At 36.4% G+C, this 204,075-nt stretch overlaps 13 protein-coding genes, 3 long non-coding RNA genes and 2 pseudogenes across 27 annotated transcripts; 11 read left to right on the top strand and 7 right to left on the bottom strand.

The window, feature by feature from the left end:
- Positions 1 to 4,613: 4,613 nt before the first annotated feature.
- LOC143449096 (uncharacterized) lies at positions 4,614 to 14,369 on the bottom strand. Its single transcript, XM_076949167.1, has 5 exons — positions 14,056 to 14,369; positions 8,918 to 8,968; positions 7,267 to 7,371; positions 6,761 to 6,986; positions 4,614 to 5,958 (listed from the first exon to the last, which is right to left on the bottom strand). Exons 1-5 carry the CDS (start codon positions 14,279 to 14,281, stop codon positions 5,784 to 5,786), a joined length of 783 nt encoding a protein of 260 aa, XP_076805282.1. The 5' UTR covers positions 14,282 to 14,369; the 3' UTR covers positions 4,614 to 5,783.
- A 4,640-nt stretch (positions 14,370 to 19,009) lies between these two features.
- Positions 19,010 to 40,036, bottom strand: LOC143450234 (uncharacterized). 2 transcript variants are annotated; one of them, XM_076950698.1, is made up of 38 exons: positions 39,729 to 40,036; positions 38,848 to 38,985; positions 38,586 to 38,695; positions 33,580 to 33,684; positions 30,762 to 30,884; positions 28,793 to 28,915; positions 28,570 to 28,698; positions 28,324 to 28,446; positions 28,061 to 28,183; positions 27,196 to 27,333; positions 26,843 to 26,965; positions 26,635 to 26,757; positions 26,422 to 26,542; positions 26,212 to 26,339; positions 25,977 to 26,105; positions 25,749 to 25,874; positions 25,460 to 25,594; positions 25,246 to 25,380; positions 24,988 to 25,116; positions 24,791 to 24,919; positions 24,479 to 24,604; positions 24,250 to 24,378; positions 23,988 to 24,116; positions 23,772 to 23,900; positions 23,171 to 23,299; positions 22,917 to 23,045; positions 22,700 to 22,828; positions 22,329 to 22,469; positions 22,138 to 22,254; positions 21,844 to 21,972; positions 21,646 to 21,774; positions 21,413 to 21,553; positions 21,160 to 21,288; positions 20,956 to 21,084; positions 20,717 to 20,845; positions 20,455 to 20,586; positions 20,202 to 20,330; positions 19,010 to 20,128 (listed from the first exon to the last, which is right to left on the bottom strand). In XM_076950698.1, the coding sequence occupies exons 1-38, from the start codon at positions 39,827 to 39,829 to the stop codon at positions 19,956 to 19,958; spliced, it is 4,869 nt and encodes a 1,622-aa protein (XP_076806813.1). In that variant the 5' UTR covers positions 39,830 to 40,036; the 3' UTR covers positions 19,010 to 19,955. The 2 variants fall into 2 exon arrangements, with proteins under 2 accessions (XP_076806813.1, XP_076806814.1); XM_076950699.1 differs by lacking the exons at positions 33,580 to 33,684; positions 38,586 to 38,695; positions 38,848 to 38,985; positions 39,729 to 40,036 and adding an exon at positions 33,987 to 34,309.
- Positions 40,037 to 43,816: 3,780 nt separating this feature from the next.
- Positions 43,817 to 51,497, bottom strand: LOC143450235 (cytosolic endo-beta-N-acetylglucosaminidase-like). Its single transcript, XM_076950700.1, has 7 exons — positions 50,084 to 51,497; positions 47,332 to 47,765; positions 47,020 to 47,211; positions 46,215 to 46,332; positions 45,937 to 46,085; positions 45,652 to 45,834; positions 43,817 to 45,585 (listed from the first exon to the last, which is right to left on the bottom strand). Exons 2-7 carry the CDS (start codon positions 47,613 to 47,615, stop codon positions 44,580 to 44,582), a joined length of 1,932 nt encoding a protein of 643 aa, XP_076806815.1. The 5' UTR covers positions 47,616 to 47,765; positions 50,084 to 51,497; the 3' UTR covers positions 43,817 to 44,579.
- A 25-nt stretch (positions 51,498 to 51,522) lies between these two features.
- LOC143450236 (uncharacterized) lies at positions 51,523 to 57,208 on the bottom strand. Its single transcript, XR_013114666.1, has 3 exons — positions 53,841 to 57,208; positions 51,862 to 51,934; positions 51,523 to 51,623 (listed from the first exon to the last, which is right to left on the bottom strand). It is a non-coding gene; the product is annotated as an uncharacterized LOC143450236 (long non-coding RNA).
- Positions 57,209 to 60,275: 3,067 nt separating this feature from the next.
- Positions 60,276 to 63,360, top strand: LOC143450580 (small nuclear ribonucleoprotein F). Its single transcript, XM_076951186.1, has 3 exons — positions 60,276 to 60,437; positions 62,193 to 62,383; positions 63,105 to 63,360. The coding sequence occupies exons 1-3, from the start codon at positions 60,432 to 60,434 to the stop codon at positions 63,169 to 63,171; spliced, it is 264 nt and encodes an 87-aa protein (XP_076807301.1). The 5' UTR covers positions 60,276 to 60,431; the 3' UTR covers positions 63,172 to 63,360.
- Positions 63,361 to 68,014: 4,654 nt separating this feature from the next.
- LOC143450382 (translocon-associated protein subunit delta-like) lies at positions 68,015 to 70,160 on the top strand. The gene is made up of 5 exons (XM_076950902.1): positions 68,015 to 68,174; positions 68,422 to 68,540; positions 68,624 to 68,751; positions 68,881 to 68,983; positions 69,847 to 70,160. The coding sequence occupies exons 1-5, from the start codon at positions 68,123 to 68,125 to the stop codon at positions 69,949 to 69,951; spliced, it is 507 nt and encodes a 168-aa protein (XP_076807017.1). The 5' UTR covers positions 68,015 to 68,122; the 3' UTR covers positions 69,952 to 70,160.
- Positions 70,161 to 76,721: 6,561 nt separating this feature from the next.
- Positions 76,722 to 79,638, top strand: LOC143448799 (uncharacterized). Its single transcript, XR_013114481.1, has 2 exons — positions 76,722 to 78,555; positions 78,792 to 79,638. It is a non-coding gene; the product is annotated as an uncharacterized LOC143448799 (long non-coding RNA).
- A 5,390-nt stretch (positions 79,639 to 85,028) lies between these two features.
- Positions 85,029 to 99,593, top strand: LOC143448798 (tomoregulin-2-like). Of its 3 annotated transcripts, none has more exons than XM_076948678.1 (10): positions 85,029 to 85,120; positions 85,203 to 85,254; positions 85,696 to 85,807; positions 85,910 to 85,980; positions 93,385 to 93,469; positions 93,561 to 96,657; positions 96,736 to 96,839; positions 97,396 to 97,501; positions 97,662 to 97,719; positions 98,822 to 98,993. In XM_076948678.1, the coding sequence occupies exons 6-10, from the start codon at positions 96,287 to 96,289 to the stop codon at positions 98,846 to 98,848; spliced, it is 666 nt and encodes a 221-aa protein (XP_076804793.1). In that variant the 5' UTR covers positions 85,029 to 85,120; positions 85,203 to 85,254; positions 85,696 to 85,807; positions 85,910 to 85,980; positions 93,385 to 93,469; positions 93,561 to 96,286; the 3' UTR covers positions 98,849 to 98,993. The 3 variants fall into 3 exon arrangements, with proteins under 3 accessions (XP_076804793.1, XP_076804791.1, XP_076804792.1); XM_076948676.1 differs by lacking the exon at positions 85,696 to 85,807 and adding an exon at positions 98,330 to 98,445 and having other exon boundaries at positions 85,046 to 85,120; positions 98,822 to 99,593; XM_076948677.1 differs by lacking the exons at positions 85,029 to 85,120; positions 85,203 to 85,254; positions 85,696 to 85,807; positions 85,910 to 85,980 and adding exons at positions 93,005 to 93,102; positions 98,330 to 98,445 and having other exon boundaries at positions 98,822 to 99,593.
- LOC143448800 (uncharacterized) lies at positions 87,594 to 92,958 on the bottom strand. Its single transcript, XR_013114482.1, has 2 exons — positions 91,142 to 92,958; positions 87,594 to 91,109 (listed from the first exon to the last, which is right to left on the bottom strand). It is a non-coding gene; the product is annotated as an uncharacterized LOC143448800 (long non-coding RNA).
- Positions 99,594 to 100,692: 1,099 nt separating the features above from the next.
- Positions 100,693 to 109,642, bottom strand: LOC143448796 (uncharacterized). 3 transcript variants are annotated; one of them, XM_076948674.1, is made up of 11 exons: positions 108,215 to 109,642; positions 107,917 to 107,997; positions 107,680 to 107,804; positions 107,308 to 107,467; positions 104,553 to 104,588; positions 104,199 to 104,338; positions 103,539 to 103,697; positions 103,122 to 103,276; positions 102,860 to 103,003; positions 102,682 to 102,776; positions 100,693 to 102,420 (listed from the first exon to the last, which is right to left on the bottom strand). In XM_076948674.1, the coding sequence occupies exons 2-11, from the start codon at positions 107,982 to 107,984 to the stop codon at positions 102,189 to 102,191; spliced, it is 1,314 nt and encodes a 437-aa protein (XP_076804789.1). In that variant the 5' UTR covers positions 107,985 to 107,997; positions 108,215 to 109,642; the 3' UTR covers positions 100,693 to 102,188. The 3 variants fall into 3 exon arrangements, with proteins under 3 accessions (XP_076804789.1, XP_076804790.1, XP_076804788.1); XM_076948675.1 differs by having other exon boundaries at positions 108,242 to 108,355; XM_076948673.1 differs by lacking the exon at positions 108,215 to 109,642 and having other exon boundaries at positions 107,917 to 108,112.
- A 6,591-nt stretch (positions 109,643 to 116,233) lies between these two features.
- Positions 116,234 to 125,030, top strand: LOC143450323 (uncharacterized). 2 transcript variants are annotated; one of them, XM_076950821.1, is made up of 24 exons: positions 116,234 to 116,423; positions 116,511 to 116,558; positions 116,709 to 117,001; positions 117,092 to 117,247; positions 117,384 to 117,423; positions 117,640 to 117,832; positions 118,064 to 118,210; positions 118,275 to 118,562; positions 118,664 to 118,745; positions 118,839 to 119,013; positions 119,182 to 119,478; positions 119,616 to 119,934; positions 120,074 to 120,318; positions 120,520 to 120,655; positions 120,752 to 120,873; positions 120,993 to 121,104; positions 121,220 to 121,387; positions 121,529 to 122,023; positions 122,426 to 122,722; positions 122,817 to 123,047; positions 123,136 to 123,262; positions 123,331 to 123,456; positions 123,532 to 123,716; positions 124,338 to 125,030. In XM_076950821.1, the coding sequence occupies exons 1-24, from the start codon at positions 116,266 to 116,268 to the stop codon at positions 124,494 to 124,496; spliced, it is 4,599 nt and encodes a 1,532-aa protein (XP_076806936.1). In that variant the 5' UTR covers positions 116,234 to 116,265; the 3' UTR covers positions 124,497 to 125,030. The 2 variants fall into 2 exon arrangements, with proteins under 2 accessions (XP_076806936.1, XP_076806937.1); XM_076950822.1 differs by lacking the exons at positions 116,234 to 116,423; positions 116,511 to 116,558 and having other exon boundaries at positions 116,863 to 117,001; positions 117,346 to 117,423.
- A 1,435-nt stretch (positions 125,031 to 126,465) lies between these two features.
- LOC143448983 (thrombospondin type-1 domain-containing protein 7B-like) lies at positions 126,466 to 146,488 on the top strand. 2 transcript variants are annotated; one of them, XM_076948979.1, is made up of 32 exons: positions 126,466 to 127,156; positions 128,798 to 128,915; positions 129,245 to 133,609; positions 133,771 to 133,919; positions 134,331 to 134,536; positions 134,650 to 134,773; positions 135,035 to 135,193; positions 135,358 to 135,515; positions 135,584 to 135,805; positions 135,949 to 136,069; positions 136,242 to 136,328; positions 137,477 to 137,736; positions 137,962 to 138,234; positions 138,504 to 138,663; positions 138,848 to 139,000; positions 139,074 to 139,245; positions 139,329 to 139,458; positions 139,665 to 139,827; positions 140,215 to 140,460; positions 140,812 to 141,018; positions 141,110 to 141,313; positions 141,523 to 141,634; positions 141,761 to 142,100; positions 142,941 to 143,060; positions 143,276 to 143,426; positions 143,603 to 143,780; positions 143,883 to 144,133; positions 144,476 to 144,556; positions 144,636 to 144,737; positions 144,826 to 144,957; positions 145,136 to 145,315; positions 145,516 to 146,488. In XM_076948979.1, the coding sequence occupies exons 3-32, from the start codon at positions 133,432 to 133,434 to the stop codon at positions 145,867 to 145,869; spliced, it is 5,373 nt and encodes a 1,790-aa protein (XP_076805094.1). In that variant the 5' UTR covers positions 126,466 to 127,156; positions 128,798 to 128,915; positions 129,245 to 133,431; the 3' UTR covers positions 145,870 to 146,488. The 2 variants fall into 2 exon arrangements, with proteins under 2 accessions (XP_076805094.1, XP_076805095.1); XM_076948980.1 differs by having other exon boundaries at positions 126,466 to 127,186.
- Positions 146,489 to 154,001: 7,513 nt separating this feature from the next.
- On the top strand, positions 154,002 to 163,450 carry LOC143450317 (guanine nucleotide-binding protein-like 3 homolog). Its single transcript, XM_076950804.1, has 17 exons — positions 154,002 to 154,118; positions 154,587 to 154,645; positions 154,779 to 154,928; positions 157,472 to 157,588; positions 159,145 to 159,234; positions 159,835 to 159,970; positions 160,094 to 160,197; positions 160,289 to 160,436; positions 161,009 to 161,096; positions 161,216 to 161,327; positions 161,525 to 161,590; positions 161,665 to 161,807; positions 162,034 to 162,130; positions 162,244 to 162,331; positions 162,446 to 162,564; positions 163,038 to 163,224; positions 163,296 to 163,450. The coding sequence occupies exons 1-17, from the start codon at positions 154,106 to 154,108 to the stop codon at positions 163,400 to 163,402; spliced, it is 1,824 nt and encodes a 607-aa protein (XP_076806919.1). The 5' UTR covers positions 154,002 to 154,105; the 3' UTR covers positions 163,403 to 163,450.
- Positions 163,451 to 164,230: 780 nt separating this feature from the next.
- On the top strand, positions 164,231 to 176,594 carry LOC143448955 (tubulin tyrosine ligase 3-like). Of its 5 annotated transcripts, none has more exons than XM_076948928.1 (21): positions 164,231 to 164,665; positions 164,883 to 164,974; positions 165,076 to 165,222; positions 165,871 to 165,942; positions 166,067 to 166,115; positions 167,693 to 167,773; positions 167,859 to 168,064; positions 168,361 to 168,526; positions 168,648 to 168,751; positions 168,834 to 168,959; positions 169,367 to 169,481; positions 169,574 to 169,690; positions 169,899 to 170,064; positions 170,178 to 170,326; positions 170,428 to 170,671; positions 171,187 to 171,303; positions 171,426 to 171,527; positions 171,679 to 171,830; positions 171,952 to 172,058; positions 172,153 to 173,155; positions 176,169 to 176,594. In XM_076948928.1, the coding sequence occupies exons 2-21, from the start codon at positions 164,894 to 164,896 to the stop codon at positions 176,426 to 176,428; spliced, it is 3,564 nt and encodes a 1,187-aa protein (XP_076805043.1). In that variant the 5' UTR covers positions 164,231 to 164,665; positions 164,883 to 164,893; the 3' UTR covers positions 176,429 to 176,594. The 5 variants fall into 5 exon arrangements, with proteins under 5 accessions (XP_076805043.1, XP_076805041.1, XP_076805042.1 ...); XM_076948926.1 differs by having other exon boundaries at positions 164,883 to 164,992; XM_076948927.1 differs by having other exon boundaries at positions 164,799 to 164,974.
- A 993-nt stretch (positions 176,595 to 177,587) lies between these two features.
- LOC143448956 (uncharacterized) lies at positions 177,588 to 181,013 on the bottom strand. Its single transcript, XM_076948930.1, has 3 exons — positions 179,598 to 181,013; positions 179,395 to 179,516; positions 177,588 to 179,268 (listed from the first exon to the last, which is right to left on the bottom strand). The coding sequence occupies exons 1-3, from the start codon at positions 179,704 to 179,706 to the stop codon at positions 177,748 to 177,750; spliced, it is 1,752 nt and encodes a 583-aa protein (XP_076805045.1). The 5' UTR covers positions 179,707 to 181,013; the 3' UTR covers positions 177,588 to 177,747.
- A 5,098-nt stretch (positions 181,014 to 186,111) lies between these two features.
- On the top strand, positions 186,112 to 192,398 carry LOC143450658 (putative malate dehydrogenase 1B). Its single transcript, XM_076951292.1, has 12 exons — positions 186,112 to 186,329; positions 186,607 to 186,683; positions 187,822 to 187,992; positions 188,134 to 188,276; positions 188,488 to 188,609; positions 188,708 to 188,931; positions 189,057 to 189,161; positions 189,288 to 189,496; positions 189,790 to 189,965; positions 190,089 to 190,225; positions 191,964 to 192,005; positions 192,104 to 192,398. The coding sequence occupies exons 1-12, from the start codon at positions 186,308 to 186,310 to the stop codon at positions 192,233 to 192,235; spliced, it is 1,560 nt and encodes a 519-aa protein (XP_076807407.1). The 5' UTR covers positions 186,112 to 186,307; the 3' UTR covers positions 192,236 to 192,398.
- A 1,668-nt stretch (positions 192,399 to 194,066) lies between these two features.
- On the top strand, positions 194,067 to 195,593 carry LOC143450519 (Y+L amino acid transporter 2 pseudogene; annotated as a pseudogene).
- Positions 195,594 to 195,984: 391 nt separating this feature from the next.
- On the top strand, positions 195,985 to 197,792 carry LOC143450518 (Y+L amino acid transporter 2 pseudogene; annotated as a pseudogene).
- The last annotated feature ends 6,283 nt before the right edge of the window (positions 197,793 to 204,075 follow it).

The following is a 204,075-nucleotide window of genomic DNA, read 5'->3' as shown; positions in this document are numbered from 1 at the left end:
AGGGACTAGGGTAATTATCGCTTCAGCTTTCGAAAACGTTTGGTCCCCCTCTCAACACAGTCCTATACGCTACTGAGCCTATATATGCATTCATGTCACATTAAAAAATTAAGATAATATTATGAATAAGTTAGGCTAGTTAACTGTTTAAAACAAGACAAATTATGTAAAACTAGTTTGATTTAGATAAAAAAGCATTTATTTTAAAGTAAAACTACCTATTAGGCTACTTTTTTCTTATCTAAGTTACATTTGCTTGCAGAACGTTAACGAACGTTCAACATTAGCTAGGATAGGTCAGCTTAAATGCTTAATACACCATTTAACTAATCAGTTTTCCAAAAAAATAATACTGCCAGCCTAGCTTCGAAAACTGAAAGATGTGCCGCCGCCAATCCAGATAATATAGGCTACCTAACCCCGTTCACAAAAGGTAACTTAATAGCCTAGGCCTATAGTCAGGGTTGCCATCAATCTCAACTCAAAAATAAGGACGACCAGAAAACGAACGAGGAATACCACCTTAAACAGTGCACAACAAGAGAAAGCAACCAATGTTCCTAAAAAAAAAAAAAAAAAAAAAAAACAAGACACTATCTGCATGTTCATAATTTTGGTATTTCTTTGGTATCGTAAAGGTGACAAAATGCCCAAAATAAGGACAAAAGTGCCCAGCTCCGCCCTAAAAATAAGGACGAAAGTGAAAATAAGGACATTTCTTAGAAATAAGGACAAACATATTTTCTAAGACACGGACCTTTAAAATAAGGACAAATCTTAGAAATAAGGACGGTATGGCAACCCTGCCTATAGTAGAGGTTCGTCAACGTTGCGACAGTGTGTTGCACTCAATGATACACACCTAGTGGCAAAACCATCCGAACAACAATTCCATGCTTTACAGAAAATTTTAGAGGCCGACCTCAAGGTCTCATATTTCACACATACCAATAAATTTTAAACTAATCTGATTTACAGGCAATGGCGTAACTTCTCGTCAAATAATGACTTGGCATTTATAAGATGATTTACTGCCGTAGACTTCATTTAAAAACCCTCATCGCGCCAAAGACAAACAATAAAATGAATGACTTACGGGTGATAAGGTAGTTTTCTGTTTATTGAAAAAGAATAACAAAGATGAAGCTTGTCTTGTTCAAAATCACCACAATGCAAAAGCGGTTCCGGGTTGATTCAACCAACGATATAAAGAACGATACATCTTTATATCGTTGATTCAACCAACGGACGATTCAATCCACAGAAAATTCAATCCCGCACAATTTGTGATAAATATATCACTTAATATAATATAAAATTGTGTACGACATAGAATTCTCGTCTATCGAATCAGCGAAGCATAACACTGCGTGACGTAATCGATGCTTCCCTCTTACTGTGCGTGCATTTTGATTCATTCAGTCCCTTTTGGTTTTTACGTTCAACGCCGCAACATGTCTTTGTGCTGTTGCTGTCACAATGTTCTATCTTGATGTATTCGTTCAAAGAAGCTTCAAATATAATCAGATTATACAGTAGTCATTCCTGTGTCATTATTGCTGAAGTCTATCAAAGTTCACTGTTAAGTTATACACAAGGAAACAGACTTTGTAGTGTAAGTGGGTAAACCTTACAGGCAAAGGGACCAATATACCACTTTTCATTACAAATTCAACCCTGGACAATTCAACTCCCGACAATTCGACCCAAGGACGATTCAACCCAGAAAAAATTTAGCTCACGAGAGATTCAACCAACGGTCGTTTGGCCTACTAAACTGCGTAAAACCGTATAACATCAACATTATATTGCGTGATTATTTACAGGAACGTCTATGCCAGGGGTGGGCAAACTGCGGCTCGCCGGCATGTTTTTTGTGGCTCTTCTAGTCGAATCGTAAAATTTCAAAAAAATTGTAAAGGCTACCAAGAGTACCGTTTATGAACGTTTCTCTCTTTTTCTTTTCCTTACTTAGGCCAGCATTGATGAAAAGTTGTTAATTATCCAAATTTAATGATATTTTTCGATTGAGGAATGCAGATATGGAACAATTAAACGACATAAACTATTTATGACGTCATAAGTTCTTATGACTTGGCTCTTCAGTAAAAATTTAACAACCAAAGCGGCTCTCGGGTTCAAAAAGGTTGCCCACCCCTGGTCTATGCAATACGTTATCAGGCACGGATATCTCTTTTACGTAGATACCGCGGTACTATAGTAACGAATTACTGTACCGCTGTACTTTTTCATTATCGATACGGGTAGGCCTACCGTCGATACTTTAAAAAAAAGTAGCGAATCTCTATACCGAATTACTTTTTTCAAGAAATTTCTGTCAGTCCCGGTACTTTTCACATGATTATTTCATAATTTTAACAAATATGTTTTCAAAAATACATGTTAATTAATCCTTAATTCCAATTTTAGCATCTCTTGATATTTTTCAATAAAGGAATGTCAATTAAACTTGCAAGCGAATAACGTTACTTATGTTTTGACCTGGAGTAACCTTTACCGGGGCATGATAGTGGCAAACGTTGTATTTGCAACAGCGTCTTTTACACAAAAAGTACCGGTACCGACAAAGTACTGAACTAATTTTTTAAAACCGTACCGAATATCGGAACCGTCGGTAGCCTACTTTTTTGCCAAATACCGGTACCGTCACTGACGGTACTTTCAAAGTACCGGCTACCCACCTCTGCTCTTTTACTTCCATACGAATACATATCTTGTACTGCAATGAAAACAAATTTGTGTTTCGATAGCACGGTAATGAGTAGGCCTATTTGCGAATTTGCGTAAACAAAGTTATGCATGTTTAATTAAGTGTCCTGCATGTATGTCACGCTATAGGCAGTAGGCACAATTGGGAGTTGAATCATTCGTTTATTATATCGTCCGTAGGTTGGGTTGTCCTGGGTTGAATGGTCTGAGTTTGAATCCGTGGGTTAAATCGTCCGACCACCTACAAAAACAGCTTCAAACTCGGGTATTGCTTTGCAGGTGAGTTAGTTAATAAGAAATTCTAATAACTTACAAGGAGGTAACCTATAACAGATCGCACTGAAAAAGGCAAAACCAAACCTTTAAGAATCACTTCACCCACTGTACTGAATGAAGTGCATTGCACCTAAAACATGTTCTGAAATAAAGTATTTGTCACACCTACTTTTACTGGATCCTTCATTAAAACACATAGGTTTAAACCAGAAAGGCCATAGGTCAGAAATTTGGTTCATCAGGCGATGCATCAGACAGAAATTTAACAGTGTAAGTTATTCCAACAAAATAAATCATATTGACAGGAATAGCTTTGAAACTACAAGTACAAATGCGAAAGCTCATATTTAACATTTTTATCAAACTCAATCCGTCTTGTTCTCCATACATAAGCATACTACAGAGTGTCATGCATTCTCACGAACCTTGTGTGCCCAGCGCAGGAAAGTGGCAAATGAAGTGATGTGCGCTGGAAATTTTTTCAGGACGAAATTTGACCGTAAACCTAATTTCAGCGTTGTAAATAAAAACAAAGTAGGCTATTGTAGATATAACCTAAGGTAAGCCTAAAATAGTAGATCACACAACATGAATTCCGAACAAAAAGACAACATGGACTCAGAGAATATAAGAAATTCAAATTTATTATACCGTACTCTTTGTTCAGACCGATTGGATGTGCCGGTCGTTTTGCTACCATATCTCAATCGGCTCTGTAGCTGGGTGATTTGAGCGCTGGCTCGCACTAACGAGGGCCGTGTTCGATTATCCGGATAACGGTTAACAGATTAACCGCAGTTTTTTTTCCTATCTGATATAATTCTGCCTGTTAACCGGCTAAAAGAGTATCGTTGCTAATAATGCGTTTTACACTTTTTAGTAAGTTTGAACATTCTTTGTTACGTAGAGGCTGACTCCCGCTGAGCGCAATTAAACCTTTGTTCACACTTCTATTGTCTTATACTTTCAACTACGGTACCCGTAAAATGCACGAGTGAAATTTACTATCACGTCACAAAGAAAGCATAATGAATGATTCTTTTAATAGAAGACTGCATTCTCATGGCAAGGTAAGATATGCATTGTGCTTTATAAGGAGGGCGTTGCAGAAGCAGTGAACATTAAATTTGCGTGATTTTTCTCGTATTCGCAGATCTACAATAAAACTGTGTAATGATTTTACAATCCATTTTTCATGCAAACCTCGTGAAATCGATTGTCTCACTTAGCAGTTATTATCCGGTTAGATAAATTCTAAATACAGTATACGAATATATCCGTTATCCGGATAGTAAAAATTACTGTATTGATATCCGAACTAACCCTATTCGATACCCAGTGGCGCTACTTTTGTAAAATCCTTAACGACGATTGCCCAGTTAGCGATCCTGGTAAACAGTTTTCCAAGTGCAATTCGAGCAATGTGGTAGAAAAAATTAAAAAAATGTGTGTGTTTGGTGTGTTTTAAAATGATCTGATTTACGGGCAATGGCAAAACATCTCGTCCAACGGTCCAACAATGACTTGGCATTTGTAAAGTGATTTACCGCCATAGACTTCATGTATAAATCCCCATTGCGCTAATGACGAACAATAAAATATATGACTTACAGGTGATAAGGTTCTGTTTATTAAAAAATAATAACAAAGATGAAGCTGACTGCAATGTTTTGAATAAAAACATGACATTTTTGTTTTTCTTATTCAAAATCACTACAATACAAAAGTTGCTTCAAACTCGGGATGTGGCTTTCGCAGATGAGTTTATAAGGAATTGTAATACAAGGAGGTAACCTATAACAGATCGCACTGAATAAGGCAAAATGAAACTGTTAAAAACCACTTTACAAAAGGAAGTGCATTGAGGGATAAGTGGGTAATTATGTTATTACTGATTAGTTGGCTAAATTGACATGTAGCCAAACAATACCGATCTTCCTCTATATTTTCTTTGAAGAAAGCACTCCAGTTCAACAGAATTTACTTGCACATATGTACATACGTACATACGAGTACAATAAGAATATTCCTTCCAAAATGTGTATTTAGGTTAATTAACGTGGTTCAAGTGAAAGATTATTTCAACATGGTGTCTTGACCAGCTTTCTTTTCAGCTCAGTAGTTTTTCACCAACGTATAAACTTGTAGTTATAATATTCCTTAAGCCATCAATTCAATCACCATGCTATATTAATTCAAACGTCAGTTCATAAAAAATTTAGACATTAAAACCAAGGAAAGCAATCTTCGTACACTGCCTCAACCGCTTTCGCTTACTATGTACAGAGACTTCCGATTGAGGGACAGAACTGCACGATTAAATTCTACTTATAATATTCTGTCACATGAACAAGTTGGGTTGTTTTATGACTTGGCGAATGTGGCGAATAGAAATTGTAAATTAAACTCACTACATACATAAAAGCAGTTTAAAACAAACAAGCAACGAGCTATAGTAATACGCTCACCAAGATAAGTTAAAACAAATTGACGAGCTTCAGCTTTTGTTTTCACATAACAAAATTTCTCCACTTAAGTATCTACAATATACGTCCAATAACCGATGTTATCAACTCAAACTCACAGCAGTCTTCAAATTACTACAAAAGACAGCGTTACATCTCCACAAAAATACACACTATGACTTCTTTAAAAGCGTCGTCTTCTCAAATATGGGAAATTTCGATTCTGTTGTCCAATGACCATACTTGCAAAACCAGTTCTCCACTCGACATCAGGAGTTGTGTGATAACACAAGCAAATGTCAAAGCGATGGTTTAAGAATCTCCCTGATTTTCGTAGTCAGCATCTGCGTTATCAGCCTCAGCTTCTTCATCATTGCTTGTTTCATGATGATGTTCATGACAATCACGCGCCATATGACCAGGCGATCCACAGTTGAAGCATTCGTCGTTGGGGCAATTTCGAGCAATATGACCCTCCTTATGGCACCTGTATGGAGATTAGTCCTACTTTAATACCAGATGACAACCCTACACGTTTGTAACTGATTATGACAAAAATACCGTTGAAATAAATGGTTAACGAACCCTATGGCTTCTGAAATGTGCAAGTAGTGCAACCAAAAATAGGTACCCATGGGATAAAAAGAGGACTAAGCAAGAACAAAAATACACCTTTTGACAAATTTAATTGTGTTTTTTCCTCATTTGTTTAATTTGTAGTTAAAAGGTTGGTGCTTAATAATCGTGGTGCTTTCGCTGATAGTAGTTTTTTTTAAATTCACAAAAAAGTGATGCTTTTAATGAATGAAGTCTTTCTTTCAAAGAAATTGTAAACAATTTTTACTTTTTTTACCAAAAATTCAAAACTTGCAATTCTAGTTGAAAATGTTTCATGCATAGCAAATAGTGCAAAATGAAAACCATACTCTTTAACGTGTCACTTAACAGAGTCTTGTGGAAAAATAATAACGGTTTTTACAATAAATGGCCAAAGCCTTAGTTTAATTTAGAGCAAATATCTTACTACATTTCTTACATTGTAGTTGTCAAACACAAACCCAAAACTGAATATCTATTAAAATGTTGTATTTTAACTCCTGACATGTCTGTTATTGCCCCGAACGGAGGTATAAAAAATAAACTTTTGACAACAAATGTATTTCATGGATGCCTATAAATCCCATAAATGTTGTAGCACCGAAAAAATAATACCTGTAATTTATTTTGAAAGTCAAATGAGCGGAATGGAAGTCTTACAAAATTTTCCTTTTAACCATGTTTGAGTATACCTGTAACAAGTTGCATCAGGACAGTTTGCTTGTATATGATCGGTGCTTCTGCAAATGTAACATTCCTTTGCTCCCATGTCTCTACGATTGAAGCGTGAGTCCCCATTGCAGTACAAATCTTCAGTACAACCTCTTGCTATATGGCCACTCTTTCCACATCTGTAGCACTCACTGTCCTCAGGACATTCTCGAGCAACATGACCAATTTTATGGCAATTATAGCAAGCTGCAAACAGAAAATAAGCAAGTGAACACAAAAGACACACAAATTTTACAAAATAAATCCCCATCATCCATATTGTAGTTAGTTCTAGATTGCGTAAAAATGAGTACAATTATTGCAAAAAATGTATGTATCTACTTTGGCTCTAGTCTTTTGTTTCATCTTCCAATAAAGCTTCAAAATAAGTATTAAGACAAAGCAATATAATCAATTTCAAAAGCATACCCAAGTAGATTAATGTAAAAATAAACCATAGAAAGAATAATGTATGATAGCAACTTACTGTTCTGTTCTGAAGTGCAATCACGAGCCATATGTCCAGGTTGACCACAGCGGTAACAGTGATCACTTCGACGACCTGTAGGACGTCTGTCAGCACCATCTTCATCTAAAAAAAGTTCTAAGATGACATATTTGCCACACCTACTTTCACTGGATCCTCCATTACTGCACATTAGTTTAAACCAGAAAGACCACATTATTGAACACTGCTGCTACGATCGTCCATCAATAAGAGGGAGACAGAAATAAAACACAAACCTATAACTAAATCTCACTGAAATCTGGTTCACCACCTGTTACGTTATATCCCACCTAAAATTTTGCGGAAACACATAAACGTCAATTTTTTGCACTTGCGATAAGACCAGAACCACATAAACGTTTTACCATTAAAGACCCACTGAGAGAGATGTTATGATATACAAGGTGCTCATCAACAATAAAAATACAGAGACAGTGAATTTGAAATACAACAACATTATTTATTCAATAGAATAAACAATAATATAAATTTGGTTCATCAGGCGAAGCATCAGGCAGAAAACATTTGACAGCGTACGTCATTCCAATGAAATAATCATATGTTAACAAGGATAGGTTTAAAACTGCAACTTTTTTAATATAAAAAAAAACAACCTAATCTAGTTTAGACCAGAACTCTTTTCCAAAATACACTTGTCTTAATGACAAAATTCTGACTAAATTCTGTATATTATGATTATCAGGATTGTGTCATGAAGGGTGTGTCTTTTCAAGAAAATGTTATAAATTCGTATAGGTTTCGAAAGTTGAGTAATAACTGCCTCTTTGTGGAACATGAACAAGTCTTAAACAGAGATCTTTTCAAGAAACTCTGTAACTTTTAGATAGCTTCTGTTTTCAATGGACAACAAGTGCATGGTAAAAACATGAATAATGTATCATATATCTGAATTGTGTTTTACTTGCTGTTACATTGAATACATATTGCACAATCATACTGTTGTATTTTTAGTAATTTGAATTACTTTTACATACAATTTGTATATATTTTAAGACGATACTCCGAGCTTCTTAGCCTATATTACAATTCACAATAGAACCCATACAATCAATTAGTATCAACATGCTTTGTTCCTTTGCAGATCAAGCGCTAGCGTGGTTTGATCAATCATTCAATCATTCAGTACATTGAGCATTACTGCTTATCAACTTTACTTCCATCTGCCTTGGCTGGCGCAGTGGTATGTATTCAAACAAACATGCATTTAACATCAACAACAATGAAAAGCTGTTACGAAATATAAGTTCTGGGATTTCAGTTTCACAAACAAACATTAAATATTGCTTTCTTTTGAGAATTCAGCACCAGAGATAGGTCGCCAGCACAGGTTTTGAGATGATTTTAATAGTAGTCTATAGACCAGGCCTCAATATCTGATGCAGTATTATAACGTAATAAGAAACAGCGTCATAAATCATAATGTTTATGATGTGGCTCTTTGCGGTTAACACAGTAAGAAGTGAGGCTCTTAGTCTCTGACTGGTTGGCCGCCCCTGCTATAGACCATTGAAAAGTGGTAAGAAATTTTATTATCCGAAGACAAGTTAGCTTGTAAATTTATACCATCTTTTCCAACATACATAAAATTTTTGGTAGAAAAAGCACTCACTTTGACATTCCCTTGCAAAGTGTCCTCGCCGTCCACATTTATAGCATACATCTATAAAATATTGAAACTAAATTTTAGATATAATACTAACCACAATCTATATGAAATTATGAAAAGCTTACCTTGAATATTGGAAAGGACTATGACAAATAATAATTGTCATTGATGCACTCAATCAATTTAACCATTAACCATACACTGATCATACAATTTTTATTAGTCACTAAAAATCCTTTTAATATTTAAAATGTTTCATATTTGTACATTTTTTTAACAATGCTAAGAGCTGCAACTAAAAGCACTTTCTTGAGTATGTCTGATTTAAAGTACAGCAAACCAAGGAAGAGAGATCCTTGAACCAGCCTTTACAAAATTTTGATAAAATTCAGTAAACTGTAATGGCAAAAAAACATTTACTGAACTATGTAGTCTATGGCCATGTGGTCAAGGAAACAAACCAAATATTTTAACAGCAACTGTTTTTCAGAAACCCCTATAAAAAATTTATGAGCTAAAGCCAGGCTCAAGGTGACTATGGGAAAGGAATTAATGATGATTGTTTCTGATCAGTGGTTGGTTCCGATTAACAGTTTTAAATTCGGGTAATCAATAAAAAACTTAAAAAAAACAAAAAAATATGTGACAGTCGGAAGATGCCCTAAGACAAGCTCGATTGCCAAATCTTGAGCAGTGAGGAAATTTAAGTTGTATAATGACTTTTATTAGTCAAGGATAAAGATTGCGATACCATACCAATGATATCAAGAGCTAAATGCTTAAAAAGCCGAGGAATTGAAACGTCAAAGGAATAAACATTTAAAAAAGAGAACAGTTCAAGCTTAACTGCCTAGTCACTGCCACCGCTACAGAAGAAAAGTAGCAAAACTACTCAAAATTAATAGCAGTGTGCTCCATTTGCCTCTACCGCTACTTTTATTACATTGGCTTTAGACATAGCCTTACTGTCACATAGCCCTATCAATTTATGCATTTTCTAAACATTAACTTAGTAGTACACAACTCACTCAACGTTCTTTCAACAAACATATGAAGCTTAGCAAAGCTTTATTTTGTAGGAAAAGGTATGAAATAAGGTCTGATGCTGCTTTTGCTCAGATGCTGAGGTGAAAATTAAGCCAATCCTTTGTTATGAGCCGCTCAGAATTTCATGACCGTAACCATGGAATGGCAAAAAAATAAGTTTTATTCTATAAAACTGTCTTGTTTAGCTATATTAAAATTAAAATTGTGAGCAATAGTACAAACTACCTTAAACCAATGTAAACAAAACTTTTTAATTAGCGCAAGGTCATCTCCAATGGGGTAAAGTCACTCCGGTTTATGATAGTTTTAGCTGTTTCCTTCTAATTTCGCAGTTTTGTCTTGTTGGGTCACATTTTAAGCTATCAGTACTTTCTGCTAAAGGTTGCATGCTACAACAAAACATAAAGCTTTTGTTGCAGATGTTCTGTTAAAATAAACAGTTAGAAAAGGGAAACATCATAAATAGCATGACGTATGGGCCGATACGTACTCAAACAGCTTAGCCAAGTATCATCAGACGGGAAAAAATCAACAATGGCGTCTCAGTAAAAATTCTGTTTAAACTTCCAACAAACCAACTGGGTAGACATTCAAATTAAAACGATGAATTGTCCTTCAAAAACAGCTGCATATTCACACAACCACTAAAAATTTACAACAATTAGCTGTGACAACCGGCACACAGTATGTGTAACCACCTGAATCCAGTTCTCATGATGGTATTATTCGTCCTTTGTAACATTACTTAATTAAATAAACGTTTGTTTTTTCAAAAGAGGTAGTGCACAATGTATACTTAATACCATTGACCGTGATCACCGTTTTAAGATTTGAATTACTGCTCTCCGAGCTTATTTATCATCATAATAAATGAGTCAAATATTGTTTGAGCAAGAATGTATGTGATATAATTGGATGGTGAATAGGTATATATCATGCCATGTGGAAAATTATTCAGAATCAGAACAGGAATATTAGATCAGCTAGCCGAGACAAATTTTAAATTTACTCATTTCAGCACCAAAAAATAAAATTTTTCAACATATTCTCCACTTTGCCTTATAACATGTAACTGCTAAATAATAATTTGCTTTGTTTGAAAAAGTTTTATCAAAATAGAGATTGGAGACCTGAACTTGCTTGGTAAATGACCTCTGTGTTTGAGCTAAGCCAAGCTATCTGTATAACCTATAACCTAGGGGTGTCAAACCTGCGGATCACTAGCTAGAAGAGGCCTGCCGAATCCTTGTCAGTGGCCTGTGGGATGTGGGATAATTTTTTCATAAGTAACCTATAGTTAAAGTATACTCCCATACCGAAATAAAAATGGAAATAAATTGATGTTCTAATTAAATTGATTACAATAGGGATGTGCTAAACTCAAAATTATTCGGGTCTGTATGAATCCGAATATGTTGTTTTCGTATTCGACAAACTGGAATCTAATTGTAACCAGCTGCAGTAGCTGAAATCTTGACATCAGTTAAAAACGCCATTAACACCAATATGCACCACTTGTATGGCTTGTCTTTGTGACGTTGCTTTAATTACTTTAATCATTATACACTTAATCCTTACAAGCAGTTAAGACAAACTGCAGTTATTTGGTGATCTCAAGCGCTTTTTATTTTATTTTTCCTCTTTGTTTGGGTCCGTCTCCAGCCTCTTTCTTATGATCAACTTAACAACTATTTACTTGAAAGAAAACCTGTTTGTCTGCCAATAACTTGGCTAACAATACTGAATATTTTTCTGCAGAAATTTTCCATGACATCTAATGATGTGTACCTGGTCAAATAATAATTTTAAAATAAATGCAAGTACCGGTCAACCCGAGCCACCCAATGTAAAGTTCAGTAATTGCATGTAACTTCACCTTGTCACAAGTAAAGCAATAAACTTGCTTATAGCTGCGATAATTATTTTTGGAAAAACTGTCGTTACAAAAAAACATAACCAGATGGTTATATTGCTAAAATGATTCATTACAGTAAGCAAGGCAGCATTCTTATATCACATCATAGTAATGCGGCAGCTTAATGTTGTGTTATTTAGTTAAAAATAGTTGTGTATTTCCCCCAGACGCAAAGCAAAAGTTAAGCACTTTTCTCGTATCAACATAAATCGAATGGAATTTATAAGCAATTGATCAAATAATTGCGATGTACACAGATGAATTAGGTGTGTGGTTTTTAAAACTTTAGTACACATGCTCCATGCTGTGTTGAAGCATACAAAGCTTGTGCTTACAACTGAAAGTTAAAGTTCTTTTTCACTAAGGACAACTTCACGCGAAACGAAAACAGTTGTATGCACTATTTTGCAGCCGGCAAGACCAAAATAGGTTCGGTTTACATGCGACATCAGATTACAGAGTTTCATTGGCCAAACCTTAATGGGTGGCCCTTCCTACTCAAAAAGTAATCTTTCATCAGAAAGAGAGTTGTGTAGCATCCCGTTTGTTGCCACAACTAAAATTGACACTGCAAACAAGAAGTTACTTCCCAAGTAAGTCACTTGTTGTAACTAGGTAGTGGCAGGTGAGTTTTGAGCCAATATAAGTCATTTCAATAACAAATAGTATTTGAACAATTACAGAGCTTTCAAAACTGACTTAAGTTTAACAGGAAACTTAATACTTGTTGAAGGCTATAAGTAGGGGGGGGACAATTACGTAATTACTCGTGCTTGCCGAGCAAAACCTGAGACGACTTGCATGAATTCAAGTACCTGTGATACAACGCAATATACGTATACTGAATGCAGGCACTGAGCAACAACATTGACCAGTACCTGCCCTCAACTACATAAAAGGCTAAAACTTGCCTATTTTAACTGCAAATTCCTTAACTTCTTCTGAGAAATTCATTACTTAGCAGCCACCCTTCCAGAATTTATAATTCAATTTGTTGGAAGGACGCAAAATTTTGCTTAACCTAATCACTGAGGTTGAAATAAACTGTTGTAAAAGATAGGATGTCAGGTTAAGAAAATGGATATGCAAAAACTTGATTTTATAGTAATTTAGGATTTTAATGAAGTTATATTTAGTATGGAAGGAAGATTTCGTTTAGGCTTAGGTTACTATGTTATAACATTAAGGTTAAGTTAACAAAAAAGCTTCAAACGCTATTAACCACAAAAAGTTAACCTTCTGTATTGTGCAATGTGTTTGACATACTAATAAGTTAAGTCCTGTCATTATACTAATGCATAAACAGTCAGGTTTGAGTATGAACATGTGTGAAGATACCATCTCAGCCTACTTTTTCATATGAGGGAGGACACGTCAAGGGTATCTTGTTCTCTTGGACTATAACTTGTGCAATAGTTTACAATGTAACTATGCATATGCTTAAAGTTTGGTTAAAACTCGAAAAATCTGGAATATACTGGAAACGTGTGAGAATAATTACACTAAAACGTTGGTAACTAAGAGACTCAGTTTGAATAATGAAATTCCAACCGAATACAAGTATTAGAAGTTATTGCAATACCTAGGCGAGTATTCAGCTTCAGATTTGACCAAGCACATCCCTAGCTACAAGTCTTGTGAGTTGGCTGCACTAATCCTTAAAGCTATCCTACCTACTTAATCCTACTTTAATCAGGTACACTTTGGCCGAATTACGTTAAATGTTTAAAGTTACGAGATAAAAATGGCAATGTTTTCAAAATTCAAAATATATATAATTATGTTTTTTTGTTTAACTAATTGATGTAACCATTAATAACAACTGACTGGTAAAATTTCAACTTGCAAATGTGTTTAGAAACAAACAACGGGGACCAGTACGATGTAACCACTTTTCTGGGATACAAGGATGCATGATATGCTGTGCATCTTTCAATGCCAAAGTGTCAATAATACACTTAAAAACTCTTACCTCGGACCACACTGTTATTAGATAAAACAATCGAAGGAGGTATACTAAAATAGAATACAATTAAAATTTGGCAGACTACATTTTGTGTTCTTTTTTTTTAGATATCAGTATTTTCCTCCACAGCAAACGTAAAACCAGGCAAACTAATACAGTGAAACAAAAATAGCAAACAATGATTGCGAATAAAAATAGCTGACAAATTGAAACCTGAATCTCTTCCTCTTGAGCCACCATATGCACCTCGACCACCTCGACCACCACGTCCTCTTCCCCATCCCCATCCCTGATAGCGTCTTTGTGTACCGTAAGAATCCCTATCATCCGCCTCTGGGCAGTCTTTAGCATAATGCCCAGGTTTGTCACATGCAAAGCAGTTTTTTTTACGATCATCCATCTCGAAAACATTGCGTGTAGCACTTGTTCGCCCAGGCATTGTGTAACAACCAGTTAAATATCTTTTAGGAGAATAACAGCTATATATTCTTCAGCCCTTTAATTAATCTAATCAAAAAAATTATATTCATAATAGAAAAGCAGTGAAATCATATATAAACTACATACTGTCCAGATAAGCTTAGGTTAGGCCTATTCATTTTGTCCAAAATTGTTGCTACAATAAAGTAACAAATTGTTAACTGTTAGTTTCAATAACAAACAGCGCATACAAGATGATTGTCCTGTCTGTTATGAAAACAGTCTGAAATATTTTATAACGTATATCTATATATACCGTAAAACCTCTATTTCACCGCCATGGCGCTCTATTTTTCAACTCTTGTTTAAAAGTGGCGTTCTATTAGAGGTGACGTTCAATTAGAGGTTGGCGCTCTATTTTTCGACTAGCTGGTCAGAATTTTGAAATAAAGTTTATTAATGAAAAGAAAAAACACCAAACACATTTACCGGTATATACAGGTAATTAGAAAATATACCAATACAGGGTGATTACTGGTAAGTAATCACAAATTCACTGGTTAAAATCAAGAGACCTGCTAATACAATTCCGCCGCTAAAAGTGGTGTTCTATTAGAGGTGGCGTTCAATTAGAGGGAGGCGCTCTATTTTTCAACCCTTCTTTAAAAGTGGCGTTCTATTAGAGGTGGCGTTCAAATAGAGGTGGCGCTCAAATAGAGGTTTTACGGTATATATGTTTTAGCTTATTACTTGGGCTAAAAGTTACCGATTACAGGATTATGAACATCGAACAACTGTTAGAGGTATACTAATTAAGACTAATTGGCAAAATGGTCAATTTACGTATTATCTCCTGTTCAATCATTGCAACCCTATTTGCAAGATGCCAAGTATTATAGTATTAATTAAGCAATGCGCGGCTTAGTCGGAGAATTAAATTAGGATAAATAAGTATATATCTATTGGGTCCAGATCAGTTTTAATATAGCCTAGGCTAAAGCAGGTTTAGCTATAAACTCTGACAAGACTTCCAATAACATCAGTCAAAATATAAAAAAGATCTAAATAGCTAATTATGAGAACTGGGCATGAGTGCAGTCTTTTTTAAGGCGCAATCTGGAGAGCGATGATCTTTATTCAAAGTATGAGTAGAACCACGAGCGCGCTTCATTGGAAGTTTTATTCGCTCATCACTGTTTTTTTGCACAAAAAACGATGTAAATGTACAAAATTAATACAAATTGTTGGATTAAAAAAATGACAGTTTTGAGACTAATTTCATGCAGAAGTAAGAATAATTTCTTTGCAAAGTTAATGTCAAAATATAAAAAATACAATACGCAACACTAAGGACATCAAAACCACGTAATGGTGGTTCGATATAAGCGCTTTGTTTTTTTAAACGGATGAATATGGTAAGTGATGACTGATGAGATGATAGATAGACTCACACAGATGAGACGAGTTGTCATTATAGTGTCTTAAATTGCTTCATGTTGCCGTTATTTTTATAGCTTAACCGATATTTGTGCTTATAGCTTAACCGATAATGCAAATTTGCAAAATACGAATTCTATTGGTTTTCGATAATGCACTGGAATTAAACTATTTCTAATCACTGAAATGAGCGTGAGCGGCAAAACGAGCACATTCTTTTCTTTATAAAAAAGCAAAAGCACGAGCAATGCTTCTTTTGTTAAAAAGTGAAAGTGACTGCCCAGCTCTGCTGATCATGTATCTAAACAAACCTGTGGTCTAATGGAGAAATGCACAACCACAGTATGTCGTTGTATACTAGACCCCAGCTATTGAAAATCTGGTAGTACACTTCTGCACTAAATCCCCAATTTGCATAGGTGGGCAGTACCTCAGTACTTTATCAGTACCGATACCGTTGGTACTTCTGAAAAAAGTACCGAATCTCTGTATTGAATTACTTTTTTCAAGAAATTTTAGTCAGTCCCAGTACTTGGTACTTATCACGTGATAATTTCAAAATCATGTTTTTAAAAATACATATTAATTAATCCTTAATACTAATTTTAGCATCTGTTGATTTTTTTTAATCCAGAAATGTCAAGTAAAATTGCCAGCGATTAACGTCACATATGTTTTGGCCTGGAGTAACCTTTACCGAAGGCACAATAGCGGCAAACATTGCATTTGCAGCAGCATCTATTACACAACAAGTACCGGTACCGAACTACTTTTTTAAAATAGAACCGAATATCGGAAGCGTCGGTACATTTTTTGCAAAGTACCCATACCGATGGTACTTTTAAAGTACAGACTGCCCACCTCTGCAAATTTGTGATCCTGAATAAGCAAGACGGTGGAGTAAGTTGTAGGAGTCTGGTAGAGTATACATATTATGGTATACATTACAGAAATAACCCAATCAAATTCCCGACTGAAAGGTAGGTGGAAAGACGCAAATTTTGGCGTCATGACGCGCACTGTATAGTTTAAGCCAGGGATGTCCAACCTGCGGCCCGCCTGAGATTTTTGTGCGGCCCGCTAGTCATTTTCACTTCGAATACTTTGATGACTGATATTGTTAAAGTAGTTAATTTCATCAATTTTTCTTGAAAATTAATAGGTTCTGCGGCCCATTGAATTATTTCAAGTGACAATGCGGCCCACTATAATAAAAGGTTGGACATCCCTGGTTTAAGCCTTAATACTTAGTTATTACTTAGTGACTTTCAAACAACCAGCTTTTTTGTTATTTATTATAAATCTGCGTAAATATATAGAAGTTTGCCACGCACATAGTTGAACCTCGTGCATACATGTGCTATGCTTTGTCGCTTTCCACTATGACCAGTAATCATCACGGCACGTTGGCAATGCTTTTGCAATAGATTTTTCCCATCACCATCTTACATTTCAAAAACAAAAGTTTTAACTGTGCGTTGAAAATTAACTTAAAGTTTTTAGCTTTGACCTTTTCCATTCAGTGACATTTAACTGCCAACAACCTGGTATCTAGTGATCAGTCAAAATCAAACGTCTACCGTAACTTACAAATTTACACTTTCCTGGAAAGGCAAGTATTTACAGCAGCAAAGAATTTCTAAGTGGCGCTGTTGTCACGTGACTTTTGATGAAGCATGTGCTTACGGTAGTATATTTTAAAGTGAGGGGAAGGCCAAAAACAAGTTGGTCTTAAATTAAAGAGCAGTTGCCAGTAAGTTTACTTGAGAAAGGATTTTTAACAATATGTAGCGGTCAAACAGTTATTTCCAAAATTGTATCTCAAGTTTGGCCTCTTGTATGACGGAGATTTCATAGATTATGACGTCACGATGAAAAAAAACAATATGCTTTATGATTGGGGTTTGAATTAGGTTAGTAGCGGTAAGCTTGCCACACGTTTTGGATGGAATATGATTCCATGGGCCAGGTAGGTGATTATTAACAAAAATAGTTTTTTTTTCAGCATAAAAATGTCACAGATGACGGTACATGAACTGGAAAAGTAATCTTATTTTTACGGCAGTTACCGGTACCCTTATCGGCCACACAAAACATTATGGGACCAAATTTACCTTCTGACCCGGACCGACCTTGCGCATTACACGGTCCTGATCGCATTACGCACACCCATCAAACCACACTGTCATACAGCCAATAACAAAGCATACTGTGACTGGATATCTGCCCCCTACAACAATGGACAACCTAACCATCCTATAGCGGGTGTCCGACTTGCTAAACGGGCTTCTCCGCAATAGAGATAATCTTTCTTTCGCCCAGAAAGTAACGGAGTAATTCCATCTGTTTAATTTCAAGTTTTTTGCCCTCACATATACGCACGTCCGACCAATAAAATTGAAACATTCATTTGTTCCGTCTGCGTTGGGCGGGCCATAAATGGAACGATAGTCTATAAATACTTTGTATACAGTAATGTATAGACCAGGGCTACTCAACTGGCGGACCGCGGTCCGAATACGGACCTTTTCAGTGTTGAATCCGGACTTTATCTGTCTCAGTATTTACGCAAATAAAATCGTTCATCATTAGCTTTGTTATTCCTGCTTATTCAAGTAATCAGCAAGTATGTAAGTGGTATATTAATACCCATCCAGAGAATTATTATATTATATACCGTATTTTAATACATTTGTTTGACTGAAAGTTATTTCATGAGAGTTATAACGGAACTAAGCCAATGTTGAACTGGACCTTTGCTAAGAATAGTTGAGTAGCCCTGGTATAGACCATAATGCAACACAGCATAGCTGGAAAGCTCCGCCAAAATTTGCAATTGCATCACCGACATCGTCTGCAATCCCATCGGATTATCTCTACCCAGGATGGCATGATTATAATACGGCTTACCCGCCTGCGAACCAGCGTCAGTCGATTCTGCTCAGCTGTCGACAAATAGAGGGGAGGAAGTTCTGCCCTCCGCGAGTGGAAAAGGAAACCGCAGATTATCCCCCACCGAACACATATTCTGCGATTTAAAGATGACCCCACGACTTGACTCCTGCTTCCAATTCTAGCTCGGTAGGCTTGGCCGCTAGGGTGATGTTAGCTCCTCGTTACTCATTCAACATAGGCCTATTACCAACTGTTAACAGCTTGCCAGCAGTTACGGCAATCCATAACCAATCTTAATTTTAGAGTCAGCTTTTAACAAGTAACTTCATCAATGTACCCAGAAAAGCCAGGTGGCTAACTAATACCGTCATATTATACGCCACTGCCACAGTAATAGGCTACCATATAAAATAGGTACAAAAAATGGATCGTGTATATCTGCTCACTTGCACACCAAAAACAACGCGCAGCAATAAAACAAAATGCAGAGTGTCGAAGTCATCTTAACGAAGTATATCAAAAGAAATTCGGCTTCCAAATACAAAAGTCAACAAATTAATTTCAAAGTTCATATATCGTTTAGTGTCAGTAGGCCACATACGATTTTCTCGCCACGGAATCCACTATAGCTCCCGTAACAAATCTACGTATTGTCTACAAACTTACAGCAACTTGGCGTAGTTTAGAGTCAAACGTCTACTAATCGGGGCGAGGGGAAATTAATAAATTACAACGAAAAAACTATAACGTGGATTTTACACTGGTACATTTCCTTACCGTAACACATTAAATAATACAAAACATGGTCATCGTATGGTTGTAATTAAAAACGAGGTTGAGGGCCTATGCCAGCCAAGACGAAGTTAAAATGAAGTATGTGAAAGATAGGTAAAAACAAACGTGCGCAACTAAACACCGCTTTTATGCCGAGTTTCTGCAAAGCAAGCTCACAATCCATATCAATGGAAGAATGTCTCAAGCGATCATGCACAAGAAAAATGCGGAACTTAATAGGTGACAAAGAAAAACGTACAAAAATGTTTCAAATAATGGACACTTCAGTTTTAGGCATAAAAAATTTTGTAAATTTTTGTTATTCATTTTATGTCAAAATATGTTCCGAGCTGTTATCAGCCTCATACTGCAGCCCTTATTAAAAGATGTTGACTTTACAACAGGGAAAAGAAGCGAAATAATATTGAAGTTACTACTGGCAAGATCTTCCGGGAGTATGCAGTGGTCTAATAAATGTGCTCAAAATGTGAAAGCACTGTTAAGAAAGGTGACTAGAGTTAAGCTAAAAACGGATGGGCAAGTAACTGCTTGTTACTAATGTAAAATGAAAAATATCCGCCATTTCTTCATCTTTTGTGAGTGCGACCGTGGCGTGAATGACGAATGCGAGTCCGACCATTTTGGGACGAAGTCGATGTCATTGAGGTGTGAAGACGTCTTCGCTTGGTCGATGATTTAAATCCAGTTTTTATACCGCTCATATTGCTGTGAATTTGTCGTAATTCGGCCCAAAGCCCAGCTATGTTGGTCAACAAAATTGCTAAGTGAGTAACACAAAAAATATAAAGGTAAATTAAAACCTCAAAACTTACGTGTTTGACATGTAGGTCCAAGCCAACCACCACGGCAAGTACACGATCCGCTCACTGGGTCACAAGAGCCTCCGTTTTCACACTCACAATCCAAATTGCATCCAGGACCATATTTTCCGGCACTGCACACTATATGTTGACATAATCGAAATTAATCAAAGTTAAACGTGACATTGACTGCATGTAATGTTGAATGTAATCGTAATGCAAGTTATTCACACATATCTTATTGAGCCAAATTTGCTTTAACAACCTTGTTGACATCTTTGTCCACCATATCCAGCCGGACACAAACATTTACCGTCAGCAGGGTTGCATGCATAGCCACCTTCGCCACAATCACATTTTTGAAGACAGTTCGGCCCATATTTACCTTGTGGACAAGCTAAAATGAAAACACGCATTACAAAGCTGCGGAAAACAATTTTGTGATAATTCCTCAATTCAATTCAACAATTCCTCAATTTTGTGATAAAAATTTTAATTTACTCCAGTTGTGGCCTATAATAACTTACCATTTTCACACTGAGGTCCATACCAGCCCGACGAGCACTGACATCTACCAGTCACGTGATCGCAAGATATCGAATTCTGGCAATCGCATTTCTCTTGACACTTCATTCCGTAAAAACCTCGTGGGCAAGCTATGGGCAGTTTTATGAAGTTAATTTGAAGAACAATATAGCCCAATGAAGCGAAATCCATTTCATACAAGATGATAAACAACTTGATGATTACATAATCGTCTGCTTACGTGATTGACAAGCGATGCCGTAATAGCCCGGAGAACAATGACACCATCCATTGAAACGATCGCAAGTTCCATTTCGCGTGCACGAGCATTCAAGTTCGCAGTTTGGTCCCCATTGGTGAGGTTCACATTCTAAGTATTGTTCAAAGTAAAAAGGTTTGGTGCAAAAAAATTGAGAACTTGGTTGTTGTAGACGTCAAAACACACCTTCGTTGCAAAGCTCTCCACGCCAACCAAGGCCGCAGGTGCAGGAGCCGGTGACTGGATCACAGACTCCGTTGTTTTCGCATAAACACGTGTTGGCACAGTTTTCTCCAAAAGTAGTTGGGGGACAAGCTAATCAGAAATTAAACCGGCCTTAACTCAATAAATTTAACTTAGAAGCAATACTACCTGACTATTAGCCTGTACGTTATCGAAATACATAATCTAATCTGCCCTTAGAAGTAAAATGACTCACTCATATCACAATTGGAGCCCATTTTACCAGCAGTACATGCCGAATTCACAAGGCATTCACCAGTTTGTGGGTCACAATGTCCAGTGGAACCGCAGTTGCATGACAAAGAGCAACGTTCGCCATGGAATCCGGCCGGGCAAGCTAACGATTAAAAAATGTTTGTTGAAAATACCAGAAAGTGCAAGCAAGTTATAAACGCGCATGCAATGTTTTATGCCGAAACAATAACTTACTGTCACTGCAAGTAGGTCCCGTAAACCCAGCCGCACATGTACAAGTGCCCTTTGAAGTATCACAGATTCCTTCGTTTTCACATGAGCATGTTATCAGACAGCCAGTTCCATATGTTCCCAGTTCGCACTCTACAAATTACCAAATACATTACTATCTAGCGACCAACCCAATTTTAAGAATAACGCAAATAACCTTACCTTGTCTACAGTCAGCGCCTGAAAACCCTGGGGCACAAGTGCACTCTCCTGTTCTTGGATCACACTGCGAATTGACACCACAAGCGCACGTTCCCTCACAGTTTTCACCATACCTTCCAGGAGCGCACACTAACAAATCAATAACGTTAAAATTAAAATCACAAGCAGTGCACGTGCATAAAGGCACGTGCAAAGCACAACATAAAACAAAAACTAAAAAGATAGAAATTTACGAGGTCATAAAAAATATGGCTGATCAATCCCAGAAGGTCAATACTATCTTGTGCAACATACCTCTCTGACATCCAGAACCCGTAAATCCAGGAGGGCAGAAACATTCTCCAGTGATATGATGACAGGGTTCGCCAACAGAGCACGTACACACTTCATTACAGTTTCTCCCGAATTGACCTATTCATCAATACAACGTCTATTTACCATGTAAAACAAAGCACTTGCAAATACAACAGATCGCTGAGTCGAACCTGACAAGCAGGCTTTGTTACAGTGAGCCCCTCGCCAGCCTGGATTGCACAAACATCTTCCAGTCACGTGATCACAACCATTAGAGTTTTCGCAATTGCAGACTTCCCGACAGCCCATTCCGAAAAAACCGGGATCACAAGCTTCTCAAAATAGATTAAAATCGTATTAGAACATGTAATAATTTTTATCTTTTTAATGAACTAAAATTAGTTAAATTTACTTTGTTAACTTGAACTTGTAACCGAAAATATATGCTGACAAGGAAAACCGAATTCGTAAGTAACATTGCATTTATTTTGTATGATCTCGTTCATAGCTAACAATCCCTAATAAGCAATCCTCTCTTTGCACATAAAAAATATTCGCTCACATTCACTGCAATCTGGTCCCACCCAGCCTGGCCTGCAAGTGCAACGCCCGGAGCCGGGGTCGCAAGTGCCTCCATTTTTGCAATTACAGAACGCTTCACAGCCCTGACCGTAGGTACCAACAGAGCATTCTGCAAGTAAAATACAACCATAAGAAGGCATGTACATTCTCATTTACAAACCATTTGCTTTAAAACGCTAGAGATAAGGGTCTCGTACCCATCTCACAGGCGATTCCCATCCATCCAGGCTCACAAGCACATCTACCGGTTACTGGATCACAGCCACGTGAGTTCCGGCAGTGGCAGACTTGCTGGCAATTGGCACCAAAGTGATTCTCATTGCAAGCTATCAAAAATAGGAAAGGAACATTACGTTGAGTATAGGGCGGATATGATTTTAACGATGATTTTATTCGATGAAGGTATACGAGCTGGCAACGGGTTCCTCAAAATACAATAATTACGACTTACGCCTGTCGCAACGAGGTCCGGTGAAGCCAAGGCCACAAATACACCTTCCTGTCACGTGATCACACTTGGCTCCGTTAGCGCATTCACACGCGTTACTGCAATTTTCACCCCAAGAAAATTCATCACAACCTGGGCAATTAAAAATGTATGTTAGGAACTCATGATATCTCCAATCAACAAATTTCATAGTCATGTGGTTGTGAACGCTTGTGAAGCTGCATTCAACAACTAATGTTTAACTAAGTCGACTTTAAATAACATAAATTTGCAAACAAAGTAAATAGCGCAGGAAACATAATTTATTAACAATGTACGAGAACTAACATGTTTCGGACATGAACATATGTCCTTCAGCAGAGTAAGAAACAAATGTAAATGTTAAAATCAAAATTGTGTAAATTTTTATAACGACTTCGTACGGAAGTAGCTGCAAGAAAAAAGTACGCGAAATTTAGAGTTTCCAGATAAGTAATATTTAGTAACATGTGATAACATTATTGTAACACCTGTAATGAGTAATATTCATAATTGGTTATATATTTGGTACAGTCAACTGAATGTGATTATTTTTAACCTTAAGAATTAACACATAGTTACTTACGCTCATTGCAATTGTCCCCAACCCATCCCGGTGGGCATGAGCAATCTCCGGTCACGTGGTCGCATTTTGCACCATTACCACAGCTACATGTGCTTGAACAGTCCAGACCGTAATAACCATCTGGGCAAGCTGCCTCGACAAAAAAATCACATTCAAATAGGTTTAAATACGTTTCCCAACAATTTGTGAAATTCCAGTAATCCTTCTCAAGCTTACGTTTATCACAGAAAGTGTTTCGCCATCCGGATGTGCAAGTGCATGCCCCACTCACGTGATCACACATCGCACCGTTTGCACACATACATTCCTGCTGACATTGAGGTCCATAACTTCCAGATGGACACACTGCAAAATGTGCACTGATAAAAACTGGCGTTAATCTAACTCCGTTTAATAGGAAAAACTTTGTTTTATTCATTTAGAATTTCAGATCGATTCTCCTACAGCAGAACAAAGGTTTTTTAGGTTTTTTTCTTACTTTCATCACATCTGCGTCCCTTCCATCCAGCAGCACAATTGCATTCTCCTGAAACCGGATCACACGGTTCTCCGTTCTCACAGTCGCATCTGCTGGCACAATTCAAACCCCAGAATCCAAGCCCACAAGCTATAACAGAAAACATAAATTGGACTTGATGGCCTAACCACATTACATCTTTTCAAACAATAAGAGCAAAGAAATGAAAAGCACAAAAAATTGATCATACTCTTTTGACAATTTCTCCCTGCGTATCCAGCAGAGCATCGACACGATCCATCAACTGGGTTACAGTCGCCATTTCCGCAGTTGCACCGGTTTCTGCATTGAATACCGTATCTTCCCACAGGGCAACCTGAGCAAACGTATTTGCTTAAAAAACACTTCCGTAAATCGAATGTACAAAACTTGTTCGTAGATCACATTTTATAACCTAGTTTCTAACCTTTTGTTGTTTATGCTTTATAATATTGTTTATACTTACAGTAATTTACTTTAACAGTATTTTAGACTTGTTTTAAAAAAGTTTCAAGCAACTTACGGTCAGCGCACAAAGCCCCAACGTAACCAGCAAGACATTCGCAGACCCCGGTTTGTTTGTTACATCTACCATCGTTAAGACAGTGGCAGGTCCTGGCGCAGTTATCACCCCACAGATTTCCAGGGCAATCTACACATAGCGTAAAGTATGTAATAAAGACAAAACAGACAAGAAATCAACCAATCTACGACGCTCACCTTCTTCGCAGGTTGGTCCTGTCTTGCCAGGGCCACAAATACAATGACCCGTAACTCTGTTGCATTCACTTCCCTGCGCACAAGAGCATACTTCCAAACATCCAGCTCCCCAGGTACCGGCACTGCATTCTGGTAAGATAAATTGAGATCTTTGCCAAATGAACCAGGTTATTAAATTGTTCTACTTCCTACATAATACGGTATTATTAGTATTTACAGGATTGTCTTGAAGTGCAATAGAATTGGCAATATATTTACCGAGTGAACATTCAGCACCCCTAAAACCAGGAGGACATTCCCTTTGACATGCTCCAGTTATGTGATCACATTCAATTCCTTCTGCGCATCTACATCTTTGAGTACATCCCTCGCCAAATGTTCCTTGGGCACATTCTGTCAGTAAGGTGGAAATTGGTATAGTTAATACGATGTTAATTGGAGCAGGTCGATGAAGAACAAATGGTTCACTTACTGGACGCGCATGTTTTTCCAGTGTATCCAGGCTTGCAGTCACAGGTTCCATCAACCTTGTTGCAGGATGCTGTATGTCGTTTGTGGCACGCGCATTCCTCCTGGCAACCGACACCATACGTCCATCTGGGACATTCTACAAAAATAAAAAAGAAGCAATTTAGCTTTTAAGCGCGATCGAAAATGACAAGTTGTATTGGCATTCAGCATAGATACATAATCCAACAGGGGATATATCAATTCCTGTTGTGTTACAACCACAAGATATATATATCTAATCATTTACATACCTTTGTGGCACCGTCGTCCGTATCTGCCAGGATCACAAAAGCAGATTCCGAAGGTTCGGTGACAGCGAGCTCCACGACAGCGACAACTTCGGTCGCAGTTTCTCCCGAAAAGGCCTTTCCGGCAACCTGCACGCCACAACTCAATTACAAATGAACGGAACATGCAAGTTTACAATTTAATAAAATTCCTTCATGGAAGTATACAAATATTCGTTGAACAAAACTCACCGTTTTCACAGTTTCTTCCCGTAACTCCCGGTGGACATCTGCACAGTCCAGTTTTTGCGTCACATTTGCCCTCGTTCTCACAAGTGCACGTTTGGGCACAATTTTCACCAAAAGTTCCCTCAGGACAGCCTTCAAATCATTTAAACGTGATTTTAAAATAAATGCATGGTGTTGACGTCTATAGCAAGCTCAAAATCTAAGCATATGTGAACGGCTTATGATGAAGTTAACTCACTGTCGTTGCAGAGAATGCCCGCATATCCGGCCTCACACACACATCCAGATCCCTCATCGTTGCAAGTGCCACTTTCACAATCCGAGCATTGATATTGACAATCGTAACCAAACCGGCCAGGTAAGCACCTACGATGTAAAAGCATAAGGTTGTTTGTTCATGTCGAATTGCAATAAATCTTGTAAAGTATTAGTTCTACTACTTGCATACCTGGTAACAAAGCTCAACGCTCCAAACTCATCCTCAGAACCTTCATCTATCCTTCTTATTTCGGGTTGGAAGACAACTTCTCTGGCTGGTTGCACCACTAACGGGGAATCGTTGATTATCTCTAAAATAACAATAAACTTACCATTACGCGGCGAGCAATTAACATTGAAAGCAACGGTTGAAAATTATTTGTTGTGAATGTTTAGTGCTTACTGATGCATGACCGCCGATCTTCGTCTAGCATGTAACCTCCGTCACAAACGCAATCATAGGATCCAGCGCTGTTGGTGCACTGCTGTTCACAGCCTCCGTTGTCATCCAAACATTCGTCCACATCTGAAGAAAAAACTCAAGTTAGTAGGCTACTGACGACATATCATTGGATGTATACTGTCATCATAACATGTCCCTTCAAACCTACCCACACAACCGCAGCCATCTGTATGCAACGTGAATCCCGTTCTACAGCTGCATTCATATCCACCTGGTGTATTTGTGCAAGCTTGATCACAACATTTTGTGCCATCGTTGCATTCATCCATGTCTGTCAGGAAGAAAATACATTAGCACCGAAACAACTTTCTTGAAACGTGACTAAAGATCTAATGTTGATTTAGTTTTTTTAAGACTTTTTGAGAAAAATCTATAACAGAATGAGTGCAGAGTTCTAATCACACAAGGGATACCAAGAAGAGATAACATGGTTGCCTGTTATCTCCGAAAAAGACACTATCTTAAATCCTATAATCATTACAAATTATAATAAATTCCTACCAGTGCAACTTTTTGAGTCCGCCTCCAATTGGTATCCGTCGTGGCAACTGCACGAAATACGGCCAAGTTCCTCACTGCAAACATGCATGCAACCTCCATTCATGGCAGAGCATGACTTAATCACTTCCATTTCAATTCCTGATAAAAGAATCATCGTTAAATCGCTGTTGCTTTGCATAAATGAAATAAAGTTAGCTAATGATGGGTGGAAATGTTGCTACTTTATCATGAAAGAGTAGGTAAATAATTGATTGGGGGTGAAAAGTGAAGCATATAAACTTCAAGCAATGGTTATGAATTGTGTAAATCTTGGTCATGTTTTGACAACAAACAAATATTCTTTTTAGTGAGTGTTATCGGCGACAACGGGGAGAAATTATGTCAAAGGCGGCGTCAAAAAGACGACCACATTAGAAAAATCACCACAAACAGGAACTTCGTTTGCGCTTATTCCCAAGGATAAGTTAATATTTGATGTCATTATCTTCGTTTTGTCTACTATGGCAGATAACTTTTTTATTACTAATTGAGAAGGCGGATACCAAAAGAGTTTGTCCAGCCACAAGATAAGGGCAAGCGGCGGTTTTTACTTGATAATTGTGTCACCTAGGTCAGATACTACATGACACAGGAAAATACAGAACGCGCATTGCTGTTACCCGATACTTGAATTTTCTTCATACTCACAGCTGGACTAACTATCCATTAAGTTATATAGCCACAATCGTCACGATTATGTGGCATCTGCTATACATTACACACTTAATTGAAAATGTGTTGAAACAAAATTGTGTAGTTACACCAACAGAAAAGTAACTGTTATGTTATTTTTCATACATAGCAAGATAATACATGAAGCTCTTACTGTAACAGGTTTTCTTATCGACGCCGAGTTCATAACCACGGTGACAGATGCAAGTGTAAGAACCAATAGTGTTGACGCAATCGTGCGAGCAACTACCAAGATTAGTGGCACATTCATCGATGTCTGCAAAACAAATACGTTGTGCGTCATACACAAAGCAAACAATTGATAAAACACCTATTTTACCGTACAATAACTGAGCGCAATGAAACTGTGATGATTAAACGGTGTTTAATATATTAACCATATTTATCATAACTAACCAGTGCAAGTATGATTGTCTTGTTCCAGCATATACCCTTCAAAACAAGAACATTGGGCTTGAAACCCAACGGCAATACAAGTGTGCGAGCAGCCGCCGTTATTTGTCTCGCAAGGATCAGCCACTGAAAGCAAGAAAATCATCGGGTAGATGGAAATTAAGTCCCATATAAACTTACAGGTTTTGCGAAGGTAGTTTAAATACATTATTTTTTTCGAGCTTTTGTAATTCATAAAACAAGACTTACCGTCACAAGTCCTTCCATTTGCGTTAAGCACATAGCCGGGTTCACATCGACAGAAATATCTTCCGCTTGTGCCCTGCGGTTCGCATATTTGCTCACAGCCACCGTTCCTTATCTCACACATGTTTGTGGCTAAAAATTTAAAGACGTCGTTCAAGAAAAGGACAAGATTAAACGTGCTTTGAAAACATTGAGTGTCCAAAACAAAGTCAGTAAAAAAACTTACGGATACAAGTTTTCTCGTCTTTATGAAGCCTATATCCTTCGTTGCATTGACAGTAATGACCTCCTTCGATGTTAACACATTCATGGGCACATCCGCCATTGTGCCTTGCGCATTCGTCGTTATCTGTGCAGTCATAAAATCAAGTGATTAATATCGTTTGATGAACAAGGTGCGCTGAAAGATAAAACGTTTAATTTGCTTTTTATATTCAAGTGATATAAGAAAACACGTGCCGCTGCGGCCCTTCAAAAATTGTGAGCTTGGTAATGAAATTCTTTTCCTATTTGCTTCTTTACATCTGAAGTTGAACACTCGGCCTTCTATCTCTACACGTATTTCCTCAGAAGCTATAAAACCCGTATTTTACGCACGAAATAATGCAATTGGAGTGTTCTATAACGCCTTATTGATCTCAAAATTGTTTTATGATGATAGCGCAACCGCTTGCAAAATCTTATAAACGTTTATGTACGCACTTTAGCGTCAGAGGTGTGGTATGTGGTGCAAGACAATTCTTGGGACTTGACCAACGCTTCTGATTGCAGATAGCAATGCATGGATTTATCAACAGTTCAACAGCTGGGTCAAACATGCTTATCTGCTGAACTTATTTTCTCAAGTAGCACATCCTGTGACGTTTATGACAAACTCTTACAAATCAGTAAGCTTCGGGTGCGCGTTTAAAATTGGTGAAACCACTATAGCACAACTCTAGCATGAAAACCAACCGCATATACATGACGTACAGTACTTGCCTAAGCAAGTAGTGGTGGATAAATATCCATATAAGCGTAAATCAATTACGCTTTATAATAAGCACAGGAAGCGAGCTAATGTGGTATGAGCAATAAAAGAACAACAGCAACAATAAAAAGAGTACTAGAGCCATCTATATATAACAACTACATCAGCGACCACCGGGCATTGCCCACGGCTGTGCTTCCAAACACATGAACATTATCACACTTAACTAATTAAGCAAATTTTAAGACGCTTGGTCACGTTTAAAAAAAAAACACTTACACATGAGGAAAAAGATCTGAAAAATCCAGCAGAGGTAACCGTCAAGAGTTGAAATGACAAAGGATGTTGAAAGGATATTGAATAAAGGACAGAAAGCTTGTTTGTAATCACAAAAGACCGATAGCCTATTGGGTTAACGTAATTTCAGGCCATTCCCAAATCTAAACAAGTAACCGCCGCATAGTGGAGACAAGACAGCCAAGAAGCTACTCTTGTTCTCCACAGGGACGGAAGCGAGACGTAATAGTCTATCGGTTTCCGCCCATGGCTCAGGTCCCTTACCTAAGTGAAAATGCTTGATTGGTCTCGTTCATTATACACAAGCTACCGCACCACACGAATATTTTTATAAGCCTAAATTCTATCGTGCGTCTTTTCTCGGGAAAACTTAAACGACAGTTTATCTAGCAAAAAAATATCCGTCGAGACATACCATCCTCATGAACGAAGAAAAAACCAAACGGCGTGTCAATGTCAAAGATTACCGCCGCTTAGCATGCAGGTAACATTTCAAGTATATACAAAAGTGTAACTTAATGCTCCTGTGAAACTAATTAACAGCCATTAATTGAACAATTAAGAGATAAAAAATCAACTTCTGTTGGGGGTGGACATAAGTATCTTTTCGTGTGAAGTGCTTAAATTACAGCGCTAGAGGACTGGCGAAAATGACACGATTATCCACGCAACATTGGTTCTAAGGCAACAAGATCAAAGTGGGTTTAAATAGTAGATGAGATTATCTCATTCTGTTAATGCGATTTACTGTCTAAGCATACTTTTGCGCTAAGTGGTACTTAGGCCAACAATAGGTCAGAAACCAATCCATCGTGATTGGTCGACAACGTATCATGCAGAATGTGCTGCGTGTATTCGAAGTGCATGGTCAGCTATGTGTGGTGTGCTGTTAGGTAAAAATAAGAAACCGAGGTCTAACTTCGCTAACCGATACAAGTCCTTTGGTCTGCGTCGAGGTGAAATCCGGGTCTGCATTTGCAGAAGAATCCTCCAAACGTGTTGCAGCACATTTGGTTGCATCCACCGTTGTTAGTTGCACACTCGTTCAAATCTATGGAAACATGAGCGTAACAGGTTAGAGACAATTTCTATACGTTTAATCTGATATCAATAGCGGTGTAAGCACAAAAAATAGCTTTTTAATTAAATTCAAAAACGATTTTGTTAATCGTGGAAGGTAAAGCTTCCGAAGTCAGTTGGTTTCGTCCTACTTGAACTACCAGTATACATTGTCCACCAGCGGATTTCTCATTCACACACACACATATTTATATGTCAACAGGAAGCGCACATTGTTATTTAGGGTCACATTATGCACGGCCATCGATCAAATAAAGCGAAATACTCATTTAGCTGTCTGTTAAAAACTGAAACTCCCATTCCCAAATTCCCATGATTGAATGTGTCGAAGCTTTAACAGTTTAAACGCTATTATCGTGATTTATTGCTTTATCCAACCACACACGAACACTGAACGCAATCTCTGACCTTGATGCTGCTGTTTTTGATGCCCTTCACGCGACAGCCATAAAAAATGTTTTACGAATAAAATGAGTTACATAAAAAAGCTTCGAGAAAGTAGCTCTGCATTTGGTAAATACTTGCGCTTCCTGTTAAACGCAATATGAGGTCAACAAATATCGTTTGTTTATTTTTGTATTTACGGTGCACTAACTAGCTGGTGCTTTCTTTGAGTGCTGACGAATACGAGCGGTATGTTGTTATAAATGGTATTTAGGCCAGTCTCATCGTATTACCGTTATTTCACTTGATAATGGGACTTTGGGGCGCCTATGCCAACCAATGGTCCGCCTGACACGAATTCAAATAATGGTCGCGAATATGCCGATGGCGTCATTCGCGCTATGGCTATAGCAACGCATAATGTCAGGTCACAACGAAATAGTTTACCAACACTAGTATAGGACTTTGACCCACCAAGTTTGGATAAGTATATAGGCGAAACTAAAATAAACTACTCGTTAACGCCTTAGCAAAAATAGAGATTTCAAGAAAATGCCAATAACACTAATTCAGATCTGGAGACATTTACGGGTAGTCAACCAGTGCCAAAACCATCACTTGAACCACCAAAGCTGGGTACTTGATAGCTGATATTTTGATATATTCAAAATACTGATCTGATCTACATTAAAAGATAGAAAGAGATACGTGATGGGTAGCAACGAACGAAATTATCGTTATCGATCTTTGTTGATGAATGAGCGATAATTCGGATTATAATTGCACTCTAAGTTAGATGGAGAAAATAATGACTAGGGATTATGGTTTAAAGAACAGCAATTTCCAAATTTTTACATAATCTGAAATGAAACTTCTGAAAAAGCATGTGTTCAGAAAGCGTTTTGAAACAGTTTCTATACAAACATTTGGCAATTGCAAAGGTCAAAACTATTTGCTTGTAGTAGCTACAAATATGTGGTATTTTTTCACTTTGCTATTGTCCTAGTCTGGGAAGTATTGTACTACTAAGTGGTGCGAAAAATGCTGTTACAGAATGCAGCGTATCAGGTTGAAAATCTGTGTGCTTCAATAGCAGTCTAACAAATGATTGGCCGTCTGAATATGTAGGCTATGTGAACCAAAATAACCGTGAACATAGCCTTGCCCATATTTAGACTTATCTTTCCACAAGGTATACTTGAATAGTTTTTCAATGAAGATATCGATCGCAGCGAAACGAAAAGAATGGGTAGATTATATCTTTTTACAAAACGTTAACCAAATATTTTGGCATATATTCTAATGATAAGTCAACACTTTGTTCAGCAACTTCGTTATGTATAACAAAGTTTATGCAAATGTTAACCTTCGAAAGGTTTAGTTTTGCGAATGCCGCGCCTCAACTGCTTAAAAGAAAGTCAAGTGATCAGAATGTTTTGCAGAGTTTGCAACTTGTATTTGTGTTATTTAATTTACCTTCCGCGGCTGAACATGAGTCATCTGTAATTAGGAAGGTTAACCACAAAATTTTAATAATTCCACAGACACTCGAACTTAATCAGTAGTAAGTGCGAGTGAGTTTGCACAATATTTATGCAGCAAAAGCGCTAAGCGGTGACGTAATGAGCTAATGATGATTTCCAAAATCAGGCAATATACAGCACCGGGTGAAAGTTCGTTGAGGCATGTCAGTTTACTATATATCTGGTGGGAAAAATACAGCCTAGGCGCACCCAGTTTGCTAAAATAACCCCGCTACCATTTGACAATACCGAATCCAAACAAACTGCTCCTCTGTTTACGCTGTTACCAAGGTCACAGCAGCAAAAATGTTCCAAAATTTCTGGTCGTTCAAAGTAATTTCGAATGCCTATCCCTCTGGAAGTCCAAGATCGCTCATACCGCAAAGAGCAGCTGTAAAAATGACCCCTGAATTGACACTGTAAATGTTGACCTAATGTATAATGAATTCGATGTATAAATTCCATCATTCCTAGGAAAACTTTTGTAACCGCAAATACCGATTTCTGCACACATTACGCGTTTGAAGAGCGCATGTCCGTCTAATCCGGTTAGTCCATATTTCAACAAAAAGCCATGTAAAAATCCAGAGCAATCGCACTTTTAAGCTTTAGATAAATAAATGCGATTCAAGTCACCGAATCACGTACATTAATGAATAGAGCTAGACTTAGTCGATTAAATATGCTCGAAGGTCACCACCAGTTCATCAGTTGAGTCCACGTTTGTTCAAGTTATTATTCTGTAAACTACCACCTTACCGTTTTCACAGCGCGACCCCGTGAATCCGCCCGCGCACTGGCACATCTGAGTGGCAGAATCCTGGCAACGTCCCCCGTTGAAACAAACACCGTAAGAGCATTGAGCTAAATAAGGTTGATGCGATACGCAACAACAAAAACATATTGCAATAAGCACAATGTAGTAAAATAAATATTGACAGAGTAAAGAAGACATACGAAATGTCATCTAAGCCCTGTCCCCGCCGCTCGCCGTAGGCTCGGTCACTAAAACAGTTACAAGCAATAGCGACAAGCGGCAAGTCTTAAAAAGAACAACTAACTAAATTTACAGCGTGCAAAAATTTAGCAATGTCAGCTAAACCACGAATCTTCGTGCAACACCATTGAAATTTAGTTAATTGCTCATTAAAGATTACTCTTTTGACCTGTAGCCCAGCGTTTTTGTCGATTAGCAATGATGTGGATGTTGGATTCTATCGGAGGATAATAATGCTGCGGGCTGTGAGTCTCATCATCAGGCTCTCGGTTGTAATAGCGGGATCTATCCGGCCCGCAATGGACCTCACCAAAATTCATTGGATGCAAGTTACCATAAGCCGGCAAACGAAAGCGCTGACAGTCGACGAAACCAGCAAGAGCCATGAAAACAATAATGTAAATTACTCTGGTGCGTGACATCACAAAAAAACGGGCAAACAACTGTTATTCGCTCGCTGTTATATCTGAAAAACAATGGTAAAACAGAATGCTAACAAACTCCACCATTGCAAAGCAATTTATTTAGATTGCAAATGCAAACCAAGCTACCTTCAACATTAAATGACAACTTTTGCCCTAATAACTGTATCTTTCCGTGTGACACTCTTAGCAGAGTGGTACAGGAATGCTGCAAATGATTTCGATGACGCCTCCAACGCAGATGACGTGTCACTTCTGCTAGCCTAACCGATTTAGCAAAGCCTCCCTAGAGTAATGGTCAACTGTGGCTAACAATCGCCCATTATTTGAAATGTTTGGTTGGCATAACAGTAGAAAGGCCCCACACGATCAGCTCAGTCAATTGTTAACAATTTATACTTTTAAACCCATTTTCCCCAAATAAACAAATCAAAAGTTCCTCCGTCGACGATATCGCGTCGCGAATAGACGGACTAACAGACCTAATTCTACTGAACAAAACCTTTTCAAAATCGTTGATTACGCCAATATAGCTCGCGCGTCGCTTAAAACAGCGAAATGCTCTGGTGATGTTGAGTAGCTTTTACTGATAAATATATCATTGAATGACCACTTTATATACGCGTATGCTCCACCCTTAACGCATTGTCTTCCGCTATTCTTCACCGCAAAGATGAGTCAGACATCATTTATCATCACGAACAAATACGCAAGTTCTTCCCGATATGAAATAAGGAGTACAGATAAGGTATCGCAAAAAATTGGAAACGGATGCAGCAAACTCAGCCCGCCAGACAACCACGCCCAGGGTTCTGATGGATGGTAAGTTAAAACTTAAAAGCATCGACATGTTAAAACTGTTTAAGGCTAGCACACAATGTACAAAAGATTCGCTTATCTCTGCAATCTGCATCAAAACCGCACTCCATTAAATTTCGATTAGCCGCAATTCTCATGAGTATAACAACGATTATTATAAGGAAAGCACTGTAAGAGATTAGACAGTTTTTTATCGAAACAATTACTTCGTTTAAAATTAAACTGCGTTTCAAGGTTTGCTGAAATTTGCCCAACCTATTAGCATATTCCGCAACAAGTTATCCTATCGTTTGTAAGTGGCGATCACGTGACTAAAATAGTCATTCTCGTACCAGCCCGGCACATAATCTTTAAATCTCTACCCATGTGGCTGGGATTTTTTTGGGTTTTACGCATTTGAGTATAGGGCAAGTTAAAATAGACACAAGACTGTGCTGTCGCGCAACAATTTTGAGCAATTATTAATATTCACTGCTATTGCCAATTACCAAAAATTTACGGAAAAATATATTTCAATTGTACCGAGCAGGGAAATATTTTTATGGAAAATTTATTTATTTCTATAGTCCACGTGAATGACAACTTAAATTTCACAACATCGCTTGCCATGCGACCCGCAGACAATGTCTATTATTTGTAGATGAAGCGAAGCAAGCGTTTTGGCCGTCTAACAATTTGTAAGGGTTGGTTAGGTCGTCGCGTTAGGTCTGTATAAGAATAATAGACAGGAAACCGGAGCCTTCAAGTAAATTGCGTTGGGGTTTCCTTGGACCTTTTTTCGTTCCATTATAATTCTCCCCACCATTTGCGGTTTTAAAGAGATGCAAAAGACACAGTTGTAAAACACCAACCACCGACTCAGGGAAAGGCATTATGGAAAACTTGATAATAATTAAAGTATGCACTTCCACCACCCAATATAGAATTAGAAAGAGGCAATGGGCCAAAAACCACCTACTTCAGGACATCTCAATCGTCGGCAAGACAAAATCTCGGATAATTATCGCAACCTCGTCCAATGAAAACCTTTCTTTTACTAATATACAACTGCAAAGGTGATATAATACCCATTTTGTTCGAATGAAGCGCACATTAGTTTTGCTCTCTCATTAAACCACGGTTTTGCTTTCTTCCAATAAAACGTCAACGAAAACGAAATTAAACTTCTGACGTCGTCTCATCTGCTTCGCAAAAATTGGAAAGTCAAGTTAAACAGAAATAAAATAAAACGCTTTTTTATCTGTTAATTCAGATTAGCCAGCTGAGTCAGTTGGCTAACAGTTTAAACTAACCAATTGTGACGCTTGGGCGCCACTAATGGATACATGGACTCTGGAATCATCTACTTCTAAATTTAAACAAAGCGGTAATGTGTAAGGTAGTACGTAAGATAAAACGACCAAGCAAAAACGACGATAGAAAGCCCGAGATTAATGACAGTTTTTGAAGACGTGTGTCATTCCGCAAATTCCTTGGCAGAATAAGCTCGTAAAATGAACAAATACGAAGCATTTGGGGTTATGCCAAAATAATCTAAAATGTCATCTGAATTTCCGTCAACGTATATAGCACACACTTCGATGGCAATAATTAAAACCAATAGCAACCGAGACAAATAAAATAGACACATTTGATATTTAATAAGTTTGGCATCAAAACGGACGTCAAACAAAATGTCATCCAAATAAAATAGTTCCACTAAGGTTTCGGGATCTACGTAAAACGTGTAGGCGTAGCACTGTTTCACTGACGTTGCCATGGATATAGACCTCTTCGTCAGGTTGATGTTAAACTGTTTTCTTAAAATATTAATTAAATGCGTTCAGGCTGGTTAGTCATTTAACTTTAATAAAAAAAGCGTACAAATTGCTAATTAAAAAGGAGACAGCACGTTTGTTGCGACGTTTGGTGTATAACCAGGGTAGATTAATTGCTTTAACCTAAATAATGCAAAAATAGAAATCCAACCGTAAGTCGATATAGTCAGCTGCCAGACAAAAGCTAATATAAATTGCCTGTACGTCGCCAAACAAGCAAATCGCTGTTCATGTCTCGCTTTGTCGTCTCGCCCTGATCCGATTTGCAAAGCTAATCGTGATTTAAGCAAACTGAGCAAACTCACACGGATAAACACCGCAGTGTAACATTTCACAGCACCAACATGGCAAAAGTTCAAACGCAATTCACTGTCTATAGTTACGTCACTACAGTTTTCGACGACACAAGACCGCGATTTATCGCCATGGGCTTTGGCAAATCTATGAAAGCGCAAATACGACTAAACCGACATATATTATGTGGTCAGTTTCCGGCTACAGTCAGACATTTGTTTTGCGATAGGATCGTTTTAAGAAGTTTAAGAAGATCTAAAAAGCCATAACTAAGAAGAAATATTATCGTAAACAACTTCCTTCAGCACGTATACAATGACATCACACATAGTTTCTGGAAATTCGTAAGTATGAACATATTGACGCCTAACGATCAATAAGTTAACCGATACTGACAAGACGAACGCCATCCAATGACACTACATGACAGCTTTAAGATAACAAGTCACCCCAAATTTTAGAATTCATTTGTTTTAATGAAGTCCCGGGTGGCACCAACAACCTGCGGGAGACCTGGCGTTTTCCGGAAACCGCTTCGCTCTCATCACCTGATTGACATCACAACAAAATCCAAGCACAAATCCCTCAACAAAAACAGGCCTTGCCTTACACTCTAGAATCTAGATGTAGAGCATTCAATCCCTGGAATATGAACATGAAGCTGAAACTGAGCTTGCAAAAAAGCATTATTTATGATCTCACCGCAGGCACGACGTAGCAAAAAGTACGTGGCATAAGCATTGATATGAAAGCTAGACAAAATTCACATTTACAAAAGAACAAGGAAGCATCACTTTAGTCAGCTTAATTCATACAAATGCAGTGATTCGTAATGATTTGATCAGGAAAGTATGGGCTCTTTTTGTAAACAATAATCTGAATAGTTTTCAAAAATATTTTAATTGACATCTGCATAAAACAACAAAGTACCGTAATACAGCATTTTATTGCACGAAAAAACTGCCGGGCTTCAGGTCCAAGACTTTCATTGTGTGGCATTTACAGAAGTGTCAAATATGGTTAAACTATTTCTAACAAATTCGCACTCAACAGGATAATCAATACAAGAAAATGAAACACTCGGGCAATTTATACTTTTATCTAATTTAAAATATAAACGGAAGTGAAATGTCAATTGCTTTACTTCGGGACACTTTTGAAAGTGAGGTGGAATTAATATCATTGGGTTCATAATTGTGGAGAAATGAGTAATGCATGTGACTCACGTGAGCCAACTACATCCCGTTTCATTGCCAACATGCGAAAAGAAAAATTTCAGTTACGTAATGGCATAAACAAAGCAAAAGGAGAAAATTATTCACAGGAAGCCATATCACTGTCGAAGGTCTCCAAAGGGCGCAAACGACATTTCGCGTGTGCGGGTGTGATTTAATTTAATGTCAAACTTTCACTTACGATGTGTACAACCAGCTTCGTTGTTCATTTGTGTCCAGCCCGCACAACATTTTGCTCGTGTTTCCCTTCTGTTTTCGTATGAAGTTTTGTAAGTTGTGTAATAAGACGTTCTGTAAAAACAGTGCAATTAATCAGCTGAATGAAACGAACAATAAAACTTAAAACAAAATTAAAATACAACAACCATTACATAAAATAAACACAGAAATGCAGCATTAAGGGATATATGGCGTTCAAACGGCAATATATCATGTGGAGTTACCTTCGTTCGTATCCAACGCACCATTTTCTAGAACCAGCACAACTTTGCTTCCAAACTTTAACCATTCTAGTAAATGGTTTGACGCATGGTTTCACCGATCTCACTACATTTACTGTTTCTTCTTCGCAGACATTGGGCCTGAATAATATTTATGATTGCCAGAGTATACTTCTGAGTTATTTTGTGAAATATATCAAAGTTATGAGTGTGTTAAACAATGAATTCAACAGCCAGGGATACGTCAGTACGATAACGTCATCATTTCTTACAAACACCCCTTTTTGCGTAAACAGGATTGGCTTTTGCGTGCGTTTCACTAAAAATTCCTCTGTTGAAATCTACGACAACAAATTTCAGTCTCATTGTCCACACTACCCATGGTATCACCTAATCACGCTTACGTAAATATGGCGTTTCACTGAGTCCAAGTGGATTAAACAAACGGAAGCAAAAGCGTCAAAATAACAAAGATTTAGTTGTTTGTATAAAATAGATCGTGCTGTTTACAATACAATATCAACCGCTAAAACGGCATCTTACAAAGGAAAAGACTAAAATAGCACATGTAATCTAAATCAAGTTGAAGAATAGTTTTCTCCCCTAAATTCTACAAAATCGTATTTATTTCCAGCCCAGGGGCGAGAGTTTTTGTCAGTCGACAAGATATTAAGACAATAGCCAGACTTAAGTGCTTCCTTACGTCACAATAGAACTACTTATCGATGCACTCCAACGCAGCTTCTTGAAACAATCTTAGAAGTTTACACACACAACAAAAATGCACAACATGTAAAAACTAAGGGCACTGATCAATGTCGTGGTACCACTTAACTTAACGGCAGAATACTAACAAGTAAAGTACAGTATAAGCTATATCTTACATTCCCATTCGCAAACCGTTCGAAGATGATGCCTGAACACAGAAGCTCAAGGACAAAGCCGTTAGAGTTACCACACAAAGGTGTACACGTAATAACTTCATGGTGAGGTTGGTCTGATTTCCTTTGAAATTTGTTGCTCAGTTTTTCCAAACCAGACAAAACTTTGGCGATCTTCCTTTCGTCACAGTATCTTTCCAAAAATTTGTTTTAAAATAAATACTAAGTTGTAGCAGTTTCAGTTTTATTTTGACTAGAAAATGCCAAACCGGTTGTTAACTCAATCGTGAAGAAGTGTTCAAAACCAGGAATTATCTGCAAAAACGTCGGTATTAAAAAGAAGCAAATTATTTCTTTCTCTGAAGAATTTTTACCCATATCGCAAGTAATAACAATCATTCATTCATAGCTGTACCCTAAATGCTTATCTACACAAACAAGCATGAGTCGAAGTATATATAGCAAACAGCGAGTTATTTCGAAAAGCACACTTGACGTTATTGTGCACCCTAGCGAAACCGTTTAGGTCAGCTCCAATTTTTAATGTTCGATAATGAAAGGGTAAAACAAGGGATCGCTTTATGGCATCGACGTCTAGAATGGATGCCTCAGGCTGGAGAATACGTTATCGCCACTGAACAAAGAAATTTTTGGCCTGGTAGATTTCCCATCATTCAATAAAAACGTTCTGCACTCATCAACCTGAAATAACTCGCTGAAATCATGACTACCTTTGATCTGCAAGTTTAACAGTCTACCTTTTCCGACCTAATCGTGGCGCAACCATATTCTCACATACGTCCTTCTCTCATGACTTACACTTCAAGCATAGTTTTGCTTTTGACGCTGAACAACCTTTTTACTGAAACCCTCTTTTTTCTCTTTAGGCGCGTGGTTGCCATTCTAGTTATATTTACATTCCTTATGGCGCAGGTGACAATGATATGCAACTTCATCGAACAAACGTTTCGTCACAATCTATTTTCTCACACTAACAATGAAAATCGTTTAACGATTTACCACACGACTTTATGTCACTTATGGCGCACCTAACTAAGTGTATTTAAAATTATAACAAATACACAAACTTTTTTATACCCTAAGGCGCTGTCTGGTAGCGAAATGGGTGCAGACAAAAAGGTTTGTTCTTTTTGTTTTGACCTATCCCGATTTAGCGATTTAGTCACATTAATTTTTGAGTCGACATGTATTCCAGGGAGGCAGCGAAAGGACTCAAGCATGTTGAGCCACTTAGCGAACAGTCACTTTAATGGATTGCGTTTGAGGGTCTGCACAATACGACGTTTAATGAAAAATTTTTTCGCCATTTTTTCAAAGGAACTTTAATAGGTATTGTAGCCCCTTTCCCAATGTTCTTCCTGTTACATTACTGTGTAAAACAATGAACTAGTTCCTCGTCTCTCTACTTCCGTAGTTTGAAGTAACTTTGAGTTTCGGTAAATTAAGAACACTGCAAGAAGCTTTTACAACCATAAATTTGCTCAAACTTAGATAGCTCTGGAATAAGATAACTTAACACAGATTTCATACCTATGGTTTTTGTAAAGAATGAGTGTATCTGACTGTCAAGTTGTCTATGAGCTATAGTAATAAAATCGTCTTACCACGTTTAGGATTCACAAAGATATTCTTTTCAGTTTTGAATGCAGCGACTGCTTTCCATAGTAAACGTTTACCAACGACAAACCTGCTAATCTCTCGTAATGCTTTTTGTGACCTCTTTCACACCTTCAGCTGTGAATTAATTCACACCAGTTGTCCACAGAAATTTCTTTCGTTTTGAACAGTTTGTAAATTACCGAATAACGTTGTAAGTGTGAAAAAGGCTAAGTGGTAGTAAATAATGATTAACTTCTAAAATGGAGCTCAAGCGGTAGCTAGGAAATGATGAACTTGATTGGTGATTGGCAAGCACACGTCACAGTTCCAAAGTTACTAAACTACCGCTTTGCTCTATGTTCATATCTGAATGAACTTCAATTTAAAGCTGTTGTATATTGACAAGAAGGTCGGTGCCATCAAGATTTTTGAGTCGAGATCGTCCCACATGCTGCGACACGTATTTAAAAGTATAGTCCGCTTAACATACTTCAGATAGTTGAGTTCGAAGACTAAACCTTTCTGAAGCAATTTGTAGTGTGAACCAATGTAACGAAATGCTTTATCATAACGTTTCTAAATACTAATCCCTATCTCGCCAAAGCAAGCGAAGTGTTAATGATTACCCTAGCTAATAAAACTCTGTAGTAAACGTCACAAGTTCAGGAAAGGGCATAGCATTTTACACGGAAATGCAGCACCTATTTCTCCACAGCTTATGACGTCATTCAGAGAACATGCAACAATCGACGATGACGTGGGCAATGTGGGTTGAATATGACTGAAAGTTTACAGGTTAAAATTCATGTCACTAACTGGAAGAAAACAAGTCCATGACGTGTGACCTAAAAGTGGCTTGGTTATGAATTCAAACTAAAAGGAAACTTTGGGTGAGTTACGCAATCTGAACAGAGATTCCCTATATAGCCTACGTGCCCCGAGTTTGTCGGAAGGATTTCAACATTTTCAAGTTGACCTGCTAGTTCAAAATCTGATAACCTAGTCCATTTCGTGTGGAAACTAATCCTAATGAAGCAAATTTCGCCGCTCATAATAACTGACTACACATTTAGCAGACATCTCCCAGCTCTCACCTTCCTAACGCTAAAAATATTTCAGACAACACACACATCCTATGCAGACAAAGTACTCGTATTCGTAAATGACAAGCACTTTATTGGTATTTATCTACGGATTAGACGAAACATGTAAATAAGCAAGAACAAGCAAAGTTAGCGAAGAACGCACTAACGCCGGCTAAAATTTACTTGATTACTGCCCTTCCGCTGAACGGTAATATGCCGTATTTGTGATTGCAAGGATTCAATCCATTTCAGGGCCCACGGACGTCGGACTTTTTGCTGTACATATAAAACGTTAGTTTTACATTTTAAAAAGCTATTTTTTTCCTCATAAATCTTAGCTAATTTCATAACTTGTACAAGCAATTCCCGGGAATTATTGACATTTGCGAAAACCTGGGAAGATCCAGAAGGCAGTGAATAATAATTTTACTCAATTTAAGTTTGCGATTGGACATTTCGGAATTTAAACAAAGTTATTTCGGCACAAAAGTAAAAACCAGTGTTTTAATTTTTAACCAAGCCATTTTTTCTGACTTGAGTCTATTTGAATTGTGTCCTGAGTCAAATTACACTGTAACTCGAGTCAAGACAAGTCAATGTCTTCAGCTTCAAAATTTTCCTACTGTCACACTAGGCATTGCGTTAAACAGACTGTCACAACGTCACGGGTTCACGCCTATCTCCAAGTTAGTCTGGTTGAAACTTTTTCAGAGAAGTGAAATTTCTCGGAAAATATTCCATTTTGTTACCCAAAAATTCATAATTTGCCATCATGACTGTAATACTGTGACTAGAGTAATTTTAAACCCTGATTTAGGACGTTTGACCCAAGTCAAATCAAGTAAAATGTGCTTGGAGTCATTACATCACTGGTTAAAACTATTATGAATGCTTTTCAAAATTCAAGTTGATAAACAATAAAATACCTAACGATTAGGCTTATTTATTATTCACAAAGTGTAATTTTCAAACTAAAGCACTTTTAAGTCTCTTACGATCATATTTTACATGCATAACTTTTCCAAACATCGGGAGCCTATTCTCGCTATTCCTCCTGACAAAATTTCATTTAACTGCAGGAACCAGTAGCCTACAGCCTACCATCAGTGGTGGGATTCAAATATTTTAACATCCGGTTCTCTCACTAGCAGCATGTCATATTGACCTGGGGCCGATATAACATAGGCCTATACATACGCTTGTTAACAACCGGTTCGCGGAGGCCATTAAAATTCCAAGAACCGGGTCGCACGAACCGGCTGAATGCCACCATTGCTCCATCATTTAATAGTTTTCAGAAGACTTCTCTTTATCTCTTCGACACAGTTTTCTTAACGAAACAGAAAAAATACTACAAAGTTTTTAGCATAGGCTACAACCAAAGTATGAAGCTAATAACTATTAAGTTATATTTTCAGTTTTTAACGACAGCTTTCGGAAAAACTGGATACGTTTAAAGTCAAGTTATAAGTTAGCTAAAAGTTGTTTACTACATAAATATAAGACTCTGGTAAATGTTATAATATAAGGATGTGTCATATTCAAATATTGAAACACTGCACTACATTACGAAGCGGATTTTCGGCCAAAAACGAAAGAGGACGATTGGTTTTGTTTCAATCCTAAGATCATTATCATCCCAATTCCAAAAATGCGTGACCTGTCCAAATAATACACCTTTTACATATTCACCATACATATTACATATATTGTTTGGGTAGTGTGTACGCTGTAGCCAACGCCCGGTACCTATTAGAGTAGAGTCAGAAAGGCCGGAAAACGTGAGGATGAACGTACACACAGAATTGCTTTGCTGTTATTATTAACATGCATTTTCAGACAAGGTAACTGTGGTAGGGTGATTACGAGTTCTGCAAGGCATGAACTGTGAATACATAAAACACTTCAATAAATTGCACTTTAGCAACACACTACAACGAAATAAATTCAAGAGAAAGTAATTATCAAAGTCTCATGCAGGATGGCTGAATATACCAATAATAGCAAAGCGACAGTAAGCAGCAGTATCGCTACAGCAGGAGATTAATTGCATCAGAAGTTATACTCTAAAAATTTTACGATCATCTTCACATAGTACGACAAGTAAATTTCAAAATAAAGTGCTTCGTTACATTTTGCAATCACAGCCTTATGAATTTTCACAGTATGTTAATTTAAGCTGGCCCTTTCCGACCAACTGACCGAAAGCATTTAGATGACTTGCATGAAACACAATAAAACAATCTGGACCACCATATTGTGGATTCGGTAATTCGAGCTGATGAACCCGATAGCGGGATACGGATGCAATGCCAAGTGATGAAAGCATGCAGCTACTGGGCTGAGCGTTTTGCCTGTTGCCAAGAAGATAAGACACTTCAGTGCTGCAAGTACCTTCAGGAATGTTGTTAAACACCAGCGTGCAGCTAAAGAGGAAATTTTTTCTACTGGATTGTGATTTAAGCCATTCCACTTCTGAGCATAGAACCACAGTAGCTATCACATCGGATTGCGGTGGTAAAGATCCTGGTATCATCTGAAGCAGGCTAATAGCCTGATAAGATTCTGTTTGTTGGACTGATATAGCATTTACTACAAAAGACGTTTCGTTGCTCACGCACATATGTACCATGTTGTTTTGTGTGATGGTTTTAACAGCAAAACCATAATCAGCAAACTGGTGCTTCAAAACACATGGGCCCAAGCTGGTGGTCAAAACAAACGTAGATTTTTTCGATGCTTCATCTGTTGTCACTACAATCTGATTATTTTTTGAATACAACTCAGTGCTGAAAATAACCAATGTACTGGATTGATCTTGTTTATTCACCAATGGGGAGACTGTAAGAGAGAAGCCTGAAAAAGTCTCAATCAAAGAGAAGTTGTTATTCAGCAGGCAAGAAGGAAGTGTATCTTGGGAATTTAAGTGATACCAAGATTTTGATTTCTTTGTGAATTCAGCTGATTTATTTTCTCCGTTGATACCACAGCCAGGGTTGAATCTGGTTGCAATTCCGTGCTTTCCATCAAGGTCCCGGGACACGCATAGATGTTTCAGCAAATCCCAAAAGTGATGATGGTTTTGACCAAAATGCTCTTGGCCCAACTCCTCATACACCCACCCAGGTGCAAAGATCGCAGCAGACAGACCAGATCTTAGAAGACAAAATAAATTTTAGAACAAACAAATTTTGATAAAATCTTCTTGTACCCCAACATACTTTCGAATCTTTGCAAGAGCAGCAGCACTGTTGTAACCACCGCCGCCATAAACACCTCTTCCAAACACGTCAATGCCAACATATACTTGATTGAGGATATGGGCCTGCTGTCTTGTCCTTTCAAGATTTTCTTCTTTCCATAGGTAGTTTAGAAATATGCCATCACAAGCCTCATAAAATGCTCTAAAAAATGGACAATACAAAATTATTAATAAAACTAGTACAACTCTACTTTTAATGCATTGGTAAAAGCCATGATCTTGCTAACACATAAAGTTGTGAGACCTGTTTTTGTGGTTTAGCTCATTTTGCCAATTCAGAGTTCCATTTCTTACAATACTATCATACCAGATAACCAGTGAGTTCTTGTCAACTTCGTGCATTCCAGCCGTCAAATACCCAATAAATTCAATAAGATCTGAAACTTTTTCTGTCTTTAATAAAAAATCCAATAGTCAAGTGACAAAAATGGATAACACAAATCAGTACAGATAAGTGCAGACGGCCACTATAGAGCGTGTGTTTTTATAGAGCATACTGAAGAAACTTAAAATGAAAATTACATTTATTTCGTTTTCTATGTTGATAAGCCACCCATCGAATCCATAATACGTTGCAATTTCAATGAGTTTGTCTGCAGTAGCTTTCCAGATGACTGTTGATGACAACATGTATTCACACCTGCGTATATTACATAATTTTTGGGGAAGCTATGACAATCTTACCAGCAACATGCCAATAGTCACACTGCAAAGCAACTGTTTTAATTTTTGGGTTCAGCTACTCTTAGAGTTACCTAAATCCATTCATTCATTTGAGAGGAAAGCTTGCTCTAATACCTATTCAAATGCTAGGTTCCATTTTCAACAACCACAATACTGACGTTAACAAATTTATATAAAACATGGTACTACTATTTACTAAGCTACATTATAAAGTTGTTATGTAAACAAACATGAAAAATAAGCAAAGCGGCTCACAAGCTCCCATTTTAAACCCTTCTGCCTATCAAAGAGTTTCAGTTTATTCATTTACCCTTAAATTTTATTTACTCTTTAAAATTCTTTGTTCACTCCGTTTAAAATAATCACTAGCACAGAGGAATATACTTCTATACAAAAGATAATAAGGTATATACCTATATGTAATTTTATTAAGACAATCCCAAGTTATCTTTGCTATCCATTTTAGGTGAAATTCTGAGAATGCTAAGTCCAGCAAACATTAAAAACCTAAACCATCCCATTTCAAAACCTCTAACAGATGCACAGTAGTAGGATGAACTTGCTGGATGCAAAACGATTTTATTACATTAAAACCTTACAATTAGCAAAATAAAGTTTTACCAGTTTAGAGCTTCAAAGTTACCTCAAGAAACCATCTTCCCCTTCAGTTATGAATGTACCAAGAATAGTCACACCATTTTTATGTGCAGCATTAATCCAGCCTACTGGTGGAATAGTGACAAAGTGGTGGCTGAAGTAAACAAAAATATCTACATTGCTCCAGTATCTCATGTTATATCCGGTTGCTGCTTGCCCAGTTACACCTTGAACAAATCTATAAAAAATAAATTAAGAACCATAATTTTAATTGATGAGAAAGTGACAAAAGACGAATGACAGTGACAAATGAATTGTAGGTATAAGAATAGTGTACTACAAATATCAAGGTAATCACCTGTCAGAAATATATCCACCCATCATATCATGGCATACCAAAGTTTTAGTTTTAGACTCCTTATTTACTTTCGGTAGGTGAGGTATACTAGCAACAGAAAACTTTTGACCACAGTCATCAGGATTATCACTTTTCCATGCTAGCAATTCCTTCATATCTTTTAAAGAAATACTAACAGGTTGTCCATTCTCAATGCTTTTTCCCACAAAAACTGACTTATTAAATTCTACATTGAGATGTTGTGTCACACAGCCATCTTCAAACTTCATCATTGTTGAAGTCATCTACTAGTGATGCAATAGATACAGTTTTAAGAGAACTCTGTCGTGGGATGTTTAATTCAAGCACAAGAGTCACTGAGCTCTCTTCAAGATTAGCTTTATGTGGCATACAACTGGAGTTTTCCTCAACGTAAAGATATTCCTTTATTTCTTCTAGAAATAAAAAATAGTTTTATGAAAGTCTTACATGCGTTTAAAATATTAGTAACTAAGTACACATAACCATTAACAACAAATACCATAAAACAAAGAGCAATTCCTATGAAATTCATTTTTGATGAGAGTTTTAAAGGGTAAGGGTATTCTTAAAGGCGTAAGTTCAAGACTGAACAGTGGTTAAGAGCTATTTTTCTACATAAGTAATGAGAATAGGAGCAATTTTCACTTGTTTTTGTCTATCTGCTACTTACTACATTTCTATTCAAAAAGTGCCAAGATTGAACGAGATGTTAATAAGCACAAATATCTCAAACAGTTATTGGTAAGTCCTGTTTGAACAGCAAGTGCAAGCCTCACAAAACTTTTCTTCTTGCTTTAAAGAACTACTCTATCTTCCACAGCTTAGGTTTTGCTCAGCATGTTTCATGGCAAAAATAGTCAATGGAAAAAACATGTGACTTGGTGCAACATTACTGAATTTACTGTACATATCCAATTGTAAAAATCTTCAAGCATATTAGTATATTTACCAACAGTCCAACACCAATACATATGCTAATTTTAACAGTTTTATAATGCCATGGTCGAGGCAAGCTCATCCATAATATACGTTGTCCAGTAATCACAAAACAAATCCAGTTTTTTCAATAAAACTTCCATGAGTAAGACAGCCATTAAAAAAAGCATGACAGAATGTTGAAGTGGCAAAGAAACAGAAAAGTAAACGTCATAACAAGGTGATGGCTTATCTCATTTCTTTATCGACATCAGTGTTGTAATGACTCGAGTCAATAACTTAACTCGATCACAACTTCCACCAGCAAACAGAAGATCACCTAGGCTATACGGACTGATTTGAAAGAGCCTCATTCTTCCACTACTTTGCCTGGCCATTCATGCATCAGACTTGGGCAATAAAAAATAAACCATAAATCTGGCCCCATAAATTCTGCACATGTTGTAATATCCCTTATTTTTTTGTTTTGACAGGTATTCATCGACTGAACTCACTCATCTTTTGCAAAAAAAAGAGCTGACTATAGCTATCTTTGTTCCATGCCATCAGTAAAAGTGTTACTGAGATTTGAAAATTTGCATATTTTTCTATTAGGCACTATTTGCGTTTATTAAGCTAACTGAAAATCCTTGACAAAATTTTCTAAAAGCAGTAAAGGAACAGAGATGGAAGTTGCACAATTTTCAAAAGCAGAATTGAAATCACCATTTCTTAAAAATGTATTTTTATACTATATTGTGTTGTCTGGTTGAGTTCATTGCGAAAGCTTTGTAATAATTTTCTTATAATCTTGTGTTCTTGCATTTCTCGTGTGCTGCATATAGGATTTTTCAGTGTTATGAAAGCAGCAAGATGGGTTTCAGAACTATACTAAACATGATGAACAAAATTCAAAATGTGGTATACTGGATATAAAATGTGCAATTTTTTATAAGTACAATCCTGCTTTTAGAACTAAATACGACAGAAAAATGCTTTTACAGATGTTTACTGAAATCCCATTATTACAAGAATAGTAAACAAGCACTATAAATGTAAGTTTTTCAACATTTTCGGTTTAGAAGAATTCCCAAATTTAGAGATTTTTAAGCGAAAACTTTGGGGCTCATGAGCGGGGACAGAAAGTTAAAATTTTAAAAACTTCTTTTTGCACATTTAGTTTTGGTTGATACAGAATTGGATGAGTTTATTTAACTTGAACTTTTTAAACATGACCTAAATATGAACAACCCTAACGTATACAGATTTTGGTATGGATTGTTTTAAAAAATGTTTAGTTTGAATAAGTAGCACCAAGAAAAAGTGAACAAATGACAAACACGCCAGCCTGCCAAACGTTTTACAGCTTGGACTGCATCACGTGCAGATAAGATTTTTATGACACTAAAAAGTGCAAACCGTCCTCACAAAGGTTGAAAGGCACTGTGCTAGCTGTCACTGTAGGTATTCTACAAAGCAATTACAGTGAGATCATTTAATGTATTTGGACAACTTAGCTATTATAACACAAACACTTAGATAGCATAATCATTAAAGAAAATTACACAGATTTGGTCCAATCCAAAGTGTTTAATATATATTTACTAATTCAACAATATATACATTGTAAACTTAAATTGGTTATTGTTTACAACAAAATGACATTTTCAGAGCTTCTAATATCATATGCCAGAAATTTATGTTAATTTCTTACTATATAGACAATGTTTAAAAAAGTATGATTTCTTGCCAAACAAAAAAAAACAATAAACAATCGGAAAAAGTATTTTTGATTTGAAATTACTAATTTACTTACCAGACAAAAACAAACTTTGTGTTAAACATTATTTCCCTGTAAAATGTTTCCTGTTGCAACATAATTTTCATGTTCAAAAGCAGCATCTGATTGTACATAGCTTTGTGCTTTTTTTTAGAGTAGCAGTACTTCTTTTTAGTAGCAGCAGCCCACTAGCCCAGGTAAGTTGTAATCACCCAATACTATACGTTAAGTTTGTCATAAACTAATAACTGCATATACTATGCCAGAGATTCTCAAACTTTGTTGATTCGTAACACTTTCTCAGGATAAGATTTTTCATAAGTTGCGGTGTGGTGGTTTCTAGTGGTGTACAAAAAAATTTTTTTTTTGAATCGATTTTGTAGCAAAAGGAACTGAAATCATTCAGCCAAATCATGCATTTCTGTACTATAAGCATTGCAGCGTACTTAGAGTCTCATACAACAAAAATAAACTAAATGATCAAAAATGGTAGCTAAAATAACGAACTTTCTTGTGACAGTACGACATGTAGATGACATTAACGTTTTTCAAATTATGTACATTGCAAGCACAACCACTGTCGTTATGGTTATTCTGCAAAGCAAAACTTACAATCAGATTTTTCAAATGTATGGTACAAGGTTTTAACCAAATCTAGAAACCAATTCAGCCATTAGCGTATTCTGATTTATTCAGGCAATTTTGTTCAACCTAACTGAAAATTTCGTGCTTCTTTAGCATTAGGATATTCTTCAAAAAAACAACAAGATTTACCACTTAGTGTTTACCATTTACAAAACATACATCTTGAGTGTTTGTATTTAAAGATATCTTTCTCTTTCCACATACAAATTCATGATGTGATTATATTTACATGCTAAATTTCAGTTAGCCTTACTTGGCACACTCTTGTGTTGAAAGGATAATACCAAAAGCTCTACTAACTTTGTGAATTTAAAACTTGAATGTTTTGAGTTTTCCTAAAAAAGTGCTACCTTTTCCACAAATGCAACCACAAAAATGATTGGCTATAAAACATTATAATGTATATTAGCAAATTCTGGCAAATTTTCATATTGTTTTTCCCATGAAACACCTTAAGGGCATTTACCAACCACCCTGGTTATCAGTTCACATTTAAATGTGTTTCGTGAATGAAATAGCATGACGGGTGAAGGTGTTATGATTTGTGTGTTGTATGGTCACTAAATATTTATATCTTGCACTGTGCAGTATTGTAAACAGTTACTAGCCCATATGCATGCATGTGGTTCTCTGAGACTTCTAGCACAGCCCATAGCAGAAAGAATTGTTACACCATGTTTGCATGTAATAAGTGTAATGTAATGTAATTAGTTTTAATCAGCCATAGTACAAAATTAGCAACAACACTTATTTTTAGACACAACGAATTAAATCAAATTAATCAACAAATTATAATTCTCTTCAAAATGCAGTTATAGAATCAAACATACCTTCCAGTGCAAGAGAATGAAAGATGTTCAAAATGAAATAGGTTGTTTGAAAAACAATAAATGCAAACAAAGTCAGAAATGGTATTACAATTGCCCAAAACCTAAAACAAAAAATTTTAACAAAGCATTAGTAAAAAATACTAATATTGCAAATGTTCTTTATCTAAAAAGGCCATGTCACAGTCTTCTAAAGTTAAATGAACGAATGAATGATTATTCAGGCAATAAATATATAACGGTAATGAAATTTTTACTTGTAATGTCATTCAGATACTTGTAAGCTGTGGTCACTATTCTATCACCCTATAAGCTTTTAAAAACATGCAAAATTCTCCATACTTTTGTGGATGATAGTCAAGTCCAATATAGTTCAAAATATGAGCCGGAAGATACGCCCAAAGAAAGTATAATCCTGCATTGAATGTTAACAGTTTCATTCACAGGAACATACAAATAATTGAACGATGCAGTATTTTAATATATGTAACTTGCATTCAAGATGAAACTAACAAAATCTATCCAATTGCTATACCAAGGAAAGCGTAGCTTGATAAGTAGAGAACAAAACCATATAAAGCTCTCTCTGGTGTTGGTGAAGGGCTGTGTTCTGGCATATAGGTTCTTCCAGTAATATAATTTTACAATATTCAATTTAAATTTACGAAATTAGTCTGCATTTAACTCTGTCTTAATAGTCTAGTGGTCTAATAAAACACCATGTTTGCTTGTTAATAAGTTATAATACTTAGTACAGTCGAATCCGCTTAATTCGGACACCGGATAACCCGGACAACCGCTTTATTCGGCCAAAATGCTCGGGAACGGAACAAAAGTAAAAATTGAACGTAAAAAACTCCCGTTAATTCGGACAATTCTCCGCTTAATTCGGACACAGGTTCGCAATTCCATCGTTAGGTTATTAGTTATTACACAATAAACAGTACTTCCTTCGTTTTAACACAAGATGCGATTGCATTATGAGTGATTGTGGTGAAACAATGACGATTCATGTAGTAACAATCGACAATGAACTCATATAAGGCCATGCCAGCTTCATAGTCGCTTTTACTTCGGTACAATTGCGTCCATCTTGTAGGACAGAATGGTACAGAAAAGTTTAGCACAAAAAGTGAAATTGCTTACTAAAGTAAACGAAGACGTTTTATGCGATCAATGCCAATTACTGCAGTATAGCGCAGCTGCAATTCATTTATTACGCAACAGTACAGTATTTTAAATACGTTGTCAGCCATTACGCATGACCATGAAACCAACAATTGATTTTCCGCTTAATTCGGACAAAGCCGTTTCTCCGCTTAATTCGGCCAAAAGTGAGCAGAACCAAAGTGTCCGAATTAAGCGGAGTCGACTGTATATGGTTTAATGTCCAGAACTAGATACACCAATGATTTTATATATAATGTATGTTATCATAAAAGTACGATAACTATCAAAAGTGTAATAATCCAATAAAATGGATTTAATGTCGTCATTGGTGAATAAATAATAAGGTAATGCAGACTCTGTTGTAATTTATGCAAATCTTTTTAGCAATTAGATTGAAATGCATTGTCAAACTCAACACAGGCGGTTTGATTACAAGATTAAACCTATAGGCCGGCTAAATAACTGTTAAAAATTTAACCCTGCAAATCATTGTCATCACTATCATTGCCTGCAAGTTAAATAAATGTTTAGTTAACAGTACTGGTATTGATGTATTTGACTAATTTTGAAGGCAGTAGTATTTAAACAATTTCCTGAAAGGATAACAGGAAATTATGGTAATTTGCAACAAGCAGTAAGGGGAGATAATTTATGCAATAAAACTGTGCAACAAATAGAATAGGCCTATAAGTGTTATGTGAAAGTGAAACAGAAAGCCATCAGGTAAACATATTTTATCGGATCAATCGCATACGATTCCTACAAATTTCAGTCAGTGCTTCAAATTCTAATTTTAATTTGATAGGTAAAATCCCCAAAAAATGTCCATTGTATGAACTATGCACCTTTAAAAACTGGTGTAAGAACAAATTCAACCAACAAAAGGTGGTTATAATACTTGCCATTATGTAATCAAAAAATTGTCAATAATATTACTATGATGTCCTGTAGAGTTTAGATCAGGGGTGCACAACCTACGGTCGTAGTTGATAACTTGTGCATGTTTGCGTGCATGGCCTCAAAATTTTATGAAAAATGCTTTGTTTTTACACAATGCATCGGTGGGAATCCAGTTAATGTTTTACCGCATAGTAGGTTTAGTTGTCTGTGCAACATATTCCTATTTCCATATTTGCCTTTTTCATATTTACCTTTTTCTTTTTCCCTCTTTGTGTCTGCAAAATGTGAGCTTTACGTAACGTGGTACAGTTAATTGTTACAAGTGAAAAGGTAACTAATGACTGTACCTGAGTAAAAATAACAAAATTTGGGGCCGAACAAAAAACCTTCTTGACGTTACACAATATCAGTCACGCCTTGGCCATGCGTCCAATGCATAATAATTCATTCAATGCAAGGTCACTATGTCACCGCTACGCTTTTATATCTATCTACTTGCAGCAATAAACACAGCTTAAGAACGCGTTAGCGAATTATGTTGAAACGATAAAAACGAAAAAAGTAATGCTTTGACTCATACATGTATGTCATACATGCGTATGACATGTCTTTTGTTCTTGCAGGAAGGGAAAAAACATAAGTGGGTTACACATCACAAAAGATTTTTAAACCCCAGGATTTGCTAAACCAAACAATTTGGATTCGAATACCTAAATATTAGAAAGTCTACTTTGCCCCCCCTAGTTATAGCACAATAAAGAACATGCTTATGAACAATTTATGAACAGGAAAAGCACTTAAAGAGAGCTTAAAACATGCAAGACAGCAATACTACAACTGTCACCCACTTTGATTCTTTTTCAAATTAAAGGCAGTTTAGGCATCGGATTGTAACGATTTCACTCAAGTAAATCACATATTAATTCTTTTATATGATTAAAGAAAAACTTTCAAAATTATGGTGCCTAGATCAAATTTTACAGCGATTTGAATCCAACACACTAGACTTTTTAAATATTACGTCTGGGTAGGTGGCCAGCAAAGCAAGTGATGTGATATGCTTAAGAGTTTGCGTGTAATTATAGTAATTCAGTTTATATTTACAGCTAGTCTATTACTTTAAACTTTGCTTGAAAGGGAAACCAAAATGACATGCGTAATGCGCCGCAGATCCCCGACAAACTTTCATACATTTCCCGTCACATGCTACGCTACAGACTGTAGAGTATGGCAGTTTTCGCTGAGATCTCGAGTGTGCAATGAACCAGCTGGTGTGCACTGCAACTCGTGGCCCAAAGCTGCCTGCCATTTGTGCGGGCACTGAGGCAAGGATGTGTCCTTTTATGTTAGAAATTGGTCTGTGTTTCCTGTTTTTTTCCTTAAAGACATCGCTTTTAAACACTAACTTTGCAATACAAATCGAAGCAAAATTTAGTATCTTTTTTCTTTTCAAAGACGCTGGATTGTCCTGGTGTGCCAGGCTGCAGAGTATGGCAAGAGCACACCCCAGATTTTTTCTCAAATGGCATTGCACACCAGGGCAAAACCGGTGCCTCCAACGAAAAAATAGAAGCCACTAACTTTTGCTCCAATTTTTACTGCAAAATTAGTGTTTAAAACCGATAGGCTATATATCTCTAAAAAAAAAAAACTGATTTTTTCCCTGATTCCTATCGTATAGGACCGTACCTTGCCTGGACAAACGCCAGGCAACCTTGGGCCACGAGTCGCAGTGCACAACAGCACATTGGAATTTTGCTTCTGCACACCCAAGATTTCGGAAAAAACTGCTATACTCTGCAGTCCAGCTGGTGTGAAATGCCGCTTTAGAAAAAAATCTCGGGTGTTCTATTGCCATACTCTGCAGTCCGAACTACCCTGACCACGTAACGTGACCTCATGTTGAACAAAACCAGGGGCTGACTGGGCGACAAATTTTTACCGGGAAAACGTTCGGGCCTCAACAGGGGACCTTAAACAGACGTCCTGGCAACTTTGTCTACCTGCATGGTCTTCTCAAAGCTTGTAGCCTTTCAGTAACTTAGTTCAGCATGCACCAAAGTAAAAATACCACAGAAAGTTGAGACTTGTTAATATATTTTTTTAACAGCTTTAAAACGGGAAACGAAATGTAAGGCTACTCTAATATTTAAAATAGCTGCTTATTTATGCTTTACGATTTTGAAACGCTGTATACTTAACTAGGCCTATTGATATGTTTGTAACCTAGTTAACTAATACCAAACTAGGCTATTCTGAAACTCTGAAATCCTGAGTTTAGACTTTAGACTTAGAGCATATCTTCTGGTTAAAGGGAAATCCCTTTTGTACAACTGTTCTAAACGCAATGAAATCGTAGAAGTGGCTGATTGCAATTTTCTAACCAGAGCAGGCTAACTACTTTCAATGCCCGTGCATAGTGTTTTTTAAAAATGTGTTTTGATGGACCGTAGCGGCCTCTTAAATTTATCCAACGGTTTCTTAAATAATAATGTCGTCCTAAAAGAGAATGAAGTGATATAGGACAAGCGTTAGTAATGCCGGAACAATTTTCAAAGTTGGTCGGCCTACTGGCGTATTTACGATTGAATCTTAGGGGGCCAAAATTTTTTAAGTTTAATTTAGATATGTTGCCTTTGCCCACCTCCCCCCAAATGCCAAACTGCACATAAACGCTCTAAAATTGCCTGAAACGCCCGAAATCAAGTTTATTTTCATATTTGCAAGTACAACAATTGGCACCCAGCTGAGAAAAATAATCCGAAGACGTGAGTGCGACGTGACGTTACGTTACGTCTCACATTTCGTAAAGACGTCACGTAAGTAACTTACCCCATGCGCAAAGCAGAGCAGTTTTGCGGTTAAGTATTGCCGTAGTTAGCCTACTCTTAATATTACGTTCAAATGACGTACAAAAATAGTCGTAATTGTAAGAGTCTTACACATAGCTTAGATTTGATATATAAAAAATGCAAATGCTTCTTCAGAGAAAACATGTAGAATTTCGACTTTCGTATATATACAAGTCGTAACCTACTCTTTTTGGTTCGGAAAATGAGTACAACGAAATTTTTTGAATAAGAATACGACCATTCATTCAAAGCAAAGTGTTTATGCATTAACCCTTATTAGAACGCCCAAAGTTGACGATTGAAAACGCTCGACGTACAGTAACTGGAACATTTTCATGCGGACACCAGACACAACAATCGCAAGTGACCCTATCTACAAGACCAGATCAAGTGAGCACACGCCTCGCAAAATAGGCCTGATTATTGCTTTCACAAAATATAATCGTTTCTCTGTTTCAGGTGATTCAACTTTGAAAAAAATAATACATATTTCTATTTTGACACGATAATACGATACGAAAAAAATTATAACAAAAAACGATGGAGACGAAATAGGGTGCAAACTGCATTGTTTAGATTTTATTTGGCAATTTCTTGCCTTGCCCAGAGACATAACGCTCGACAAAACGAAGAGAATAAGCCATGCTTTTCACGCAAAATGCGCTGCAAGCTGCCGGGTTCAAAATGAGGAAAGGCAATATGCTGTAAACGCGGGTCTGCCGTGTCAACGTGAGTGTATACTGCAGAATGTAGACCCATTTGTATTATTTCACAGCATAATTTTTAACTTACGATTATAGGTGTCCATTAATAAACAAAAACTTTACATTGCGGACTTCGTCAAAATATATACGACTTTTCTTATGCTTATAAAACGTTTCTACAAGATTTTATTTAGTAAAAAAGATGAAAAGTACTCGTTAATTTACTTAAACCACTATTTTTAAGGAGTTTTAGCGTTTTGACGTGTCTTAGGATTTCAAAAAACCCAACACCTTTCCAAAGTTCGAACGTTGTATTTTATTGTTTATTTTTCGTCGTTAACTTTTAATGAAATGGTTGTTTATCGTTCCTTAACCTGTAAGGGCGACCACTTCACTACAATGCTTGTCAGTTGAATTGTTTATTATCCTCGATGATAAATGAGCCTCAAGGTCGTCGTTCTGCTTTACTTAATCTTAGAATTAATTGTTCACCTTGACAACTGTATATTCTGATTATATTGAAGCTTTTTTGAACGATTACATTTAAATAAAACATTGACTCAGCAGCTACAACACAAGGCTGCTGTAGCTGCAAATATGTTGCAGCTAATAACTTAATACACGAATTGATTAAATGACTGCAACTGAATCACGTATAATAGGCATGCACAGTTTTTATGTCACGACTTTAAAACAATAGACACGAAGTAATGACTACACTAGGCGATATAAAATTCAAACAAAAACAATGAGCAGGTTTGCAAAACCAGAAGCTCGTCAGCATTTTTATATCACGTTTAATGAAAGCGATTTCCGTAAACAACACAGTATAATATCTTCTTATCGTCACAAACTATGCGAAGCGAAAGTTACGATGCTAACCGTTGTAACTATAGCTTAAATAGCACAATAAAACACATGCTCACGAACAATTAACGAGCTGGAAAAGGTGGCTAAGCCCAAGAGCTTAAAACATGCAATAGTAGAATTGTGCTGTAAGATGGTAGGTTAGCATTGTCGCGCACTTCCCAAGTTGGCGACCGTACATACAACAGTTAACTATCTATGGCGTTCTTTTTTGAAATGTTCACGTTTGCCGTATAGGCTACCGGTACACGGATTTTGTAACTTCTTATAACCCGCCTATTGTAGGGGAAATCGGGGACCAATAAACCAAGCAATTATGAACACAATTATTGCGTAGAAATACACTTTAGTATAAAAATATTCCTAGTTACGCAAGCAGGGAAGATAAGAAACAAGTTTATTACATTTTCATCTTAAAAACCAGCTCGTAGTTGTCGCCGCCAAAATTTTATTTTGATTAGAAAGTTAAAGAAAAAGATTCTTATTTTCATTAAAGTGAAGGGCAAGTCCAAAAACAAGTTGGCCTTAAATCAATGAGTAGTTGTATCTTGTCAGTAAATATACAAAGATGTGTACTAATATGTTGTGGTTAAGCAGTTATTGCCATAGGCATAAATGATTGGCAAAAAACGTAAATTCATCGGTTAATTATTACGAAGATGACAGTTCTTATTACGTCACTACAACAGAAACCATAGGGATGACTCAGGTATTTGGTTCAAGTAGGAATAGAATTGATAAAAGTAATAGACCTAAAATATAGAATCCGTTGAATATAACCACAGATAGTATGATGAACACGGAAGGTCACACAGAAGTAAAAGTTAAAGATACCAGTCCAATTATATCTTTTAAAAACAAATAAATTTAGGTGTGGGATATTTGTTTGGCACTGACCCCCACAAATGACGTTGTTTAATGTTAACGAAATAAATGGTGAATTCAATGTTTCTTTGTCAGTTTACATCTAACCTTATCGATCCTGGTGTGGTGAAACGTATACTGTAGCAGCCTGACAGCTTTGTTTATTGTGAACATTTGGATATATGACCAAAATGGTCTGGTCCCAAGATGGTCATAATAAGCGGAGTCTACTGTACACAGACCCTTTCCGAATTATCACCGCCATTTTTTGAACCAGAACGACAAACAGCATTGAGCTCATTATATTCTTAACTATGGTCTTTGTTTTATAACAACATCAATCAATCATTTTATTTTTTATGAAAAGCGCATTAAAGAGCTTTCAAAAGATTTACCTATGGAGCTTTCATATATGAAAGCTTGCTATAACACCTAACATTGCAATAGTTATCGTCGATAAGCAGTCGCAGATACGAAAATACGATGAACGAAAAGGAGTTAAAACGCCTATGGCCCAAAAAATTGGGCTAATGAGAAAGTATGGTCGCATAACCCAGTGAATGACCCCCTCCCCTTTCCCTACTAAATACTAGGGAAGTGCCGCGAGAACGATTATTCGGGTTCGTACGAATCCGAATATCATAATGTTCAACACAAATAAATCCCGAATAGATTCATATCATCACCAAATGATTAATTTTTATAAAAAAGCTTGCCAAATCTTGCTTGTAACAATACATAATTCCTGAAAATTAATGATTAAATGGCAATTTGAAAAGTTAAATCTTTAAATAAATAACCTTCAGTAAGAAATTTTGTCTCTAGCTTAGCATGGCCAAGAAAATATCTGATCATTATTTCTTACCAAAGTTGATAACTTTGTTAGTGATATTGTATACGGGTTCGCCATTGTTAGTATTTGTGTTCGCCTAAAATCTGCAACACAGGCGATATTCGGCTAATCTATTCGGGTTTGCGTTCGTACCAGCCAATCCCTACAAAATATAGTGATAAGCTAGTGTGTGGGCCTGGCAGGTTGTTGCGTGGCAAAAAGAGTCTATCATAATAGCGCCCATCTGATTTTAACACATATATTTTTAAAAGTGGCGGACTCAGACCCTCAGCAAAAATGGTCAAGGAGTCTAGGTCCACCCGGCCCCCCTGTTAGTAGCATTAGTAATACTGTATTACCAATAGTTACAATATAATTAGTGACATTACAAATATATATTTTAAAATTATTTTGATCAGTTTTACTTAACGAGTTCAGAGTTTTACTTAACGATTCCCTTAACTTAATCTTTAACTGTCATTCATGTGCGTCGTATCGCACGGACACATCCGACATTTTAATGTGTGGTATATCCGAAAGTCGATATATTTTTCCACGTGCCATGGCGGATAAAACGCGCCACCTGCGAAAAACATTGCAAATGAGATGATATGCGCGTGGGGATCATTGTTTCCCAGCCATTCTGCCAGTACAGCTTTGAAAGTTGGTTTTTGAAGATTTAATTTTGTTTTTTATCCTATTGGCGAAAACACATATACAAAGATGACGGTACGTACTCTGATATATTCAATTTTACAATAGAGTAAGTTAAGTTAGCTTAAATTGTCATGAACTAAAGCGTACATCATGACAACATAACGTTTAAAAAGGCTTGGGCTAAAAATTTTTAACAGTAGGCGGATAGCATTTTTGGTTAAAAAATTGCACATTTTTCATTTATAGTATTGTACCAATTTTTTTATTTGATTTAAATTAACATTGTTTATATTTGTATGTTATATTCCAGTATCATATAGGTTATAGACATATTGTAGCCTATTGTATTGTTTATTTGCTTATTCATATTCACAAACAATTAACGAGCAGGAAAAAGTGGTAGCCTAAAGCCCAGTGACTCGAAACATGCAATTGATAGCAATAACATATTGTGCTGAATAAGATGGTAGCCTAGGTTAGCATGGCCGCCAAATCCACAAAATCGGGGTCTAGTGTACAAGTGCACAACCAAATAACAATTTGAAACTTTTTCACATTCACGCTTAATAAAAAAGCAAACAATGCATTTTTGGTTGTTTGAACCTCAATTTATAATAAAGAATTGAGTCTTCAATGCATGGTTTTACACCAAAATTTATGTCTTTACACGCATAGCTTTTTGTCAGAAACTCACTTTCTTGTCTGGCCATTGGTTACATATTCACATTTTCTGACAAAAACTCCACATTCACTGCTCACTTAGCAAACTTTTTAGTCTGGCATTATGCGATATTTTAGGCCAGTGTTTTGAGAGACTATGTCTGATCTGTCGAAGTCTAACTTGAAAATACTATGTCTTAATAAAAAAACACCATTTAACACTTTTGGTGCAAAAGAAAGTGATTAAAAAAACAAAACACAAACGCATCTTGCATAAAAAATCTGATCTTAAAGCAAACCATTTTCCTTGTGCAACCAATGTTTACCATGTGGGTGAAGCTTTAGCTTTCTCTAGCAAAGTAAGCTGATAGATGTAGCAAAAAAAATGTATACCCATTCAAAATTGTAACAACCAAACAAGCAAAAAACATTGATCCTGAAATAATCTTCCAAACACTGAGCTAAACAAACAGCAGTTGTGCTCATTTCAGTTAAAATATCGTCTAGACCAGTGACTCCCAAACTGTGTGTCGCCACAGATTGTCAGGTGTGCCGCGAATCTTTTTGGAATTTTGGAAAAGAACTGTATAAATATTTTAAATAAGGCATGCAGATAAGCATATGCGACTTAAAAGCGGTCTAACTGCTTCAATAGCCGATAAATAAGCACATCCATTGCATTAACACATGAAAATTAATTTAAGTTTGGAACCACTGGTCTTGACAAATCATAATGAAATTAATCATAATGTGTTGTACATTCCCAATACCTTTATGTGTATTTTCTTGAATAAGTGTGTTTTTAAAGAAAAAGTTTGCAGTGCACTGCTGTAGGCTACACCATAAAACTAACTGTTGTTTACCGAGATACATATTTCAGTTGTGGGTTAAACTCATGCAATTCTATTGCACATACACTTTTATTGTTTACTAACATGCAAGCTATAATTGATTTTTTAATGAAGCTTAAAAAAGTCATTAAATATAAATCAATTTACTTTTCAAAGTTATGTTCATTAGTGTAGTTCCTGGTTTATAACAATATGTACTGAGCTAGTTTTAATCAGATTGCAGTACTTTTACTTTACTGGACAGTTTACATGGTTATGTTACATCGTTTTTATATCCTGTACCAGATTATTAAGTGGTACTTATTATTTGTTGCAGACTCTTCCAATGAACCCAAAGCCATTTTTGAATGGTTTGACAGGAAAACCAGTATTGGTTAAACTCAAGTGGGGAATGGAATATAAAGGTTATCTTGTGTCGGTAGATGGATATATGAACATGCAGTTAGCAAACACTGAAGAATATGTAGATGGAGCTCTCTCTGGTCATTTGGGCGAAATTTTGATAAGGTGAATTCCTTTGTATGAATGTCCAGTTGAAGTAAATAACAAGACACCTGTAGTTCAGCTGGTGTAAACATGGTTGTCATACCAGCCTTATTTCTAAGATTTGTCCTTATTTTAAAGGTCTGTGTCTTATAAAATATTTTTGTCCTTTTTTCGTAAGAAATGTCCTTATTTTCCCTTGCGTCCTAATTTACGTCTTATTCTTAGGGCAGAGGCTCGTATTTTGGGCATTTTGACAACTTTAGTATACCATTTTGTACCAAAGAGATACCAAAATTAAGAACATGCAGATATTGTCTCGTTTTTTTGTTAGGAACATTGGGTGCTTTCTCCTGTTGTGCACTGTTTAAGGTGGTATTCGTCTTTCGTTTTCTAATCGTGCTTATTTTTGAGTTAAGACCGATGGCAACCCTGGGTATAAATCATGCTGCAAATCTTAGCAGGAACAAAGCTATTAATTTGACCTTCGTATTTAAGTCAAGTCTATATTTAATGTCTGGCTTTTTGCTATTGGTACTTGGCACCAGTCCAAAAGTTTTGAAATAACTTATGTGAGAAAACACCAACTTTTTACTATTTGCCTTCAAGTTTTTGCCTTTTTTATTGCTAAACTATTGATGCGCTTGAGAAGTTGCAGTACACTACTTAAGCAAAATTATTGCTCCTATTTAACAGTGTGAGTTTTACACATAAAAAAAATAAAACATGATTGATTTGTATCTAGGTGCAACAATGTCCTTTACATCAAAGGTGTCGATGAAGAAGATGAAGATGGGGAAATGAAAGATTAAACTACTCCATTTTCAATCTACCTGTCTGAACAATTCAAACTTCTAAACATTTTTGAATTTTTATATTTTTTATGAGATCGTGCACGTCCAATGCCTTTATATACAACTATGTCTTATGTACTGCCACATAGAGAGTAGTTGTGTGCATATGGTGCAACATATTCTCAATAAACAAAACCTTAATGCAGATTGATTGGATGGTGGTATTGGTAAATTGACTTAAGTCTATTGCTAAAGGATACTAAATGCATTGGAAATTATATGGAATAACAGGGTTTTTATACAGACGAAGTGAAAGTTGCTAAAATTTTGGTATCGTTAGTAAACCCATTTTATGGAAAAAGATAACGAATGTTTCATAAATTTTTTGCTGATCGTTCTTTGAATCAGATGATGGTCTGACCACTCGGAAGGAACGCTCTAAAGAAACCTTACAAATACAACTTGTGTATATAAGTTCGTTATTAAATACGGAAATGTAGCAACTGTTACTAATATAGCTACGAAGTACAGTTAACATAAAGCATGCATTACTACACACATGAGCTTCCTTTTGTAATTGAGAGTGTTATAAAATTACGATTAAACGCTAAACTCATGTGATTGGACTGATACGAAGTCAAACCGGAATAGCTTCATCTCAAATTGCCTGTGAGGAAGATTCGGACGGACACAAATAGTCGAATACTAATAAATGACAATGAAGAACCCGAATACGTCCAAATTATTTATAAATTAGTCATCTTTGATAAGAAATGACGATCTAATTTCCTAGCTCAGCTAAAGTAGAATGATACACATTCCTTATAATAAAGATTTATTACCAAACAGTTTACTTTCTCAATCACCATTCAACAATTATTGTTTAAAACAAAGCTATTTATTTAGCGATTGCGCCATGTTATCCACGAGATGTTGCAACTTCTGAATGAAAAATTGTCGTTAGGTGCAAAAAATATATTCGGGATCTGTCGGTAATCTTCAAGGTATGGTATGGCATGCTAATCTTTATCCTCGGACTGAGAAAAGTCATTACATGACTTAAAGTTGGCAATGATTTCTGATCGCTCAAGCCCCGGTTACCGAGCTTTTATTTTGTTTTTTTATCTTTGATTGGTTAGTCCGAATTTAGAACTGTCCATCAGGTTCACTGAACTAACAACGCCTTGCCCAAGGGTATTACAGTACAACGGTATTTCTCCACTGGGTACCGAACACAGATTGCTAGGTCAACAGTAGAACCACTCACGCGGCACATCCCTATTATTTACCCATATCCAACACCAATTAATGCGTAAACTACCGCAAAGTAGCACAACCTTTATGGCCACGAGATGTACAGTTTTATACTACAATCACCAAATCTGTCCCAACAAATTCTGCACATGTTGTGGTATCCTTTATTGTTTTTGTTTTGACAGGCATTCTTCGACTGAATTCATTCATCTTTTGCAAAAAAAAGAGCTGTCTAGTTTTCTTTGTTCCATGCCATCAGTAAAAACGTCACTGAGATTTGAAAACTTGCATATTTTTCTCTTAGGTACTAGTTGTGTTTATTAAGCTAACTGAAAATGCTCGACATAAGAAGAATCTTCTACAAATAGTAAAAGAACAGAGATTGAAGTTACACAATTTTCGAAAGCAGAATTGAAATCACCATTTCCTAAAAATGTATTTTTATACTATGTTGTGTTGTCTGATTAAGCTCGTGGCGAAAGCTTTGTAATCATTTTCTTTTAACCCTGTGTTCTTGTGTTCATTGTGTGCTGTATATACAATTTTTCAATATTATGAAAGTAGCAAATTGGGTTTCAGAACTATACACTTTTGATGAATTACATCAAAAATCTACTATACTGGATATAAATTTGCAATTTTTTTAAAGTACCTACAATCCTGTTTTTATAACTAAAAACGACAGAAAAATGCTTTTAAAGATGCTTACTGATGGCACATTTAGAACAATATTAAACAATAAATGTTTCAAATTTCTCACAGCACTATAGCCTACACTTTGAGGCTCATGAGCGGGGTCAGAAAGTTAAAATTTTCAAAAAGTCTTTTTTGGAAATTTAATTTTGTTTGATACTAGGGATGTGCCGCGAGGAAGATTATTCGGGTTCGTGCGAACCCGAATATCATGAAGGTCGACACGAACGAATCCCGAATCTATTCGTATTAGAACCAAACAATACAATTTCCTCCAAAAGTTGTCAAGTCTTGCTTCTAAAAGGATGTAACTTATTCTATAAACAAATCGCTTTCTTTCGAAAAATAGTTCTTAAAAAACGATCGAAAAAGCAAAATCGTTAGGAAAACCACCTTCATTGTAAGTACTACTGACTCTAGTTTAGCATTGTCGGGAAACTAGATCATCATTTTTTACGAAAATCAGTAAATTTACAAGTAGTCTAATATTGTATTCGGGTTCGCCATTGTTGGTATTCGTTTTCGCCCGAATCTTCCATAAAGGCGATATTCGGCGAATCTATTCGGGTTTGGGTTAGTATCGGTCCATCCCTAGGGATACAGAATGGGATTAATCTATTTGACTTGAACTTTTTAAACATGAACTAAATATGAAGAACCCTAACGAAACTGTTACTGGAATCAGATCATCTCGAAGTCATGACGGAGTTATCTCTCCGTTTCTCATGCAGCCACAGGCGGTGCCTGTTAAGCGTTTTCAAAGTCGCTTCTCAGTTTGCATCCTACGCTTTCAGGAGCGTATCCAGAAGATGCTCTTTTAACGTTTATAGCCGTCGTTTGCCACAAACACTACTTTTGCAATCAGCAGTAGGTATCGCATTGATTTATTATTAAGATAGAAGATGAGTAGCCACAATTTAATACTGTCCTACCTAATATAGAAAAAAGAAGGCAATAAGCTTTGCGCTTTCCAACGAGGCAATAGGATTTTACCGTGGTTCATAATAATGGAAGACGGTTGTATTATGTAATCAGAATTTATGATTTTAATCACGTGATAAGTTGACAGCGACAAACAGTTGCTAACAGGCTGAAATTGTCCGACTAGAGACCAGCATGATAGGCTCTCATGAACGGATGTGGTTAGGCCTTGTTTTCTGCTGGGAACGGACCCAGTTAGCAAAAAGTTGAAAAGAGCGGGTTTATTTGCTGAACCGACGGTAGCTGAATACCTTATTTCAGGTGGAGAATTTGGTACATTGTACTCTGCATATTTGGAAAAATATGATGCAGACAGTGATACGTGACCATGTGGCATGATAAGATTCTCTTCTCTTCTGCCTCCCTTACAGATGTTAGAAATGATACCAAAAAAGTAAATTTTTTTGCAAACTCCAGAGGTGGTGGGAAATTCTGAAATATGTTGAAATCGGAAATCTTGAATTTTTGAAAATATTTACGTCGGATATTCATTTTGTGTCGTGTTGGTCACGGGAAATGTGAATGATGTGATCATGCAATTATCAGAGATGGAAGAGAGATAACCCGAAGATTTTTGGAAAGACTTGACTTGTGTTTTAGTGGTTAAAAAGCTCGACTTGACTTGTGTTCACATGGATATTTCGGTTGACTTGACTTGATCCCAAAAACAAATTTTTTTAAATTTTTATAGAATCGGTTTTTACATTGAAAGAATTTATTCAAAAACAACTATGCAATACATTTTATTGAATGTGCAAAAGCATGAGAATCGAAAACGTTGTATATTTACGTCACGAGCATCCAGAAAGACTGATAGCCTATATTAATGATTAATTTATCGACCTAAAACGAAAGATTAATACTTGGACTTGATAAACGTTACTGACTGGACTTAATATGACTTGGGAATGTAATTAAAATGTCTCGACTGGAAATTTTTCCATAGAAGTTCGAAATTCATAGTGACACATAGAAATTACATAGGCCCCGAAAATCACACAGAGCGGCTTCAACCCGGAACAAGTGTGACGTTGGTTTTACAAGTACAAACCTGGTAGTTAAGCTGAGGTGAACGAAAGTCTCAAGATAAGGTGCAAGTTCAGGTTCAGGTTGTGCTAGCCTAGTAAAAGAACTTACTCATTAGGCTCCCGGAAAAATTGCCAAACGCAGAATACTGCATGCATTTACGTCAGCAATGTTGGCAGGCCTATAGGCTAGTGTCATATTCTTTGTTGAATTTTTGTGCTTCACCCACTTTTTGCTGGAAGCTGTATAACCTCACCTAAATGTTTTTGTACCGGTATACTTCAGTCTGTCAGTACAGTTGACAGTACAGACAGTATACTGTCCTATATGTATGGGCTTATATGCTAAGCATACCACATTCTTCTAAGCATAGCACATACTTCAGTGACCCGACTGCCCGATTATATGCGTATAAAGTGTTGCAGTTTTCACGCACTCAATTTTCAATTGATTTAAAGATTGAGTTGGTCAAATTGTGTATATGAGCATCTGAGGACGTAATTGCGCACCTAAGTTAAGCTATAAGTGCACACTTCCATAGTGTCTGAGCACTTTTGCACATCACACTTGTCATTTTTGGTTTGTTTGGCGCACCCAAGATCTTGCTGAAAATGGCCACATGGTGAGTCGGGCCCGTCAACAACACGTTTCAAAGTAGGCAGTTTCAAAGTAAACTCAGTCCTTTGCTAACATTAGAGTTAGCCATTTGCGGCCCTCAATGTTTTCCCCCTAACTTTAATGTGGCCCTTCATGTTTGCAATCTTTGACCACTCTGGTCCATAAAAATACACAAGCATAAATACACAATCAAATGACATAACAACTTAGTTAGCAGGAGTCTACTAGCCTATACACATGCATCACTCGGTGAATGATGAAAATGAATATTTTTTAATTATTTATGTTCCATTGCTGTAGAATAATCTCATTTTTCTTGGCACTTAATCATTCTTAGCTTTCAAGGTCAATAATAATACAATTAAATTATACAATAACTGAGGATAGCAAAATCATCATGTCCAGTTTAAAACTATTTTTATGTCTTTTCCTCGCCTATTGTGTTAACGGTAAGTATATACTATACATGCTTTATATTTTATTCATAGTTTGCAGTCTTGCAGCCAATACATATAACGATATATTTATATTAAAATTATATCCCATTTTGTAAATAATTATAAGTACATATAAGTCAAATATACAGTTATATCTGATAGCCTGTTTTTAAAGTCTGTTTTATTTATTTGGATTATCGACTATAAATTGTTATGAGATTTTTCTATGCTAAAGAGTTAAACTAGGACTGTGTTTTAGGTCAATCTTGTATTCAGCCTTCAGTATCACCATCATCATATTCCAGCACAAATCAAAAACTTAGTAAAAGTACTGCTTTTGTGGTTGAGTTTTCCCTTAAGTGTGCCAGTAAAACAGATGTGAGTGGTTCTCATTTGAAAATTTTGTTGACTGACTTAACTTACATTTATTATGTTCTAATCAATACACCTTTTGATTTCAGAATTTGCAACTTTATGCTGATATTGATGGTGTGCAATTTCCTGTAACTAAATCATCTGAAAGCGAACATTACCAAGTGTCTTGGACAGTTAAAGACAAAAAGACTGTTGCACATAATTTTGATGTTCGGTACGACATTGTTATTATTAGTGCTTCTTTGTGTTACAGTTGTAAAAAGTAATATTTTATTCTTTTTAAATTTAACACTTGGTAAACAATAGTTAATTTTACACAACTATCTTTTTTCACATTTTGCAGTTTTTTTGATGAGGAGGGTTATAATAACTTGAGGAAAGTTATTCGAAGTGGGCAGTCACCAGAGTCTATTAAACCCTTGTTTAATGTTGACTTTCAACACCCAGTAAGTACAGTAGCAGGCGGTATTTAGTTTAAAAACTTTTTGACACTAAAGTTGTGAAGTTGGTGTTCTTGTGGTGCTATTGCTAATTGTGTAGTTGACATTGATGTCTAATTAACTAGCTGTAATTTTGTGTGTTTTGCTTTTTTCCCCATAAATGCAATGTATACCATGTTGATATTGTTGAAAGTGCTCACTTATTTTGAAAGTTTGAAATTTGCATGACAAATGTTTTGCTGATACTTCATTATTTTAATTGAGCGTTTGAGGTTGCATTAAACGATTCCTTTAATTTTTTTCTACACTGTACAATTCATGTGAGAAGTCATATTCTGTGCAAATAACGGCAATAAGAAAATATAAGCTACAATTGTTAATAATTACCAAATTAAGTTTATTAATGCTATGCAAAAACAACTAAGGTAAAAGCTAAAATTAAAGTATTTAAGAAAACTGAGTCATATCATGCTATATGCAAAGGCACTAAAGGCAGTTGTTAAGACTTACAGAGTTACTTTTGAAAGTTCATAAATTGTTTACAACAGTGATTCCCAACTGTTCTGTGGCGCATCAGGTGTTCTGTGGAACATTGTCTAAGTTCACATGATTGTTACTAAATGAGCACCATTTAGTAACAGTTGGAATAAGCGTTTTGGAATATACAATTTATGTCATAATTTCTGCCTGTATAGCATAGGATGTGTTGCATATATCGCACAACCAAAAATTGGTAAGCAATTTCGGGTACCACAGAATTTTTTTAGCAAAAAAATGTTGGGAAACACTGGTTTACAATATGTTGTTTGTACATGTTATATATCAATTTCAATATTATTGCCATTCTGCAATAATTCTGATTATTACAGGGTCTTTCATCTGGATTTTGGATTAAAGCAGAATTTCTAGGACTTGCTGTAGCTGTTCTCGTACTCTACGTGGTGTGCCGGGAAAGAAGTCAGATTATTTCATGAATGCAGTTTTTTATTGCAGATAGCCGCAGTAGTTGGTTACAAACTAGAATTGTTTTATTAATTAAACGAGATTAAAACGTTTAGATTTTTAGAAGGAAATGTGCACTTTGACTAATAATTACACCTTTGAATTTTTGTAAATTTTGGAACATATTTACACTCGGCAGAACTGTTAAAACTTCATTGAATAAAATGATACACTATTTGGACTCTTTTTTGTGGTATGTGTAGATGCAGTTGTAATTTAGAATCTGCTGTGTCGGCAATGAAAATACTCGATGAGGTCATACATGTTGGTCTTCGAGTGTAGGTAGACTTCCATAGTTTTTTAAAATAACCGAATCGTTTAAATAGTAAGTTAGCGAGATCGCCTTTCATCAATCAAGCATCTTAAAAAACTAGCAAGATTAGTCCGTTCGTTTCATTAGGTTATGTTGATTCAATGACGTAGCTTTCACACCCGTAGTTGTCTGTATTTTCTTGTGTAATTTGACAGTGCATCGACGTTCGTTTTTGTGAAAATGTAAAAGCTATTGTTGTTGGTTTCGCAGAGTAGGATCAAGACCACGTAGTTAGTAATTAGTTGATAGTCGAAACAACAAATTTAGCAAGTGGCACAACGCAGCAAATTACCAAATGCAGGATCTTGGTAAATATTCCTGCAAACGAAGTGTTTGTATGAAAGCATTTCCGGTTATTTGCGCAACAAAGGATTTGTTTTTCTCTAAAATGCGTGCAGTTGGCGGTAAACAACATTGTTAAGATTTTTAATTATTGCCAGAGGTGGGCAGTCGGTACTTTGAAAGTACCGTCGGTAACGGTACCGGTACTTGGCAAAAATGTACCGACGGTTCCGGTATTCGGTACTGTTTTAAAAAGTAGTTCTGTTCTTTGTCGGTACTCCGTACCGGTACTTTTTGTGTAAAAGATGCTGCTGCAAAAGCAATGTTTGCCGCTATTATGCCCCCGGTAAAGGTTACTCCAGGTCAAAACATATGTGACGTAAATCGTTTGCAATTTTGCTTGACATTTCTGGATTAAAAAAGATCAACAGATGCTAAAATTAGTACTAAGGATCCTACCAAAGCGATCTCATAGAAGAACAAATCGAAAAGCTAAAAAGAAACCACGCCATAAGCTCCTAGAATACGTACTTAAACCTCAAGAGTTGTATAGGACTCCACTGGTCCTGACATTTTCTCCACAACTGAGACCCATAAAGCGTATAGCTAAAGATCTAAACGGCATTCTCATTGATGATCAATGCTATCTTTCCAAACCAACGTCTACCGACAACCTCCCAACCTCAGAAATCGCCTGACACGGAGCAAATTACCCGACACATCTGAAGAAGTGGGAACATTCTCCTGCTAACACTCCAGATGTCAACTGTGTCCTTACATCCACACAACTGACCGAGTATTCGGCCCAAATGGATTTACGCATCGCATTAGTGGAAGATTTCAATGCAACAGCACTAACGTCATCTGCTGTCAACGCTGCCCCAAGCCAATTTACGTGGGAGAAACAGGATCAATCTTGAGGAAACGATTCAAGGGACACAGAAGTGATATTCGTCATGAACACAACCATAAGCCAGTAGCTGAACATTTCAATTCACTGGGCCATAACATCAACGATTTATGCATCACCGTATTACGAAAATTAATTTTTAATAACCACCTTGATTGCAGAATTGAGGAATAGCACACCATTTACTTCTTTAATTGTATTAATGACGGCCTTAACAGAGATGCCGGTTTTATGGGATTTTATAAATAAATATTCATTTTTTGACTTTAATACGTTTTCGTTCCCGTTTTCTTTTCATTTACCGATTTATTTTATATTCTGTTGTTACGCCATGAAGTATTTTGTGATTGCTTGGATGCATGTAAAATTAGACATTTCGTCAGAATTGCGATCGTTGTTACCAAGCAGACCTTTACCTAGCAATTTTGAAGTATTTTTTGCCATTTAACAGTACACCTGAAGAAACAAGCTTATGCTTGCGAAAGCTCATGTCGAAAAGTATAAAGTTAACCTTAAGAGTGCCAAACTATATCCTGTTTCTTATTTTACTATTAAATATATGCTTTCCTAGGTTACAGCTGGCAAGTAGTCACAAACAAGAAAATTCGATGAAGGAAAAGGACTAAAGGCGTGAAAACGCCAATAGTACCAAAATTGGGTTTGTGAGGCCCAATACCCTGCCGCTTAATACGCTAGTCTGAGCAGTATTTCGCAGCTTGTCTGTCTGGTAGTCTTTATACTGATCAATTGCGACAGACGAGAGCTGAAAATCTGAAATGACTAAAATAAATCATAATGACGTCACGGTCAACGGCAATTTTTTATATGTTTTTGAAATTATTATTTTACGGTCGTTATGGTTGTCTCTTTACTATAGTGAACAGCTGAACACTGCTGCTAAACTATACTATAATCATACTTGATGGACATTGGACACCAACGAATTGACATATTGTAAGTATGAAAAATTCTGACCTCATTTAGCGTCCCCGTTTTTTAGTGATGATCATTCTGTTATTAATAATAATAACGCGTTCCTCGGTATGATGTCTAAGCTCTGTGAGAAACAAAATCGTATGATCAAACCGGTGAAACGTTGCCAAGTTTCTTATTTCAAACGTAGTGAAATAATAGGAGACGTTGAAAATATAGGGAAAGAAATGGAGAATATTTTGGTGGGAAGCGTCACGGTACTCAAATGCGTTGGTCTCTTTTGCTTTTACGTCTGTACAGACCTACTACCCGAAAAGAACACGTGATCTAGTTTTGAGACAAATGCAATATTTTTCAGAGTTAACTATAAAGTTCTCAGCTACGCCAGACGCAGCTACACAGCAAACTTGTTGGAAGTCCTCCAAAATGCTTTCATACAGCGGTGGTAGTCCATACAGTAGAAGAATGTGCTGAGAGGTTTATCTCCTATCCTCAGAGACGGCAATACCAGTGACCCGATAAAACTCGGTGGTATCTTTTTTGTCATGAAATATAAAGGACGCCGGTTCTCGTTACCATAATACCATTTGACATCATGGATGCGTCTTCACCGGTTATCTTCAGAACACGCTGGACGTGACGACTGCCGTCACGACGCATCACCTTTCGCCACGCTAAAAGGGTCGAATGACTTCTTCTTGCTTGTATCCTCTTCTGGAAATAATTAAAGTTGAAAATTTCAAATTAAACAAAATACCGAAATGGGGTTCGTATTGTTTGTGTTGGTTATTTCCATTCTTTTGTTATAGGCCTATTCTTATTCTATTTTGATGGCCTAATCTCCGTTTTCGTTTTTTTTCCTTGCTAGTGTCTTCTTGCTATACCGAAGTACATGCCTCACGAAATGAAAGAACGTGGTGGCAGTATGCACGACGATTGGCAGTTTGATCGGATGTAGCCTATTGAACAGTCTGTACTGATATGGCAGAACATATGTTAAAACTTTTTTGGTTAGTCCTTAACACAATATGTTAGGAATAACCAAGCGATGCCTCTAAACGCAAGAACTGCGATGATGAAACTTCCACTTTACAATAAGCAATGGTTACGCTTTCTACCAACTTTGTATAAAGATGAGTGATCGACCTCAGATTTCGCAAATATGTGAGAAAAAGTTAAGCAAAGAAGTCTGAGTACTCGTTCTCTGCATACACCTGTATATACACCAGTTCTTGCGTTTAGAGGCATCGCTTGGTTATTCCTAACATATTGTGTTAAGGACTAACCAAAAAAGTTTTAACATATGTTCTGCCATATCAGTACAGACTGTTCAATAGGCTACATCCGATCAAACTGCCAATCGTCGTGCATACTGCCACCACGTTCTTTCATTTCGTGAGGCATGTACTTCGGTATAGCAAGAAGACACTAGCAAGGAAAAAAAACGAAAACGGAGATTAGGCCATCAAAATAGAATAAGAATAGGCCTATAACAAAAGAATGGAAATAACCAACACAAACAATACGAACCCCATTTCGGTATTTTGTTTAATTTGAAATTTTCAACTTTAATTATTTCCAGAAGAGGATACAAGCAAGAAGAAGTCATTCGACCCTTTTAGCGTGGCGAAAGGTGATGCGTCGTGACGGCAGTCGTCACGTCCAGCGTGTTCTGAAGATAACCGGTGAAGACGCATCCATGATGTCAAATGGTATTATGGTAACGAGAACCGGCGTCCTTTATATTTCATGACAAAAAAGATACCACCGAGTTTTATCGGGTCACTGGTATTGCCGTCTCTGAGGATAGGAGATAAACCTCTCAGCACATTCTTCTACTGTATGGACTACCACCGCTGTATGAAAGCATTTTGGAGGACTTCCAACAAGTTTGCTGTGTAGCTGCGTCTGGCGTAGCTGAGAACTTTATAGTTAACTCTGAAAAATATTGCATTTGTCTCAAAACTAGATCACGTGTTCTTTTCGGGTAGTAGGTCTGTACAGACGTAAAAGCAAAAGAGACCAACGCATTTGAGTACCGTGACGCTTCCCACCAAAATATTCTCCATTTCTTTCCCTATATTTTCAACGTCTCCTATTATTTCACTACGTTTGAAATAAGAAACTTGGCAACGTTTCACCGGTTTGATCATACGATTTTGTTTCTCACAGAGCTTAGACATCATACCGAGGAACGCGTTATTATTATTAATAACAGAATGATCATCACTAAAAAACGGGGACGCTAAATGAGGTCAGAATTTTTCATACTTACAATATGTCAATTCGTTGGTGTCCAATGTCCATCAAGTATGATTATAGTATAGTTTAGCAGCAGTGTTCAGCTGTTCACTATAGTAAAGAGACAACCATAACGACCGTAAAATAATAATTTCAAAAACATATAAAAAATTGCCGTTGACCGTGACGTCATTATGATTTATTTTAGTCATTTCAGATTTTCAGCTCTCGTCTGTCGCAATTGATCAGTATAAAGACTACCAGACAGACAAGCTGCGAAATACTGCTCAGACTAGCGTATTAAGCGGCAGGGTATTGGGCCTCACAAACCCAATTTTGGTACTATTGGCGTTTTCACGCCTTTAGTCCTTTTCCTTCATCGAATTTTCTTGTTTGTGACTACTTGCCAGCTGTAACCTAGGAAAGCATATATTTAATAGTAAAATAAGAAACAGGATATAGTTTGGCACTCTTAAGGTTAACTTTATACTTTTCGACATGAGCTTTCGCAAGCATAAGCTTGTTTCTTCAGGTGTACTGTTAAATGGCAAAAAATACTTCAAAATTGCTAGGTAAAGGTCTGCTTGGTAACAACGATCGCAATTCTGACGAAATGTCTAATTTTACATGCATCCAAGCAATCACAAAATACTTCATGGCGTAACAACAGAATATAAAATAAATCGGTAAATGAAAAGAAAACGGGAACGAAAACGTATTAAAGTCAAAAAATGAATATTTATTTATAAAATCCCATAAAACCGGCATCTCTGTTAAGGCCGTCATTAATACAATTAAAGAAGTAAATGGTGTGCTATTCCTCAATTCTGCAATCAAGGTGGTTATTAAAAATTAATTTTCGTAATACGGTGATGCATAAATCGTTGATGTTATGGCCCAGTGAATTGAAATGTTCAGCTACTGGCTTATGGTTGTGTTCATGACGAATATCACTTCTGTGTCCCTTGAATCGTTTCCTCAAGATTGATCCTGTTTCTCCCACGTAAATTGGCTTGGGGCAGCGTTGACAGCAGATGACGTTAGTGCTGTTGCATTGAAATCTTCCACTAATGCGATGCGTAAATCCATTTGGGCCGAATACTCGGTCAGTTGTGTGGATGTAAGGACACAGTTGACATCTGGAGTGTTAGCAGGAGAATGTTCCCACTTCTTCAGATGTGTCGGGTAATTTGCTCCGTGTCAGGCGATTTCTGAGGTTGGGAGGTTGTCGGTAGACGTTGGTTTGGAAAGATAGCATTGATCATCAATGAGAATGCCGTTTAGATCTTTAGCTATACGCTTTATGGGTCTCAGTTGTGGAGAAAATGTCAGGACCAGTGGAGTCCTATACAACTCTTGAGGTTTAAGTACGTATTCTAGGAGCTTATGGCGTGGTTTCTTTTTAGCTTTTCGATTTGTTCTTCTATGAGATCGCTTTGGTAGGATCCTTAGTACTAATTTTAGCATCTGTTGATCTTTTTTAATCCAGAAATGTCAAGCAAAATTGCAAACGATTTACGTCACATATGTTTTGACCTGGAGTAACCTTTACCGGGGGCATAATAGCGGCAAACATTGCTTTTGCAGCAGCATCTTTTACACAAAAAGTACCGGTACGGAGTACCGACAAAGAACAGAACTACTTTTTAAAACAGTACCGAATACCGGAACCGTCGGTACATTTTACTTAGAACCAAAGCCACAAAGAGAGGGAAGGCTTTTCAGCGCGTTTGGTGACGTCACGATGTGACGGCATTGCGTTTGAAACTGCAAGTTGTCAATCTTAATGCGCAAAAACGAAAAAAAAGTCAACACTAGAAAAGCATTTTGTCATTTTTAAATGCAGCTTTAGATTAGAAGTTGCTGTAGACAGTGTAGACACTATCAGTATAGCGTTTTTCAAAATAAGGTCAAAATGTAAACTTTTTAGGTCAAAAAACTGGTTGCCCTAGTAATAACTAAAAAAATATTCTTAGAAACAAACCGTAGTTCGACTTCTTTGTAAGTTAGAAAAGAAAAGGACCTATCTCTTAACGATTATATGACATAACTCTACACAGAAAAGGTTGCAAGCAAATGGACCGCAGTGAGTGACGTTACATGTGCAAAATTGATTTTTTTCGAAAAAGCTGTTGGTACTACTACCAGACGTGATTTCACAGCACTGAATAACAAGTCATTTGTAGGTAAGCAGGTTGCCTGAGTATCTGAGCCATGACGAGCAAATGGAATGATATGATTTAATTTGTAGTTCTAACTTTTCAGGAAATATACAACGAGAAATGTAATTCAACGCCGTCATTTGTCGGCTCTAACAGCAAGAGTTTATGAGCATTGTACGTAGGTTATTTCCACAGGAAATGATTAGCATATCGTGACCAGCAGATTAGTGCAAAGTTGGATGTGTGGTATATACGTCAATGTGGCAGCAAACGTTTATTGTACAAGCCAGTACAAGAAGTATGACGCGTTAATAATATAGTGGCTTGTTATTGCCAATGTCTGAAAAAGCGCTGTCACAGCATTTTTACCGATATTACTTTGCATTCTTTTTACATTTTATAAAAAATTGAAAAGCTTTTTTTCGGAAGCCATTCTGTTTTGTATTGTATTAGTTTTAGATGCAATTATTTGCAGGGTGCTGTTTATTAACTTAGCAATTGCTTTTATTTTTGTCTTTTCGTCTCGCAGCGAACTTTGATGAAGGAAAACTTGTGTTTTTATGATAAAATAGGTTGCTAATTTAGAATAATAGTCCTCAAACTATAGAAACTACAAACGCTAAGACACTAGCTTATAAACCTTGGAGATTTTAACTATTTTTAAAAAGGTGTCTTGTTTCTGAATTTCTAAAGTACAATTAACTGCCGAATTTAGTTTTGCCTGAGGCAACATATGACGCAGACAGTAAAAAAATCCGGTAAAACGTTTTCTGTCATTCAAGTGTTAATATAGTTCGTACGATTATGAACAGGGTTGCCATACCGTCCTTATTTTTAAGATTTGTTCTTATTTTGAAGGTCTGTGTCTTAAAGAATATTTTTATTCTTTTATCTAAGAAGCGTCTTTATTTTTAGGGCAAAGTTTCATATTTTGGGCATTTCTACACTTTAGTATGCCATTTTTTACCAAACAGATACCAAAATTAAGAACATGGAATCGTGTCTCGTTTTTGTTTTAGGAACGTTAATTGCCTTCTCCTGTTGTGAACTGTTTAAGGTAGTATTCTTCTTTCGTTTCCTACTCGTCCTTATTGTTGAGTCCAGACCAATGGCAATCCTGATTATGAAGTATATTAAGCAAAGAAAACTCCCAACAGATATGTAGTAGCTTCTCCTTAAGCTTTTTTGTGTTATCAAGATAGAATGTGACTATAAAACCATTTAAAAAAGTTACATGTTTTGTATTATAGGCAGGTGGACTAATTGCTAAACTAACTGTTTAAAAGTAAGCTACTTGATTAAATTTAATAAGCTTGATTTGTGTTATGTTTTACAGTTTAACTTTCTGAACGTTTCTGCTGTTGTTGTACATACAAAGTGGATAGATCATAAAAATTATGGTTAAAATCACCATTAGCAAAGAATCAGAAAAACGAATTACAGCTAAAAATAGATGTATATGTTTAAGAACATCATATTCTCTGTACGTAACTTTTGTTCTCCTGACATATATTATGATACTCTTTCATTCTGCTTCTTCACAAGAAGTCAAATATTTTTGCAATCCGACAAATAACATCACCTGTATGTACGGGGGTGAGTGCAAGTTAATAAGAACACTACCTCAGATTTTGAAGATGAACTTTGAACCTGAATTAGAGTATATGTGCGTATGCGATTCCACTCCCTGTGCAGATCCTGTTGCCTACGATCCCGTTTGTGCAGAGGACGGCAAGTAAGGCAAAATATTTGGATATTTTGAAAGAGATTATAATTATTTCATCGGAAACAATCGTGCGTTTGAGGAGAATTTCTCTTGTAAGATGTTAATCAAACTTAATTTCAAACTTTAATATCTGTCAAACTGACCCTATGTATATTTTAAACCGATCGACCATTCATGTACTCTATCTTAACACACGTAATCTCTCCAAACATCTTCTGAAACTTTAACAACTTTCTAATTTTTAGCACCTACCCAAATGACCAGTGCCGACGTTACCACGAGTGTATTATTCAGAAAACTGTGAAAAGTGTTTGTAGAGGAAGATGCAAGTCACGCACGTGCAAGTATCGACAAGTGGTAAAAGTTATCGAATAAAGTTTCAGCTAACGAATAACACTTTGGTTTATGTCATTACTGTTAATAATTCCGGATCCACAAATGAGTATGACTCTTTTTGAAAATAATTAATCAGTGCATTTTAAATGCGTTTAAAAAATAGATTGGCAAACTGATTTAAATCTCATTATACTTGGTTATAGGCCTCGTATAATTGTATCGGCGATTTTTGTAAGCATCATTATCTTTCTGTATGTGTAACTAATACAAGGAGAAGTGTTGTCGTTTTTATATTCTAACATCGAAATTGGCCATCACGTAGGCTGTACAATACATCACTTATACCCAAGTCAGCTATACCTCTGCGCCACTTCTATGTGTAAAATATTTTTGAATGTACATTGTTCGCTTATGCTATACCGCAGTTTAATCTTTGATAATCTGGAAATTTATTCATTTTTTGCAACTAAAAACCGCTAATTCTGCCGTGTTAGAAATTATTACTAACTTACAATAATTTTGTTCAAAGCGAACGCTTTTTTGAAAAATACGCGCTGCTTGAAGTTACATTTAATAAACATGATGTATTTTTCATTTTATCTGTCTCTTTTTCCTTTGACATTTGCGAATGTATTTGGAAAGATTTTTATGCGCAGCGTCAGTAATGTTTACAATTTTACTTTATGAAACTATTCTATGTTTTGTACACTATTTTAGAGTGTTATCCTATTCTCATTAAAACTTTATTGTGACGCATTCCTCCGCCGCTTAATTTCCAGCTATATATACTCTGTCTACATAACGGCATTAACCAGAATCAAACTGTTTGCACACCTTACTCCGGTAAATCTAGCGAACAATTTTGCAACCACTTTTCGTTTGTTTTATTCTGGTGGTTATACAGAAAACAACAATACCAGGATTAACAATTAATGTCGCCTGTAAACGACTACTAACGTGTGATTTGTCATATTATTGCTTTGTTCTAATTCAAAGGTGCCTTCTCACTTCTCACACCATGAAATTGGCAATTTCTCACTTTCTGTCCATCTCCTTCTGTTTCTCTTCCTGTTTTACAAATTTTCTTTGTAGGCTACGGTTTTTCAAGAACCTGACCAACCTTGTATGGCTTTTCAACCCTTTGCTCATATGATAATGGCTGCACTAGAGATCTAACAGGCTACTGGAAAATAATAATGCCGTAAGGTGATTTGAAATTTTCTTTTTTTCTGTTAACCAGTTTTACAGTTTTACATCATAAGTGATCAATGGCATAATTTGTGTTGCGGAAAGGGAGCGAAAAATTTTTAAAAGCGGCGTCTAAATATTTCACGAAGAGCAAGCTAAGATCCCGAATTTCTGACGCCCATTTAGAAAATGTTCTGGTTCTGCAGAGGTTGGGGTCATTACAATGTAGAGGTTGATGCCGAGGTTGATGTGCAGATGCAGAGTTTATCGGTCTTAACTTACGTTATTGACTTAATTAACCTACTGCATTAGTATCTGACTCTATTGTTGCGTGCGGTTAGAATTCTCTAACCTTTTTGACAGCCGAACGTTCTTATTATATTATAACAAATACAGTTTACCAGAAAAGGCTTTTATTGTAGGTGCTGTACACTTTCTCAATATTACTCATAACCAAAAGTATAGTAAAATCGCTGCTAATAAGATATCTACTGAATTGCAATCACCAAGACTACCGTAGTACGGTATTACATCTGTCTATAACTTTACGTCTGCGCCCGCGTCTGCGCAGAAGTTCGAGCTTATAAAACATTGTGCGATGTGCCGGAAATATACGACAAAAAAGGCATGAACATTTCAAGGCGTGTGAACGAGAAAAACAGTGCGTTTGCAATGCAAATTACATTCGGTTAAAGTTGGAAACAGTTTCTTGGAGTTTCTAGGAAACGACCTGGTAACGTACTAACAGGAGTTTTCACACGAAGTTATTCAGAGCAAGTTTTAAAATATACCAACGATGATTGCAGTGTTCTGAAAAAGCAAGTTTATAAACTCCAATTACTAACTGGAAAACACTTTCCTAAGAATGATGTGGCGGTACTAAAAGTTTAAAAACTCCAATTGTTAACTGGAAAACACATTTCCAAGAATGACGTAATGGTATTACAAAAGTCACCCAGGCCGCCACATTCCTCCCCCGCTACGGAAGGAAAAAGATAACAATTAAAATGGAACATACTGAAGATGGCAAAGGCGAGCGAGCACAAAGAACAAAATGAAGTTATATACAAATGAAGGAACCGTTACAGATGATAAAATAATTGATGGTAAAATTTTTTTGTCAGACTTTTTGTCAGAGTCAGACTTTTTGCGATTGGTATGATTGAGATTGCAGCAATGTGGCGTAATATACTCAAGTGAGTGTGAATTATAGTATTAATGAAAATTCCGGCCCGCCAAAGAGTTGTACGCTCGACATTTGGCCCGTGACTAGCAAAAGGTTGCCGACCCCTGAATTAAGCCATATCCAGGCTATCCTAGGCAGCGATAATTTGGTGGAATAGGAGTTGGTTAATACAAGAAGCATCGAGTGGAGCAGATGTAATGGCTGAGTTACTCGACGAGTGAGAAAAAGAGTGTCTCAATTACGACGAAACCATGCAGGTTGGATGCTTGCAAGGATGGAGAGGTTGTCCAATGGAGTGAGACGCAGACATAGTATGTAAAACACCATTTATTGCAGTGTTGATTCAGTGTTTTTGTGTGTGTACTGCGCCACCAGACAGGTGTACAGTACTCAGTCAGCAGTTGAGTATGTAGATTAGGGACAGAGCGGCTAAACGAAGACTAACAGCCCCTGCGTCCAAGCTGAGCCCATGCACCAGTCGTCTTATCAAGCCGGCCTGAGTTGCAGCCATGTGTATACACTGTAGTTACTCACCGATACAATTCGCTTACGTAACGGAAAAAGTCGTAAATGTACACGGACGAATAACGAATATAATAACTATAGCAATATAGCAAGTAAATTGGTATAAGTTCGGTGATTAGGTTATATATAAAACGCTGTAGGAAATACGATAACATAAGATCAGATAAATTTAATTATACCGTGATTTGCGCAACTGTGTTGCAACTTATGCGGAAAGCGAAAGGTTGGATAGTGTCAAGTGTTAATGCCTGCAGGACATAAAGGTACAGCATTACAAAAGTTATAATCATACAGTAACGACAAGCGTCCTGTAATAAAAAATAATAAATCGCTAATGATATAATGGATTGAACAAAAAGCACTTGAGTTCATATGTGTATATGAAAACTGTTTTGCCAAAAACTTCGAACGCCAGCTTGTTGTAATGTGGAATGTGTTCTTCAGCCATCAGAAGAATTCTGTTAAAAATATTATGTCTCGATATAGTAAAAATGTGCAGCAAAGTAAGAGAGATTGGCAGAAATCTTGGGGATCACGTGAAGTGACCGTGAACAAATTCACCGGCGACAACTGGTAGTGGACAACTGACCGGCAACAAATTGGCCGGCGATCAAATTAACCGTGACGTAAATTGGCCGGCGATGAAATTAACCGTCGATAAATTGGCCGGCGATCAAATTAACCGGCGACAAATTGGCCGTCAAAAGGTCAAAATTCTAATTCACTATCTAGTCGCTATCTAGTCACTATCCAATTTAGTATGTGTATTGCAGTCAAGGTTGCCACTCGTAGAGTTTTTTGGCCCCTTGTAGGGTGTAGGGTGACCCTACGGGTTTTTCACCTTTATTCATATATTTCCTATTGTTACATGCATTTTCCCGGTCTAGACGAGTTGTTTGATGAGATTATGAAACAATGCGTTGTAGCCTATCTCATGTAGTAACAATGGACTCATTGCAATAACAATGGACACTTTAGTTAAGTAAATTGTCAGATTGAAGCTGTACGTCAGGACTCCCCTAGTTTTAAGTCTTGGTTATGGTTATACTAATAATTGTAAATTGCAAAAAGAGTTGGAGAAGCCCAGCAGGTGGAGACTGGAGAGTGAGACAGCAGATGAGCAGAATCAGCAGATTGAACAGACAGGAATCAAGTGATCTTGTTTTGTAGATTTACGACTTTGTGTTGTTTAAGTGAGTTGCCAGTAAACCCTGTGTAATGCCTAGCCACGTGATTGAGATACTAAATTGAGATACTTTTGCAGACTAGATGCCGACACTTTTAGAATAAAACTGATTTTTAAGGTCTGAAAATGGCAGAAGTAATCTCACAGAGAGGTAAGAAAAAATTAGTTTACAACCATAACATTTTCTGGAGAGATGGACAAAGTTCAGACGGGAAAACTACATTCTGGAGATGCAGTAATTACTACAAGAGTTTTTGTAAGGCACGTCTCCATACTGTAGATGGCTTAGTCACGAAAGAGTTGCACGAACACAGTCACCTACAAGAAGAGAGACATGTTCAAGTGGCCAAACTACTTACGGTCGTCAAGGAACGCGCTGGCAACGCTAACGATACGTCCACACCAGCAAATATCATATCTGACGCGACAGTGGGATTGCCAGGTGCCGTCAGAGCGCATATTGTGGAAAAAAATCTGAAAAGAACAATACAACGAACACGACTTAGGACTGCTGCAGCACCTGCAAATCCACGAAACTGTACAGATTTAGAAATACCTGACTCGTACAAACATATTCTTTTAGATGATGCTATGGGGTCTGAACTTTTTTTGCAGTATGACTCAGGAGCTGAAGAAAATAGGATATTAATTTTTGGCACCGAAGAGAGCAAAAGAGTACTAGAATTATCAGAAAACTGGCAAGCTGATGGAACGTTCAAGGTTACCCCGCCAATATTTTCACAGGTTTACTCTATCCATGCTTCACGACATGGCGACCTTGTCCCAGCGTTGTACTGTTTACTACCGAACAAAACACAAGAAACATATGAGCGGTTATTTCGCGCAGCGTGGCAACTGATACCAAATGCACACCCAACAAGATTTTTGGTTGATTTTGAAATGTCTGCAATAAATGCAATTCGGATGGTGTTTGACTATGATGACCTCACAGTAAGTGGTTGCTTTTTTCATTTAAATCAAAATGTCAGGAAGCACATGCAGCAAATCGGACTTCACAGAAGGTATCAAAATGATCCAGAATTTGCACTACTGCTGCGTCACATACCGGCTTTGGCATTTGTTCCAATACAGCATCTGATTCATGCTTTTGAAACATTAGAGGAAGTTGTGCCTGATGAAATGCTTCCGCTTCTCGACTACTTTGAGCGTACTTACATCGGGCGTCGCTTTCGGACTCAGCTCCGACGAAACCCGCCATATTCACATGACTTCTGGAACGTCCATGTTCGGGTGTTAAATGGCGACACCAGAACCAACAACAAAGTTGAAGGTCACCACAATCTAATAAACAAGATGTTATCAATGCAACACCCAACCATTTGGAAATTTATAGAAGCTTTGAGGAAATTGCAGAACATAAACAAAAACAAGATTGAGGCGCTCTGTGCCCAAGGGCCTCCTGCCAAAAGGAGAAAATACAAGGATCTGGATGCGCCACTTAAAACCATCGTTGAAGATTTTGCAAACCGTGACATATTAGATTTTCTCAGAGGCATCGCCCACAACCTACAATTTGCGGAATAAACTTCCTTATTTGTCAAATAACAGTTTGTTTAAATTTTAGTGCCCTTATTATGTAGTGTCATATGTGTTTTGCAGTGAACGTCTTTTAATGTTGTTACTCGTTTTTCTCGTATTTCCGGAAATATTTCTGTTTATTTCAATAAATGTTTCAATGTGTATTGAAATAAAAATTTTTTTTGTTAAAAACAAAGGAAATAGTTACAAACAAATATTTACTTTACATATCATATACTACCATCAACTTAAACACAATAATTCAGCACTTGCACGGTCAATTTACCTCCCGGTCAATTTTCATTCCGGTAAGTCTGTTCCCGGTTAGTTTGTTCGCGGTCAATTTACATCACGGTCAGTTTGTTCGCGGTCAATTTACGTCACGTTCAGTTGTCCCCGGTGAGTTTGTTCGCGGTCATTTTCCCGCGGTCATATGTCATGGAACCAAAATCTTGCAGGATCATATAACCTGTAGCGGCCGTTTGAAAAATATTTCTCCTGTCGCTTACCGTCGCCGGCGTAATGATAGCAAAGAGAAAAATTAAATTGCTTCAGCTTGAACGTTAGTCTTATCGTTTCCCCCTGTTTCTGGAGTTGCACCAAAAGTTTGTCAGGTAGAATTAATCGAATCGGGTAAAATTACCCGTATTCAGAAATTTTTGTAACACTTCTAAAAACTTGCTTCCTTCATTGCAGGAAAACTATAGCTACAGTGGATGATTGCTGGGGCACGTAACAGAAAATTCAAGTATGTCACTTACGAATATTTTAGTCGCAAGTTACAACTATCAGGATGTGTATCAGTTCAACTACTGCATTTCCTTATGATTATTTAACTTATAAACCGCCGTCTATAAGCACTGTTTTGCTCACTTTTGTGTTATGAATACTTGCAATACTGATGAGTGATGACACTTGCATCGATAGACAAGTTTCGCTACACCTCTATTCTTTGCTTTCCATTTTTTTGAAATCCAGTTTTCCACTTACCAGTTTTTCAATGTGCAAGTTTCGTGACGTTTAATGTTGCACAACAATAAATATAGATAAATGGACAAACGTCAGGTCTTTTTAGTTACACCTTCTTAAGTCAAATTTATATCTAATAACAGTTAACAAATCGATCGCTCGCAATAAGTCACACTCGGTTTGCAAATCGTGAGCAAGTCATTTAATGCTTTGTCTCAAGGTGTTTCAAAGTCTTTGGCTATATACCACCTCCTCCTGCAGCCTTGCTTGTTGGGATCATTTGCTTTGCAACATTATACGGACTTTCTCTGGTTTTACTTCGGAGTAACTCGGTATAACTCTCGTCACTGGTCAATGGTGATCCATAAACGACATATTCCACCAAAATTTACTTTGCCATTTTGGAAAAGTATATTAATCTTTCTTACTAACAGGTGATGGTCGTTTGTTTGTAGTGAAGTCGCAGAACTATCAACAAGCAAGGAAAGTCTCTAAAGAGATCAAGGTAACAATAAAATATATGATTATGGTGGGTGCCCCTTGTTAGCCTTCATGTTGCTGCGAAACTATTATTTGAATTTTCAAAAAACCTTGCATTGAAAGAAATTTACCAAACTCAGGCAACTCATTTACATGGTAAAACTAATTACAGCATTATTGAAAAGCGGAGCAGATATCTTAATGATTGAGAGCGTGCTTTTGAAGAACTTTGTTCATAACTTGCCTAAGCGCCTATAGCATAGTAGACGATTAACATTAACTTGTATCTGCAAATTATAAGTTAATTACATAGCAGAAGAGACATTTGAGAAGAAATTGTGGTTCCGAGTTGACAAATGAAAACTACATCTTTAACTTAATGTGTGTGATAAATCGATCGGCAGAGCTGCATGCACTTTTAAAACCTTCATTCATGTCATAATGACTGATGGTTTATTTCAATTACAAGCATATACAGTCCTACAGTATACTAAAACAAGTAAGAAATGTCAGATTCACTTGTAAACCAAAAAATTGACACGTTCTTTTAACAATGCATGTGGTTATCAAGCATATTTATGTAATGTATTATAGATTTAAATAAAATGCTCAGATTGAGATGTACTTCGAAATGCGGAAGCAATACAAACTGTGGCAATTGTGAACACAAGGATGAAATAAAAAAAAAATAAAGAAAAAATTTCCTGCTATCAGACGTGCTCTCCCAATAGTGAACGAGAATCTGTTTCTTTAAGAAAATACATTGAAATATTGCTTGAAATTACGGAAATACAATTACGCAATACACACTAGTTAAGTACTAATTTCCTTAGCTCCTGAGGAAACAAAATCTAAATATAGGCAGGCGGTCATGTACCGATTACAAGAGCAAGAGTATAGATAGGAAGTGAATGAATGAAAGGCTTACGCATTTTGATCAGTTGATTTAGTTTTAGAAAAAAAGTACGTAATAAAAAGGAACGCGGCGTACGCCATCTACGCTACCGGGGGTACACAATACACATATATTTCAAAACAGTTTATATGCGTTTATAAACGTACAAGTGTCAAATGAGCATCGCGATTAGTATAGTCTATAACAAAGATGGGCAAACTGCGGCTCGTCGACATGTTTTTAGTGGCTGCTCTAGCTGAATAGTAATATCCACTATTGTTTATTATTTATCCATGCATTGTTTACCGTATTTGTATTGACACTATTGACTTTACGGCTCGCTTGTGTTTGTAGTTTTCCGCAAGTGACTCTTTCATTGAACAAGTTTGCCCACCCCTGCTCTATAATAACAGTATATAAGTATGCGTTAACACTAATTTCTGCCAGTTTATCCCCACCGTCAATGAATAACTAAATTCAATTACCGTTTAACTTTTGTTAAATGGTTAGTATGTAATTGTAATTAATGGAAATTGAACCATGCAAGAAACAAACTTCAAGCAAACAGTGAAAGATAGGCCTAAGAAGTTATGAGTAATTACGATTAGAAGCAAGTCGTTGAAATTTTTTCGTCTAAAATTTATAAGTAAAAATATATGAGACATAGTTATAAAAAGCCGTATAAACTTTCACGAAGTTTTAGTTATTCCAGACATAAAGGAGATATTCATAATTTTAATCGCAACTGCATTTTTGTAATGTAATTCATGCGTATATGTTATGATTTATAGCGCAACTTTTTAATTATGTTTTAAAGCACTATATTCCAGCTTGTCAACAAAAGTGTATGTCTGCGTATTTGAGCCCGTTGATTGTAATCCAATTTTTGGACAACAAATAAAACACAACAACTAAATTATATATTTTCTTTAAACTATGTCTTATTGTTGTATTATCCCGTCAGAAAATATTCAATAATTATCTTACATGCAGTCATTTTTCTGTCGACTGAACAATATTTTTTGCAAAGCAAAAAGTCTTTTAAATAAATGCACGTAAGGTCGCTAAAGAGTAAATAGAAAATACAAAGTGACGTTTGTAGCGCTTAGTTTTGACATTACTGCAAAAAGACCACTTTCGCAGTTTCAAAACATTACGCTCCAAGGAAGTTATTTTACCATACTCATCTAACTAATAAATGCCTTCAGAAGATTGCGGTTATGCGTAAGATAACCGTAGCTTATAACCTGCCCAAGTCGCCACAAAAATATATTAAATAGCTCCAAGCATGACTTGCAGTGATCAGAGAGTTTGAGTTAAACACTCACACATTTTACTACATAAGTGTGATAAAATGATTAGTAAATCTACCTACTGAAAATTCTCGTTTTTAACCATAAAATATCTTGTCAAACAGCAAGCAAATGCAACAGTTATACCAGTTATTTTGGAAATCCATATTAGACTATTATTGTATTATATATCACTGTTTAGAATGTTTTTTTTGATGCGTCGATATTATTTACATCAGAGGTTCGACATTAAATGTATATATAAGAAGTTATTTTTTCATGTTTAACAGTAACAAAACTGTCCTCTACTTTAATCATTTAACACTAACTTATTAAATTAAACTTTGTATCTCTTATTTCGTAGAAATAGATAAATGATATCAGGTAGAAAAAATTCCAACCGCGTTCTAAGCCATTAAAACATGTGCGAAAATAATGATTAACCACGAGCTGTCATTCAAGAAAGACCAAAGTTCAGAAAAATTTACCTACGTTATTTGTCAGAAAGTCTATTATCTTTAAAACATAGCAACACATAAACGGTATATAGCATGTTTAACCTGCTTGGAATGATGATGTTGTAGATAAGCCGCGTTTGTAAAGAATGTAGCCCAAACCATATTTCAGATGCGAGGAGTTTATAAAATTTGCACAAACCAGCAAGACAGGTCTCACATGTGGTCTTTTACAAAAGAGAGTGCTTTGTTACAAAGTAACAAACGTTTTTTGACCGCATTTATCTCTTTATAGTTTTTTTGTTGTTCTTAAAATATTAATTCCAATAATTGCAACAGCAATAATAACTTTTCCAGTTATATTGCTCCAACTATATACTGCTTTGTGGGCACGTTTTGGTACGTGGAAAAGAAATATGGAATTACAGATATTTTTTAATGATCCCACAAATGAGTACAAGATCCACTATCATGCCGAGTTGAGTGATCGAATATAAGATAATGCGTATTGCGTACAATCAATTTTCATCTATGATAATCATCCGGTTCAGCTAACTTCAAAATTACAAGGTCAAATAAGTCTAACAGCCTAGTAACGAGCTAGTCTAGCAATATTCACTGCTTGTGGTATAGGAAATTAATTCCTTGTAGGCAGGTATGACTGATAACATCACTTCACGTAGCATCTCCCTTGAGTTTTGGCATTTTGCAAAATGTGGGTTTTGTTTGTTGTCAAAATATCCCTAATAGTAATCGATAATGGCACACACCTCAGATTTCACCTCCAGGCAGTTACTTTGCTCAAGGCTTATTAAATAGTTTCGAACTTGTGGCTATGGCTATGTAAATAATTTCGTGCTCTACATTGCTGTATAAAGCTTTCGTGTAGTAGTCTCGTTCCACAATTGTAAACTGAAACCTGTCTTTGCAAGTCGGCATATAAAATAGACAACAAGAAGAGCTCTTTTTGACCGCTCAAATGACTGCTTTCAAAAGCAACTTTTCTGTAAGGGCCAGCTTAAAAAATGGACGCATTTTTGGGCATTATTACCTTCCTGCTCACTTGGCATCCGGTTACTAACTTACTACGTCTATTTGCCTGCCAACATTTGTATTGCGGAATTATATCGGCTTTATGCAGTCATAGGGCAAACTGAAGCCGATAGTGTACTAGCGATACGGTGGTGTTGATGAAGTTATGTAAAAGAAATTGGTATGACAACTTCACAAGTATTAAAAAAAAGTAGGCTATACAATTTAATGTTTTTAGTACCCAATTTTCGTCCACAGTAAGCTTGCATGAATGGAACTGTATGTAGGGCTATATCGTTCAAATTCGTTAAGCGTATCAGTCATATTAGGTGTAAAATCAACTTATCTGAAGTATTTCGAGTTACGTCACACAGTAGTTTATCATTAACAAAATTAATTTCAATTTGTCTTTTACCGTACAAAACCCGTCTATTCATTCTATTGTACTGATAGATGTACCGACAGTGTACCATATAGGCCCAATAGTATCAGACCTTACATCTCCATTCGCCTTTGGCTAAATCTAAAGAAAAGCCAACTTAACATGTTAATTGATGAACCAAAGGCCGATCTGTACACAAAAATACTGGACCTGATGATACAGCTATAGCCTGTAGTCACATGACGCAATTGCCGAAGCTAAAAGCCCCAACTCTGTAAAAGAACAATTAATTATTAGCCTCAATCGACTGGGCCTAGAGGGCCATAAACGACTTTTTTCCTGCCAAAAAAAGGAAGATCAATCAAGAAAACGGTTATGGAACGAACGGGTTAAATGAAACCAAACAGTAAACGAAACTATTTTACATAGTTTTTATGCCTGTTTAATTCCCGCTATGCTCGTCTAAATCCCTGTTGTTAATTGCCAATACAACTGTCTGTAGTTCAAGTGCATACACCCACCATATCAAAACTGCCAAAAACGGTGCATTCTATACAGTACGTCAGGTAATGATGCAAAACTTAAAATCGGATGTAGAAACATATCTTTCATAGTTTGGCACAAATTATGCACCAGAAACCATTATTCGCAGCAGGTAAAGTGGTGATTACCGGTAAAAATAACGACCAATTACGCAAAGCGTATTATTGACGCCACATAATATCCTATGTGAGTATTAAATTTAACCTCTATAAATATTGTATCGTCGATTTACATTTATCGATGTAAAAACATTGAATTTCTCAATACTGCAGCACACAATCAAACTGTGAGCCGACCTGATAAAAATGTTAGCATTGGGTGCAAAATGCATATTTGTTAACACGTTCTGTTAACAGCAGGCTTATATTTTTGTATGTTAGAACGGTGCGCTTCGTGGTTATATAAGATGAAAGCGTCATCATCATATCACGAAGAAAAGAAAATTGCTTATGTCATTATTAGGGCAACCAGTTTTTTGACCTAAAAATTTTAAATTTTGACCTTAAAATTTGCAAATTTTGACCTCATTTTGACCTAAAAAGGTTGCATTTTGACCTTATTTTGACCTAAAAAGTTTACATTTTGACCTTATTTTGCCCTAAAACGTTTAAATTTTGACCTCATTTTGAAAAACGCTATACTGATAGTGTCTACACTGTCTACAGCAACTTCTAATCTAAAGCCGCATTTAAAAATGACAAAATGCTTTTCTAGTGTTGACTTTTTTTTTCGTTTTTGCGCATTAAGATTGACAACTTGCAGTTTCAAACGCAATGCCGTCACATCGTGACGTCACCAAACGCGCTGAAAAGCCTTCCCTCTCTTTGTGGCTTTGGTTCTAAGTAAAATTTGCGGGACTGGAATTGTTTGCGGTACAAGAAAAGAGAAAAACGGAAGAATAATATTACAAAATGGTTACAAAATTACAAGTTTAATAGATTTTGACCTAAAAAAAAGACCTAACGAAACAATTTGACCGTATTTTGACCTAACGTAACATTTTGACTTTATCTGACCTAATAACGTCTATACCACACGTCGTACAAAGCTGAAACTTGTTTTGTGCTTGTTTCATAGCATTCTGAGCAGGTAAAAAAAAATTGACCATATTGACTTTTGGTTGCCCTAGTCATTATTTATTGGTTGGTATAAATAAAACTTTGTAATTATATTTTAACAAATGCAAGATATTTATAGTCTGTGAAAATATTGATATACCGTTTGAAATAAGTTCCTGTGTGTTTGTTTCCAAACACTAATCGTGGTAGTACTGATTTATATATTGTTTTACACGTTTATAGTATGCGTACAGTATAGCTGAAATAACAAGTACCTGCATGATATAATTGTGGTTTAAGTCAACTAATAAATCAGACAAACACGTACCATTTCACACCCGATCGCAACTGTCTTCATACATCATATAGGTCGAAAATCATTGAATAATTAGTAACGTCATATCCCTTGGATTAAATTGATTAGCAATAATGACGAGCGATAAACAAAGCGTAATGAGGAAGGAAGTCCTGCCCAGAATTTTTCACGGTTGTCATCTACAGCAAACACAGCCTGTACAGGTTACAGTTGTGCGATATCACATTCGTCATAAATTTATATTCGGGGCATTCCAAGTCAATTTAAACAACATATTTACGCGTTTGCTAAGTGCATTTTGTTGCTTTCTTGTCGATTCTCTTTCCATTATTCATCGATAAACGGGTGCGGTTGACTGGATAATCGCCTCTGTGCGACAGTTATCCGAAAAAAGATAACATTTCATACCTTGACAAATGAAACTTAAATTATATGAAAGAAAATGAAACTATTTATGCTTTATGCCTATTCATGCTCTTTAGGGATAAGTCATCGACTCAAAATTGATCCAAATAGTGCAATCAAAATCTTTTGTTACAGCAAAAGCGAAATAAATTATACTCGCAAAACTTTCCTTCTACTCTATTATGTGGCATATTTCTGTTAAAAGAAAGGAGAATAAATTGATTTTGAGGAAGTAACAGACTAGGTCTAATCGAGCGTAATCGTTGAATGGTTTATTTAATGGCGAGATTTTTAGCGTAAAACGGAAGTCTAGCATTTTTGTTTGAAAACACGTATTTCAAGTTTAAACCTAACTCAAATTACGTACATCACGATATAGCCATACAGTCTAGACTCTAGACGGTGTATGTTTCAACCGATGTTTGTGTTTATAAGTTACAGTATGGTGAAGAACTTTTCTCATGTATTAATTATACCATTTCGTTTTCTGAAGCTTCAAAGCGTCGAGTTGCTATAGTAAACGTTTACTGCTATTTTGAATGAGTTTTCATTATCGAATGCAAAACCTTCTCTCAATCTCGATCATAGTTTTGCATCTATATATACAACTTGACATTTAATTATTTTCGTGTCTTTTGCGTCGGTTTACTATGGATGTAAAATACATGACAAAACCTGATATGACAAAAACGTTGGTAATCTCACCTGAATTAAAACGCAATAATGCAGAAAGGAATAACATCTTTTGAAGTTATCATAACCTTAAAAGGTAATACTTGTTTTACAGCTATTTCAACACAAATCATATATAGGCATAAATATGATTATAATATAAGAAAAAATTTCCAAGTTACATTATTAGTTTTGGAATTTTATTATAGTTATTTTTATTGTTTACATAACACACTTTTTGTCCTTTTTGTATGCAAACTTTGAATTACGTAACCTATTGCATATTAAACTTTTAATGCCGTTCCGTCATGTGACAGTACAGTATACCGTATATTGTTTTCCCATCTAAGAGGCACTAAAATAATTTACATCTGCGCAGATGCCTTCTGTAACACGCACGGCTGATTAATGACGTCATCAACACGCGCTTCCGCTCCGTTCGTAAATAAATTGTGGTTCATCTGGTATGACAAAACGTTTGCTTTGCGTATGCGTTAAGCATGTATATATTCTTACATTAATGGACGTTATTTAAGGACAATAATTTATTTTTAGTGTCATCTAATGCCCAATTTGGTTTGTTGTGACAATGGTGCTTTTCTCGTTTGAAGACAAATTCCCCCAACCACGCCGCTCTGTTGGACGCTTTACCAGCATCATTGAAATTCATATTGTCGAAGAAGTTCTATTTCAAATTTCACAAACTGATATTGTACTACCTTATATCTCCCCAGCAGCAGCTCGATTTTCTATCATCTTATATGAAGGTGCTTTCGTAAGTACGTAATGCCTTTAGCGATCTTCCCCAACGTAAAGATTTGCTAAATTCTCAAATAAATTCTCGATAAAGTGAAGTTATGAAAAAGCAAATTAACATATAGGTTACAGCAATTGTGAATAGTGATTGGTACAATGCAGACTTTAATGTAGATAAAAGTGAAAAATTATTACCATATCGCACAGGAAGGGGAAATGGTTTTAAATCGATCATCGTCATCACTAACAAAATTTCGGGAAGTGACACTTTTAGTTGCTGTGCGAATCTTTTGATAGAATATGCTTAAGTCGCAAACCATCATGACACAGTAAAGCAAACAGCTTCAGGAGATATGCGGTCATGTATGCTCCCGTATTGTAGCAGTCCTTAGATTTTTAAACGTGATTACCTCACTTAAGATAATGGTACCTAGTACAGCAGCGGTCTGGCCAGAACTGAAAGATTATATCACAGTAACAACAGCAAAACAGCCTTTTCTGGTTCACTCAGCACTCAAATTTGTATTATCAGCTTAAACAAGGCAGGAATTGAGCAACCGAATAGCTTTACTGATTGGCTGAAATTCTAACGCCATCTTTCGCAACTTCTGCTAACATGACGCAACGGGAAAAGACCTGTTTTTATTTTTAAAAATTGAATTACTTTAGATGATTTAGTGTTGCATATCGGAAGCCATAAGAATTCATCAATAAGGTCACGTTCAGACGATCACGTCGGCGATATCCAGAGCGATACAAATGAAAGCAATAACTTCAGAACAGCTGCAGTGCTCATAATGTAAAAAAAGCCTTCATTGCTTTAAATTCCAGTAAAAGTCACAAGAATACAAAAATCGAACACAAGAGCCAAACACGAGGAAACTATCTATTAATCCGACGATTCCGTTGATACTACAAACATTATCACTGTGAACAAGAACAGCAACCACAACAGTATTAATAATTTTAAGAGCACCAATAAACCGTTTGGATAATAAACCTGTTTTATATTGTTTTGACTTCATTGGTCGTTCTACGTATGAGCCGTAACGCCAACATTTAGCTCGTAAGTTAAACAACGTTTTGCCGCTTTTTTGTTCTGACAATGGCTCGAAACGTTGATAGCTAATTTATGGCAATCATAAATCGAATAATAAAATACATCCAGCAGCAAGTATACCAACTTAATTTACGTCAGTTCTTCTGCTAAATTAAAAGTCAACCAGAAAACCAGGGGAATTCGTTTCAGTCAGGCCGATTTCCGAAGATTATGCACAAGAAATAGCGAAGAGTGATCATTGTTTGTAAAGAAACAGCGAACGCAACCATTACTCAAGGTTTCACTTTCGCCTCCAATTGGTAACGATTGATGAATACTTCGGAAATAATTCATGCCTCGTATTCATTCAGCATTCTATTTAAAAACAGCTCCAAAACATGTTGGCAAGAGTTTACAAACATAATTTTAGAAAACATCCAAAAATAGAAACGATATCTTGTAATGATTTACCGATAATATTTCGTCATCAACAAGGTTCAACTTACAGGTTACTGTCACGGCCATGCTGAGCGAAGCACGTTCCCCAGCTGGGGAAGAAAAAAGTCCTATCACATATGATGCTTACGTACAGTATATATAAGAAAGGTTGCACGCGATTGGGCAACAGTGTTGAGGCGCAACAGGCGACGTGACATGGGCGAAATCGAGTTGCTTCGAAGAAAGCTGTTCGTGCCAAGCGTGATTTCATTGCAACTGAATGACAAGTCATTTGTAGGCTACAAGAAAACAGCTTGGTACGTTGCGTGACCAGCACCGATGACGAAATAGAACGATATGGCTTAATTAATTTCAACATTTTAATTGAGGAAGCGTGTTGAGAAACGACATTCAGCGCGGTCGTTTATTGGTTATAGCAGCAAGAGGTGATAGTGACTAAATAGGGTGTTTCCATTGCACTTTTACTGCAGGAAACAATAAACGGCCTTAAGGGTATCAGGTCCAATTAAGCACAAACCGTAGTGTGGCTTGCGTCAACTACGGCGTTTGTTAGCTGAAAACTCCTCGTATAAGGCAAAGTCACGTGTCGGCATTTTTATTACCCAAGTGCCGTGAACAATGCGTTAACAATTTAGTGCTGGTGTCGTCTGGTAAACCATTGCTTTAAGTTTTAAATCTTTTGTAGCTATACCGACGAAATTTAGTTTTGCCTGACAAGGTACGAGGTAGCCAGTAATTCAAAGAGCTGTGAGTTAAATCAGGTTTTGGTCAAACTACTTTGGCATTCAAAGTTTGCAAACAAAGAAAATTCCACACCAGCAACTAATTGTTAATAATAATGAAAATAGTTACTAGCCTACATAGGCTAGGCATGTTAAAGAGATGCCTGCAGTAATTATTTTGTACACTTACAAACTTTCATGCATTTTTTTTCTTATGTATTTGGATTATGGTTCAATTTCGGTTGTATGTTTTCCAGAGTTAATATTTATTATTTCTACTCGCAGTAGATATAACAATAAACAATATGATTCAAGTTATTGTCAACAAAGAAGAAACTAGTTCTAACATCAACACCGAATCAGAAGAAAGACATACAGCTAAAAGATGCTGTAAATGTTTAAGTACCTCTTTCTCTTCATCTATGAAGTGTCTGACGATTGTTTTCTTGATATGTTTCATGATGCTCTTTCATTCTGCTTCTTCACAAGAAGTTAAGCATCAGTGCGATCCGACAGACATTACCACTTGCAAGTACGGAGGTGTCTGTAAATCAACAAGCACTCTACCTCAGCTTGTCAACAACAGATATGAGCCATCAAAGTATATTTGCGTATGTGAGCCTGTTGCCTGCATTCCAATTCTTGGCTACGATCCTGTTTGTGCAGAGGACGGCAAGTAAGACACGACAATTGGATATTTATGAAAATGATCACTACAGTTTTAAATTTAACTAACTTCATCAAAAATTTTCAGCACATACCCAAATGATTTATGCCGGCGCCATCAAGAATGTTTAATTCAGAAGCCTGTGAAGAGATCTTGCAGAGGAACATGCGAATCGCTTGAATGCGAGAGAGGTATACATTATACATCTTATTACCAAAAAGGTTTAAGCCTACATGCGTTAGATATTTTTTAATCACAGACACGGGGAATTTGCCACCTAATCAATAGATGCTAGAGAGGACCAGGTATTCACAAAAAAACTTCTTGTCGAAAGTTTCAATGTCAGTTCGGGTGTGCCGCTTATTCACCGTCTAATTACGTTTACAATAAGTGGTATCGAGATTCATTAGTGGTACAAGGCTGTTCCATGCTCAAACCTAGTTTCAATAGACTACTGTTCAGAGAAACAAATATGTTTTCTTCAAGCCTTTGGCAGGGTAATTTTCCCTTTCAGATAGAGCGTGTCAAAGGTAATGATTTACCTGAGTATACCGTTCGTTCGATTCGTGAAAAGAAATTGCAACCTCGAATAGCTGCCCATTTTTATTTCCTTTATGTTCACTTCCGGCTGAAAAGTCAAATATGTGAACGGTTTTAAAGGCTTCTCAAGGACTATACTTTAAACACTCTGGTTTAGTGCAGCCTCATCATACAGGGAATTTTATGTCTTTCTTTGCCTTTATACAGATGCTCTAAGTAACGAAATTGCCTGTTCAGAAGATTTCAGTTATTATTGCTTCAATTATGGAGAATGCCTGGTTCATTCGGAAACTCCAGAGCAGCCGTACTGCAAGTAGGGGCCAAGTTCTTTAAACGTAAATACGTAACCACAGCCTTGTGTATTCCGCGAACTTTGAGCCACATAATTTTAAACACAGAATATTTCCTTTATTGAAAGAAGTATGACGTAATATGTGAAAAATACTTACCCTGTAGTGTTTCTACTGTTGCAGATGTTTACCAGGCTACTTGGGTAGTCGATGTGAATCAAAAGATGCAAGAGAAGTAAAGGTAAGGATTGCTAACGTAACTTCATTCGTGAAATATCGTTTCACTGCATGCTTAATTCAACATTTGCTTGCTGTCTGCTTAAATTTGCATAAACCAAGCCTGTATTGACGTTTTATTTTGGCGCATGTAATGGTGTAATGCCCTATTAAAAATCGACGGTTGGCTACAAATTGATCAATCTTGTATTGATCACGAAATCTATTTGGGAATGTTTAAGTGTACGAAATCCACGTTACAAGTTTAATTTAGTTAGACATAAATTATCTTGCAATGTTAAATCATCATAACCGGCTCATATATGTAAAGCACTTCTTCTTAGACGTAAACATGTCATCTTTATAAGTCCATATTTTTTGTCATATTTCATTAACGCACCTACTGCTGACATGACAATGTCATTGTCATGGTCATAGAGAGATCATTTGCTACCTTAGTTTTGACATGGGAAGGTTCTAAACTTCTAAAGTCTCATCTTTATCTTTCCTTTTCGCTTGGGGGCTGCATTAATATACCCGGATTCCGGTATAAAAAACAATCGTCATCTTAACAAACTAAACTTGCATGTATCACGTAACAAAATGGACACAGATTAACCTGAAAGTATATCTAGGACTTCAACGATTTTGGTGACCGTAACGGAGAAATTAATTACCAAGTGGCTTTCTTGTGTTGTCTGGGTGTTTTGGTTCTTGTTTTGATCCTGCAAACAGTGTATTGTATTATAAGGTCAGTACAAGCACGTTTGGAAGCTTTGTGCAAACAAAGTTTTATGTGTGTTGAGAATTATATTTTCTTTTCGCTTTTTTTGGCCATGCTTGAATTGGTGAAACTACAAACAGCTGAATCATAACAGTTGACTGACATATCACAACATGCCGTTTCGTTACATGCACAGCATTCATTGAGGGACAAGTACTGTGCGGACATACGTATGGCACGCTTTGTCCTCGCAACCATTTAATTACAAGTTACTCACGCACCATTCACTCCAAAGCACGGCAGCCAAATTTACTGACTTGCGTCATATAACGAACAGCATATGTCATTTGAAAAAATGCTTCGAAGTATGCAGTGTCATAAAATCTGACATTAATTTTTGCAGATGTTACGATTCATCTTCAGAGGATAAACCTGAATGCAGTGACAATCCAATTTGCAAAGGCGGCCAGAAGACGTCTTTTAATGTCGTAGCAGAGCAAGACAGAGATACAAAAAAAAGTCAAACATGGCAGAAAGACAATGCTAAGATTAGCACGACCGATGTTGAAAATTTATGACCTACCACAGATGTGCCATGTTTCGATCGGATTAAATAATGCATGTCCTATTTATTTCGTACGCTGCCATGCTATGGTGAGGGCCGGGTTTAACCGAGTGGTGCACAGAGACAATATCAGTGTTCGAATTTGTCATCTTCAAATAGAGGAACGTACGTTGCTTATAGCGATGAAATGCATTTTAGTTCTAACTTCTGCCTCTTCACGCCGGCGACAAGCCACGTTTCTTTGTTGTAATTTCTCGCTATTATTAACGCACGCCATTATATGCAACTGTTTTGTGTCTTTATTAGAACCGTATACGATTTATATGAGACAACTTTTGTTATTATTTATTTTTTTACTTTCGCGTTATGTTGTCATGTCAGTTGCCACTCACTGCGCCACAGGTATTTAGCGCTTTATTTCTCGCTTCACAGCACCTTATACGTTTGTACGAAACCATCTCGTAATACCAGTGATTTTCATGTCGATTTTAAGAGAATTATACAATTAAGCGTACAACGTATGAAGTTTTTAATGGCCATTTGTTGTTTACGTCAATATTATTTAAAAAAATTGTTTCCCCCGTTTCAATAAATTAAGTCTGTCACTGAATATTTCTTATGAGAAAATGTACTGTTTAGTTGCTATTTTCAGTGGGAGTTTAATTCAAGGTTCATTGGTTTTCTTTCGGAAAATATTTTTCTACTATGATTTCAGTTTGTTGTAAACAGGGATTTTGTGAACTCAGTTTACCCACGCTCCATTAACGATAAGACCAAGAAACGAAAAGTCGGTCAAAGTACGTAATATGACGCACATCAGAAGAAAGGACTTTAAGGCAGAGCCAGCCTCCAACAAGTATGGATGACTGACAAACACCATCTTCCACCAGCAAAGTGTGTGTAATTGCGGTTCTTTAAGGATTTACGTCGATTGGGTTTTAAGTGCCAAAATTGCTAAAACAAGATTACAAGAAAAAGCAGACTTCGCGATTTTCAAACCAAAGCTGCGATAACAGTCATCATCGATTGTTTAGTTCCAGCTGCAAATCAAGGTTTCTCGAACACAATTTATTTTCAATTACCGTGGAGTACCTTTGTCAAATTTTTATTTTTGTACTGTGTGAAGTTGCCATATGTGGAAGCGAAAGTGAATACACGAGTTAACCTTTGAACTCACTTAATTCACGTAAAGTTTGTTCATAAAAAAATATTAGGCGTTAAACACCAGTAGACTGTAATTGGCACTTCAACACGGCTTCGTCATTGCAACGAATGTTTGCGTTTTCTGTTGAAAAAAACATGAAGTTTATCAGATTAGGTCATCGAGCGACTGGTTCCACAGACAGAAAACGCTGCAAACGTAGTCGTTGATATTTTAGTAACATTTCGACCTCAAAAAATGCGCTTACCAGACAGTGGTGCTGCACGAATGTCACATGTCTGCAAGGGATTTATTCAATAAAGTATCGATGCCTAACCTTAGACAGGGCATCGTGTTGAAGAGGAAGTCAATGCAGGAATAATAAATCACATTGAAAGCTTTTTCAGGCGTCTTACCCACTTGCTTGGTTCGGTCGGTATGCTGTATTGTGTGGAAAACAAATATAATCGCCTAACGACTTGGTTGTAGCTTTTACTAGAAAACGAAATGTATCATGATCCATTCCATACACAATTATAGCTATCATTAACCACTTAAAGAAGCAAGGTCGTCGAAAACTCGATTTTAATTCTCAATAATCGAAAATATTAAAAAAAGAATTTACAATGTAATGTTTTTCACAAACGCTGACAAAGCAAACAGCTGTGTTCGATGCATCGTAGGTCGACATTATAGCCTGAAGCTAAATGAAACAGTGATCTAAATTACGCAGTATGCGCAGGCACTAAACGTCATAGTTTTGCACACAGAAGTGTGAACAGGAATGAATTTACACGAATCAATTTATCAAGATTATTTGCAATATATAGACGAGTGTAGTGGAGCGGGAACAAAATGTTGCCGACAACAATACCGCCAGAATGGCATAACGATATCACGAAAACTATACGCGTGATACGGTATGAAGTATATACTGGTAAATAAGAGAAATGTGTCCTTTTCAAAATAGTACATAATACTGAAAGCAATTTACTGCAATGCACTTGAAGCAGAGAAATATAATCACATTAATGGTAAAATAATGGCAAGGTGCAAAGCCGATATCAAACCCAATTGAAATAAGTGCTGGTTTCTGAATTCAAAACTTCAAACGCAGACAAAAATCGTCGTACTGAATAATGCAAACCATGTTAAAAACGATATATTGACCATATATTTGATACAAGAAACATATGATAGTAACGATGCGATTTCAACCCTGATCATGTTTAAGTTGAACAAGCGACACAACAAAATTCCACATTTTTTTATCATCAGGGTAGTTATAGAAAAACAATCCTCGGAATGGATCAAAACAATATTCAGAAACTCAAAATACCTTTTATCTTAAAATTTGAAGGGTCTGAAATATGTAAAGTAGTTGACTCAGCGCAAAATATTTCCTGTTTTCTTATATTTCGTGTTTTGTTTTTAGTAAGACGATATTTGTCCAGTTACAGTTAAAAGGTTGACATCGCTTTTAGTCGCTATTGGTCCAGCAATGCCAACAAAGGTTAAACACATGCACAAGTAGTTCATTGTGTATATTTTGCCGATCTACATAACTAAGTTGCCCCTAGGGCAATTTTACCAAGCCTGTAACAAGGTGAGATTACGTTCAAAAGTCGGATACATACAACAAGTACCTGGGATTAAAGCCACTTCAGATTTATAATCTAAAAGAATTTTGTCCAAGCACTTCAAGTGTCCACGCAAATCGTTGCGTTACAGTTACGCACACCAGAACGTAAATGGCAAAACCAATTTAGTCACACAGTAATAAAAATAAAAAGCTATATAAATCTAAAAATTAACCTTACATGAGTCAGGCTCTTACGCATCTAAACAATTATAGAACTAAGTTTTAAATCATCAGGCGGCAATAGAACTCATAAATCGATAAAGCCACATGATCACCATGAAGCACTTAGATTGCATAAGCAATTATTTTGGTAAAATATTATCGCCGAAAGCCAACTAAGTCCATGACTAACTGTGGACAAATAAAACGGCGCAAAGGAGGTAAAATTGCATGAAGTGTTAAAGGTGCGGTACACAGTATATCTAGTCACAATGATGAGGCGTGATATGAAAGATAACTTTAGGCTCTTCAATAGGTCGCGCGATAGGTAAAATTTTGTAAGTCAAATTCTGCGTATCTGTCGTAAATCGCCAATCATATCTGTTCAGTAATTGCTGAGCGATGTTGATTAAAATTCGTTGAATAAACTCTGTTCCAATGCAACTTCTTGCGCCAGCTCCAAAACAGAAAACTAGATCTTGATGGATGGCATTACTATAAACACACACACAATATTGTGTTGTTCAATAATCACAAATTGCGTAAAGGGCACGCCCGGATTACTGAGAAGATTTGCCATTACAAATCAAGTTATCTCCAAGCTGACTTTCATATTCAGCAAATAATAACAAACTAAGACAATACGCCACGGGCAAAAATGGGCGGTTCTTTTTGACTCAAAAAAGATAAGGATAACACTAACCGCATAAAATCACCTGACGGTAACCACTTCAACCTACTTAGAACTGTTATTACCTTCCACTCCAACGCTCTGGAAAAAATCTGTCCGGTTCCGGAAAAATGGCTGGATCACGATGGGCCGAAATACAGATGTAGAAAACAGCATAATCCTGAAAAAGTACCGAAACGTTGGTAAAATGGAACAATGAAATCAACTATAAATCACAGAGTTTTAAAGAAGGTAATTATCAACCTTGGGAATTTTGTGATTGCCGAGCACCGTGTCTTTCTTGGTTAATCTCCTTCCACCGAATAACGGCGGCCACAAACGCTCTACTTCCAGAAGCACATGCTTCAGAAATTGCGGATTCGTTCGTGCCTGTTCGCGCCGTTCTTTCTATGACGTAAGCATATCGCATTAGAAGCATAATTAGAAGCGCTAGCAGCGATATATATAAAACTGTTCTAAGAAATGTAGCACGATTGGACGAAATCAGCAGGAATAAAAACTGTACGTTTTCGTCGCCCGCCATAGCTGTTATAAAGGATGTGATGATTGACGCAAAAGCTTTCGGGATAATGGCGGAAACAAAGAGAAGAAGATGTTGCTCCAGGCCCTGGTCATTGGGAAACGGCGCTTTCTTTATTTCCTCAAGTACAGTAGCGCCACCTAACGCATATTGAAAGCAATTGTTACAAAACTTTAATTCATATTCATTAATTTACGTGTAGAATCAAATACTTGAATGTATATCTCTAATATTTGCTATTGTTATTTTATAGATTTGTTAACACTAAAAAAGCAGACTAAACCCATACTATTATTCAAGTTTGTTTAAATGCTTAGCACACGATCATTCGTCACCGCATTTGCTCTTTAAAATTAACTGAAAAGGACAACAATGGTGTGATCGCAGCAGAAATTTTTCTACCGTTTCGTTTACTGGAATTATCTTCTTGTGGCATTTTAGTTGCATCATTTTTCAATATTTCTCGAATATGTTCCAGAAGCTTTGCTTTTGCTTGAACCGCTATACTGTATGTTGATTGTTGATCTCCAAACTTTATGCTAATTGGCACAGATGTGATTCCTGAAATGCAATAATCTTAACTTGATAGAGATTGGGAACATGGGCTATCATCACAGCCGTTTTTATTACAAAATGTTCTGGACTTTTCTTAAAAAACTAAGACCATCCATTATTAAAGGGCATTGGGCCAATTCGAATTATTGACTTCATTCTGTTAGAAAACTGCATTTTCTGCATCCTGTTGTGTCGGTTGAAATTGCAAAAAATTACGAGTTTTAGACCAAGCATTTTTTGATTAGCTTAATCTGCCTCTTATTTGTTTAAATATAGAGGGAAAATGGATTTAAAGCAATTTTTTGTTTTCAAAAAATTAAGAGTCTGTTTAAGATTCGTCAATCAAAAAAAATTATGTCCAAACTGCCCAGTGAAGGCTAAAAACCAAAGTTCTTTAAGAGAAAATGAGTGACATTGCAAATTCAAAGCCATGTTATGTACAACATAGTGTTAGAAATGTAATTCAAATGTAAGTTGCACAAAGTGGTTATATCCTATTTTCTGCACCATGCCAATGTTGAGTTGCCAGCTCTGAAATCACTTGCGAGAGTTTACTGGGCAAGTCCGGATCAAGACCAAGAAAAAGTTGCAGGCAGAGCGTTGTCATCAATGATTTAAATTTTGTATAGATGTGGACGCCGTCTTTGCTGAAACAAATTGCATAATAAAAAAATTGCTTCGATACAATCACAGTGCAATGCATTCAGTTTAGCTTTACGATTATGTTCATGACTGACTGTTTATGACATTTATCGAGTTGTTCATTTGAGCACTTAAAAACTTTAGAAAAAACACAGTCAATAAAAAACTACTCTAAAAAAAGCAATCATCTATGTTTATAGAACTAAATTCTATACTTACTATGTGTGTAAGGAGTCAATGAAAGGAATGCACAACCTGCACAATACAAATATTTTAATTGTTATTTTAATAATTGAGAGAAATTAGGAAAATTTGGTTCTAGCTGAGAAAAATTACAAACTCAGCGATACACATGATGCAAGACAAATACAACACAGACACACTAGAACTTCCAAACGTTCAGAACATATAAACATTTACATTTATGAATACAAATATTAAATAACATAAATGCTACATTTGTAAATAAATGCAAATGCATTTTCAAAATGATATGCTTTTTTCTTAATACTTCATGTATGGATAATAAGGAGGCATTGAAACTAATAAAATAGGGTAAAAAGCTACGGGGCATTCCATACAATATCAACCACCCTTAACTCTCAGATTTTTGTGTTTTTGTATGTTATAGGTTAGAAGAATTCACACAAAACAAAATATTTCAGCATTCTGGCTTAACTGGGTTTTAAGATATAAACCCTCAAAATTTTGGCATTTTATCTACTTGAGGGAGCCCCTTTTTATTTTTATGCTTCTAGCATCCGCAGATTTTATAGCAAATTGCTGAAAATTGGCAGGACTCAATTCTTGGTTATGTTCTTTATATTGAAAAAAATGATTAACAACAATGTCCCCTTTGAAAATTCATGACGTATTGCTGAATGTTCCCAGGCCCAGATTGTAACGTGGGCACTGTAATAAAAATAAATTTAATTTCATTGTTTTGCCTAGATATCATATAATTCAATCTTTTTAAACTTTAACTTCGCACAGTCAAATTCAAACTAAGATATGATGTTAATTTTTCTTTGCATAATATGTAAATTTTTAGAAAGCTGCGTATGACAAGTTAAGAAAAATAAATGATTATTTCATACGTTTATATTTGTTGGTATTTGTGATCTTCTAAAGCCAAAATTGTTACAACAGCAATAGCACCTTAGCTATACAGTATAGAAATATGAATTACTAAAGTAGTATGCTACCACAATGAGTTGACTGTCATTGTGGTTGAAAAATAACCGATAATTTTGAAAGTCTAGAATTCTATTAGCATATTGTGCATTTTTTTTATAATCAAAGTGCTAATTGTTGGTGTTAAGAAAAGATTGACAGGGTTCTATACTGTATAAAAGATCACAGAAGTGCATAAAACAAACATTTATTTTCTCAACTTATTATACGCAGCCTTTGGAAGAAATAGAGTGTTTACAAATGGCTTAATAAAAAATTTACATATTACGCTAAAAATATTTAACATCATGTCTGAGTGGGTTCCACGACATATGGCCGCGGGAAAATGACCGCGAACAAACTCACCGGGGACAACTGAACGTGACGTAAATTGACCGCGAACAAACTGACTGTGATGTAAATTGACCGCGAACAAACTAACCGGGAACAGACTTACCGGAATGAAAATTGACCGGGAGGTAAATTGACCGTGAGAGTCCTGACGTACAGCTTCAATCTGACAATTTACTTAACTAAAGTGTCCATTGTTATTGCAATGAGTCCATTGTTACTACATGAGATAGGCTACAACGCATTGTTTCATAATCTCATCAAACAACTCGTCTAGACCGGGAAAATGCATGTAACAATAGGAAATCTATGAATAAAGGTGAAAAACCCGTAGGGTCACCCTACACCCTACAAGGGGCCAAAAAACTCTACGAGTGGCAACCTTGACTGCAATACACATACTAAATTGGATAGTGACTAGATAGCGACTAGATAGTGAATTAGAATTTTGACCTTTTGACGGCCAATTTGTGGCCGGTTAATTTGATCGCCGGCCAATTTATCGACGGTTAATTTCATCGCCGGCCAGTTTACGTCACGGTTAATTTCATCGCCGGCCAATTTGTTGCCGGTCAGTTGTCCACTACCAGTTGTCGCCGGTGAGTTTGTTCACGGCCATATGTCGTGATCCCGTCTGAGTGTGAGATCAATTGTGAAACGAATATATGATATCTAGGTAAAAAATTATGGCACTAGGTAAAAATGTTTTTGATTGCAGTGCCCACACTAAGAGCTGGACCTTCGAACATTCAGTGTTGAATCATGAATTTTCAGGAGGAAACATTGTTCTTGTTATATTAAATTTTATATTAATATAAAATATTATTAATTAATAAAGAGACCATAGGCAAGAATTAAAACCTTCTAATTTTTAGTGATGTTAGCTGTGGATGCTACATGCCAAAAAGGGCTCCATCTGGTGGCAGAAATTGTAGGGTTTTTTATCTTGAAACCTACCTATGATTGAGCTAGAACACTGAATTGTTTTTTTGTTTTGGTTCGATTATGAAACTCTATATCAAATATACTACAACAAAAAAATCTGAGTCGTAAGGGTGTAAATTTTCAACTTGTTTTGGTTGACTATGAATTGACTGGTATGAAATTGCACTTCAGTTTGCAGACAAAGAGTTGCACAAAAATAAACTTGAAGCCTAACTCATCACCAATCAGAAATCTTTTTTCTACTGTGTCTTTCGAATGAAACAACAATTCTATTTTGCTATGTACATAATGCAGAAATGTTTAATAACCTTGCAGTACAACATACTGAATTTTTCACTCTATGCGTAGGGTATACTACTACTGCAGTACGAAACCCTACATAAATGTAAATCACAAACTTATGAACAAATTTGGGATAAAAGTGGTTGCTTGGGATGCAACCCAGTTGTAAGACAGAGAGTCTGCAATAAGTTATAATATTATGCTTTGTATAACATAATAATACTTGTCAATCTTTAGTTGATACTTCTGTGGATCTTTAAAAACTGGCATCATACAACTTCGCAAATACATTGCATCTTCAAAAGTTTCAAACAGTATCGAGTCACCATACAACCCACGCAAAGAACTCTGATTGTAACCATATTCAAAGTTGTGGGCTTTGTCTATAACATATAATTCCAAAGATGTTATTAATGTAAATAACATTATAACAGAGACACCTTAAACAACAAAATTGTTTAAATAACAAAATTATTACATACATATATATATTAATATATACAATGTTTTATACAGCTATTTGCCATTTTATGCAAAAAAGAAATCATTGAACAAATGAAATTATCTGATAACAATAAATAAGTCAAATATTCACCAATCAAAAGTTCTTTTATTAGGGCTGGGGAGCACACAAACACAGTGCGGTTATTCAGAAAACGTGCTTGAAATATTCTACTTGAATGTTGTGTTATTTTGCTTTGAATGAATTTCTGTGGGTCACTAAAAATGCAAAATAATTTAAGTTCAATTTGTATGTGATACAAATTATCATCGAACTGTATGTACAAAACATTATTGTGCATATGATATCATCCAGCAGTAAAAAACTTACTTCACAAATTCTAATGTCTTATCACTGATGATAGGATAACCACAACTTCCAGGAACAGGATTGTTCATAATACACTATTGACTGTATAAATATGAAAAATAATTTGATTTGATTTACCTAGGAATTGGATCATGAATCTAAACACAGGAGCAATTGCATGGAATTAACTAATAAATTTTTTAGATATTCTGCTGTTCACATTTATACTATTGGTACAAAATTTACATTTTCATACTTTACATTTCTGTGGATGTAGGATGACTCAAGATAACCTTACTTATTTTATTTACTGGTTTACCATTGATTGGTAAAGGCAACAAGGTACCTTACACGATCACATATGACCCAGAAAGTCTTATAATATGTCCTTTTATATACAGCAGTCATCCAAGTTATTAATATTAGTATACTTGATTGCAGAGATAAAGCTTGAACTCCTACATAGCTAAAGTAAAGAAAAAACTTGATCAACTGTCAATTTTCAAATTTTCAAAAATTTCTGTCCAGATTAACTGACATCAGTAAGCCTTTGACACTGGTTCTTCAACAACTAAAAACATATAATGTACATTGGAGGGAGACAACATAATATGCCGTTCATGTAATTTAGTTTCTAGCAGAATAACATTTGGGCTAGAACAGCTATGTTCAACCAGTAGCCCGCATGCGAAACTTTTGAAGGTTTTGTGCGGCCCTGGTGTTGGTATCGTGGTATTACAGGTAAAGTGTACAAAATATGTATGAAAGTGTGCTGTTGATAATTAATTATTTTATTCAAGTACAAATTGAATGAGCGTTATAACGTCCATTATTGTGCATGTTGTTGGTACGGTGTGTGGTTAGTAGTGTAAGTTATTCATGGTGGCAATGTGCGACTCCAATTGAACTACTGATGTAATTATTGGCCCACTAAGGTATTTCAGTTGGGCATAGCTGGGCTAGAACAATCATAATAAACAGCAGTGGGAGTTTCTACTAGCTGAAACGAACATTTCAAAAAAAAGGATGCTATAATGCAATAAACATAAAAGCGATGCGGCAAGACATGGCACAAACACAAAACAGGAAATCGTATGAAAGTTATTAATATTTCTTGACACGTTTAGGGAAGCCTGATTAATACAAACACAATTATTGAAGAAGCATAATTCCAAATCAATGTCGATATATGCATATATTGTTAATATTACTGATTTCAGCATGCTTTTTCAACAATGAACTAAACATGCCTTGGCACACGATTACTCTTATTTCCTTTTGCATAACACTCTGTTGTGAAGGGCTCCAGATCACTTCTTCGTTATATCCTAGCTGAGCATAGGTGCAGTAGAACACCGTAACTTTACCAACAATGCAAGAAAAATGTTTTATTTTATAACGCATTGTAATAAATGTGGGAACATCTTCAAAAAATGCTGTTAACCTTCATAGATTTCAAGTATGGGTCTGCCGGATATCGTGCTTGGAGATGCTGCAGGCCCTGCATTTTGTGTCGTAACAACATCAAAAAGTAGGGTATCAATAAAATCAAAAGTTAAAACTTGCCGATAGCATTTTTTACTTGCAATGAAATCTAAAAACCTTAAATATATTCAAGTTTCAAGCTGTATAGTTGCAATGCACTCAAAAAGATACTTTATATAACTACAGTAGAATCCATCTAATATGACCACCTGCTTTACGACCATTTTGGTGTAGTGCCGAATATCGCCATATAAAATTTTCCATTTACAGTCATCTCCCGGTTAAGTACGCACCCGTTTAAGTTCGCATCCCAGATAAGTACGCAAAAATTCTTCACAAATTCTGGGTTCAACTTTTTCAAAAATTTATTTATTTTAAACAGCAAGCACATTAACTGGATGTCAGGAAAAGTTAAACGTTAACTTAACAATAGTTCACTGCTTAAACATGTCGTGCAAAGTCATCTGATGCATATTTTGCATTCCTTTTTGCTTGGCTTCCAACGTCACCTGTCTCAGTTTTCGCTGAAAGCATTCAAAAGTGCTTTTGAGATTATCGTAAGCACCTCCTGCTTGATCTTGTAAGGCAGGACACAGCAACTGATCCTCAACTTCAAGCACTTTGTTGTAAAGTTGTTCAAAGCCATGAAAAACGATGCTGTTTTCGACAGGTGCATAATCGTTGCTTGGGCCAGCCTCATCGTCAGTGTCATCATTTTCAGTCTGCATCGTTTCCAACACCTCATTTACGTCACCCAAAATCGACTGTGAATACTCTTCATTATTCTCGTCATCAACATGCATAAATCCTTCTAGCTCGTATTTGTCAATCGAAATATCCATAGACTTAAAACAGCGCAAAATTGTCCACTTCAGCTTCCTTCACCATGAAGAAGAACTTTCTGCAATCCTCGATGTGCTCTGAATCGGCTAAGCCACTGCCACGACGCTTGAAAATCATCTTCTGATATCGATAATTGTTGAGCGATTTGTTTTGCTTTTGCAAAGACCAGTGAGGGGGGAACAGGAAGACTTGCACGGCGCATGCTATCAATCCAAAGATATAGAATATCTTCCAGCTCAGAAAACCGACCAACGGATGCTCGAAACGTTTGTCTTTTGTCTCCTCAGACATCAAAGCAGAACGCTTTCGAATAACTTCCCGGTTTTTCAAAATCTTTCGGATAGCAGCTTCACTCACGCCATACTCTCTTGCGAGACTTCTTTTACTCGGAGCGGACGGCACACACAGCTTGGCGATGACTTCCAATCTTTGGGATTCACTTAAACGCTTACCTTTACCTGACATCATGCGAACGAGAAAATTGTACCCAACAAATTACTTGTGCTGTACTGTACGCTAGCAGAAAAGAATTGCATACAAAACCACACAACAGAAAACTTTTTACGAATGAATGAACATGGGTAACGCATCGTGAATGACGTAATAAATGCAAAACTTGTGTATTGGGTACACGCATTCACACACGCGTTGGCCACGCATAAAGGGTGCATGGCCGCACGCATACCTTCACTAGGTGGCTGCATAACTGCTAAGTACGCACCTACCACATAAGTTCCCACAAACTACTCAGGATCAAGTTGCGTACTTAACCGGGAGATGACTGTACTATGACCAGTCTTCAGATATTATGACCACTTTTCCCATCTTTTTCAAATTTTTCTATCAATTTTGTGCCAACTATGTAACAGGACAGTGACAATAAATTACCATAAATTTTTTATGTGTAAATTTTTCAATATGTGTGTTGTCAAACAAGATGTAAATTGGTGTAACGTGTCGGTACATCTTTAGCTTCGCTACTGACAAAAGTTTGTAACATCCAATTTGTACAATGCTGTTAATGGTGATTTGCAAAAAATATAAAACTTCATAAGCGTGATAAACAACCTACTGTTTTATCTCAGTCCTCAACTGCATTTACAGTTTTCACAATGATCCTCTTTTTATCCTTAATCAGATAAATACCTTGATTACAACATAAAAACAGCTTTTAAAAGTCGCAGATTAAAGGAATCTCCATATTCCGACATAGGCCTACTGCATAGGTCTTTAAAATTGGCATACCGAAAGATTTACAAAACCTGATGCCTCTGTATAGCCCTCCTAATTCTGGCCCTGGAAAGTACGTTTGTAGTTTTTAGAAGCTTTATCGCCAAAAAGGACGTCAGTACACGCTGAGGTTTCATCTGACTCCTAATAAAGTTGCATGTTCTTCTCGGGAAGCACAACTAAGTTACTTTTTCACAGAAACATGTTGCTGTCTTATACAACACAGCTGTTATAACTCCCAGATGAAATGTCTAGGATGCAAAATTCAGTCTATTTTGCATCATAGACGTTCATTCTATGATGAAAGACCTTGAACAGAGAAAAAAGGAACGTTGAAAATCTACAACATGACCTATTTTTGACGATCAAGGCCCTCGCCTCCGCGCGAGCCATTTTTTAACCCTTTGCAACCCTTGTTTGGGTCGTAACCCATACTTTGGCAACCACTGATTTAATAGAATAAATACATGATCATCCGCATCTTGTGAGAAAATTCTGTTTATTTAGCCATCCATAGATACTACATTAAAAGTAAACTGAATTCATTTTCAACCTACCTTTAAAAAAATGATAAAAACATGCTGGTTCCGGAAATGCAAATCAAATTTTCTTATCTTTTTTTTGTTTACGAGTTACGTATTGCCAAAATCGTTTTGAGAACTGTTTTAAAAGCGGATATGACGTCACCGCCTTAGTTCGGTGTTCAAACGGTTATCAGATCAATGAGAAGTGTCTGATGAAAAATTTGTTTCAGCAAAATTAGTGAGTTTGTTAGACGCTCTCTTTATAAATTTAATTTTCTTGACGAATCACTGATTATAAAACACGTTCATTTTAATTAAACAACCAACAACTGCAAGTGTTTTATGTGATCTCAGCTCTGGGTAGTCCAGACTCCAGCGGCTAGGCTAAATTTGCCTTTCAACCATGCAAAAATGTTCATAAATTCCAACATTTAGATTCTACGAAACGTAGAAATAAAATATTTCAAAAGTTAGTCGTCATATTTACGTTATAACCTAAGGCGCTAAAACATGAATAAAACCCTCGCAAACAATCAAAGAGCAGGCAAAAAGTAAAAGTACCCCGGGAGCTTAAAAGGTGTTCAATAAAAAAAGTTGCTAAGCTAGGGATTCCCCTAAGCCAAAAGTTGAAAACCTCAGATAAAGATTGCCCAGTGCCCATAAGCACTAGTTGATCGCGAGAGTATTCATTCATTTTATTTTTCGCTTCCAATGTACGGGGCGAAAACTTGTGCTGACGCATGTGGTCGCAAACATATCTGCAGTTATGATAATAACTTCCACGAATTAGACAGGCAAATGTAGCAAGGCTTCGAGAGCAAAAATGTGCATTACAGAATAGACCCTTAATAGAATAGAGTTGCTGTCTGTGTGACAAGATATTTTCGAACGCCTGTATTTACCAATGGAAAATGTCAACCCACTTTGATTCTTTTTTAAATTACAAACGTTCTGGCCTTTGGATTGTGAAAATTTCACACGGGTGAGTTGCATATGAATTCCTTCACACAAAAAGTACGTTGCCTAGTTCTTACTTTACATTGGTTTAACACTAGAAGGACGGCAATTTTCGTATACCTAGAAGGACGGAGTGCGTCAATTGACGCAAAAGGTCAAAACGGCGCAAATCTAACGTTTTTTGTTGAGAAAACTGTGCTGTTGCTCCGAAAAAACTACTTCTATCGCATGTCCGCTTTGTGCATTTTAATTAACAAAAGCAATCGCATTGAAAATACAAGCCGTCGTGCCTAAACACTTCTGTTCCACGCAACTCCTTTTTCTTCTTGCACTCTTCCGGGACTTCTCTCCTGTTCTGGCGCATTGTCCCTACGAGGCTGCACTTCTTTTCCGCAAGTCGCAACGCCAGGTCAAGTGAGGTGAAAAAATTATCGCAAGTGACGTTGTAACCTCCTTGAAAAAGCGGAGCCATGAGTTTCAGTACAACGTCGGTGGGCACACTCACGTGGGGGCTCCTTGCGTCATCTTTTCCAACGTAAGGAAAACCGTTGAAGGAATATTTGTTTTCAACGTCAACTGCCAGCCAGAACTTTAGACCAAACTTGTCTGGTTTATTGGCCATATATTGGATGAACTTGCAGCGTGCCTTACACGGCAATAGTTGCTCATCCACAGTTATCTTCCACTGTGGAATGAATGCTTTTTGGCAGTTTGATATAAAACTGTTCCAAAGTTGTGAAGCGAGTGCAAATTTGTCATGCAATAGATTCCTACGCCTTTCCGTCTTCAGATCGAAGCGAAGGAATCGTATGAGCTCCAGAAACCTGTCTCTTGCCATGGTTTGGGAAAACATCGGACATCCCCACGACCTCCCCCACAAACTCTTCACAGGGAAGTTGCGCCCTCCTATCACGTCACGAGCAACCACCAAGCCGACGAATTTATCTAATTTATCTAACTAAGAAACTCTTACTACACTTACGCTTCGATAAACTTCAAAAATTCCGAAATTAGGCTGCGCTTGTGACGAAACTACTCTGTTTTGCGGAAAAGTCGACTTGCATAGTTTGTCGACACGTTTGTCACACCTCTGTGCTGGCAGCTGTGACCTAATTCGATAAACCTGTAATTATCAGCAGAAAGAAAACAATGCTCTCTATCGCGAGAACTGGTTTTTGTAGTGTGAAGTAACAGTGCGTCAATTGACGCACCCCGTCCTTCTAGGTAGTGACCACGTTAATTATCTCTACCGGTAAAATAAAAACTTCATATTCACGGGTTAGTTACCTAACACTAATGTAGGAAAAGTCAGGAAATATCACGGTTGTGCGATGCACCACTTAAAAGTTATAGATGCACTTAGGTTGAAAATGCGTCAATTGACGCGCCCCGTCCTTCTAGTGTTAAATCCTATGTGCAGGACTAGTTTAATATGAAGTCACGCTGTGTGGTCAACATAGCATGCAAAGTAAGCATGTGTAAGAGTTTGATTGGCACCTGCAGCATGTCTGAATGTAATAATTCGATTCGTAGGCTTATTTACTTGTAGTTGAGCTGTAGTAGAGTGTAATGTGCAGCAGATTACATACAAACTCTTACGCATTTTACATTGCATTTTTTGCTGACCATGTACCTAGACGTTATATTGGAAATGTCCAGTGCGTAGGATTCAAAGCACTTTAAAATAAGAACTAGGCAACATATTTTCAAACTTTTTTGTTTATCGCGTAAAAGAATTGAAATACAACTCACCTGAATAAAATCTTTATAATTGAATGCCCAGAACGTTTGTAATTTAAAAAAGAATCAAAATGGTACATTTTTAAAAACCCATTTTTCACAGTTGGGTTTGTTTTGCCATGGTGTGATTGAGACACTTTTTTCAATCCAAGGCCCTTCTGCTTGTGTTCTAAAAACAATAATTAATAGCTCAGGAGACAGTACTGGACTTTGATTTTATAACAGCTATGTGACGTAGCATAAAAAGCATTACGTCAGCTTTGATTGTGACAGGTGTTATATATAAAATACACCCAAAGGAACCATTGGGCAGTATATTAGAGATATTATAAATAAACATCCATATACTGTACCCCTCATAGCAATACTTTTAGCGGTGTTACGGCCTATCATTTCTAACAGCTGTTATTTTAACAATGTTGCTGTTTTAATTCGTAATTAGATGGTGCAATTCCTTTACATTATTATAATGTGTAAATGCGATTGTTCCAAACAATAAATGATGCTCGATCTTGATTGATCGTGCGGTCTGTGGTAATGATGTTTTACAGTGAATACCCTTTATTTTCTGAGTGGGTTCTTTGGCTGGGACATCCTGGCTCTGTAAAAATGGGTGACCCTCAAAAATTTGGATGGCCAACTCTGGCAAACTAAACTTCAACAGACACAATCAGACAATGCAGTGTTTTTAGGCCTAAGGTTTCATAAATGTTCTACTTTTTCTATCTCCAATTGTATGGTTATAATTGCCAGAGTCATTCCTTGTAAATACATCTCTTAATACAGTTTCTGTATGCTGTACGTATGGAATGGTCTAACACAGACCATGCCATATCAATGGCTTTATCCAGACATCAGTTGCATGAGCAACCTCATTGTGCAGTGAAGGCCAATCATTAAAGAAACAATAAGTGCCCAGCGGGCAACTATTCAGGTCACTTTTGGATGCTCAATACGAAAAGTGGTTGGCATGGCATTGGGACACCTGTTAAAATGTGACCCTAGCTGTGAATTTATTTTAAACTGTTTGAAAATGATATGATTTGTGATAAACTGAAAAAAACTCAAATCTAGACATCATCAGTAAAATGCTGAGTATTCCTTGTAATTTGCATTACAGTATTTGAAAATTTTAATAAAAATTCAAAAATTTATTTTAAATTAATTCTTCTTGTGCAACCTCATTTAAATGCTTTTGAGTTTTGACAAATGATTGCAAAAATCTTGTGAAACCACAATGACTTTTTAAGTGGTTGCAATAAAAATACTTGTAAACTTTTGTTAATAATTAACAAGTGGTTGCTGTATATAGATGTTCAAACATATGGCTAAAGCCATTTTGCATCACTGTTAGAACTCCAAATGCTGCTTGCTTTTGGAAGTGTATGATTAAAACTTCATCACCAGGTTTTGTGCTTGATACATTTATAAGTTACATATTTATTTTTGAGGCTTTGTGTATTTTATTCATATCCTGTATGTAGGAAGCGAACATGGTACATACATATCTAGAAATTAAAAATGATTGATAGTTTTGTCATCAGCATCAGAAACTTTTGAGAATTATTTTTGAAGTTTAGAATTTTTTAGTATGGATGATATAACAAATAATGCAGAGGACCATAATTGTAAATGTGTCTGTATTGATGTGGTTAAAAGAATTCTGCTGGCCGAAAAGGAAGTTTTTAAAAGTGTTAGCATTGGAGAAACCAGTACTGATTCCTTTTCTGAACTGCGTAGTTTGATTAGGTTAGTATGCTAGTTTACTTGCATTTACAGTTTGTATCTTTTGAGTTGGTATACATTAATCAATTATTTTTCAATTCTTTTCTGTAGATCAAGTTTGACAAGTAACAGCATTCATGAAGAATTTAAAAAATTCAGGTTTGAAATATTTGATCTTCATATTTTCAACAATTTAAGAAGAACAAGGTTTTCAGATTCTGATGCATTTATTATTAAAACTCTTAATATGGTAATCGATAAACTTTTGTGGGGTTTATCGCAAGTTATTTTAAAATTAATCATTTTTAGATATGAGTTTTTGAAACGTTGCATTGAGAAAAAGTCTTGTTGCTCCTGTCAACAAGGAGAAGATAGCGATGCTGTTGAATCTTTGCACAGAAGCAACACTTTCCCAATTGTGAAAAGTCGACTACGACATTGGTCACAAAGTTCCTATCCTGAGCGCAGTCAAACACATCGACAGACTGTGAGAACTGAATCAATAGCTAGCAGGAACCGCGATGTTTTCTCCGACACACTGAGTGATAGTTCTAGTTTTATAAGTGATGGAGCAAATGAAAACATAAAACATTCCAAACATGGCAAGTTCATCTAATGTCAGATGTCTTTCTTGCACATAATAAGAAAGGTTTTTTTCTTTGGAAACAATTTCAACTCTTTATCTATTTCAGGAAAAGCTGTTTCTCACAGTCCCTCATCCACAATTTTTGCTGAGGATAACGCAAAAGAACTTCTAAGAAATGAACTTGAAGTGTATCAATCTGCCTCTTCATGTGCTCAGCACCCAGTACTTTCAAATATTCTTCAAACACCCTCTTTAACTTCTGGTAAATTGTGAAGCTTAAAAAACACAAATTCTTGGTTAGTGATTAAGTTGTATTATATTTCTTCATAAATGGCAACAGCATGTCAATGATGTTATTAGGGCGGATGTTTTCAATTTCAATTTCAACAAATTTCTAGGTTTACAATCAGGAGGATTGCTCTTACACAAAAACACAAGGTATAAAATAATGTGATACAAGCATGATGTCATTTTGTCAAAATCGTTTTCATGAATGATTCTAAAATCTTTATAATCTTTGCTTGTGAATTTCTTGGCATAAAATGCATTTGCATGACGTTATGTTTTGCTTTGTATTAAGATTCATTGTTTCAAATAAATTGTTACTGTATGCTGAGTCTACAAACTATTTTAAAGTCCTGTTGCAAATTTTAGATCAGTTTCTCTTACACTAACTCAGTACATTGGAGATATATTTCAACTTTCTCCAAAAAGGCACCGTCAGTATCAAAAGGCAATTCTTCCAAATAAAGACAAATTGTATGAAAAGTTACACAATGATCTTTTCATACATTTGAGGAGCTTAGAGAGGGAAGAAAATCCTTATTACAAGAAAACATCATTTCAGGTTTCAATTGATTTTTCACATTCTTATATAATATTTCATACATCGGAATGTTTGTAAATTTATAGCCAACCATAGTATCAGTAAACATCTGCATAATCAGAGCCAAGCGCTAACTGAATGATATTCAATATTGTTGTCAATGAAAAAAATGACATTGAGTTTGGTTGTATTATGTGTGTTGAAACTGGTATGTATAATATACATATGAGGCAGAGTTAATTTATTTTTAAGACTCCTGTTGAGTATGAAGTATGGAAGGATAGTGAATGCAAGGCAATTGTTGAATTGCTCGATAAAAATGTTTCCTGGGATGTGTCACAAGACAATGACTTTGTTCAGAATGATCACTGCCGTAACTACAAGAAGCTTGTCAATAAGGTACTCATTTATGGAGTTGATGGGTGGTGATTGTCAGTGTTTAATATTTTATTGCTTTGGACAGATAATCTATCACGAAACTGGCCATGGCAATCAACTTAAAAGCGACAGTGTTTCATCTGTAATGTCTGACAACAGCATTCCTGAGGCAAATACAGTATCATCAACAGAAACACTCAAAGAGAATTTTATACCTGAAAAAGCTAGAAGATTGCTTGAAGAATTTTCATTACGTTACCGAATATCGTCGGTTACACAATGTGTGTTGTTCCTGCAATGCATGGGGTCTAACAAAATTAAAGACAACTTGAATTTGCATCAACCTGCGGTGTTATCTGAAATGTTGCACCAGGTATTTACAAACTGTGATTTGTAATTGATAAGACTTTCGTGCCACATTTACCAATGTCTACCAGTTTACGGATGATTTTCTTTAATTAATTTAAAATCAAGATGGAAACTTTGCTCAAGCTTTTGGAAAATGGATATAACCACATTTTACAGACAGAGATTGAAATCATGATTAATATTGCTGGTAAGAATCTTTTTGTCAATTCTTTGTAAATAAATACTTATGCAAAAAACATGCAACTTATTTTATTTTTGGTGTAATTTTCCTTCTACTTAGGTAACATTATATGTGAAGTGGAATCATTGATGTGTTCATTCCTGTCACAATGGAAACCAGAAAATAAAGAAATTTGTTCCGCATTGGCTTTACTAAAAACTTGTTACTATTTACTGAAGAAGTGGAATGCAATATTGCCTTTAAACTATCCAGAATGTGTGAAGGATTGGTTTAAGTAAGAAATTTACGTTATAATAAGAATAACGTATCCAAGCTTCCATTAGTTTGCCTCCAAAAAACCTATTTAGACATCACTTCTTCTGCAGCAAATTTTACGGATATTTTGCATTGTTCAGCGATTTGAAGGATATTTGAATCTTTATCATTTTTGTGTCAATTTCAGAAGAGCTGTTGATGACGACTATCAATATCAGCATAATCTAGGATGCGATTGTGTTAAAAACTGTGCAGAGTCTTCTTCTTCTAAAGTTCTTCGAGCTGTTGTCCATGCAATTGACTCAGTTAAAAATGGCTGCAGGGTTGGCTATCAAGCCATCTTTAGTCCATATGTTGAAAATGTTGCAAAAGTCACTGCTGCTGTCCTGTATGAAGCTATTTTAGAAGACTTGATTACCTATTACGAATGTTACGGTCAAAATTTGGAAATGGACTTCGAAGCCAGTGTAGTCCTTGCAACAAAGTCCGTATAAATATTTATATAAAAATAATTTTATTTTGAAAAATAAAAAATTAAGCCAAGAAGTTAAAGAAATTTTATTGTAAATATCATTAAGGAAACTGTTTGTTGGTTAACAAAACCATATTATGGCTTTACAGAGTCGTGGAATTTGAGACATGTGCTCTAGAAACTGGGTTTCAACCTGTATCTGATGATGGCTATTTTTCATGGAGAAACTCATTTCATCGAAAATCTTCTAATTGGTTAAAAACCTTATCAGAAACAATGTCAAAAAAAATTCTTAGCTGCATACAACATAATGAGTGTGCAGTTATTCAGACTTCTAAACGTAGGACAATTTCTCAAAGCTCTGTAGGTATCCCCCCCATTGAGGTTGATAACAATGATATGGTGATTACAAGAGTTAATGCATCACAGCAAAAAGAGAAGTCCAGTAAAGATATAGTCTTGGTACAGGTAACATTGCATACGTTTCTCGCATTGATTGCGCACAAACAGGGACCTTTGGAAATTCAGCTTGTGTCAATATTTAGTTTGCATGACATACCTAGTGTTACAAGCAACGATTGCAAACGCTGATGCTGGTTTGTGTTAGGATGTTGGTGAGAGTTCACGGATACGGCTATACACAAAATTAAAGCCAGAAGAACCGATTTTCACACATGAGGAATCAACATTCAGCTCAAAGCTGTCAAATCCAGCCAAATCCGATATAAACCAAGAGTGTGCAAGTTCCACGGCAAGACATACATGCAACCATACCTGCAATGCAACTGCTGACTCATCGGCTGACTTCTACTGCGCACACTCAGTTGTTGATTTTGTTGTGCTTTTGAGCAGGTTTGGCATTTGTATGACCTATTTAGCTACATTGCTGCTATTTGCGAAAGTTATACCTGGGGTTGGGATTATTTTCCGGTCTTCAATTAATTATTAATCAAAGTCAGGACATTTTGACCCGTTATAAACTAGTTTTCGATTATGTAATCATGGCATGATTGTTGATGTTGATCAATTAATCAGCTACGAGTTTTATTTAAGGTTTCTTGAATTTGTTGAAGATGTAACAAAAGCTATATATGAGTTGCCAGAATTTTTGAATGAAAATCAGCTTCACCGATCTCAGCTAAATGGTCATCTACAAAACAAGGAAGATTTTTGCGGAAAAGTTTTCAAGGTGGATATTTCATCAACATTACACAATTACATTAGTTGTGAACATGTCCTGTTCATATTATATTGTATAACGTGACAACGTTTCCACATTCCACAGGTCGTTGATGACCTCATTTGTCAATATCTGGATTGCATACTCAATTTGGATTTGTGTGTGTTTCCTCGTGATAAAGTGAGAAGTTACGTTTCCGATAAAAAAGTACATCAATTAAAACGAAGGTAAAACAAGGTATAGGGAACAAATTCTTCGTTTTCATTGTCTTGACATTTTTGCGAATATTTTGAATACCGTGATTTTATGTAAGGAACTAAACAAATTTTACTGTATTAACAACCAGGGCAAAAGAAGGCACGGTGGATTGTTGTCGTCATGAATTGGAGAAAAGCCCCGAGTGCAATGACAACGTTGAAACAATAAACATGTATCGTCGTTCTGGTGTTTACTTCAAGGTTATATTCATTTTAAAGTTGCGAATAGATTGCGTAATGTATAACGAAGCAGTAACTGAAAGGGGTACTTTCCACGTACTAAAAGATCAAAGATCAAATTTTTGTTTATTTACAGATGTCAATCAGGATCAACAGCGTTTTGCTCATCGCCCTTGGCATGACTGTCGTATGGGAACGCTTGTCACAATCACTTCAGATTAATGATATGACGTCATTGTCAAGGACGTCGTCCCATTCAAGCGTAAGGTCTGAAAGCAGCGTTTCACGCAACAACAGAAAAAAGGTAGGTGTGACAACGTAAAATGTTTACTGGTGTTCATTAGTTTTGCCAAATGATTTGCACGAATGAATGAATAGATGAGTTTTGCCAACCGCCCGTTTGCTGTAGGTATTTTCTTGTTAACCAATGTTTTCTTTTTCTTAGCATTACCTCGGTTCGGGGCAAAGTTTGTCAAGCAATACGACCGTAATCAGTAGAGGTTTAAGCAGCACGGACGACACAGAAGTATCAAATAAGCAAGTTGACGTTGATGATGGCGCTAATACAATACAAGACGTGCACCTTGATGACAATTCCTCAAGCAGCGTCGATTCTGACTTAGAATTTCAAGCTTTGCCATATATTCCTGTCGAAACATCATGCTATGACAGCAATAACAATGGTAAGCACGATCACTGTGAAAAAGAAAATGGATCCAGTGGGAAAGAAAGCGACGGCAGGAAGCATCAAACTTTAAGAACAAGACGCAAAAAGTCAAACTTCAGTTGTATGAGAAGGGCGCACGGTTTGTACAGATCGTCCACACATATTTCGAAACACTCGTCCGGTAAAAAGGAGATTCATGGAAGGGGATCTTCTAGGTGTGGTTCACCTTCCATAAGAAGTATCATTTCAGATGACTTGTTGCAACATATGCGGGTATGTGCTCGTTTATTTCCTCGTTTCTGTAAATAAACTTTCCATGGCGCAACGTTGTCTCATCAGCCATTTTACGAGCTTTCGGAATTGCAAAATTTCAGAGTTCAAAATAGTTCAAAAAAGCTATGTAAGCAGTCTCGCTCATAAAAAATGTGGTTAAACCGAACAACCATGGTATGTTTCAAAATTGCTATTATGTTAGTACTATAAATAATAGAGTACCGCTTTGTAATTTACTCTTATGTTTATAGACGATCACGAGATTGAGAAAGGAATATTTTATAAAAGTGCTAATATTGTCATACACTGTTGAACAAAGGATCGACAATTATAACGCTACTGTTAGTTGTGTAAAAATACCTTAAGTTAAGTTAAGTCCTTAACTTTTATTGCCAATTATAGGATGTGGAGGAGTCAACGCAATCGAAATCAAACGCGTGTCTGCGAAGTTTGTGCGGTATCTTGTCTTGGAGAATGTCCAAGATTATTCGAGAAAGTATCACCGAAATGTTTGGGACATCAGCCAACTTATCACTTAAACTCTCGTCGCGTAGCACCAAAGAAGATTTGGAAAAGAGTGAGAAACATTGCTTAGACCTGGTGAATAAACTTGAGACATTGCTAAAATTCCTTGGAAACTGGATTGAACGCGGCGCACTGCCCTTGGTACACCAGTTTATATGGGAGATAATCATAGATGTAAGCAAAACCGAATGCTTTACTTAATGTATGTAATGGTAATACTAAAAGTATTTTGTATTATTTTTTCATTTTGAATTGGGTTTTGAAACAGGATTTTAAGGCAAAAGTCGATTCGTTGAGCCCATATGCGGAGAGTTCCAGTAACAGAGCTTTCTTTTTTCTTGTGGCATTTCGGGAAATCCTTAAGGTTTTCAATGACTCTCATGTGTTGGACATATCTGTTATGATCCAATGCGTGCAGCCCACTTTATCTGTGTTGGAACTTTTTGTTATGTCCACTACCAAAGTGGTCGATATACATGATGCAATATCAAGCGACCCGGTTAGTCTGCATTCTATACCTCTCTGCTTATGTTTACATCGATCAGACCAAATTTGCTGGTAACAGTTAGCTATGGAATGTGTTGTAGGGTGGCTCTACTCCAATTTCAACAAAGATCGCCAGAGATATCACTCGAGAACAGAAATCGTACTCTGGTCGTGATTTCCTTGAACGAATGATAACAAATATGAAGTTGGATAAGGATAACAGCGATGGTAAGTACTATTTTATAAGCTCAACACGTCTTGTTGAAATTCTTGAGAATACCTTCCATATACATCAGACCGACAGAAAGCCCGAGATGCGTGCCAAGCTGCACTTGAACGCAGACTAGTTCAACTGATTTTTGTCAAAAATGCGAGAAGAAACAACCTTCCTGAGCTTGTGGAATGCTTTAACTCAAGTTTAGGTCAGTTATTCGAACGAAGATACATGAAATATGATGGTATTTTCCATGTAGGTAATATTGATTGTTATCCTGCAGAGAGTTCGTGCTCTTCGTATTTGTGCAAGGATGAAAACCGCGATCGCTATCACTCATCGGAAGATTTGAGCAACTTGTCGTCACTATCAACGGCTGGAGATCGTGTTGATTCCATCAACAAAAGCAACTTTATTGCAGATAACAACCACTTCTATGCCTTCGCCATCAATCTTAAAAACATGCCGGTAAGCAAGTTCAATAATTTACGTCCTGTTGGACAAAGCAGTTTTGGTATTTTTATATGAGCATGAAATTTTTGGTCCGCAAGGTACATGATGTCGCATCGCATATTTTTCTTTGAACTTGGGAAATCTTTCGACGACCTTAACCCAAATTTCATTCCGCGCCGCTAGAGCCGCGGTTAGCGAACTAGTCTGCGTGCATACCTGATTCCTTGCTTTTTTGTTTATTTTCCTATTTTCTATGTTGTATTATCATGTAAATGAAATTGTTCACCAGAACCACTAAAAAGTAGCGACTGCTGCCTTGCCCTAGCATAATGCCAGTATGTGTAGCGCCCCTTTGTTTTGAACCTTCATCACTTGACTGGGAGTCCCACATAAATGATAGCATAATCTGTGTTGAAAGCAAAGTGAATGTTTTCATATTTGGGGATGCTTTGAGTATAGTATTCAAGATATACAGTAGATACCCATGTTTTGTATAAGTAAAATATATATAGGCCTAGTTAACGTTTATACAGTACATGATATAATATATGGATTAATTATAGTTATGTACGTTAGAAGATCGATTGTTGGTGAATATTATAGCCTTTAAATCTTCTTGCATTGTTCCGTATTTAGATCTATCACTTCAGCTCGAGCGATGGTGAGGATCTTAAGCTCGAGTTTCTCAAGGACATTCTTATGTCTCGCCGTCGAAATGACGCCACAGCCCGAGAATTTCTGCGTAAAAAGAATTATACCAGCCGCTGGTTTCAGTTATTCCCTTGCATTCCGTAGTATATAAAAATTTATTTTGTTGCTCAAAGATTTTTATTTTATTAATTAATACATCATTTTCAAGTAATTTTTCCAATAAGCAGCTTTTTCTATTTTATATATTAGCGATGCTTTTACTTGCAGCGTACAATGGTTTGAGTTTGTTTTTTGTTTTGTTAGTTCAGGTAAAATTAGCTGCCAATTTATTGTTGTTCCCTCAATTTTTGTAATTTAATATATATTGCCGGTTTTCACCGTAATTCTGTTGATAAAGTATTTGTTTTTCATGCCGAGCTGTGTTCCAGCCCCCTTTTCATAATCACTGAAGTGAGTACCAAAAAGTGTTGTTGAATATCCATACAGAGTTTGTACCAGTTTATAGTTATCTTTTATTCTTTTGTGTGTACATGACCGTTTCCGTATGTATACTTATCGAATTCAGGATCTTTACTTTGCTTTTTTGTTTACCGGAGGTCTATTGCTTTCGTAGAACCTTTACAATTTTTTCAAATTCTGGTGTTGTTTTAAGTTATAATAAACAAGGAATACAAGGAATAAACGTTAACTATTGATCTAAATTTAATTAAGGAATTAAGACAAATTATGAGAGTTCGCTGGGAGGCCCGAGTTAGCAACGAAGAGATCCTTAACCGTACCTCACTGCCCAGTGTGGAAGCTACCATTCTCCATCACCGGCTCCACTGGACAGGCCACGTAATACACATGTAGCCCTCCAGACTCCCTCGAATCATGCTCTAAGGGGAGCATATCATCTCACATATCAAAGACCACAAGGAACACTGAAGCTGCGCTTTAAAGTCAACTGAAGTACTCTTTGCAACAAACCAACATCGACCTAAACACATGGAGCAAACCAGCAAGAAATAGAGCAGCCTGAAGACGTGCCGCCGCACGAAGCGGTAGGCTACTATGTTCTTCGAAGAGAAGAGAAAGCAACAGACAAAATAAAGGTAGAAAGGAGCGACTTCTTTCCCAACTCTTCCGTGCCACCTGTGCTCACAACTGCTTCAACATCGCTAGGGTGTGCCTGACCATATTCGGCACAAGCACCACCACAAGATACTGAACACTTAACTTGAATAAGGATGAAACTATTCTCGGACTACGAGAAGAAGCCGACGACGACGACGATTGATCTAAATCCTAAGAACTTTTCAGAAGTTTGATTTTAAATAACGTTGTTCCGACACAAGCTGTGTAGAGTTGAACTAAGTTTAGCATAACATCAACATGGAAACAAAATCTAAAATATTGGAATAAAACCAATACCGGATTTCCTAGCTGGTATAACCTATAAGTATGAAAAATAACTTATGGGAGAATTAATTTTTTTGTTACCTTAATCTCCAACTTGTGAAATTATGACGCGCAATCAACCACTTTGCATTTAAGTTGTAATTCAGTCTATTAAATTGAAATTAATTAAGTGTGGTAAAAAGGATGATCTGCTGGCTTCATATATTGATGTGGGATGAAGGCACCCGAGTTTTACTAAATCGATCTTAGTGCAATGAAGGCACTGTCTTAATTTAAACATCTGTCGCTTGATTTCATGACTTTCCTGAAGATGAGTGCTTGTCGCGCATATATTCGCCATATCTTAATATTATTACAGCATTGAAGACTCTAAACTTTGAAGTTGGAATGAATAGAAAAGCGATCAGACTAACGTAGATTCTAATGTGGTACATTTTCCTGCTTTAAGTGACAAATCTGAAAGCATTAACTCGCGGCGAGAAGGATTTGCAAGGATTTTTGTTTTTTTCATATTTTGCGTGAATTTGTGCATCTTAATACTGAATAGTTGCAGGCAATATTTTTTAAACCTTAATGATTGTTTTTGTTTTCCACTGATGACAAAAACTAAAATCCAACTGCAGTCATTGAAATGGGGATTATCCCTAAAAAGAATTTTATTTGTCCATTGGGGGAAAATCAAATCAGTTTATGTTGTGTTGTGGGTGATATCGTCAGGATTATGGTATGGTACAGGGGTGGCCAAACTGCGGCTGTGGAGCCGCATGCGGCTCTTTGAGCCTTTGATTGCGGCTCTTTAATGAATTAGCATTGTTGAATTAGACATGCATTTTCCCGGTCTAGACGAGTTGTTTGATCAGATTATGAAACAATGCGTTCTATCACACGTAGTAACAATGGACTCATTGTTAGTAATAATCAAATTACACTCCGAAAAGTACATTATTGTACAGAAGTGTGCTAACTTGTACACTGTAGTTAAGTAAACTGTCAGATTGAAGCTGTACGTCAGGACTGACCTAGTTTTAAGTCTTGGTTACGGTTATACTAATAATATTGCGAAAAGAGTTGGTGAAGCCCAGGTGGAGACTCATAGTATCACCACGCAGCACTAATGTTAATCAATAGCTACACTTCGTTGTGAGTGAATAAATTCGTGTTTTTTATTGTGTTTGTGTTGTGGCTCTTTTAAAACTGGAATTTGTTATATGCGGCTCGAGCATGAAGCAGGTCTGGCCACCCCTGGTATGGTATGATAATGTTTATCCTCGGACTGAGGAAAGCCTTTGCAAGACTTAAAACCGGCGATAATTCCTTATCGCTCGAGCCTCGGTTACGGAGCTAGCCTTGTGCAAGTTCCGATTGTTAAACACGAGTGGTGCTTAAAGAAGTCAACGCCACCGGTGAGACCATTACCAGCACGTTTTCTGGAGGTTGATACTATTTAAACTTTGAATAAAGTGATATAAAAAATTGTTTATGCTACTATAATTTTTATACAGAGATGTTTTCTTTGGCCCAACCCTATGGCCCATAGGTTAATATTTGGATTTAGTGCATACCACGTGATGCTACTGATACATTTGTACTAGTATCTAGGTCTAGTACTAGACATCAGCTACCAAAATTGTGACATTATGTGTTTGTACACTTATCATACTGTTTGATATTATACAGTATATAGGCTAATAGGCCTACATCTTGTCATGTAATTTGCGAATGTTGCTTTCACATTAGCATTTTTTAATCTGGTTAAATGTTAAGTTAAGCTTCGTAGTTCTTCAAGATGCTTGTTGAAATGAAATTGTGTGTGAGTTTTTAATAAGAATATGCGATCATCACACATTCACATAAAACATAACATGACAGCACCATCCTATACTGTTTTAATGATCATTAATCAGATATCAGGACAATCGATAGCAAACGATAGACCAGTATTTAAAACATAAGTTTTAAACTTCATTTTGTACTTGCTGGTGCTGTAGTATTATCAAAATGCTTATTTCACCAACCAAGGTTAAATATGCTGTTACTCGGAAAAACCTCAACTTCGTCACTTGCTGATTCCAAGCGTACATCGCATGCGTATGCCTAGGTACCCAGGGTCCAGATTAACTTTTTGCGCAATTAACTTTTATTTCCCGCACACTAAACAAACTTTCCAATCTGGCCCATTGTCAGTTTTTCATACATTGCGTGCATTGCCAACTGCAACCTCCAAAAAAAATAAGTGACTGTGCTCTTTTTCGTCTAAGCAAGAGAAAAGCAGAAGCGCAAAATGAATTTGCAGTTTCCACGGTTTCAATATGGTTGCGCTAAGACCAAAGACATATATTTTCTCCCATGCCTTACTGAGTTCAAATCAGAGATCTTCGGCGTATCAAATATGGAATGCATCCTGAGCTGATTCTGCGTTTTTGTGCACGACTTGCATTTCTGCTGGTCTCGAAACCATGACTTTTTTCAATGAGAACTCTAAGTGAGGGGTAACTGGGTGCAGAACGGCTAAAATCAGGGTGCAAAGTAATGCACCAGGTGTATTTTGCAGCCTGCAACAAAGGCTAAGTTAAACATCTGTGAGTCCTTTTTTTGAGTGGTAAAAACATCTTGCCCTTTTTCATCTAAGAAAGATAAAAATATAAGAGCAAAAATGAATGCCTCTATTTTGTAACAGTTTGCACCTTTTTCTAAAGTTGACATTCGGGTGCAGTGGACACAGTGTTGTCAAAATTTCAAAAGTGCAGTTGACATGCTTTTCCAAATGACATTTTTGGAGAGTATCACAGATGGCTCTGTGGCCTAGTGCCTAGCATCAGCGGGTAACATGCTGTGTTGAGTAGAAAAGTGCAACGTGGGTTCAATTCTTGTTGGCAGTTGGCACTATGCTATTGCTGCAGTACCCTTGGCAGCAGCCCTTGAATAATGACGTTTCTCTTATGTGATTCTGGTATGAGCAATACCAAATGAAAATGAAAATTTTACAACTATAAATAAAATATATCTGAATTAGTCAAAAAAATAAGTCATATTTTTTATATAAGCTCAAGGCTTGGAGTGATTGGGAATCATTCACTCAATTCAGGAGTAGGTATTATGATACCATATATACCACACCTGGATGCTTCAAATCATGCTTTGGGGCAACAATTTTTTTAAAAGGTATGAGAAATGTTTCTAAACCTTTGAAACAATTAGTATTTATAACTATTTTATTTGTAACACATCCGTATAAGTTTTTGTATGAGACTTGCATATACATATGAGTACTGCATATTACATGAGTACTAGAATGAGAAAAATTAAATCTTATTTAGACACCATAAATTAAAACTTGAGTTACTTTACATTATTTTTCATGTTTCTAGTAGAGTAGAGTTTAGGGAGTTAATTTTTGCTGGTAATTTAACTAAGAAAGGAGAATGTTTGAAGAATGGAGTTTTAGTCTTAGATTAATAGTATTGTATTTTAGTAGTAGTATTGTATTTTAGCTGTTGAGGTCATGCGACAAAAACAAAACAACACCAATTATGATGTCACAATAATGTGACATCCCATACTACAGACAGAAGCAGGGAAAAGGCGCAATTCAATTTAGCCGCTGTATTGGAAGGATCATCACTTTGGGTAGAGCTGATCCATGTCTTAACCACTTGCTTAAGTGTGCTCTCACTGCCTATTCTTCTTTGTACTTGTTGGACTGAAATTAAGTGCAAGTTGTTTTTATGTTATTGGTGTGTACTGGTTCAAAGTACATTCTGACTCTACTGTTAACCAAAAATGACACGCCATCGTAACCTTTTTCTGAAAGTCAAGCCTCGATTTCATGTAAACTTAACATTACAGCGCTGTCATATTGTCAGAAACCCTACGGTATTGGTATATCAATTCAAGTCAAAAAGTTTCATTTGTTGAATATTGTGACTAGGCTCATTTTCATTTATCACCTTGGTATTTTCTCAATTTGATATGTGGTTGCTTTGAAAAATTTCCATAGTTTTATCTCAATTAAATAATTTCATTTGGTCATTTCGTTGCTAACATTGTTGTTTTTGTAAATGTTATGGTAACACAAACTAACAAACGGTTACAACTCAGTTGTGTCCAGTGTTCAGATTTCTAATATCATATATTCACTGCACAGCAGGTTAAATCATAACTAGCAGTTTAATGATTTGAAAGATTTTTCTTGGTCCTGTAAGAATCCAATCTTATCAAAACCAGTTTGCTTAATACTGAGCTGATGTTACGATTTGGAGCACGTAGCAGCACCCATGCATTCATGATTTTTTCCAAATGAATTACCAAATATTTGGTAAATTCCAGTGCACTTTCCCATATGATTACTGTTATTTCAATGCTTATATTGTTATCAGTTTAGTTAATTTCGAAAAACATTAACGTTTGAAGTATGTAACAAACATGTTTGATTGATGGCAAGCTTTAGCAAGTGCTGTCTAGTTTGTTTGTAGTTCAGTTATGATATTTTGAAAGCCTGTATGATATTGTGCTGTCTGTTTTGAGCTACCAGTATCGTACTGTTTTTATCTAAACAAGCGCACAAATAATACTTAAACATAATATTAACGTTCAGTGAGCACTATATAATATGGGTTCTAATTGCATTGCCAATAGCCATACTGTAGAACTGTTTTTGCAGATTGAATATTTCATACAAATATAACTCTCTCCTATTTCGTGCTTAGCTTGTAGCTTATTTTTCTAAAAACTGAGATCAAGTCTTGGAAATCAATAAACTGACTAGTTTGTATTAATTATTTATGCTGCTGCTACAATGTTTTTGTGGTTTAAAGACTTTTCATAATATGCTCGGCATTTTTATGATGCATGCATAATAATTAAGGAAGTGAAAAGACATATACTGTAATAATGTTTAATTACTTGTTGCTTACATGACTAGTTAAACAATGCTCCTACTTAACAACTTAAATATAAAACTGATTTTAAAGTAGATCGCTTGTTTTGTGAGAGTTAGTTAATTGAACCTAAATATATCAGCCACGAAGAAGAGTTGTGTGTGCTGTATGCATTGGTGCCTTTAGGTTTTATTTGACAAGATCTGTACTTTGATGGTTTATTTTGAAGTACTAATTTATTGTAATCTTACCATATCATAAAACCTCTGTTTAACTACATTTTAGGAAGACATTTTATGCCATATTGGCCCACTTAATTTCAATTTCGTTATTGTCTGGTCTACTTCAGGAAGCAATCTGTGCCAATATAATATTTTTTTGGTATAATCATAGACTGATTTCATTCAATGTTTATTGTTTTAACATTTGAACAGCTGTAAACCATGGCTGACTGCCCGTTCAATGTTTATCTTAATTTTCTGGCTCATGTTGCCAGTTTATCAGCAGGGATGTCTAATTTCAGCAATCCCACCAATGGTAACCCAATAACACTTTCACCTCCCACTCTCTGTTTATCGCGCTTGCTACCCCCCTCCCTTTTCCTGTCGCGCAAGATTAAGAGAGGCAAGTACAGCTTATTATCTAGGTTGCGTCGCGTTTCAGGAAGCAGTAATGAAAGCCACCACCGGTGCGTTAACGAATAAGCGAAATCTTTTGTGGTGGTTTTCCGCAGCTGAAGTGGGTAACCTTAGTAGAACCGTTAGCCTAAAATCAACTTTTGCGAGGTTGTCATTAAAAACAGTTTTGCGATTTTCGAACTGTCTAAATGTGATGAATTAATATTATTGTTTTCATGTTTCTCTTTAAAAGGATCTGGTGGTAACTGCGTTACCCATTTATTTACAAAGGTGGTCTGGTGTAGGATGACATTAAATTGTTTTGGCGCGACTACAGAGGCAATTTGATGAACGACCTTCCAAATTAGGTGAAAATCTCGTCTGAGACCGAAACATGATCAAAAAATTTCACAAAAACGATCCATACTCTTCAAATTTACTTCTCGGCAGGTATTGCAGATTCGCATATGTCAGGCAATTTTACTGCAAAAGACTATCGGAAAATGCATGAAACTGAAAGTTGTAACAACACTTGGTAAATCCCTGCTGCTATCTATTTCAGTCAAACTTAATTACAGGAGACAAAATGGTTGAAATCGTGCACGTAATTCAGACAGGTTTGGTCATTGTAAGAGGCTTTGTTAAGTTCTAAGCGCATGTAATAAAGATTTGTACCACTACTTTATTTTATATTTTATCTTGTAGCAAAATTATGCAGCTCCCTTATTGCCACAACCGGTGCTTTGATCGAAAATTAAAACGTTGGTGTTAACTGTGTTGTAATATGTTAAAGTCTGTGTGTATCCGAATCGCTATATCGTAATTCGTTGTTTTGTTGGCACTTGGTGATCGAGGTATGGAAAAACAAAAACTTAAAAATTGTAGCTCTAGTACCAAAAGGTATCTTCATTGTAAATAATGTTTACACTTGCATTCGATATTTTTCTGGTTTAAATGCTAGTGTGTATACACTTAACTGCATACCAAACCAAACATTAGATTATAACAACCAACTTTGGCACTCGATGGGATTATGTTTTGTTTAATGTTACGTCTCAAAACCTCGGCAAGCGGGTTGATTAATTAGTTTGTGCCAAAGATGTTTTTATAAAAAAGAATTGGTGTTAGTATTACTGCTTTAATTCCTGTTCCATTTTGTTACTGTTAAGAAAAATGCCGTTTACAGGAAACAAGTGTGAAGAGCGTAATGACGATAATAGCATTAAGACGTTGGTGTATTGTGATACTAATTTTGTCCTTTGAACTGGTTTAATACTCAAGGGATTCGCGTTACCGGAATCTTAAGTGTTGGAGTGTCATGGGAGTTGAGAAACGTCGGTTTAAGTTTATCAGGGCGTTTTTATGAAAGATTAAATTAAATAAAACTAAGAATGTATTGTTCATATATCTGCTTGAAATTAAAAATTAGTAGTTTTTGTAGCAACCACAGTTATATTTGTAGATCACCGCAATAAATAATATATGGTGTTAAGTTGGTTATTGTACGCGTTGCTTGAAAGATACCTTTAAAGACGTTTAGTTAACTGTGGCCTGTGCAGCAATTTTCTTGGTATTCCCAGTGGCTACAGCCTAAACAGGTTTTTAGCTTGAATTAAGTGCAGCGTGGTCATGACTGAGCTTTATTCTTTGCTTATGTGCCAAACTTTTTGTGAGCAAGCGACGTGAACCGCATATGTTTGCAATAAATAACAAAACTCATTAGTCCTTTCCTAACCATGTGAAATTTTTCCATAACAAGCAGTCCTGTGTCAGGTATAAACTAGTTTGCTGAGACTAAGGTATGATGAAGCAACCAAGTTTGCAGTTAATTTGTTGCAACGATTTTGTGATGATTATGCAGTATGAAGCTGGACTCTTGACAGCATTTTTAAAACGCATTATTGCTTTGTAATTGCACAATAAGGACAGCCAAACCTTTTTATTTGGATTTTAATTTTTACATATAGTTTTGTTAGTTATTTAATGGCAAAGAAAGTATAGTTTTATTTATAATGTGGCAACTGTTTAAAGTAAGCTTTATATGAAGTTGGCTACATCTTTTTATATAGATCTTCCTCATAGATAGAAATACAAAACTAAAAAGTCTTTGAATTACCATTCTAACACATTGTATACGCATGGCATAAGTAAGGTATCATTTCTCACTGGGGCCAATGTGACATCATGCTTCTGGGATCAACCAATCTACTTTTTTTGAGGAACACCTTCCACCCATCTGCACACTCTTGTCTTTGGCACTTGATGTATCAAATATGGTTTGTTGTGTTGTTTGCCATATTTCAGCACATCTCAGTAAACAGGGTTGGCACGTATGCTTCAGATGCTGGTGTATGGAAAACAGGTAATAGGACTGGTATACAGCAACTATTATAATGTTTTGTGTTTTATACTCTTTTTAGTGTAGGATGTCTGTATGATCTATATTGATATATAAATTTGACCATTTTTATTGTCAAATGATGTGGTGATGTGTAAACCAACCGTTGCTTTTAATCTTAAAAGGGCAGTGGAATTCATGCCAAGGTTCATGCGGGCCTAATGGAACTCATTTGCGACCAGTGTTTTGTGAAAGCAAAAAATTTCTTGTTAAGATTGTTCACAAGAAGTGTGATTATGACAAAAAGCCAAATGACCAAAAAGCTTGTTTCAAGGTGAATATCATGAACTGGCCATGTTTCATATCGTTGTTATATATTAGGTTGAAAGTTACGTTAAAATTTGCTCATATTTCTGGACAGTTTCTATATAACTTTAAATTTGTCCAAAGTCTATTTATCTTCATGGTGTGTTGTGCGTTGTTTTTTAAAACACTAGTTGTTATGTTGCTGTTTTACTTTTAAAAATATGAAAACGTTTTATCACTATCTATCAGTAAAATTTAAGCAGCCTAAATTCACAGATCTTCTGTCTGGTGTTATTAAATTTCATGTATAAATATTTCGTCTAAATTGGCATTTTCAGCATCTGTGAGTATACAGAATATCAATCCATAAATATATCAATCAATCGTAATTATTTACATAACTATACTTAGATAAACTTTATTTATCTTAATGTTGCAGGTGTGCGATAACCATCGTTATGAATTTCATTGGAAAGTTGGTACTTGGAGGAAATGTACATATAATATAACAAATGTGGCTAAACCATTTAATCCATATAACATTTGTAAAACACAAAGAAGTTATGAGGGAATCCAACATCGACAAGTGCAATGTGTCAGTAATTCTGATGATGCTTACACTGTTGAAAATTATGTTTGTGGAAGGTAATATTTGTTTTTCATTGGGCATTGGCTTTTTAAGATCTTTGAAAATACATCTTAACTTACCGGTATTTATCCAGTGGGCATTTTATATGAATTTTTTGTGTTATTACAAGGTTTCACAATTTTCCAACGACAGAACAAACATGTCAAGTGCCTTGCCCACAAGATTGTGTAACATCCTTGTTTGGACATTGGTCTTCATGTACCAGAAGCTGTGGGAATGGAACACAAATCAGAGTCAGTATCCATGCTCTTTGTTTTTGCAAAGCTTTAAATACCATAAACCTTTTGGGAACATAAGTATTCTAACATCAATGGTCTATTAGCTGAGCTGTGTAGTTTCTGATAATGTTTATAAGTCTGTAGCTATTTATATGTTGTACTCACACTCTTACACAATCAAATTCCAAATACCAAGTAATAACAACTTAGTTAGGTTTAATTGTTTCCTGTATTGTTTACACTTACCCTTATAACTTCTTGACATGAACTATTTAGACTCGAAGAATTATAAAAATGCCCAAATATGATGGAGCAGAATGTCCTCCTCTATCTGAAATGAGATCATGTCCAAATCCTGCACCTTGCTACCAAGATAACTTGAATCTGAAGCACAAACTTAAATTTGGGAAATGGTCCAACTGCAGTCTAGCGCAAGTAAGACAAGAAAGTTAAAACGTGTTATCTTCTGATGAGGTGTTTTTGTGATTATATCAATATTCTTAAAATGGAATGTTAGAATTTTAGCTTCAAAGCTTAGAAATATAGTTTCTGTTATGAATTTCGATGTAACTTTGTTCTAAAAGAAGTGTTTTAACTAGGTAAGTGTCCCACAAAGTAGTGCTGATGTGACCAAAAGAACACGTTCTAAGCAAGCACGAAACAATCACCGTAGATTAAGAATTAATGAGCAGTTGATTGGTGTGAAAGAGAGACAAGTTTTTTGTTTAACTGAATCTGGTATTTCTGTTGGAGAGAGGTTGGTATGGGCAGAAAGTTTTTTCAAATGGCTTTGCTGATATTTTAGATATGTTTGTCTATATTAAGTGAAACACTGTCTGAAACATGTGCTATGAGCCAAGACTGTGTCGTGTCAGCCTGGTCAAAGTGGAGTGAATGCATTGCGTTGTGTGGTCAAAATGGAACTCAAATACGCACTCGCAAAATCAGGCAATTGCCCATCGGTGATAACGCTGAGCACTGTCCCATATTATATGAAACACAACAATGCTCAGATCATGACAAGTCTAAGCCAAACTTATGTAAAAGGTAACTGTTTATTTATTAAAGTATATGCATCAGTTGAAGCAATTCTATATTTGCAGTGTCTTTTTGAAAGTAACTATTTGATTTTTTTTACAATGTTTTATTATCGAAATTATTGAATAGCTTGTAAAGTTTATGATTTTTAGCTATCGATGGGCTACTGGTGCATGGAGTTCCTGTGAGTTGATTCATAACGTTTCTTGTGGTGGAGGACTTCAAACAAGACATGTGTATTGCATTGAAGATACCCATATCAACAGGCAGCAGGTATATTATGATCACAGCTTAACTGTGTCAGGCTAAAGATGGGAATTATAATAGAACTGACTTGACAATAAAAGCCAAATGCACCCATTAGCATTTACAGAGTAATATGTACATAACCGTTGCATGCTGATTCATACTCGTATAGATTTAATAGGAAATTATGTTGAATTAGGCTTCGCTGGCATTTTCAAGTGAGAGGTCAGAAGCAGCAAATGCATGGGCTTTTATGCAGCCAGTAGAAGACGTAAATTGTGATCAGGTAAAGAACACTTTGCACATGTTTATGGCAGGGTATGGTATGTTGCCATGCCATGTTGTCAAGTCTACAATAAGTTCTAAATAACATAATAGTAATTCCATTAAAGCAAATTGTTTTTGTAACTTTTCCATACCTAGCTAAATTCAGTCTTGGTGTTCTTCCAATAGTTTATTATGTTTTCGTGTTGATCTTATGCCATTGATGAAATTAATTTGAGTGTCTTTGCCATGTTTTGTATACAAGTCTCAATACAGTATTTCATGTATGGTTAAGGATTTAACCGTGTCAAAAAGGAGAAGAATTTTTTACCATCAAGTCTTTTAATTTGTTTCAAATAATGTCAGAATTCGGAAATTAAAATAATGAAAATTTAAATTCGCTTTCCTTCTTTATCTAAAACATGCTGCAGTAAATGCTTTTTCTATGTATTGGAAAACAAATTTCTTGTTTTAGTGCATAAGCCTCTCACTTTTACTAGATTTGAGTGCAATCAAATGGTATTTGCAGAAGGGTTTGCCTGTTTTGTTCATTTTCTTGCAAGCCTATTAGTATTGACTTTTGGATTTAATATGGTGCCCTTTCATTAATTTTTAAATACTGTACTGTTATTGTCCTTAAGCAGGTTGACAGTATAGCACAAACTTTAAAGTTAATTAATGAAAAATTCTATAATACATGCATTTAGTTTTACCATCTTGTTACAAATTTATATATATTATAATTCTAGGGATCTTTGAAAATTTTTGTGACAATATTGGAAAGTTTACAGTAGCATGATTTGTTATATGTAATATTTCCAATAAGGTTCACAAGCATATGTTGATTTGGATGTTCATATGACTTACTTTGTTGCTTTTTTCCGTGTCCAAATTCTAGAAAATCAAATGTTTTGGCGGTTGCAGTTACTTAATCTTGAAAAACTTTTATTTAGAGTTACTTTAACAGAAGTTGTAGTGGTTGAATGATATGTTACAGAAAAGCAGTACCTATTTACTTCTCTTTGTATTTGAATAATTTATGATTAGTCTCATAGGAATTTAGGTTATATAATCTAAAGAAGGTCTAAATGTCATGTTCTTGTTTTGTGGCAATGTAGAGTCGTAGACGTCAGTCATTTTATCTATAATTGTTAAAATTTTATTCAACAGACGTATAAACCATCTGATTGGCAAGAATGTAATTTGCCATGTAAGCATAAATGTGACCTAGGCCAGTGGTCAGACTGGTCAGAATGTGCTTTGCCAAGCTGCCCTAAAGATCCATCCTCAGATACCCGTGGGTCAGTTAAATCCAACGGATCTCGAAACAGCAAGGGCTTTAAACGCCGAATTCGGCCAGTTTACAATGATTTTGGTTATAGTGAAGATTGCAAGCATGCTGTTGAAGATATTCCCTGCGATCGAGCTAGGTACTTTTTAAAAATATAAAAACTTCGCAGACAAAAATTTTCAGTTTTAAATGCTTAAATCAAACTTATTTGTCACCATGTGATAATTTTTATACTTTTGTTCAATTAGGTTACCTTGACTTGCAAAATAGATATATGGGCAAAAACGCTATAAATAGATAACATATGTGAGAGCAAACAGTATGTAAAGTTACATTTTATAACATACCTGACAATTGATTTCAGTTGTTTCTCATGGTATGTGGCAAGTATTTCATCATGTCGACTTGAAAGTGGAAATTGTGGTGCAGGACTGGCAGAACAAACGTTGGTATGTAAGGATATGTGGGGAAAGGTGGTCAATAATGAAATGTGTACTGAAGTGTCATCAACCCCTCCACAACTCTTACCATGTAATGTACCTTGTTCTAATGACTGTGTGCTTGGAGAGTGGGGGCCATGGAGTCCATGCACACACAGTTGCAAGAGAAGCAGAGGAAAACCCAAGTTACAAACAAGGTGGCTTTTATTAGCTTCTAATATGTACAGTATGTCAACTTTATAACCCTGTTGTTTTTGTTTAGGAATTTACATTTGCATACCATGCAATTGTATTCTTTTGTACAAGAACTCAAATTTAAAGAAATACTTATACTATTTGGTAAAATTGATAAATGAGAACTGATGCGTGTTATAGTGTTACTACTGTACTCTTATGCATAGTATGTATTACTTCCCTTGTAAACCTCATAGCACTATAATTGATATTCTGTTTTGTTGTTAAACAGACAACGAATAATTATTGCAAATCCTGGCCCAGCTGGCAGACCATGTCCTCGAGGTGAAGATTTGAGTGAATCAAGATTATGTAACCAACATCAATGTTCAATTTATTATTGGTCCACATCCAAGTGGGGACCATGCCAACAAAAAGATGTCATACCACTAGTAAGAATCAAGCGTTTATGCATATTTATTACGCATAGCTTTTGCATGAAGATTATTCATATTTTACAAATTACCCAATATGTGTAAAATGACTGCAATATTTTTAAGCTCAAATGTGACCTAGCATAAGTTGACTGGCAAAGACTAGCGTTTCGACTAGGTTATACAGTATACTTCTATGCAGCCGATTGGATTGAGTAGTCAGATAACAAATCTAACGTCTGAGAAGGCAATTCTAAACTTTCCACAAAACAATAATTCTGATGTATGCGGCAAAGGATATCAAACTAGACGTGTTTTTTGCCAAAAAAAGGGAAGTTCGAAAACAAGGGAGAAGGTAAGATAATTGTCTGAAACGATAATTTTTCGAAAAACTGTATTTTATTTTCCGCTTTTCTGTTACGTCTTAGAAGTGCATCAGTTGGAATAAACCAATGCCATCACGGGAATGTACACTTCCTTGTGCTAAACATTGTGTACTAACAACATGGAGCCAATGGACCAGCTGTCACGATGAATGCAGCAAGTTGATTGCAAAGCTGTCAAGTTGGTTAAGCAGCTTTGACAGATCTCTTTCTGTTGGTAAGTATCCTTATCAAGGAATTGATACGAAGAAGAAAAAAATTTAGTTGAAAGTCAAACACCGCCGTTCATTACATTTGCAGATGTGACTGATGTATATCAGCGTCGTAAAAGATATGTTGTACAACCTCAAGTTGGATGGGGTGAGCCATGTTTGAGAGAACTGGAACAGTCTCGGCAATGTCCGGATGACGAACAGTGCTCAATATATAGGCAAGTAAACAAACTGACAAATTGTATTAAATTAAAATGGCCAATTCCTTGAAATTTTAATGTTATCCAAATAACTTTGTCGTTTCATTCCTTTTAAAGTTATCTTCCAAAAAAATGAAAAATTAAATATTTCAAGACGTGCTCTTCAAAAAGGTTAAGAACTTAAGACTGTCACTCAAAGTTAAAGTAATTTCCCATGATAACAGATGGGGCTTCAGCCAGTGGAGTCGTTGCGTACTTGCCACCGCTATGACGTCAATATACGAGGAGAGCAATACATGTCGGGGAGTAAAAACTCGAAACATATTTTGCTATCGATATACGTCTAATGGAAGAGCGCGCAGCTACAACTTAACTAAGTGTCTGCAGGTAATCTCCTTATTTTGTCAAACTGAAATTGATTGCATTGTTCAGGTGGTTTGAATTAGCAATTACAGTGCAATTGTTTCAACTTTTGTGTTACCTTTATCATGGCTGCTGCTCTGCCTTTTTTTCACTATTACAGATATAAACGCGTTTTGCCGTTTGTTACATTTTCTTGGCTGTACCGTACCATGCACGTTGCCGTCTAAGTATTTTTTGATTATTTGTACTCATTAAAGTTTTGCAGCTCACCTTGACAAAGTCCAAATTCTATTTTACAATTGTTTGTGTAATGCATACGTACGAAATGTCAGTCTAGCAAATGAATTACCTATATATAGCTTCAACTTTCCTGCAAGAAATAGTTTCGTAGACATATATTTTTACTTTTAGGGAACTACAAAAATACCTCACGCAACCCAGCCTTGCAAAACCCCTTGCCCCCGCAATATGGCATTTGACGAATGGCTCCAACGCTCTCGTTGCAAAGCAACTACTATAGATGTAACTACAATAACCGTTAGAGAAGGCACTCAAGAGTATGGCTACACAAGTTACGATAACACGTATTATGCCACAGCGCAGATGATAGCTCGACCCTTTGGCCAATGGTCGTCATGCTTCATAGACGACAGAGATGTAGGTGTTGTTTGTGTCAGTAAACATTTGGCGTGCACAGGTATTTTGCGCAGTAATTTTTTCGAATTTGTTACTATTTTAGGGGTTAAGAAAGATCCACACATCGATTAAATTATTTGCGATCGGATTTTACGTTTGTTTAAGTAAAAAGGGTTAGCATACTAAGTAAAACAAATGCAAAATTCGCTTGCGAAAAATACTCTGTGTGGATCCAGCGTAAATTTTAGTTACATCCTCTGTTTTAGATTTGAAAAAATCTTTGATACAAGAAAAAAACATTTGTAACTTTTGCAACATCTGCAACAACGTTTTGCATAAATTGCGCAGTTATTTCTCTCCTTTTCCATTTAGCTGCAACAGGACGCCGCTGATGAATGTTCGGCTGTTCAAGATGCTTTCAATGGAGAAGATCGCACAACGGCGATAGTGTTTGCAGAAGATCCTTTGTGTGGGCGAGGAAGAAGAAAAAGAGCACTCGGATGTTTCGAAGAAGGATCAAATATAATGAGAGATATTCCTTACTGCTCGTACGGTGCTTTTGAAGAGGAGGACTGTGAGGTTGGGATAATTTTCGTTTTGAATCGCAAGGAAATTATTTGTTGTAACATCCACTATTGGTTCCGTTTTTTGAGATCTTTTTGTCGCGAAGGTACCCTGCCCGTTCGATTGTGAAATGAGTGACTGGTCCAGGTGGGGAGATTGTGGAAATCTAGACGAAGGTCAAACGACTCCTGGTGTGGAAGTTCCACTCAGTCTTCCCTGTGGTGAAAATATACAAATTCAGTTTAAATATTTTCTTGACGAACAAAAGAATGGTGGCCGCCCATGTCCGGCGCTTGACAGTTTAAATCAGGTGATGATGTTTACAGTGGGTGTTAGATTTTTTATAGCGAGACACTCGAAATTTTATCAGAATCTTTATGCTTAGACTACGGAAATGCTTTGCGCAATTAGCTTGGTACCAGATTTGTAGTGACTTTAGCCCTGTTACCGGACATAACCGCATCAATAAATAAAGAAGTAGATAGTTTTAAAGATTCTTGTGATACCTACTTCCGACAGATTTACAAATCAAGGCCTTGCTACTCGGAATGTAAAAACAAGTTCTGGTTTGCTAGGGGCTGGACTAAATGCAAGCCATACAATTTACGATACGAGCCAAGTTGCGGACATGGTAAGGACATGGAAAGAAACATTTGACATTTTTAACGAACATTGCCCTGCGCTCGTCGGATTTGTGAACGTATACTCGTTCGTATTGTCACATGCTTTGTGTTAAATCTTATGTTTGCGTGCTTAGGTGAACAGGCCCGTACAGTGGAATGTTACAGCACGTCAGGATATCAGAAATTTGCAAGACTCGTAACAGACAAGCGACAATGCGACATGGATAGCTCACCACTCGGAGCCCGCAATTGCAGTCTGCCTTGTTCTGGAAATTGCGTTTTCACTGAATGGTCGCTGTGGGGTCCTTGCATGCAGCTCGATGGTGTAATGTCTGGAAGGACAGGTACTTGTAAAAGCGCGAAACGCACTAGAACAAGACAGATTGCCCGCTGGCTGGAGTCGAGGGATTGTTCACCTCAGAGTTTGTCGGAAAGCGAAGATTGCCGCTTAAACGTGAATTGCTTTACTTACAGGTGAATGTGTTCATAAATGTAATTAGCATTTTTTGAGGTGCTAATTGAAATCAATAATATTTACCCATGAGTAGAAATGCAATATCTCGTGCTTAACATCTATTCTGGACGTTGCATATTACCATTGGTTCTTTATTTTTGACCTGTATTTTGTGGATTGCAATTACGTTTTATGTAGCTTAATGTTGCCCAACGTTGGACGCACACTCCACTGGTTTTGCTTGGCAAAATTTTAGTGAAGTGCGTGTACTCAATTTTAGAAAACGAATATGTAACCACTTTTCATAAGTTTTACCGTGAAACTTAGTGAAAAGGCAACTGTACTCACTCACCAGTGTATTTAGAGGGCATTGCACCTTGCTCCCACCACTTCACAAACCCATTTTTTTGAAGTCATATGCTTTTTACTTTCTTAGTCCTTGTTGTTCATCTCATGTTCTTTTTTGCCACTTCTTGTCATACAACCATCGCTCTATTAAATACTATGAAAGCTACGTACAGTGTTTATGTAAAACAATAACCACAATCAAAAACATAATGGGTTGATCATTAATTGAGGTATTTGTTCCTTGTCCAACCGAGTTGAACCCAGAGCTCTCATTGAACCTGGAATAACAATAGCAGTGGGGATTTTAAATTTAATTTGCATTAAATATAGGTTTAATGCCAATTGAATATCCATGTAACATGACATTAGTTAGTGTAGCAATGCACGGAATCATGGTGGGGCGTACGTGTTTTGAAAGCAGGAGTGTGGGTCCTGGAACAAAAGGGGTTGGGAAATACTGATATAGCTGCTATTGATTTGAACTAAAACGAAAATGTTTTCCCCTTTTTCAGGTGGTCTTGGGTAGAGTGGAGCAGTTGTTTGTTGTCTGAAGATTCGCTATGTGGCCAGGGGTATAGGAAGCGTCGTGCTAGGTGTATGCGAAGTGACGACGTGTCTGTTCATCCGTCCAAGTAATATTTTTTATTTCATATCTATTTGATGGAAGTCTTCCACAATTTTAAACATGTAATGATTTCAAGTTGTACAAGTTTTATCATCCTATATGGAATGGTACAATATATCCAAGGAGAACTGATATAATTCCTTATGTAACTGATAGTTTCTGTCTAATGTCTTTGAATAACACATGAGTTGATAAGAATCTATTATTATGTTATGTTTTTAGATGCGCACGAAACAAAGTCACATCCCCAACACCCCAGTTTGAAAGCTGCAAGGTTAGTTGTCCTGTGGATTGCGTGGTTGGTGCCTGGTGCATGTGGACTCAATGCTCTACGACGTGCGGCGCATCTCGGATTAGAACAAGAACGAGAAAGGTAATTCTGAAGTGATTATGACCTGATGCCAGTTAACAATGTTTGCGTTCTTACGTACTTAGACTTAGCAATTTTTTCGATCCAAATTTTGCCGGATTTGATGAAACGAACTTCTTTCGTCATTCAGGCCTCTCTGTTACTTTATGTCGCTATAATCATACCGTACACTCCTACAGGTGTTGCGTGAAGCATCAAAGATGGGCCGATCGTGTCCAGAAGATCTTATCCAAACTAGGCCATGTTGCGCAAAGCCCTGTTATGACTGGGCGCTTATAGGCTGGAAACTTTGTGCACTCTCTCACGGCAATTGCGGTGAAGGCATACAAGAAAGCATTGTAATTTGTCAACAACACGGTATGTTCCACTAAGGTTCATAAAAAAAATTACTGCGGAAAAAGTTATCCCTGAAAAAAGTACAACGTTTTGCTTTCGACAAAAATTTTTTTTCTCTGGCAGACGGAGTCGAAGTTGATTCGACTTTCTGCGAGATGCAGCAGCGTAAAAGGCTTGGCGATAAAAGAGGTCATTTGTACGACGTATTTACCGAATCTCAGCTAACTCGACCCTGTCGTGTCCCTTGCCCGGGAGAATGTCATATGAGTGAATGGTCGTCGTGGAGTATCTGCCATGCAGACTGCAACCATCCGCTTACTTTCAATATGACTGGAACTAGAACTAGATCCAGAGCTGGATATGCTGATGACAACGTAAGACTACAGCAGAAGTTGTTTTCTGCTTAACATACTTTTGCGACACATAAAATGACCCTTGTGTTGAAACGTTACCTTGTTTTTATAACATCAAATGATAATATAATGATAGGAAGCACATTGCTAACACAATCTCCAGTATTATTACAAAACCTTCTTTCAATGATAACTGTTTTGCATATTGATAAATATTGTAACCATCATGCTCGTCATGCTCATAGTCTTGTAATTTCTTAGCTGAGGAAAATGATCACGTGAGGTTTGTGTTTGTACCAAATCATATCGCCCTTTGCCGCTTAAAACATCAATGAATAATTTTTGTTTAAAATCGCACTGCAGATTTCGAGGAAAGATTGTGAAATGCAGGAAGTACAGGAGGAAAAATGTTCAAACGCGAATTGTTACAACTACATATGGAAGGTTGGTTCCTTATGGTTATTTATGTCATTTTACCCGTAAAGTAACCTGCCAGTTAATTTAAGTCTTACTCTATCCGCAGGCTGGACCGTACGACGGTAACATCCGGGAGGTTTGGTGCGAAAGAAGGGAAGACAATGCATTGGTGTCGTCTGGTTGCCCTGAACAATTGAAGCCTTCAACGGTTTGGCTATTTAATTGTCTTCAAATTTGTGGTGCAATTGCTTAGTATGTTTGTGATTTACGATCATGCAATCATCTTAAATACGCAGGTGTGTCCAGAACCATGCACCGCAAAGTTTAGCTACTGCACAACCGCTGGTGCTTGTGAATGCAGATCGCCGTTTAAGGTCGTTCGTCGACCGGAAGTCAGTTGTGTCATGGAAGAAGATACGTTTATAACGGTAAAACAATACCTCAAATAGATTTAATGATAACGTTGATCGGGTAAAATCTATTTTAATTTTTATGATATACCTTGTTTTTTCGTATCTGGTAGTGTTATACTTAAGTATTTCTTCGAGTATTATATGTCTCTGTTCTGTCAATTTTCGAATATTGGTTTAAAATATTTCAAATTAGGTCAGACCTCGAAACAATCCCAAAGATTTGGAAAATATCGAAAAATATGTTATTCATAACACTTCTGACGAAACGACAACTTTATTGCATGAACCTAGACAACCAGAGAACAAAACAGCCCCAGACGACCTTAGCGATTGGGAATTGTTCAATCCGATTAAACGTGATGGCGGACTTAAAGTGAGTTAATGGATAAATAATAAACGTTTTACGTACTTGTTCTTCTCCTAAAGAAACACCTCATATTCGTTGCTTAATACTATTTCTTCACATACAACCACAGCTATATCTGGAGCTAGTTTTTGACCATTGTTGCATTAGTTTGTATGATTCGTTGTGTGAAAACTTTTTGCACCGGTTATCTAAAATTTTTCTCCAAGGTCTGGGCATACGGAGCCATTGCTGGTCTGGCAGTATTACTCGTATTCATTATTGCCTTGACGTACTTGATATGCGCCGCCTGTCGTCGCGGCAAGGGCAAGAAATCCAGCATGTATAAATACGAAAAGAAACATCGGCGAAACAACAGCAGCGGAAGTAACGTAGGTGTTGGGATGGTTGTTAGCAGCGGAGTCGGTTCCTCCGTGTATGGAACCGGCGGAAATGGATTACCTCCGTATTATGTGTCCGCCCCAACGTCTCATTTGACTCCGGTGCATCAAAACCTGAGTCGAACTCCTTCCGCGCGAAGTGGATTTTCTTTTCCCGATCGCTATGACAGCGACAGAGACTGAGGTGACAATTATTTTTTCACCTAGCAAATTTTTCTGTTCAGCATGCAAGCCGTGTTAGACCTTACGTACTTTGTTTTTTTGTGCATTTCACCGTCCGCTGCGCCGCGTTTTTCAAATTGCCTATTATAATTTTTTGTTGAAATCAAGTCCATTTGCTTTTGTAACTCGTTTTCGATTACCGTTGTTGCAGGAACACCAAGTTTTGTGAAAATCCGTCGTAGTTGCAGTTTTTCATTTTACCTATTCATACTTTAACGTTTTAACTTTTAATTCATTTTTTTGAAACATTACTACCCATAATCGCGTACGATTTAGTAGTTAGCAATGGTCAATTTGTTGTTTTTAAAGGTTAGGGTGAAAAGTATCTCTAATTTTGCTTTGACATCATGTATGTTATCCACTGTGATCGTTATCATTTGTGAGTTACAAAAGCTATTTAACAACATTCTTTCAAACCAAAGTTCACCAGGATCGTGATTGATGGACCAGATTTTTATGTCTTCCCATACTGTTATTAATCTAAGAAGAATATTTTAACATTTTACTGATTTTTATTTTTTTTCAAATCGTTGAAAGTCATCATTTCTCGCACTTTCCATTACATTGCTTGCTAACCCTATTCTGTTACTTGCATGTTAGGTAACATCTACTAAAATTCAAAATAAGGAAATTGTGCTTATGATTCTCACATTGTCACAATTTAAGAAATATTTAAAACGTCAATCTGCCATTCAAATCTTGCCTTTACCTTGCTGCTACCTCGATTTGTCGGGTAAATGTTGCATTCAGCTCCAGTATATACTATTCTGCTATAGACGTAAAGACGGTAGATATATTTTATTTTTCTGGTCATCTTCACTGTTTTATATCTTTGAACGTCATCGATCAAGCATCCATAAAGCATTTTGCATGTTATTTTTCATGTTTCCGTGGCTTTTTTACATATTTTGCACACATTGTATTGCTAATTTCTTCATGTGTTTGTGACGTTGTTATTATTGGAGCTTCAGGTACTTCGTATACCGTGTATTTCTTATATATGTCACAACTTATAAAATAGGTAATTTTTCCACTATGATATTGAAGAAATAATTTAAAGATACGAAAAGGTTTATGGAACTTAACTGTTGCCAGGTTTGGATGAACGTCGTTTATTATATACTGCACATGACATTCATTGCTTTGACGCATTTCATATAACATTGTCAGGTGTCTTTGTGTTACTTGCTCTCGTGAACATAGTGCAAACCTTGCAGTGGCATCACGGCAACAAGTGGAGTCCAAATTTAAATTCATTTTTCAACAAATTCTGTTAATTTACAGTTCATTGTGTTTACTTTTTATTTGTTTCGTCCAGAAATCGGCCAACTACCAGTAATCATTCTTGCTCGCTTTGGACAATAACATGAAAAATCTTAAAAAGCGTGTTGAAATTTGGACAAAGAATTTGATCCAAGTTATACATTAAGTGCGTTCCATAGCGGTAACACAGTGCATTATAGTACTAGTGCAGTAAGTCAAAGAAACAAAAGTTCATTCAAATTAACTTTATAGATTCAGTAAAGAAAGGAATTTTCAGAAAATGGCCATATAAAAAACAGTACACAATAGAATAGGACCTTGTGCAACGCAATGTGAAATAACAATACTAAGCCCGTAACCGAATCAAATTGCGGAGCACTGTATTACAAAATCAAACATTCATGTTTTGTTTTGTCGGCGACTGAGGACATTCCCAGTAACTTGAGTTCTACCATGGATAAAAAAGTAAATACAGTTGCAACAATTAAAAAGTTACGTTCATCATAAAACATTTAGATTTAGGCCTACTGTTTACTACATAAAATGCGGGCTAGCGACCATTTCGTGGCTAGGTGAGTTATACTTAACCTGCCTGCGCTGTCTACCAATACCCAAGATATGGCATAAAGCCACTGTTATCGTTGTGCTTAAGCCAGGAAAGCCTGAAAACAAACCAAAATGTTACAGGCTTATTTAGCATATAAGATAGTAGAACGCTTACACCTTATCGTTGATTCCCAGCACCCTCAAAAACAGGCCAAAGCCATAGCTCAGCAAGTGCTCTATTTGACTGACGACAATGAAGACAGCTTTCAACAACGAACTAAAGCAGGAGTGTTTCTTATAGACCTCATTGCAGAATATGGCTTCATGGGCTGACACGAAAGCTTTTGTGCATGGTATCCGATCGTCACCTTGTATATTTCATTGCAAATAAACCGACAAACCGTCTAATCGCACCTTTGTGCTGAGAACTAATGACGAGCAAGGGTAATGCTGCTAATGCAGTCGCTGGCGTCGTATGAGGAATGTCGTGGCTCCACTTTATCACCAATGCCCTTTAACATATATAGGCCTGTTGACTATTGGCATCTTACCCAACACAGTGCCCAATAAATTTGGGTACGAATAGACGATTTGGCCTTCCTCATCGCGGATACCAAATGCACAATTGTAGAAGAAGGGCTGGCAAAGTAGCCTACATGCGAAGTGACAATCAGTGATTGCTGATTTCCTATACCAGGGGTCTGCAAATACTTTTTGGCGCGACCCTTAAAAATAGTTCTAAATTCCCGCGACCCAACATTTTGAGAGCATATTATTTTGAGGATATAATAATTGTAACAACAAAAGCATAACTGCTCGCACACGTGTGCTCGACTATCATTGCATTGTTACGTAGTTACTAGAGGTACTTAGAGGTTTAAAAAAGTTGAAGTTCATTATTACACAGGTGCGATGCTTATACTTATGGTAAGTTTAAAATATGTCGCGACCCAGACTGGAAGGTCTCGCAACCCAAATTTGGGTTGCGGCCCACTATTTATGGACCCCTGACCTATACTATACAAGTGCAGCAAAAACAATATTGTTGCAACAAAAACAACATTGTTGCAGCACAAGAACAACAACCTCATTCACTTAGGGCAGTGGTTTTCAACCTCTTTCATACCGCGACCCATTTTAACAACCCAATGTAACTAACGACCCCCTTCCAAAAATTTTGATTCAGACACATGTAACACAATTGTGTATACGCAATAGCACAAAAAATATATAATTAAAAATAACATAAATTATAATATCACTCTGTTGAAAAAATACTTATTTATTGAATTGGCATTCTCGTAATAGTGATTGGTATTTAATTGTCGTCTTCGCGACGCCCAGAGAAAAGGCAAACGACCCACCTGGGGGTCGCGACCCCCAGGTTGAAAACCACTGGCTGAGGGAATATCTTTCGCTAATAGGGAAACTACACACAAGCTAATCGTCAGGCTACGTTCACTAAGTCAAATATTAAATTATTAAATTAGATTAAGAAAACCTGGTAAATATTACTTCAATAGATTTTGACTAAAATCCAATGTAACCTTTCCATTTCTGAAGATCTTTTGTTTTAGGATTTTTATGTTTAAATACACGTGCGGGATGGGGAATGCCCATAGTTATTTAGCACATGATAGAGAAGCGAACGCATGTAGGCTCTGTCTATTTTATGATTGGCCATATAGGCCTAATCTTATAGTATCAATATTTAGTGAGTATGATTTTATGCAAGCACTAGGATTATTATTGTTTTCAGCAGACTAAATGCCATACTGATAAGCTAGAGGTGGCGTTGTGCTCTGTTTTTGCCACAGAAACTGGATTCCGTTCCCTAGGTTGGAGTTTCTTTTGTGCGGTTTTCTTAAACCCATCCATTTATTTTGCACTTAAAATATTCATTGTCATTTTAATCAAACTATGTCATTTTATGTATTTATTTCGGCTGGCTATTAATATCCGTGTTTTTAATGTTAGGGAACATGTCCTGTACATCTTCCATCAGTGTAGTTGTTTCGTCGTTTTGTGTTATTTTAGCCTTAAATTTGTTAAACTTAAAAATTGTTTGTGGGTTTGGTGGCAATGCTAACCTACCATCTTATAGCACAATTGCTTTATTGCTATCTTGCATGTTTTAAGCCCTTGGGCTTTGCCACTTTTTTCTGCACATTAATTGTTCATTGAGCATGTGTTTTTAATTGCAACGGTTAACATCCTAACTTTCGCTCCGCACAGTTAATGGCAAAAAATAAACAATACAAATAAAAGGTACCCTTACCACCTACCGGCTCAACCCAGCTCGGCCAGCTACCCTGCTGCCAGACTGGCTAGCAGGCAGTTTTCGAAGAGCAATCTTGAATGCAAAGACCAAAATTTTGATGTGATGGCATGCATCAAGGCCTCTATTGTTTGTTTGATTATTATAACTTGACGTTCAGACAACCAGCTTTTCTTTGTTTGTTTAGTTGTGCTTGTCGGGCCGGTAGCTGAGTGATTCGAGCGCTGACCTAGCATTACATGTGGCTCAGGTTCCATGTTCGATACCCATACTATAAAAAAAAATAAAAAAAAACAAAATAAAAAATGTGTGGCAATCCGAATTTGTACAAAGGCTAGCTTGGTAACCGCGACTCAGGCGATGAGGAATCATCGCCAGGTTATGAGTTGTGCGAAGACTTTCCTCAGTCCGAGGATAAATATTATCATACCATATAAATTTGCATGCACATTGATAAATCTCGGAGTCTAGTATACAAGTGCACAACCATATAATGTCACAATTTGAGTAGCTGATGTCTAGTATACAACGACATCCTGTGGTTGTGCACTTGTATACTGGACATGAATCTCAAACATGCAGCTGCCGCACTTTTCACCATAGCCTTGCCGCCTGCACATGCTTGTTATAGGTCATGCTAGGCATAAGCTTCAAACCACTGTAAAATAAGAACTAGCAGACCACAATAGACAAACATTGTTCCAGCCCACATTTTTTCAAAATTCTTTTTATTGCGTAAAGGATTTCATATGCTACTCACCTGGGCAAAATCTTTACAATCCAATGCCCAGAATGCTTGTATTTCTATATATCTTGATGTCTATATAACAAAAATTGACCAATCAGAAAAAAGAAAACCAGCTCCAATAAGTTTGAAATTCATTTTTTTGTTTTCGCACGTTAGTGCAAACATCACACACTGGCACAAAAAGTGCCAGTAAAACATCCTGTACCAACTAAAAACTATTGTTTGAAATGTTGTCGTTTTAAAGTAGGAAAGAAATTATGCTTCTCATGATGTAAAAATCTTTGCTGTACGATCTGAAAAACTTCAACTTCAAGATTTAGTTGACCTCAAAGAAAATTTTTCGCATATTGGTTATTCTATGTTACCTTATAATTTAGGGAAAGTTAGGAATTTCTATTCTATTTTATAGACTAGCTCAGGGGTGGCCAAAGTTTTTCAAGCATGAGCCATATACAGCAAACTAGTAATGTTTGCGAGCCGCAAAATGTGCTAAATTGTGAATATGCAAAAAAATTTAAAATCAAATAGTTTATTTAATCAGACATTGCAAATATATGTCACACAGAAGACTTGTGCGTTTCCATGCTATCTATAGGTTGCTTAAAAGTTGTTACAGCCATCCGAACCAATTCTATTAAGTGGTCGTTAGTTACGCTTACACGATATTTGGATTTTACATAACCCATTATTGAATACAAGGATTCACAACTGTATGTCGTATTAAAAATACAAAAAAGTTTTATGCTAATTTTCTTAAGCTCAGGATATTTACTTTCTGGCACTTGTTTCCAGAACTCAATAATCGAATGGCTTTTATGGTACATTGTGATTGGTAAACCTTCTCAACTCAATTCTAAGAGTTCAATTTCAGCAGCTGATGGGTGTTTGGCAAAAAGCTCGGAGACTGGAAACCCGTCACTGATTAGTGATTACATCAACATGAAAGGGATCCGCAAAATATAGCTTCAAAGCATTCAAATCTAGCTTGGAAACAATCCTGGAGATCTTGCAATTTATCCTTATATTCTTGGATTTTTTCATCATTGACCATTTTCAGGAACCTCTGTCACTCTCTTACTAAGATGAGAAAAATGGCAGAATTTTCTTGACATTATGTTGTTTTGAAAGTTCAGAGTTTGCAAATGCTTCATAACATCGGTAAAAAAATCAGACCGTGCAACCATTCATCACTCTCCAATCGCCGAAAATGCTTTTTTTTCTAAAAGGAAGTCCGGAATTAATTTCAACAAGTTCACAAATCTATGCGACATATCGCTGGTTGAGAGCCATCTTACAGAACAGTGCAAAGAGACATCTCTAGGTGCATTCTCCAACTCCATGTTTTCAACAAAGTTTCTGAACTGCTGGTGGTTTTTCCCATTTAAACGTATATATTTCACAATATCAAGAACTATCTTCATAAACTTTTCATATTTGAAATGTTTGGCTACGAGATGTTCGCACTCATATTCTTGCACATATTCTGCACTCATATTTTCTGCGTGCTTGCTCTATGCACGTCTATGACGTCGAGCGGTAACACAGTTAATCTGTTTTCTTTGTTTTGTCATAATACTAAATATCTCGCCCCATTTTGATTTTGATTTACTCAAAACTAACTCATGCTACTTCAATTAAACGATGAACGTGATTGCGTGATTGGTTTTCGCCGTTTTGGTCATTTTTTGACCAACTGTCTCGATCTATAGGTTTATTTACAGCAGCTTCAGTTACTATGACCAAAATGGTCCGGTCCCGAGGTTGTCATATTAAGCGGCTTCTACTGTACACATCATTTAAAAAATTCAAAAGAGCCCCCAACAAGAGGTTGGTTAGCCACGGTTTTGCCACCGTTGACTAGCTTATAGTTAAGTTACAGCTTTTGTGATGATTGATTTTGCTCTTCTGTTTATAGTCTGTATTTTTGTCTTTGTTTTTTATTTTTCAAGTTTGTTTTCTATATGCTTGTTAGTAATATTTGTATGTTGGATTTAGTGGTCATATTAACCATTATTACTTTTTATTAAGTCTTTTTATAACAAGGCCTAATCAATAATCATGCATGTTTTAATTCCTTGCAGCTTTTTGGATCATTTGTGTGTAGAGTTATCAGTTAACCTCTATATTGGTTTGCATTTTACCAACAACAAAACAACTGTCATTGCATTGTATACATAAATACACTAGTATGGCACCTGCACATTAGAGGTTTTATTTTGGTGCAAAAGGATTTTTGCAGCGGCATACCCATAGGCGTTGTTGCCTATAGTGCAGACAGTGCAGTGCCTGGAAAAATTTCACGCTACCTGGAATTCTGACCAAATCATGCACTGGTATATGGCATCATAATCTTTATACTTCAACTATTTTTGCTCGAATTCGGAACTGTTTACGAGGTCCACTAGTCAAGGATGAGCGTCATTCATACAGTATCTTACCAGTACTCAAGGGCATAGGTGCTGACTTTTATTTTGGCATGGGGGGCGGTGGCATGGCAACCTACTGTCATCAACTGAAAAAAATTTCGAGCTGAGTTTCAGAGCCGTTTGTTCACTTGATTTCTATTGACTTGACTTGATCTTGTATTTTCACAGATGCCTAGATTTTGTGGCACCAAATGATCACCAAATGATCTACTATCACCATGCAATATACGACACTTGGTGGTTATATTTTAAAAATGGGTTTAGTGGTTGCGGTATAGTTGTTACCAGCAATTGTTACCTTAATTATTATTTTTTACCACGTTTTAAGCTTTTTTCGTTTTTTCAATTTTTCTCGTTCATTAGCTCATGCTAATAACAACTGGCATGGTTTTTTCATCCCCACTGCGCTTATAACGATAAATAGAATGAATGATTGATTGAATCTAATTGAAAATTTGTGGAGTACTATCAAAGGTGGAGTCTTTGGCTTCTGTCTGGTGGGTTTTATTTCATAACGTTTTATTTTTAAAATGTTCAACTTCTGACCATACCAGTAGGAAGTCTTTTGGAATAGGTAAAAATAATCTAATATTGCTAAAAAAAGGTTTATTTGCTGCTCACAAGCATACCATTTTGAACACCTTGTACTCTTGCTGAACATAGAAAATTTTTTCGAAAATTGCCATGTTCTGCAGATCAAAGCATTGCCACTGCAAAAATTGTCAAAAGCACTGTTTTTAATAGTGTGATAAATAATTATCATAATGAGCTATAATACTATAGGCTTACCAGGTTGTTGGTTACTGTTTGACCTATATATATATACTTTCACAGAATTGATATTTTTAAAACTTGTGGTATCTTCGTGTAACAAAATTTGCTAGTTTTGCGGCTTTAAATCCTGTTCTTTGTTTGGTGTCAGCAGAAGATACAGCCATGAAAAGGCCAAGTATGCAAACTTCTTGTTTCCTAATCATATCTACAGTATATCTAAATTTTTAAAAAATCTTACAAATACAATAATTCATCAGTTATTTACAGTAAGTAAGTTTATTGGTTTATTACCTTCTCTATGTTCCCAATGTGATGCCCCCAACTACAAAGTCTGTTGTATGTTATTGATTTAGTAGCCATTCCTTTCATTCTCATTGGCTTATTTTTCGAAAAAGCATGTTATTTGCACATCAACACACATTTTTACACACAGCTAAACCACATCCATATCTACCCTTACAGGGCTAAAATTAGTAAACAGCCATCTGAATATTTGATAGCTGCTATGCACGCACGTTTTAGAAAGAGCTTAAGCCTTTGCTTTGCAAACTACCCAGTCTCGCAACAGTAGATACAGCATACATAGTCATTAGCTTTCTGGTCGATTGTTTGAAAGTATTGAATTACAATTTGCCTTTTCCAGAGTTGCGAAAGACAAGTAAACGAATGACCTGCAGCAAGAAGTATCGGATAAGGAAAAACGTAATTTCGGCTGATCACTTTTTGATTTATATTGAATTTTAATGACATGTTCAGACTTTAGATATGCAAAGTGCCAGGTAGTAAGTAATCACATCATCATATGTGTAATTGCTATAACTTACTGTTATTATAGGTAGCAGCCCATAATCGAAAAGTTCGAAAGGAGGCCAAGAAAAGTAAAGCACAAGGCAAAGTTAAGAACAAACCAAAAGACCCTGGTGTACCCAATTCTGTTCCTTTTAAAGAAGAAATTCTAAGAGAAGCTGAACTTCGCAAGCAGCAGGTTTGCTTTTCATGTTGATCTCTAACTTACTGCAATGTTGTAGTTACATCATCCATCGAAAAAGCCATCCGTTTTAAAGCAATTTATATTAAATGTTTTTGTTCCAACCTATTCTATAAAGTGTATACCGTACATTGAATAAATTACCGTATGCTACCAACACCATTCTCTTTAATTTCAATTAGCAGTAACAACAATATAGGTGTTTGAAAACTGTAAAGAAATGAGCTTTACTGAGAGTTTCAGTTACGTAACTACTAAGTGAATGTATTACATAAGTTTGGCACTTGTTGTTAGGAGCTATAATAATCTTTTTTTCACATTCCACTCCACATTTTTGTCTTATTTGCCTAATTCCCATCGTCTTTTTGTAAGGGCGTTTACCATTCCACTATTAACTGACTGCAATCTAATTACTAAGTGTGTTCAATAAAAGATAAATTTATTTTTAAAGTAGATCAGTGTTTCTTAAAGTGGCCGATAGAAACATCATAGGGGTCACAAAACTACAGAAGTGGAGACAGGGAGCGATAAGGTTCAAACCAAACATATAGTGGTATAGTGGCTAGATTAAAAAGATTCACACAAAAAAATTTTTGGGACAATTTGGACTGGCTTGTGTTGCAACACTGTTTGATTTTGCATGTATGCTGAACACGATTTTTTGATTGCTACTGCCTACAGGTTAACCTCAGCAGTTTCAGTTATGTTTTTTGTCATTTTAAAAGCGGTTCTCTTCACATTAGAAACTTAGATATTACCTATATTAGGAATGGGTGGAATAGATTCACTGAATAATGTTTGTCTGGACCGATCTGATAAAAGCAAACACAGGCAATGGTGAACCTGATCACAACATTTCGTATAGATTTGGTGAGAAATGACAATTTAATTTGTCAGCTTTGTTTAATTGGGACATCATTCATTTAAATACAAGCTTTATTACCGAACAAAATGAGGTCCTCAATCACCATTTTATTATATTTTTTGACACAAAGCAATTGGTAATTGCTTCTTATTAAATATTAAGCTGGCCACTTATTGAGGAAGTTTTATCATTTGGTGCTGATACAAATAGACAAAAGTGGGCAGTACCATGGAATGTAAGGTACGAACTGCGGTACTATAGTACCAAATTACTGTACTACGGTACTTTTTCAGTATTGATACCGTTGGTACTTAAGAAAAAAAGTGAAAATTCCCTTTGAGATGTTTTTCAAAAGTCCATTTTAGTTAAACCTTAATGTTTATTTTAGCGTTTCATGTTCTTTTTTTAATCTACAAATGTCCATCAAAGCTGCAAAGAGACAAATCACCCATGTCCTATTTTGTAGTAACGAGAAGAATGGGTCGAATTAGGGCAAAAGTTGCACTTTGAGCAGCATCCCTTATGCAAAAAGTAGCGGTACCAGGTACCGAAAAAGTACCGAACTACTTTTTGACACAGTATTGAATACATGATATTAATATTTGAAGTTTTTTACTCCGTTAATTTTTGTCGTGGCACATCCCAAATACATATACAGTGAGACCTCGTTAATCCGGACCACTTCGTTTCGTCAAAAAATGTCGGTTTAGCGGGGTATCCGGATTATCGGAAAGTAAAAAATCAATCAATCTTGCAAATGCAGCACCGTGTTCAAAACGCAGTATGCACCTTACTCCAATTCTAAGTACCGAGTTTCTGGCTGGACAGCAACTAAAATAAAATTATATTTTTTGTATGATCCGACCCAGTGTCGAACCCCAGAACCACCGTATTAAAGACGAATGCTCTCCAAGTGACGAACATTCGGCCGCAAATCGGTTTGACAACCGCTCTTGCATGGCGAAGCATTCCGGCGGGACCAGCAGTCTTGAACTTTCTTTGACCTGTTTCTAATCTTAGCGCAATGCGATATCAAAAGCTGACAGCACGATTGAGTTGCAGCAGTATGTCTTCAATAGATTGCCGCACTCAACCGATGTACTGTACGTATTTTTTTGCGACCCCGGAAGTGTTGTTTGTTACTGTTGATGAACAATTTATTTTTTCGTTTCTAAAATACTGTACAGTATTTCATAGTATGACTAAAAAGCTGTGCGGCTAAAATTTTTTACAAAGCGCAATGCTGTACAGTACTGTACTTTTGAATCAATAAAGACCGCAACGTTATTATGCGTAGATAATATAATTAATCGGCTATTGTTTCGTCAACTAACTACCCAGTGTACATAGTGTATTAGGACAATCGTGAATCATTTTCGCTTAACTGTTAATAATCCGGTTTATCGGATTTTATTGCTATTGATTTAGCACATTTGTTCCAAAACTTTTGTGTCGGAGTCGGACAGCGGGGTTTCCGGATTAAAGGGGTAAAATGCATAGGAAGAAATCCGTTCCCGGCAGTTTTGTGTCGGATAGCGGGGATTCCGGTTGTTCGGGGTCCGGATTAACGAGGTCCCACTGTATATGTACTTACTATGCAATGCAAAATTATTTAATTGATGTGTTCAGTGATATATTGTGTAGTAATGGGTACTTTCTTTATGTTTAAATGCAGGCAGAAGAAGCCAAAAAAAGACAGAAGGAACAAAGACATAATGAGTATAATAAACGTAGAAGCTTGGAAGGTTTGCAGTCTGATGCTATGCAAAGACAAAAGGCTTTTGAACATCAGGTTTGATATGATGTACATAGTTTATAAACAACTAAAGTTCAGTAAACTCCCACTTTAGTATGTACCTGTTTAAGTTAACACCCGGGAAAATTGCATAAAACTTTATTTTTGACAAAGTTCATCAACATATTTGTAGTTGAGACAGTAGTTCTCAAATTTGGTAATTTATTCATTGGTAATTCACTTAATATGCTTATATGATTCATACAACACACTTCTAACAACAATTTCAAACAATTTGTACTAATTTGGTTTTATGAGTGTGCTGCATAAGTGCCAAGAAGGCAACAGAATTTGTATTAAAAATAAACTACAAAGTGGTATTAAAACAGAACCTAGCTTAGCCTTTTACATATGCTTCCATATGATGCAAACCCAAAAAATTGCTGGTTGTTTTTGACCTTCATATGTTGGTTATACATGGAGTTATAAGAAAGTTACCTATTCAAGTACGGACTTTTCAATCATTGAATGGTGGATAAAACTTAACAAAAAACAAATAAATTTTACTGCAATAAACAAGGCACTTCTAATTACTTAGCACTAGAGTTTTTTCATGACTTAGGCAAAAGGTAATGGATCTTTTTCCATTATGATATCCAAACAGTCAGTGCCAAGTTTGTTTATCAAGGTTTTAAAACATGCAAATATTTAAACAGCACAATAAAAATGAAAACAATCTTAGCAGACAGTGACAAAGGCATGGTTGTATTTTTAGTGTTAGTACAATTACAATCAATATGTTTTCAAAGGTGAAATCTTTATATATGTTTCAAAGTCAACAAAGCTTGTGGTTGGCTGTAAATGAATAGGTCATTCGGAATGGATGTTGATTTTGTTGTCAAAAATAACTTTAAATATAGTCAGAAGTCAAAACCACATTTGCGACAATCGTATACATTATGCAATAGCATACCGTTATGTGCATGCAACACATTTATTCATAAATACACAAAATGTACTTAATTGTCTTTAACAAAGAGTAGTGTTGCTATCAGAAGACAGTTCATGAGCTGTGCACATAAACAGACCATAGGAAAGTTTTGAGGATCGATGCAAATCGTATGGTTAAATACAAAATGGAAATGTCACCTTTGTAACACAACATTTTCTAATCAAGCGGGCACATGTGAATATACTTACACCACAATAACATCACTACACAAAAGAAATCGCAGTGCAAACACAAAAATAAGATTTGTTAATAATTTTGTTTAGACATGTTTGGATAATTTTGAAATTTTGATTTAGTTTGAGCATTAGTAATGAATCCAGTGGAATAAAATGGCAAAAGTTTTGGTTAGGTTAGGTATTATTACAGCTTCGATTATTATTTCAGGATTAAGGTAGTAGCCTTTCAAGTTTTTTTATTGCTATTTTTATATATAACAATGCAATAATCTTGTTAATATTTACTAAGTTTGCTCCTACCAGATCATTTTGCAATAGCCACTTCAGACCAAGTTATGCATATAATCTAGAGATTACTATAGATAAATGAAGATTACTATAGATAAAATTTACTTTATTAAAATTGATGTTAAAATTGTTTGAAGACCACCACAATCGGGAAGATGGTTCAAGACAAATATGCTGATATCGACAAGGAAATGTCAAGAAAAGCCTACTACAAAGAATTCAAAAAGGTACTTGTTTTATCTTTTTAACTACAAAAAACATTTATTGGGAAAACCATTACCACCTTTTTAACATTACTATTTGCCTACTACATGAGTTTTTACATCAGATGTTTTTAGTTATTCAGTATTGGTCATTAATTAGTTGACTAACGAGAATTACTTTGACAAACCTTGCCTCAGTTGCCAATGTTAGAGTAAAAAAACATTTTTGTTTGCATTTTTGGAATGCAACTCTAGTACAATTTCCGATTTCCAAGCTTATCCTTAGTTGCCAGCTTCATTTTACTTTTTCTTGAAATGCCAGAAGTTAGTAGTTAATTAAGATGTATATATTTGAAACATCGTCTTAAATTTTGATCTATTCTAAATGAAAATATCACGACTCATTATTATTGGCATCATTTCAAAAACATTTAACTAGGATAAAACTTGTTTTTGTCAGTCAACGTTTAGTGAGAATGCAGTCATTCCTATCTTTTATTTGAACGGCTAGTATTTTAAACAATCACTATGTTCGATTCAAACATTCATTTTTTTCTCCAGTAGTTGTGGTATGTATCCTGACATTGATCTAAGACTAACTACTTACGGCAACAAACTTTGCAGGTTGTGGAAAGTGCCGATGTAGTGGTTGAGGTGCTTGATGCACGAGATCCTTTGGGATGCCGTTGTTTGGAAATGGAGAAAACAATATTGGAATCTGGAACAAATAAACGCATTGTATTGTTGTTAAACAAAATTGGTACTAGGATCTTTATTTCACTTTGAATGTGGTATTGCAGAGTAGTGATCTGAAAATGGATTGATTAACATGTACAGTATAAGAAATAAAGAAATGTCGTTGACGCATTTATAATTGTTTTAGATCTTGTCCCAAAACAAAATGTTGAAGATTGGTTAAAGTACTTAAGAAATGAATTCCCGACTGTTGCCTTCAAAGCTTCAACTCAATCACAAAAAAGTAACCTGGTGAGTTAAAAGCAAGTATCTGGCTCAGATGTAGTTTTTTGTATCCTGTATGTAAAGAAAACTTATCAATATTGTCCTGGTGTTTTTTCAGACACAATGCAAAGTTCCGTTGAAGTTAATAAATGCTGAGCTATTATCTACCACTAGTCAATGTGTTGGTGCTGACAGCCTTCTGAAACTTTTGTCGAACTATTGCAGACAGAATGATGTTGAAACATCTATCACTGTGGGTGTTGTAGGTATGGATCAACAAGTTTTATCTCATATAGAGTTGTTATTTTGTTTTGGAGTATATTTGTTTAAGGACAGTTGTATATATTAATTTTTTATTTTTTTACCAAAATGAGCATGCATTAAAACCTTACTTGGTTGCGGAATCAAATAATTCAGCTCCCATACATGTGTTTGTTTAACAGTGATAATCCTGCATTTGTAAAAGTTACAACTCACTTTTACAGCTGCTTTGACATATCCTGTTCAGTGGTAATGATAAATAGTTCCAAATTCGGGCGACACAATAAAAAAAAAATGTGTGTCAGTAGGAACTAGCACAGAGACAAGCTCGGTACCCCGGGCTCAAACAGTGGGGAATGATTATCGGGTTTAAGTTGTGCAAAAACTTTCCTCAGTCCGAGGGTAAATTTTATAGCAAACCAGTGGACAGTTGCTCTTGTTACTTTGAGGAAATTAAGCTGTAAGAATGGTGTTGATACATTTGTGCCCATTCCACTACTTACTGCGTTATTCTTCCAATTACTTAAAATATGTATATGGGATTTTTTGATACAAATGTGTAGTTAATTTATTGCAGGTTTTCCAAATGTTGGAAAAAGCAGCGTCATTAACAGTTTAAAGAGAACAAAAGCCTGTAATGTTGGTGCCATGCCTGGAATTACCAAGTGAGATTTTTTGTGTTTAGTTTTTGACAATCTTTGTTGAAATCTTTCTCTGATTCTTTTTCTGAGTTGAGGAAAGTATAACACTGGAAATTCAATAGCATTTAATACTATATTTTTAGGGCAATGCAAGAAGTAACATTGAATAAAAATATCAAAATTCTTGATTGCCCTGGTATTGTTATGGCCACTGGAACCAATGATACTGCCGTCATATTGAGAAACTGCGTCAAGGTGATATTATAATGAAGATATTATCATTGCTGTTGTACATAGTCTTTATTGAGCAAGTATTTAAATTTGTCTGGATCTTTGGCCGTAAACACAGTTTCGTTCATATATTTGTTACAAAATGCTTTGAAATGATTGAAGCACAAATGCAAAATTGTTATCATGATTCAGTTTATAAAATAATACTTGCATTGTATCAGATTGAAAGCCTCGATGACCCTGTTACACCTGTTGCTGCGATACTTAGCAGATGCAACAAACAACAGGTATCGATTGTTTGCAGTCAATATGCTGTTTTCAGATTAGGAATCTAATTTTGTTTGTTTGTTAACTCTCTCAGATTATGATGCGCTACAATGTAGTTGACTATGAAGATGCTCTTGAATTTCTTGAGCAACTTGCTCATCGTAAAGGCAAGCTTAAGAAAGGTGGAGTTCCAAATATTGATTTTGCAGCAAAAAGTATTCTTCAAGACTGGAACAGGTTTAGTTTGTAACTATTAAGTGAACAAATTAAGATATTGAGTAAAGTTAGTTTGCTTAAACCTTATTTTTCCTCCGTGGATCTTTGTTGCGGCATGGATAGCTAGTTAAGTAATATTAACAGCTGTATGCTTTATTGAAAAATGTTTTATCCATAAAGACAGGTTCTGTTCAAAATAGTGAAATGCCAGAAATCTGTGTAACAATTTATACCTGTCATGTTGCAGTGGCAAGATCTCTTACTATACTCATCCACCACAGGATAAGGGCAACACTCATGTTGATGCAAAAATTGTTGAAAAAATGACAAAGGAATTTGACTGGGTATATGACAACAGTTAATTGTTACAAATATAAGATATTCATAAATAAATAATTGATAAATATTAAGATATACATATTGCTATATTTTTAAAGCTTTTGTATGCACATTTTAGAATGGTTTGGAAAAAGACAACGTTAAAGCCTTGAATGCTGTGAAAGGATGCCCGTCAGAGTCTCATTCAATTTTATTTGAGTCATCAGGTGCATTTACAGCTGTTATACGCTTACCCTTTCGTTATTGGGTAATCCTTAAGTTAAAAAAAACCTGCAACCAATGCATGATTTGTCAATGATTAACAATACCAAGTATTGTAGGGCCAACGTCTGTTGGCATGGATATCGCCAAAGATGATGATGATGATGTTGAAGAGCAAGAGCACAGTGATGTTGAGGCTTCAAACGCTATGGAAGATGATGAACCCCATGCACAAGAGGTAAATTACGAGCCCTCGTACCATGTAGGTGTACTTGCTGCAAGAATTCGTTATCATGTACCATTATAGCTAGTGATGTCAATTTGTTGGGATTATTGTATAGGGTATAATGTGTAAAATTGTTACTGCCATAACAATTCCACCATACGAGTTTAAGTATAAACTCGTATAAACAAAACTAAACAATTCATAAATCGTGGTATTACAAAAAGTGGATTCGGTTTTGATCAACCTCTGGTTTTGAATAAAAGGAAAACTTAAGAACAAATTAAAAAAATTGCTTGGTTAAGGTCAGGCTATTTTGACATTAAGTTTAATTTTACTACTAAACACCCACACACAATGCTGATGATAAAAACGTGGGTAAGAAATTTGCCTACGCTGTTATGCTGCTACAAACTGAAAAAAAATGCTGACAGAGAAGGTCAACTTAAATAATTAATTTAATGAATATTGTGAAACTATTTTTGAAGTTGGGCGAAATCAGAATTGATTTGTCAAAGAAGGCCAGAGGTAAAGCATCTATTTCAAACGCTACCAAAAAGAAAAAAATTGCCAAGCTTGAATTAGAGGATATCGATACAAGCGGAAGTAATATTCAAGCAAATAGAAAAGTAAAAGAATTGATGAAAGTGAACAAGAAGAAAAGAAAGCGCGCCGGTAAGCCTTGTCAGTTTCGCACAAGATATCAATCAAGTCTATTTATTTTACTAAAAGCATTTTTTTCACAGAAAAAATATCAGACAAGCTAGGTGACAGTTTGCTTTCAGCAATGGACTTTTCTAAAGGACATGATGAGACCGAAGATTATGATTTCAAAACCGACTTTAGTCTATGATATTCTGTGTCGTTTTTCACTATCAATAAACGATGCGCTGTATGTGAATTGGCTATGTTTTTTTTGTGTATAAACGATTATTGTATTTGGTTGGGATGGCAGTAAGTACAAAGGCCAAACTCATGCCAGCATACTACGCTTTTACCGAATGCGCGCAGATAAAGAATTGCTTTCCCGCTTGCAAGGAACTTTCTCGACAACCCGCAAAAATCAAAAAATTGAAGTAAGACAAAGACCTCAGTTATTTCGGTATGGAAAAGATACGAGAACTGATTGCTTTATTCCATTCGAATATTCAGGCTATTTTCAACACATTTCGATGATTGTATGTAGGCCTATTATTCTGTTCTTCGTATAAAAATCGCGTTCACGGATTTTCCGTTCAAGTAAATTAGGAAGGCACGTCCACATTTGAGTTTCGATAAGGTCATTACGTCATAACCGTTGATTTTGATTTGAGGCCTCCACGTAGTCGAGCATCGCTTTACAAAACTTGTCCGTTTTTCTGCTTCATAAATTAACACAATGTTGGTTTTCTGCGTTTGTTTGTCTCAGCAAACTATGTTGTGTATCGAAACGCCAATCCGACATGCTTTAGTAATTTCTAAAACATAAGTGATAGCTTATAGGATGTGTTTTTAAGGACGTGCCATTCGAAATGGCTTCATTTGCTGACTCAAGATGCCTTGTTTCTTTTAATCGGCACGGTTAACATGTGATGATTGAACGATATTGAAAGTGGGGACAATACGCATTGTTCAAAACCCATTGTGTGGCAACAATCGTGTTTTAATAATTTCAGCTCACTAGATAGGGTTGGGTTTCTTTAATAAACTAAATTTATGTATAGTTACGACAGTATTTCCCTACGATATTCTTAATACCTTAGTTTAAGAGAGGAACATGCCTTAGTGAAAAGAAGTACCTCGGTTTACTATGTTGAAGTTCATGAAAACTGGAGCTCTATAAGCATATGAAGCCATGTCATCAAAGAATTTCGTACCAAAAGCGAAAAGGTAAACAAGCATAGTAACGTAGCCCTGCTCGAAGCCCATCTCGCAACAAAGGTTGAAGTGCTGCGTCCTTGGTTACGATTGAAGGTTGTGGAAATGATACGACTGCCCAGTTTAAGGAGTATCGAGTGTTGTAGACGCTTTTAAAGCCACTTCCCTTTCACTTCTGTTAGAGGCGAACTTATTATCTCCGTTCTTTAAAGCAGCTCATCTAAAGCTAGTGGTTTGTTGAATCAGCTGACTTTAAAACGTAAGTAAAAGCCCAGGATTTATCTGGAGTTAGTTAGCGTGATGACCAAATATTTGTGTTTCGATTTGAGTGGTAACTGCTTAGTTTTCGCGCATAAGGTGGTCTGAGTTCATTATAAAGTTTTGCTTTTAAGGTTTGCCAGCAAGGGCATGTGTAGTTGAGCTTGGGGGAATTAATTTAGCAACTTATGCTTTTGCATTCGCACGATGTTTTGAAGTGTAAAGAAAAATGCCTGAAGTGGTAACGACATCACACGATGTGCCATCTTCAAGTTCTCTTGCGATGGAGTTTGATGCAGACATCAAAGAAGTAATTCCAAAGCAATTAGTAAGATATCACCAAAAGGGTTAATTTTTGCTGAAAAGTTTGTTGTAGTAATTCTTTCGTTTTATTTATATTAACCTACTCAGAACAAAACAAACGCTTCTAATAAAGAGTTCGGTGATGAATTTACATTTCATCCGCGGGTTAGTAGCACCAGTTCCCGTATCGTTGAAAATTCAGGTTTGGATTTCTTAGCGAGGCAGCAACGTCATATGGATCGCCAAAAGAAGCTGGTTTGTGTTTCAATTTTATTGTATTATATAAGCAAAACCTATCTTATAAAATTAGCTTGATTTTTGGAGGGCTGCTGCAATCGTTTCCATAGTAATGGTCTATTGTAAAATGCTTTGCAGCATGATTACATAATAATTCTTGCGGCCCTCGTTCAACTGTGCACATCAATACCAGGGTCGAGTATTGAGAGTTTATGACGTCACAAATTCTATTAGGCCTACTCCTACTCAGACCTCGAGCATAAGTGAACTAGACCTGTGGTTCCCAACCGCCGGTCAACGTAATTTTTTTTGCCGGTCCGAAAATTATCTTACTTTCTGCCAAGCTGGTTTTAATATGGACTCATAAGCATTGCAAAGCTGTTACTCTTTGCAAAACTCATTTTACGCCTGGCCGATTCACAGCAGTAAAACTAGCGTATCTCGCCTTTGTTGATACCGCAAACGCAACAACAACTTTGGTTAACAAAAAGATTACACATATCTGTTCTATTCACCACGATCTTTTGTTGCCGATCCGTGAACATTTTTTTTTAAATCTTTACCGGTCCCCCGGTGTAGAAAGGTTGGGAACCACTGAACTAGACCCATTGCAGCGATGTCTCGTATCATTTTAATACAGTACTAAACTTTCGGAATGAATTTCAGTATGAAGACTCTCAACCGCCGCAACAGTCGTCCACTTCTTCCCAGTGTGATGTGACACCCAAACGCCAAAAAGTATTTTTTTAGATCTAAATCAAGATTTAGTTACGGCAATTATTTTTTTTTTTAGTGTTAATATATGAATGTAGACTTTAGGTTGTGCGCAATCAATAACGGTAAGAACGATTTCTTTTTGTAGATGACTGGACAAGGGACCCTTAGCGCCTATGCAAGTCGTCCATTTACAAGTAAGAGTGTTTGTGGATTCTGCCCACAAGCGTATTTGAGTGGAGCGTTGGGCCATGCGGCCAATGCCCCCTCGCAAACCCGACTTTTTTACGTCATAGGCGTTTTACGTCTTTCTTCTTTTTCGTTTATCGCATTTCCTTGTTTGCGACTACTTATCACCTAGTCCTAGAACCTCTACTGGAAAACATATAGGCTAATCGCGGGTATACGGCCTGACAAGTTGTAGTCTACACAGCATTTACATACATTTTATTCATTTGTGTACCTTTCATTTCAAGGCGTTCCAAAGCTGTATTTTAGGCGTAAAAAAATTGTACAACGCGCATTTTGGGTTGGGTGGACACGCATGGGAATTTAAAAAACCAAATTTGTAAAACTTTTGGCCCCTCCTTAATGCCATCCTAAATACGCCACTGAGCCTGCCGCCCTTGTCATTTGCTAGAAATACGTTTTTTTGTAATTTTAGCATCTATTGTACCATTGAAAATTGAACATTCAAATTATGTAGATTTTTTCAGTCATATGGTATCTAATTTGGAACCTACCATATGTTTGTGGTGACTTCATTCTGGAACGCACGATTCACCTGTGAGTTTCTTATTCCATTTCGCTCAATGCACTCGTGTTGCATCCCCGAATAAATAAGAAATCAGGCTTTCAGTTTTAGAGGCTAAATATGCGGTCTTATGCCTTCGTTTTCAATCGCCAGTGATGCTCGGAATGAACGCGCTTTTCTGAGGAGTGAAATCAGCAGATGGATAGGCTTCATTAAGTTCTCTTCGGCGTCATACACAGTATCAAGTATACAGTCATACAGTCACCGTAGTTTACCGCTTAAGTTAAATTCAATCCTATTCCAACTGCATGATTTGAAAAAAAGTTTTTTCCAGCGTTTTTTGTTATCAAACCCTCCGTAATACCATCAATCACGTAATGAGCAAATGAGCAAAACCGTAATATGTGGAAGCGGGAGAGCAATCTTCTAGTTTCATTTCGACCCTATAGCTCACGCAGTTCTGTATACTATAGGGGTGTACCGAAGCGTGTTTTTTGAATTCGGTCCGAAACCGAATTTGTAGGGAAAGTGTAACCGAATTATTTCGGCTGAATCATTCAATCTTGCATAGCAAGTATTCCTATTGTAAATTAACCAAAGCAGTGCGTATAAACCACTGCTTATATAATTAAGGAATAACGATAGTTCAACTAACATGTAAGCTTAGTTGTAACTTACAACAGAGCGGTATATAAACGACGTACAGTATTTAGATATCCTGTTACATGTAACAACAGTTGTTTATATCCGCTGCTGCTGTTGTAGTTTTCCTGCAATGAAGGAATTTTCAAGCAGTTTTTATAGAAGTATCTTAAATCTGTCGTAGTTGTAAATCATTGGAAACGAACGCATAGAATAAATGGTATAGGCATACACCAGACGCCTTTTGAACAACCACGGCACCCATGTTATAACATGCATCATATGCATGCTCTGTCTGTATATGCAACAAGCAGAGCATCGCATTATTCTCTTGTCTTAAAGTCGGTTGTTGCTGTTGATGTACATGTGTACTTTTAGGTGAAAAGTCGTTGTTGAAAAGGAGAAGCAAAATGCCGAAGAATCATTTCAGAAAAGATAACGAAGTTTTACACAAAATAGGCAAGCAGTAAAGACGACGTTAATGTGTTACATTTTAACACATTATTACACATTATAAATGTGTTACATTTATTTTCTTGTACAGATACAGATAACATGCACAGACCAATACATCCATCCACAACTCCTACCTTACCACCCCGTGCCAAAACTTACTATTCGTCGCTTTCCCAATCTAGCACTGCTGGAACTCTTTACACAGTTGGTGGCCGAAAGAAAAGTCTAAATGATCCGTACGCAAATTTTGATAGATTACAAAGAGCGAAGATGGTTGCTGAAAAAGCCATTAAAGTATGCACTACGTAGCTTTTTTACACTTTACAGTATATTTTTCTCGATGAGTTCGAAAGTTTGTTTTCCTTGTTGCATCTCGCATGGTTATCTATACAAAGACGTCATAATCTTTCTTGAGTAAAAAGCTTGGTGTTTGACAAAATGCAAATGTTTTACGTGTAATGAATATGTAGAATAATTTACATTTAGCATGGCACTGAAGCAATTATTTAAAACTAGCAAAATGTTAAAACTATTTCAAATTAGCAATACTAAACAAGCAAATGATTATTCAACGGCAATGTTCATTTTAGTACAAAAAGATATTTTCTATCCATGGCCCTTATCCTATCATAAGAAAAGCATTGCGTGAAAGAGGCTGGGTTGAAAAAGAATTTAAACTGCCAGTTAAAATGAAGACAAACAACAAAGCTAGCGGGGATTCGTCTGATATTGATGACGATGATGACGACGACGATGGTACAGTATATGCTACTTATACTTATATTTTCAGACCTTTATATGAATCTCACGACCTACAGTACTGTATATGCATAAAGGTGAGTATCGTGCAAACTTTTGTTGTTGAATTTCGATTCAGATGATGATGCCAATAAAGATAGTGGTATTGGGATGAGTCCAAGACCGCCAGTAGATTCAACCGAAAATGAAGAAAACGCACCTGACGATTGTTATGGCATCATGGTAAGTGTAGTTAGAGTTACCTGCTACACCTTTATTACTTCCGGAAATGTTTCGCAAGCTCTCAGCACCTTTTTTTTCCCAGGGGCGATTGGTTCGAAATGAACAACCAGTCTTCCAATGGACTACTAGAACTGCTTCTATAGACTGGCGTTTCTTGCAGAAAGATCAAATTGTAAACCATTTCGCAAAAGCCAATTTTACAACGAAGGTACAAAAGAAGTTTTGCACCGTGCGTTATAATGTAGTAGCCTAATGTTCAATGCAGCGTATGATTCTTTGCTGAACACCCTTTAGTTGTCATTGCGCACGTTAGAAGTGGTGACTATTTCATCGTAAATAAAAATCACTCGGTCCGTTGTCAAAGACAAGCAATAATGCTGGGAGACAGGGCGTGCAAATAGTTGATTTTAGGTATTTAGCGTTAAACAGATATTAGAATTATAGGTTAGGCTACTATAAGTTACTTAAACTTCAAAATTAAGTACACAAGTATCTGAGAAAAATGGCAATTTTTTCCGGTTAATTGTTAACGTTGATTTTTCCTGTAAAATTGAGACAGGATAAAATTTATTAACCTTTGAGTATATCTATTGTTTTTATTTTTTTGTCGTATAGGTCGGCTTGTGCATGAATCTCCGTATGCTGAGTTGTTTTGCAGACGGACATTCCGATACGTTTTTTCCAAGATGTTATCGCTTAAGCAACGAAGAGGATAAATTTGATTTCATAGGTGAGTGTTATGGTACCACAAATACAGTATATCGTCAAATATGTTGTGAAGAGATAGTTGATGTTTTACAAATTATTATATTGTTGTACCAGACGATTTTCGACTAACTGCCGCCAGTTCGATTTTAAAAGTCGTCATATCAAAGCACGTTGATGACAATTACGGTCAAGATACAGAAAAGATTGATAACGGACAACTGCCTCCTCCAAGTAAGCCTAAGATCGTGTTCAACAGCATTAGCATTGTTGTAATTATATTTTATTTTTCTTCGGTTACAGTTGTAATGATTGCCCTAGCTTTTTTGCAGTTGAAATTAACTTCCACCCAAAATATGTTTGTTAATTTTTCTCCTTTGAAAGCAGTTGAAGCAACAATTGTAGTTCCGTGCTTTAATTTTATTTGAAAATTTGTACAAAGATGGTTCCCACATTATCCCCACTGATGTGCTGCTTTTGGCCATAAAAGTATGTAATATGTACGGTGAAGAACGAGACCATGAAGACATAGACAAAGATGATTCTATCCTAAAAATTCCCCCGTCTAGTTGGGATCAACTCATATTTCATTACGGCAAACTTGTACAGTTGAGTAGCTGACTGGTGTAATGCTGCCGCATTTGTCATTAACTATACAGCGCGGTGTATTTGCAATTACTTTGTAACACAATTTGTCTGATTGGAATGGTTCTCATTTCAGCGAAGGCGCTGTAGTTTTGCAAAGTGGATCATATTTTAAGCAATGCGAACAAGCCTTAGCTCACTTCAAAGAAAAAAATCCACAACTTTTTATTGAAGGCGTAAAAAACACGTGGATAATTAAGCCAGGCGCAAAGTCAAGAGGAAGAGGTATAGAAAAGTTTTGCTCGTGAATTCTTTATCACTTGCAGTTTCGAAGGTCAACTTTTGAAAAAGCAGAAGCCAGTTTCTTTCTGTTTTTAATGTGACAGGTATTTTGGTGATGAATAACTTGAATGAAATTTTAAAACTGGTTGCCGGAGACTCGACTCTCATCAAAGACAGTAGATGGGTTGTACAAAAATACATTGAACGGCCTTTGCTTATTCATGCAACAAAGTTCGACGTGAGGCAGTGGTTTCTCGTCACAGACTGGAACCCAGTGACAGTATGGATCTACAAAGAAAGTTATCTTCGTTTTTCCTCCCGACCTTTTAGTCTGAAAAACCTTGAACCGTAAGCATGATACGACATTTATTAGCATCCATTTACTATGTGAAGTAGTTTGTTGTAGTGATCGACAGTGCATTAACAAATGGCCAAGTTGTTTGTTTTTCTTTTAAAAAATAGCTGGCTGCTGAATACGGTACTTTGTATTGTAGGCCTATATAATATTCTACAGCGTGTTTTGTTGAATTATGTTAGTTTGTACTGTATTTACTTTGCATATTATATGCAAGATATGTTTTTCGATTAGTTTACGCCTTCTAAGTAAACCGTCGTTGAAAGAACCACTTTGGTGAAAATATATTAACCACCCAAAATGTTAACATTTTCATGTATAGTTAAAATTTTTATGTCCAAGGCGCTTGTTTAACATTTTGCTTGCAAAGAGATTAGCAACCTTTTCATTTTACAGCAACCGTTAACGTACTTATCACTCTAAACTGTTTTGCTGTTTGGCAATGACATCAATAGTTATCTATTTGAATTTATATGTTGTAATATTTGCATTTGTATCTTTCCAAAAGGTGTATCCATCTTTGCAATTATTCTGTGCAAAAGAACTTCGAAGTTGATGCAAATCGTCACCCTCTACTTCCTGCCGACAACATGTGGTCTGACACCGATTTCAGGAACTATCTCAGGTGGACAAGGCTTCAATAACTAGTTTGAGTATCATACAACGTCATTATAACGATTGTTAACATATTCATAACATTACTATGATGGCAGCTTTCAGTTTAAAACGTTGGCTGTCTTTATTTAGAACGCGTGGTTGCCATACGTTATGGGATGACCGGATATTTCCGGGTATGAAGAAGTCTATTATTCATATATGTCAAACTGCCCAAGATATCGTGGAGTACAGGTAAAATGTACACGACTGGAGCGTTTGTTTTTTATACAAGCATTTGTCTTCATTAGCATCGTTTTTCTTAAGTGCAAACTGCAGAATAAGCTGACATGCTGTTTATTGGCTTCTCATGAGACTTTTCATTTATCTTTATATTTTGTCGTAGAAAAGGATCATTTGAGTTATATGGAGCTGACTTCATGATTGATGAGAACTATAACCCATGGCTAATCGAAGTCAATTCTAGCCCAACTATGTCTCGTTCGACCGCGATCACCAGCAAATTGTGTGCATCCGTGCAAGAAGACACTCTGAAGGGTGAATATTGTGCATGAAATTATAAAAATCGATCCATGATGAAAAATATAGTATGTTCTGTAAATGTCCACGCATGTTGTTGTGTTGTTCATACGAATTACGATTCATTGAAATATGTTAGTGATTCTTGATCGCAAGAAAGATAGGAACTGTGATGTTGGACAATTTGAACTTATTTTCAAGCAGCCAGCTGTCGATGTTCCGTTGTACGTTGGAAAAGCTTTACAGGTGTGGTTATTACAAAAATAATTTTGTTTACGAAACTTTCTTTGTACTTCTCTATGATCCTGTTTTATTTAGAGTACATTTCACATATTTTCAGGTTGAGGGAGTTACAATAAAAAAGCCAAGTAGTAACCTACTCCGTCGTTCCGTAACGTGGAACAACCAGTCACATGCGTCTTGTAGTAATAATGGAATCAACGGCAATAATCAAAATGGAGATAGCCAGTCAACTGCTAGCAAAGCCTCAAACAAACCGACTGTCTATTCACAAACAGCTTCCTGTTTCAATCGACCAACTAAGGTGACACTTCAAAATTCCAGCAATATACAAAACAAGCACAGTCCAGTTGGTAGCAAAACGTCGCGATCATCGCGCCTGCTCAATGAGCGTACTAACAGTCCGGTCAGAATAAAAATGCAAAACACTCTAAAACGTTTAACTAGTGAAGCAACTAACACTCCAGCAAAACCTAATGCATTCAACCTACCGAAATGCCCGTCGGGCAACGTCAGTGTCGGTAGCAGCGGCAGCACAACCTCTCTACCGCCATCGTCTGTACCATCTCAAGTCTCCTTGTGTAAAAACTCTTCTCAGAGCCGAAAGAACAATTCCAACCAAACTCCAGTAAAACTGCTATCACACCTAGAACAACAAGTTCAATCTTCCTCTAATACGACTGTTCACTTTGTAAGTTCGTCCCAGGCCAAAGCCGCCTCTTCCATGGGAATCATGCATGTGGGAACCGCCTATAACAGCATGATTGCTGCAGCTAACAGAGGTTGTCTACCTTGTAAGGTTCAACAAAGCCCTTACGCCATCCCACAAGCTATTGTACCGAAAACCTTTCCTGTGTCTGGGATCCCAGGAGGTGATGTCGTAGCCGGAGGACATGTATTAAGCCATCCATCAGCTCCAGCAGGTGTCATCGCCGTTACGCCACAAAACGTTGGACTTGGTCTTCCCTTCCAAAGGTACTTCAATATGAATGCCGACGCTGCAAACATGGTTGCTACTGGTAGCCAGCCAAGCTTTAATCGTCGCAGTGTGGCTTACGGTAACCAGGACTTTCGTCTTGGCGCTCCACATCCCCGAGTATCAGGTATATATGAGTGGTTAAGCAAGCAAAATAACGAGAGTGGCTTGTCAGTGTGTTGTTATTACCCGCCCTCTTTCCAAGAATCAAACCTTTGTTCGCAACCCGCTTACGTAAGTGATACGGATATCAACCCAAAACAAATCCCAGATATACTTGTAGAGAAGAAGAGCGATGATTTGGGTTCGTTACGTTGTCACAGAAAAAATAAACCTGAAAAGTTAATTTCGACGCTCCCACACGATCGACCAATGTATAGACAAGTAGATCCAAATGGCCCTTTTCTTAATAAATTTTCCACTAAAGCGATAAGAAAAAAAAGATCAGTACAATGTGCATCAGATGTAAAAAATTTTGCAATACCTAAAATTCCTGCCCAAAACAAAATATCTTTTAAGTCGTCGCTTGATGTACCTGTCCTTAAACTTTTTTCATTAAAACACAGGCACGAACGAAGTGTGATGCAAAAACACAATCGTTATTTGGCAGTTTCTTGTCCTGCGATTAATTAAAATATCTATCAAAATTCTGCAATCGACCGAACACTAAATTGTTACTTCATTTTGGGTTTCACAAATTCTAGGCAGTATTATGGTAAATGCAACACTGTATATCGCAAGAGCAAAGATTTTGCAAAATCTTATTTTGATAATTCTTCAAATTCAAAAATTTATTCAATCGTGACTTTTCAGTTTTTTGCTTTACTTGTTTCGTTTTGATTGCATGCTTTTTTGTGTTTTGCAGTTTGCTAATCATAAGAGTTTAATTGCTGTGCTGAATGCTTACTACCTTCTTGCGTTTATACTAACATTTTGTGTTTGCACTTGAAATGCACTGCGATTCAACGCACGCTTTGTTTGCATACAGATTTGTTTCTTGCACTAATTTTAATTTACATGGCACGATACCGCATCATACACGAATCAATTTTATTTGCTAGCTTTAAGCATGAAGCAAACATTTTTGAATTTGCCTATTTTGTTGGTTAATTTCTTAACGCATCAATTTCTAAAATTGCTTTTACTAAGCTGTAAACGCAGTTAAAACTACCTTCCATTTATCCAGCGGCCGAATATTCCACAGTTAATCCTCTGTTATTGTGGTAATGTACTATAACTGAAGTTAAAATTAGCAAAAGTTTGGTTTTCCGTGGTCAATGATTATCGTGTTGCAACTGTGACATGTATATACGCGCGGCGCAAAGAAAGGGTTGAAGAATACGGTATGAGATCTGGGTAAGAGACTCGATGATTATTTATACGATGCACCGCATTGTTTTACTACGAAGAACTGCTGGCATATACGGTGCCATAATGTTTTTTAGGCAAATAGATACAACCACGTTCAATATTCAAATAATTTTGCTTTATATGTTAACGACTGCGTGCTTAGAACTTGAAGGAAACTTGAATCGTGATAAAGATGTCGCCAAGTGATGTTCGCGTCCGCCAGACCACGTACATATATACCAATACCATAGGAATAATCCGATAATATCATAAAAATTAAAATACAGTATGTCGATGGTTTAGTAGTTTTAGGATAATTTCGAGGGTTTAGATTATTTTGGTTATAAATAATTTTTAGTAGAACCGAAATGTAATTTTCGTAATTGATTGCCTGTAGTTAAGACTTTTTTTGTACAAGTTTTATATTATTCCAAGTTTTCGAATTGGTAGGGTCCGCTGCGGTATGCAAGCTTATCAAGCAGGCAGCACATGTAGATGTTATCTTTCGTATAATGTAAATGTGTACATATTATATCATGTTAAAGCACGTATTAAAAGGAGATAACAAAAATGCCGTTTTCAAATGACTACAGATAAAAAGTACCTCACTTGATTATCAGTAAATTTCAACTGAGCTTGAAGTTACATTACAGATTATAAGTAACTCCATGAGAAAACAAAGATGGCGCATTTTCCATAAGGTTAAACTTATTTATTGACGTTACTACTTACTTTTCCTTGTAAAATTTGTGTAAACAACATATAGAAACTTTGGTGAAACTTTATATATTTTCATGTTTAAGTAAATGGTCTTTCATTAATATTAACTTTCAGGATTTATAATATGATTAATGTGATGAGTCAAAACATGTCGCCTACGCCTTACACCAAAAACCTGACGTTTGAAGTAAAATTCTGCCTAAAATTTTTTTGGCATGTATTTTGAGTTGGATGCTTGACTTAAAATCAACAAGGTACTTAGCTGAAGTATAATCCATGTGTGGAGATTGTTCAGCAGTAGCTCATGCAAACCGCACTCACGTTATAAACGATTGCAAAATGATGTTGTTATTGTTCTGCGGGGACTTACAAAGCCCCATACGCTATCTATGGTTTCCGTGACTACAAAACATTCGCTTCAACGCAGTAATAATGTTTTCCAAAGGTTAATTGTATTCACAACAAGTTTGTTGTTTTAGTATAGGCGAGTCTGTGTGAAATTAGTCAAGCATAAAGCCCCTGCATTTGAGCTCGCAGAAAATTGATCATATATATATGTAATGTGACTTCACCTTAAAGAGTGATTATACAGTAGTTACTACTTCGTTATTGATTTGGTCAAATCTTGCAGTTTAAAGCTCCATCAAAAATCTTGCTTAACGGTATTTGCATTTGCTTTTCCTCAAGCAATTTTAATCATATGATCCATTTCGCTATTTGTGTTAAAGCATCACGCAAAACGCATCTTGTGAGATTACTCGACGCTCAGTGCTGCGATTAACGTGAAATCACCAGTTCGGCATTAAGAACAACCGAGATGACGTTGGCCAAAAGGCTCGAATTGAGTCATACCTTATTCATCAATGTATAGGGTTTTGTCATTTCATTGCTGTTATACAGCAAACATAATTATCGATTGTTGTGTGGCGACTTAAACACGCAGATCCTGTCGCTGATTTCCCTGCCATTATACATATTAAATTTTTAATATAGACCTATTTTAGATTTAGAAGCTATCTTTTGTATGAATGACTCAGTAAACACTGAAAAATGATGCTTTACCCAGGTAGACTCTACTAATGAAGATTGCGTAATATGTGGATCAGCGGAGAAATCCTTGACTCCTGCATCAGCTGAGTCAAATCTAGATGTGGAATCTGCCACAACAACGAGTCGTGAAACAAACTATCCATATAGATCGTCTCGAAACCGAAGACATTTTTTCTGCCACTGTGCCGCCAATCGCTCCCTAGGTAGTAATGATTTCTTAACTAACCGTGTCCGTTGCATTGGTGATCCGTTGTCCATAGCTGTTCGAAATGAAAACTGATACAGCTCGGAAATCTTTGCTCGTATCTTGTAGTTGCGGTCATTATTAATTTATCTATGCATAAACTTTTACCTATCAAGATGCTTGTTAATTTCAAACTATGTTCGTAGTCGTTTTTTTCATCTGTATACAGTATATATAGGAAAATATACTATAAGCGTTTTCATTCAGTCTAGGAACTCCAACAAATGAGACTGAGCGGCACTGTACTTTCGACCAATTTTGTGTAGTTACTTCGCATATGCTTCGTAAGCAAGTAAATCTGTGATATTTAATTTTTATCCCGACAAAGTATCGTGTAAGGTAAGACACAACAATTTGGTGCTGGTATGTAAAGTGGTACTATCATTAACCGGGGTTACGCCATTCTCTTCACTCGAAGTAAATACCAAGATTATTGCACCTTACCAGGCAAGTAGACTACCAAAAAAACGATACCTGAACTGAAAAAGGTAGTTTTACAGGTCCATAGCAAACGCAAAGCACAAAAGAATGGCATCACATATTGCTTTCTTACTGAAACGGGTATCTAGGCCCAGTAATGTATTCTTTACCTCAATTTACTTCATATCAAACAAGGTCTTTTTAATTTGACGATACATGAGAATGCAAGTTTAACAATTTTGCTTTTAGGCGCAGCAGTCCTACCGTGAGCGTAATACCCCGTACTAAAAGGTTCAAAAATTATTATCCGTGACCTTTAGGTTTTTACCAGTTTTCATTAAAAATTTAAGTGTTTGTAACTCACATATCAAATGTAAGTGCGTGGAACATAACATGGGAGACAACATAGTTGAAAAATCTGCCCCAACCAATCAGAATACAACTCATCGTGGTACAAAATTTTGGACAAATTGGCGATCGTGTACGATCAACAAAGCATTGGTGGATCGCGAGAAACGTAGTAAAATTTGATGCCATTGCCAAATTGCTTTAGCAGACAAGTTCGGTCCGCTATTAAGCGTGACTTATTATAAGCTCGTACGGTGAATAGCTTTGTAGTTATTCGTATACATATTTTTAAACATTCGTGAATACTCACTCTGGCTCGAGGCAATATACCTTTAACTTACATATACGTCGGGTAATTAAAGCATGGCTGAATGTGTATACCACCAACACAAGATTAGAATGTCAACGCCTAGAAAACAGTGCGTGCTGACGGATCATTGATCGTAATTTATTAAGCTTTTAAGGCCTTATTTAGGGTGGCCTACAGGATAATTGAACACAAACGGCGAGGCAAGCAAGCTTCGGGCACTTCATATATAAGTATTTCACAGTGTTCAGTCTGACATTGAACTCAAACACAGATGTACTTAAACACGGGCATTTTGTGAAATATTTTCTGCATATAAAGTACAGGTATTTTTAACTAAATTGGAGTCGATGTGCTTTGATTGTGACGACACACAAGATTTCAAATCATTATTTGATTCTTTACATATGGGTTTATCACGTGATTTACTGTCTTCCCAGTCTCTCGTCTCTTCCGCAAGAGCCGTGGAATGTAGTGGAGAATCATCTTTTCTGGCTGCATCAGTTTCGTGCTTCAGAAGCGGTCTTAGAGCATTGCTTTCGAGAGCATCTTTTTGCAAAAACGTATCTGTTGCTTGTGCGACGCTCTCAACATCCGCATCAGATATGTCCTCTTGAATGTCTTCCAGTTTAGTTCTTCGATTTCTCGGTCCAGAATAGGAAGATGAGGACAAAGAAGACGGAGACGAAGAAGATGATTGCGGAGAACTCCGTAGACGGCATCCGCTACCGTGTAACCAAGTAGTTGTTAACAGCGAAGTCTGCACTGGTACGCAGGTACTGCAATGACCTTCACCACAAGCGTGCCGGGATGGATTGGTGGAATGATACAAGTCATCTTGGCGATGCACTCGTTGGCTTGCTTTGTTTTCGCCTTGGAAGCGATTTATGTTTGGCATCACGCTTGAGTTACATTGATTGCCTGTATAATCCTTTAGTCTTTTGTTTGGATCCAAGTGTTGATTATTATGTGAGTATTTGCAATTCGCTCGTTCTTGTTTCACCGTGGATATGTCTTGATTGTAATCCCAAGGTAACAATAAATTATTCGAAGCATTTTCTAATTTATAATCCGTACAGTCAGAGAATTTTCGTCCAGGATTTTGATGGTGATCTCCATATGATAAGCCATTGCATAATTGCTGCTGCTGCTGAGGTGACAGAAACACGCCTTCCTTAATACCGTGCTGGAAGTCAGAGCGCAGATTGCATAGTTCATTATTATCAATTGTTGGCCCCATGCCAGCATTTCCTGAATGAATTCTCCTTGATTGTGATACCATGGGCAATTTTTTTCGTGAAGTAGCGGTATTTGGAGACGTTGGAGCACTATGACAGTAACCGTACTGGGGTAAATCAGAATTTGGGCTATGTAATTCGGACTGGTTGTGCAAATACATTCGTTCACCAGCTGCAGTATCTAAGCCCGACAGCATTTTGCTGTAATTATTATTTTGGTGAAGCTGTTCGTGAACGGATACAGCAACTGGAGTTAAGTTACTGACCATATTGATATGTTGGCTGTCGCTAGCCGTTCTTCTGTGTTGCCGATTATCAGCGTGTTGTAATTGAGCAGTATCGGTGGACTGGTTTTGTCTTTGTAGTAACAGCGGACTCTGATGAATCGCTACGCAGTTTTTATCGATGCAGTTACTCATTATTGCAGCCACAGGTTCCAGCGACACAGTTGTAGTCAGTGTGGTCGTTGTTACTTTGGTAAGAGTGGTGGCAGAACTTGAAAATATTTGATTTTCCTTGCATTCTTCTATTCTAACCTCGGAATCATCCGGTATATCTTTAGCCTTTATAGTGAAAGCAATTTTGGTAAAATGTTAAACCTACAGCATACCCTGACAGCTGAGCTTTGTGCAAAGTTACATCCACCAAGTTATCATATAAAAGTAACTGTAACACTTTCGTCTGCCTACTTTTGGTGAGCTTGCGATTTCCACTTCCTCTCGATCAGCCAGTTTCTTGCTGCGCAACAGAGATTTCTTCAATTTTTTTGTCTGATCTTTAGTAACACTGTCTCGTGATGCTAGTGTTGAACCTAAAGTTAGGGTGGACAAAAATGCAACATGCATCAAAATGACACTAACAAAAAACTAAAAAAAGCATAACAAAAACATACCTCTGCTTTTAATAACTGGAATAATGTCAACGCAAAGGCATATGATGAGGGCAGCAAAAGCCGTAACCAGCAAAATAACCGCAGTGATGATAACGTGAATATGAATCATGTTGGCAAATGTTAGACCTCGCCATTCAGAAACGACGATAGTTTACGTGATCAGTCATCGATTCTAACAACGCATGCCCTTCCAGCGCTCTCTCACGAAAGTGTTGACATACTTATCAGACACTTTCTTAAAAAATGGTGCAAGACATTCTTTGGTTAATGATGCTTATATTAAACTCCACACGGTTTCACATGAGAGTTTGGCAATCATCTAGATGGGGAAAAACTTCCTACCTTGTTATGGGATGCTGAATAACGGAGACAAAGTATAGTTCAAAGACATAGTATAAACAAGTTAAATGTAATAATAATTTCATGTCAGACACATTTTTTTTGCTAACAACGTTAGGTACAGGTAGACACGTACATTGTAGCACCTGACTCTTTAGAGCTCTGCACATTTCTATTAATCGAACGCTATATTTCTGTTTCTGGTTAACATTGTAACGCCTTAACTTCTGCTATATAACTTTTCATGGTACGGAAGGCGTCTTTTTGTTCAAAGGCAATATTTTTTGTTTCAGTTTGCAGGTTACAGCTGCTAACGTTTAGTTGCAGTTTTATCACCAAAAACCGACAAAAATCATCAAAGGTATCCTTCGGCAGTGAACCGTAAGCAAGTTCATGGACTGGCATCAATTTTTGAAGACCATTGTTTTTACAAGTAATTGAAGCCTGACTTAATCGATTATATCAGTCTAGCCATCGCCAGACGATTACTCCTTCGACAGCATTGATAGGCTTAGCCAACAACCATACAAAGGATGCTAACTCTTTCCTGACTGGCTTTTGCTGTCACAAAAACTTTAATTGTTGAATTTTGTTACTTCAGACATAAACTACAACATATAACCCTTAATTGAAGTCACTCGTTTTATAATAACTTTTGAGAGCTTTAGTCGTTAGCACTTACTGTAATGGCCGCATATTGTTTAGCCTCGGCTCTGTTAGTGTTCCAGACAAACATTAAATGAGCATTTGTCCCCAGGCTTTCAAAGTTTACTTAGTCTTACATTCATTTTCTTGAGCAAACAAGAGTAAACTTTCTAATGTCATGTTATTTTCTCATCTGCCTGCAGCCTTTAATATATCCATAGAAGTTTTTAGAAAGCTTTCTTTGTATGGCTTTGGCACTGATCTACAGAAGAGAGAAGTTGTATTTGTCAGACTGCTATCATCTTCATTTCATTATTAACTTTATTATTTATGAAGATGAATTATTGCAAAATCAAGTTTCGTAAAAAGGATTTCCTGTTTGTTCGCGTATGGCGCAACCTCTGACTTTAACACGCTCGCTGCTAATGCAGACATCGAAAAATGTTCGTGAAAATGGTCTTCGTGGTTTTAACCGCATTTGCGTCACATAAATACCGAAGACCGCGATTTTCTACGCGCTTGAAGCTTTGTAAAGATGAAATAAATGATATCATTGAACTCTTCATAAAAATTCAATGGAAATAATTTTTCCGTCATTTGACTGAACACTTTTATTTCAGAGTGACAACACACAATGGATTGGTTTGAATGCATGATTTTTTAAACATTTACCGATTACCGGTGCCTCTTATGCTGATACAGGCATATTTCATGAACATATCCACTGGTTGTACTGTACTTACCTTTTATATTTACACAGCAGATAACAAAGTTTTGCCTAATTTGCTAGTGTCATAAATTGTTGTCTTTGCGCTTATACCGAAGTGTTTAGCTGAATTTAATCTTTGAAAATACTTATAAAGAGTTAACAAAGTTGACAATAGAGTAGTCCCAAAGCGAAAATGCGTCATAGAACACCATTGCTGAGGTATTTTGCACTATATAAGCCGGGAAGATTTAGCACGTAATGCCAATGTTAATTGAAATGAATTACATCACTGCAAAGAAGATCAGTATAAGTTCAAGCTTTACTTACAACCCATCACGCTGACTGGCTAACAGCCATATGTAATCAAAACAAAGGCACTATAAATTGGAGCTGATTTGATATAATATTATACATGGATAAATAGCTCCAACATTTTTAAAACATTTTAACAGAAACTTTAATCCCGCAACAAAGCCGTTGAAATTTAATCTATAGTTTGTTCTAACCATACTCAACAAAACACATCTTCTTACCTTGATAAATAATCTTTGATTTCTATACGCACTCAAATTACCTTGTAAAGCTGCACTATTTAGTATGTCTATATACACGATTTTATGGCACAACCCCTGATCACTTTCCTATACCGTGACGTGCTGCCAACAGGTTTGTTTTTACCAAACGTATTAAGATGTCTGGAGTCACGGTAATTGCTCTTTTGCGTCGCAGAAAGCGCATTCTTTAGCGTGTTTGTTTTGGCCTTGTAAGACCAAGATCGCGGTGTAATTTTCCAAATCACACGTAAAATCGATACCTATGAACAATTTGTACTCGACAAACCATTCAATGTACAGCTTACTTCTAGGTTACCTTTTTTACTTTTTTTCTGGTAAACTACAATATTTATTGCATTGATTAGATTTCGAAATTTTGAATCCCGCTAAATTACATAGCGATAATGGTAAATGTCTTTAAAATTCACTCAACTTGAAAGGAATTCAAAATAATGTAATATGTTATTGTTATGTGAAGGCAACGTTACACTGCAAATATGTTATTGTTACAATATCTTTATACTTGAGTCAACGTCAGCTATACCATGAAGAACGAACTAGTTATTTTTCGTTGTCTCATATACGTTCAACTCTGGAAAATATTCTAAAATATCTTTTGAAAAATCCAACTTAAACGATTCGTCGTAATGTTTTTACTACCAATAAAGCCTTTGCGAGTCAAGTTGTTGGCTGTAGTTTGGGTGAAATGTGAAACTCCTCGACTTAACTTTACTACATTGAGAAGTTTCTTCTAGGGTTGAAAATCTGAAAAAAATCTTGAGAGGCAGCCATATGTTTCTTTGGTTGTTTGGATGTTTGGTTTTGGTATTACGATCGTTTAACAATTTTTATTCCGTAATAACTAACCATTGAGAGAGGTTCGCTATTAAGAAAGATAAAGGGCCATACGCTTGCCATTGCAACCAAGATTGATAAACAGTGTAGTCAGTGGTGCTTTTAGGTTTGAGAAGCCGGAGGCGAGGTATGACAAGTCTTAAGTTTAAAATCCCAAAACTACAGGAGACGTATAGCAATCTATCCATACCCCCAAAAAAGTTTGAATTTGCATGGTCTAAAATGCATAAAATTTTTATTTTCTTTCAAATAGCAAACTACCCGACATTTGTTTGTGCATTTCTTCTCAAGTTTTCGCTCCCTAAATTTTGCTTTATGACCCCCAAGATCTCACACCCTTCATATCTTTGTTGCTATCGAGCGGATTATACTCCAGAGGTTTGCCAGCAGAGAACATAACTTTTTTCGCCTTGACATGATGTTTTAAATCACGTGACCATTTAAGTATCAAGCTATATGAAAGTAATCTCAAAGCAAGAGGGGACCTATTTACACAGAGGTTCGATTTACAGAACTTTTCCCCTGTTTTAAATATAGTTCATAAAGGTAATTAGCATTAACCAATGACTGACTTCTTTCCTGTAAAAACGCCAATGTTGAACAATAAAAGGCCTACTCGATCGTATGCAATGTTTGTTCTTTTAGAGCAGTGAGCACTTATATACAAACAGGGAAACCTCTTGGAAGGGGGCCCGAGGCGACCGCCTAGCTCGCTTCACCCTAAAACCACTACTGGCTATAATATTAGACATTGGTACCATTTTATGCGAAATCCATTTTAATTGTGATTTCATGAACAAATGGCTCCTTGCCGCCATTAATATACCCTCCGGCATCTTTACACCAAACTCGATCGGAATGGCGCTGGAGAATTTTAAATCGAATCAAACTTTCCGCCGTCTTGGTATCCGACTTAAAGTGCTTGTACACTGCATACGATTAGCACGAAAAATGTCATTTGCGACGACTTGCATGAAATGAAAGAAGAGTTTGTTCAAACAACTTCGAAACAAGAAAATAGCAAATATAGATTTATACGAAAAAGTTAAATTAACGCCATATTCCACCTTTTTGTTTAGATATTTTCAGCAGTTCCTTGTTTAATTGTCTCCATTTTCCATTTTCTATTTTCCTGTTTAGCAAACTCCCATTTATTAGATTCCGTATTAGAACTATATAACGCAATCAATTTTTTTATTTTAATGCTTTTATATAGTTTCCAGTTTAACATTTGTTTGTTTGAAATTTTCAAGTTGAGTTAATTTTGTACTACTGTTTTACAGTGCTCTGTAGTTTTTGCATATAAAATTATGTAATTTAATAGTTTCCTGTTTAGAATATGTCTATTCGTCCCGAATTATATAATTTCTGATTTTGCACTTTGCACCGACCTTTATATTTTTATAGTTTGTCATATAAATTGAAGTAGGTTATTTGTTTTATTTCTCGTCTGGATATTTCTGGTATATCCATTTTTTGTGGAAAGCACATGCAGGTTAATGTTTCCGATTTTGTTATCCTTCTGCTTAGGTTTTTGCTTTGCCCCTTGAAAGGTCCAGAAATTCAGGTTCAACTTGGGTTCATGAAAAGTAAACACCAGCCTATATCTAGCACAACGTTTGGTTTCGATTCTACGCAGCATCATAATCAAGATCAGCCTAAAGCTTGACTTTGTGTTTGTGGTTTCAGGAAGTAGCAGAATTAGTTTATTTTGAAGTTTTGAAAAATTGCAGCAAAGAAAAATTAGATAAAAATCAATTTAAGTGGAAACAATGAAAATCAAAACTTGCCAAGAAGAGAAATAACCAAACGAAGAATTGTAATAAACTAATAATTAATCAATATGGGATTCGCAAAATGGCATATAAATAACAGTAAACTACATTTTCTTATAGATCAATTTGTAAATTTCCGTTTTATGTATTTTGTTTGGCTAACTCCATTTTCATTATTTCCGGGCTTTGTAAATTTCGTATTTTGTATCAGGTTTGCTAAAATTCGGCCTGTCCTTTTCCAGTTTGGTGAGGGAAAATTACGATCCAGGAAATATTGTAAGCCCAAAGCCTTGTTAAAATTGTATGGTATCTCTATGATTACACTCAGATGTTACTTTACACAAGATAGCAGTCTGTGTGGATTGCGTTGACACATGTCTCCTCTAGTGGCACTTGGACACCCAAACCTACCTCTTGCCTGAAAACCGTGACGGATTACTGTGATGAGACGTCTGCGAACGTCAAGTAAGCAAAGCGGCTTTGTGGAATAAATATATGTATACAGAAATTGTAGATGATAATGAACATACATGGGTTATTTATACGTAACGTGGGCTATTTATCACCGGGACCAAGCCAATCTTGAACTTATATAACTTATATAACCGCAATTTTGCCAACTGGCGCTGTGGAAACGGCCGAAAGCGCAATGCCAAAAAACTTTACATAGAATAAGTTAGTACAACTTCAAATAAAATCAAACAAAGCCTACCATACCAACGCTATGCAATCGTTGCTTTAGTAACTCAATGTAGATACCACTTTACGCGCTATACATCGCCGTTTCTGCAGATTATCCATCGTTATCAAAAATTAAAATTTGATAATCCATTATTTAGTATTGGCAACATTTTTTAATTTCTCATTTTCCCAAAATTATTGTGACGCTGTGTTAATTTATTTTGCCCAGTTTGTAACTTAGTGTATCGGTAATATGGATGAGTCCAATTGAACACAAACCCGAATATTACGCACAAATATTAAATATTTCTGATATTTTTAGAAATCCAAATCTTACATTTGTCAGTTGGATGAAAGAGAGTCTTTAAATCTCTTTGGTTGGATTAAACTAAATCCTTTATTTGGTCAATCGCAAAGACAACAAAATTGTTCCAAAACATTTTATTAAGCCAAGTTTAAGCCAAGTTTAAGCCAAGTTTAAGCCAAGATCGAATCCGCAGGAAAGTCTAGTTAGAAAAAAATCATTGAATGTTTACTTGTTTTTTAAATTTTATCCGAAACCTTCCCGATATCAGCGTTTGTCCAAACTAGAGTTAATTTTCGAAACACCTTTGCCAGGTAAACCAAGTACCAGTAGGTCTACGTGTCCATTCGTCACTAGGGACGCAGCGCGGCCACACGAAATTTGTGTCTCTTGCACTGTGAAGTGGCCTCAAACTGCTATCTTATAATTTATTGGTTACGACACAGGTATTTAGTTTTAAAATTTATTTGGTTTTTATAAATAATGAATTTTATGTTGCTATCACAGATATCTTACTTACACTTATCTCATATAGTCATATACTATCAATAGACATCCGAAATATAAACATGTGTTTATGTTTCCGATGACTATGATGCTATCACTATAAATGAGATATCTATGGTTGCTATAGTCACTTAGTATACTAGCTTGATAGCGGGAACCGGGTTAGCTGGGGCTATTGTTTTGACAGAAGTTTTGACTCAGAAATTAATAAACAAGCAAATTCTGAAAAGTCTTCGAAAGTGTTTAAATTTATTCGTACAAGGTGAACATGAAACTACACTAAGTTAACCAGGATTACTTACAAGAAACACTTTCTTTTCTACAATCATTAAAACAAACAAATGGCTAAATTTGTTATTGCAGGTAATGGTAGGGTATGATACAAACACAATCGTTTCCGCTTTACACCGTTTTTTTTTTCTCTCAAATATCTTCATATAAAATTTTACAAGACCTAGATACTTAAACATGTTTGACGTATATTTTGAGCTAAGCTAGTCTAAACTTGATTTTAAAAATAAATATTGAAATTGTTTGAAATGAGTTGAATTACAAGTTAATCTTGTTTTTGTTTCATATGCATTTGTCAGTAAGGCTTAAATCCAGATAATAATACATTTCAAATTTTTTTTTATTAAAGGTTCATGTGATTGTCCATATTATGCCAAGTTGGAACTTCTTGCAGACAAGTTGTCTTCGAATTTGCCGGAGTTCAACGTAAGTTATTTTTAATAACCTTTTTCATATTCATGTACCATACCTATAAAACTAGGTTATAAGCTACTTACTAATTTGTTACTTTTGAAGAGCACATACTGTAATATGTTCCATGTGCATTTATTATATGTATATGTAACAAAGGGGCAATAGTGAAAAACGTAGCGTGAGGCTCATCATTGTGCACATCAACTTTTACACGTTTACCATTGAGCATTTCACATGAGTTACACTGTTACACCAAAGATCTTTGGCATGAACTACAAATGAAACTGTCCAGTGACATAATTTCAGTTTGACGTCGGCCCAAGATGCATTCTGTGATCGTAATGTATGCCAAAGGTCAGTTTGGCATACATTACAGGTATGCCGAAAACATGCTATGCCAACTGCATTAAACTTTAAAAAAGGAGGCACTTTGCTCTTCTTTGTCTAAACAAGAGAAAACGGAAGAGCAAAATGAATTACAGTTGCCATTGTTTCAATACGGTTGCATCATGTTGTACATTTGCTCCATGCTATGCTGATGTCAAATTGAATTTACGCCGCTTAACTGCAGGTCATGCTAAAAATCTTTGGCATAACTCACTTGAAATGCAGCAAACGGTGAACGTGTAAAAATGACGTTGGCATGGTACAGAGCAAATACACACGGCTGGGTGGAACCTTATTGAATTGCAATTACCATGGCAACTGCACCTTTATGGATAGGCACGACGCCAAATTGACCTTTGCTGTATACGTCGCAAGAAATGTACATTGGTATGTTCACATCAATTGATAACTTGAACAAATCGGGCAAAGTTGGTTGCTTAAAGTCGATTTATAATAAATTAGCAGAGAATTAAGGCTTCAGTGCATTCATCGCGCCTAAATTAGGGTATTTGCATGCACGATTCCTCGTCAAAATCTACCATACTTTCCACTTGGGCAAAGGGTTAGGCAAAATACATGCATATACATTACAAACTTTTCACAATTCAGCCTGCATAATAACGATACTAGTGTGTATTGTGTAAAAGCATTTTAACATGAACACAATTCAATTAACAAACAAGTTTTACCTGATATATGCTTGTACAGCATATCTTCTTTAAAGTACAATGCAATAAAGTGAATTGATGAAAATATCTTGAAGGTGCATAAAATTGTTCTCCCAAGTAATAAGTGGGAAGGGTGGTTATCTGACACTTGTTCTGAAAATGGTTGGATGCACAAAAAGAGTCCTATTGTGTGGAGAGAGTTGGTAGATCGTGGTGGAAAAGGAATGCTTGTGGGTGGATTTAATGAATTTATGGAATATGCAAATGTAAGTTATTAAATGCTGTTTTGTTTTGTTTTGCTTAGATTAAAATGTTATTAACGTTATTATTTAAACATTACTTAATCGTTATTAACCATTAGATTACGTCCATAATTATTTTCGTAATGAAAACTTTCAATATTCTAGTGTTATTATGGGAATACTTCCGACATGATGACAGATTTAATGCTCAAAATAAAGGACGAAAATATTACTACAAATTATGCTAAGGCTAAAGAAAAAGAATACATCAAGAGTTTAAGCAAGCCAATTCACATTTGTATAACCAAGTACGTAAATTTATGAGCACATCTAACACACATCATTTTTGAAATATTCTAATTTTGACAGCATATACAAACATTTAAATCAGCATTTGACAAAGACCAATTTAAAAAGACTATGATGTTGAAGCATAGATTTTACAAAATTTACTTTCATTTAATAAAGGTTTTTGACAGTACACAGTTCATATTTGCCATTAATCTTTACACATTTCAGTGCGTCAAGTTCTGTTGCATATCACATGATTCCTAGCATAGCAAGCGGGTACATCTTTGGCAAGGAAGTAGAAATATCTCTTCGATTTTTAGATCATGAGAAGAAAAGGCAACATCTTGAAGGTATATGTTTTAGTGAATGTATACACCTTAGGAATATTTGTATGTAAATTTTATAAAGTATAAAATTAATAATAAATATTACAAAATATATCATTTAGGTGTGTGTATGGAAGCCATTGATCTTGCTTATCCTTGCCTGAAAAATGTAACGATATGCACGGAACCAAAAGAAGCTTTTCGAGATGCAGCTGCAGTGATATTTCTGGAAGATGAGAAATGCGATACAGATGATGAAAAACGTCATAAGAAATTACAGGAATATGCAGATCAGTATAAGTTGTATGCAGAAATACTGGATCAAGTAGCATTAAATGACGTAAAGGTAAATGGTGTGAATTCTTATTATATACATAAAATATATTTCACTCAAAATTATTGTTCGTGGTAACAGTGGTATAGAGATACAGCTTGTCTTGAATATAACCTTTAAATCACTATTACTTTCAGATTATTGTTGCTGGAAATGGATTTGTCAATTTCAATACTTATGTCTTGGTTGAACACACGAGCAATATAAATAAACAAAACATTGTTGCTACAGCAAGACTTAAGGTTTTTGCACCATATTTTCCAGTATTTTATGAAAATAAACACTTGTTTTTACATCAATATGCATGTTAAACCACTGTGATTTAATGCAACTCTCATGCTCTACCTGATAATTAAAATATATTGTAGGAACGACAAGCAAAAGCCTTGCTATCGAGAAAATTGAACGTAAACTCAGCTGGAATAAAGAATGTTATTTCCTGGGGCAGCTGTGCCAATGATGCAAATTCTGAAAGTATTTACTTGGATATATCTGCAGGATGTGTTCATGGTTATGACAGTGCGGTGTGGGGACCAGAATGGTTTTCCCGTCCATTACTTGAAATGATATATGACAAGTGAGATAAACGAAAGTATATTTGTTTCATAATGCAAAAAAATGTGTCTATAAAAATACTTATTTTTACTGTCTTAGTATATTATAAATAATAAAAATTCGTTAAAACATGTAAAATGAATTGTTCATGAATTTGTGAAAGCAAAAATGTACCTACAATACAAAAAAACAGAATTTTCTGATTAGTTTATTGATACTTGTAAATGTTGAAGGCATCATAAATTCATTAGCGTTTTAATGAACAATATAATCATTATAATGTTTTGTTATTCTAACAATGTTATTTTCTCGTAGCAAGTGGTTATCAAATAATTTCATATCTGATCACAATGTCCACATGACTTCTTTGGAGGCTGATTTACGACATTCAGCAAGCATGAGTGAAGCAACATCCATAGTTACCCTACTCCATGACTGGGTACATGGGTCTGGTACAAATGAAATGTCATCATTAGGTGTTAAATGTGAAGGTGATTGTAAACATTGTCTCTCTTTATTTGGTTGATTTATTGATAAAACAACTTTGTTACAATGTGAAAATCGTATGGGCTTTGTGTAGATTGATATTTTTTAAAACGAGCTATTTTCCTTAGGCTGGTATGGCATTTCTAACTGTGTGTTCTCTCTTCCTGTGCGCTTTACTGAGGGATCCTACCAAGTGGTTTGGGATATTGAAGTGGATCCTGAAACGAAAGATAAACTGAAGAGAGCAGAAGCAAACCTTAAAAAAGTTAGTTTATAGTTGTATTGTATATAACATTATATAGAACAGTCCGTACCACAATCCGTATACGTATATGTGTCAGCATATGTAACTCCAATTCGACCCGTACGGAAACAAATTACAACACACTTGATATAGTCTTCAAACATTACGTGAGAGTTTTACTTTGCTTTAAGCGCACGTTACGTCAGGGTTAAACTACCAAAGGCCAAATTTGATTCGATTTCCGGTTGTGCTACCGTTGTAATTTCCTTGAGCAAGGCGTGAACGACGTTTACTCTTGTTCAGTGGTTTTGATGAACAATTCCAAATTCGGTTAATACAAGAAGATTAAAAAAATAATGAAGAATGTGTATCTATCGGAACTTGCACGAAGACAAAATCGGTAACCGAGGCTCGAGCGATGAGGAATCATCGCCGGATTTAAGTTGTGGAAAGACTTTTCTCAGACCGAGTATAAAATTTGTGATACCATACTAGTTTGTCTGGAACCTTTTTTATGCCATTTACGTTACCTTAGTTAGGCCCAGACCTTAGTTAAAGGCATCCATTCCGATTTTATGGTCTTGTGCAATATTCCGTAAAAAAGCTAATGGAATGTTGGTTAGCCAATACAGTTAAAAGTATTAACAAAAAATTTGTTTTTTCGATCTTATCCACCTCATAGCAATGCGAGTACGCGAATGTGCAACATCGGTCCCTAAGATTTCATTAGCGATGTGTGCATAAAGAAGAAACATCGAGATCTAGAAGTTGGCGATAAAGTGAAATTAAATATATACATTTAAACATATTCAAGAGTCATCTTAAAACAAACCTTTTTCAAGACGATACGCGGATACAGACTTAATGGTCGATTCGCGCAAAACCAATGAAAAAATATTTCAACAAATTTTATTTCATTCATTACCCTAAATTACTCACTCGTAGTTTCTACTTCTATGTCGATACCAGAAAAGCGCACATTCTTTTGTCCATAACAACACCCGACCACTTTTCAACTAAATACGTATAAAGCAACGAGATAAGCCATCGCTTTGTTATGATGTGATATCAGCATGCTCCGTTACTTCGATGTTGTTTTTTCTTTGCCACTCCAACATTCTGTCACGCTATTTTTAATGGCAGACTTATTCATGGAAGCTATATGTTGACAAAACTGGATTTGCTTTGTGATAACTGCGCAACATATATTACGGATAAGCTTGCCTCGGCCATGGCTCGACACGAGGGTAAGCGTGAAAACGCCAAACTTACACAACTAATCATCGTTGCTTAAGAATAACCGAAAATCAGAGAGACGAATTTCATCAGAACTAGATTTTTTCTATACGTACTTGTGCGTACAGTCTCACAGATTAAATAGCACTGGACTAAATTAACGAAAAACTGGGCGAATGTATTTTGCTAAGAGCGCATTACAACCGCACAGCTTGGAAGCTGGATGTATTTAAGATTTTCAGATATTTTATTGCAAGTAAAAAAAATACTACAGTGTTGGAAAATTTTAAGTTTTGATCTCATTGATATCCTGGCTTTCGGTGTTAGTACGTAACAAAAAGCTGGCCCGATTTCTGGGTCTGCCGCGCATACCCGGCTGACCCACACTTAACGCTTATGAATTTTCTACTAGCTACTTCAATACCTAAATATCTGATATGTTGGAATAGCTCATACCGACTGTAAACTCTCCTTTGATTGAAATGGCTTGTTTACTTATTATTATGTATTTATACTTATCCAGGATGTTCGTGCAGTCTTCCAAATTGAAGAGGAAGAGAAAGAGGTTCGCCTAATCAATACGACATGTGTTAAGAATTAGAGTTGTTTCCAAACAGCTATCAAATATGTAAAGCGAATTGAAATGCTATGTCTTTTTCACAGGTCTTTGGGGAAGAGGCGCAAATAATATCGTCGATGATAAGTCCAGTGGAATCGCCAAATAAGGTAGCTGGTGAGAAACTGGAAGTTATTCAGGAAGAGGAAGCTGAAGCTCAGGAAGATGAAACTGAATAATACAACGATGTAGCATTCTGCCTTTTCGATACTCCAATGTTTTAAGTATTATCAGATTTGTTCGGTCAAATATTGTATATTTCGTGTATTGTATTTTGTTGCATGTGGACGGCTTTGTTTAATAAAGCAGAGTTTTAAAAAAAAAAACATATAAGAAACCTTAAATGATTTTTGACGACAATTATTTTTCCAAAATTTTATCCTTTCTGTGTTTTCACAGGCAGCTCGTTTCATGTTATAAACAATTTCTTTAAACGCCTCAAGTAGAGTAATTTCGTATACTTTCCAGAGATTGCAAAAAAACGAAATAGCTACAAGAAAGCCAGGCTCCCCTCCCGGAAATAGATTTCTAATTCATTTTTCTAGTCTACTGCGCTTCATGGGATACAATATCATTCAAAAGGATTGCATTTATTAAGGATTGCATTTATCACAAACATGCTTTTTGTGGTGCTTGAACGTTCATTTTTAATGATCAGCAACTGGTTCCCACCAAAACTAACTCCTATTTTCGTTCAACATTTTTTTCTGTAACCATAGGCTTACGATTATTACATCGTTTGCCTATTTTCAGAAGGCTGATAGCAAGGTTTCAGTGAATTGTAATTAGCTGGACAGCTATAAAGAATGCTTAAACATGTAATTGTAGAACAAATTAAATTAAGAAGAATTATCCTAGTTTGTGGCTTACATCTTAAAATATCGTTATTTAACTTATTAGGTATAGCGAATGCCTTGCGTGCGCGAGGTTATAAGACACAAATTGTACAATCTACAATAATAGTAACCCAGTCACTTGTCAGGCAATATTGTACCCATAAAGTTTAGAAATGAGTAAAAATTGTCGTAGGCCTACATGTTTTTTTTTTGTAAAGTAAAATCGTTTTGTGCGTGGTCCATTAATTTGATTATTATCATCAAATAATGAAATGAAAATGTAGCGAAAAGTATAATTATATTAGAGCCTATTATTGTATAAAAGTATAGTTTTGTTTCGACGCCGCAAATTGCTATGCTATGGTACTAGAATCTTTATGCTGTAGGACTGATGAGGAAAGTCTTTGAACGATGTATATAATTAATCGGCTTCGGTTCCGCATTACTCGAGCTTCAGTTAACGAGCTTGCCGTTGCGCCTTTACCGATTGGGGATTTTTGTGATCTTTGCACAAGGCAAGACCTCGTTTGAAAAGCACCACTGAACGCAATGCAATGATGGGGTTGTGTAAGACTAAATCGCACCGCGTGAAGCTACCCTCATGGCTTAGGGGTAGCCATTAAATATGTGCAGCAAAAGCTTTTGAATTGCGTCTGAAGAAGTTTTATTGCGAAAGCAACACCTGCATGTTTTTAAACTATATTTCAACCTCCCCCTAATTTCCAACTACCGTATTAGTTTAGTTGTCGCGCCGTTAAACAGATTCAAATACGGACGTACGAAAAAATTTTTGGCCGCATGACCAATTGCGTCTTCGGTCTCACAGATTGTTTGTACGACCCCGTGAATGACCTACTGTATCGCGTTGTTCACAGAAAATACAATTAATGCACGACTAGCTGAACTACGAAGATTACTTTTTGATTAGGAAGAAGCCATTCAACATTTTGTTGCCAAACACAGTAGAAAACTGTGTATAGTTTTGGAGTTCCGTTTAAACCAAACCTGTTTGATTTAAATGCGTCTCCAAAATAGTCGTGTGAATGGTATCTTTAAACGTTAACAGTAAACGATTAGTTATTCAACTTTAGTTCAATTCACGGAAACTACCACTAATAAATTAATGGACTGTTTCCTGTAGCCTGCTGTTTAGTGCATCGACGTAAATTAGACGTGGTTCTGTGAGACACATATCTGGTAAATAAGTTTATCTTTGTGAGGGTTTGAATGATTTAGGTGAATCGCCGTCGATAACAATAATAATATGAAACAAGGGATCAATCTCAAAAGAAAAATCTCACTGTTTAATGGCATTACCATTATTGTTGGTAATGTTATTGGCACAGGAATATTTCTCTCGCCTAAAGGAGTTCAGCTTGAATGCGGATCACCGGCCTTAAGTTTAATAATCTGGTTTGTTTGTGGATGCATTACCATGTTGGGTTCGATGTCATACGCCGAACTTGGAACCACAATTCCACAGTCAGGCGGGCCTTATACGTACACAATGGAGGCTTTTGGATCTGCCGTTGCTTTTATATTGTTATGGATGAATATTATGTTAATGCAACTGGTTGGCTTATCGCTTCTTGCCTTGATGTTTGGTAACTACATTGTACAACCCTTTTTTCCTGACTGCGATCCTCCATTTTACGCTGTGCGTTTGTTGGCAGCAGCTTGCTTGCTTATTGTTGGCTTCATGAACTGTTGGAGTGTCAGATACGGTACAAGAATTCAAGATCTCTTCACTATTTCCAAAACGCTAGCTCTAATTTTAATTGTTGTAACTGGTTTAAGCAAGCTTTTCATTTACGGTAGTTCTATGGGTTCGTTTTCTAACCCTTGGAAGGGATCTACTTTAACAGTTAAAAGTGTCGCCTTTGCAACTTACTCTGGATTGTACTCATTTACTGGCTGGGAAGTACTGAATTGTGTAGTTGAAGAATTGCAAGATCCCCGCAAAAATTTACCCAAAGCAATTTGCGTTGCAATTACGTCATGTACGATTCTCTATCTGTTGACCAACGTAGCTTATTACGCCGTTTTAACTCCAATAGAACTAATTGCTACGGATGCAGTGGCAGTTAGATTTGCCATCAAAGCTTTAGGTGTAATCAGTTGGAGCATACCGATTTTTGTAGCAATGTCTGTATTTGGGGCACTAAATTCAAATTTCATTAAATATTCTCGCATATATCACACGGCAGCAAATCACGGTCATTTGCCAAATTACTTTGGAATGGTTAGTCCAAATCGCCTTACACCTATTCCTGCTCTTATGCTTTGTAGTGCAACACCAATGCTCTGGCTTTGTAGCGACAATATCTTCAAAATGGTCAATTATTATAGTTTTATGTATTGGCTTACAATCGGTATTTCTGTCTTGGGAATGATTTATTTGCGTCATACCAAACCTCATCTTCCACGACCACTAAAATTTAACATTCTCATACCAATCTCATATTGTGTGGTTTGTTTTTTCCTCATTTGTGTTCCATTCTACACTGATACAATGGATTCTTTAATAGGAACAGCGCTTCTTTTAACAGGGCTTCCAGTGTACTTATATTTTGTTCGTTTAAATGAAATTCGTAGATCTGCCGTGGTTCGTACATTTGTTTCTTGTATGACATGTTCTTTGCAAAAAATGATTCCTGTTATTTCGCCATCTACATCAAAAGAAACAAAGGACGAAAATTAGTTATGCTCGAGAAAACTGTGAAAAGAATCTTGCTATGGGCATTGGACATGAGTCTGAATTCAAGGCCGATTGCATAATTTTTACATGTGCAGCCCAGCGTATATCGACTTAAACACGGGATAGCTTACTATAATAGCTTTTCTTTAATAATTTCATTTTGTTGGGTTACTACACAATTGTGATTGTGGTCTGCTGCAAACATGCCAAATTGATCTCACTTAGGCTATGTACAAGCCTAAAGTTTTACTTTAAGTTGGTTACTATTCAGTATAGCCTACTTGTAATTTCAGCATTGAATTGATGAAATGCTGTCAGGGAATACGTATTTTCATGTAGAAGTTTGAAATGTGGTAAAATGAATAAACGCCCTGAAATCGGAAACTTCCGTTTTCGTGTTCGCAGTGTAGGCCTATGTTTCCTGCGTGGCTTTCATTCGAAGCCATCCGTCGTAAATTTAAAATAAATTGCTGTCAAAGGTTTTGTTAGTAATTCTCTGAATTCGTAGTGTACATTGTATCTAAACGCAATGGACAACAACGAAAAAGGGAGCAAGAGGCAAGGGATCAATCTCAAAAGAAAAATCTCACTGTTTAATGGCATTACCATTATTGTTGGTAATGTCATTGGCACAGGAATATTTCTCTCGCCTAAAGGAGTTCAGCTTGAATGCGGATCGCCGGCCTTAAGTTTGATAATTTGGGTTGTTTGTGGATGCATTACTATTCTAGGTTGCTTGTCATATGCAGAACTTGGAACCACGATCACCAAATCTGGAGGAGCATATATTTATACATTGGAGGCTTTTGGACCAGTCATTGCTTTTTTACAAATGTGGATAACCGTTATTGTGGTGCAACCAGCAGATATGGCTATATTAGCTTTGATGTTTGGTAACTATGTGGTACAGCCTTTCTTTCCTGACTGCGATCCTCCATATTACGCTGTGCGTTTGTTGGCAGCAGCTTGCTTGCTTATTGTTGTCTTCATGAACTGTTGGAGTGTCAGATACGGTACAAGAATTCAAGATCTTTTTACTATTTTTAAAGTTCTTGCTTTGTTGATAATAACCGTGACTGGAATCTGCATGCTTTGCATACATGGCACTTCTTCAGGCTCATTTCATAAACCATGGGAAGGGACTACTTTAACTGTAGGAAGTATTGCTTTTGCAACTTACTCTGGATTGTACTCATTTGCTGGCTGGGATGCACTAAATTGTGTGGTTGAAGAATTGCAAGATCCCCGCAAAAATTTACCAAAGGCAATTTTCGCTGCAGTTTTAACATGTACTACCATTTATTTGTTGACCAACGTAGCTTATTACGCAGTATTAACTCCAACTGAACTAATTGCTACGGATGCAGTGGCAGTTGGATTTGCCATCAAAGCTTTAGGTGTAGTCAGTTGGAGCATACCAATTTTTGTAGCAATGTCTGTAATTGGAACTCTTAATTCAAATTATATTGCCTATTCTCGCACTTTTTATGCAGGGGCGAAGAGGGGTCAGTTGCCCAGCTATCTTGGGATGGTTAGTCCAGATCGCCTTACACCTATTCCTGCACTCATGCTTTGTAGTGCCTCATCTATGCTCTGGCTTTGTAGCGACAATATTTTTAAAATGGTCAATTACTTCAGCTTTATGTATTGGCTTACAATCGGCATTTCTGTCTTGGGAATGATTTATTTGCGTCATACCAAACCTCATCTTCCACGACCACTAAAATTTAACATTCTCATACCAATCTCATATTGTGTGGTTTGTCTTTTCCTCATTTGTGTTCCATTCTACACTGATACAATGGATTCTTTAATAGGAACAGCGCTTCTTTTAACAGGGCTTCCAGTGTACTTTTATTTCATACATTTAGACGAAAATCGTAGACCTGGCTTTGTTCATAATATTGTGAATTTTGTTACATTTTGCTTACAAAAGATGATACCCGTTATATCACCTACTTCAGAAAACATAGATTAATCAAGTAGACCAACTATTGGAGAGTTTTGATAAGAATATTTTTGCTCAGAAAAGTTGGTCGATTTAAGAAAGAAAATATGGCATCTTTCATGTATAACCTATACTGTATTATATGTGTTTTGTTTTTTGAAAATAAGAAAGTTATCAACAAATTGTTGCATTGAAAAGAAGTTTGCATGCTTAAGCGTAAGAAAAAAATAAAATGTTTTTGGTATACCGACAAAGTTGATTAAACGTATTCTATAATGTTCTGCACAGTACAAATTAAAACAAACAAATTCAGGTAGCCTACATTTGATACGGAACCAATGTAGCTTGCAAAAGCGAAATCATTTTTGGTACGAAATCAAGGATCGAATATATCTCATCTCAATCCATTTTATGTTGCTGCATCTTACTCCAGAATATTCCAACCTTGCAAACAACGCAAGCAATGTTTCGAACTGTTCTTAATTACAAGAGATACCTTCTACGTTTACAACTAATCCAAACTTTAAAAAAAATTCCATTATTTCTAATACTGGAATTTTCCCAAGTTTTATTAGTCGTATAAGTTCGTATGAGTGATTAATTATGATCTACAACAGTGAATGAAAATGTCATTGTTAGCGACTAAACCGACAACCACGTCAGGCCATACAATATTAATAAGGGGGGTGTATGAGTATGCTACACTGCAACACGGAAAAGAAAACTTGACAAAGCCAGATGATCCATTGATCCAACATGCGAAAAGGAGAGTAGTTTACAGGCTTTAGGTGGAATTAGGCTTGGAGGGGCCCGAAGCGAAATATTGCGCGACTTCAGTTAGAAGTTAGGCTAAAAATTGCGGGGAACGTAGCAATCTATCCTGAGAGTATCCGAGGGCACGCTCCCCCGGAAAAATGTTGAATTTACATGGTCTAAATTCTAAAATGCATAAAAGTTTGCTTTGCTTTCAAAAAACAAACTGCCTGAGATTTGTTAGTGTATTTATTTTCAATTTATGGCTCCACAAATTTTGCTCTATGGCCCCCAAGATCTAACACCGTACGTTTCTTTGTTGCTATCGAGCGCCTAATACAGGGGTGGGCAACATACGGCCCGCGACGGGATTTTGAGCGGCCCGCAGACAGTTTCCGGTCTTACATAATAATGTGGCCTGCGGCCACATTCTGCCGCAATCCCTGTATTGCGTCACTCAATAAGTCCAAGTTTGCCAACCTGAGAAAGATGGCCATAAATCTACTTGTTCTGTTCGGGTCTACATACATTTATGAGCAAACATTTTCGACCATGAACATTAATAAGACAAAGCTGCGTTCCAATCTATTCAGGAATCCGGCCCGCCAAGTACTTCATTTTCTCATATCAGGCCCGCCGACCGAAGAAGTTGCCCGCCCCTGGCCTAATACATCAGAGGTTTGCCAATAGAGAACACAATTTTTTCTTCGTCTTGGCAAGATGTCTTAAATCACGTGAGCACTTGACCATCAAGCTATTTGAAAGTAAATTCTAAGCAAGAGGGGACCAATTCACACAGAGGTTCAATTTCCACAACTTTCCCCAATTCTAAACACAGTAAGTTCATACAGCTAATTAACATGTACTAATGAATGACTCCTGTCCTGAAAAAGTGAGACAAGTTAACGAAAATATTCGTATGCAATGTTTATTATTTTAGAGCGCGTATTTTATTTTTTATTTAAAAAAAGGCCCCCCCTTTGAAGGATGGGACCGAGGCGGCCGTCTCGCTCGCCTCACCCTAAAGCCCCTACTGTGTATAGGGTTTTTGTTTCTAGATCTCTACCGGTGTGAAGCTGGTTACCGGTTCCCTGGCTAACATTTTCAAAACGCAAAGCTGGTTATCGATTCCTTGGTTACTTATTCACTTCCTAATTCGCAGTTGAAGCTATAAGTTACCGGCTCCCTGATAAATAATAATTTATAAAGTGAAGTTGGTTACTGGTTATTTACTGTAAGTTATTAGTTAGATTTATTTGCAGTTCAAGTGGTTTACCCAAAAAATCTCCAGCTACTTGTTGTAAAACTCATAATTTAAAATAAAATCAATAAATTTTAAAGAATTAAGATAATTTGAGTTAATTTCTGTCAAATCGAATAAAGTTTATAAAAATTGAAATAGGCTACATTTAAAAAAAACTCAAACATAAGTTATCGATATAGGCTAATTTATATAAATTCGATCAATTCGACACTATTTTTTTATATTTGATATATAATTTATATAAACTAAGCTTGCAGCTAAATCGGTTTTTGTCATTAATAGCTTTTTTTAAGCTTAATAGGTGTCGGATTTTTTGGGCAGTACATGAGTTTAAAAATCGTTCTCTGCTAGAATTATGACTACGTAGAAATTTTCATTAACTGGTTACCATTCAATTTAACCGATGTGCTATGAAAATGTTGAGAAATAATATAGCCTACCAAATGACAATAATAGCTGAAGCTGTTTTTAAAGCCCAATATTAGGAAAACACGACGCCAGTTAATCAGCAAAATAGTTTTTAAGGCCGATTAGCTTATATAGCGATTAGTCTACCGTTTATATAGTGCAAGCTTGGTTTATAAAAGTTATTTGGGATATATCAAATTTTAAATGAACTGGTGCATTTTTTTGGAAATTTATTGAGTTTTTTGTACAGCCTATAGGCCTACAGTTCAAGTTTTATAAAATTGTTGGGTTCGACATAAGTTAGGTAAAATTTATTTGAATTTGTTTTAAATCTTACCTTTGATTTTTGACATTGTTTTAGTCTTTTTATAGCTTTTTTCCACTAAACAGACACAAACGTTGTTAGTACCTTACCACCCGCTTCGTCAAGGATTAGCCCATAGGAAAGGGAAAAAAGATTGCACGGATTACCCATTCGTATGGGCTAAAAAGAATATTTCCATCTCTTAAAATAATTGTTGGAAGGTTAATCGTGTTGGTATGAGTAATCCAACCGAGCGATAGGTCGAATAAGTAATCCAGTCGAACTGCTGTGGCTGGTCATCGTACGGTACGATTGGATGGCTTAGGCTACTGTTAGGCTACTGTTGTAGACTACTGAGATCTATACCGGTATGTATGGATAAGGTTTGTATAGTGATTGATGCACGTTGGAATGCCTTGCACAAACTATAAACGGATCTCACTAAAAATCTGAAAAGGCTGAAATGAACAAAATAGCCTAGTTTTCGATTTCAGTTCTTTCATGCGTTTGGTGTGTCTGGCATTAACGCTGCTTAATTGGTCCTGTTTCGTAGACAAGATATAGGTTATCTACCTCGGGCTTCTAGGCACTGGAATAGCTGTATGCTTACTTACTGAATGTAGAATCCAAGCAAGTTCTAAAGACTGCTTAATTGTTGCACAGTGCAATGCACAATGGTGTTTGAACTGGCAATCCAGCCAACGATAGACCGGTACTCTAGTAGCCAAAAGTCACTTTTTCGGGTTTGCAGTGCTCATGCAATGTATTAAATTGAATTGTGGTAATTGCATGGTGCTTTTATTCAGCATCAGGTTGAAATAGTTTTGCCTTCAAGCTGGTGTGATTGCATCAATTATATACACGTGGCATACCACTGCTGTGGCATAAGGTCAAAGCGTTTCACAGCAATCAACATGATTTTCTTTATTTGGCGGCTAGGATAGAAGTATAACTTCATATGTCATTTTAGTTCGCTTCCATTAACCTTTGTGGTAATCTTTAATTGCTCCAGCCCCACTTATCTGGCTAGCTCTCAAGCAAGTTTGGAATGATACACATATGTTTTTTATTGCTTGAATTTAGGTATGTTTATCAGAAGCACTGAACTGGAGCAAGCATTGGTAATACCCCAAGGGCATAACAACGGTAGTGCTACTGGGTAGTGAACACTGCCTAATTGCCAGCTCTAACCATTCGGCTACAAAGCTGGCTACTACTCAACATTGCTGCTTTCTTACATAACGAGCTTGCAGAGTACAGTGATCTTGTGTGATTGTCAGAGAACTTCGAAATCCTGAGTGGAGTGAATGAGCAACTTAACATTGTAGTATTCCAAAAAGGAAATCCATCTGATATGCAGATCATAAGCAAAAGGCAATCATTTAATTTGTCTTGACTTTCGACAAACGAAGGTTTCAATCGTTCTCAAAGAGTGCTATTTGTCGATTATATGCATTCATGAGTTTGCAGATTATTACAAATTAAAAATGATAATAAACGGCCTCTAGAAAATAAATGTCTTGTGTAAAAATATCCCTGTTTTACCATCAGCCTGCTTCCTCTGAGCAAGATGTTATTTGGCAACACAAACTAGATGTTTGAGCTTGAGTCAAGTAACAACTGGGTAATGCTGCCATCCAAAAATTGATGACTATGTATTCCATGGGGAACGTGGGGATACAATAGCTGGATATGTTGTAATCTTTATTTTGCAATCTTCTTTGTGCTACGTTCACAAGTTACAATGTTTGCCATTCCCTATTTTTACAGGGTTGAGCAGAAACAACCATCTCCAGATAGCAGGCAATTAAGTCCCCCACGCCATCCTCAGCAGTGTAGAGCCAGTGAGCAATGGGTATCTTGATTTTATTTATCCGGCTTGCTTTTTTGCTGAGGCAAATAGTTTCGGGAGGAGCAATCAGAGTGGCTCCGTTTCATAATGTGCAAGGTACGGACGGAGTGACTCTATCGCACTGAAGCCCAGCAGGTTCAATGCTCACAAAAACAGAAAAATTGTCATGCTGTGGGGTTCTATAGGTCTACATCCAGTCACAGGACGCTGTTTACTATAACAGTGTAGATTTGGTGCCCAATGCCCATTAGTCATTTTTTGACCAAAGATTTAAATTTTCTGCAAGGTGTCACATGGTGAGCTGTTGATGTTAGCTTTAAGCTCACGTTTTGCTACCTTGGTGTTAGGGTAAATGGATGCTAACACTCATTGGTAGCTTTATTCTCCAATTTTGGATATATGCATTGGCCAAGGGTCAGCTCACTGTTTCCCAATTTTTGGCCGAGTACCCGATCTCTTGGTGGGTCGTTATTTAAGTTCACTCACCACTTGGCTCAACTGTGATGGGTAATTAATTATAATTATTTATCTCGATTCATTAAGAACAATTAGTCTATTGGCAAAGATGCTGTCATTATCACAGTCATGTGTCATGAGGCAAGGTCCATATCTGCTGGGGACTCGCTCAGCATACATAACTTGCTCTGTTGACATTGTTTGCGCTTACTCAGTCATGTGAGTCACAGCAAGGATGCTGATATACTTCAAGACCTTCTATGGTAAACAAGCCACTAAGCGATACTGTGTAGTTCGTACCGCACTACACATCAGGGATGTTTTCAAACGTACCCAAAAAGGACAGGCATCAACGCAGACATCTGGGAAGTGCTTGTTGATATGCAGATCATGCTGTTAGTAGTGGCATCAAGTGAGATTAGGAGAAAATAATTTAAAGAGAGACAACAAAACATAGTGACCAACCAGCAGTCAGAGTAAGTCAGAGCACACGCTGTGGCAAAAACTGCTGTCCGAGAATTTTTCTGCTGATCGATGTAAGATGCTGCGCTTAGCGAAATTGATTACTTTTGAATGTGCTTCATTGCTTTTTAACTTAAGACAAAGGAAGGTTTTGTTAGATTACACTGGTCTGCATGAAAATTTTATTCTGTATGATGCCAACGTTTTCTAGCTAATTTTGGTGCGCTGATTTCAAAAATGCCATCCGTTTTTGCCTGTCACATCAGGTTTTAAAGTTACGGTCGAAAAACCACATAATTTTTCGCTTTTACGTTTAACTACCCACTTTTTTGTCAAAAGGATATAATTTATCAAGATAAATTTTGTTATCACAACGAGCTACGTATGTGCATCAAAGCTACGTATGTGGTACCAGAAAAAACTCAAGAGCCTTCCCTTTGGCGTCCCTATGGTATGTAGGGAGCAAAAAAACCATCGCAATGACTGTTATTTTTGTATGGTGTATTAAGGGGTTTAACAGAAGAAACAAATCCAATATCAAGTACCCTAATTTAAAGTCAGCATTGAGGCCTGTACCACATTGTGATGAAATTCCTGTGCCGAATCCTCTAACAGAGATGCAAAGCTCCTCAGAATCTGAAAGAAGTGCAGGTGATGGAGAGCACAATCAGGAAGGAATAAACGATAACTCTCCAAAGCTGTTTTCACAAACTCAGCTGAATGATCTCACAAGAGAGTTATATCTTTCAAAAGAATATGCACAACTTCTAGCATCAAGATTAAAGGAAAAGAATCTTCTAGAAAAGGGTACAAGTTTTGTTTGGTACCGCCACAGAAAGAAAAAATTTACAGAATTTTTTAGTAAAGAAAATACTCTGGCTTATTGGAAGAATGTTCAGGGTTTAGTTGAAACATTTGGGATATTATATTCAGCAGAAGATTGGAGACTGTTCATAGATTCTTGGAAGACGAGCATGAAAGCTGTGTTGCTGTACAATGGGCCATCTGTGCCATCTACCTGTTGCACATTCTACTGAG

The sequence above is a fragment of the Clavelina lepadiformis genome, chromosome 3 (genome assembly GCF_947623445.1).
Source record: "Clavelina lepadiformis chromosome 3, kaClaLepa1.1, whole genome shotgun sequence".
Lineage (NCBI taxonomy): Eukaryota > Metazoa > Chordata > Ascidiacea > Aplousobranchia > Clavelinidae > Clavelina > Clavelina lepadiformis.
This window is presented reverse-complemented; position numbering and strand designations above follow the sequence as displayed.

Bases quoted from the DNA above. Each gene is read 5' to 3' on its own strand.
- LOC143449096 (XM_076949167.1), bottom strand. From the start codon at position 14,281: ATGCCTGGGCGAACAAGTGCTACACGCAATGTTTTCGAGATGGATGAT. The intron at 8,969-14,055 runs GTTTCAATTTGT...AATATTTTATAG, and splicing joins CTCAAGAGGAAGAGATTCAG to ATGTATGCTATAAATGTGGA. The intron at 7,372-8,917 runs GTGAGTGCTTTT...AACTTTTTTTAG, and splicing joins CTTTGCAAGGGAATGTCAAA to ATGAAGATGGTGCTGACAGA.
- LOC143450234 (XM_076950698.1), bottom strand. From the start codon at position 39,829: ATGAAGTTATTACGTGTACACCTTTGTGTGGTAACTCTAACGGCTTTG. The intron at 22,255-22,328 runs GTTCGACTCAGC...ATTGATGAATAG, and splicing joins TAACAAAGCCTGCTTGTCAG to GTCAATTCGGGAGAAACTGT. The intron at 20,846-20,955 runs GTAAGCAGACGA...AACTGCCCATAG, and splicing joins CGGCATCGCTTGTCAATCAC to CTTGCCCACGAGGTTTTTAC.
- LOC143450235 (XM_076950700.1), bottom strand. From the start codon at position 47,615: ATGACTTCAACAATGATGAAGTTTGAAGATGGCTGTGTGACACAACAT. The intron at 47,212-47,331 runs GTGATTACCTTG...TATTTTTTATAG, and splicing joins GGTGGATATATTTCTGACAG to ATTTGTTCAAGGTGTAACTG. The intron at 45,586-45,651 runs GTATGTTGGGGT...TTGTCTTCTAAG, and splicing joins GCTCTTGCAAAGATTCGAAA to ATCTGGTCTGTCTGCTGCGA.
- LOC143450580 (XM_076951186.1), top strand. The intron at 62,384-63,104 runs GTGAATTCCTTT...ATTTGTATCTAG, and splicing joins TTGGGCGAAATTTTGATAAG to GTGCAACAATGTCCTTTACA.
- LOC143450382 (XM_076950902.1), top strand. From the start codon at position 68,123: ATGTCCAGTTTAAAACTATTTTTATGTCTTTTCCTCGCCTATTGTGTT. The intron at 68,175-68,421 runs GTAAGTATATAC...ACTGTGTTTTAG, and splicing joins CCTCGCCTATTGTGTTAACG to GTCAATCTTGTATTCAGCCT. The intron at 68,541-68,623 runs GTGAGTGGTTCT...TTTTGATTTCAG, and splicing joins AGTGTGCCAGTAAAACAGAT to AATTTGCAACTTTATGCTGA.
- LOC143448798 (XM_076948676.1), top strand. From the start codon at position 96,287: ATGATTCAAGTTATTGTCAACAAAGAAGAAACTAGTTCTAACATCAAC. The intron at 97,502-97,661 runs GTAGGGGCCAAG...CTACTGTTGCAG, and splicing joins CCAGAGCAGCCGTACTGCAA to ATGTTTACCAGGCTACTTGG. The intron at 97,720-98,329 runs GTAAGGATTGCT...AAGTATATCTAG, and splicing joins AAGATGCAAGAGAAGTAAAG to GACTTCAACGATTTTGGTGA.
- LOC143448796 (XM_076948674.1), bottom strand. From the start codon at position 107,984: ATGAACAATCCTGTTCCTGGAAGTTGTGGTTATCCTATCATCAGTGAT. The intron at 103,698-104,198 runs GTGCAGAAAATA...ATTGCATTTCAG, and splicing joins GGCAACTCAACATTGGCATG to GAATCACATCTGTGCCAATT. The intron at 102,777-102,859 runs GTTGATAATTAC...GTACTTTTTCAG, and splicing joins GCAATCACAAAATTCCCAAG to GATTATGCTGTTTTCTACAT.
- LOC143450323 (XM_076950821.1), top strand. From the start codon at position 116,266: ATGGATGATATAACAAATAATGCAGAGGACCATAATTGTAAATGTGTC. The intron at 119,935-120,073 runs GTAACATTGCAT...GGTTTGTGTTAG, and splicing joins AAGATATAGTCTTGGTACAG to GATGTTGGTGAGAGTTCACG. The intron at 120,319-120,519 runs GTTTGGCATTTG...GTTTTATTTAAG, and splicing joins TTTGTTGTGCTTTTGAGCAG to GTTTCTTGAATTTGTTGAAG.
- LOC143448983 (XM_076948979.1), top strand. From the start codon at position 133,432: ATGCTTCTGGGATCAACCAATCTACTTTTTTTGAGGAACACCTTCCAC. The intron at 144,134-144,475 runs GTAAGACTACAG...ATCGCACTGCAG, and splicing joins CTGGATATGCTGATGACAAC to ATTTCGAGGAAAGATTGTGA. The intron at 144,738-144,825 runs GTTTGGCTATTT...TTAAATACGCAG, and splicing joins AACAATTGAAGCCTTCAACG to GTGTGTCCAGAACCATGCAC.
- LOC143450317 (XM_076950804.1), top strand. The intron at 159,235-159,834 runs GTACTTGTTTTA...CAAACTTTGCAG, and splicing joins ACTACAAAGAATTCAAAAAG to GTTGTGGAAAGTGCCGATGT. The intron at 161,591-161,664 runs GTATCGATTGTT...TAACTCTCTCAG, and splicing joins GCAGATGCAACAAACAACAG to ATTATGATGCGCTACAATGT.
- LOC143448955 (XM_076948926.1), top strand. From the start codon at position 164,894: ATGCCTGAAGTGGTAACGACATCACACGATGTGCCATCTTCAAGTTCT. The intron at 168,960-169,366 runs GTACAAAAGAAG...TTTGTCGTATAG, and splicing joins AAGCCAATTTTACAACGAAG to GTCGGCTTGTGCATGAATCT. The intron at 169,691-169,898 runs GTAAGCCTAAGA...ATTTGTACAAAG, and splicing joins CGGACAACTGCCTCCTCCAA to ATGGTTCCCACATTATCCCC.
- LOC143448956 (XM_076948930.1), bottom strand. From the start codon at position 179,706: ATGATTCATATTCACGTTATCATCACTGCGGTTATTTTGCTGGTTACG. The intron at 179,517-179,597 runs GTATGTTTTTGT...CCCTAACTTTAG, and splicing joins TCCAGTTATTAAAAGCAGAG to GTTCAACACTAGCATCACGA. The intron at 179,269-179,394 runs GTAGGCAGACGA...TTCACTATAAAG, and splicing joins AAATCGCAAGCTCACCAAAA to GCTAAAGATATACCGGATGA.
- LOC143450658 (XM_076951292.1), top strand. From the start codon at position 186,308: ATGGCTAAATTTGTTATTGCAG. The intron at 186,684-187,821 runs GTAAGTTATTTT...AATATCTTGAAG, and splicing joins CGAATTTGCCGGAGTTCAAC to GTGCATAAAATTGTTCTCCC. The intron at 188,610-188,707 runs GTATATGTTTTA...TATATCATTTAG, and splicing joins GAAAAGGCAACATCTTGAAG to GTGTGTGTATGGAAGCCATT.